This window comes from Ambystoma mexicanum, chromosome 9 (genome assembly GCF_040938575.1).
Source record: "Ambystoma mexicanum isolate Mex_15411 chromosome 9, UKY_AmexF1_1, whole genome shotgun sequence".
NCBI lineage: Eukaryota > Metazoa > Chordata > Amphibia > Caudata > Ambystomatidae > Ambystoma > Ambystoma mexicanum.
Window position 1 is genome coordinate 700,021,514 of NC_090931.1, and position 288,358 is coordinate 700,309,871.

The following is a 288,358-nucleotide window of genomic DNA, read 5'->3' on the forward strand; positions in this document are numbered from 1 at the left end:
ATGCTACCAATGTACAGACGAGTGGGGTTTCACTGACGGGCCCATAGATCAGTGCGCACTCTCTAGTCGTTGTAAAACAAGATAGCTGCACCATATATTTTTAATATATACACCTGACTGCGAGTGATTTGTAAGTGTCCTTTACTCTGTGTGCTCATTGAGGTCTTTCAGTCATCCTGACCCCTCCTGATACCTAGCCTTGACCGCAGCCAATGCTACCTTGATTGGTCTGGCTTGGTGAGAAGGTTACCCTGCTCCAAGAAACTAGACTGGCCTTCTGAACCTCTGGCCGCCAGGTCAGAGTTCAGAAATCCATCTCAACTTGGGATGGGAGGGTGGTGGTGTCTGATATGTATTTGCTTTGTGTTGTTCTAATTGTTTGTGGACGTCAGATCTTTGCTCATGGTTATGTTTTAGGTGAGGTCTAAGTCAATTTGTAGATTATAGGACTACTGTTCACTGTTTTTGTTGAAATGTGTTTTAAACTCTGGTTTTGTTTATAACCAAATGACCTAAACTGTAAATATTGTTGCATTTGATGTTTTTTTGTTGTTTTATTTTGTTAAAAAACAATAAAGAGTTTTAAAAAAAAGAAATCCATCTTAACAGCTGGGAAGAAGGCGGAACACAGAAAATGGGGAAGAACATGCGGAAAAGTAGGCGTTACGAGTGACGGGCCGCAGGCAGTCCCTCGCGCGCCCACAATATGTCAAACGATACAAATTCTTGGAACCATCCACGTAGCCTCTTGGCAGAGAAATGTCCACACAAATCCCTCGATTTCTATGCCACCTGAAGGTAGGCGCAAAGACACTTGCACAATGGAAGGTGGGTTTGCATGTCGGATTTAGGGGTGTGTGTATGCAGCTGAGGTTCCGATTTAACTTAGGGTGCGCATACGCAGTGTAGTGAGCTGCGGGAACGGTTTCCGGGGGTTCGCATGCAGATTTTCCAAGTTTTACCCGAGTAACGAACTATCATACGCATGTTGTCGGGGTGCCGTCAACAGTTACGGGAGACCCTCAAAGGGTCCATGAGATGCAGGCCTGCTTGCGGGGGAGCCCACGCACTGTTTGTAGGGTGCGTGTATTCACACCCGGGTGAGCCCATAGGACTTAATTCATGGAACGTTTACAGCGGTGTAAAGTGACTTTGCACTGCCAACAAACACGTAGAACCGGGTCTAATTCACAGAGAGTTGCAAAGTGTATTTTTGCGGAGCAAAGTCACTTTGCACTGCAAAAGTACTCTTTGCACCACACTAAATGGGCATAATTTTTTTTTAAAGCACCATGCAGAGTGGACTGTGCCTTTTTTGTAAATTAGGACCATTAAGCTCATAGGAGCTCATCTACCATCGTGAAGGAGCTGTTTCCCAACTTTTGGATAGGGTGATTATTTGGCAGTCATTATTAATTAGGCGATCCTGGGAGGAGGCACAAATGTCTGTGAGTAATGTCAGAAATAGGGAAACCACCTGACTTTTTGGAAACATTTAAAAACCGTAAGAATACTGTGCACATACCCTAACTCATTATGGCTTCATGATTTGTTTTACTGGGGGGTGCAAATGACACTAACTTTCGCAAGTAAGAAGGTTTCTAGGTATTTAATCAACTGGGAGGAAAATGTAGTAGAAAATAACTGAAAAAAATGCAGAGTAAACTGAAATTAATGGAGGAATAAGGTCACAGTGGGCCTTATTACGAGAACGGCAGAAGCCACCGTTCCGGGCTCCATTACCGGGTTCCTACAATGGGGACTTACCGGGTTACTCCGAGATAGGAGGACCTGGTAAGTCCTCCATGCAGGGGCCCTTCCCCATTCCCATTTGAGCCCCCAAAGGGCTCGATGGGAATGGGGAGGGAGGTAATAACGGGCAGATTACATCTGGCCCATTATTGCCTTCCGCTTCCCCTCGCGGGACCCAGAAAGCACGCCTGGTGTTACCAGGCGTGCGAACCGGGTCCCGTGATGGGAAGCTTGTAATCGGCGCTCCCGGAATGAAGGGAGCCAGTGCTGTACCGCCCCCCTTCAATCCGGGGGCGCCAGGGTCTTAATGAGGCCCAGTATCTTTTAAATAACGTTTTCATCTTGCCTTCAGCATTTGTGATCTCTTTTGTGTGCATACCATGTGATCTTGGGCAAGAAAGGTTATCCCAATGTGTTGCGCTTGTTCTGATTTAAATTGGGAGTGCCACACCAGGGCAACTTGGGATAGTGATGAACAAAGCAACTTAAACAATTGGGGCTTGAATATGTTTCAATGATGTAACATTTGGAGCTGAAATGCAAAACGAATCGAAACAGTTTCCGCCTCTATTGGATAGACTCAAAAAGATAAACTCAGCCCAGCTTGAAATTCTGGCACATTTTTCTGTTTTCATTTAATCTCTTTTGCTTTTATCGTGCTTTTCATTTGCTGCCTGATTCATGGAATTATTTGCGCTGAAAACGCAGATTTGCGCGCCTTCTGCCCAAAAATCCCCATACTTTAAACAGGGATTTTCGGGCAGAAAGGCCACAAATCTGCATTTTCAGCGCAAATAATTCCATGAATGAGGCAGTTGGTTTCTTTTGATTTTATGTTGTATTAATCTGGTATTAGGCATTTGTTCCTGGCTGAAATGTTTTGAATTGGATTCAAACCAATAGTTGCTTAAGGAACAAACTGGTTTGAATCAATTCAAACCACAAACGAGGCGCACCGTGTATTCTAAAGCATGGCCTCAAACCCACTCCCACGTCAGCCCTACATTGGCTTGAGTGAATCACTCTATCATTTTAATAATTCAAAGCCATCAATGCTTTTAGGCTACACTCGCCCATTCTTTGGGCACAGTGCAACATGCTATCTCCACAAATAATAGAGAAAAACTGTGAGATCTGCCTAACAACAGAAGGGATCATTACATATTATCCCCACCAAAAATATCGCCATATATAGGGACGTCGGGAACGGTCATAGGTGATATTTTTTGGGTGGGATCATTTTGGGGGGTTTTGGTAGCAGGGGTTGTGGGGGAGTCCCGTGCTTGTTTAAAAATAATGCGAGGGTTGCGAGGGTGTCGCCCGCAGGTTGCCTTAATGTCGCCAGAAAAATATGGCGATATTTTTGTATGCCGATATTTTTGCAGGGATATTAACACATAGAACCCAACAGAATAGCTTGTCCTGGGCAAAAGCGCCATGTATCATGGTGTTTTTGTTTGGCAAAACTTGTGCTAGTGATGAACAACGGTCAATATTAGGGTGGCCATATTTTCGAAATAAAAAACCGGGACAGGTCACAAACATAAAAGTTGGACTAGCGCTGACCCTGTATGCCTCTCTCTCCCCGCCACACTCTGCAGGATCACACATTAAAATAAATGCAATGTCCAGCCGTTGTCCTACACATAAACTGCAGATTCGGCTGCGACACAAAGCATGTTAAAAACAAAAGTGTTATTTGTTTGTTATTATAGACTGTGCAATGTGTGTTTCTTATCCAGTCTCCCTGGCGCATGTGCTGTGAACAGAAAGGTTGGGGGTTCAAGCCTACCCTGGGGCGGCAGAGATAACGTGTAATATTGAAGGAAGAAAAGCAACATGTGTTTGCAATGAAACCAGATGACATGGAAAATCTACAGGAAGAGGATCTGAGAGGGTGGAGGGAGGAAGCGGGGGTGGGGCTCCCAAATGTCTGCTGCAACGTATTTTTAGAATGTATGTTTCACCCGCACTGAAGAGAAGTTTGGCGGAAATGAGACAGCGCCTCTTTGTGCGTCTGCTCTGGGACTCAGGGGGGTCACGTTGCCTCCATTTGTCTTGTGACACAAGCAGACCTCTTCACCCTGCGGTGACTGCTCAGAGATGCAGTAATGGATAGCCGGGGTCAGGCCTTGCTCCTCAGCGCCCATCACATCATTATCCAGTGTGCTGGTCATCGCTCGGTGATGTCATGAGCACGGAAGAAAAACACGAAGCTGATCTCAGTAATTCAGTTACAGCGACCGGGCTTTCGATCATCCAGAAAGAGCATTAACCGTCGGTGATCTGGATAAAAAAATAGTGCTAAGGCCGGTTTTTAAATGTCTTACTCCCTTTATCAATTCCAAGCAGCACATTCCTTGCAGTGACATGGAAGCGCTTTGGCACGATCATAAATGCCTTAGTATGTCGCCCTGAGGCAGAGTCGGCTAAATCGGCCCTGGGGAGTGGGGTCCGGTTTCTGGTCATGCCTTTTGGAAAAAGAAAATTGAAAAAAGAAAAAAAAAATCAATTTTTTTTCTTTTTTCAAAAAGCCTTCTTACGTCGATAAATGAGTTCCAACACAGGTTGGGTGATATCGTATTTATATGTGTTCTATAAAAAAAGAGCTTAAGCGTAAGTGCTATTATCATTTGGCCTTGGACGTCTGCTTGGATTCACAGTAATTTAGTGTACTTAGGAACATTACTATTTGATGACACTTCCTGTTTTGTCAAGGGGTGAAAGGTTGGGTTTCATCGCTTCCCGGGATGTCACTTTGGGGTGGGGTCAAATTACATCACTTCCAGTGATATCATCAGAGGTCAAGGGTCATGAGGCAAGGGGAAGGCCACTTTTTTGAGGCGTGGGGTGGGCCACTTTTTTTGGGTGGCCGGGCCTATTTCTTGTCCCAGTCCAGCACTGACCTGAGGCCACTTTACAGCGCTCCGTTGTGGTGCAAAGCAGATATGGGAGGGAGGCAATTGGAACACTGGTGGGTGGCCCAGTACTTGGCTCTGCAGTATAGTCTCCATCAAAAGGACTTGAGCGCTGGTGGTCATATGGAGGGCAGAAAGGGTGGAATGCCTCCTTGAAAAAGATTGTCTTCAGGAATATTTCATAGGAATTTAGGAAGGGCAACTTTCTCAGCAGGATCAAGAGCCAGGAATCCAGATGTTGGAGACTTCTTGGTCTGTACCTCTTACCGTGTAATCTTGCCTGGACAGTTATATTTGCACTGCTTGATCTGAAGTTCCGATGGGGGCCATCCTAGGACAACAGTTTACTCAACTATACCGTACCTGACCCCCGCATAGCTCTATTGATGGTATCAAGCAGCCTAGACCTGATTCTTAGTTTCACTCAGAGTCAATGGAGACCTTTTAAGAGGACGCACAGCGTGCCTCTGGCCAATCACGGGTCCAGTAACACTTAAACCTCTTTCTCCTACAACCGCTACTGAAGTGTATTGCCTTGACAGTGACTTTCAAGAGTTTGTCCTACTTTTATGCTGGTTGCCTTGTCCCAGTGTTTTACTTTTTAAATCTGGTCACCCTACAGTACCTCAGGCTTGCTGTGGTGGCCTGTTACTCCCCCTGCCACCTCTAAAAGAAAGGGTTATTGCTATAGAGCGGTCATGGTTTGGTCTGACTTCTTAAGAGCCGGGCAGGTTTTGCACAATGGGTTTGAATCATATGGAGTTTCTGGAGCACCTTCTGTGGTTCTCCTGCATAGACGCATAGACTGCATTGCCATAAAACCAAGTCGGGATAATACAAATGCCATGCAGAGTTTCACACACTCTTTTATGTGTATGTGTATGAGAGGGAGGACCTTTCTTAGGATCACACCTTGGGGCACCACAACTGACTTTTTTTGCCCACTTCAGACTGCACAAGAGTGAAGGCTGGAGGGGTGATAAGGGCAAGGGAGGCTGAGATGGAAACCATAATCAGATACTGAAATCGCAATCAGAATTTCAGCAGACAAATCTTTGCAGGACAGTCTGTTTTCACTAAGGTCTGTATTCATTATTATTATTATTATTATGGTATTTATTGAGCGCGGACCGAGCTTCGAAAAGCAACACAGCGCTTTACAGAGGTGTACAACAATACAGATGCATAACAGAGCGCTTTTAAGAGGTAACAACAGAACAGATAAACATTGGGGGGTCGGATACAGAGGGGCACAAAGGAGGAGTACAGCTTCTCCGGTGGCAGGGATGAGAGGGGTGGACGGCGTCTGGTGTGTCAGGTGGCGCGTGAGGTGACGTGATGTTATTAAGATGTACAATTGTAACAAACCCGATTATCGGCTGTTTTTCCACAGCACCTCAGATAAGATTTTGAACCAGGAGTATTTTACTCCCTGTTTTTTTAAGGTTGGGAGTAAAATGACTTTATAGAGAGTAATAATGAAAGTCCAATTCCCAATGGGAGTATGTTATAAGCGAGTAAACAATATGTAACTGGAAAACTGAACTATTTTTGCAATAATTATTCCTTTGCACCTACTTATTCATACACATTAAAAAAGATACAAGTTTACTTCTTCTGATCAGGCAGTAATAATAGTACTTTCTTCCGATGGAAGTATGTGCAATCCTGCTCCTAACATTTTCACAAAGCTGAGTGGGCGAAAACAGGAGAACAATGTCCTATGTGTTTGTTTACCATTTTTTGTTGGGAGCATTTTTACTCCCTGTTTTTATTTTATGGGAGTATTTTACTATTTTCAGGGAGTAAAAATGGCCGATACGCTGCTTATCTATAGGGCTGATTTCCCTTTTATTTGAAAAAAGTTCAAATAACACAGTGGGTTCATGCACCTGCTGTACAGATCTGTGAGCAACCTTCACGACACGGGTTTGAATTCTGCCAGGTGGCTTCAGCCCTACCTTATGCAATAGGAAAGTAATTCCCAGGGCATCAAAGTAAAAAAAAAAGCAGTGGTAGCAAAAATAAAACCGAACTATTATTGTCACACAGCTGGACGTTCTTAGCTGTGCAAAGGACAAGTTAGCCCTTTGGTAGAATGTACATTTTTTTCGTTTTGGTTTTGGTTATTAGGTGCTACTTTGATGCCACCTTTAAGCTAAAACTTGTGACATGGGAATGCAGAGAGGAGTACGATGGGCAGTGAGAAAAAACACAACATGTGGATGTTGGCTGGATTTCTACCCGCTCATTGACCGTCCACGGCCATGCTAATCCCTTTTGCCATTCCTAGGCACTACCTGCCCAAAACATACTCTCCTGGGATCCCTTTGAGCTAATGCTGTCATGCAGTAACATCAAACTATGGACTATTATGGGGATTGGATTGTTATTTCTAAGCAGTCTTCTGAAAAGTAACGGCTTGAGTGCAGCTGTAAATCAGTTTCTGGTGTAATAAAAATGTTGTAGCAAAATGTGCATGCAGCCACTTCATTTATAAAAAATGTTTGTGACCTGAATGCACTGGATTCCTGTTCAAAACAAGCATTCGCAAAGCCAACCGTTTTGGCTCTTAAAAGGGCTTCAGATGGGCATTTGACAGCCTCTGCTTGCGAGCTGTTGCCATCTTATGGCCAGGTAGTACCATTATGGCAGACCGTGGCAAATGTCTATGCAATGCTTACAGGAAAGCTGAAACTGTTGGCTTTGCCAATGCTCGTTTACATAGGTGTCATGTACAGCGCCCTCATGTCATCTTGCTGATAGGCAACAGCGCTCAGCTACGGCCAGGCCCTTTAATGTAATGTCTTCCATTGTCTTGGTTGTCTGCCATTTTAGTGGTGGCGAGAACCAGTAATCTGAAGAAAGAGGGTTATTCAAGTCCATTTCTACTATGGAGCAGGAACCTGTCCTCAAAACAAAAGAGTTAGCAATGATACTCAACACAAACTAATGTAGATTTCCATTTCATAATTTGAGGCAACCTTTTTTAAATGTTAGTCTCATATAAAACATTTTTATAAAAAACGTTTGGAAAAAAAGTTCAGCTTGCTTAAAATTCTGAACACATAATTCCCTGGACAGTTATAATTCAGTCACACAGCAAATTGGTGTGACATGTCCACACTGTAGAGTACTTCACACGAACGACATTGGACATGTTTGTATTTATTGTACGAAGATTAGAGAGTACAGACCTCAAGTGGCAAAAAAATTCACAAAAATGGTAGGATGTGAACTAGATGGAGCCCAAGTAACATTTGTTCGGTCAAATAATCTGGACATGTCTGGCGTATGGTTTGAAATTGGACAGATTCAAAGATGCCTGGTAGTATAGTCTGGCTGACCGAACTCACGGATGTCTAGCAGTCTAAAGAAATATTTACTGGAGAGTGATACACTAGACATTTTAGCTGGATATAGCAATCCCTAAGCATGGAGTTGCAGATGAGGGGCAGGTGCAAGTGGATCTAGGTCACCTGGCCTAAGCCTCACCCACCTTCTTAGCCCATCCTCTTCCTTCCTGCTCTTAACTCTTAACACTTAACTTAGATCAAGGGCGTCTCTCGCCCGGGCGTCCGAAGCGAAGGGCAGTCGAAGAAAAGTGCAATTTCTGTTTGGACCTGTTCGAACAAGGAGGATGCAGGGCCCAAAACCCCTGCTCAGGTAGCACGTAAGCATGCACCAACATGTGTTTATTCCCTCTCTCCCCACAGGCCATCCCCACCCCTCTTAACCCCCGTGATGTTCCCTTGTGTCCCCCCCTTCTCGCACACAGGTGTTGCCTGTTTTGCTTGATTCTTCTGCCCTGCTCCTCCTCCGTCCTCCAGCCTACTTCTGCAGGAGTCTGTCCTGGTACATTCTGGTTTCACCATCACCTTCTTGTGGCCAATGCTGGTTTTTACTTTTATGGACTTCATTGATTCACGGTACGTCACCCTTTCTCATGGTGGCCCTGAATCATGCTGTTCCCATCTTCATCTTGGATCCTGGCTTGCAACATTATGCGTTACTACTGACTTCTGGAATTGTATTCGCTCTCCACTCTTGCTTCTCCACTCTTTTTGACTGCTTACTCTCTGTTCTCTCCTCTTCTCCCTTTCCCCCTTTTCCTACCTCCTCCCCTCCTCCTCTTACTTTCTTCTATGCATTTATTCTATCAGAATTGTCCCTGGACCTAGTATGATAGCAATTGCGTCTGTCTTCTCCCACCACTCTTTACTTGTCCCCCCCCCCCACAGCACTATCTGAAATGTCGTCAGGCCTAGTATGATAGTCGCTTGTTTTGTTCTTCCCCTCCCTTTCTGCACCCCTCTCCCTCACCTTTTGTTTTTCTCCGGCTCTACCAGAAATGTCGACAGGCCTAGTACGCTAGTCGCCTGTCTGTTTCCATTTCCTTCCCACTCTCCCCCTCCTTCCTTATCTATGTCTTACCTCTTGCACTATCGGAAATGTCGTCAGGCCTTTCACATCCTTACTGTTCATGGCCTGTAAGAATGTCATTGTATTCTTCCTTGTTCCCTTCCTTGCCTTGAAGCGCTTTGAAACACATTGTGTATAGGCGCTATATAAATAAACTATCATATCACATCATTAGGGATCTGCAGCCTTTCGTTCGCCATATGCTTTGGACTACTGGTTCCATCAACCCCAGCCATCATAGCCAACGTGAGGGATCATGAGAGTCGAAGTGCAAAACATCTTGATGGCCGCAAGTTAAGGGCCCAGCCTAAGGTAATTTTGGGAAAATATCTAATAATAACTTGTCTATTTGACAGGACTCGAGGACACTGTTTTGCATGTATTGTACTAATGTAAAGTAGGAACAAGAAGTTGTCAGTAGACTTCCCTTCTTTTCCGTTCTTCTGCTTTCTTTTCTGTACCCATTGCAGAGAAATACTAACCATGATCGTATGATGGTAATTTGAAGCCTGACAATAAAAATCATATCGAAAATAATAAAACATGTGTGTTTCTGGCTAGATTTGGTAACAATAATTTCACTGCACTCAGATTGCATCCCTTCGGTTCCTGGTATTTAAGGCTATTGAGGCGCCAAAAGAATGTTAAGGCAGCATACACCCCAACATTAGAATGTTGAAAATGGTGAAAATAAGGCTAGGAAGAGAGTACGGCCTCGGCTCCCCCACTGAGATGCATTTTCAAGAAGGACAAGGAATACACATAAGAATGACACAACAACAGCATAACATAACAACAACCCTAGGTCTGAACATACATCCTACGCTCCCCCTAATGAGGAGGCAGTTGGGAATTGTGGTGTATGCAGTGGGCATTTGTTGTGCTCATATCAGTGTCAATGTGTTTATGTCTCATGGATGTATGTGTGCACGAATGGGATTTATAAAACGCCCTTTTAGCTGGGAAGCAGCAGAGCACTCTACACAGGCGATGCACCCAGCAGGTGACAAAGAGGATGCAAGGCTTAGCAGATGAGCTGGGTTGGAAGGGGAGGCATGTGGGGGCAGGGTGGTTGCAAAGAGAGAGAGATCTAGGGGTGATTGGAAGGATCACTGACGGTTGAGATGTTCTCATAATAACAGGACCTGGAGGTCCTTCCGAAAGTGTCGGCTCCACGGGCCCAGTCTTATCTGCATTGGAACCTTTTTCAAGAGTCAGAAGGGATAGCAGGACAAGGCCTTCCCCCTCCTGTTCTTAGTTTCCAGTCTGTCACTTGTGTGGCTTTTTGGTGGTACACTGGCTACCGGAGAGGGCGCGTTTCTCAGCAAGGAAGAGCGGTGCTTTGGTTGGGACTGCTTTGTGGGTGATGCAAGCTGCCTTAGCATGATTCATGCTCGAAGGGGTAGCCAGTGCAGCTTCTTGCGAACATATTTAATATGTGAATGGTTCTCTCACACCAAACCCAACAAGCATTGGCAAAGACAATAGGTTCTGCCTGTCTTACATCAAGTGCAACTTCAAATGCACAGGCAAACATAATGCAGTGACTAAAGGACAGCAACACAGTTCACACCATTGCAAGTGATTGACATCATATAAGTACTTCACACAACACAGACACAGAATTCCAGCAAAAAGGTTGAGCAGAACAAATGATGTTCTTTCAAGAGTGGGGCATATGGGACTCTTTTGACTGAAATGGCAGCACAGACCACACATTGCACACACAGAATATTCACCTTTCAGCAAATCACAATGCCAGAAACAATAAATAGAAGTAAATAATGACACATCACAAATGTGGAGGTGCATTCATACACATGTGCCATTTGCTACTAGTTGTTGGTTGCACTAGGTGTCTTTATTGCGACAACAATGAGCCAAAACCTAGGTAGGGTTTCAGACATGGCTCTGCTATGATCTAAGCATCTTGGTTTGTAGATCTCTGTAACTGAATCCCAAGCCTGGCCCTTCATCTCTAGCATTTAGGGGACCTGTTTAATGGCCTACACCATCTCCCTGATGTGTGTCCACTATTTGCTATATCAGTATCACCTCATTGCCGGGGTGTCTGCCCTACTGTTTCCGGCCGGGAAGAACAGGGCAGCCTCTAATCCAACAAATGTAATGTACAAGCAAGCTGCATAAGGGACACCACCAGTGGGTTCATGTAATCCAAGTTTAACAGTTAACAGAAACCCGCCTTCGGAGTTGGCAGTGTTGATAGAATACAACCACTATCTGTTATTTTCTGGAGCCCATGGCCATAAGCACAGGGGCCATCATGGCAGAGTTTGGACTGGTCTCCTAGCCATCAACCTCCACATTACACTCCAATGTATCTATGTACTAACCTGCAAATGCTTCTCCAAACTGTACCTCCCCGTTAACTAAGTTCCATGTAAGTAACAGCGACTCAGTGCCCCTGGGCTGTCTGTGCGCTATATAAATGTAATAAATAAATAAATAAATAACCACAAACCTGTTTCCGCTAAAACAGCATTACCTCAGCAGGAGGAGATTGTGCTTGTTATCCATGAGTGGGAAAATGGGGTTCAGCCCCCAGCAAATTAGAAACCTTCAGGAGAGCCTCCATGCAGCTCTACCAATCTGTGGGGCCTCTAGTTGTGCAGAACTACTCCAGTTTGTGCAAAGATGAACGCATGAAGGCGAATACTTGCTCTCTCTCACGTGTGCAGAGGTGGCGCGCAGGGTTATGAGGGAAGGGAAAGACTTAAAGTGCTCAACTCAAATGTCGGCTTGAACCTCTGAAGGCACATTTTGAATCGGCACAAGCCATTCGAGACCCCACAGAGGTGGCTAGCAAGTCAATTCATGCAGAGTTTGTAAATGTCTGATGCTGCTTAAAACCGGTTCAAGCCAATATGGCTCAAATGGTGTCCGACAACGTTTCGACTCCTTGTGGATTTTAAGAAAGGCCGGGGCAGAGTCTCAAAACATTTTTGGGCGCAAGTTATGCAATGAACTAGCACATCTCCCTTGTGCACTCAGGGGGCGTCTGAATGTGCATTTGCAGATGCTCTTCAACCACGTTTGCGCATTTGTGTCACCAAGGGGATATTTCTGTGCATTTCAAAGTACATGGGGAATCTACAAATGCAATGCACTTTGAAAATGCACAGAAAATCCTAACATGCCCCGGCGCCTAGTTGAAAATAAACGGCTGCAATTACAATTGCATTTCTTTTCGTCATACAGGGATAGAAACACTTTTTACTTGTAACATTTTACAATGACTGGTCTTCAAATGTGCTCCCCCAATCCACGTGGGGGCTTGGAGCCTGTCGTCATTAATGTCAGGAGCCTGTTCCCAACACTAGTGCATGTAAGGGGGCTGGCAAGCGCATCGTGTGCGCTGCCACACAGCCCCCCTGAAATGTACAGGTTACCTTTGAGCCTGATGTGATCTGCGCATTTCTAAAACATATACACAAAGGGCACCCTCTTTGCTTTTTTATTTGCGCTCATGTTCCTGTCCTTGTGGTAGGTATTGTACCAAAACAACGAAGGAGATTACAACAAATACAATTTCTACGAATGCTTAACCACGAATTTCACCTCAAATATATGTGGAGGGTGGGTAAGGGTAATAATTAAGGGTGGATGGTGGGTGTGGGGGATTCCCCAACATATATTTGCGATGAAATGTAATTTAAGAAAAAAAAATCTATACAATTTCATTCGTTGTAATTTTTGGTACAACATTAATTCATTGGCAGGTTTTGTTTAGCAGAGATTTTGCTGCTGATTTTCAGCCGAAAAAACTCATTGGAAAATATGGGGAGGGGGGATATAAGAGGTAGAGCATGGTGTGGGGGTGGGTATTTTAACAACTAGGACACGGGATTGAGGAGTTTCCCCCCAAATGTACAAAAAAAATCAGATGAGTTTTTTTCAGCCAACAATCGGCAGCAAAAACCTACGAAAAAAACCCTGGCGATGGAATAGCATAGGACCTCATTTTGTCGATGTAAGCCCGTAGATCCTGTTGTATCCTGTCCTTAGCCACCAGAAACACTGAATTCTAGGATACAGATACAGTATCCGAGAATGCAGTATTGCCAAATTGCTGTATTAAAGCCACGTCGAAGCCTCATATACCCGCATCTATAGGAATGACACACATTCCGGTTCAAAAGTTTCAAACCATTTGGAGCCTCAGTTCTAAAATGTTTGAATCTTTCCAGCCCGGTAGAACCGCCATTGTTTAGAAAGGCTTGAATATTGTTTGAGCCGATTCATCCCGTCCCTAGTACATATCAGAATGAGCAACGATATGATAGGTTAATTATAACACGCTTAATACCCAGAGGTTTCAAAGCGCAGAGCCAGGGATTGAACCTGCGTTGCTCCATGTCGTCTTGCTACCAAGGCGAGCACGTTGCCCCTGAGCTATCCTCCCATGCCCAGAGAATATCTAAACAAGCAAGGAGGCATCCTATCTACCACTCTGCATGAGGATGGTGCAGTTGGGCACTGGGCAATAGTTCATTGGATCCTCTTGTCAGCAGCAGTGATGTGTCCAGGGAGTGGCACGTGCTATCCCTCGAATCTGATTGGCCACCACAGGTGCTACTCCATTATCCCAAACTATGATCATTGCGTGTGTATGTATGCACTCGTACGTCATGCCAACCCAGTCAAAAGAGTCTGGACACACCACTGGTCAGCAGTCTACCTTTCCTTGGTGTAGGGAACTAGGAACATCTGTTGAGCATCCAGACCAAGCACCTCCACAAATAGAAAATAACAAATCAAGTCGTAAGGGCTCTGTTCTACACCTGGGGAGTTCTGGTTATGTTTTCAACCAAGGATATCAGACCTGTGAATTGGTTAAAAAGGGGCAATGCTCTAGCCAGTCCAGTTACCCTCTTACCTTCCCTCCATTGCCCCTCTTTCACAAAGGGGTGAAGAAGTCTTGTAGATTTCAGTGCTTGACTCCCATCCTTGTGACCCCATCCAGCTGCACTACAGTAGGACTCAAGCTCAGACCATATTAACCTCTTGTGTGGACATCATTCTATTCCTTCTCATAAGCCAAACCTCCTGACTTAGGTGAAAAGCCCAGTTCTTCACCCGGCCACTGGTCGCAGCACTGGTATCCATGGTTTTGACAGCTTGGCACCATGGCAACTTCTGCGAGGGGGAGGGGGTGGCTGGGGCAGGGCGGCAAAATGGCAAAAGCCGCGAAAAGTATTGCGCGGCAAGAGCCGCAAAATCCAGCGAAAGGCAAAGCGCGGCAAAGGCAAGGAAAAGCCCGCAAAGGGCAACAAAGGAAAGGGGAGGGGTTTCCCCTTCATAAAGAGCGGGGTTCCCGCTCTGGGCACACAAACAACTGCAGCCGAGGGACACCCGTGCGCTTTTCACGGGACTGCAGTGGAGGGTTCTTCGTTTTCCCACCCACCAACCCTACGAACAGAGCAAGAAAGAAAGCCTGGTCGTCGGCGTAGCAGGACGGCAAGGAGGTGTGGCGGTGTTTGGCCGGACAAACACAGGAGACAGACTCCGGAAGAGCCAGGAGAATGCGGGAAGGGTCTTCGCTCTTCTCAAGACCCAACGCCCCTTGGGAGCCTAAGCGGCAGGGGCGGCGGGGAAGGACAATTACGGCTCAGCTTCCCCCAAGGAAACGGCACTCTCCCCGCTCAGGAGCACCTGCAGGGGCAGGCAGGCTCGGATACTACCAAAGCAGGGAGAGTTGGGCCTACTATTGGACTCTTGGGAAAGAAAAGGGGGAAGCAGGTTCTTGGACACGGAGTAGTCGCCGCATCTGGCAGACAAAGTTTTTCCACAGATATGTACAGTTTGGTTTTTGTTATATTGTGGAATAAAACTGTGCGGCCTTCTTATGCCAACAAACAAACAAGTCTCATTCTGCACTTTCTGGGGGGAAAGGGCATTGTGAATGGTTATATGTGGGTCACAGGTGGACGGATGCCGGGGTTATGATCCCCCAGATCTCACACCATTGGCTTTGCTGGCTAGGGCGGATGAGAGTTGTAGTCCGAAACATCTGGAGAGCCAAACGTTGTAAGCTCCTGCACTAAGCCAAGCTCAGCACACGGCTGATTGTCCAACGCAACACAATTGTTCAATACAGCGAAGCACGCAATAGCGAGTTTGTTTTACAGCTCCTTGGTTACTCTGGTTTAAAAGGTCTCTCTGCAGGGCAGACTCGCATGATGTCATGCCAGCCGCTCCTCACCAGACAAAACAGAAAATACAATGAGCTCCAGGTTTAAACAAGATCTAAAGGCTCACATGCTTCTAAGGGAATAAGAACCATCCGCCCAACAGAGGGATTTCTCATCAGCCGCTATAAAGGCCACTTTTGACATTCACAGTTCTTACTTGTAGACGTTAATAGACGCACATACATCTGTTTGGGCCGTTCCGAGCTGCTGATAAACTGGTGTCATAGCCAGAGTTTTGAGGGATAATATAGCACAGAAAACACGTTTTATAAGGCTCGTGTGTTTTATTGTTTTTAAAAACGTACTATTTTTATAGAAGATAATGGGTTGAGGAATATATTTTTCCCAAGACAACTCTACCTCTTTAAGCAATGTAAACATTATGGGCCAAATTCTCATTCGTCTTTTTTTTTGCTGGCGCATCTCCTCCCTTGCCAACAAACTGTCAGCCCAATTCTGACACGTGGTTGCTGGGAGCCTGTCATACATTCCGGACACTAATGTAGGCCAGGGGCCTGGGCAGTGCATCTTGGCACCACTGTCCAGCCCCTCCGGGAATGCTTAGATCACCTTTGTGATTTAGGGGCCCGATTCATGGAACTTTTAGCACGGTGCAAAGTGACTTTGCACTGGTGCAAAGTGAATTTGCAATGCTAACCAATACCCTCATTCACAGAGCGGTGCAAAGTGAATTTTTGCAGTGCAAAGCGACTTTGCACTGGTGCAAAAGTGGTGCAAAAGCACTTTGCACATCAAAAATACACTTTGCATCGCTCTGTGAATCGGGGTGTTTGTTGGCAGTACATAGTCACTTTGCACCAGTGCTAAAGGGTCCATGAATCAGTCCCTCTGGGACCTTTGCATTTCAGAAATGAGTGCATATGAAACGAGCGCCTGCTCTGCGCGCCTTTCCGTCGGGCTATTTATTTTTTGAGAATTTGTCCCTGTGTGTATACACACACACACACACACACACAGGATAGACAACAATACAGACAAAAGGAAATGGATAAACACAGGAGGGAGATAGAGGGAGTCGGTGTGACAGATAATACATGCCCACTCACTCTAAAAATATCACATTCAGTGCTAAAACCACTTACCACTCACATAAGCAAAACTGCATCATGTGTTCCTAAGCCTGTTTTAGTTCTTCTTGCTCCTATCCATTCCTCTCTCCATAGATACCAGAAAGCTAACATTAGCTAACTATGTGACTTGGCAGGTGTGACATGTAGTTTATTTATTTTAGCACATTCCTTCCCTTACACTTGAGTTTTGAATCACTGCCCTTGGTCCTCCTGAGGATGCTGGGTGTGTTCGCCAAGACAGGCGTTGGTCCTTGACTTTAAGAGAGCTGCTATTGGAAGCTAGCCTTGTCTGGGTATTGCTTTGAAGCCACTTCCCTTTTAAACACGCATTACCAAAGCCAACCGTTTGGGCTTTTGTGTAGTGTTGGGGTCGGCATTTGCCAGGCACTGCCATACGTTGCCATAAAATGCCAATATCTGGAAAATGGCGTGAGTATCTGGGCATATGATATTTGCCTGATGAAAAAGTTATTTGCTACTTCGAAACTTAATGCATTTATTCCATTTGGCATAATATTTTCAATTAGTCTAAAAAAGGTATCAAAATGTAAGATTTTTTGTATTTTTTGTAAACTGTACTAAGTGTCACGCCACTTACCTGGAGACTGGGGTTTTCCACACCTTCTCGCCTTGCACCATCTTGGCGGATCTACCCGCGCTTTTGCACTTGGGGTTCCGCATTTCAAAGGGCTTCCAGGGTCCGTGTTGACATGCCTTTGTGCATGCGCGGGCGACCGCATTCTAGCTTCCGCGCATGCGCAGTAGGCTGGGCCCTCACTGGCTTAAAGGCTTGCTCTCCAAGCCTCGTTTTGGGCTCACCAGCACCTGGCAATGAGGCGGTTTGCGTCTCAAGCCTCCCAGGTGCCGGTGGTCCTATATAGGGGGCAGAGATCAGGAGCTAATCGCGTCTCAACACGGTTTTGCTTCGATTGTGTTTTTTCGCTCCGCTTGGAATTGCCCGAGCTTCCTCTGGTTCCCGGTCCTGTTATCTCTTCTGCCAGCCGTGTTCTCCCTGCTCCCTGGGCCAGTTTCCCTTCCCAGTCTGCCAGTGGTCATCCTGTTCCCTGGCTCAGCTTCTTCTTTGCTTGCCTATATTCACCCTGCTTCCTGGGCCAGTCTCCCTTCCCAGTCTGCCTGTGGTTACCCTGTTCCCTGGGCCTGCCTCCCATTCCAGCCAGTCTGAGGTTGTCCTGTTCCCTGAGTCTACCTCTCCATTTCTGCCTGCCAGAGTTTACCCTGTTCCCTGGGTCTGCTTCCCTTCTATGCCAGCCTGAATTACTTACCTCCTGTTCCTTCCTGGAACTTCACTGGACTTCTTCTTTGTGTGCCTCTGCCTGCTCCGACTTTTCTTCAACCAGCTGCTTCTTGTCAACATCAGATCTTCAGTTTGCCAGTACTTCAATTCCCATCACTCCTTGGACTTTTTCCATCCTACACTTCCACCTTGCCGGATCTTCTTCTGGTTCGTCCACGTCTATCGGAGGACTGCAATACACAACGCTTCCCCTGCCAGTGCTTGCACTGTCTTGATGTCACGGAAATCAGGGGAAAGCGTATCGTGACATTGGGAGTTGGTTCAGCTTCCACCCAGTACCTATCTTGGGTTGGGGTAGAGTCAGTTCCCCTCATCATACATACGACTGGATAAAGCAGACAGCCTGGATGCCACTTCAAGATCTTCAGCCAAACCAACAGGTACGCAGCATTCCCGTGATACTCACCTTAACAGATTGAGACGCCTGCCTTCTGATTTCGAGATGGAGGATCACCAGGATTTACGAAACGAGTTACAAGCTCTCAGAGCAGAAATGACTGCGTTGCATCAGGAAAACCAAGTGTTACGCCTAATGGTAACGCAAGGGGCAATGGGAGCTTCTCAAGCTGAAAGTACACTGACCCATACAACACCAATCAAGTTTGATGGGGATCCTCGGCGCGTGGCTGAGTTTTGCAATCATTGTCGGATACATTTCCTCTTTAGATCAACCCATTTCAACAACGACAAGGCCAAGATCGGGTACATTCTGGGCAATTTAACTGGTAATGCCCTTGCTTTGGCAACACCTTTGGTGGCCACAAATAGTCCTATTTTGAATGATTTTGTAAAATGATGGACATTAAACAGGGAAACGCTGACATAATGTCATACATAAGTCATTTCCACCAATTGGCAACCGATTCACAATGGCCTGAAATCACCCAGAAAACACTGTTTCGTCGGGGCCTGAGAGAGGAGTATAAAGATGAGTTGCTGAGCCAGAGAGCCTCCAACGTCTCATTGAACAGGTGCTTCGGATTGATCAAAGATTAGCAGAACGGAGAGCTGAGAGACGTCGATTCGAGGGATCAAGTTCCAGAACACCCAGTGTACCTGCTGGTACTTTTGGATCAATGGATCCTGGAACCAAACCTATGCAGTTAGGTGCAATAAGGGGCCCTCTGTCCGAAGAAGAAAACAGATGAAGAAGAAGACTACACTTATGCCTTTACTGTGGGGCTGCTGGACATTTCTTGGGTACGTGTCCTTTACGTCCTCAAAAGAAGGCGGGAAACTAGAGGACCTGTTGTGTAATGGAGGGGCAACGACAGGTCCTACTCTTCTTTCAGACCTTTCCCACTCTTGTTTTGTACTCTATCCCATGCAACCAGCCGTCTTAATGACCTTCAAGATCCACTTACAATGGCTTGACAGATCGCTGGAAGTCTAGGGTTGTTGGATTGTGCTGCTTCAGGAAATTATATTGATGAGAATTTGCTATCACTAATAAGATACCGCTTTTTTCCAGATCCACAGATTTACCGGTAGAGGTCATTGATGGAACACTTTTGTCCTCGGGGCCCGTCCATTTTCACAATGTGGGACTGTCACTCCAGGTTGCTGAACACAAGGAACACATTGCTTTAGATGTGATCAAGTCTCCCTCATATAAGGTGATTTTGGGATTACCTTCACTTCAACGTCACAATCCGGCGATCAATTGGGAGACGCATACCTTGTCGTTTTCCTCTGCCTATTGTTCTCAGCACTGCAGTCTTCCAGCACTGGCTCAAGTTACGTCTATCCCTTTGAATTCCAGTGGCAAGATGTCTGGTCTTTACTCCGTATCACAAATCCCGCAAGCGTATGCAGACTTTGGACATGTATTTTCTGAGCCTGGGGATATTCCTTTGCCACCTCATCGTTCTTTTGACTGTGGCATTGATCTGATTCCTGGAACCGAGATTCCTCATGGGAAATTGCATGCTTTAAACCAAGTTGAGAGGCAAGTTCTACAAGACTATTTAACTGATTGCTTGAAAAAAGGATACATCGTGCCTTCCAAGTCACCTGCAGGATTTCCTTTGTTTTTTGTTAAGAAGAAGGAAGTCTCTGTGTAGACTATCGGCAGTTGAATGGCATTACTGTGAAGGACCGGTACCCGTTGCCTTTGATCCGTAGCATTTTGGAGACAATACATTCAGCCCGGATTTTCTCGAAACTTGATCTTCGAGGAGCCTATCACCTGGTTCATATAAAGTATGGGGACAAATGGAAGACGGCATTCAAAACACCTTTTGGGCATTATGAGTATAGGGTTATGCCCTTTGGCCTGTGTAATGCCCCAGCCATCTTCCAGCGTCTCATGCATAACATCTTCAGCGATCTTATAGGCATTTCGGTTTGTGTCTATTTGGATGATATTTTGATCTTCTCTTGTTCGTTGGAGGAACACATAAGACATGTCCGTGAGGTTCTTCATCGCCTGTCACAGAATCAGTTGTTTGCCAAAGCTGAGAAGTGTTCATTTCACCAAACCAGTATGGAATTCCTGGGCTATGTGATCAACAGCACGGGTATACAGATGGATCCCAGAAAGATTCAAGCAATTCAAGAATGGAAACCACCTCATGATATAAAGTCTCTACAGCCGTTTTTGGGATTCGCCAATTTTTATAGGCGTTTTATTCCACACTTTTCTCATGTTACTGCACCACTCACAAGACTAACTAGTAACAAGATTGCTTATCAGTGGGATTCACAAGCTACTCAGGCTTTCAACTCCCTAAAAACAGCTTTCAGCACAGCTCCCATTTTGCGTCATCCACAAGATGAGTTGCCCTATATCGTTTGAGGCTGATGCTTCAGATTTTGCTGGTGGGGCCGTTCTTCTGCAAAAAGACCCTGAGACCTCCATCGAATATCCAGTGGCCTACTTCTCACGCAAATTAACATGCAGCGAAAGAAATGATGCAGTTTGTGAGAGGGAACTGTTGGCCATAAAAAAGCATTTGAAGAATGGAGACATCATTTACTTGGGGGTCATTTTTCGGTGGAAATACGTACAGACCATCCCAATCTACAGTATCTACGCTCCCTGCAATGTTGCACGCCTCGTCAGGCCCGGTGGGCCTTCTTTTTCTCTCCTTACGTGTTTCACATAACGTACATTCCAAGTGCTTCAAATCTGAAAGCTGATGCCTTGTCTCGTTTTGAATGAGACCCGAATGGATCCAGGACGGGCCGCCCTACTTAAGCGAACATATATTACAGAACGGGATGGTCTGCTTTTCTTTCAGAAGAGATTGTACATTCCCAAAGGTACCATTTGAGATTGCATATTACAAGGTGTCCATGATTCACCTGTCGGTGGACATCGAGGTATCAGAGCTACACAAGAACTGGGATCTTGGCAGTTTTGGTGGCCCAATCGGGCTAAGGAAATTGAGTCCTATGTGGAGAGTTGCCCCATCTATGCCCAGTCAAAGGCTCCCAGGAGGCGGCCTTTGGGATTGCTACAGCCTACGGAGTTACCACACTATCTGTGGCACACCATCGCCACAGACATTATTGTCGAATTACCTCCTCCTGAAGGACATACATGTATAATGGTAGTGGTGGATTGTTTCACTAAATATGCCCATTTCATTCCAATTGCCAAGATACCCACTGCTTCTAAGATGGCTTTCGCCTTTCTGCACGAGGTGTATCGACTGCATGGATTACCAGAGAAGATCATTTCAGATCGAGGTTCTCAGTTCCTCTCTTCCTTTTGGAGTAAAGTGTGTGGTCATCTCGGCATTCATAGGGCATTGAGTTCTGGTTACCATCCGCAATCCAACGGCCAAACCGAGAGAACCAATCAGACTTTGGAAGACTATCTTCAATGCTATGCAAAGGCAACCCAATCCGATTGGAAGACTCATCTGGATCTTGCCGAGGCCTCCTATGACAACACTGTTCATGCCTCCACGGGGGTTAGTCCGTTCTACTGTTCCACAGGACAACATCCCAAGATGATGCCTTTTCGTCCCATGTTGCCCAGTGTGGTTCCTTCTGCTGATCATTTAGTTACTACCATACAGAGGCAGCATGAGATGGCACGGGGGTCCTGGCAGAGGCACAGGAGCGTATGAAGAAACAGGCGGACAGGAGGCGGCTCTCGGAACCTGATCTCCGGGTGAGTGACCGGGTTTGGTTATTATCCAAGAACCTGCCAGTCCGCAATCTACCTGTTAAATTGGCTCCCCTCTATTTTGGTCCATTTACGGTTGTTAAACGTTTGTCATCTTTGGCCTTTCGCCTTCAGTTACCCCCTTCTTGCAAGATACACCCAGTTTTTCATGTCTCCCTTTTGAAGCCTGTAGTGAAAAGGGAGAACCTGCACTTCCCTAGGACCAGCCCTTAGTGCAATAAAATCACTCCTAATCACCTTCCCACACAAAAAAGTAGCTATGCGAAGCACAGTGAACTCAATCCGGAAGAAAGCCAATAACACAGAAAATGTAATGCTTGCATTTATTACTACAATGTCTAATGAGAACTAAGCAGCATTTTACAATAATATGGGAATGAAAGTGCAAGCTGGATAATACCAATTGTCAGTCACAGATGAATATGCAATTATTGATCTTATGCTCCTGGATATCGTGGTTGGAGATACGATCGAATCACACCCAGGACCCTCGCCACTCGAAGTGCCCAGCACCCCTCGAGAAGGGAGGGGAGGACTGGCCAAGCCCCCCACAGGCCTGCACCAGAGCGGGGATGTGATGCTAGGAGTCTCGGCCCTCTAGTGCACGGCTGGTCATGCAGGCGCTGTTCCTCTCCATACGCGCATTTCACAAACAGCCCAGGATGAGTCCCTCCCTCACTGGCCCAGGTATAGTTCTCTTATTAGGAGCTGCACGTCAATCATTATGACGTACCAGCTCTTCGAGAATCTTCTAGGCTCACCCTTCCAGGCAGCAAACATGTTTTCACCTGGAAAGTTACAAGACTGGAAACAGCCAGTATTGGCTCCCAGGCTTCATGTACATTGTTTTGGGAAGTCCTGACATTCCTGTGTTATCAGTGCACCTGACTCGCAGAGCGAAGACGAGCAAGGCTGTGCCTGGCTCTTAAAGGCTGCTCAGAGCTTCTTGCAAAGCTAGATGTTTGTCTTCAAGAAGGGCCTTCGCAGTTAACCCCTCACAAGCATGCTGGCTCACTCAGTTCGAGAGGCCTGGCTGGTTCAGCATTTTTCCTCCACACTTCGAATAAGCTCTAAATACACACAAGATAGCTCAGTAGGTTAGTGCAAGTGCAGGTTACTGCAAGCGCCTAGAGGCTTTTCATGACATTCCACCCATTTTGAAGTGAGGCTTGAAAATGCTGACTCAGTGCCATGATTTAGAAGCATGTACAGTGTGCTGTAGGCCGATCAACCGTTTTTCCAGCGCAGTCATTCTGTTATAGAGAAATGTGATCCTGCGCAAGAGCCCAAAAAAACTGTAGCAATCAGTATTAGGGAGATCAGCAGCCACAGCAAGGGATGCGAAATTATATTAAGCAGCGTCATAGAGGAGGGAGACCATCCAGTGAATAAATCCCACCAGTGGTGAGTAGTAACCGATTGCAGATGGTCAGCAGTTTTAATTAATTGATTTCTGTCTATCATCAACTTGCACTCTGCAGAGATACCTGAGGTAGCTAGTGTTTGGAAATCTTTCCAGGCAGTTTGAGCAAATTGTCTAATAGCTTGAAGCCGGGCAGTAATCACCCCATAGGGTAGAGTCCAGTTAAGTAAACGCGTGAGCTCGGCATGCAGAGTAGTGTGAGACCACTGGGTTAATGAATATAAGGTGTGAGTAACAATGTCTAAGATACTGACAACCTGATCTACGCAAAATACTTGAGGATTCCCTAATAACCTATAACTGTTAATAAGCAAGGAATGATTAGTAACTACGCAGGCTTTATGCTGATCTATCTGGAAGATGTCAGTCCCATTAATGTGGTATTGCATCCAGGTGCATTCCCCTGCTATGGGATGCATGCATGGGTCCAGAATCCTTCCAGTTTGGGGACACACCCACCCCTTATCCCAGGGCATGCAGGTGTGACTGTGGATGGTGTTGTTTTGGCTATCTAACCATTCCCCTCATATCTGCGGAACCCACCAGGAACCGTTTATTTTTATAGGCAAAACTATAAAAGGACACCATATTTCTAAAGCATAAGCGGTTCTACTAACGTGCATTAAAGCATGGCATGTGTTGTTCATGCAATCAAAAGCAAGCGGCGTAATCCATATGTTCGCTGGTAACTGTAGCTCTCTGTGCCAGTGGGTTGAGGATAGTCGCCCCCACTCGGAGCGAAAAGCCAACACCTGCTGATTTAACAAAGTTTGCCATAAAATGCATCGTGTGTCTTTAGCAGTCTTGTTGACCTGCCCTATGGCAGAAAAAATTTCTTCATAGCTAAAATTCTGCCATCTCCAGTGGTTGCCAATACTTGTAGCAGTGTTGTGCAGGGTAGGGCTTATCAATGAGCCCCACTGGGCCAGAAGTTTTATAGCAGCGTTAGCATCAGAACCCATAGTGGCTAACTTATTGCGCACAGTTTATATGTCAAAAGCGTTTAAAGCCCCCGTTCCCACCCCTGCTGCTCCCGCAATCAATGAATCTAGCCCCCTAGCTACGCGCAATTTGGTGATGGGCCGTAGAACTTGACTCCATTTGTAGCAGCTTGGTAGTAATAAGGAAACATTTCCTCGTGATAAATCTATGTCTAACTGTACCTCTGTAATGATAGACGCGTGCATTACGTGTTTGCAATTCAAATGTTGTCTTACTACTGGAAAATCTAGCATGTTCACAGTTTCTACTTTGTGTGATTTGAAGAACACCATTCTCCATGTGGGATGACTGCCATATACAATATTACTTTTAGATACAAAGACCATACTACCATCCGGCAGTGGCTGTTTCAACGCACGATTGTAGGAAATGCATTTAGTCAAGTTATAGTCCAAAAAATCTTGGCGAGTACACTTGCTGCAGTTCTTGGGGCAGAAGAAACATGAAACATCAAACAAATTATTGGATCCATTCACTGAAACGTTTGGGCCTAAGATTTCATAAGCGCCAGTCATATGAGTCAGTGACAAAAGATGCCCGACAATGTGCAAAGCTAGAACTCTTGCAGTTCCATGTGGATACTCATTTGTAGCGCTTTTCTCACAGGTTACAGTGCGGTAGTAGTTGTCACGCAGTACTGGAGCATCAGGTGTAGTGCATGCAATTTTCAGAGTCCATGTAGCATCTTGCATCAACCCATTCTTTATAGAGAAAGCATTTGCTTGGCAAGTCAGGAGCACCCACAGCAAGGCAAGTCCTATCCCCATCATACTGCTCTATGTTCGTGGTGTGAGCCTAGTAGCGGGAATATAAACAGGCATGTCAGAATTCTGCAAAAGTACAACATAAGTACTTCCAACACCTTGATTTAACACTTCCCCAGCCTCAGGTTTTTTGTTTGGATGGTGAACCCACACCTATTTCCAGGTGCTACCGAAGCCTCCTTCCCCCCTCAGTGTAGTGTCTGGGGCTTGCTTACTTTCAACCACTAGGGGAACAACTGCTTGCTCACAAATCAATTGTGCAATTCGGTCATATTTGGTTAATGGTACTGCAGATGCACCAGCGTTATGTAAGAGTACTGAAACAGTCCTTCTATAATCAGGATCAATCACACCTCCCAAAATGTCAATGCCTTTTTTCGCCAGGCTGGATCGTGCAGCAATGCGTCCATAGTTGCCAGCCGGCAATTTGATGCCAATACCCAGCGATATGGATTTGGTTTGTCCCGTTGATATAACATCATCTTCATAGGTAGATAAATCAAGTCCAATGCTACCCGCCGTGGCTTGCACAGGCAGCTTTGCCTCTTTGTCTGTCTTCCACACAATAAGAGTCTTTGTGGATTCCAATTTCTCACTTGTCAGTCTCACAAAGGGTGTCTGCTGGTTTCCCAATGGACGATTGTTCAGTTCAAACAGTGCTTGTGCCAGGTGTTTGGATCACCCCTTGAGAGTGTGAGTCTTAGTCAGTTTCTTTATTTGTTGCTTGAGCAACCCATTGCTGCGCTCCACCAGAGCAGAGGATTCTGGGTATCGACTGATGTGCAGTATCCATTTGATGCCTTGTTCTAGCGCCCAGTTCTGCACATTGCGTCCAGCAAAATGGCTGCCTTGATCTGATTGGATTTCATCTGGAATGCCATAATGCCTGATGAGGTATTCCATTCCTTGCAAGGTAGCCCGTTGATCAGCATGGGCAACTGGATAGACTAACAGCAGTCCAGAATATGTGTCTACCAGGGTCAACACATAATGCTTTTCATTCTCGGGCGGTAAAGGGCCAATGTAGTCAACTTGCCATACGCTAGCAGCACTTTCACCTCTTCTCAAAGGGCCTTGAGGCTTCCTCTCCAGCGGGTAGTGCTTCACTTCGCAGCACAAAGAACATTGGGAGGCAGCTTGCTTGGCATGATTCATGGTAATGGGCAATTGTCTCCTCTTAGCCCATTCATAGGTTCCTGGTTGCCCTAGGTGCCCTGAGGTTTGATGTGCCCAGTCTGCCATTCCTTGCAATACCTCAGCTTCTTCAGGTGTTGTCACTGGGCGAATTTTTTCGCCATTTGATCCACTTCGTTGTTGAACAGGGCAGCCAGTGAGGTGTCAAGGGGCATGTTTGCATCGACATAACCAATGCAGATTTTGCACGTCTCACCTTTGCACCACATCTCTTCCCAGATGTCCGGCCCTCCCCAGATCGGATTGTTCTTGATCTGCCAGCCATCTCTTCTCCATGCCGGTGCCCAATGTGTCAGGTCTTGATATGTGGCCCAACTGTCCGTGTATATGTATGCAGTCTCTGTCTCTTTCACCTGTTCATTCACGGAGGCCACCGCCTGCAGTTCAGCATATTGACTGGATCCTCCCACACCTTCTCTCATCAGCAGTGTTTCTCGGGAGGCTGGAATGCAACAGCTTGCCAGTGTCTTTGCCCTTTATCATACTTTGCTGTGCTGTCCGTGAACCATGCAAACTTTTGTTCTTCCTCTGTCAATGTATCATAGGCGGGTGCGACTTTGAAGGGAGATTCTGGCAACGCCACAGAGGTGCTTGGTTCAGGCATCGCTTCTAGATCTACTGCCTCCAGCATTTGTTCTTGCAGTCTGGAAACCCCTATGCGGCCAGCTTTCGCACGTTGCTGTAAATACCATTTTCATTTAACATGAGTAGCGTCTTGCGCTCTGCCACTTTTTCCGCTTGCAGCAGAGTCGCGCACCCAGCCCATGATCGGAATTTCTGTGCAAATTGTCACTGGTTGCTCGCCTGTGATTCTTTCAGTCTCAACTAGAGCCCAGTACACTGTGGCAACTTGTTTCTCAAACGGAGTGTATCTTGTCATAGGATCTGTGAGCTTTCTTGACCAGAAACCTTGCGGCACTCTTTCCTGTCCTTGCTTTTGCCACAAGCTCCACACAGCAACATCATTGTAGACAAGAATTTCCAGTTCAAAAGGATCCGTTTTTGTCATGGAGCCCAGTGTGATGTAATTCTGCAAAGCATCCTTAGCCTGCTGAAAGACAGACTGTTGCTCTAGGCCCCATGTAAAATCATGTTTCTTTCTGGTGACTTTGTAGATGGGTTTCAGTATCAGGCTTAGATGAGGTATGTGATTTCTCCAAAAACCCATTAACCCAATGAACCTTTGTGCCTCTTTTTTATCTGCTGGTGGAGCCATCTGCTGAACCATGTCAATTATAGGGTTGGGAATTTTCTTAACTGACCCAGACCAGATTGCACCTAAAAATGTCACCTCTTGAGCAGGCCCCCGTATCTTTTTGGGATTTATGGCCCACCCCCGGTTTGGCATGTGTGTAATCAACTTTTCAGCAGCTTTTTCTGCATGTTCTTTCTCAGCACTGGTCAGCATGATATCATCAATGTAATGAGCAACACACACATCATTCAACTGTACCATCTTTAAGTCTCTAGCAATCAATCCATGACACAGAGTGGGACTATGCAAATACCCCTGGGGCAATTTAGTAAAGGTAAATTGTCTGTCTCCCCAAGTGATAGCAAATTGGTCTTGTAATTCAGTGTCAATATCAATGGAGAAAAATGCATTGGCCAAGTCAAGGACCGCATGCCATTCACCCACTTCTGTTGTAAGGTTTTCAATCAGAGTAATGATGTCTTGCACTGCCACAGCTAAGGGTGGCACCTTCTTGTTCAAAGCGCGATAATCAATTGTCAAACGTCACGCCCCATCTGGGCGGCTGTGACAATGAGGCAAAACAGGCGGGTTGAAGGAAACAAAAAATGCTGGTCTTTATTCAGACTTAACAAAATGCTGATTGGCAATATCACACAAAGTTCTTTTTAAAGAAGTCTTCCAGGTGTTCTTCTTGTTGAGCAATGGTTTTTCCTCTGTTCTCTTGTAGGGCACGGTGTATGGACCTCTGGCAGGCTTCTTCCTCCTAGTCCTCATAGGCCCAGGTGTTTCCTGTAGCTCCGGAATCCACGTCTGATCGGCTCTGCAAGGAGAACAACAATGAACCCCCTTCTTCAAACCTGCTTGCTCTTTATATAGGCAGGTAACAATTGGCCAATCAAGTTCTACTTCCTGTTTTAGAGCATAAGAACCTATATAGGCCCCACCCCCTTTTCCTTGTGAACCCATCGCCATGTTCGCTCCTGCATCTGTTCCCCGGAATGCCTTTCTGTCGCCCAGGTAAGTGTCTGCTGTTGAATCACTTGGTATTTTGTGGGGAACAATGGTCGGGTTATGAATTCCCTGCCAGAGACCTCTCCCTACGTGCTCGTAACTATGTTGCAGCGAGTCACCTTCCTCCTGCCTGATGTTTCCACATAACACGTGGTTGGCGTCCTGCCCGCAGTTGCAGCAACACACACGGATGGCGTCTCCACGTAATAACTGGAGTTCTTCCTTCCAACATCCGTCCCTCATATGGGAAGTCGGGTCCTCTTCGCGGCTACGGTTTCCTTCTCCTCTCCCCTTGGCCGTCAACGCCGCTTTTGTGAGGTGAGTCTCTCCCTGTCGGCCTTGGCTCTCTGCCTCTCCGTCCTCGAACTCGGGGATTTCGTCTTCGCGGGGACGTTTCAGCCACCGCGTCTCTGCGGGCTGACATAGCATCAGCTGCTCTGGTTTCTTTATATTGTCCCGTAATGTCCCACTCATGGGTATTATGGGCCCCCAGTCCTTTAAGAATTCAGGAAGTTCCTCGGTTCTGGGTATGTTGGGATTTGGTTTCTGGGATGCATGGCCCCACTACTCGCCATTCCTGAAGGTCGCGGTTGGTTCTTTCCCCAGCCCGCAAGTCTCCCTTCTATATTCCCGGGGTTTGCAATCCCCCTTGTCTGGGTCATTACAGCGGCGAACAGGCCAGATCGGCGAGTTGAATGGACTGACTGCCGGCCTCATTATGCCAGCTTTCACCAATGACTCAATAGTTTCACCAATCTCTTTGTGCCCTCCTGGCAACCTGAACTGTTTCACGCACACTGGCTCATCAGGAGGAGGTAAATGCAAGGGGGACCATTTTGCGTTACCAACCACTACGGGGGTTAACAACTCTCAAATGGATTTTCCGATTGCCAAAAACAAATTCACCTAAATCTGTATTCACACTTTTGCCCAACAACACATCCATGCCAAGTATCTACTCTGTTATGTCTGCAATCAAGACATTTGCTGTGAAAGGCAATCCCTCGCCAATTGACATTTTTACTTTAAAGGATTTTGCAACAGTTTCTGCTCCCCCATAACAATTGACCAAAACTCTGGGACCAGATAATTTACTGGGATTGCCATTCAAAATGGTTACCTCAGCTCCCGTGTCTAACATGACGTGTTTTACTTTCTCATCCAGATACAATGTAAATGGCACAAAAGGGCATCTGTCTCTGGGACTGGTTCTCTTTATTAACCGTACCTCAAAGACAGAGCCAGCCCTTCAATCAAAAATGGGGTCTGGGACCTCCCACTTGTCCTTTGCCAAGTCAGGGTAGCCTGTTGCACGCACTTTGTGCTTCAACACCTCTTCTTCAGAAGGTGCAGAAGGCCTAGTTTTTCCTGATCCCTGTTTTTTTTGTTTTTTCCATTTCTCAAGCAGCACAGGTGTGGGTTTAACGTCTATCTCTTCCTGTGGAATTCCCGCTTTTAGCAGGTCCACCCACATTTGTCTGCACGTGACTTCAATTGTGTCAGTTTTCTCTTTAGACTTTGCATTTTTGCCACGCTTTTTCTCTGAATCATTATTTGCCGCCACTAGGCACGCCGTCTTGCGCACATCTAACCCTTCTAATTGCCCTAGCAGAAGTGCCACTTCACCAATGGCTTTGCCTTGCGCTGGACCCAGCAATGAAAGCAATGCTCCCTTCATATGACCCGGATCATTTCTCAACAAGCGCGCGCGCATTCCAGCTGTAAACAACTCCATGTCAGGCCCTGCAAAATTTGCACTGTACAGTGCACATTGTAAACCCATCTCTCTAAGCTGATCTGTCGCTTCCGTTAGTGACCCCCAAAGGCCCCAATTCTCTTCCATGTCCATCGGACTCGCATACAGATTCAATAGTGCAGTCTGAAGCCAATTAAACAAGGAATGCGAGCCTTGCTGCCCTAGCGCACCCCACACTATTTGCCCCAGCATTACATTAGTAGTGAGTGAACAAATTGGGGTTAAGAAGATCCCATCGGCACCTGTATCCCACAAACGTAGATACCACTTCAGAAGTGCTTCACCTGCCCTCTGTTTAAATAACATGGCAATGTCTAAAAGCTCTGTCTATGTATAATCGCGGACAATCCTAGTATTCTGAGTGTTTCCACCGCCAGCTTGGCCTTTTGACTTGTTAGTGATTAATGGCTGCGCTGGATAAACACATTTCTTTGGAGCACATTCCAGCTCCTCTTCATCAGAGCAGTCTACCTCCGCAAGTCTGACTTCAACGGATTCATTCCAATCAAATGTTTGTTCGGTTTCGCTATCACTAACTTCACCCGACCATAAATGATCTTTCCTAATTAATGCGCAAATCCTTATCTTTGACGGGTTGCCCCGCTGCTGTCTGCGCTTGTGCATGGCTACACGCACAGCTAAAGAGGTACACATGTCCTCCGTCTGATCGGCCCGCTTAACGTGTTACACCTTTTCGGCATTGGCAAGTCTGACATCGTTGGTCACTGTGTGGAAGTCTGCTCCTGGGTCCTCCCAATAGGATTGTAGGGAACCATTGCAACGGTCTAGTGGTTTCACTTTGCCGGCAGAAACATGTGATTGACCACATGACATCTCTCAAGGGAAGCAGAACACGCGTCGAGGCGTTGCTTCTGTTGTATGTGATGCTCCGTAAGTTCGGAAGGGTTTATTTAGGACATTCTACTTCTTTGATATGCTTGTTCACTCTTTTGTCTAAACCTCTTTTCTTCTCTCTTAGTACCGAACCCCGTCCTTTGTTTCCCGCCTTGGTGCCCTCAGGTTCTCCCATTTATTCTCCCTTTACTACGGGTCGGAAGTTGTTCCACACACCCGACCCGATTCAAGACCAGAGTATGCTGTGCGGAAGTGAGTTCCAAGCCTTTAATTCAATTCCCGTTCATTCTTTATTGCGCAATTACTCACCCTTCTTTCCTTGTAAAGTGCATTCGTCCGTCTGGGGAGTCCGACGCTCTCAGCCACCCGGATGGTTCAAGGCAAAGGGTACCGTTCTCAGAACCGCTGTTACTAGTGAGCATTCTCTTTCCTTTCAAACCTCTTATCCTTTTCCCACTTACCTCTTATTCTCTCGCCCTGCAGAATTCCTTCCTCCCGCTTCGGCTTGAGAAGAATCCATCTTCCAAGAGGAATTGTCCAGGGTCTCCCGCGTCACCCATCCAAGAAGACCGTTCCCCGGCATACAGGGTTTTTTACCCCAGAGGGTTTCCCTGGGGTTCGTGCTACCCTTCACTGGTCCATATTTCCCGGTGATAGGGGCGAGCAGGGACTTCAGGATGATCTTTCCTTTCTGCAGCTGCTGTTTCCGTCACGTCAAGGCTCGATCAGGTTAGTGACAATCTCTACAACAGTCAACAGTAACATTAAGCGACGCCCCTAAAAGACTGACAGGATCGAGCTGTGGCAGGATGGAACAGCAAATGCAGCAGCTGATGGCTGCTATGCAGGCTATGTCCCTAGAGATGCAGGCAATCAAACAGGACAACCCTCAATTAAAGCAACAAGTTACCAGAGCATTCTCTGAGACTCCTCCCATTACTCTAAGCACAGGCAGATTTGATGGGGATCCACACAAGCTCAAGGAGTTTTTGGACAGTTGCACTGTGCAGTTCACGTTTAAGTCCCGTTTTTTCCCAACAGATAAGGATAAGGTGGGATTCTTAATATCACACTTGGCAGGCCCTGCATTAGCATGGGCTACCCCTTTAGTTACCTCAGGAAATGTAGTGTTAGACTCATACCCAGCGTTTGTCAATAGTTTAAGGTCTATGTTTAGTCGAAAAGAAATTACTGTCTCTACCCAAGAGAAGCTATTGGACTTACGCCAGGGGAGTAAGGATTTCTTATCTTACATTACCCAATTCAAACAATTGTCTGCAGACATAGGGTGGCCGGATGACGGTCTATTGACCTTGTTCCGTTGGGGACTTTCAGAGGACCTGAAGGATGAGCTCTCCAAGGTCCCTCGACCGGCCAACCTGGCGGAAATGATAACTCTTACAATGCAAATCGACTACCGGCTTCAGGAAAGGGCCCATGAGAAAAGGAGACCGAAGGGGAACCGCTCTCATTTTGATCCTCCCCAACATGTGCCTAAGTCTTCTATTGTTGAGGAACCTATGCAAATAGGATCAGTTAAGGGTCCCTTAACGTCCGCCGAAAGAGAAAGGAGAAAAACCTTGGGTCTCTGCATGTATTGCGGATCATCCTCTCACATACTACGGGACTGTCCAGTAGTACCCCCGCGCAGAACACGAGCTCCGATGCCGGGAAACGCCAAGTCCCTACCGTAGAGGGAACCACGGTAGGGAAAGCGAAACTAGGTTCCCCACCTAATTTAGGATTATCTCTTGACCAACCCATTCTTAATTCATCTATGGTAGTACTTTCGCTGTCCTTTTGCCTACCAGATAGAATTCTCCAAAGCATTCCTGCTTTACTCGATTGCAGGGCAGCAGGGAATTTCCTAGACGATCAGTGGGCTGCCGCCCACGGTATCGCAAGAATTCCTAAGTCCTGCTCCACACCCATTCAAGGAGTAGATGGCAGTCTGTTATCCTCTGGGCCGATTCGAGAGCAAACCAAACCGATCACCTGCCTGCTCGCTTCACATAAGGAGAGCCTAGTGTTCGACCTGATAAGGGCTGCTCACTTTCCTGTGATATTAGGTCTCCCTTGGCTTTGCACTCACAACCCATTCATAAACTGGACAGCAGGGACTCTCTTTTTAGGTTCAGAGTACTGTTTGACCCATTGTGTAGCACAAGAAGCAGTCGGGATTCAGATTCCGTCTGGAGAAGTTAACCTTCCTGGGTCGTCATCTATCAGTCAGTTAAAGACTGTGCCCCTCTGTCACCAGCAGTACTATAAGGTGTTCTCTAAACCTCTTTTTCCCACCTTACCACCACATCGTCGAGATGATTGTCACCTCACATTGCTTCCCGACCAGCCCATTCAATTTGGACGCATGTATGTGCTATCGATCAAGGAAAAAGAGGCTCTCAAGGAGTATCTTCATTGCAACCTGCAGAACGGCTTGATAACCGAATCTATATCCCCTGCCGGAGCGTCTCTCTTTTTTATTCCCAAAAAAGACACAGAGGAATTGCGTCCTTGTATTTATTATCGGGGACTCAATAAAATTACGGTCCCAGACAAGTACCCGATGCCCCTGATTAAGGATATCCTGGAAGCGGTTCAAGGAGCAGCTATTTACACTAAACTGGACCTTCGAGGGGCGTACCATCTGATCCGAATCGCCCCCGGTGATGAGTGGAAGACAGCCTTCCGTACCCCTTTCGGCCACTTCCAGTACCAGGTGATGCCATTCGGACTGGTGAATGCACCAGCGGTGTTTCAAAGGTTCATGGACCATCTGTTTGCAGACATCCTCCTTCATTTTGTTATTATATACCCAGATGATATTCTGGTATACACGGCTAATCAAAATGACCATATCCGCCATGTAAATATCGTACTGGAACGTCTCCAGAAGAATCAATTGTACTGCAAAGTAGAAAAGTGTGAGTTCCACCAAACACAAATCACTTACCTGGGGTTCATTTTATCAGCACAGGGCATATCCATGGACCAGAGAAAAGTATCTGCCATTCTTGATTGGCCATCCCCCACGTCAGTGAAGGAGATTCAACGGTTTTTGGGATTTGCGAACTTCTATCGGAAGTTCATCCCCTGTTTTCTGAAATTATCCTTCCTATCACTTCTCTACTGAAGAAAGGAGTCCATTTCGCATGGAACGACAATGCCCAACATGCCTTCGACACTTTGAAGAATCTGTTTACTTCGGCATCCATTCTGGTCACTCCGGATCAAAACCGTCCTTTCATTGTAGAGACTGACGCTTCCCACCACGCTTTAGGAGCAGTTCTACTTCAACAGTCTAGACTAGGGGATGAAAGACCGGTAGCTTATCTCTCTAAAACCTTCTCTCCTTCCGAAAAACACTATTCAGTGCTTGAAAAGGAACTGCTAGCAATAAAGAAAGCCTTTGAAGAATGGAGACATCTCTTACTGGGCTCCCGCTACCCGATCAAAGTGCGAACAGACCACCAAAACCTGAAGGTTCTCCAAGAAGCACAAACCACCAATAGCCGACAGGCACGATGGGCACACTTTTTTCTTCCATATCGAATAGAATTCACCTTCCTACCGGGGAAACAAAACCTACGCGCAGATGCGCTATCTCGCAAGGACCCTCAATCCACCCGCTTTTGTCCAGAAAAAATGTTCTCTCAAGCACGTTTTGTTTCGGTCATCTCCGATTTTCTTCAAGTCTTAAAATCGGAGACTTCAAAGCAACAACAATGGTGCGAAGATCTAGCGGCATCTTATCACCTTACAAGAGATCAAGGGTTATATTATTATCAAGATAAAGTACCTGTACCAACTCAATCTTTGCAAATTGAGGTCCTTCAGATGTGCCATGACTCCCGAGCAGCCGGACATCGGGGCGTTCAAACAACTCTAGATTTGATCAGACGTCATTTCTGGTGGCCTACTCTTCAATCAGACGTTTCTGATTATGTAAAAGCATGCAATATTTGCATTCAATCAAAGACACCACGTTCTCTTCCCTTTGGATTACTGACCCGAATGCCCATACCTGAACGCCATTGGCAAATCATATCTACCGATTTTATTGTGGAACTCCCTCTTTCTTCAAATAACACCACTATCATGGTAACCATTGATTACTTCACCAAACTGGCCCACTTCACTCCATTACCCAAGATTCCGGGAACTGCTCAGATGTCAACGATATTCCTTACCGAGATTTTTGCGAGGCATGGTCTACCAGACAAGATAATATCCGACAGAGGTCCACAATATACCTCTAAGTTCTGGAAGGGAGTGTGCCAAGTATTAGGCATCAAAAGAGCCCTAAGCTCAGGGTATCATCCCGAGACCAACGGGCAGACGGAAAGTCTCAACCAGACCTTAGAAAGCTACCTGAGATGCTTTGTTACAGCCGCCCAAGACAACTGGACGGATCTCTTGCCTTTCGCAGAATTTGCGTATAACAATGCCAAACACTCTGCACTGAAGACAAGCCCCTTCTTCTGCTCGTATGGTTATCATCCTTCTTTTGTACCAAATGGTCTTTCTACTTCTTCCAAGATACCCGGAGTGGACTGTCTACTTGCGGACATTCTAGAGGGTCACAGAACTGCATGTCTTGCACTACAATCAGCCCAAGATAGGGCCAAAAGGAATGCTGATAAACATCGCCAAAATACCCCGGACCTCAACCAAGGAGACAAAGTTTGGCTGGCCTCTCGTTTCCTTCCTAAGCACCTGGTTCCCTCAAAACTCTCTCTGAGATATTTTGGTCCTTTTACTGTTTTAGAACGAGTAGGATCAGCAGCAGTCCGTTTATCATTACCTCCTTCCTGGTCTCGTATCCATCCAGTGTTCCATGTGTCCCAAATTAGACCTATCGTTCAAGATCGATTCCCTCGATCAGTCAGGCCACGGCCACCTCCAGTTATGACTACTTCAGGAGCCGAATACGAGGTTGCGGGTATATGTGATTCGAGATATCATCGAGGACGTCTCCAGTTCCTCGTTGATTGGAAAGGTTACTCACCTGCAGATCGAACTTGGGAACCGGCTTCGGGGGTTCATGCCCCCCGGTTGGTTCGACGATTTTTCTGCCTGCACCCGGGTAAACCGGGTTCGCCACCTATCAGGAGGGGGCATACTGTTACACCTTTTCGGCATTGGCAAGTCCGACATCGTTGGTCACTGTGTGGAAGTCTGCTCCTGGGTCCTCCCAATAGGGTTGTAGGGAACCATTGCAACGGTCTAGTGGTTTCACGTTGCCGGCAGAAACACGTCATTGACCACATGACATCTCTTAAGGGAAGCAGGACACCGCGTCGAGGCGTCGCTTCTGTTGTATGTGATGCTACGTAAGTTGGGAAGGGATTATTTGAGACATTCTACTTCTTTGATATGCTTGTTCACTCTTTTGCCTAAACCTCTTTTCTTCCCTCGTAGTACCGAACCCCGTCCTTTGTTTCCCGCCTTGGTGCCCTCAGGTTCTCCCATTGATTCTCCCGTTACTACGGGTCGGAAGTTGTTCCACACACCCGACCCGATTCAAGACCAGAGTCCGCTGTGCGGAAGTGAGTTCCAAGCCTTTAATTCAATTCCCGTTCATTCTTTCTTGTGCAATTACTCACCCTTCTTTCCTTGTTAAGTGCATTCGTCCTCCTGGGGAGTCCGACACTCTCAGCCGCCCGGATGGTTCAAGGCGAAGGGTACCGTTCCTGGAACCGCTGTTACTAGTGAGCATTCTCTTTCCCTTCAAGCTTTACTTTCAAACCTCTTATCCTTTTCCCACTTACCTCTTATTCTCTCGCCCTGCAGAATTCCTTCCTCCCGCTTCGGCTTGAGAAGAATCCATCTTCCAAGAGGGATCGTCCAGGGTCTCCCGCGTCACCCATCCAAGAAGACCGTTCCCCGGCATACAGGGTTTTTTACCCCAGAGGGTTTCCCTGGGGTTCGTGCTACCCTTCACTGGTCCATATTTCCCGGTGATAGGTGCGAGCAGGGACTTCAGGATGATCTTTCCTTTCTGCAGCTGCTGTTTCCGTCACGTCAAGGCTCGATCAGGTTAGTGACAATCTCTACAACAGTCAACAGTAACATAACGGACGATTCAAGGGTTTCTCTCATAATGATTTATTGCTCCTGGAGCAGGGAAATCTCATCGTTCAATTTGCGAATCTGCGCATCTTTAAGCAATTCATTCTCATGCAACTTCCTGAGTGCCTGCAGGAATAACCAGTCTATGTTTCCTGCTGCTTTTAGCTCCCGTCTGCATTTCCCAAGCAGCAAACTCTCCAAGCACTCACTAATTACCGCCGGGGGAAAATTAATTCTCAAGCATGTCCCATGCTCTCGTGCCGATTACCGATGCAAAATGTCTGCCACACCTGACCAGGCATTTGTTACCAGCCATCCTGGAATGTGACAGAGTGCACTATCCCCCACATTGCATTCATCTTTTGCTTGTTTCTTCCAGAAGGGCATTGTGCTCGCAAACCCTGCTCACAGCGCCAAATGTAGTGAAAAGGGAGAACCCGCACTTCCCTGGGACCAGCCCTTAGTGCAATAAAATCACTCCTAATCACCTTCCCACACAAATAAGTAGCTATGCGAAGCACAGTGAACTCAATCCGGAAGAAAGCCTATTACACAGAAAATGTAATGCTTGCATTTATTACTACAGTGTCTAATGAGCACTAAGCAGCATTTTACAATAATATGAGAATGAAAGTGCAAGCTTGATAATACCAATTGTCAGTCACAGATGAATATGCAATTATTGATCTTACGCTCCTAGATATCATGGATGGAGATACAATCGAATCACACCCAGGACCCTTGCTACTCGAAGTGCCCGGCACCCCTCGAGAAGGGAGGGGAGGACTGGCCAAGCCCCCCACAGGCCTGCAACAGAGCGGGGATGTGATGCTAGGAGTCTCGGCCCTCTAGTGCACGACTGGTCGTCCAGGCGCTGTTCCTCTCCGTACGCGCGTTTCACAAACAGCCCAGGATGAGTCCCTCCCTCACTGGCCCAGGTATAGTTCTCTTATTAGGGGCTGCACGTCAATCACTATGACGTACCAGCTCTGCGAGAATCTTCTAGGCTCACCCTTCCAGGCAGGAAACATGTTTTTGCCTGGAAAGTTACAAGACTGGAAACAGCCAGTCTTGGCTCCCAGGCTTCGTGTACATTGTTTTGGGAAGGCCTGACATTCCTGTGTTATCAGTGCACCTGACTCGCAGAGCGAAGACAAGCAAGGATGTGCCTGGCTCCTAAAGGCTGCGCAGAGCTTCTTGCAAAGCTAGATGTTTGTCTTCAAGAAGGGCCTTCGCAGTTAACCCCTCGCAAGCATGCTGGCTCACTCAGTTCGAGAGGCCTGGCTGGTTCAGCATTTTTCCTCCACACTTCGAATAAGCTCTAAATACACGCAAGATAGCTCAGAAGGTTAGTGCAAGTGCAGGTTACTGCAAGCGCCTAGAGGCTTTTCATGACAAAGCCAAATGTGGATGACAGATTTGGACGTGCCTGTCCTCGTCCGGCTTCAGTTATGGTGCGGGGTGTTCCTGAATTTGAAGTCCGGGAGATATGTGATTCACGCATACGTCAGAGGGTGCTTCACTTCTAGGTGGACTGGAAGGGGTATCCAGCTGGCGATCGCACTTGGGAACCTTGCCAGAATGTGCACGCTCCCCGTCTTGTTTGTGAATTCTATCATCGGTTTCCCTGGAAGCCTGGGGCCCCGGGTCATTTTGGGGGGGTCATAGTGTCATGCCACTCACCTGGAGACCGGAGTTTTCCGCACCTTCTCGCCTTGCACCCTCTTGGCGGATCTACCTGCGCTTTCGCGCTTGGGGTTCCGCATTTCGGAGGGCTTCCAGAGTCCGTGTTGACATGCCTTTGCGAATGCGCGGGCGACCGCATTCTCGCTTACGCGCATGCGCAGCAGGCTGGGCCCTCACTGCCTTAAAGGCTTGCTCTCCAAGCCTCGTTTTGGGCTCACCAGCACCTGGAAACAAGGCAGCTTGCGTCTCAAGCCTCCCAGGTGCTGGCGGCCCTATAAAGGGGGCAGAGATCGGGAGCTAATCGTGTCTCAATGCGGTTTTGCTTCGATTGTGATTTTCGCTCCGCTTGGAATTGCCCGAGCTTCCTCTGGTTCCCGGTCCTGTTATCTCTTCTGCCAGCCCGTGTTCTCCCTGCTCCCTGGGCCAGTTTCCCTTCCCAGTCTGCCAGTGGTCATCCTGTTCCCGGGTCAGCTTCTTCTTTGCTTGCCTATATTCACCCTGCTTCCTGGGCCAGTCTCCCTTCCCAGTCTGCCTGTGGTTACCCTGTTCCCTGGGCCTGCCTCCCATTCCAGCCAGTCTGAGGTTGTCCTGTTCCCTGAGTCTACCTATCCATTTCTGCCTGCCAGAGTTTACCCTGTTCCCTGGGATGGCTTCCCTTCTCTGCCAGCCTGATTTACTTACCTCCTGTTCCTTCCTGGAACTTCACTGGACTTCTTGTTTGTGTGCCGCTGCCTGGTCCGACTTTTCTTCAACTAGCTTCTTCTTGTCAACATCAGATCTTCAGTTTGCCAGTACTTCAATTTCCATCACTCCTTGGACTTCCATCCTACACTTCCACCTCGCCGGATCATCATCTGGTTCGTCCACGTCTATCGGAGGACTGCAATACACAACGCTTCCCCTGCCAGTGCTTGCACTGTCCTGATGTCATGGAAATCATGGGAAAGCGTATCGTGACGTTGGGAGTTGGATCATGTTCTGCCCAGTACCTATCTTGGGTTGAGGTAGAGTCAGTTCCCCTCGTCATACATACGACTGGATAAAGCAGACAGCCTGGCTGCCACTTCAAGATCTTCAGCCAAACCAACAGGTACGCAACATTCCCGTGATACTCACCTTAACACTAAGAAGGCAAAAAACCTGTTTTGCATGATACCTAAACACAAGACAGAACTGTTGGCTTTTTCAATGCTTATCTTTAACAGGACTTCAGTGCAAGGAACAAATGTGAGGACACACATACTGTGGCTGAAAACACTGTTGGTAAGATATTTTTTATTACACCAGGAGCTCATTTCTATTTGCAATTAGCCATTTACTCCCACAAGGCTGATTAGAAATGATACCAACAGGCCCTATAAAGTACAATAAAAAAATTGTCATAGGTGCCCCTCTGCGAGAACAATCCCAGCTAAATGACCTATCCCTTGGGGAGGTACCCACTTAAGAGTCTGCAGCCACACTTTAGCTCACTGTACCTTTCAAAGAAGGGAAATACCCATTTGCATATCATTCATTGTCCCGTCCACATGGACAGTCCAGCACCGAAATGCCATGGCAATTCTCCTCTGAACAAGAGTACCAACAGCAACCCCATACACATGTTTCAGCCTTGTTGGCCTCATCAGTGAGGTGGAGTGAGGAAATAAGGGCTCCAGGCAGCAGTGATGAAGAAATCTGAATTTATTCAATCTGTGCGACAGCGGCCTTATAGAGAGCCAAACGCCAACACGGCTCTCTCCCTGCAGTCTGAATCATAACATTCCAGTAACATTCTTAGAACCTCATGAGCTCATAGTGCAGCTCATACTTAACTAGGATTTGACAATACAACTCATATATATATGCATGAAAACGTTTTCACTTACATCATAACACATCTCATCCCTTACATGCATGTGGCTGTTTACTCCACATAATAATCTTTAAACCAGCTGGGTTTGTTCTTGACTCTATTTGAATGTGTCTCTGCTTTAGACCCTACACTGTTGTTATTATTATAACTCTTCTCTATGACATTAGAGTCTCTGACACTGTTATTAATAAGTACACCATTGTCATGTTCATCATGTACATTGTCCTTCATGCATTCTGGACATTTCACAATTATGGACATTGACCAGCACTCCCCCCTTCTACAATTACTACATTGTTTCTTACAGCAGATATCTTTTTGGGACCAATGTATTTGCTTTCTACACATTTAGGAGTGAATCTAGGGTTCTTTATAAGAATGCAATCTCCCACTTTCCAGCTGCTACCTTTGACACAATTGTCCTCATCAAATCTTTCTTTATACACATCCTGTGCTTCTTTGATGAGAGTCATAATTCTCTCACGATCAATGTTGGAACTCTTGGCTAAGTCCATCCACCCTGGACATAGTTTTGTTCCAGGCTGTCTCCCTTTCAACGACATGAACGGAGATACATTTGTGACTGAGTGTGGTGTGGTACAGTAGTTCCATATCATTTCTCTTACCACACAAAACCATTTTAGATTTGAGGCCATGGCTAATTGCAAACCACCCTTTATGAACCTATTGGCTCTCTCAACAAGGCCGTTGGCTCTCGGATGATATAAAGCAGTTCTAGTATGTTTGATGCAAAACCTCTTCAAGAAAGTTAACATCCTTTCAGAACAGAATTGTACTCTGTTATCAGTGACTAATTCTGTCGGGAAACCCTCCCTGTAAAACACTTCCTCAAAGAATAACACCATCGCAGCAGTGACTCTGCTCTCGTTTGAAGCCCCGCTGCAGCGCTGCCTGCGTCTCCTGTGCTCCTGTGCGACGGCGGGCTCTGCAGGAAGGTCTTGAGGAGCGTAAAAGCAGGTCAGCAGGCGTGTCCCCTGGGGGTGTGATTTTGCCTTTCATCATTACTGTTCTTAAGCCGTCGCGGAGCCGCGTGCACCTGTGAGGCGTTACTTTGTATTTACTTTCAAGACTCCCCGGCCCGAGCACGAGCTACAGAGCGAGGAGGTGGGCGTGCCCTCCCCTTCAGTGACATTGCGTTGCCAGGCAACCTGTTTATGCGAGTATGACAGGTTTCTAGAGCCGGCCATTGTGACGTGTACCCAGTCTGTGAATGGACAGTCAACACGTTTCACTGCAAGCAGAAAAAAAAAGAAAAAAAAAAAAAGAAGAAGATTGTGACATCATACTCATGCAAGAGTAGTGCCTTTGTCTGAGTGGCACAGCACTGACTCCATTCAGTCTGTACACTCTACAGGGCATAAAGGAACACTAATACGTTTTTTTTTGGCTTCATCTTGTCAGTTCACTGTTGCCACCCTTTGCCACTTATACTATGGCAGCGTCTATACCACCACCATTACCATTCTTAAATGAACCTGGGCGCCCCCAAGTTAGATGGGAAAGATGGCAGGACATGTTCGAAAATTACCTGGTGGCGATGGGAGGAGAGAGATTCAGCTCAACTCGCAAAAAGGCATTATTGCTCCACAATCTTGGCACAGAAGGGCGTGCAGTGTTCCATGGATTAAGCGTTCCACAAACTGGTGAGACAGAGGACATAGATGAATACGCCCTTGCACTTAAACAACTCAAGGATCATTTTGAGCCAAGGAAAAATGTTACATTTGAGAGGCACAAGTTCTTTCAACGTGTGCAGCAGTCCTCAGAATCTGTAGAATCGTACATAGCCTCTTTAAGAACATTAAGCCATTCTTGTGAATTAGAACACCTATTTGACTCGTTAATCAGAGATCAGTTAGTGAGGTGCACGAATAACATTAGGATACAAGAAAAATTGTTGGCGAAGGACATGAAGTTGGATGAAGCAGTGGACCTAGCCAGGAGCGTAGAACAAACCTCACAATATGTCAAAGAACTGAAGTCTGACAGACAGATTACCCAAGATGTATGTGCAGTTGATCACAGGAAGAGGCTTAATGTCAATGTAAGCCAGAAAGGAACATGGGGTGCGAAATGTACCATATGTGGCAGCATCAAGCATGGTCCGAATTACCCTTCATGTCCAGCAAGGAATGCTGAATGTTTCAAGTGTAGGACCAGAGGACATTTCGCTAACGTATGTAAGAGCTCATCAATAAATCTAATAGAAACCAGAAACAACCAAGAGGAAGGTGCTCACTCGAACTACAACATACAGGAGGTATATTCCTCACAAGACACCCGGAGACATGTCTTCGAGATTTTGACCATTGGAGGAGGAGACAGCAAAGGTCCAGTAGATGTCTTTGTCATTGATGGCCAAGAAGTGCTCATGAAAGTCGACACATGTTCCCCATGGACCATTATTTCTATAGAGACATATAAAGATGTGTTAAAGAGGGATGAATCAATGCTGGATCCACCAAGAATTCAGCCCTGTGGTTATGGGGAATCCCCCATTGAGATGCTGGGCCAGTTTTCTGCAAGTGTAAAATACAGAGGTGGAGAATGCATAGGTGACATTTTAGTTGCAAGGAAGGGAGCTTCCCTTTTAGGTTGGGAAGAACAAAGGAAGTTGAGAGTCAGGGTGCAAGCCAGTGCCACTGAGCCTGTCACCATTGCCGAGATTGATGATATGTGGTCAAGAGAATTCCCAGAAGTCTTCACCGAAGATCTGGGCAGACTCAAAAACTTTGAACACCACATTAAACTGAAGAAAGAATCTAAACCTATTGTTCATAAAGTGAGAAATGTGCCGTTAAATATGAGAGCGCAACTGCGCAGTGAGCTCGATAACTTGGTGGATAAGGGTGTCATTGAACCTGTTGAGGCCACAGAGTGGTTGTCCCCCATTGTTTTAGTAGCCAAAAGCAATGGCAAATTAAGACTGTGTGTAGATTTACGTAAAAATGTAAAGAAACATGATTAATTAAATATGAAATAGGTAATAACACTGGCAGACTATTTTACTTGCAGCCATCTGTTCACAAAGGTCCTGCCTTGGTGTGCCATCATAACATGGAGCTGTGCCTCTCTAAGCACAGTGAGAAAGGGGTCCTCGTCTAGATGACTCTAGGAAACCTAGGGTGACTAAACCTGAGTCCCTTAAACAATCAAAAAATAGCCTTAGGCGCCCCTCTGCGAGAACAAACACGGCTGAATGGCCTATTCTTTGGGAAGGTACCCATTTGAGAGTCCTCAGCCACACTTTAGCTCACTGTGGGCGGGACAAAGACTGATATGCAAATGGTTATTTCTCCTCTGTGAAAGGTACAGTGAGCTCAAACGTGGCTGCAGACTCTCAAGTGGGTACCTTCCCAAAGAGCAGGTCAATTGGCCGTGTTCGTTCTTGCAGAGGGGCGCCCAGACCTCTTTTTTGTCAATACAGTCCAACGCTTGATGTTATTACATGATAGAGCTAGCTCAAAGAGATTCCCGAAGGATGTGTTTTGGGTTGGAAAGGCCGTGAAGTAGGCAGAAATGGCCATAGGGGTTAACATGATTATGGGAAGTTAATGGGGGGTAAAATCCAATCAGCACTCATGCTTTTGCGTCCCTCTACACATCTCAGCTCCCTGCTATCTATTCTCCAATGTAAAACTTTGGTTTATGAGTGGCACTAAAGCACCACCTAACAGCCAAAACGCATTAATGAAACTGTCCCCAGGAAATAATGTTGCGAGTAATCTACATTATAGGGAATCCCACTCTTCCTCGTCACGGTCTTACTTAAGAGCAGAAGGTCCATGGGCGGGAGAATGCAGGGAACCATTCAAGCTTTTTAAATGTAATTAACATTATATCCCCCAACCCCTTGCCTCAAGACATGTGTACTTGACCTCTCACCTGAAAAATTCTGTTTGCGATAACCAAGCTGAGACAAGTGAGTTGCCCAGACTCACGTTAACGTCTGAAGAAAGACATTGGGCCTCATTACGACCCAGGCGGTAAGGGGTTTACGGCAGCGTAAACAGCGCCGACCCTTACCGCCTGATTCCGAGGTCCCTTAGCGCCATGGAGGATTTAACACCTGCTTTTAGCAGGTGTTAAAATCCATGGCGCTAAGGGACCTTGTTGTTAATTACGCCACCGTAATTTACGGTGGCGTAATTAACGCCTTCCCCACTCCCATTATGCCCTATGGGGCAAAAATGGGAATGGGGAAGGGTAAATGGGGATTGGGGACTTACCGCCCCGCCAACCTCGGAATGGGGCGGTAAGTCCGCCAACCACCATGGCGTAAACGTAGTTTACGCCATGGTGGTAAAGGTACGACCCAGGCGGTAACTTACCGCCTGGGTCGTAATGAGGCCCATTGAATTCAGGAGAACCAGCTTCAAGGCAGGCACCAGTGTTTTTGTTTAGCTGTCTTAATTTTTTCTTCAATATCCTGATGGTAAGTATGACTCCAGGATAATATGTCGATGGGGACACTGGAGACATAAGCCCAGACAAGTTGCTAGAACTGAACAGCGTGCTCAGCAATGAGCACCAAGCATAGACAGCTTGCACCCAACAGAAATGCATGAGACACATGCAACCTGACCAAAATCAGGGCAATACAGACCTTCCTTCCTGCCCTCCGATACCCAGAAAAGAGTGGAGATGGAGGCTTCCACAAAAAGTGTTCTATCACTCCTCCAGTAACAGTCCAAATCACTCCTCCAGTAACAGTCCAGATTCCTGCAGTGAGATGGAGAGCACGCTGGAACCGGCTCCGCTACCACTAGCTGCCCAGACTCATAAGCTGCAAAGCCACTCAAGCTCCAGCTACCACCTGCTGCAGGTGATCATGCTGAAAGACGCACTAAGCTGCTAAAGAAGCCAGCCACCAGATAAAATGCACACCACCAATACTATTAACGTAGACGTGCATCCTTGTGAAACATATCCCTGACACACTGGCACCCCTCAACTCCAAACCATAGCAGGGGAGCCTCACAGAGCCCAATATTTCGAAGGCAACTGCACATACTTCAGAGAGATGAGGGTAGATTGCAAGAACCATCAGACTCATGTGTCTGTTCCCACTGGCCTCAGCTGTGCATCTCGCAAAACCTCAAGCAAGGCCAGTCCTTACTTTGCTTTATCTTGTGGCTTATTTTTTCATTATTTTTCAAAAAAGTCTTGAACCCGTTTGGGCCCTTTAAGATGAGGTAACACTCTTGGATGGGGATGGAGAATTTACTCAAACTTCAATAATAAAACCGACTCAGGAAGTTTTGGCAAAGGTTTTGGCAGGGAGTACAATGGACATCAGGAGATGTCAAACAGTAGCACGCTCAATAACATTTCATGAAAAACAATCTCTTATACTAAGAATTCATCATAGGTGACGTCATACTTTGTGGCAAACTAAGAAACTTATGTGGGACTGTTATATATATATGGTGTGGGGGGTTGTGATTGGGTCTCTACTGACAGGTGGACAACTCAGCCCACCCCTAGTGCAAGTCATTGTGAGTGTCATAAAATACACAACAATTCATTGGATCTCTAAGCTATAGGGCTCTTTGATACGTGGCCCTCTATAATTGGTTGGCACGCTTGTACCCTTCTGGAATATTCCACTCGCTAGCAGGCCGCAAGCTGGTACCGCAGGTGCTGGAGGGTTGGCCTGGTCTTGCCTCCCCACCCAATTAGCCCAACATCCATCATCCCTCCTACTGTCTGCAATTTAATTAGGCCTTTGAACTCGGCCTTGCTTTGGATCTCTATGCCTGAGAATAAAAGGGAGTGCGAGCATGTTATCTTCTGGCCTCGGCTTAGCCCGCCCAAAGTCTATTTTCATCTGACCATGCTACTGGACACCATGTTTTGAGCCCCTTTGTTGTATTTAATACCATTTAATGAATAAACTTGGTGCACCTACCGTTTTTACATTGCACCTTAACAAGGGCTCACCCCTTCTTCGTTGTATCTTTCCATGATAGATAACCAAGTTCTTGGCTGCCTCAACCCTTGACACCGGGCCAGACAAGCCTTCCTGAATCTTCGTTCGCCGTCAGCTGTTTGTATTGCTACTGCGCCACACTTTTCAGCCCTTCTATTCAAGGGGTCCAAGTTTGCTAAAATGCGTCATGGAACATACAGATTCTATACACACACACACACACACACACATATATGTATATATATATTTATATATATATTTTGGCGGCACCGCCTGCAGACTATTCACTACGTATAACCAGCCAACATAAATTCTTAATCTACTTGCATTACTGCATCTGTACAATTATAAAATGGTTTTCATTTTCTTCCATGCTCGTTACACGAGCAATCTTCATTCCACACGTAAAGGATCACTCAATTTTTTGTTTCGTCATCAGATTCCATACGGTCTTTTCACCTTGTTTGTTTATTTGTTTGTTTGTTTATTTGTTTATTTATTTGTATAGCGCTCCTGACCCAGAGGTATATGGGCGCTTAAGCATCAGGTTACAGGCATAGGTAAGAACATTTGTACATTTGTGCAGTGTAAGTATAGTTACAAAAGCAGTTATGAAAGCAGTTATAGTGGAATTAGTAACATCGTAGCGGATACATACATACATACAGTGTTAGTTATTTGTTGAGTAACCAGGTGATGATCTTAGTTCTGAAAGGTTGAAATGTAGGGGTAGATTTGATGTCCAATGGAATAGTGTTCCATAATTGTGAGGCAAGAACTGGGAAGCTGGAACCACCGGCTCTTTTTAGGGAGTATTTGGGCACTGTCAGTTGTAGTGTATTAGAGGATCTGGTGGCTCTAATATTCTGTCTTAAGGTGAATTTATCGGTTAAATAAGGTGGGGCCAGGTGGTTAAGAGCTTTGTAGGTGAGGCAGATAGTTTTTAGGTCTATTTTTTGTTGGATGGAGAGCCATTTGCATGAGATTCTTGTGGCTGAGATATGTTCTCTTCTGGGAATATTAAGGGCGGCACGGAGTGCATTGTTTTGTAGAACTTGCAGCTTATTGACAACCGTTTTATTGGCACCTACCTACATGCTGTTGCAATAATCCAGTTTGGATTGTATAAGTGCTCTGGCTAGAGTAAGGCAATTGTTGGGGGATATCAAAGGTCTGCAGGCTCTGATTAGTTTCCCAGTGTAAGCAGTGGCTGAGGCAGTCATATTAATTTGTTTGGCGAAGTTGGTGTTAGTGTCGAGATAGAAACCCAGAATTTTTACACTTTTGGCAGTGGGAATGGTGTTGCCGTCAATGATGAAGCAAGAGTAGCTAGGGCTGAGATTCCGGATAGTGTTAGGTGAGCCGACAAGGAGCAGTTCAGTCTTGTCATCGTTCAGGCAGAGGCCATGTGTGGCCATCCATGCCTGAATGATGGAAAAGACTTCACCGATCCTGTTGACGTCCGCGTTGTAGTTGCCTGATAAAGTGAGGAGTATCTGGGTGTCATCTGCGTAGTTAGTGTAGGTGACACCCAGATGGTCCAGTTTATCGAATAGGGGCTTTGTGAATATATTATACAAAGTGGGTGAAACACAAGATCCTTGTGGGACACCGCAGGTAATGGGAATAGGGTCGGCTGCTGCTATGGGTGAGAAGACTCGCATGGTCCTCTTGTCCAGGAAGGATTGGATCCATGTGACCGCCGAGTGGGAGAAGTGTGCTGCCGATGATAAGTGGTTGCACAAGATTTTGTGGTAAACCAGGTCAAAGGCAGCAGGGAGGTCGAGGAGAAGCAGGATGGCAGCCCTCCCTTTATCTTTGATTTCGTCTATCTGGCTCTTGAGATCAACAAGGGCCGTTTCCGTCCCATGTTGGGGACGAAAGCCAGATTGGCGAATACCTAGTAATAGGTTAGTTTCAAGGTAATCCTGAATTTGTAAATAGGCCACTCTGTCAAGAATCTTTAGTAAAAATGGGACAGTGGTAATGGGTCTATAATTTGTGGGTATGTCTGGGTCGAAGGTCTGTTTTTTTAGCAAGGGTAGGACCCAGGATTGTTTCAGATTACTTGGGACCATGTTGTTAGAAAAAGACAAGTTTATTAATTTGGTGATGAAGGGGGAGAGATCCCTGGCAGCATCCTTGATAATCTGTGCGGGGCAACTGTCCCCCTTGCAGTTCGAGGGTTTCAAGGATGCTATAATTTTTTGTACTTCAGGTATGGTAACCTTTTTGAAGGTGAAGCCTGAGCTAGTGGCGGTGAGTGGGGGATGGGTGTGTCTGGAGGGGGGGTCATGAGTGAGCTGTTGCCGTTTGTTTCCAATTTTAGTTTGGAGCCCTGAAATTTTGTTGGCAAGGGCATTCTGGATCCCTGTGCACCAAGGTTTATCCTTTGTGCAGGTATCTTCGGAAGGAGTGGGGTTTTCTAATTCCTTTAAGATGTTAAAGAACTCTTTTGTGCTGGAGCCTGCCTGTGAGATCCTGGAGTTAAGAGATTCTTTCTTAGCACGTGTGATCTCATTTTTGTAGAGGGTGGAGATATTGGTAAGGTTGGTTCTATTGTCTACTGAAGGCACCGATTTCCATAGTGATTCAAGTTTGCTTTTTTGTAGTAGGAGAAGTTTGAGCTCTGGGGTGTACCACGTATTCAGGTGCGCTTTAGGTTTCCCTTTGCACATTTTTAATGGGGCAATGGTGTCGATAGCTTTAGCCATGGAGTCATTATAGGCGTTGACCAGCGAGTTTAAGTCAGTTGTAATTGGTAGGGCGTTCAGAATGGGGGTCACCAGAGGCATTAAGGCTTCAGCTGTGATGTTGCTCTTTTTCCTAGTTAGGCAGGCCGGAGCAATAATAGGCCTTTTGTGCTCTAGGTTGTTGATATTAATGTCAAGGGGGAGGAAGTGGTGATCCGTCCAGATGAGCTGTACGGGGTCCTTTAGGGTGATGTTGCAGTTGAGGGCAGTTACCCAGTCAAGGATTCTGCCTTTCGAGTTGGTGGGTTTGGAGCAGAGTTGAAGGAGGCCATGCTCCTCTAATGCCGTGGCTAGGGCAATGGCAGGGGTGTCAAGAGGGTCATTAAACCCGAGATTGAAGTCTCCCAGTATAATCATTTGTGCTGAAGGTTTGGAGCTTTCGGCTACTAGGGAGGTATCTTCCTCAAATGAGCCAGGTGGACCCGGGGGTCTGTAGATTAGGTGCATAGTGATAGTACTCTTCGGGGAAGTTTGTAGTTTAACTGTAAGGTGTTCACATGATTTGAGTAGAGGAGAGGAGCCTAGTCTGATATCAAGTGAGGACTTAAAGATGAGGGCTACACCACCTCCTCGAGCGTTGGGTCTGTCTACTCTGAGGATAGTGTAGTTGTCAGGGATGGCTAGGGTAAGGGATGGTCCCGCATCCTCATGTAACCAAGTTTCTGTCATAGCAAGGAAGTCTAGGTTGTTAGTCAGAATGATGTCGGCGACTTCTATGGAGTGGGCGACTAGTGATCTAACATTTAGAAGAGCTCCTTTTAGTGTATGGAGGGTAGAGTTGATGGGGGTTATAAACTTGTTAGTTTTGTTGGGTAGTTTAGCTGGGCGTTTGCTAGTTTTGTAGTGGATTCTGGCACCAAGTCTATTGTTGCGATCGGTAGGGATAAGGGTGGTTGCTTGAGAGACAGTAAGGTCGGTCATCGTGGAGGGGCTGTGATGATGGGTGGGGCAGGGTGCTCTAATGTCGGTAGGGTTCTGCTTGGAACTATCTGTGCTCTTATTGTCTAGGACATCATAATGCTGTGCATGGTCATGGGTAGGATAAGCAAATTGTGAGACCGGGAGGAAGGCTGGAGTAGTGGGCAGGAATGGTGTGGAGCAGACGATAGGGTAATGTCTTGGGCAGGCGGGTCTAGCTAGTCCATTTGTATGGGTTATGTAGCTGTTACCGTTGCAAAGTATATTACTTTGCATGACACAGAAGGGGAACATGATCACGGTAAGGCAAAGTAGCATAAAGTGTGTGCTAGGGGCGATGCGCCGTGCAGAGGATTGGCGGATGAAGGACATCGGTGCGACCATAAGGCACAACACAATAGAGTGGTCTATATGCGACCATAGGGCACAACACAATATAGTGGTCTATATGCGACCATAGGGCACAACACAGTAGTGTGGTCTAAATGCGACCATAGGGCACAACACAGTAGTGTGGTCTAAATGCGACCATAGGGCATAACACAATAGCGTGGTCACTATGCGACCATAGGGCACAACACAATAGAGTGGTCTATATGCGACCATAGGGCACAACACAGTAGTGTGGTCTAAATGCGACCATAGGGCACAACACAGTAGTGTGGTCTAAATGCGACCATAGGGCACAACACAATAGAGTGGTCTATATGCGACCATAGGGCACAACACAGTAGTGTGGTCTAAATGCGACCATAAGGCATAACACAATAGCGTGGTCACTATGCGACCATGGGGCAAACACAGTAGCATGGTCTAAATGCCACAACAATCAATACAACAAGCAGGTATGGTATGTATGTGACCAGAACTAGAGACCATAGACCCATCTAAGTGGGAGTGGCTAAGAGTCCATGCATACAGTAATGTCCCGGTACTTGCATGTACTTACAATGCGTTCTCCATATGCGGGAGGGTTCTGGCAGTGGGTAAATTGCAAGTTGAGCAGAGGTGGTGGCCACTCCGCGCTCCCATGCGCGTAACAGGCGCAGAACAGGCCTTTGTATGGCCTTAGGATTGGCCGCCGATTCCGCCTGCCGGCGGTTCTTCCTGTTCAAATCGAGGTTCAGTCTCGATATCGTGCCGCGATGCGCCCGGCATGGGCGAGTCAGGCACCTTGTATGGACAGGGTCAGGCAGGCCCTGCTCTGATAGCACGCTCCGTGCCTGGGTCCTGATCTGGATCCTCTGCTGGGCTGGGGGGCTGGGGGGGCTCCTGCCCTCACCCCTCTAGGTGGATGATGGAAGTGGGGGACCTGGGGCGCAGAACAGGCCTTTGTATGGCCTTAGGATTGGCCGGCGATTCCGCCTGCCGGCGGTTCTTCCTTTTCAAATCGAGGTTCAGCCTCGATATCGTGCCGCGATGCGCCCGGCATGGGCGAGTCAGGCACCTTGTATGGACAGGGTCAGGCAGGCCCTGCTCTGATAGCACGCTCCGTGCCTGGGTCCTGATATGGATCCTCTGCTGGGCTGGGGGGCTGGGGGGGGCTCCTGCCCTCACCCCTCTAGGTGGATCATCTCTTCTAGGCGCGTCATTCTGCTTCATGTGACGTCACCAGACCCCTCTTCCATCCGCCTTCATGGGCTCTTCAGGAATCTTTTCAAGAGACTACCAGCTTTTTGTGGATACATAAACAATGGTCTTCTCAATGGATACTTTGCTTCAATGGCTGCTCATGTTATAGGCATCATTACAGGTGTCGCTTTTGTCGCTATTTCCGGTTTCCAATATATAGGCAAATTAGGGGCAGGATTTCCGGTAGAGGCTTTTGGCTTTTCCTCTACGGTCCACCTACAGATTGCTCAGAAAAACATGGCTTTGGAAAATCTAAAATTTAACCAAGTGACAGATTATATAAACTTTCAAAACCTAATTTATGATACCTGACCGAAAGTGCCACCAAAGATCCAGAAAAGTCTCCTTTGTGCATTATGGTTTGTCCCCACTTGGGATTCAAAGTAAGAGCATGCGACTAGAATGGTAGTTCCCCAACACCTGTGCTACATGCAAGCTACCTGCTCTGCTTGGTGTTCCTGTAAATATCTACTGGTTAATTACTAAAGAACCAGAGACCAGGTCTGCATGGCCACCGTCCCACTTCACCCTCTGGTCTTCTTAAAGCAGAACTAAACACAGCTGCCCTTACTCACAGAAGGATTCTAGAATGGCTTAAGTTCCAGCCCTGAAACCAACCATCATGGATCCAGCAAGGTACTAAATGTAAAACAAAATACCTGCAAAGCATATACACACGTGTCTGTCGCAAGTCACATGCAACATCAAACTAGCCTTGCATTAGCATTGAACTTCCCGGACAAATTACATATCCTTACCCAGGGAATGTGGCAGCAGGTGTACTTGGTCTCAGTACCCACTGCAGTATATAAAACAGGCACAATTATTTACCTAACTGTATAATATGTCCGTGATTAGTCCCACAGTGATCAATATCGGCCTGACACTGCGGCTTAGCAATAAGAAATCTGTCCCTGTCCCTGTCTACTGAATAAGGTCAGTAGATTGGGCCGACCGGTTACCAGCGGCATTCTTTAATTATCTTAAATGGTTTGACCGATTCAACATCCTGTGTTGTTTTAATGTTTCTTTTTACATTGTCCAAAATACGAGGAGTTAGAAGATTAAAGATCAAGTTCAGAAACCACTATTTGTCCTGTTGAAGTCCTTCCCAAACCATCGGGGAAACCCACCAGGGATGTGGTATACCTTGAAACTTGAAAAAATAGGCCAAAACGCAGTGCGTCGACATAACATCTCTATAAACATCCAGCGCAAATGAAAATCTGGGGAAGTAACGTAACGGACATTCAGGACTTCACAGAGACGATGAAAAGCAGTGAAGGGAAAGGGGTACAGGATAGAATAAAGGCGAGGTCCTCCATGCAGGAACATCAAAATCATTTGAAAAATACTATTACACCACTTTTGTGAAAAAATATCGTTTGAATAAGAAATCACATGCCTGTTTTATCCAAGTTTCTCAAACTCGCTCTGTTAAAAGACATTCAGTGATCAACGTGAACTTCTCTAAATGTACCTTGTTGTTGTAGAATCAATGATTCCATGGCATAATAAAGACGCCACTGTATGTATACTAACACATGTAGAATGATGATTCTGACTGTTGTCTGTAATTGTGAAAACCATGTCATGTTGTATGTTTTTTAAACAACAGACTTTGCACTGAGGAAACCCACTGTGCAATAAATAAACGTATAGTTTCTTTCGTGTCAACATTAAGGCATATGAGTCTGGTCGATACCAGTTGTTAAGTATGTTAACTTTTATATAACTGGTTTTGGTCCTAAAAAAATGGTCGAATACAGGAGAAGGAGGTAGTCTGTGATTCATATATATTTCATATATTGGTGCAGCCAGCGTGCACATGTTTGATCATTTGGCAGTACTGACATAATAGGCAAGGCCAATATAAGTGTGTTCTTACATGGCAATACTTGTGTGTACAGATAGTATAGACATGTTTCCTTAAAGTGCCATTGCTGGCATTTTGATCAAAGCCAAATTAAATGTTCAGTTACATATGAATACTGTCATATATTGGCACTGCTAGCATGGAAATGTTTTCTTACATTGCATTACTAACATTATGGGAAAAGCAGACATGGGGGTGTTTGTACATGGAAATACTGTGATATATTGGCTCGGTGATCATGGATATGTCTTCTTACAGTGGCAATATTGTCGTTATGAACCAGAGCCAGCATGGAAATGTCTTATTTCACTGTCATAATACTGTAGTATACTGTGGGAGAAGGCATAATGAAAAGCATTGGGAAATGCTTCTGTTTACTGTGGTCGACCTGGCAGCTATTGGATTTTTTCATGTGTAACCAAACAAAACCTATTAAAAAATGTGTGATTTTGTATCTAATTTGTCACAAAATGTGTGCTGTAAACTGCACTATTTTAACCCAACATTTTACAAAATGACTCTGGGCAGAGCCCACACAAACTCCTCTTGACTGGTTTGAGCTTACTTACAAGATGCCGACAAACTTGCATATTTGTGGAAAATAATTCCACCCGCCCAAAAAAAGAAATTCACCAGCTGCAACTGCTATCCCATTTAAGAAAAGTTGTATTTCATTTCTTTATAATATAAACTTTCACAAATAAGTGGCTGCCCTGTAAGAAGGCCATGATATGTACATTTATGCATGTATTTGTATACAGTTCTAAGATAGTACCGTTTTCATTGATGATTGCTGATCAATAAAGCAACTACTATGGGGGCGTGGTCAGGAACCGACAGGTGCGGATGTGAACGGCGAGAGCTCTGCGATCACACCACCCCTATATCGTGATTTTATCCGGCAAATGCGCAGACTGCCGACGAAATCCAGTGTTGGAGAGGCGGGGTAACCTTCTGAGCAGCTTTTATAGAGCAGAGTGGGTCGTATACTCCTAGGAGATGGAATTGTCTCCAAAGCAAAAGTGACAGCACCATCTTTGTTTTGGTTGTGGGCTGCCCAGAGCACTCCATGGTCCTCGAGTGCTCTGGGAAGAGGTGATCCACAGTGAAACAGTGATTTATCAGATTCTAAGTGATCCGGTCGCGGCTGATGCCGGAATGTTCGCATGAGAAAGGTGCAACCTTTTTTTTCGATCCGATCGTACAAAAGCATTTATCATCCTCATGTGGGCGTGTGGATCTCCTTTCTCTGACATCAGCAATGGGGAGGAGCCTCGTGGCTCAGGCACTCCTGTCCCTTTCTGCCTGCGGCACTGAACGTGTGACAAGAGAAAATCATTGACAACTCTGAGTGCCCGAGTCATGGAATCTTTAGCAGAGTGCAAAGTCTTTTTGCACTGGTGCAAAGTGCCTTTGCACTGCCAAGAGACACCCTGATTCACACTGCAAAAATGCACTTTGCACAGCTTTGTGAATCAGGGTGTTTGCTGGCAGTGCAAAGTCAGCCAATATGATCAATGCTCAGTCTGTATCCTTCTCAAAGGCGAGAAAGCTGGTAAGCTTTTGGCATGGCTAATTATATGGGAGATTCCGACAAGGCAATCAATAAAGTATTCCACGACTTCTACAATACGCTTTCCTCGAGTGTGAATACTTGCTCGAATGAAGAGGCATCTGGTTTATTGGAACAAGCTGGGTTGCCTTGTTTGTCGGCAGACTTGAGCGCTATACTAGGTGCGGCAATAGAAGAGGGTGACATTTTGCATGCCATTCATTCATTAAGGAAGGGTATTACGCCAGGTAACGATGGCCTCCCTGTGGAGTTTTATGCAACCTCGGCTGAACTTTTGGCCCCCAAACTGAAATGAATATACGAATATGCCCTACGTACTAAAATCCTTCCTGATTCCAAGCCCTCAGATCTGAACAGCCATACCCTAGATTCCTTTTAAAACATGTTAAACTGGCTACGATCAAACGATATTTAACTACCCTACTAACCTGCCGCTCCTTCGGTGCCCCCGACCTTGTATGCTATTCTATACCTAATGCACTTGCCTGTCCGATGATGTATGTTATGTATGCACTGTATTCCCTAATGCTTGTACTGCATCTTTTACATGTTGTAACTAAGCTTCAAGTATCCTTGTACCTGCTGCGCCCAGCTACCTAAGGGTTTGGTGCGCATTACCAAATAAACAAACAAAGAAAACAAAAAAACATAGGAGAGGCAATAATCACAGTGCTACTCAAACCCCAGAACAATGGGAGATACTGTGATTCCTACCATCCTATTTCACTACTGAACATAGATGTGAAGATACTGGTGAAGATTATAGCATCAAGACTTTTGGGGATTGTCCCAGTACTTGTACACCAAGATCAATATGGTTTTGTGGAGGGTGGAGGGGAAGCACATCCATTTACCTTAGGAGGCTACATCACATCATGGAGACGGTTAATCATTCAGGTTAGGCATTGGCAATAATCTCACATAATACGGTTAAAGCCTTTGACTCAGTGGAGTAGGACTGGCTATGTAAGGTGTTGGAAGGCTATGGTCTGGGGCCAAATACACTGAAACGGATATGTTTGTTGAATAATAAACCAGTGGCTAGAGTGAAGATGGGAAAATGGATTTCATCTAGGTGGACCTTGGGGAGGGACACCAGACAAGGATGCCCAGTGTCCCAAATTCTCTTTGCCATGGCATTGAAGCCCCTGGCGGGTTACTTCAGGAAATATGTCAGAAACACATATGCATATTGATGGTCAGACACACACTATATCCTTATATATTGATGATGCTCTTTTATACGTGTGTAACCCTCGACATAATATTCCAATATTTGAAGAAGTACTGGACAACTGTAAAATGATGTCTGTGTTCCAGATAAATGGGCATGAATCTGTTATTTTTCCTCTAGCGGGAATGAGACATGTACCCAAGGATCAGCTTCCAGGCTGGGGTGTGAATTGGGAACAGGAATCCTTTAAATACCTGGGTATTAAAATGTTCCATGAAATGGAGGAGAGGTTTTTTCTATAGCACAGGCAGAGCACTGACAAGAATTAGGGATGCCGGAGATTGTTACCTATTTCCCTATTTCACTGATGGGGAGAATAGCGCTATGCAAAATGGTCACTCTCCCGAGATTGTCAAATTATTTATCCAACATCCCTTACATGATTGAACAAGTCTTTATCAAAATGTTGGATCCCAGAATTGTGGAGTTTTTATGAGGTACCAATAGACGCACAATAGCATGGGCGACTACGGAGATGAAATCAGGAAGGAAGATTGTGCCTCCCCGATTATGAACTCCACTTTTTGGCGGCTCGGGCCCTTAACTTGTGCGCCGGGCCGTTACCGACAGGGTCGGCCCGCCGCCTCGGTTAATATTGCCTCATTAAATCTTTACTGTCATGGTACCGATGTTGCTGGAATGCCTCTTTCCAAGAAGGCAGTCCTCTTTCCCATTTCAGGGGTTCTTAATGTCCTTCAGAGCTGATCACCTGCCTCTCTTTGAAGTCTGGTGAGTACGGCCTTTTCTCACCCACAGATGAAACCTATCCGCTTGCAGTTCCCAAAGGCTATCCCAGCATGACATCACTTGCAGAATATGCCATTTCAGCTAAAAAGCAACACATACACAGCGCCACCTGGCAGCCATCACTAGAAGTTCACCTCCAGATCAGAGCCACCCAGCAATACCCCATTGAGTCACTCAGAATGTTTGTGTACAGCGAGAGCGCGCCCACTTGCAGGAAGCCCTTTCTGCCTGCGGCTTTGGCACCAGAATCCCATGGCTTGGCTCATCTAGCTCGCATGACCAGCTTCTCATTTTACATCAAACTTCTTTGGTGGCCTACTTTTTTTTTTTTTAACTCTGAAGGGCTTTTGCAAATGCCTGCTGAAGCCCCTTCTAAATCCACGTGACTATTTCCCTGTAGGCCTGAGTTATTTCTAAGATAGTGTCTCGAAGCAGACACCTGCAAATGTCACGTAGAAAAGATCTCAACATCGTTTGTACAACTGAAAATATTCCTCCTGTGACACAGAAAAGTACCTGGGGTATGAACAGTCATTTCAAACCCCTGCGGCAATTGGTCAGCCATGAATTATTCTTTTTTTAATTGCATTATACAGTACCAACGAGGGTACCCTGAAAAGTAAAGACCCTCTATGGATCCTTCAGACAATGGTTACCTTTACTTACCGAAACTCTGCAGGGATCTCAATACACCAAAATGCAAGGTGTAGTGGAAGTGGCATGATCACCTCACAGGAAGTGATGTCATATGGCTTTTGGTTCTTAATGTCACAAGACATGTTACCGCTTTCCCACATGGTATCACAGTAAGTGATGTTGGAGATATAAAAAAGTAAAGAAACATGATTAATTAAATATGAAATAGTTAATAACACTGACAGACTATTTTACTTAGCAGCCATATGTTCACAAAGGTCCTGCCTTGGTGTGCCATAAGTGGGTTCATGATAGGGGTACAGTATAACCAGAACAAATGTAGACCAGAGACTATGCCGGTAAAGCTGCATATGTTAGACTGCTGCCATCTTATAGCATCTATGCCATTATATGGCACATTCAATATGCTAAATATAGCCCCACACTCCCGGAAGCTGCCGTATGTCACGTGTATCCTTCTATATGCAGATATTGGTTCTCATTTTATGACTATTACAGCGTCACATGCCAGCTACAAGGGCCCATAACAAAGGACCCGAACAGATACCTAGTTTTCCTAGAAGGAATATCGTGAGTTGTATCCTCCTCTAGCTGGATTCACCATAGACGGGGTGTCAGCAAAATACGGCTCTCCAGATGTTTTGGCCTACAACTTCCATCAGAACTAGCCAGCACAGTCAATGGTGAGGGGAGCATAGGAGTCATAAACCAACACATCACGAGAGCTGCAGCTTGCAGGCATTGTCCTTAGAGTGACAGGCAGCAAACTATCAAAAGATTATAGTCAACGCTAGCCCGTAAAGAGAAGACGCGCAAGCACTCCTTCTCCTGCCACGCCCGACCATCTAGTCAGTTTCTAAACACTAACAATGTGACTCTTTCAACGCTACCTGCCAGACGAATAGGAGCCCCTCCCTCCACTAATAGTGCTGTGCTATTGTTTAAAAAGCCAAGCCCGGTGGTGGCACACCCTGTTGTAAAGTGCTCCGCTGCTCTCGTAAATGTATGCATGGGAAATATTGAATTCCTTTTCCTGCAGCTGCAGAGAGATCACTGGGTTGGAGGTCAGGGGTGTGGATACCCTCCTTAGAGATATGAATTATGGCTTTGGTATTTTGAGGGGGGGGCTTCCCACAGAGCCCCTACATCCAGGAAGTCATGTGCACCCTCAGATGAATGATCTGTGTGTGGTCTTAGTTGGTTACGTGTCTTTATAACGAATCATTGTATAATGAATGCACATATAATGAACATTTTATAACAACAAAACATAACACATAATTCTTCTTTTTTATTTTTGGGGGGGTCCCCCCAAACCCCTATTTCCCACCCCTAAAAGCCCACCCCAACCGTTTCCCCACAAGATTTAACCCTTTACCCCACCCCATATACATTTTCGTTATGTTTTTCATTATATAATTTTTATTATATATTCATTGTATATAAAATGTTCGTTATAAAGACTGTATACAGTCTTAGTTGTATGGCCATATTGCTCATCCTCAGAATGTCGCCCCTATGGATGGATGGGGCTGTGAGGAGGAATCATGTCCCCGTTGGGCTTCATGACATCCTGCGCCTATCTTAATTTAAAAGCTATTGAATTAATGTTGCATGGTACTTGGCATTGAGGGGCCACACCATTTTCTAACTGATTTATTTGTTGATCCATTGGGGCATCTCCCTGTGGCAAGCAAGGTGGGGGCACATGTTGTGACTGTTTATGAGGGTATGTGCACAAGTTTGAAGCTCAGCCCTTCAACCACCTCACTCCTACTCTATACCAATCCATTATATTTTGCTTAGAAACTGGTTCCCTTCTCCAATGGCAGGCTAGATTACTAGTATTACTATTAGTAGTAATAATGTGTACTCTTGCATAGGGCTTCATGCCAGATTCTTCCAGCATCAAAGCACTATAACAATTGGTCTTGCTTTAAACCTATTTCAATGGTGTTTGACTTAATGACCTCTGAAGGATGAAAGGCTAAGTCCGCCCAACCGCAGGACTGAAGCTTGCAAAGTGCAGGCTGCTCGGATTTCAGGGACCAGCACTTTACGCATGCGCTATCCACCGAGGAATAAACACTTTTCTCTCAGACAAAGAGACACCTTATAAACTTCTGCCAGAACCAAGGCCGAATCTTTGAGGCTGAGTACATGCTATCCTTGAGCCAGATATTTAAGACAGTATTATTGTCAGGTTCACGCCTTCTGAAGGCTAGTTTAGGACAGGACACTGAGATAGACTACAATATTATGGGAATAAGTCAGGCTACTTTGCATTGCTTCACTATTGGGTGCCCTGTCATGGGCGTTACAGCCAGGTTTAGGACTGCCTTTATCTGTAGCTGTACCCATTAATGTATATCGTTTTCTGCTTGAAGTTCTACCTGCTTTATTTACTGGTGTAATTGCTCATCTCTCACTTCTGCGGCTGACATCTATAAGTCATGCCCATTGCCCTTGGTGCCAGGGGACAGCATTTAGTGTGAGATACAACACTTTTAGGTGTCGCATTCTGGGGTTCAGTGGTGACAAACTACTCAGGTAGTATGGTGTCCTTCTGCCCGGGAACTGCAAAGAGGACTTAGCCGGCATGAAGGATCCAGTGTTCAACTATGGACTATGAACCTTGCTGGGGAGCCAGCATGAGAGCTGACACATCCATTGCTGACCCTGAGGTTTCTTGTGGATGGGGGAGAGTTTATGGATTCAAGGATGGTCTTCCTGGTGGAGAAGGTACTGGTCTAACACGTTCCCTTGGGGCTGCCGGACCACCTTCTACATCAAACCCTGATTGCTTGTCTTGTGGATTTGACTCCATGCTGCTTGTCAGGCTGCCTATATCAGAACATGTAGAACATACGTCATGCAATATTGTGGTATTTTATCAAGGCCGTAATTTAGCTATTTCCTACTTTCACTTGTCTACAGCACATAGGTTACTCCTGCTCTACCACCTCCCCGCCTTCTATGATCAGATCTGTGAAATGTCTGTTTATTATTGCCCCCCCTACTCTTTTCTCCCTCCCCCCTTCCCCTTCTTGGGGCACCACAAAGTAACTTGTTTTGCAGCCAGCGCTACACAACTCAAAAATACAGAAATCAAAAACACGCCCATGATACTGATAGCGTTTCTATCGGTATACATTCCAGGCCGCGCTTGTTGTGATTTCAAAAGCTCCCCAACATCCTCTCAGCCAGTGCCTTAAGTGGCACTACAAATCGAGCCGGGGCCCATCGAGGGGGCGTGGCCTAACGGGGTCTTGATGGGCGGTTAGGCCACGCCCCCTTGACGAGCCCCGGCTCAATGGGCTACTGGCACCCCTGCCAGGCAGCCTTTTGTAGAGATTAGCACCCTCTCCCCTACGGGGGAGAGGGTGCTGATCTCTGCATTTATTTTGTATAGGCTTGCCTGGCAGGGGACAGCGCCTCGCCTATTCAGCCTTAATGGTGGTGCTGCCCCTCGCCAGCTGGGGAGGGGCAGCGTCACCATTAAGGCTGAAAGGGTGAGGTCACTGGAAGCAGAGGCCTTTTTCCTAAAGACTGAAACTCCCGCGAATCCGCGGGAGCTTCAGTATTTAGAAAGCAAGGCCTCTGCTTCCAGCGGCCTCACGTTTCTCCATAATGGTGGCGCCGGCCCACGTGCATCCCTTGATTAAAGGGAAGCCTCGCAGGTGCGGCGCCACCATTATAGCTGAAAGACATTTTTTTCTGAAGCCTGAAGCTCTCGCACACGAGCGAGAGCTTCAGGCTGTAGAAAAAAATGCCTTTTCGTGTAGTGGCCGGGGCTGCCGGGGGAGATTAGTGGGCCCCGGCAGGGCCCCGCCTCAAAACGAAATTTCGGAGCCTGCCGGGGCCCAGCCCCGGCAGGCCCCGGCCCACTTAAAGCCCTGCTCTCAGCACTTAAAAATAACCTCGGTGTCTCTGCACCTCCATGGCACTGAGCCCTCCCATCCACATGCCGTCTCTCTGGTTCCTCAGAGGAGCCACTTTGATGAGCGCACCTGCTCCTCCTGCAGCGGTCAGGGTGTGCAGACAGGAGCTCAGTCCCTTTGTGCTCCAGGGGCCTGCAAAAGTGATGGATTTGGGCACATATTTTGGAAGTTCAGGGGAGGCAAGACTTTCTATAGTGGTGGTGGTGTGTCATAACGTGGGTACCTTCTGAAAGGCCCAAAAGGCTTTTCAAACAAGGTTTGCCCATAGTTATTTATTCTACAGTTTGTAACACAGGCCGATCTTGAGCCTCGGTGGGTAAGCCAACAGCTAGTTCTCTCTGGTACACAGTCAAGAGGTGCTTGTCTACCTTAATATTCTGCAGAACGAGCCATATTAAGAACCAGGGGTGTTGCTTGCTCTGGAAAAGATCTGGGGCTACGCTAATGCCGGGACTGGCGGGACTCAGGACTAGATAGCCTTTTGGTTGTAGTCTGTAAGCTTCTATCCAGGGCTAACCAAAAGACTTGGGGCTGTAGCCCCCAACCCCCCCCCATAGCAACGCCTCGGTTAAGAACCATCTACACCAATTCCCTACTAGACAGCTGGTCTCATTAAAAGGCAGCAGGAACACAAAAGCTAGACTTGTACCTGGGTTTTGCCAACTCTGCTACATGAACTCCATCTGAGCTACATAGCACAGGCTTACTTATGCGGTTCCATGTGTTAATATCCCTGCAAAAATATTGCCATACAAAAATATCACCATATATTTGTGACAATATTAGGCCATGGAACCTGCGGGGGACACCCCTGCAAACACATAACTTTTTTAATGAAGCAGGGGACACCCCTGCAATCCCCGCTCCCAATTGCCCCATAAATTAGCCCACTAATAATATTGCCTATGGCTTTACCGCACGACCATATATATGGCAATATTATTGGTGGGAATAATATTACCTGATACCACTCATGCATGATAGCAGAATATGCTTCTAGTTCCTCTACATAATGCAATAAGACCAACACGAGAATCACGCTGTGTACTCGTAGTGGGAAACAAATAGACACCATCTGGCCAAGCCACACAGCACAAAGTAAACTCCCTGCAACTCACACAATACAACAGGCCATCCCGCAAGCCTTCACCTTGAAAGTGGACAATGAATGGGGGCACCATCCCATTTGCGCTCTAATTCCCAGACAACCTGTCCTACCGAAAGAACTGCACATGCGGCCATCCATGTAATGTCAAGCCAGGCCAACCACCTCAGCACTGGTGTAAACAAACCAAACAAACCGAATAAAGTATCAGGCAGGGGATGCACTTAAGTTGTGAGGGACAGTGATCAAGGCCTTTTTATACTGCAACTGGCCTGCTATTTTTTGTTTGTTTTTGTATTCACATTTTTATTAAAACATTTGTAATATAACTTTCCATACAAACAAACAGGCCAGACAATCGTGATATGTTTTAATTCAGTTCCAGGATTGTGACCCAGATCTCCACAAACAAATCACCTTTCTTTTGCCTATGCAGAAGGACACGCTCAAGCAGCGACATTCTCTGTAGGTCTTCCACCCAAGTTGACTGTGAGGGAAATGTGGCACTTTTCAATTCCCGCAACACAATCGTCTTCGCCGATTGAGAGGCCCTGAAGAACCAACATCTTTGTGAGCAAGGCAAGTCCTCCAAGAGCTCATCCTCCCCAAGACAACAGTCAAAACATCAAAATCTAGCTCAGTCCTCAACACTCTGTTCCTTGTCTCTCCATGTTGTTCCAGGAGGATAGCTCAGCGGCAACACGCTCGCCTTGGAAGCAAGAGCAACACAGAGCAACACAGGTCCGATCCCTGGGTCTGTGCTTAGAACCCTCTGGGTATTAAGCGCGTTATAAATAACCTATCATATCATAACCAACCTCACACCAGAATTATCTCACTTTACTGCATTCCCACATCATGTGCTCGAAAGTGCCCGACTGTGACCACAACCCCAGCATGCATCCGAGCCACTCAGTCCCCTCGCGCACGGCTTGGTCGGTGTCCAATAAACATTGTTAAGAATCTTAATATGCTGCACTCCTTCGCCCAGACTCAATGAGGTCAGGCCACATTCCTGCACAAGTTACTTCATCTTCCCTCCGTCATACTCTGTCAGTCGTGTCTGACCATGCCCTGGGTAATTGTCCACATGGCTTCCTGCTGTTCATCCGAAGCTTGTACATGTTTGAAGCAAAATGACCCTTCCTCTGCTATCTTAAGAAGTCCTAGTCATGAGTGGCAGGAATTAGCTTGAAGGAAGAGTCGGTTTAACTTTAAACAGAAATATTTTCTTTGGGATGGCATAACATGTAATTCTTACTCAAAACATGCCACTCTGATCTCTGCATTTTGTCACTCATTTTGGCCCTGCAGGACATACTCAAGACAATGGGCCTCATCATGAGTTGGGTGGTATCCTGGCTGTATTACCGCCCAACTGTAATAATGTCAGCACCCACCGGTCCTATGGTATTATCACCGGATCACTGGTTGGGCGTTAGCGGTAAATGCCTAATCCGATGCGGCATTTTTTGCACAAATACTGTACTCTAGTACAGCCAGAGATTATACAGGGCGCCAGCTTTTTTCTGTAGGTGAAACAGCCCATTTAGCGCCCAATGCATGATAGGGGCAGCCCTTTAATGCGGCGGTAATACTGTTACCTCCGCATTTAAGGGCTACAGCCCAACTCGTGATGAGGCCCAATGTCAGATTGATAACTTTTAAAGTCCCAAAATAATATCTGTCAAATCACCAAAGGCAGCATTTAGCCTATGCAAAAAGGATGAGCTGTAATAGGTCCGGTAATGGATTCTGCGACACAATCTGCTCCGTAGCCGATGTGCTCTGCACCGCGCCAGTACTCGGCGTAACATGTCCCTTTCTGTCCTTGGTGACTCAAACCCGAGATCAATGTCAGTGGAGAACTTCTGCCAAAGAAAGGATGTGGACACTTCTGTCTGAAAAAAGATGGACGGCACCCATCAGCCGGATCTCACAAGCAGAGGTCCTTTTGCAGTATGGTGTTTACAAACCTGTTGAGGTGAGGAGTGATGGAAAGGGGCGAAGACGCCGACAAAAGAATGGGACAAAAGGTGACATAGCAGTCCGGAACAACCTCCTTTTATGCAACTCTGATGAAAACCTAATCAAAGCATTGCATGTCCCTCGTCACTGAATTGCACTGCGTGAAGCACTTTTACATGCTGATGTAGGCTCTACGGATCTGTGTGCTTTTTGTAATTGTAATTGGTTATTTATAACGTGCAGAGGTTCCTAAGCGCGGACCCGGGGATCGAACTTGTGTTGAACCACGTTGTCTTGCTTCCAAGGCGAGCGCTTTGCCCCTGAGCTTTGGTAGGACTACATGTGACAGTGGAGAGCAACATTGCTGCTTCTGAGGCAATAATATTGACTGGACTGGAAAACAAGGTCAACCATGTTGGAAAATGAAAAAACTAAGTTCAAAAGACTGCAAATACAGCTATTATGGATACGTTCCCTCATTACGAGGTTGGTGGTAGTCATGGCGCTATTTGCGGCATAACTACCACCAATAACGGTACCGTGTCCGGTTTGGTGAGATGGGGACTTACCGGTCCAGTCCGACCTTGGCGGGACCGGTAAGTCCCCATTCACCAAACCATTACCCATTCCCATTTGAGCCCCCATAGGGCTCAATGGGAATGGGGAAGGTGCTAATAACGGTACCGCAAATTGCAGTACCGTTATTGGCTGTGATTTCCCTTAACGGGTACCGTCACCCATGCCCCTAATGTTTAGTTCTTTTTCCTCCAAGTATTCATGAAGTCTCTCAGTTGCCAGCGGCTTTCCTCTAGTTGTCTTTCACTCAGTGGTCGAATTGTACAAAAAAAAGTAGTGGAACGATGTTCCGCTGCTCCCCCCATCTTTTATGCCAAGCACCTTTTTCTGCTCCATTCAATCCCCCAGACAGTCATTCCCACCCCCTCGCCCCCCTCAGTTCAAACTACTTACCTGGGTCCTTCCAATACTTCCCTCCAGCCCAAAAAGCTGTGATTTACAAAAGTACTCTCAAGACTAAAGAAAACGCAGTGAAAGAATATATATTTAAATGGCCACCATTAGTGTGTCATTGCCCCCTCAGAGTGCAGTTTTATGTAGCCTCGCCTTCCCTTGACCCACCATTTGCACCTCTTAAGGGGCATTTACATGGCAATAGCCACTGATAGGCCGGTCCCTCCCATTAACTGCAGGTCAGACCAGGCGTTAAAGGTGGGACCCGCTAAGGGAACTGGCAGTAGGGCGGTAGGGGATTACCGGCACCAGTCTTCTTACTGGTGCCCGGTATTCCTTACCACCTTACTCGTAATGAGGCCCATTGAGTTAAACAATATTGGGTACTGTTGTGGTAAGAAGAGAAGCGGATCCAATATGCATGGGTTTATGATCCATTCCCTCGTCCTTTATGATTATAGCCTCTGTTTAAAAGCACATATTTGAATGTCAAGCAAAACCTCTGCTCAAAAATCTTGTTTATTTATTTGTATTGATGTCTGTGTAGTGCAGAATGGGTAAGAGGAATGCAAAGTTGCAGTGTTTTGCAATTGTAAGCATATTTCTGTGCCGGGTCTCCGCTAGAGCCTTGAAATGCAGTAGATGTGCTTATTGGATGCAGAGCAAAGGGCCTGTGCGCAAAAAGGTACGCTTCCCCTGTTCCACCTGAGCCTCTCAACTGCTGTCCCGGTGCTCAATGTATACTTTGGGATATGTACACAACAGGGTGCCCCAGAGCTCAAAGAGAATACACTTCTCAGTCCCGTGGATTACAAAAATCCACCGAAAGTTTGCCCTCCCCCAACTTCTTTGTGGACCAAATCCCCCATAGCGCTGAGAACACAAGCCTTGACGGACCCTGAGCCAAGAAGATGTGGTGCTGTAAGCTTGCACACAAAGTACAGCAAGGAAGAAGCTAAAAGAACCAGTTTGGGTCTTCAGACCCAGCGCCTACTTCTTTCTGTTATGTTATGATATGTTATGTTATAGATATTTGTGTAAGCGCACACGTTCGCCCGGGGGCATCTTGGCGCTGAGGATGGAAATACACGCAACCAAGAAGTAGTTTAGAAAAGCAGAGGTTTTAAATTCCGGCAGAAAACAAGGTGATCAGTAGTATCACGCAAGGGGAGGGGTAAGGTATTCCAGGCTTGAGCGGCGGCCACCGAAAATGCGCGACCTCCCTTGCGAGCCAACTTAAAGAGAGGTACGGCCACCCACCGGGTAGTTTGGGAGTGTAAAGTGCGCACAGGAAGATAAGGGGTGAACTTAACTTGCAGATATTCCGCTCCCACGCCACAGAAGGCCCGATGGACAATACACATAGATTTAACCAAAATCCGCTGGGCGACAGGGAGCCAGTGTAGTTGTGCGTAGATAGATGCGAGTGGATGGAAGGAAAAAGGAGTTGGCCTCTTTGGCGCGACCTCCCTTGCGAGCCAACTTAAAGTGAGGTACGGCCACCCACCGGGTAGTTTGGGAGTGTAAAGTGCACACAGGAAGATAAGGGGTGAACTTAACTTGCAGATATTCCGCTCCCACGCCACAGAAGGCCCGATGGACAATACACATAGATTTAACCAAAATCCGCTGGGCGACAGGGAGCCAGTGTAGTTGTGCGTAGAAAGATGCGAGTGGATGGAAGGAAAAAGGAGTTGGCCTCTTTGGCGCGACCTCCCTTGCGAGCCAACTTAAAGTGAGGTACGGCCACCCACCGGGTAGTTTGGGAGTGTAAAGTGCGCACAGGAAGATAAGGGGTGAACTTAACTTGCAGATATTCCGCTCCCACGCCACAGAAGGCCCGATGGACAATACACATAGATTTAACCAAAATCCGCTGGGCGACAGGGAGCCAGTGTAGTTGTGCGTAGATAGATGCGAGTGGATGGAAGGAAAAAGGAGTTGGCCTCTTGAAGCAACCTGAAGTGGCCTTGGATGAAGAGCAGGTCCTTCAAGATGACACATCAGCAGGTGTGAGGTGAGCCGTACCTGATCCTTCACACAACACCGATAAAACACATCCTGACCAGCCATCCTGCAGACAAAGCAGTTACCACTGCTGCCGCACGATGCCCATCATCAAATGCAGTGACAATGGAGGTTGGTGAAAAGGAGGCCACAGATGTGCCAGAGAATTTGAGAAAGTTTAGGTTCAGGGTATGAGGTGGGAGATGCTCAGAGCAAGAACAGGAAAACGCCACAATGTAGCTAGCGAAGGATGTAAAGTAGTGCAGTCCTTCCCCGCAGCTCTCAAAATAATGTGGCTAAGGGTGTAACTTTAGGTAATAGGTGGAGCGGAGGAACCTGAAGGTCTCAAAGTAGTGCAGAGGGGCGGAGGTGGAAATAGAAGAGATGCCGGGAGTCACACTCTTGCATGGGGAGAAATGGAATCCATTGGAAGACCCCCAGAAGAAGTTTCACGTGGAGATAAAAGCTGGAAGGTTGGGGCATCATAAGCAGTGAACATCAGAGATTTGGCGATGTCAATTCTGGAGGAGGAAGGGGGCCTTAAATATATCACTCCAGTGAGACCTGAGATGAAGAAGCAGGGCGAGCTAGTCATAGCAACCACTTGACTTGCGAGAGAAAAGGAGTGGAAGTCAAGAGGGGAAGGCGAGTTGGTAAGTGAAACAGCCAATGCCGCAAACACAAGCCTTGGTCAATGCATTCAAGGTGTGTGTTCTACCCATCTGAGGCCGGAAACCATGGCCAAGAGGAAAGAACTGCAGGGGGTACGAAAGTCACCAAGGAACAATAGGATGCAGACCACACCACTGCAGCCAGTTTCTTTGCAAATGTCACATGTTGCGGCAACTTACATTGATACAAATATGCCCGCTGCAAAACCTTTCTGGGGAATATCCAAACCGTACACTCCTCCCTCCAAAGTCAATTTCTATTGACCATATATTTCATTCGTAATAATGTAACTTGTGCCGTGAGAATTAAAATAACTTTCTAAAAAAAGACCTTAAACCTCTGCAGGATTTCACTGCATGGTAAGCATTATTGAAAGGAAATATGTATGCAAAGAGGTCAAGGCCGCCCCCTCCTGCCCCTCCCAGATGTTAAAGGTTATCTGCAGAGGACAGACTAAGTCCCCACATTCCACTGAGTCAGATATTGGGATGCACAATGAAAAATGCATCACCCTATTTGAAGGGAGGGCTCTGGATTGTAGGAAAAGTTGCTACTTGTCTCTATTTCTCTTTAGAAGCATCCCCTCTTGTTCAGAGGCCCTGGAGCTGCCTTCTTATACATTTCCAGAATGGGTAGAAGTGCAAGGGCAGACAGGAGCTTCTGCCTCCCTTTTCTTTCTCCTGCCCTCCTCTGTTTTAATAGAAGACTTGCTGAGAGGAGGCCTGCCTGGTGCAGCCTCGCTACAGTCTCCTAATTAGGGCAGTGGGGATACAACCTTGCTTCCAAGAACAGGTAAACATCCCAAAGTGTTTCTTCCTTCCGGACCCAAGCACTCTCTCCATGTTTCGACAAAAGGGACCGGAAGGAGGACTCACAACCGGCCACCTCTCACGCGTGTAAATTTGTTATATGCCGCCATGCAGCACGGTAGGGTGAGGCAAGACGGAAGAACATGTGGAGGAAGTAGCGCAACCTCGAGGCCTATTAGTGCGATCTACTGCAAAGAGTGGCACAGAGAGGGAATGGCGGCACGAACTGCACATGCTTGTCACTTTCAAATATCCAAAGGGTGCCCATAAAGGATACATTGGTGGAAAGCGACCTTCTGGGACAGTGAAAGCAGAGGTCAAAGTGAGAGGAACTAAAGGGTACGACGTTCTCTTACTTCTCGGGGAAGTCTGTCATAGTTCCCTTACTTTATGTGACCTGGAGTACCGTTTCAGGATGGAAGGAAAGGCCACTCTAATAAATAAATAAATAAATAATTAAATAAACAAACAAATAAATAAATAAATAAATGTAAACGACATTGTGCTATTTCACAAGTGCTGCCTAAGTGTAGGCACAAGGGGCTTGTTTAGGCGATTGCCATCTACATGCCCCTTAAGAGGTGCGAATGGTGGGTCAAGGGAAGGCGAGGCTACATAAAACTGCACCCCCTGAGGGGGCAATGACACACTAATGGTGGCCAATTAAATATATATTCTTTCACTGCGTTTTCTTTAGTCTTGAGAGTACTTTTGTAAATCACAGCTTTTTGGGCTGGAGGGAAGGACTGGAAGGACCCAGGTAAGTGGTTTGAACTGAGGGGGGCGAGGGGGTGGGAATGACTGTCTGGGGGATTGAATGGAGCAGAAAAAGGGGCTTTGCATAAAAGAGGGGGGAGCAGCGGAACATCGTTCCGCTACTTTTTTTTGTACAATTCGACCACTGAGTGAAAGACAACTAGAGGAAAGCCGCTGGCAACTGAGAGACTTCATGAATACTTGGAGGAAAAAGAACTAAGCCTTAGGGGCATGGGTGAATCACAAGGCAAATGAAAACGAGAGTCCATAGAAGGGACACTTTCGGCAGCACCTCGTGGTTGCTTCAGGGAGCTAGAAAAAGATATGAGGGAGACAAGAAACATTTTATCTGAATTGAATAACATCCACCGACGACGATCATATCGAGTGACTGCTGATCGCCGGCAGTAGTCGATAGTCAGTGGGATATGATGGCCACTGATATAGAGTGACTCCTGTTTCACATTGCTTTCAGAGCTAACTAGCGAATTAAGCCGAGTGTTTGACTTTGAAGAAGTGCAGAGAGAGACAAATTGAGCTTGCAAATGTCCTGGACTCTTTCTAATAATGTGGGCGTATTGCGTCAACCTCAACATCAAGGACTGAGAAGAGATATCCACAGCCGGCTTTATAACTCTCTGTGCTTTCCACCAGCGCTCCACAGGATGTGCGCAGTAAGGTCAGGTATGAGTCAGGGACGCTCGGGATGGTGGAGCTCGGAGGGGCCGGCCCGCGGTTCCCACAAACGCCTACGCAGATGGGTGCGCCTTCTTGTGTTCGCAGACGGTGACTCCTGCCTTCAGGCATGAGTCTCTTGGGAAGGGATAAGGCAGGCAGGAGGTGTTGTGGCGGAGGTGTGAGTTTTGCATGTCTGCACAGTGGTGGGGATCATCTTATCTGTCAGCTGGGCTGAACCCAACCCTGTGTGGTGCCTAGCAACCAGCCAAAACAATGATGCAATGTTGTCCTTTGGGTAGGCTTCCTGTCGTGTTTATCTAAGTCAAATAGTGAAGCCCTCTCCTTCCAGCAGGCGCCATGTTAACCACACCAGGAACTAAGCAAACAATCTTAAGCCAGATGCGATGCACACAGGCATACTTGATATACTATTATTATTATGGTATGTATTTAGCGTTGCACTTCGAGAAGCAATGGAGCGCTTTACAGAGGTATACAACAATAAAGATGCATAATGGAGCGCTTTACAGAGGTAACAACCGAACAGATATACAGCGGGGCGTAGGATACAGAGGGGCGCAGATATACTATGACAGAAGCAGCGTACTTGTAACGCACACTCGCGGACAAAGGACCCAAAGCTGGCTCAGACTATGCCATGAAGCGTACATGACCCCTTAAACAGATGGTAGAGGCTGGGCTTATTTTTATTTTCTTTCATTTTTATTGGGATTGTGTACCATGTTGCATTGCGAGCAAGCTGCTTCAAAGTGTAATATATACATATGTATTGTGTGATTCATGTGCCATTTATAATGTCTTCCTTCCAACGGGCCCCTCCCTATATATTGTTGCACTTTTCTTCTATAACATGCCAGAACCTCATTACTGTATATTTACATCTCTTTTTATTGTATTCTCAGATCTCAACCACACAACGGAGCTTCGGATGAAACACCTGTATGAGCCGGTGCACAGCGTTCCTGGAGGCCAGTGTGCGTGTAAATTTGCAGTGGGGCAGATCTTCCAAGCATCACGCTAATCTCCATTCGATTCGCAGCACAGAAGATGAAAGTGTCTTGCCATGGACAATGTGCCCCAAAGAAGTAGGCATCAGATTTTGGATCTGTGTCTTTTCATCGCAGCCCGCTTTTTGGGTGGGCTTTTTAACTGTGCACATTCAACTTTTTTGATTTTTCGATATTTTCAGATATCCTTTTAGTTTTGCCTAAAAGCTGACAAAGCCAACTTTGCCAACGTATTCCTTTGTAAATATACTTTCACATTGGTGTAAATATGCATTGTAAAAGTATCTTTGTCCTCCCTGGTGTGTATGAATCCGAGCCCAGTGTATGCACCCTATCCTGCTGGTTTTCCTTTTGACACGTATAAGCACCACCCTGTGGTTATGTTGCGTAAACTTGTGTAGCGCATGAACACCAAACGCAACTTGGCGCTAAAGATACCAACAGAACGAAAGGAACCTTGAAACAGAAATGACTAGAACATGTTGGTTTCTAGCAGACGTCTAAACTGAAGATGATTATCCAAAGTCTTAAAGGTAGGTGGTAGAGAGCCTAGCTGCGGAAACGGTGAAGGAGCGGCCACCAAACCTGGCTAGGCGAAACCGAGGGACCATGATAAGCCGGGAGTTCTGGGAGCGCAGGGAACAAGTGGAGAAGTAAGGTGGAAACTTGTCCTGTAAGTATTCTGCGCCCACTCCATAGAACGCTTGGTGAACTATGCAGAGCGACTTAAATGAGATGCGCTTAGATACAGTCAGCCAGCCCAGTGAGCAGAGTACAGGGGAAATACAAGACCCATACGGGGGGTGTCAGTAGCCACTCGAGTTGCCATATCTCCAGGAGCTGAAGACGTTTAGTGAGATAGAGTGGTTGTGCTAGGAAAAGGGAGTTACAGTCATCGATGCGACTCAAGACAAGAGCCGCAATGATCAGTGCCCGAAGATGGGAAGGAAGAAAGGGCAGAATCTTCTGCTGAATTCTTAACTGAAAGTGGGCAGTCTGGCAGACAGCACTGACCTATGCCTCATTAGATAAAGAGGCAGAGAACCTGAACTCAACATTTTTCACCACGTAGACAGGGGTGGGTCAAGCGCCTTAGGCCAGAATGAAGAGGTCCAGAAGTGAAACAGAGACGAAGGAGTGGGAGAAGAAACAAACAGAAGGACTTCCGTCTCCTCACCATTCAATTTCAGCTAGTTGCTGCCCATCCACCCCACGACCACTGACAAAAAAACCCTAAACTGATACACTGGGCCTCATTATGAGTGCGGCGGTAAGGGGTTAACGGCACCGGTAAGGATGCCGGTGCCGTTAACCCCCTACTGCCGCATTCCGAGGTCCCTTAGTGGGTCCCACTAAGGCCGGCTGTTTTTACCAGCCGCCCTTAGCGGGAGCTGCTAAGGGACCAGGGAGCTAATAACGGGCCCACTACTCCTGGGCCCGTTATCAGCTCCTTCCCCATTCCCATTGAGCCCTATGGGGGCTCGAATGGGAATGGGGAATGGTTTTCAGAATGGGGATTTACCGGGTCCTCCAAGGTCGGAATGACCCTGTAAGTCCCCATTCCGACTACACGGACCCGACACGGGTTTGGAGGCAGCCATGGCGCTAATAGCACCATGGCTAGCTCCAAACTCGTAAGGAGGCCCACTGTGTTCGAGTGAGAGACACCAAGTCGGACAATGATTAGAGTATGATCATCACAGAAGAAGCAGCGTAAGCTGGTAAAAACAATTCTACAAAAGAAGTCAGAGGAGAGCCCACTTTTATCATATCCTTTCCTGTTGTTGTGGTCGTTCTCCTCCTCACAGGCCTTTGTCACAAGTTGCTCTCTTTCATCAAAATCCTTCTCCTCCTTCCTTTGTTCCAGTCCTCCTTCTTTGACACAGTCCTTCTTCATCACAGGCCTTTGTCACTGTCCTTCTCCTTCAGCACTCCTTCATCACAGTCCTCCTTCGTCATAGTCTATCACCTTACTCAGTCCTACCGCTTTGTCATAGTATTTCAAAAGTCTCTTTCTCCTTCATCACAGCTCTTCTCCATAACAGTCATTCTCCTTTGTTACATCCCATCATCACAGTCCTTCTCCTTCATCACAGTTCTTCATCACAGTTATTCCTTCTCCTTCACCACAGACCCCCTTGTCATAGTCCTCCTTAATCACACTGCATCTGCATCACTACTGTCCTTTCGCTTCTTCACTGTCCTTCGTTATAGTCATTTTACTTCATCTGCAGTCCTTCTCCTTCATCACTGTCTTTCTTTGCCACAGTTATTCTCCTTCATTAATCCTGTAGAAAACTGCCCTTCTCTTTTGTCACAACCCTTGTCCTTCAATCCTTCATGGCATCCCTTCTCTTTCATCAGTCTTTTATGATTTTCTCTACTTCTTCACAGTTCTTCTCCTTTGTCACAGCCCTTCATCATCATAGTCTTTCTTTCTCCTTCATCACAGTCCTTCGACACGCTCCTTCTTATTCATTGCAGTCCTTTATCAGTCATTCTCCTTTGTCACATTCCTTCATCGCAGTCCTTCCTTATCCTTCATCACAGTCCTCTTTCATTACAGTCCTCCTCTGTCAGAGTCCTTCAACATCACCACAGTTCATCATCACTTTCCTTCTTCATCATAGTCCTTCTCCTTCATCATAGCCTGTCTTTGTCCTCAGTCCTTTCCCTACATAAAAGTCCTTTGCATTAGTCTCCTCCAACTTTGACAGTCTTTATCACAGTCCTTTTACTTCATCAGAGTGCCTCTTCATCACAGTCCTTTGTCACAGTCCTTCTTCTTTGTCACAGCTTTTCTCTCACATAACAGCCCTTCTACTTAATCTCAGTCCTCCTTCCTCACAATCTTTCTCCTTCATCAAAATAATTTTCTTTCATAAATGTCCTTCATCACAGTCTTTCTCCTTGTTCAGAATCCTTCATCACAGTTCTTATTCTTCATAACAGTTGTCTGCCAAAGTCGTTCACCTTCATCACAGTCTTTCATCACAGTACTTCTGATTCATCACAGTCCTTCATCATTACCTTTCCGCTTCCTCAAAGTTCTCCTTCACCACATTCCTTCTCTTTTATCAAAGCTTTTCATCAGATACCGTCCCCTTCATCAAGCTCCTTCCTTCAACATAGTCCTCCCCTTCACCATAGTCCTTTTCCTTTGTCATAGACCTTCTTATTTCCATTAGTCCTTTTCCTTCATCATAGTCCAAGTGTTTCAAGCACAGTCTTTAGGTGGGTCACAGCCAAAATCTCTCTGTCTGTCCCTGTATATCTTAATCTATTATTTCTTCCTTCCCCATGTCATGTGCCCCTACTTGTCTTTGTTTGTCTCTCTTTGGCTCTCTCACTCATGCTGTCTCTCTCTCTCCCTTTCACTCTATCTCTCTCTCTCTCCCACTCTCTGTCTATCGTATGTCTCTCTTCGTCTCACTCACGCTCTCGCATTCTATCTTGCTTTCAATCTCTTTTGAATCATCATAATCATTATCATCATTATCATTATCACTCTGTTATTTAGCAAAAGGAATGACAATATAACAACATACAATCCAATATTGTCAGAAATGTTCATCAAACATATAATGTGTAGACCCCAATCCAGAAAACAAGAAACAACCGAACTAAGACACGAACAATGCAAAAAACAAATTTCATAAAACAACCCCCATGCACCTTTCTCAAACTTCTCTTTTGGGGTGTCCTTGCAAGGCATTTGAATCTAGAAAGCAACAGCCCTTATTATTTTGCACCAGCATGCATGGAGATAGCGAGGCACTGCTTCCAACACCCTCTCTTCATTACTGGATTGGCAGTATTCCAGGGCTTCCTCATACATTTTAACATTGTTTGACCTAAAGAGGGACAAGAGCCCCTTCCATCTTCATCTGTGATAGCGCAGGGATATGAGTAAAAAGTGCACCCCAGATTCAACGTCTTATTATCACACTCGTAGAGTCCGGTCCTAGGCCCGTGACTCACTTAGCAGTTATTTAGCCGATAGGAATTCTTCCCAAATAAAAACGGCATAAATAGCTCCTCTGCCTCCTTTTGTATATATGAGGCCACATAAGCCTCGATCCACCATATATCCTTATGTTTCAAATACCAGGACAGCAGGGGGCATTCGTCTAGGTACCCAAGTCTCCTCCCTTCTCAAAACCCCAAATCTCTCCCTTGGTTTCTTGAGGCAATCCCTAGTAATCATAGTTGGAGGCTCCCACAGGGTTCCAAAGCCCAATGGATACAAAGGTTTCTTCACCCAGGCCGATCACAGGAACTTCATACAAGCCTCCAAGCCCACATTTTCTTTTAGTGTGGCTTGCTATACTCTGGCCTCCTGATTACCCCACGGTATAACCCAACATGCTGCTGGTAAGGCGGTGCAATCCAATCAGCAGCAGGGCACGTCCGGCCTCTAGACATAGGGGACCAGTCAGATGTTCATTTCAACAATTAAAAGTGGCTTCTAAGAAAGGACTTTTTAGGTACAGTCAACGCAGCACATATTGGACAGACATCGGCTTCAGCCCCACATATAGCAGCAGGGACAGGCATCCATTCACAGATTTAAAGGACCTGTGCAAAGGAATTCCCCCCAAACATCCTACTAAACGTCAGATGCCCACTGACATGTCCGCCCAATATATTCCCACATCTTTGCAACTGCGTACCTCACCCTCTTTTATTATCAAAGTAGATACCCGGATAGTCAAATTGAGATACTGCATCCAAACATCTACCATTTCCCCCAAACCCCTCCTGGGGCATTTAGCTAGGGCCATCACCACTGTCTCTGTTTTGCTCCAATTTATAACAGCTTCTTGCAAATGAAATTAATTTGTAAAGGCACCCTGTATCTTGTGTTACTGTTTCTATGCGGGTGAGTAGCACTGTGTTGTGCACACACAGAATTAGTGGAGTATCCTGGCCTCCTTTCCTGGGCACATCCATTGTGAGCCATCCTAAAACTCCTCTGAAACATTCATACAGGGTACAGGCTACAAGGGTAAAGTACTATCGCACACCCCTGTCTGACACCCATCCCTACAGAATATTGTCCCATCAGTTGTCCAATCGTCTGGCTCTGACTCTTGCTGGCATGAAACCTCAAGTATCTCCACTTAGCCTTCCCTCTGCCCTTCTCTCTACAGCAGTGGTATTCAAGGGTTTTCATACCGAGCCCCACCCCTTGAGTAAAAATATTGTTTCTGCCCCCTGCGACCTAGTGGTTGGCCCCCCTGCAGGTGCCCAAAGGATGTCCAGGGGAGACCCAGGCTCTTTAAAATATAAGCAGATTTACTTATGCTTGTATTTTGCATTTAAAACAGTCATCTTAATCCCTTTTAAAAGAGTTTGCCCCACCCGGCCATCCTTCGGGCCCACCTGTAGGGGGACAGCCCCCCAGTTTGAAGACCACTGCTTTACAGTGACTCCTACAACACACTCACAGGGTCGAAAGCCACTTTTAGATTTATAAATTTCTTTCTCTCTTTCCCTTTATCTCACTTGCGAGTGTGGTGCCAGTCTGGATGCAAGTGAAACCTATGAAAGAATTATAGTCTGAATTGAGCATTTGTAAGAGGTCTGGCTGTTGAAAGCATAATATAAGAGGAAATATTTGAGGATGTCAGTCTCTTATGATTTATCAACTCCGTCCTAAGCCACAAATGGATGTGTGGGGTATTTCAACATTTTGCAACTTAGGGCTATACGTCCCGGGAGGATAGCTCAGCGGCAGCGTGCGCGTCTTGGAAGCAAGACGACACGAAGCAACAACAGGTTCGATCCCCGGGTTCGCGCTTAGAAACCTCTGGGTGTTTAAGCGCGTTATAAATACGTAACTAAGACAAAAAAAAATAAAAAATTACGCAACTAAGAAAAACAAACAATTCCTGTAACAGCGCCTCGATGCCTGCGGGCTGAGTGAGCGCTTTATAAATAAATAAATAAATATACTTGATTGGAGGATTTAAGGTATGCATGGTTCTTAAACTCTTGTTATGTGCAAGATCTGAAAGCAAGGACTAAGGCCGTAGGGTATTAGTGCTTGGGTTTTCCTTTCATCAGTTATAGCTAGAATGTTTACACAAATGTTGATGCCCTCTTTGCATGGGCATCAGTAGGTAAACTGGTGCTGGGTCATGGTACAGCACAAAAGTTTAATCTTCCTGCTAACAATAGTTATCAACCATTAGTGCCAAGCGGGGGGTGTGAGTGGCGCAGCCTCTCAGCCAATGAGGAGACTTGGAATGAGGATATTACCAGACGGTAATCCCCCCGCTCAGAACCTCCTCATGGCTGGAGACCGCCGGGTAATCAGGTAAGTCCTCACCTTTCCCTCCCTCCCCGCCACAGATTTTCCTTCCCTTCACCCTCCCCCCTTCCTCCACTGCTGTCTCCACCGCGTCAGCTCCCGATCTGCAATGGCAGCCGTTTTTGTTTATTTTTTTCAATGGGCGCCATGGAAAGAGAGAAGTGACTACATGGAATGTGAAAACAGACTTCGTTTTCCCTTCCCCACAGGCCATTTTTTTACATTTTATTTTTACAAAACGCCAGAGCGTTTTGGAACAGAAAAGAATGTTTTTAGTACTCAGTCTTACGTGCTGGGGTACTAATATCAATAAGCCCTTCGCAGGAGGGGCATTACCACTTCAAGTAATGCCCCGAAACCTTTGTTAAGGCCCGCGCGAGCTTAACTGTGGGCCCTGGGCATTACCTGAAATGCTAGTGCCCCCCCACCCACCTGCTCAGGGCTTATTGCTTATGTCTTCCTACACATGGTCGCATATTTATAATGAAAGCTGAAATCTATATTTGCTGTTTTGGAGTGACTGTAGTAAATAGATAGCTTGGGTTACATTCTTTTATTACACATTGTTTACAGCCTGGGAAATGGAACTTAAAGGTGTGCTATAACTTTGATGATGCCATGCTAGATGGTAACAGCGATGAAAATCTATTTATGAGCCTTCAGAGCAAGCTGTGTAATCTGCTGCCTTCATGCCTCGGGTGCTGATTTAAAATGTTATAAGTATTTAATCTTTCAGCAGAGGCTAACAACTCATGTACTAATACTGACATGATGACTGACAGTTCAGCTTGCATGCACTTTGATATGGGCCGAATAATTTCAGTGCAACCCAAACCCACGTCTGTAGATATAAGAACAATTCTTGTTTTTAAGGTAGTGTGTGTACATCCATCACTGTTTTGTGCCTCTTACATCCTTTTATTATCTGGTTGTATTTTTGTTTTGTTTTTGGGTGCTTTGAAATAAACATCCTTGGATATATGCAGTGAATAAATCCATAGAAAAGAGTGGTGCTCCCAATTAAGGACATGTCAACCAGATTGCAATGTCGTTGCCTCGCTCCATATTGTGACTGATAATGTGGTTTCCAATGTCACCCAAATTCAACGCTGAGGCTAATCTCAGACCAGATTCCAAATTACGAATCGAGCAGGTGTTTCTTGAATGAGTTATGCAAATATATAACAGTCTAAATCGAACGCAATCTAGTCTTCAAATGCCTTGGTCGCTTCTTTTTGGCCAGTGAAACAATGGGGTTTTGCCATTATAAAACGCTTCTTTGAATTAGGCCCAATATGTTCAATATTAAGTTCTCTATGAGGGCTATTCCAAATGTTTGATTGATGACGTACTAACGTTCCAGAGTAACGCATTTTTGTACTTGTTGATTCCTTACAACCTTTTGCCATTTTTATTCTTTTCGTCAAGGGCTATTTTATATGAAGAGTTTTACAGTGAAGCTCCACACTTACAGGGACCTTGGCCACACTCCTTTTCTCCACACTTAAACATTGCGGTGTCTATGGAACTACATAGATGTTGTTGTCCGAATGTTTGAGGGGAAATTCGATTTAGGTTGCAGATAAGGTGTGCCACATCATTGTGCACTGCTGCATGCTGCACAGTTTCGCTGCTGCATCGTGACGCATGCGTGTGTCAATCAATCTGGACTTCTCACAAGAAGATGGCTGGGACGCAGTGGGTGAGCTGAAATTGCGACAGCAAGGCATTGTGAGCAGATGATACCCCAAAAACCAAGCTGCTTGTCTTATTCTGGGACTAGAAAGGTGTGACCACATATCAGTTGCTCTGTAGTTACCGCATTGGTTAATACTCTCACAAGCTTTATGCTTCATACACTAAGGCCTGGACGGCTGCCCAACTATCCAAGCACACTATTAAACCCTTCAAACGGACATCTCTCCTCCCTCTGAGATGCAGGTGTTTTGAGGGAAGGACTGTACACCTTAAGGGGTCTTTGATGTCTTACCGTTACAGAATAAAAACATTTGTGCAATGCCAAACTCATACAAACATACAAAATATAGGGCACAATTGGTACGTCATCCGGATGAGGTTTTTTGTGGGCCAACATAGAGGCTCTGCCCATCGCCACAGTCCAACCATTCAACTATGCAAGAAAGCCTCAAAACTTTAGGCTTTCACTGCCACAGTGCTTAGGGCCCTGTCACGACTTAACTCCTCCTGCGTTGACCTTGGCCCTGTTTTTCTTTTATCGCAATATTTACCCTAAAGCACTGCAGAGATGTAAAAAGGTGGCATAGTTGCAATGCAATGAACATAAAGGAAATAAAACATTTTTTAAAAAAGGGTGTGCGATACAAAAATGCCACTGATGCTTTTTTGAGCAACAGTTGAATTTTCTTGTAGGTGCAACAATAATGGTCCGATTCATGCACATATTTACATGGAAAATTGGGGATTTGCCAGCCAATCTGCACGCAAATCCTCATTCTGCGACTCATGGAACCGAATGCGCGGGACCTTTCTGGGACTTGCAAGGATTCCACACAAGCCCGACAGGTCTCTGCGAGTGGACGAGTGCCTTCTGCGAGACACCATGCAGAGCGTGGTCGTAGCTTGCCCAGATGGCGGGAAAGGGGGCAGAACACCGAAAATGGGGAAGAACATGCAAAAAAGTGGCCGTTACGAGGGATGGCCCACATGCAGTCCATCGTATGCCCACTATTGCGCAGACAATACGTATTCAGGTATCTGAACGCGCAACCTCCCGGCAGGGAAATGGCCACGCAGAGCCCTCATACTATCCGTGACCCAAAGGCAGTCATAAGGACACTTGTACATAGGAATCACCATACAGAAGTAAGAATGAGTGTTGAATTTAGGGGTGCGTGCATGCAGCCGGGGTTCCGATCTAACTTAGGGGTGCTCATATGCAGTGTAGCGGGGGCAGGCACGGTTTACTGGGGTATATTTTCCGAGATTTACCCAAGTTACGATAAATTGTAAGCATGTTGTCGGGGTGCTGGTAACAGTTACGGGGGACCCCATACAGGGTCCTAGAAATGCAGGCCTACTTGTGGGGGACCCACACACTGTTTTGAGAGTGCATGTATTCGCGCCCAGGGAACACTCAAAGGTGGCTATTTTTGGCTGTTTTTGATTTGTGTAGGGGCGTGTCGGGGGCGTGTCGGAGTGTTGGGCGTTCCAGTCGCAACTTGCATATACGGTTACTTTGCGCAAACATTTCCATGAATACGTGGTGCGTGCAGACAACCTTTGTGCACAGGCTTGCGCAGGGACATTCTCGACACGTGGGCGGTGCAGGATTTCTGCACACTTTTCCATGAATTGGGCTCTTAATCTACAAAGTGCAAAGTTGAATTTAAACCATTAGAAAACCTTCCTTGTGAAAAAGAAGATGCGCTGTTTACGTAATTCCAGGGTTAGCAATAGAAGGCTCAATTATCATTTTATTGGTTGTCCTTCTTTGGGTAATTGCAACAATGTCCCGAAAGGATGTTTTTGATTCATGAGGAAAAACTGCTGCTGTAAGTCTCACACCGTAATGTTCTCAAATAACAAGAATGTACACACAGGTGGGAGGCATGTGCTATAATGAAGCAGTGCAAGACCTGTGTAGGCACATTGATATTAAGGAAATGTCCTCATTTGAAAATCATGCAAAACTAAAGCATGATGGAAGTTTTGATTCATTCGTGATTACTGGCATTGCTTAAGGTAATCCTCCAAGCCATTGTTTTTCAGCCATTACAGAAGGGGCGACCATATGCAGACCTCGTCCCACCCCAAAAGGGTCAGTCCAGCCCAAATGTCTAGGTCATGTCCCTTCTTCAAGAGTCCACGAAGAACTCAACCATGTTTTGGTCTCCTCGGGCATCATCAGTGAGGCATAGCTTGGGACTCCGGGCCCTGTAACCTCAGAACTAATGTCACATAGACATATAGAAAATCTTGGCACCTTGAAGCATCGTCCTCAATTTTTATTTCAAAAGATGTTCTGAGCAGCGTAAACAACAGTAGACTTAAACGAATGCAAACGAAGAGTTGCAAAACCCGTTTTGAAATACTACAGCGAAAACTGCAGAAGAATTAGTTCCCCAAATCACTTTCTTATTAATGGATTTGCATTTGGCTGGTTGTCAGTGAGTCAATACATTTTATTTGGGAAGTTAATCCTGGGAAATCTTAAAACAACATCACACAGCGTTAACTTGATTCATGGATATAAAAGAATATCAAACAGTGATATAAGATTGATATCTAAGATAGATTTGCCATATGCAGGAAACAAGTAAATATCCAAATAACCAGTGTAAAGGAGACCAAGGTAAAATAGCGATACACGTGTGGATGAATTGAGATTAATGCTCCCAGTATTATGGTATTTATTTTTGGACCATTTCTGACTGCTTTTATCCATATTTATTTGTTGCTAATTTTATCTTGGTTTATTGACATTAAATCTTTGCTATATAAAAAAAATATTTGTAACTAATATTTTTCCACATATATGTTCATGAAAACTATCACATCTGTACATGTATGCCTGTAATGGGAAGCTCCTAGAGCTGTGTTCTTACACAAAAGTAAAGGTCTGCATATCTGCATCAATTTACACAATTCAAAAAGGAATTAAATTACTTTTTCAACCTTTTTGTTATATTACTTTCCACAGCCATTGACCTGGACTGCATGATTGACTCCCTAAATACCCAACTAAGAGACCTGAATGTCCTGTTTCCTCGTTTTGCAAAAAATATTTTTTTAAGGTCTGTTCATTGTTTTTACTACAACGTACATGAACAGAAAAAGCAGGAAAACACATTTAAACAATGACAGTAGCAGATACAATGTTTTACAAGAGAGTAGGGTAGCCCCTGGGGTGTTAAGTGTGGATTTAGGGCAAAACTATGAAACAACAGAAAAGAGCGATCCACACTATAGATTACCTGTCAGATTACAAAACATGATCACATACTGATCATGATACACATCATGAATAGAGACATCTCTGGGATTAGACAATTTTAGTAAACTGTGTGAACAAAAACTTTAAGTCTACCACAGACAATTCTGTGCATTCATGAATTTTTTGTTACAATTCTCTACATTCATTTTTGTTTGTATGTCTTTGTAATGTCGCTGATATTTTATTGTTAAACATGATATTCTCTCTGACTCTGCTTACTAAGCTTAGAGAAATGTATGTCTTTTTGTGTTTGAACAATTTATTTTCAAGCCTTGTCTAAGTTATTTTATTTGTTTTTGATTTTTCATAACTTGTTCATTAATAAATGATTAACTTTTTCTTCCAGCTGCATTTCTTGGTATTTTCCTACTATAAGTGTGACTCTATATATGAGCACAGAAACATGTTTTGGTAAAAATAAGAAAAACTAGGACAGTAATCTTTAGGTCTAACTATAGTGTGGATCGTTCTTTTCTGTTGTTTAGTAGCAGATACAAAAACATAAAATTGCCAGAATCATTTGGCATCGCATCTTTGAATTACAAAGTATAATACCTCAGCAGTTAGACGCTGAGAGTACTATTGAGTCCAGGTACATCCAAGACCTCCCCTCTGACCCAACCCCACACATTACACAACCCACCGATAGTCTGACCCAGATGACCACAGTGCATCAAGAAGAGAAAATCGTACAGGACGAAGCAAACCAAACCGCATCATAGATAACACTTTAACCATTATTAGATTGATGCCTTCCCTACGATGAATATGCCATGGCTGACCATATAGGAGGTCCAATTACATTTACTAATGTAGATTCCCCATGTGCAACGACCCCTTGATCCCCATCACACTCGTTCTGCTCCGCAACCCAGGTTGCAATGAAACGACATATCCCTTTTCAGGGAGAAACCTGAGATCGGATGCGATGTGCAGTAGGTCCCACGCCTCTAGGAACCTGCATCCCCCTCACCTCCTCTCCTTCTTTCACCAAAATCCAACTGTGTTTTGGTCCATTTCTTGAGGTCCCTGAGCCAGTTGCAAAATAGCAGTCCCCCAAGCGCCTTCCAGGGCATTGCAATGGCACACTTAGCAATGATCAACCCAAGGGACAGTACTCGAATGAGCATGTTATGTCTCTTCCCCTTTCAAAGGGGAGCAAACCCAATATACACTGTCGGACAGTAGCCTGTATCAGCAATATAGTTAGCTCCACCAATTTACCTCTCACATGCTCCCAGAATACATAAACCCCAGCACAGCCCCATCACAGGTGCAGCTATGTTCCCACCTCCCTCCTACATCTCCAGGAATTGGGGCCTGATCCTTGTGTCATTTTGGCAACTGCCACGGGTGTGATGTATGCACACATCACACATGTATACTGGATCCACTGGAACTGTGGATTCTTAGATAAATGCTTAATGTGTGCAAGAATCTTAACCCATTCGCTGTCAGTGAGTGGTTCACCCAGGTCCTCCCACCATCTATTCTGCAGCCCTGCCGCACCATCCAATCTGACTGAAATGGCAGCAGCGTAGATCTCTGTTTGATACCTGCCACCTGTTAGGGATTTTGTCAGAGGGCTGTACTTAGTTTGGTGGTATTTTACTATTGTGGTAAAATGGTAGCAGAGCGTGGTTATGTTAATGCCCTTTATGGTGTGACAAGATTCCCCTCCGTTACCTGTATTCTATTTAGGGCCAATTCTAAACACAGATCACTGTGTCTAAAACACTTGACATTCTTTTTGACAGTGCTACCTGTCACCACAGCCACTTATCTACGAGGCTGGACTATTGTCTTTGACAGATTTGTTCATAAACATTTTCCACTGTGAATGATTCATCAATCACCCATGAAACATACACTCTTAAACTTGCTTGCTAAGAGTGCCAAACTTTACCTCCTGTTTTACCACCTGTGGTAATATGTGTTACCTCTTTTGACACACTGGATCTCTTCTCTGTAATTTCACAACCTCTTTGTCATTGAATACACTTAGACACAGAAAACACAACCCCACTGATTCAGTTTTAAAAATGCCTTTATTTTTTAGCACTATTATTTGAAACAGGTTATGCAGTATGAACATTAATACAACATAGCACCTTTACATTAGATTGCATGACCAGTCTGTATTCATGACTAAACATCCAAATTCCTTATTTTACCACAGACCTTTGGTACCAACACAATTGGCAACAGACAGTCTGAGAGAAGAAACAAAAACAAACACACGACAGCAGGCCAGCTTTCTTTTTCTCCCTTTACACTTCTGCATTTATCCCTTTCAAATGCTAAAAAGACAGTGTTCATAAAATGACCATTTGATCCTGACTGACTGTAAAGATAAACCCAATTATCCATAGGTGCGCCTCACTTTACAAATACTCACTTCCAGTGTGTGTGGTATTTCTGCGCTGTTATCATGGGAAACCCTTCTGAACTGGATTATCAGCATATGGGAGTATCGCAGATTCTGCAAAACTCAGTCACCCATGAAGGACACAGTTCGTCTCTCAAGGCCCCAGCTTCCTGGAAAAACTTGCACTGCACGACCCCGCTCTGCTATTCTCTCATCTGAACTCCACACCCCTCTGTCTCCTGAATTTATATGCTAACCTTGTCAATCTCACTAAAACCTGCCTTTTTCCTGATGTATACACATCACTCAAGCTGTTTGCCATTTCTTCCCTCAGAGAACAACCTCCCAAAGATGTGTCTATCAATTGCTTCCTGCAGCACACAATAGCGCCGTCTACAAATTGCATATTTTTCTTTGCAGCTTTTGTAATGAAATCACAGCTAATGCACTCTGCCTGCACGTTTTACTTCTACTGTAAAAACAGAACATTACTTTTGACATTTCATCTGAAGCTGGTTTGCACTGCTTTGTTAAGGGTAAATTATCAATTAATAGGAAAGGGTTTCATTGGTTAGTTTGGATTAATGTATATACACAGTGCAAACTGGACAGATGACCTATTCACCCTGAAGTGGATCATTTTAAAACGTGCTTATTACAAAAATATGCACTTCCATTTGATGACTGCATTCCAGCCATTTGATGTTTGTACTCTATTTACTGCCTTCACCGAATATAATGTCATGGCCCACTTACTGCCCCTCATATACAGTATCCCTACATCTCCAGTATCTCTCCTCTCCAAGCACATCAGCATGATATTGATCACATGCATCTCTGGAAGCTCCAGGAACCCTGCCATAAACCTCTGACCTCAGCCATCAACCAGGCAAACTCTCTGGTATGCGCTTCTCGGAAAGCTAAGTACCTGGGGGCCCTATCACCAGTATACAAGTCCTCAATCCTACCTCCATATCCTATCCGGGCAACACACCTAACCTTGCTCTTACCCAATACATACCCTAACCGCCCTCAAGAAAGACTCATCTCTGATTAAAAAAAAGAAGGTCATTTCGGTCCCTCCCTTCTGGTTGCCTTTTTCCATATTCATATCAGCATGGTTACCGGAGAAGAAAGAGCCTGAGTTACCCATCCCATGCACCGATTTGATCAAATAGCTGGAGTGGCCTACAAAGGCAATCATGTAAGTGACACGTCCGCATGTGGGTTCATAAAGCAGTCCACTGTGTGCTGAATAGTAGCTGCCCGATAATATAATTGAAAGTCAGGCACACCTACCCTGCCCTACAATCCTATCATTTTTGCATACGCCACTCACCCTAGAACAGACAAAGGAAATTTCACCCAAAATCAGTTGATTTACTGAAAGCTATCATCCCATCTTCAACTTGCTGCAGTCTGTCCCCCACCCTCTCAAGCAAGGTGTAAATGACTGATTTCAACCAATTCACCTCCAGTCCAAACAATTCACCATACTCACTAACCAATCACAACACAGCCTCCAAATTACTGACTGGGTCTCGAATGTATAAAAATATTTCATCAATGTACAGGGAAATGCAATATGGCACTCCCCCCATCGCTAAACCAACATACCACTCTTGCCAATGACCCAATCACCAAGGCAAAAATCATAAGTGACAGAGGATAGCCCTGTTGCGTGCCCCTGTGAGCTGGCCATGTTGAAGAAACAAGCCCATTCACCCTCACCCTAGAAGTAGACCCTTCGTATAACTGCTAAACCTATCCCATAAATTGGGAACCTGATCCCATCCGTTCCATTACCAGCCACTGGAACATCCAATAAATGGAGTCAAACACCTTATAGGAGTCCAGACTAACTATTGCCATATCATCCGAGGAGATTCTGAACTTGTCGATGAAAAAGGAAAAGTCTCCTAAGATTGTGAGCAGTGCTCTTGCCTGGTATGAATCCAGTCTCGTCCGGTTTTACAAGTTCCTGGACGACCCGTCAAAGACGCTGAGCTAGTATAGTACATAAAATCTTAATATTCACATTGATCCTAGTCAACTGCCTACAGGATCTGTAATCAGCTCTGTCCCTGCCTGCCTTAGCGAGGACTATCACCAAGGCCTCCAGCATAGAGCCCGTAAAACTACCCAAGCACACGCTCCCAGATAAATGTCCAGAAGCTTTGGAACAAGAAGATCCTTATACACCCTGTAAACATCCCCCGTGAGGCCATTAATTCCCAAAGTCTTACCCAACTTTAGGCTATCATTTGCATCCACCACATCCTGCAGGCCTATATGAGCACCAAGATCACCCCCCTGTTTAAGCGTCAGTCTATTTAATCCTGCCACATCCAACCATCCAAAAGCACAATCCAAATCAAACCCATCTCTTCTAGGGTACAACCTCTCAAAAGTCCCAGAACTCCTTGCAGATATCCTCCTAATCAACCACCATGGTGCCATTCACATCCCTTATCCCATCACAGAGCTGCTTGCCCCCCTCCCTCTTCACCAACCAGGCAAGGAGCTGGCCCACCCTATCACCTCCAGACTGTTGCTGCACCACATATCCCGCATATTCACAAGCATTTAAGTGTCAAGATTCCTGCCCCTCATGTCCCCAGCCCTCGAAGATGATAGGCTGAAGCCAGGCCACGATCACCTACATGGCCCTCAAGGGCCTCTCCATCCCTCCAAAGACCCACTTGGAGTCAGACTTGGAGCTTGTGGCACCAGACTCACTCACTCCCATAGGATAACATTGGGGATTGGACTTGTAGTGCATTGATGGAGACAAGATGGATGCCCCCACATATTTTGGTTCCCAGAACTGCATGTGCAGTCTAGTCTTTTGGGTGTGGTTCAGCCCAGAGACACCTGAGATACCAAGAGACTATTTAAGTCACGCCCAGGCTGAGAAACATGCTTTGTGTTTTCTACACCTGCAGCGTGACACTCACCGTGTTCGGATCGGTCTCCAGTAGGCCTGCATCTTTCTTCTGCGCTCAGCTCCTGCAAGAACAAGAACACCGTTAGGAACAGCCTTACCTTGCGGTGCTTCTGCCCATCTTTCATCGCTCCTTCTGTTCTGCGGGCATCTTCGGCGGTGTCATTCCCATCCCGGCACGGCGCTCCCTAAGGAAAAGGGAAAAGAACAGAAAAAAGGCATTAGTAACCATTCAGCAAATCTTCGCTTTTTGTACGAGCGTCAAACGCTTACCTGAATCCCAGCCTCTCTGGGGGAACTCTATCTAGAGGCGCCGCATACCGCACTTACTCACTGCATTTCTTCTTCATAACTGGCATCCACGCTGAAAACGTCACGGCACCTAAAAGACACAGAAAAAGAACTCACTTCAATACAAATACAAAAGGGTCGCATCGCGCATCGCGCTCTCACTCACCTTCAGCGCTACTCATCTCCGCAGCACGTTGCCATCCCCGGTCGCCGGCCATCATCTAAGGAAGGAAAGGAACGAAGTTAGAGAACTGTTCAAAAGACTCATTATACTTACCTGTCGGACTCTTGCCAGTGAAGTAACTAGGCAGCAACGAGCCTGCATCAATCAACGCGCCCCTCCGCTGAAAGCAGGACAGAGAGCACACTTTCCAAGAAAACAAGGTGAGCAGTGGATAAAAGGGAGGGGTTGGACCCCGGGGAAGAAGGGGTTCAAGCACACAGAGACAATAAGGAGTTAAACTCTGCCAATCCTGTGTTTCAGGCCCAGCCTCCTTTCGAGTAGACTCCAGGGAAGGGTTTGAGGTCGTAAGAGGTCAGAACAGGCTGAGTGACGTCCCCGTGGATACCAGGTGAGCGTTACACAAGTTATCCTCTGCCTCAGCAAAATCTCTCCCCACCTGACCCATTGGAAGCCTGCACACCCTCCCCCATATCTTATTATCTCTCCAACCCAACCATGTCCCCTTCTAGCTTCTGGACAGTATCGGTGAGCGCTCTCTGTTCCTCCACCCAGGAAGTAAGATAGTGGCCTCTGATAAACACCTTCAACGCCTCCCATTCAGTTTACCAATGGGCAGTGGACCCCCAGTTAAGCTCAGGGAACGGAGTAATCTCATTTTTAAGAGACGATCTAAATGGCCTTATTCTGCAGCATAGCATTATTGAACCTCCACATCAGAATAGAGGCCACCCGGAGTTGCTTCGATTTTTCCAAATAAAGTTGTGGATAACCAGATAGTGTCCGGTCTAGAATTTCTGCACCCACAACCAACCTAGCCTCTCCTTCCCCAAAGAATGCATAATCAATACACAAAGAGGAGACATGGATTGTAGAATAATATGAGTAACAGTGCTCCAACCTATGTTTTAATCGCCATATATCAATAAGTAGCAGTTCGGATATAAGTCTGGATAACTTCTTAGACGCCCGGTTCGGCGGCCTAGTACTTTTTGTTCAGCGTGTCCAATTCCTTACTTAAGACACATTTAAGTGTCCAAACCAACACACCCCACCCACCTGATGCCGTGTAATCCATGCACTAATACTTTCAAAGGTGTTCACTTGGTCCACGTTAAGAGCATACGTGCCCAACAACAGCACCGATCAGCCCATGAATCTGCCCAATATCCCCACCTCTCTTCCGTCTAAGTCAATCAGTTTGTCATGTATCGATAAAGACACTGAATCCCTAACCCATATAAGAGCTCCCTGTGCATAGGAGGCAAATGATAAATCCACCATACGCCCCATTCACCTTGCAGAAAGTTTAGCCAGCTCTGCACTCATCAGGTGAGTCACCTCCAATGTAACCAAATCAGCCTTGTGCCTAATCAAATATGAATATATTGTACTTTGCAACACAGCATTATTAATCCCTCGCACATTTCAGCCAATAATTATCAGTGTGGCCCTGTGGCCATAACCAGTGCATCTGCTGCCCCTCAAGAAAGAATTCCAATATAAATTACTACTCGCCCTTCAGCATCTCAGCAATAGATCCAGGAACAGAAAACAAAAATCACAACAAGGACAGTACAGGCCTAACTACTAACCCTTGTCCCGCCCCCCCCCCCATTTCCGCACCCTCAATACACAGATCCAAAACCCCTCTCCATGCATCCCAGGCAACATGCCAAGCACACCCCATCCAATCAGCAGTCCTCACCCCAACACCAATCGCCTACCCAAGGGGTAAACAACCTAGACTGGGGGGGCAGGAACGCTGGAATGGGCTAACCCGGAGTAAAGAACAGGAAGCAAGACGGCCGGGTCCAGCCCTCCACATTCAGAAACCATCAACAACATCCAACAATGCCTAAAGAAAGAAAGAATAACCATCGCTGTCATAATGTCAATTCGTGCATAGATGGAATGGTCCAATAGAACATGCCCAGCATATCCGCCCACATCGCCACACCCTGCAGAGCCCCAAAAAATATTACCCTCACACCAGAAGAATCAACAAACTGCAACCATGCGGCCATTCAGCCCATCATTCCACAGCCCAAAGACCCTTCTCACCCCTGCTGAGATCAAATGTAACATCAACATTCACCACTCACTGCCCTCCCAGAGGGCGCCCTCGAGGGCAAAGAAGCAGCACCACCAGGTGAACATTCAGGCACAGTGCCAGGGGTGACACCCATCTTTCTCTGTCGAATGTCAGTCTCTACCTGGTTCTCCAACCAGTCCCATGCATCCTGTAGGAGGTCGGAAAATAGGGATCTATCCTGTGTCAGCATCTCCAGCCGTGTCGGATAGAACATCATGTACTCAAAATCACATTCTCTAAGTTTCATCTTCACCACCTCAAAGACTTCCGCTTCCTCTGTACCTGCTGCGTGAAGCCCAGAAACATCAGAATCCTTGATCCACTTAGATGATAAGGGGAGCGCTGCCTGGAATCGTGCAGCACAGCGTCTCTGTCTCAGAAGTTCAAAAACTTTGCAATCAGTGCACATGAGGGAGTCCCAACTGGTGGCCTCCTTCTAGGCATAGTGTGAGCCCTTTCCATGTTGAACCATTTCAGCAGTCCCCATATACCCAATGTATCAGTCAAATGATTTTTAAGATACAATTCTGTGTTGTGTCCTTACTCACCTTGGCCCAAAACAAGTATCCTTACATTGCAGCATCATGGGCGGCCTTCTGTGTCTTCCAGGATGATTTCCATCCATCTCATGGTGTCTGTGAGAGCATCAGCCCTAGCCTTCAACACTGACACAAGGTCCTCAGTGTCGCTCACCCTCTGTTCGACCTCAGTAACTCTCTCGGTCACCTACTTAAGATCCGCCTGCACCAGAGAGACTTTAATGCTCACAGTCTGCACTTTATTTTCCAGTGAGGTCCTTGAGTCCTGGATGGCCGCCACAAGGCCATTCAAGGTAATTGTGCCCATCGCAGGCTCCTCATTTGGCTGCTGCATCTTCTTCGTGGGCCTGGAGGGGCTCCCCTTCCCACCCATAATCTGGTTCAATTTCTGCTGTCCCTTCACCATCCTGACCACCCCAGAAAGTTAGTGGTTCAACAGCACTCCAAATGCAGGCCCAGCAGGATGGAGCCAGCAAAAACTCTATAGGCTTAGCAGGGTAACGTGCGAAACACAGCAGCTGCAACTTTTTGGTGCGCCCCAAACTTCTGGCACCAACAACAGTCTTTGGTGGGGCTGTCTAGTGAAATCCAGAAAGTGGCTGGCCCATTTTGGAGGTGCCTCTCAGGGTGAAGCCATAGACTTGCGTCCGTGCCAGCCAAGCGGCCCAATCTTCGCCACCCACAGATGCCACGGCAGATCCCACGGCACCTTACCTCCACAGGATCACCTCCAAATCATGCCAGGGAAAAGTTTGTTGCCAAACGGTCATTGGCGTAGTGTGATGAAGGATATATTTCAGACTGTACTCAGTTTCGCGGACTGAGCCCAGCAAGCGCACATCCTCATTGTCTGGCGCCAAGCCACACCCATCTTTTACAAACACATACTTAAAGGAAACAGAGTAATATCCGTCTATATTTATATGTAAAAATCACTAAAAGTGGAAAACAGGGAGCCTTAAATAAGAGCCACAATGTTATCAAGAAACTCACAACTACAATCAGTGATGAAGTGTTTTTTTTCGAATATAAAGCGCTCCTTGTAGAAAATGAGTTCATGCCCGAGTTGCTGAGCAACATTGCTTACAGTTGGCGCCTCTCAACATTTTTATCAATGTTTTATTCTGAAAAAGTCTATTTTGGGGACAAAAATAAAAAAATACATTACTGTTTCCGATTCATTAGAACAGAATGGACAAAGACAAATGCTAAGGAGCTGGCCCGCAAAAAAAAAAAACAGTTACTTTTTTTTAACTTTAGATTAACTCACTGCAAGGGAAGAAGGAACCAGTACAGAGAAGGCTGAAGGACAGGAAATCCCCTCTAGTGCCTTCTTTAATGGTTTTGCCATAATCAGATGGTGTTTGTTTAAGAAGACATGACATGTTTCATTTTGAAATGTAATGATCTTAAACAATTCTCTCAATAAAAAAGACAACTTTGGGCATTCACTTTAGCCAGCTCTGCTTGAGCATAGGCGGCCCATGGATCACATACGCCTTATCACCATGCCGGAGCTCCTTCAGAACCAGCTGGGTTAGTACTGCCTTAAACTACCTAATCAATCGCAGCTGCACCTTCCTGTAAAACCCCCACATCTCTGTTCCTTGTGGTGCTTTGTTTTAGCCTCATACACCCTTTGTATCAATTTCATAGGTGAATCCTGATACTTACTGGCAAGTCAAAAACTCCCTTTCATAGCCTGTAAGTCAAAAACTCCCTTTGATAGCCTCTGTCAGTAGAGCTGCTTGTTTTTTCAAACTAAGATTTTCCTGATAGTTACTTGGGTGGAGGGAAGGTTGGTGGGGGTGGCATATGTGGTCATAATGAAGAGTGCGAACATGGTGCTGTGTGTATATGGAAATCATCACCTACACACCGAACAACCAGAATATATTGAATGTGGCTGGTCAGAAGTTGGTGAAGTCAAGATGAATTGGGTTCATTTCAGTTGTCCTATGGAAGGACAGTGTACTCGTTTCTCCACTCATTAACAATCATCTTTTTGATCAACAATTTTCTAATCATAAACAATTACATCAATATATCGTATAAACAATACCAAAAATCCAATACATCAATAGTCAATGAAATAGAAGAATAGGCAAACTGTGAGAAGAAAATAGTTGTTTTTAAAAAAAGAAATCCACCCACGACCCTCCCCCCCATACATACACCAAGAACCAACTTATCTTGCAGGTTCCACCAGCGTTCCTCCAGCGTGCAAACTACTCCAAATAAGAATCAATAAATAAACCCAAATGTCATTGAACCTTTTTCCTTTCCTCTGCTGTCTCAAGGCAATCCTCTCAATATTGCAGATAGTGTACCTTTCCTGCAGCCACACATCCTTTGTGGGGAAAACTGAAGATTTCCAATTCCGTAAAATAATCCTCTTGGCAACCATCAAAGCCCTTAATATCCAAGTCACCGGATAGAATGATAGCTCCTCCAGAACTGTGTGCTCACCCGAAATCAAAGTTCCAAAGACATATTCTCTGTCCACACCAAGGACAGTGTTCATCACCTGTGTCACATCGCGCCAGAACGATCTGACTCTATAGCAATTCCATAGCATATGCTCCAGAGTCACGACTAACCGGCCACATACCAAGCAGGCGTCCAACAGGCTCAAATCTTGCTTGCACACCCGTTCAGGGTTCCAAAAACCTGTTCAACAACTTTACCTGACAAGCCCTCTCTCCAATGTTAATTGACATCTCGGGAATAGTCCTACATATTGCCTCCCATCTTGTCTTTATCATCTCATCTGGAAGGTGCGCCGACCAGTATTCCAGGAGTTTGACACTCCCGACTTAACCCCCACTCAGGAGTTTGTACACTGCCGAGGCCATGTGATCCTGACCACGCATTTGGACCATGGAATCCATCAAGTCAGGCTTCAAGTGGACCGTCACCGGCACAGCTGATTTGAGGGACCTTAACTCCCTATACGTGCAACCCAAAAGGCCGTACTTGACCACCAATTGACGGAAGGAGCGCCAAGACTCGCCTTCATACAGGTCTCTAATTTTCTTAACTCCGCCCAAATACCAATTTGGCCAAAACAGTATTTTACTGTTGAGGCTAATCAAAGGGTGCATCCAAATGGATGCAGACCCCATCTGAAAAGGATCGACATTTGCCGATTTTGCTTTATCTTTCCATCATGACCATAGTCAATCAGTTAGAACAAACTTGTCACCCCTCCTCTCACTTGCAGTGCACAATAGAGCAGAGGGTTCCAGTGGACCAGCAGACATAAATGCCACGTGGCACTTGGTGAAATCAAGAATACTCAGACCCCTGTTTTCACACAGAAGCTGAAGTTTCCAAACTTTAAGTCTCAGTGGTTTGTGCTTCCACAGAAATGATTGAATCATACTGTCCAGCTTTCTCATCATAGAATTATGTGGTGGAAGGGAGATTATGCTCATGATGTTGGTGATCTGTGGCACAGCCGTCATTTTCAATGCACTCATTTTACCACCCAATGTCAGGTTGAGAGAATCCCAATGCAGCAGATACGCCAACAATTTCTCCATCACCAACCTCAAATTAACATCCATCATGAGTCCCAACTCACTAGTCAGCTGGATTACCAGATACCTCATTTTTTGGGACCCCACTTGAAGCTAAGGCCAGTCTGGTCTGTTCCAATACAAAATTGCAAACAATGCAGAGCCTCTGATTTGAGCCAGTTGATTTTATAGTTTGAAACTCTGTCAAACCTCTCAATGTGGTCCATCAAAGCTGGGACAGATGCTGGCTATAACACCGGAAGGAGATCATCTGCATATGGCCACAGTTTCTGCATCAATCCATAGAAGCTGACCTCAGCTACCATCTCCTCAGATCTAATGGCGTAAGCCAGAGGCTCCAATGACAGGACAAAAAGCAACAGAGAGAGAGGACAGCCCTCACGAGTCCCTTAGTGCAAGGTAAACTTTGAGGAAAGAGTACCATTGGTCAACACTTCAGCTGTTGGGCCCTCGTATAACATCCTCACCCAACCCATGTATTCGGGACCAAAATTCATAACTTTCTATGAAACAAAAAACCTCAACAAACTCGGTCAAAGGCTTCCTTGACATCCTAAAACAGTGCCACAGCCCTACCTTCAACTTTATTTTAATTGATTTTTTATAACTCACTTAATACCTGAGCTCGGTTTACAAAGCGCAGATCTGGGATTTAGACCTTTGTTTCTCTGCGTGGTCTTACTTCCAGGATCAGCACATTGCCCCTTTGCTATTCTCCGTTCAACTTTCTAGACTCAGACAGTGTCAGTAATGATGTTATCATATTCTTTGCAGAGATTCTTCCCTTGACAAAGCCAGCCTGATTAGGATGTACCAGCTTCGGCAAGACAACCGCCAGTCTCGTCGACAGGACTTTATAGATCATTTCTTTAAAATTATCTTTAGAGATCATTTTACAGTCTGAATGTATTAGGCTAATTGATCTATAGCTTCCAGGTATGGAGGTTTACCTGGCTTAAGCAGGACCGAGATTGTGGCATGTCTAAATGAAGGAGGGAGCCTACCCTTATTTTTGCACAAAGTATAAGTAGACTTCAACAAAGCAAAGACCCCTTCAGGCATTGCCCAATACAATGCTGCTGGCTTCCCATCTGATTATGAGCACATCCCCCAATTCAGAGCATATACAGCCCTTTTGATCTCCTCCAGAGTCAATTCCCCTCCAATATGTTCCCATCATTCCCCTACAGACCTTCCAAGGACTGATTCCTCATGCATTCATCATTCAACTCAGAATCAGCCAATGGAGTCTCCTGGTAAAGTTTCTCATAAAAGTCTCTAAACTCACGGTTGATCTCCACTGGGTCATAGGTAATCCACCCCCAACACAAATTGCCTTGCTTCCTGAAACCAACCCTCAGACAGTGTGCTAGTAACTGGCTACATGTCCCACCTCCTTGGTAGGAAAAGCACTATTCTCGAATAGACATCAGGTGCACCAGAATGAAAAGTATATTCTCCTACTGAAGGATGTTTTAGTCTCCATGTATCCAGAGATAGAAGTCATTCATGAGCAGGACCAGCGCCTCTCTATCTTTCTTTCTCCCGTCATGGTACCTCTGGCTACTTCTATCTAGGAACAGATCCAGGATGAAGGTGAAATCCCTTCCAACCAAGATATTTTGTTCCCTTGTATTTTGTAGATGGCGCTTTACATCTCCAAAAAAGGCTCCATCCTTTCCAACTGGGGAATAAATACTGCACACCAATAAAACCAAATCTGGAATCCTTATGGTCACCAAAACCAGCCGTCCTTCCCTGTCACTATGGGAGGCCAAGACCACCAGTGGAAAATGTTTCTAAATCAAAATCATTACACCCCTGGAGTTCGAAGAGTGCGTCAAATGGAACACCTGTCCTACCCACCCCCTGCACATGTTTTCTGCTTCAACCTCAACAAGGTGTGTCTCTTGTAGGAGAGCAATGTCTGCATTCAAGTGTCGCAAATGTGACAACACCTGTGTTTTCTTAATCAGGCCATTGATATCATTCATATTCCTAGACACAACGTTCAAGGTATCCCTGACCACAGAGGAAGGAACTGCCATAACCACTATTCCCTTCCCTTTTGAAGGCATCCTTACACACCTGGGGGAACATGGGAACGGGGACCCCCGAACCAATACGACCAAACTAAAAAAAAACAGCAACCTAAACACAAAACTCTGCCGCAGAGTTATAATTGAACACTCCAGCAACTGCCCTACTGTAGATATAGGTCCACTCCAAGAGCCGACCTCCCCAAATCCACACCAACTTCCCCCATCATTATTCCTAAATTCCAGCCACACCTAAATCTAACCTCCATACCTCAACCCCAACTAGCCCACTCCCCTGCCTATCCTAGCTCAATCCCATTGCGCAGGTCTCAAAACATAGATCCAAAATCAGGACAAGCAGGCCCTAGATTGCAATAGGCAAACTGGTGTGTCTCCAGCCTGCCCAACACCCCCAGCACATAAGCAACTGCAAACAACCATGAGTGGAATGAATACATACCCTAAAGCATAGTCTTTAGCACCTAATGGCCTAAGAGGTTGTCCCAATATTAGCCTGGTATATATTGTGATCTGCTTTCCCACAACTACAATCAAATGACCGTTGAAATCAGGCAGTGATTCGCCCAATGAAAGTACACGCCATATGTCGCCTTCATGCTACCCCTACAAGCTTGTGTTTACATCAAGTGCTCGCCACTCACCATGCTGTCCCACTCGTGCACCGCACTACAATCTGAGATCCTCGTAAATCCTACACACATCCAGTGGAGGTTAAATTATTATGTGGCCGTTCCCTTAAACATTTATTGCCATATAGGGCATCACAGTTGATCTATATATAACAGTTCTAACCCCTGATGCCCGTGAAGAAGGGGTTTCACACCATTCGTTTGTAAACAACGACCTGCAACCTCCAATTCCATCAATAAGCTTAATATGATTCAAGCAACTAGAAAAGCATGCCACGAGTGACTAGTACTTCCCGCACTGCCTGGCATCCTTCCACTTGCAGCCCCATAAATATATAATGAATAATTGAAGAACAGATCTACAAAGGCCAGAATACTCTCGGTAAATAGGAAAGTCTGTGACTATTTAACTAGTGAAAGATGGATGGGCACCAAGGACCACATTGTCCCGGTGAAATACCATGTAATGTCCGGAACCCTAGAGAGCCTACAGTACCTAACACCATGGGCTGATGCAACAGCTACTCGAAAGTCCACACAACGAATGCCAACAGAAGCCATGGCATCAAAGGGCATATAAGCTGTGGCAGCAGAACCTTCTGATGAACAGCTATGTCATGAAGGTATTGGAGAGGCAGCTGTGCTACATGGCACTAAGAGGCATGCTTGGTACTGTGAAACAAGCCCTAGCTTTATCTAAGAAGTGGTAAAAACCACAAGGGATTGTGATCGGAAAGCGGCAGGGTTCCAAAGGCCCTGGCAAGATGGGCAATGGAAGAAAGGTAGCACATGACTGGCTTGTGCAAGGATGTGGAGGTAAGCGATGGTGCACGTGAACGAGGATAGGTGAGGACCTGCAGGCAGGAGACAGTGTTTTGTTGAAAATATGGGGCTGTATGAGGTGATAAGAACCACTGACCTACGGTCATTTGCACGGTGGATATTTGTAGATATTTGCACGGTGGATATTTGTAGATTTTTGCACGGTGGATATTTGTAGATATTTGCAAATTTACTTCATCTAGGAGCCCCAGAAAACATTTCTGTCTGAGCGTGCTCAATTGCGCAAGTCACCAAATGCCTTCATTAAAATATTCCAATCGGTTTGCATGTGAGTGCATTGAACAATGGCTATGTTGTCAGGTCATTATTTCATGAATACAAGAGCCATTTTACACATTTTGTCACACATGTACCACCACATATTCGTTGAAGTAATAGCTGATCGCGCTAAACATCTTCATTACAACACCGGCGCTAAACCATGGCGCTATTAGCACCATGGTTGGTGCCGGTGTTGTAACGGGTCCGCCATGGTTCAATGGGGAATTACAACCCCATTCCAAGGTTGGCGGGGCGGTAATTCCCCATTGAACCATGGCCCTTCCTCATTCCCATTTTCGCCCCATAGGGCTCAATGGGACTGGGGAAGTCACTAAGTACGGTACCGCAAATTACGGTACCGTACTTAGCACCAAGGTCCCTTTGCGGGTCCCTACTTTAAGGGCTGCTGTAGACAGCCGTTAAGGTCGGGTCCCGCAAATTTTTCCGCAACTTGCTCCATCTCAACCTGTCTCCTCATCCATTTGTCCTGCACGCCATAACTCTAAACAAAGGAAGGCACCCTATGGCGTGAGGGACGTGTAATCCTATCTGTTGGTCCTTTTGTAGAGTGAGGGATGTGTAATCTTATCTGTCGGTCCTTTTGTAGACACTAACCCGTAAACCAAGAATGGAAGCAACCAGAGAAGGGGAAGGTCTATTTAAAAAAACCTTAGACCGGTTAACCCATCCACTTGGCATACGTCATGTTTGCCCTCATCATGAATAAGAAAAAAAAGTTCATTTATCTAAATATATTCAAAGACAAATTAGAGCAATCCTATAACACCAACCCCTAGTCAATATACCATCAAAACCCAGTGCCCAGGGAATTCCAGACATGCAATCACACCATTGGACATGCATCCACATCCTGCATTTCAAACCCTGTGCCTTCAAGTCAGGAACCTCTGATGGTGTTGAAGTGGGTCAAGCCAAGTGATGAGTGGGCACCACAGTAAAAAGTACATTGAAGCATCCAACTATACAATATACACAAGAACCAAGGCAGAGCACTTCCAGGCAGAAATCCAATGTCCCTCAGCCTAAGCTTCAACAAATTGTCACTTCCCGGGCCAGGGATTAATACCACAGTATTTTACAGGAAACAGTTATTCCTATACCAGGCACCCACTACCCCCAAATAATAATGGCCAATGGTGTTGGCATGGGTGCATAGCTGGTGGGCAAAAGGAGAAGGCAAACCGATCAATTCAGTTCAAGGAGGTCCCCAGATATATAATTCACCTTGCAGCCTCCTCAGGGTCCTCCATTGATTTGGCACCACAAGCAGAAATAGCTTTAAGATGGCTGCCTTAACCAGGACAGTTTTCACATTTGCATCCCTTGCCAACCTCTTTGCCTCAGCAAAGGCCTTCCTCCTTTCCACCAAATAAATCCTTTAGGAAGCCCAGAAAAATAGCAATGGGCTCTCTGTTGTAATGAACCCGGCCCTTCCCCCTTGCTGCTTTCAGTAATCTCTCCTTCGCACTTATTTTTTCTAATTCCATTAATATTTGTCTTGGATTTGTAGTATTGGGTTTACCAACCCTAAAGCATAATCCAAGTCCCCTGGGTTCAAAGCATCTTGACTATAAATCCCAGTCAGCACTTGTAATATAACATCTTCCAGACGTTTTGTCACCAGAAACAATCTGAGGAAGACCTAATGATCTGGGGTTCTGCATCCTGGCTTTCCTATCCAGCTCCAGTTCCCTTCTTTAGTTTTTATATAGCCTGTAACTGCCAACGATTTCTGTTGTTAACCCTGCAGACTCCTTTTCAGCCTGGCAGACTCTTCCTTCCAGATTGGAAACTTTCAGGTTATATGGTCTGCCAAAAAGCACTTCACCTCACCTACATCCTGGGCCACCTTAAGCAGCGAAGAATACATGTCCTTAGAACTAGGTGCCTCCTCCATGCTAGCCTTTGATTTCTTGGGTACAGGGTTCTCTGGGGTATCAATCTTCTTTTTGGTGTTCATGGAAGTCCAATATCCTTTAAAATATCAGAGGCCTGGGAGAGACCGGAGCTCCAAGTTCAAGCTGCTGCCTGTTCAGCCAACATTCTGGAAGCCCACTGATTGACTATCATGAATGACACAAGCTGATACTTCTGTTTCTGTGTTTGCATTAACTGCTGTACTGGGTTCCATGTCTCTACTCATTGTAAATTTACTGCGTGGGTATTTCCATCAAAGTGACTACACTAGAGCCTTTTCCCTCGCCGCCTGGTCCCACCCCAACCCGCTTCTTCAAAAGGGGGAGGTCCCTCTTCAACACCATCCCAACCTTAACCCACGCACTTACTTCAGTGTCCTCTGTGGCTCCACTTCCTCCTCCTCTGCTCTGTTTCCATGACATTGCCCCACCTAACTAAACACACCTAGTACCAAGATCTGACCAGCAGACCCACCCCTTACACACACACCAACCTCGCACCTTTGCCCTCTGTGCGATTATAAAATGCCATTGCACCAGGGCATGGAATAATTAAGGTTAAGTCGAATTTTCTAAAGAGTTTCAGAAATGTACTTTTCTTAATAATTGTTTAACCCGTCAATGAAATATGATGGCTGCATATTTAAAGAAAATTTTGTTTTCATCGGGTCTGAAATGCATTTCACATGGAAATGGAAACAAAAACATTTTTTGAAAGAAATGTCTTAAAACTGGCTTCTTCGATTTTCAAGCTTTTTGACGTATATCTCCATCGTATCAGGATTTGGTATACTGAAAAAAAAATGAAAATTGAGCTGACCAATTTTGAGATATTCAACTTTTAAGTATCCTTATATCACACATGTTCAGAATTAATGTGCATCATCCAGACAAACTGTGCACATATGTGTAGAGGTACATTTTATACATGTACACTTTCATATATAGGAAACATTTTGTCATATGTTTATTACACATATCGGAGATGTACATTTCACACACATATCAAATATAAAACTACTATACACTGCCAACATACATAAAAACTGACATCAAAGTTAAACCTCACTTTAATGTGAGTTTTCAGGCTATAGGCTTGTAAACCATGCGCAAAACAAATATTCATATTCTATACTAATTGTAAACGTGATTGCAGAAGATGAATATTTGGTTCATGTACACGAATATACGTATGAAAACGCACATGCAAGTCAGGACTGACTTTGATATCAGTTTTCATATTTATATGAGGCATACAGGAGATGTTAATTGTGTACATGTACGAAATGTAAAACTCTGTTATATACACACACCCCCCCCCCTACTGTTCCAGCGCCAGCGAGTATGAGAGTATGATATACATTATATGTCATTAGTCAAGGAACCGTATGACATGACATGATAGGTTATTTATAACACGCTTAATACGCAGAGGTTTCTAAGCGCGGACACGGGATCAAACCTGTGTGCCTCTGTGTCGTCTTGCTTCCAAGGAGAGCATGTTGCCGCTAAGCTATCCTCCCGAGCACATGAATGTACTTCATGGCATAATGCTATTAAGCATGTTAACGAGATTATAGGGTTACGATGTCTTGGCGCTACAGCTCTGACTGCGCCTTCCCTTTCTTCGAGATTGCAATCGCCCATGACCGAAAGGAAATGTTTTGTGTCAGTGTAATCTGGCGAGCGGATTCACTTCCTGTGCCCTGCCTGCTCCTATGCCTCTAGAATGTTTACGGCAGGCAATCGTACCAATAATTGGAGTCGTCTCAATAGTATCCACATGGATATTCTTCTGATAATGAGGCCCCAGGGGTACAACAACGGCGCCTTTCAGACTGGCATTACTGTCACCTGTTCCATTATTATTTTTAGAACAACCTTTCTGAACGTTCTCTCCTGTTTTTATAGGCTTTGAAAAGGCCATGCAAAGGAGGTGATCCTCCGGATGAACCAGGAATTATTACAGAGCGAGAACATGCAGGCATGGATATGCGCAACTGCCAAAGAACACTCTGGAACCACTCAAGCAGAATAGGGCGGGAGGAGGGGGCCGCGCGGCCTCAAAGTGTTGCGAAATGTACAGTCGCGTGTCAACTAAAAATTACATCAAAACTGAAAAAAACGACAACATATGTGTAAAAATTGGCAGGCCCTGCGGCGGGCAACAGTGTATCCATAATTTAACAAATACAAACCCAGTGAAGTAGTGCACGGGCTTGAAATTACTAAACTGGCCATTCATCATTTTCCACCTCAAACAAACACCACATGCTAACAACGCTATGAAATGGAAACACGGAAAGACAGGGTCGGACTGGGGCATACCATTTTCTCGGGCACCAACGAAAAAGGGACCCGCCGTTGTAAATACCAATTCATTCCTTTTGTGACAGGCTGTTTGTGTAGTACACAAAGAGGGTGAACTGGGGGAGGGGATTATTAAAATGTGATACAAATTGTGCATTTTAAAGAATATGTATTCAATAACACTGGTCAAAACTACTAGCCGCATGGTGAAGTAATTTATCAGGCTGCCCCCAAAAAGTAGCTCACTTTCACAAAAAAAAGGCGGCCCACACTAGCTTTTTGTGTTTATGGTTTGAGCATTTCCCTATTGCCCTATAGGCCAGTCTGAGCCTGCGTAAATATGCACACACAAACATGATGATATGATAGATTATTTATAACGCGCTTAATACCCAGAGGTTTCTAAGCGCGGACCCGGGGATCTGTGTCGTCTTGCTTCAAAGGCGAGCACGTTGCTGCTGAGCTATCCTTCCGCACACACATACACCCTACCATAGGTCATTGGAATTGTTCCCGCCACTTGCTGTATATTCATATCGCGTTCCATTGCCACCTTCAATGACTTTCTCCAATGTGTGCCATGCATCCAAAATATAGTGCTCAATGTTATTGGATGCAAAGGAGATTTCATGATTTCCTGCAGTCTGATGATCTTCTCTTATATTGCAAAAATATTACAACTGATATTGGAAATTAACAGTGGCCCCTGAGATGTGATCCTCAACCTTCTGACCTGTAACTTAAGTTGTAATTATTATAATTGTTTTATTATAACACTCTTAATACCCAAATGGTTTCTAAGCGCAGACCCAGGATTCAAATCTGTGATGCTCTGCGTCGTCTTGCTTCCAAGACAAGCGTGTTGCCCTTGAGCTATACTACCGGTGTTAGGAGGTCCCTACTAAGGAGAAATTTCCTAAAATCTTCTACCCAAAATCAGTTTTCCTTAACAGGTGATTGGCTCGGATCCAAACTTGGACCATCCAAATAAATTCTGTTAAACCCACATGTCCTAATATTATGCCAGCTGATTCTGTTAAAGTTGTGTATTTCCCTCGCTCTCGTGTTTGACATCTAGTTGCGCTACACAGGCCTTCGTACTCCAGTCTTCTGTATTTGACAGTTCTCTCCTTCTCCCCCCTGTTACCTCAAACAATCTAGGAGGGAAACCTGCAGAGCTCTGACCCTTGTATCGTCCAGTTGTCCCTTCTAGTCCCCACTGTGACAGCCGGGGGTGTACTGGTAACCAAAAGAAGCGCTGCAAATAATGTTCTAAAAGGCCCCATATTACACATTTTCAGCAGTCCCAATCCTTCTCCTATGAGAAAACTGTGAAATATAATAGTTAAGCACACGAAAGAGGCCCAGGGTGCAGAGGCCTAAGCAGAAATCGAGTTCCCTATGGGCTTGTCCACACCTGGTAACAGCAGACCAGGTTGGGAAAAGGACACAGGGACCTCACCTGGGCATAAACACAGGCAGCCTGTGCCCAGCCTCAGAACTCTCGAAGCCCCAAGCTCAGAGAGTTTCAGGTGTGTCTCTTAGTACACCCGGGATGATCAGCTTCTCAAGTACAGATGTCAATGTCACTCATGCTCAATAAACACTTTCCTTTAGCATGTTGTTGGTATGAAGTAGCCCAGCAGCTTAGGGAACCACATCTGTGAGGTGTACATGTCAGTCCCCTGAACTCTCCTTCACACCAACTTCCTGCAGCGCTGGACTCAGCAGGGGAATGTATCTATTCGGTTGAGAAAGTAGGCACAATGAGGGTGTACCTCAATCCGGGATCTGTGCTTTACTCAGTATCCTCCATGGCTAGCAACTCACTGCCAGGCCCTGATTGCTTTTACTGCCACCCCTGGATTCTTCATCCGTCCCAGGCCTTCATTATAAGGAGCTCCTCCTGAGGGCCACCCATCCAGACAAAAACAGTTTGCATTCTGCATGTAATATGCAGCCAACAAATTAAAACATACTACAGAGCTGAAGATAACGCCATCTTTGCACTAGAACAAGGGTCTGCAGCCTGCGGCTCTTCAAATGTTTTGGACCAGGGGTGTTGTTAGGTCTGGAAATGATCATGGGATATGCTAATGTCGGGACTGGCGGGACTCGGGGCTAGCTAGCATTTTGGTTGTAGCACCTGAGCTTCTATCTGGGGCGACAACCAAAAGATCCGGGGCTATAGGCCCCTACTCCTAGCAACGCCTCTGTTTTGGACTACAACTCCCATGATCGTTCAGCATTGATAATGCTGTCTAGGGCTAATGGAAGCTGTAGTGCAAAACATCTGGAGATTCAAAGGGGGTGGTCCCCAGCACTAGAGTGTATCCCGTATGAACAGTGGGCATTTAAACCACTCTCGCTTTAAAAGATCACTTTTGGTAGCACTGTGTTGTATAGAAGAACGGGTTCTGTAAGTAAATTCTGTGGTTCCATAAAAACTCCCTGCAGTCCACTTCTGCTAAGACCCATTACCCTGGGACCGGTTTTGGCAATGCAGGGAATTTTATTCATTTCCCCTGCTCCCCAGCCCTCTTCTGCTGCAGTGGGCAACCAACTACCCTCTGCTCATCGGCCCGCCATCCTCACCAGACCCACATTCTACCTTCATTTGAGCAGAGGATACCCCAACAGCCTCTGATCGCTGTGTAGGCCCCACTCTCTCTGGTGTGAGAGAACGTCCTCCTCCGTTTTCCCCGTGCCCACCCCCTTACGAAATCCACCTCCCCCACCTCATTCCAATCCTTTCATATTACTGATGCCCCCGGGACCTTCATCCTCTTCCTGCCTCTTCCCATCAACACCGGAAAAGGGCATCCGTCAATACTGGAACAGGACGCGGTTCAATCCAAACGGCCTGTCAGGAAGCAGGCAGCGTGAAAAGGAGAACTCCCAATTCCGTAGCTTTATACATGCTGTTCTCTTAATCCATGCAAATGACAACAAGGGAAATGGGAATGCCAATCAGGGAAATGGGAATGCCAACAAGGGAAATGGGAATGGCCACATTTTGATTGGGGGAAGGTGTTGGATTTTGTTTTATGAAGCTGCTAGCTTAATTAAGAAAGGCACATTGCCAGGCAAGACATAGATCTGGGGAAGTGAGGAGAGACAGTCAGGAGCTTATCATATCTTGTTTGGTTTGCGCCACCCGCCCTCCGCTTTTTGTTTGTTTACAGGAGGTTGATGTCCTTCCTCTGCTGGAGGAAATCTGATGCCAACCACAGTAGCAGGAAATAGCTGTTTTTGGTACTTCGAAGTAGTCCACTATAGCAAATTGGAAATTCACCATAGTAGCAGGAATTAGCTGCCTCCGTTGGTATTCCGAATTAGTCAAACCCCACGCGACATTACGAGTGTGTGGCATGGTTCAACACAGTTTGAGAATACTCTATGCTCTGATTATAATGATTCAGGTCATGTGGCGTAGAGATCAATTTCAGCATTCTCATTGACAACCTTGCCACATATTGTTTTTAAGTGCATGCCCCTGATGAATTTCCCCTGACTGTGTATGTTTGGAATGCGTGAGGAATTAAACATGTTGGGTTGAATGGGAGTGAAGGAGTGTGAGATTTAGTGGTCAATGCAGTTTTGTCATTTTTTATGTTAGACAACCTATTTTTAGGTTGAGTTTTAGACAGTTGACTTCGACACATATTTTTGCGTTACTGTTTTCTCTCAACCTTATATACTTTTTGTATGGTTTATTTGCACTCCTGATTCCGGTGTACTTAAGCTGTTATAATTGTGTTTTGGTTTTTCCCTTGTGTGCAATTTATTCTGTACTGTGCCATAGATTTGTATGAATTGAGATGAATTATGCCATTTAGGCATTTTTACTGTGATTTGTTTGATTTTTTTTATTATTGTTGAATGTCTAAATAAAATTGATATGCAAATAATGTTTTAAATCTCCATCTCTTGGTATCCATTCTTCACTGTGTAGCTCTTGAGGTGGCTATGAATTTTTTACCTCAATTGAGGTTGGACATCACACCCTTTAACGACACACTGTTGACCAATTCTTTAGTCTCTGATATTGTAAGGAGGAACCAATGATGAAACCATGGGAGACCGACAACGCACAGAGGACGGACGAACATGAGGGGCTGCACAGCTAGGGAGCCTGGCACGATGGCAACAATGAATTAGGAAATGCCGCACATGTTAGGCATAGCGGCGTTTGCAGGACCAGTTACTCACCATGCCATGGACCCAAGCCAGAAAGGGGGGGGCAACCTTCATGGATTCTGCAGGCCAGACTGGGAGGAGGGGGGCGGGAGCGCTGCCAAGAGACACCCCAAAGCAGTCGCAAGGCACGTCGCAGCTGGGGAGGGAAACCAGACACCAGGGTCCGCCCGTATGCAGCCTGGTCCCAGCCCCTTGCGAACCGCGGTGATGAGAACACCACAAGTCTTTCCCCGGAGCTCCGGTGGCAGGCGGAAACGACGGTTGGGAGGATGAGCTTTAAGGGAGGTGGGACAAAGCATCCCCAACCAATGAATGAACAGCTACGCACGGACCCTGGTGATTGGTGGGCGTTTGCACCTTGGGGAAAAGTACAAAGACCTGCCTAATCTAGCAAACGCTGTCTGTTCTATTCACAGGACGCTGAGGAGGGGAGCGAAGTTAGAACGAAGTGGTGGGCCTATCCGGACACCTCGAGGTAGATGACAACACATTGTTTCACCAGAGTATTGTGGAAGGAAAACCCTGCGGTGAAGAAACCGCTTGGACATTTTATTTTATTGACACTTGAACAGCCACTATTACCCCAGAAATAAATATTATTTCAGCATCCATCTGTCTCCTGCCTTATAATTCCACAGATATTTAGGTGTACCTAAAAGTAGGGGGTCAGTTTGGTCAAACAGTTGAATTCCCCCTCCTCTCTTTGGTATTTGTTGTTCCACCCGCCCTTCGCGCCACCAATTGTTGATCCAGAGAGACATCAATCAAGCAACAAACCAAAGCCCAAACAAGGCCTTCCACTTGAATGATGCAAGAACTTTTTGGCTAAAAATCAAAAGGCAAGGTAAAAGGAAATAAAATGCTGCAAAAACATCAAAATACAAACGTACACATTTTATTATTTAACATTCATTTAAAAATCTTTGGCTCAAACAACCATGTCGCGCTCTACCGTACATATACCTGCCCTACATAACCATGCAACACAAGTCCCACGTTAATCTGACGTAAATCACAACTGCATGAATGGTACGCGGTGCAAAGCGTCATGTTGGCGGATGCAAGGGACTGTGCAAACACACGTCTCTGAATAAAAAATATATACAAAGAGTATGGCGGATAAACAAGCATACCTAATACCAACAATAAACAACTACCCAAATATTGCAGGTTCTAGGACAGAGGCATATTGGTGGTGAATGAACCTGCACGTGTGTTAACTATTGCACAACAGCAGTACTTGATTTAGTTCAGTTGTAAGCATATTTCTCCGTATTGTGTTTGGACACTTCTTTACCTCAGTGGAAATGTTTAATATGCTTTGATTTCAATTTCCAAGTATAAAAAAGAGCCAAAGATGTGTTAATGACTGTAAAATAATAAAGGGTGTACGTTTGTATTTTGATGTTTTTGCAACCTTTTTTCCCTTTCACGTTGCCTTTTGTGTTTGAACATGTGGATGTATTGCCCAACGAGTAGGCTTTGCTATCGACCCTCTTAAATTCGGCTTTGCCCTCTGTATTTTTTTGGATAAAAATCAAAAGCAGATTAATATCAACAATAGCGGTAAAATGCTAGTATGCAGCTACGTTTGTAGTTAAATCACTCGCTGGAACAAAAGTGCTTGAACATTAACTTTTCCTGTGCATGGGTACACGATGCTTCTGGCTTAGAGGCCTCCATCCCTCATCCTACAGTGCAGCAAATGGGGTAGTCGATGATATCGTATGGTGAGCTCATCTCCAGTACCGGATTCAGTGTTAGCCAGCGTGACATGTGCTTTGCTCTCCTCCTGCTGGCATGAGCAGAGATGAATTGTGGAGTTCCCCAGGGTTCGACCATGTCTTCCCATCTTTATAAGTACGTTTGTGACACCATTGGCACTGATTCTGAAACACTATGATTTTGGATTTCAAATGTTTGCAGATGACACCCAGCTTTACCTGAAACGAAAGAGATTGGCTTCTCCATATACACAGTTTGATAGCTGCCAGTCTCCTTTGCCTTAACATCGCTGATACTGAGATTCTATTGCTTGGGTCTGTGGACCAGTCTCTTCACCTTAACCATACCTTTCAGGGCTGGGCTACCCACCAAACTAAATTGTCCTAAGCCTGTAACATTGACATCCTCTTTCCTAACCATTTACAATTTACTCCTCTTTACAATGCTGTCATAAAATAAATTGTGCTTCTTCCATCCAACGATAATTACTAAAAGGAATCCATTACTACTGCTTACCCTAAGAATTACCTTGTTACTTGAAATAGTTATGTCCTGACCTGATAATTGAAATTTAAACTGTGCAGGACTACCTGAAAAAACACACTCATCGTACAGGGCGGCAAGAATTATGTTGTCTGATTCATTTTGGTATGAAAAGATCTGATTACATGATGGGGGCCTTGAAGCTCTTACATTGGCTACCAATTAAACCACGTACAGACTTCAAGATCTTATGTCTGACCCACAACAATCCAAGGTCAGGCATCACTCTAGCTGCCCAAAATATTTCACCGCTGTGTACCAGCTGATCAGATGTCTAAGTTATGTGTCTTAAAATCTGACAGCTTTCTTCATGCCAAAATACATCCATTATGGATGTAGCTCTTTCGATCATCAAATCTCTAATGTATTCGCGATTCATCGGTGCATGCAGCAAGATTGCGTCAAGTTCAGTGTGTGCTGAAGACCTGTTCCCAAATGCATGCACTGTTGTGCTATTTCAGGGCTTCTGATATCATCATTCGTCCTCTACGTTCTATCTCCTCTTTGCCACAGAGGTTTGAAGTGACTCCATGGTGTTGTTTAGCACTGCACAAAAACCACTAATAATATAAAATCAACTAGAACAACCATAATCATCCTCTAAACCGGACGCAAGAAAATTCGGGTTTGTGGTGTATCAGTCATTTAATTGCCTTTTCCAGTGTCTCTCTGCCGTGGGAAAGTGGATGAGCCACAACTGGCTGAAACTTAATGGTGACAAGACGGAGGTGCTGGTGGTGGGTTCCCCTCCGGATCCTTCACTTTGGGTGTCCTCCTTTTGGTCGTCCTCTCTTGGCTCCCTTCCTGTTCCTGTCACCACCGTAAAGAATCTGGGGGTGGTGATCTTTTCATTCCTTTCAATGGAGTACCAGGTTTCGGCGGTGTGTTAGGCAGGTCACTTTCATTTGAGGGTCTTGTGGAAGATTCTCCCTTTGATTCCCTCTAATCTTAGACCTCGAGTCGTAGCCGCTCTGGACCTGAGTCGGTTGGACTATTGTAATGCCCTCTATCTTGCTCAGCCAAAAGGTCTTGTACAGCGGCTTCAGCGCATGGAAATTCTTGCCGCTCGGCTAACCACCGGTTCCTCATATGGAGGCCATATCACTCCAGTCTTGCGCACACTACACTGGGTACCCATTGCTCAGTGTGTGAAGTTTAAATCTTTGTGCTTGGTTCACCGGGCCCTGTCGGGCGTGGGAGAGGAGTATCTCCAGGACAAATTCAGTCACTATGTCCCTAATCGCTGTCTACACTCTGGGACGGCTGGCTTTCTCTGTGTACCGTCCCCCTGCCGCTCTCGAGTGGGTGGGAGGTCTTTCTCTGTGGCAGCGGCTCCGTTGTGGAACAACCTGCCACTTTCACTTAGAACTATTTCAAATCATGTACAATTCAAGAGATCCCTGAAAACTCTTATTTTCTAGAGTATAGTGTATAGCTACGTGTGTTCCCAGCACCAGGATACCTCCGGATAAAAATGTGCTATATAAACTCTAAATAACCTAACACAACGTTAGAGTAAATGGACTAATGAATTAAATGTTCTCTGACTCGACAGGGAAGTAAGTCTGTGAAAAGGAAAGACTTAAAAGGAGACCCTAGAAATTCACAAAGCACAACCATATTTCCCCTACATCCTTGACATTAAAAAAGGGTGCTTCATATACGACAGTAATTAGAAGGAGGTTTAAAGTCTGCAAAAGTCACAAGAGAGGGTCCTAAAATTTTAGACCAGTTACTGACAAGGGCAATCAAAGCGAGCGAAAAAGGCCCATATATACTAAATGGATGCGTGAAGTCACTTAACAGGGTTTTGGACGTGGCACAGAATTGTAATGAGCTAACCCTACACAAGAAGCTCAGTAAGGGCGTGGGAGTTGTGGCCTAGGTAATGGTTGGGATGATGTTAAAATAAATGATTTGTGTTGCGAAAGTTATACCTAACGTTCACGGGTTCATGCGTAGTGAGGCCAACAGTAGTGGCAGAAGGACGCCACTTACACTACAATTCATAGGGATTCGGAGTTCGAATGAAACTCGCCTCCGCATAGAGCTCAGGGAGCTTTCTATGCCTGTACATGCAAGGGGACATTCTCAAAAAGGTGTGGGTTGTAATCTAAAAAAGAAAGAGAGAAAAAGTGGTTAGGTAAGGGATTTTAAAGATGCTGTGTTCCACCTGACCAGAAGCTGGAATTAAAATGAGCCACTCTGGACGACCATCGCAGACTATCTAAGGTGGGGGCAGTGAAAGTGAGTAACGCAATCACGTGTGTAGAATCGGGGATTTATAAGGGATGTGGCCGAAGAAGTTACTGGGCACCTCGCCCAAGGAGGTGGAACTTGGCCATTTCCTTACTGAATAAAAAGTGCCATTCAACAGGCAGATTTTGGAACATTGAAAGGAGAGCTCAACGGAAAGAGAAGAGTAGAAGCACAATGGAGGATAAACTGGGGTACTGGGAGACCACAAACCCAAATGGCGAGCCAGTGTCTAAATGGAGTTAAGGGGAGAAATAGAAGAGTCAAAGTGGAATAAGACTCAGGTCACGCATGGTCACCTTGGACCGGCAATGGGTGAGGAGATGATAATATCAGAAACCGGTGAAAGCAAAGCTCTACTCACAAGAGGAAAGCTACATTGGCAAAGGAGTCGTTGCCCCTAAGAAACCCACTTCTTGACCATCAATAATGAGTTTCTGTAACGCACACTGACCTTTGGAGTTGATTATCTGTTAAAGTCAGCATATCAATGTATAATACAAAATAGGTTGTTGGGTGGGCACCACTCTGTCGCTTATCTATGAATGTTGTATTGGTACATTAATAATTCATGTAATTAGGAATCAAATTCATCGGTGCATACAGGAGTAAATCCTTTAGGCACAAGGATATAGGGTACATGAAAAAGGTTATGGGTTGCCCCTTAACTAACCATACGCTCTTGCCTGGCCCTATAAATAAGTTGCACAATATACATAAACACTTTGTAATAGTGTGAATTCTTCTGCTTCTGAGCAATCCAGGGTCATAAATTGTGAGTCCTTTCAAAGTGATCCGGTGTTTTTTTTTATTTCTTCATAATAGGCAGTGTGGACCCAAAAGATATCGTAAAAAGCCAATGCATTTCGGACCCAAGTCCCTCTTCAGGTCTAGACACTGTAAGGCATATTCAAAAAGCACCCATAGCATAACAACCACGAAAACATAATACAGAATGAATCAGTGAACAAATACATATATGCATATCCAAGAATCATGAACAAAACAAAGAAAAAAACAAATACATAGGGCCTCATTACATGGAAGGCGGTAAGGGTTAACGGTCACCGGTAATGGTACCGGTGACCGTTAACCCTTACCGCCTTACTACGAGGTCCCTTTGCGGGTAGGTACTTTAACGCCTGCTATTTAGCAGGCGTTAAAAACCAAACCCGCAAAGGGACCAGGGTGCTAAGTACGGTACCGCAATTTGCGGCACCGTAATTAGCGCCTTCCCCATTCCCATAGAGCCCCATGGGGCAAAAATGGGAATGGGGAAGGGGGAATTACTGCCCCGCCAACTTTGGAATAGGGCGGTAATTCCCCTTTCCACCAAGGCGGTACCGGTATTTTACCGGCATGGACCAAGGTGCCTCCGCCTACCATGTAATGAGGCCCACAGAGTCAAAAAGACCAAAATGACTTATTTCATTTAAGAATTACAACATTCCTTTCTCATCACGTGGATAAATAAGCAGCCCTTTTACCTGCCTGCCTTAAAAGTAATGCACACCTGTAAAGATAGACATGACCAAAACGGTATCTGCATAATTCGATTGCCGTACATGCTTACATGGTGACAGAATCATACTTTGATGTATCATACAAGGCAGAGCTGCCTCGTTTTACCTGAGTCAGCCAAATCGTGTTTGCTGGATAGATAGTTCTACCTCTGAGTTCTCCATCGTTCTAATGTGACGTACACACATACATGCCGTCAGAATCCCAGAATGTATTAAGAAATCCTGTGGGAGATCCTTACGCCATAAAAGGCTTACCTTGAGTCTCAAGATGTGCTCAGCGCGAGTAGAACCCTCAGAGTCATTCCCTTACTGAATAAAAAGTGGCATTAAACACGCAGCATTCGGAAGATTGAAAGGAGACCTCAGCAGAAAGAGAAGAGTAGAAGCAAAAACGGCGAGCCAGTGTCTAAATGGAGTTAAGGGCAGAAATAGAAGAGTCAAAGTGGAATAAGACTCAGGTCACACGAGAGAGCCCGGGACCAAGATGATCGCATCTTCGTGAGTTCCTGAGAAGCCTCGTAAAGGAGGAGGATAAATCATGATCCATCTGGGCCAAAAACAGCTACAAATCAAGGCGAAGTGCGGCGGACCACACGTGAAGGCAGTGGGTCCAGTTTGGGGGAACCAGACCAGCTAGATGCACCGTGACAGTGAAGTGCACCACTGCTGAAGGAGGGCCGGGAGCGTGGCTCAGGGTGACCAGTGCCCGAGTGCCTGTGCGCTGGACGGCGGGAGGAACCGCCGGGATCCTTGGCATGACTGTCGTAGCCCACTGTGTGCGGTGCAGGAACACCGGTGGCCCGGTCGAGTGACAAGACCCTAGCTGCAGAGAGGTGAGGCGAGGTCTGCATGACGGGGCCTCGTAGAGCCTCAGAACTGGCCTGAGGCGGGAGCCGGGAACAGGGAAAAATATCTGTGGGAGAAGAGGACTCGGGTGAGCTGGACTCCTCCTCTCGTGGAACGGCAGGCCTCCACTTAGTGGCACCCCCTGTTGGAAAAGCTACATCGAGCCCAAACCAAGAGTGGGAGAGCTCAGGCGATTTCAAAGGTTGAAGACAGCACCGCCGGGAGACGGGAGGAGCAGTCGGCGTGGGAATCACAGCGGACCAGCCAGCTACGAACACTGAAACTGGGAACCCGCGAGTGCCAACAGTATGTGGCGAGCATGACCGCAGCCCGGGAGAGCCCTGAGACAGCGCAGGGAGGCCGGTAAATATTCAACGGGGTCACCCCCGCCACAGGAGGGGGAACAGGGAGGATGGCAAGAGAGGGCGGAAGCGCCCCGCCTGGAACTTGGGAACCTGCGCCCCTACTAGATGTGTGAATAGGCACCCGTGGAGAACACTGGAGACAGGGAGCACATTGAGGTCAGTATAAGTGATTGCAAATTGTGAAATACTGGACCCGTAACATTGGGGCTCAGCAGGACACACATAGGCTGAGTAGTGTGGCCCCCCCCCTTCGCTCTTGTTCCTTGTACCCCGACTATGGAATAATATGACAAGCAGACTTGGGTGTGGAAAACCTATAGGCCGTAGACTTATTTTCTACCGTAAATAACACCAAAACATAACATAACAGAATACATCACACCAGATGCTTTTGGGCACATCGTGTCCAGGGTTGGAGGAGATGCCCAGCCTTCTCCTCTGCAAGTCTTTGTTACCCTTGGGCATCCGACCCTGGACACGTGCCGCCGCCTACGACTTTCTTCTACCGTGTACCGAAGAAAGTACTTGGCGTTCCGGTTCCTCCTTCTTTCTCCTTTCCTTCCTTTTTGCAGGGTGGGTTGGGTGGCAAAATGTTTCCTTCTCCCCCTTTGTGGCTGTTGCCTCTGCCACTCAGGTCCCCCCAAAAGCGCCCCTATCTGCCCTGAGAATGTTGCTATAACAAAAACGCCCCTTCCCTTAGTCGACAGGTGCACCCCAGATTCTCTGTGCTATAAATTCTGACATGAAACTTTCCGTTTTTCTCCCCATTGCGTGCCATGCTACGCAGTATACCGGCTGCTGCTGCCTCTAGGGTAGTGGTCCTTCTCTCCGATGCAGTTCAGGTATATTGCTCTCACCTCTACCCGACTGGTATACTAACCTCGCTTTTTGCCTGGCCCTCCCCATCTATCGTGTTACGGGCCATTAGTTCCCCTGCCCTGAAAGCCCCATTGCATGCCTTGGCCCAGCTTTTCTTTCTCCCTTTGGCCAATGCCTCTTCCCAACATTCACCCCTTTTGGCCGAAAATACACCCACCTCCTGCGCTCCTGTTTCCACCACTGCATTTATTACCTGCTTCTCGTACTGCTTACCTGTTTTGTACGTTAGGGCGTTCCTTGCTCACTTGTTTATGACCCGCCCTGTATCCTTTTTCCCTTTTGAGTTAACCTTTGTAGTCAACCGCACTTTCCTTTCCAGGTTTTTAATGGACTTTTCTTTTGTCTTTTGGCCAATGCCTCTTCCAAACCTTCTCACCCTTTCTCTGCCGCAATTTCTTTTTTTTTTACATTGCACTCCCCTGCGGTCTTCCTTTTCCTTTTTGCGTTAACCTTGTAGTTAACCGTTCTTATCATTCCAGAGCTTTTCGTGGACATTTCCACTTTTCCTTTTCCCTTTGGCCAATGCCCTTACCAAGCACTCACACCTTTTCTCCGCCGAAAAATTATTATTTATTTATTTATGTATTTTAATTATTTTTTTTTTAAATACTTTTTGAGTTAACCTTATAGTCAACCGTTCTTCCCTTTCCAGAGTTTTTAATGGGACCCATGCCTTCTTTGGAGTGGGCGTTTTCTCCTTTCTGGCGCCCTGCCATGGATCCCTGCACCTCTCCCCACTGAAAATGCGCCAAGGTGACAGCTACACTTTTAATACAACTGGGCATGATGCACCCCCTTTACTCGACCCGTGCACCACTGCCATGTTATCCGACTGCAACGCTATTTCTTTTTTATTCAGCTCCTCTCCCGCTGCACATAATGCTACCCAGCTAGGAAACAATTCCCACCTGCGTGTTATTCCTAGCTCATGCAGCCTCCTGCCCTGCTTTTGGTCATTTCTCCGTGCACCACTCTCACCCTAGTTTTGCACCGACGCCAAGTTCCCTTGCCGCACCCGTGAGCAACACTCTTTTCCCCTTGGTTCCTCCTCGTATCCTACCTATGTGGAGCCCCATCCTGGCCCCCTTGTCCTTGGCTCAATGCTTCTTTAGAAAACCACTTTCCCTTGTTCTATGACCCTTCCCGCCATATTTAGTTTTACAGCTAATGCTTGCAGTTCTGTCACGGTGGCCTTGTTCCTCCCTTTTAGCTGACTGCCCCTTGCCAGACTGAACCTCCCCTCTATCCATATGCCATGAGCTGGCACGCCCCATATGTAGACATTTGCCCCTGAAATATTCCTCCTCCCCTTGCATACCTAGCCATTTCTGTGATTACTTTTTCCTGATCAACTCTTCTTTTAATACGTTTAAATATGTCAGGTTAAAAAAGTCCCAACCCATATCCGGAAAGCAATCCATTTCTCATCTAAACTCGTGGTCCTCTTCATTCCATGCATCCCCCCGCATGCCTTGTATACTTTTAACGCCCTCTGCTGATATGCTACCAATGCTATCCCGTCCTCTGGGAATTTATGTAATATAATGGTGGGCATTTGTCTGGAAGGCAGTCATCCAGCTGTCGAAGCTCTTTACTACTGTTGCCCTCCTCAGTACGCCTTTCTCGTCCTCTTTTATATCTTCTATTGACCCATTCATCACTCTTCTTAGCAGAGAATAAATGTCAACCAACTCTTTTCTCCATATTCTTTCCCCCTTTACCTTGTCGTTTATATACCATCCCCTTGCCTTCGTGGACCTGCCCTGTGGGTCCTTTCTCATTGTTGGTCTGCCGTATTTAGTCATGAGAGGTCCCCTTTCTTTGTCTGCTTTAACTGCAGCTGCTACCACTTTTGGTGCCACCCCCTGCGGTGGGTTCCCTGCCACTGGTACTGCTGTTGCTCCAATAGGTCCTATTGGCTGTGGATTGGTACCTTGCGGTACCCCTCCTGAGTTTGGCACTATTGGTGCCCCCTGAAGTGTTGGGGCCAGAGTCCCTCTGGGTTCCGACCCTGCCTCCCCCTCCTTGTTTACAACACCTTTCCATTTATCCCATGCCTTCCAATGATCCCCTTCCTCATTATCGCTTCTCTCTGTTTCAAATGATGAAACCCCTTGCCCACTCTTTGTTCTCTAAGGTGGATTTCAGATTATTTGGGGTGTTCTGAGACCCTTGTTATTCTATTTGTAATCACTTCTGTACTCGTTTTGCCAGTATTGCTTTCTATGATATCCTCCCGCACTTTGCTCCCTGGTGTCCCATTTCTCCTTTAAAACCTTAAATATGTACAGGTTGAAGTTTTCCTCATCCCAACCAAAATCTGGGAAGCAAACCATTTCTTTCTTAAATTCGTGGTCATACTCTTTCCATACTTCCCCCCCCTAAATGCTTTGTACCTTCAATACTCTCTGCTGGTATGCCACCAACGGTACCCCGTCCTCTGGGTATTTTTGCAGTATAATAGTGGACATTATTTGAAAAGCCGCCATCCATTTATCAAAAACTCTTTGGTACCTTAATAAGCCTTTTTCATCCTCCTTTATGTCCGCTATTGATGCATTCTGTCCTCTCTTTTGGCATTCTAGCAGGGCAAGTCTGATGCTCTACCGACTGAGCTATCCGGGCTCTTCAAAAAATATCTATGAACTCTTTTCTCCCTATTTTCTCCTTTACCTTCTCCTTAATGTGCCATGCCTGTGCCTTCCTGGATCGGCCTTGGGTGTCCTTACCAACCGTGGGCCTACCATACTGGGTCACCCTCCTTTCCTGCTGTGCCAGTGAGTGGCCCTGCTGGGACTATGACTGCCCCTTGTATTGGTACATGGGTGAATCCTGCGGGGGTCACCGGTAAACTGAGGTTCATCCCCTGGGGAATAGACCCTGGCGAAATACCTTGTGCCACCCCCTGTGGTATGGGGACCCCGTTGTCTGCCGGTCCTGGCCCTCGTGCCCCTTGACCGTCACCTGCACTTTCTACCCTTGCCCTTTTCTGTTTATCTTTACGCATTACCTCCTTCCATTTCCCCCATGCCTGCAAATGGTCCCTCTCTTCATCTTCACTACTTTCTGTTTCAGATGTTACCACCCTTTGCTTCTTCTCCTTCCCTCCATGGGCTCTGGGCGACTTACCCTGAGCCGTGATGCATGTTTTCAACATTTTCACAATTTTGTCCCCAATATTATTATCAATCTTTACAGTACCTTTTTTGTTTCCTTTCTTTTGCTTTTTCCTAAGCACCTCCGGCTTCTCCTGCGATCCCCTTGTAGCCTCTCACGCCCTTTTCCGGCCTTGTGGTATCGCAGCCTCCTCGTCGCTGCTGCTGGAATCCTCGAGCAGCAAAGGCGACATTGCCCTTGCCCTTTCCTCTGTCTTCATCACATCCAGCACCTATTGTGCTCCATACTCTTTTTCTGCTTCCTTGGCCCATGCGCTGAACTCTTGCGCTCTTCTCGCCCTTTCTTCTGCCATTTCGTGAAAGTTTCGTTAATTGTTGGTTTTTCTTGCCTCTCCTTTGAAACATTGTGTGGGCAAGTGATTGGTAAAATTAGTTCCTCTGATTCTGCCCCTCTTTTTCACTTTTGGTTCCGGTATTCCAGAACCCAAGGTGCGGTCCCACTGATTTGCTTCGTGCTGCTTCGTTTTGGTCCACAATGCGTTAATTGTGTGCTGTCCCTTTAAAGATTTTCAGCGCGTCCCCGCTCCTTCCGATCACGCGTGTCCGTCGGGAGCCACGCCCCTTCCTTAGGCACTCCTTCTCCCGTGTGGTTTGCTTTCGCGGGCTTTACCTTGCTCGCGTACTTGTTTCCCCTTCTCTTGCTCGCCGCCCTTAGTTACGGCATCTCTCCCTGTTGCAGAAGGAGTCCTGGCAGCATGTTCGCCCGCTGCTTCTGCGCTCCTTGCTGCTCTTCGGCTGGCGTTGCCTGGCTCCTTCCGGCGCTTGCAGACCTCCGGCTCCTGACACGGCCACGGCTCCTGGCAGTCTTCTCCTGCAAACACGAGCGATCGTTGTCTGAACGCGGCCCCGGCGAAGACGGTGAGCTTCCTCTCCGTGTGTCGGCTCCTTGCTGCTCCTCGGCTGGCGTACCGTGGCTCCTTCCGGCGCTCGCAGACCTCCGGCTCCTAACACGGCCGCGGCTCCTGGCAGTCTTCTCCTGCAAATACGAGCAATCGCTGTCTGTACGCCGCCCCTGCAAAGAAGGTGAGCTTCCTTTCCGTGTGTCGGCTTCCCACGCCGCTCCGTCCGCAGTGGGGGAAGATAAGCAAGACACAAAAAGCCTGCAGAGGCAAAATGTTTCCTTCTCCGCCTTTTCCAGGCCCTAGGAGCTTACCCGAATGAGGTGAGCTCCTTCCTGGTTTGTCCTTCTCTTGGTTTCTGTGGGGTTACTTATACTCTCCTGTTCCTTTGTTGTCCCTTTGGGGGCCGGGCTTCCCCTGGCCCCCTGTTGCTTTTCCTTCGCACCTTTCCCTGTTGTGTTGCTTGTTTCCTGGCAGCACCATGGGTGGGGGCGCCGGCTGGCTGCACCTCCCCTTGCTTTTTGCGCCGTTTCGTCCCCCACCCTGCGCCTAACCCCCCAGGCCCTCCATTGTGCCGTACTTTGTACGGTACGGGGCCTGGGGCATAGGTGGGACCCACCATGCAAAAACCAAGGAGTAGTGCCAAAAACACAGAAACGAATTTTGAGCACAGCGTGGGATTTACCCTACCATCCTGCCAACAGAGGCATGGAGGGACAGCGGAACGCTGGGGGCCCCCAGACACAATGGGTCAATACGGAGGATACTGTGCAATGCCTGTGAATTGCAGACAAGCCAGGACAGGGGCGAATGCAGTGAGCCATGCGGCACACACGACAGTGTGGAATCCCTGCACAATACGTGGCGGAGGCAAGGGAAAACAGAGGCGCAACAGCAGGGCATGTGAAACTCTAAGAAGGGTGCTGGGAACCACTCAAACCACCCCACGACAGGGTAGGAGAGAGGGGGATACCACGTGTACCGGAAACCCACCACACACATCCAGCCAATACTCGCACCACAAGTGAAAAAAAATGTATATATATATATGTAACGATTGGTGCATAGGAGAGACAGGTGGTGGCGGCCCTGGTTGCACGGGGAGCGCAATACCCCCTTGCTGTGCCCTACGGCTCGGTGAGGTAGCAGAGCCACAGTAGTGTACTGGGCCCTACCGGCCTTGCAGAAAACTGGAGAGAGAGTCCGGACACCGGGAAAAGCCCTGAGTGCAGGTCCCTGACATGGGTGACGGCCCCCCAGCAATCACTCTAGGATCCCCTACAATGGCGGCTACTCCCTCCCCTGCAGGAGCAAAGGCTAAATTCCGTGTCCGAATTTAGCCTGGTTCTAGCTGAAATGTGCTCTGGTTTCGCCGCCATGAACTAAAAACTAGACGGCCTAACTTACAAGGTGGATAGGATGCAGGAGCGTATCGATAAAGAGAGTAGCAGGACCTCCGAAGTGGAAGCCCTGGTCGGCATACTAGAAGACACCAGCAATGACACTGTGTAGGCAGTGCAGGAGCTACGCAGGGAGGTGAGGGCCATAAGAGACAAAAATGAGTGCCTCGAAGCGAGGTCGAGAAGCAATAATATAAGGGTAGTGGGGATTCCGGAGACTGTACCCCAGCAGAACATAGAAGTGTTAATGGAAACTTTTATAAAAGAGGTACTGCAGGATCCAGCGCTGTCATCTCAATTCTTGGTTGAGAGGGCGCACAGGATATCTCAGATCATCCCAAGACCGGGTCAGAACCTGTGACCGGTAATTGCAAAGGTGTTAAACTACTGTGACTGAGATGCTATTCTCAGGAGGGCAAGGGAACTTGGCGATCTGTCATTTGAAAACAGCAAGGTATCCTTCTACCTGGACTTCACCTCCTGCCGTCCAGAGGGCACGCATGTCATTTGCAGCTGCAATATTCTATGCAATACCCCTCCAAACTCAAGGTACAGTATTATGGGAGGGCGCACTTTTTCACCGAGCCAGCAGCGGTGTACAGATTCATTAAAACTATCGAAATGACAGCCCGAGCATCGTGTCACATGAATCTTATATTTAGAACATGGGCTGCCCAGGGCCATGGAGTTCTGAACCAGAGCCTTGATGGGTCATGCTAAACCAGAGCTAGAAATGTACCTAGTCAGACCAGTGGCATCCACAAGTAGTTATTTCGAGTTTGTCTTCCTCCGAGGATAAGGAGTTGGTAGCCACTTGATGGTGGTATCTGGCGCACCGGGCAGGTGCCCATGCTATGCTACATGTTGTGGGGTTATGTGGGGGGGGCTTATCCACTGCAAGTTGGGGGTGGGCAGTGTGGGAGGGGGCAGAGTACGGAAAAATTGGGTTAGGGTCGGGGGGGAGACAGGTTGCCCGGTTGGCAGAGTTGGAATTCCTCAAAAAGGTTCACATCTTCTCAGAATGGCCACTAGACAACCCTTGATATGGCTAGTAGGGTGTGGAAGGCAAGCTCTCCTATTTGATCCACACCCGAGTGATGGCATATGGGGTAATCAGCTGGAACGTTAGGGGGCTGAATGACCGGCGTAAAACATGGAAAGTGATACAATACTGCGAGAGACACGGCGCAAAGATTTTCCTGCTACAGGAGACACATTTTAAGGGGCAGGGGAATAAAGGGGTCACTAGGAGCTGGGGTAATTGCAAATTCTTCACCACGTATTCGGCATACTCTGCTGGTGTAATGATGTTAGAACATAGGACACTGGGGTTCTGGGTTAGTGACACCGCAAAAGACCCGGGGGGAGGTACGTAATTGTCTCTGGATGTATGGGGCACACAAAACTAACCCTAGTCAACGCTTATGGTCCAAATGTGGACAACCCAGAGTTTTTAACACCTTACTTGGGAAATGCATTTGTATCTGGATACTAACATAGTGTGGGCAGGAGGTCTTAACATACTACTTGACTCCAGTGTAGATCGATCAGGGGGGAGGTAGGACGCATACGAGAGCAGTTAAAGTGGTGTTGACTGCCATGGAGGCACTGGGATTGGGAGATGTATGGAGATGGTTACACCCGAGGGTGGGGGATTCTCACACCACTCTACAGCACACAACAACTCAACCAGGCTATATTCTATACTGGGATGCCCCTATCTGGTACACTGCACAGAGGGATGTGAGCTGCTGCCGTGAGAGCTTTCGGATCACTCCCCGGTGTTGTGGTCCTTGCGCTTGGAAACAACACCACCTCGCCATCAATGGCGGTTCAAGGCGGCGGCATTGCAAGACATAGTGTTCAAAAGCAACATACATAGCTTTACATAGCTTGATTAAACAATACTTTTTGGAAAACGCGGACTCAGTGTAGGGGAATGGAACTCTGTGGGAGGCTATCAAGGTGGTACTAAGGGGGGGATGCATGTCTACCGAAATGGGTGTGCTGAAACTGATTTTCAGGCAGCTGACAGAAGCGGAGCAAGTGGTGAAGATCAGAGAGGAGGCGGTGGATAGGTTGAATTCTCCAACATCACTTGCTAGATTGAAGGAGGGCCTGGACCATTTCCAGCCACTAGCAGACAGGGAGATAAAGTACCTTTCCCAACCCGCAATGGCCCGTAGGTATGGGGAAGAGTGGAGGCCGGGTAGCCACCTGTCAGTACTGATCAGGCACGAACGGAGTCATAGGGAAATAACTGCAGTGAGGACCAAGGAAGGGACAGTAGTGGTGAAGCCGGGCGAGATCGCGGAGGTATTCCGTGAATACTACAAATATCTATACACCAAGAGAGGCACCCTACCGGCAGATGAGCTCAGGGAATACATTGAGGCTGCAGCACTTCCTAGACTAGATGCTGAAGCAGCAGAGGCCATGACAAAACCTCTTATGATAGAGGACATACTGGGGGCAGTGAGGGCCCTACCCTCCTCGAAGGCTCCTTGCACAGATGATATAACAGCCGAGTTTTATAAGGAGTGGGGCCCAGAAGTGGCACAACACTTGCTGGAAGTTTGCGAGGAGGGACTTGAGCTGGGAGTACTCCCCCCATCGATGCTGAAGGCAGTAATAACATTAATACTCAAGCCAGGGAAAGAACCATTAGAATGCTCTGCATATCGTCCGATCTCCTTATCAAATCAGGACCGCCTACTTACTTATGTCACACAGAAGGTGCATAGGGATCAGTGAGGGTTTATTCTCGGTAGGTCGACATCACTGAACCTCAGACGCCTCTTCGCAATTCTGGCACAGATAAACCGTGCTACACAGGTGGTTGCAGCACTTTTGGGTAAGAAAAAGGCGTTTGACTCAGTTAAGTGGCTCTGTAGATTTCACAGACACCGGGGTTTGTCCATGGGTGCAGGGCTGGACTGCCCCACCAGGACACCGGGACATCCCCGGTAGGCCTCAGGCCTGCAGGGCCTCTTTTTAAGCGGAAGGATACAATTTAATCGTAGATTTTGCCTCGGCTCCACCTGGGTGGTTTGCCTGGAATTGGCTGCCACCACAGTGCGACCGAGGCAGGCCCTACAATTTTTTTTCTTCCAGAAGCTGGGCTGGGCTGGGCCTGCCACACGCCTGTGCATGATGGCCTCCTGGGCTGGGCACCAGAGGAACCGTACGTGCCCCTGGCCCCCTGCTGCAGCTCAGGCTGCGTCACTGAAATGTGGAACAGACAGACTGAACAAGGTAGGGCCCAGTCACGTTCTCACTCTGCCACCTCTCTTTCTCTCTACACCCCTAGCCCCTACCTCTCCCGCTCTCTTTCTCACTCTGTCTCTCTCCATCTCTCGCTCTATGGTTCCATCTCTCTTTGACTCGCATTGTCTTGCGCTCTCCCTTGTCTTGTGCGCTTCTCCTTAGATGTCGCCTCCATGTTCCCCTGCGCCGGAGCTCTGCTGCCAAACTCTCCTGCCAAATGTTTTGTTTAAAACACAAAGATTGTATTGGCCCCCCACCCTGTGTGTCCAGAGCTCAAATTTCACATGAGGTCTGTCTGAGCCCTGCGCTCCCCCACCAGCGCCCCTTCTGCTCTCCCTTAGTCTGTCCACCCCTCCTCTGCCCTTCACACCGGACCACACATTCTCCTGCGCCCGGGGTCGCTCCCGCTCGCTCAATCCCATTCATTCAAGTCCTGTGTGGCTGGAGCAGTCAGCAGGCAAACAATGAGCAAGACGCTGGAAGCAAGCACCATATTCCTGGGCATTTCAATGAGCATGCGCCCAGCTGTAATAACGGGTGCACGTTTTACAGAGAACACATGGGCTCATTTTACAAAACATGCATAAGGTGCTGTTGCGACCCCTGCATGCAATTTCCAAACAGAGTCCAAATATAAAGTGTAAAAACAGGCAAACTCCCACCTTTACTCTTACGACAGGTTTTATAAAAGATGTATAGGCGGCCTGCACATTCCGCCTTGCAGATGGGGTGCAATGGACTCCTACCCGGTTCCATACGAATGCATTATATTAGGCTAGCATGCAGTACGAGAAGGACACATATGCGAGATCCTCTTTCTCGCTCCACTTGCAGAGCCTTTGTAAAACTTCCAGCAGCGGCATAGCAGGGCGTAAATGGCGTTCCGACTCGTTCTACTGCTCCGCCTCCGACCGTTTGTGCAATGGGACCATTTACGAACACAACCTGCTGCACACAGAGGTGTCCATTTAAGAATGGGGTACAGAAAGGCCGGTGTGCTGGGCTTCGCTAATGGGACACCACGTGACCACATGCGCTGCACTTCATTTTTGCATGCTATTACGGTTCTTCTGATCAAGTGCCAACAGTTATCACCCGAGCACACAGGTTGCAAGTTCACCAACATCGCTAGAGGACTAGATCTCCTCCCAGCACATAAATAAAGCTGAAGCTCTTATCTGAAGACTTTGTAAGTTCCTCACACTGACGCACAAACTCTCACACGCTCCAGGTTCACGCTTCTACCATTAGGGAAGAAGTTAGCACCACTGCAAACTAATCTACAGACATCCTATCACACGTTTTAAAGGACTTCCCCTTGAAAGTCTGCAGTTTCTTTGTGCACTTATAGTCGAATCGACCAATTGCATATACATATGTATTTATATGTAGGGGTAGGAGAGTAGGAGATGGGTGTTGGAGGCCTGGGGGAGGAAGAGGGGATTTAGAGGGCAGGTAGATAAGACAACAAAAATAACGGGTCTAATTCAGGTCGACCAAAAGTGCACAAACAAAATGCAGACTTTAAAATGAAAGTCTTTCAAAGTATGTAGAACCCTTTTTCATGATGATGTAATGCCATCTTGTATGGTGCCCTGCGTTTGGCCCTGTAAGGGAGGAGAGTTGTTAGTGCGATAGAAGCAGTGGTGGCTGGTGAATTGTTTCATTGGAGGGGTGTTCATATTTTCCACAAATATGCCAGAGCGACCAAGCGTAGCAAGGGTGCCCGAAACAACCAAGGGGGACTCGGGGTTGGGGGTGGCTCTCCCTTCGAGAACACATCTCACAGGCCAGAAAAGATGCACACTGGCTGCCTATTAAAGAACGCATCCTTTTCAAAACACTGGCCATAACACACAGGTGCCTCTCCTCCGATGCCCCACCTTACCTCTCAGAAAGAATCACCAGCAACCTTTTCAACAGACCCACTAGATCTCACCTGGGCAACCAGATCTACGTACCAACTTTTAAGAGAACCAAAGCCGGAGGTTCCAGTATCCAACGCCCGGTCCCCAAAAATTGGAACACATTGCCTACAGCTCTAAGAAATGAGACCTCATACCTTGCCTTCCGCAAAATGCTAAAAACCTCACTATTCTGCAAAAACATTACTTGTCTTTGATAAGTACACGCCGCTATATGTACCATATGTTCTTTGTCTAATTCTTGTAACCTGAAGTATTATGCACCATATGTTAATTGTCTAACTGCTGTCCTGTCAAGCCGAACCCTCTGTAACAGCGCCACGATGCCCACGGGCCGCTGCTGTGCTTTATAAATGCAAATAAATAAATAAATAATATTTCATATTTTTATAAGAGTGATTCGGGCCAGAAGCCCTGATGGGAACATATGAATGCATAACTGGTAAAAGTGTTAGAAGTATGCCTTAAAAACAAGCATTGTTAAAGCCAACTGTTTTGGCTTTTGTGTAGGCATGGGATAGGCATTTGCCAGGTAGTGCCATAATGGTACTAGCAGGGCCTGTGCAGGCTGTAACACTGCATGAATGCAGAGCAACAACAGCAAATGGTTATACATTGTTACAGAGAAGGGAGAGCACGCACACTTCAGCAAGTTGCCATGCGCTGCCATGGCGCCAGAGCCAGTGGCGCCCGCCACACACTCACGGCTACCACTCGTTATTTATTCATTTTGCGGATATAACGGAGCATATGAATGGTAATGTATCAATCTTGTGGTAGTGCTTATTTACTCTGTTGTGCACATGGTGCCTTAATTTGCGTGGCCTTGAGTTGTCACAAAGGATGGGTGGACTCATTGATTATCGTATGGTGTTTCTCATCTGTTTTCTTTATGACTCATTGCTAATACGTGCACTTTAATTTTGGCATCATGGTTATTGGGGTTTAAAGGGCCGGCTATTGGGGCGATAATCGGCAACCTTTGGACACATTCTACAGGAGCAATGAATTGGCCCACACGTTTCAATTGCCAGCGGGAGGCGGGGAACAAAAGGCAATCGGAAACCAATGGGATTGAAAGCAAAGCGATTATCAGAGAAGGCGTAAGTACTTTCAACTGCAGTCAAGTGGAAGGACCCCATGTTAGTTATTGGCCTGGTGACACTGCGCAATATTCTTGCATGGATGATTTACTTGGAACAGGGAAGAGTCTTCACAGGGAGTGTTGTGTCCTGTGCAGGGAATTACAATTTGCGAGTGTGCAGCATGCAATGCAACGATTTGTCTGCTGTGTACAATGCAGGCATGAGTCAGTGGGCTGTGGAGATTGATGGAGTGAGTTGTGTAATTACCCACTAGAGTGGACCTAGCATCTGTGCCCATCTTTTGTATCTTGAGTTGTCTGACTTAGTAAATAGTTATATTTGTGCTAGGCCTAACGTTATCAAAGTATTCTTGTAGCTTCTTGACATCACTGTCCTGTCTCACGGCTGTTGTAGTTGGTGAAATCCCTGCTAAATATAGGTAAAGGCAGAACAGAGTGGACTTGAGGCTAGGACCAAATTGACCCAGCTAAACATTAATTTTTTGTAATGAAAAATGTAGCTATTGTTTGAATGTGGGGTTAGTGGTCAGCAAGCTGTCCCACTCCGTGCCATCCACCTGCTGGGAGGTGAGAGTGACCTCGTACTGGTCCTTTTGACTCATCCACCTTTCTTTGTGCATCTGACCTTTCTACAATCACTCGTTCCACCGGAGGTCGAAGCAGCCTTGCACTTTCCCGCTAGTGACAAAATGACTACTGTCCGCAGAAGTACAAGGATGAGTAGTGTCTAGCCTGCCTACTCAGCCCTCAAACTTCTACAAAACAACAGTGATTCCAATCAAAAAGGTGAAACGGGCACAGGTAAAAAACAAAACACCCCCTTCGCTGCATGTATGGTGCTGAATGAGACCCCAAACTCTCCAAACACATTGGCATTGGCGAAGTGGAGCCACCGAAAAGCAAACCACTATGGTTGAAGGCACAGGTGCCGAGCCACTTTGTCGGAACATTGTGGGTGCTTCATTGGCATGACTCACTGATCTCATACCAAGTCAACCTTTTATGTGCCACCTATAAGCTGAAACTATTGCATTAGAGTACAGCTAGGAAGAAAGTGCATACATCTTGTTTGGTTATTTACCCACCCATTCACTGCCCATGGCTGTGCTAATCCCTATGGCCATTTCTACCCGCTTTCTGCCCCTCTTCACCCAAAACACGTCCTCCTATGCTGTATTTGAGCTAGCTTTATCACGCCTTACCATCAAACTGTGTGCCTAAAGTGCCTACCAGTGTTTTCTCAAAGCAGTCTTCTGAGAGTTAATGTTTTTATTGGAACTGTAAAAGTGCTACTTGTGAAATAAAAATGTCGACCAGGTCTGCCTTCAGCCATTCGATTTATAAGTACTATGCCTGTCCTTCACTGAAGTCCTGTTAAAAACAAGCATTGGCAAAGCCAACAGTTTGAGCATGTGTATCAATATTAGGCATTCACCCGGCTGTGCTATTATATGCCCACGTACTCTCACCACTTTGCAGCTGCTACCATTAATAGACAGTAAGTACCACTACGAACGTGCCTGGCAAATGCCTTTCTGATGCCCACACAAAAGCCAAAACTGATGGCATTGCCAATGCTCGTTTAAGAATATCTTTTATCTGTGTGCACTTACCAGCACGGGAATGGGATGACATGGATTAGGGATGCATGTTGTCTGGGCACCTTTAGTACCAGAATTAGTTTTTCACATCTGCAAAATGTGTAATGTCCCAGGCCCCTCTATCATTAAAGATCTACATTGAGAGATCATAAACTTATTTAAAACTAACTTTTTAATCCATATATCTTTAAAACATGCTTTAAATGCACTCATTTTGACTAATTTTATTCAACATTTTCTCGGAGGATACTGCCAATACCCTCATAGAAGGGTTGGGCTCACACGCTGTGCTCGCTAGTTCAGCGGAATATGGGGCCACTTTGAAAACATTTTCCAGGGCCACTTTTCGTTCCCAGTCCAGCCCTGCATGGGTGGGCCGAGTGAATTAATCTCTCTGTATGCAGATTATGCAATCATCTATGTTAAGGATCCGGTGGTTAACCTGGCGCAAATCACACGGGAGGTAGCAGCATTTGGGGAAGACGCAGGCCTTAGAATAAACCAGACTAAATCTACCCTTTTCCCTTTTAATGATAGGACTGCCAGTCTGCCGGACACCGAAGGGTTCAGCTGGGAACAGACAGCTGTCACTTACTTGGGAGCAAAGGTCAGCAGGGACGCTCAATCCTTGGTAAATAATAATCATAAGAGCTATCTGCAGAATCTACGAGCCGACGATGAGAGATGGTGTAGGATCCCGCTTACGCTAATGAGTAGAGTGGCTGTAGCAAAAATGGTGGTGGTCCCCAAATTATTGTATATGTTTCAAAACATACTAGTGTGGCCGGAATTGGTTATTTTCGAGAAGTGCGCTCCCAAATGATCATACTGGCGTGGCACCCAAAGGCCCCCCGTAAAAGCTGGGAGGCTATGGTGTTACCATGGGAGAAGGGGGGAACTGGCGCACCAGACTTGGAGGCATACTTCCTAGCAGCCCAATTGTCCTTTGCAAAGTTCTGGATGCCGGGAGCGCAACCAACACCTCACGTGCAGATCGAGAGGGGCTCTGCGCCACCCTGCTCACTACAGGGAGTGCTGATCTCTGGCAAGGTAGAGACCCGGTGTAAATTTGACCCAGTGGCATGCACGGTACACGCTTGGACGAGGGCTATGAAGAGGCTGGGGGTGCAGCACCCGTTTGACCCAGGAATATCATTATGGCAGATCCAGGTCCTGGCACTGACATGTGATGTCTCCTTAGTGCGGGATTGGGAGGGGGCAGGGATAACACGGCTGGAGGACATGTACCCTAACGGCACGTTTGTATCACAGGAAGAGTTTGTGGACAAGATGGGAAGCGGGCCCAAAGCAGGTTGCAATACTTTAAGATGAGGGTGGCCTTCAGGGAGTGGTCCCCAGTGTTCCCCAACATCCCACAAACGACACCTCTATTGCAATTCACCAAAAATTCACCAGGATGTAAAGGGGTGTTATCAGCATTATATAAGATCATCCAGGTAGACTAACGACGCACCTCCCTCAGCTGCAAAGGCAAATGGGAATTAGACTCGGGGGAGACCTTTAATGACAAACAATGGGAAATGAAATGTGGCACTACTCACACGGGAGCCTTCAGCTCCAGATTGCAATTAATCAAGCTCAAAACCCTACTTAGAGCTAATATTTCGCCGGCAAGAGTACACAAATACGTCAATACTAAACAAGCCTCATGCCCAAGGTGCAGTGCGGACCCGGCAGACACGGTACACATGCTGTGGTCATGCATTAAGCTGCGTCCCTACTGGGAGGCTGTGATGAAGGTTATGACAGAGGTGGTGGGACAGGTCATTCCATGTGTGGTATGTTTGGGTGGTCACCTGGGGTGCCCAAGCAACATGGCAAACTGCTGGCGACTTGCATGATAGCAGCCAGAAGATGCATTCTTATGAACTGGACTAACGCCACCCCACCAGGGGTAAATAAATAGATCAACGATCTGATCTGTCTGAGTGATACAGACCGAGACTATGCTGCCCTATGCATGCAACAAAATAGTCCTAAATGCATATGGGGTCCGTTAATAGCATACCTGATGGCAAGGGAAGCACCGTCTGAATAAGGGGGCAGAAAAGAGGTAAATAATGGGGTGCAATGCTCAGGTTGAGGGCACGATGTGGAAAGAGGAGGAGGAAACCCAAAGTGACAGTAAAGGAGCACCTACCGATGTAACGAATGTATGCAGTGATGTTTTCAATATACTATACTGTGCCATGTATCGATATTGTGGTGTGAGGTTGTAAGGATGTGAACCAAATAATAAAAACATGTTTAAAAAAAAAAAGACTCAGGTCACCATTGGTGGCCTCCGCCGGGCAATGAGTGAGGAGATGATAATTTCAGAAACCGGTGAAAGCAAATCTCTGCTCGCAAGAGGAAGGCTATATTTGCAAATGAGGCATTCAGGCTAAGAGACCCACTTCTTGACCATCAATAATGAGTTTCTGCAACACACACTGACCATTGGAGTTCATTATCTATTAATGTCAGCATAGCAATGGACACCTCGAATCACATTACAGTTAGTAAGACGGGAATCAGAGAAAAGGTTTCCAGAAAAACTGTTGTACAGGCAGTATGGACTTTGATAACGTTGCTGATGGTACTCTTGCATGCAGAAATCAGGCTAAAAAAGAACCTTCTGTTAGTTGTTTTAATGCCCTTTGAGCCTATCATCTATGATTGGCAGTTGCTGGCAATAGAAGTCGTGCTCCCAAGCGCCTCAACAGCAACTTCAGGAGTTCTTTTGGCGTGACAGCCGGAGAGATGTACTTGAAGCCTACTTTCCTGCTTCCATTGCAATCTAGTAGACACAGAGCCTTGTGATACCTATGCAGTTTTCCTCCTGACTGGAGACACCTTTAGTCCTTGAAGTGCAGGTCTTGTAAAGAGGCCAGCTGGAATTCAACATTATCCCGTTGGCATTATGCCCAACTCACTATAGGAGTAAGCCAACACCGGATGCTTCCGGGCCTGCTTCATTGAAACTAGTATCACACTCAGGATCCCAATAATATCCATGGTCTCTGGAAATCCGTCCAGCATGCCACGCAGCTTTTCCTTGAGGAAACATGTTAGTGCTGGCACCTGAACTGTACAGCTTAGAGTAAAGCCATCATCATCGCAACTCACCAGTGACGCGATCTCCTGAAAACGATGCAGTAGTTTACTTGTCTGACATTAGATGCAAGTTTAGTGAAATCCCTCTCTAAGAATTAGGACAGACTCACAAGTTACTTTCTGATGGCCTTGTGCTCCCCATGAAGAGAAGCCAATGTGTATGACATACTTCATCCATCCTGTGACTACATCCATCACTAGGTTCTTGCACACCTCAATCTGGCAACAACCATGCCGCAGGATCACATCTGGAATACAATGCAGAATTGTGACTAATCAGGAAGTGGTCCATTTTCTTATAGTATGCTGTGGTAACCAATCAGCCAAGTTTCTTTTTGGGCCATACCCCTTAAGATATTTTCTAAGCACTTCCAACGCACATACAATTGGAAAAAACAGAGATGTGTTACTAAGCTCTGTCCAAATCTTTTAGACTATTTTCAACCCCACAAATGTGGTCACAAAGCCCAGGTCTTATCCACATGACCCCCATCTCCTCTCAGGCAAGGTTGAACCTCAGGGAAAGCCGAATCTGCTTATCCTCGCGACGCCAACGGCAACAATCTTATTTTGCGCAACCTGTTGACCTCAATGTAAAAACCGTCTGCCTCGCTCAACACACACCTGCATTCCGCAGAGCGCGTTATGACACCCCGCATGATCTCCAGCTTCTCTAATGCGGGGGGAAATGTAATTCGCTTGCCTCTCAAAAATCCAATCAGTCCCCTTCCAGTGTGCCCTTGTTCAGAGAGTGAAGTGATGTACTGGCCGTCTACACATCTGCTATATATCTACCGACTATCTCCGTATCAGCAATTCAATTAGGATGCATAGGGGGGTATCTCTCCCCGGCCCTCCACGTCCGCGCGGTTTCGCTCGCCCTCTGTCAGCTGAAATCCTGCTGAACCTGCAGTTCGCACCACATCCATTTTTCCAACTCTTCAACATTTGAACACAATCGCAGTAGGAATGCATCAGAATAATGGAACGTGCATCCAATCTTTACAGTTCCAAGGTGTGCAAAGCAAAGACACATTGCGCGCCTCAGGAATCCGTCTCGCAGTCAGACGCAGTGCTTCTATTATTGAAAGCCGTGAGAGCACGCGCAGCGTATGGCATGCATAAGCGGCAATGTCACCCGGGCGCGTGGGGCTCTGACGGCGCCGCCATCTTGGTGAACGTCAACTGCTTGAGTCGGGATGTGGCTGGGCGGCCTCTATTAACTCTATTTTCTCGAAAATACTGTTTAAGACCCAATTCTGAATGCCACGTTTGATTCTTTTCTCCTGAGAAATGCCTTTATCTGCTGTTTTTTGCCACACTTAGATACATAGAAAACTCTTAATATTATTGGTCGATCCAGTGCAAGCATCGTCTCTTCTGAAGCCAAAAGACCAATCTACAACACGAAGCTTACAAAAGTATCACAACAACCCTGAATAATATATAAAAGGCAATACGTGTAAAACATGTACACTGAACTATTTAGATAAAAGGAAACAACAGGACACAGGCACAACACGTAATAACAAAACTAAGCACTCTTTCACCCAAACAACTAGAAATAGAAGGCAAACCAAATTAGAAAAAAAAGCCATGCATTTTGTGCCAAGGAAGTATTCGAATGGCGATGTTTTAAGCGTGCTTCGAATTGAAGTGGTATAAGAGGAATGCATACGTTTTAGAGCATTTGACAGACGTCAGTCAAAAGAAGGAAACGCTTGGAAACAGGGGCCAGACTGCACACAGGCAATTTGGCACTGCCGTTTTAAACGTGGAAAATATAGTGTTTGCACTGGTCAGTGGGTGTCTAGGTCATTTTTGTACTGATCGGGGGATGCAAATGTCCTTGCAAAACCTCGCGGTCAGTGCACATTTCATTAAAAAGGTCCAAACTTAGCATCGATCCTTGTGCTATACGTAGGCTGGCACCAGGTCTACACTTGCCCAGTTAAAATGATTTCCAAGAACTTCAAATGAGTGCTATGAAAAATGTGCTGACAACAGGAAGATTTGATGGTGGGTCCATCGTGACTGCTAATATATAAAACACAATGCCCGATGGTCAGGCTCAAACTCAGGGCCAACGCTGAACGTGCATGGCCTGTGCACCGGCTCAGAGTCCTTTGTTTTAGAGTGCCTCACATTCCTCGTCTCAATCCTTTATGCTACTGCATACACCCCTCAACAGTAAATGGGGAATCCATCACTGGAGTCACCATTGCTGGAGACAAGTCCTTCTTATGAGTGTTACTTTTGCGTGGTTATCTCACTGGTGGGTGTATCAGCACCTCAAAGCCGCGAGACAGCCTTCTTCCAAGACAACAGACTAAATTGTAACAAAAACAAAACTGTCAAGCTTATTTTTATTATTTCTGCGTGTATGGCACCAAAATAAACTTTCTTTTTAGTGTAAAATTACTTTGCAGGATGCATAAGAAGGACCATCATGCCATTATTAAACAAGGACAGACAGCAGGGGAACGTATTAGTTTCTTTTTAAGGCCCAGATCCCTGTGCATGATGGTACTTGTAGGCCTCTATTCACAGTCGGAAGAAAAAAAGCTGCAAACGTTGCAGAGGAATGAAAATGACGTGAAGTTAATTGGATGCATTGCAGTCATCGCTTGAATGCCCTGTTTTTGCAGGTTTGTAGGAAGAGGGTAAATTAACGAATTAGGTTGTGAGAAAGGTGGCCAGTGCTTTGTTGGATCTTCTTGTTCAGGGGTTACTTTGCATGCCGATTGTTATTATGCCATCAATAAGAATTTCCCAATTAGGCAATAATGGTTAATCCCCCTCACTAACGTGACAGGAGGTTTATATTCTATTGAAGACAGGAGGCGAGTTTTATGCATGACAATCTTTACTTCTGATCCACAGCAGCAAAGAAAAAACGTTTACAAACAAAACAGTTTAAATAACAGAACTAAATAACAGTTCACAGTCAATGTAAGGGGAGCTTCCCAATCCAGCATGGAGGACAGGTCATGTCCTGAAGATGACCAATGAGCAGGGACCCTCCTCTATAAATGTCCTTTACTCTAATCTCAACTCCTCTTTCTGCAGCAGTCTTGCCCCAGACGCCCACTGCAACAATCCAACTGCGTAGCGTGGAGAAAAAGATCCAGTTAAACTGGAGGGATCTCAACTTCTCTGCAACCTGGAACTACGATGAAACTCTTCTGGATATGACCTCTCATCCGAAAGCTGAAACAATATGAAACAGAGCAGGCTGGGTGGGTGGAATAAGAAACAGAAAAAAGGGTGGGTGGGTGGAATAATACTTGTCTCCTGTCTTTAATAGAATCTAAACCCCCAGTCATGTTAGTGAGGGGATTACCCATTCTATGGCATGACAGGAGGCTTCACATTATGCAAGTTTAAAGCCCTTGCATCACATTAACCCCAACATGAACAATACATCTGTGATAAAATAAAATGTTTTGAATGATAATTCACTTGACCAATCAGCTGCTTTGATAATCTCCCCCCTCACCCATAAGGCCACCCCCAGGAGAATCTCCTAACGCCTTAGCACCTCAACTGAAAGCACCAAAGGAGGAATTAACTCCTTGTTTCCGCATAACTTACTTAATCTTTCTTGGCAAAGAAAGGGGGGGAGTAGACCCCACAAGGAGTTCTCATAGGAATAGCAGCTGAGAGGCACTAGGAGGCTAAGAGCCTCTCTTCTTCAACTCAAAACATTTTAAACACTAAATAGAAAGGACCAAAAAACAGACAAATCCTGACGATATAAACATCCCATAGAAGAAAAAAAATACCCATCCTAGGTGGGACCCTAATGGAAATGAACTTGAAGGCCCTGTGCACCTAGGAGTGCCCATCCACTGCCTCACCATTAACGACAACATGTCCCGCTGAGACAGAGGCATTTAAAAGCATTCACTGACATGTAAATGTTACCCTTTTTAAAACAACTCTGCCAGAAGGTAACCATCTCTACTGAAAGGGAGACACAGAACTGAACATTGAGGCACACACCGACTAACCCAGCGGTTCCAAGCTGAAAGGCACCCTGACTTACTAGAGGCTGCCCTAAAGTCCTTAACGACACAGCTAGTGTCCTTCGAAAAACCCTGTTGGTATTACTCCGATTCGCCTCTCTGACCCCTTAGTATGGGAGGGGGTGGAGGAATGGGGAGGGACGGACTGAGTTGTCCTGTAACATAATTGGATATACTAATGCACCTATAGGGAGCTTGATCTGGAAAGACGAAAACACTTAATTGGAAGGTCTCTTTCATAGGCCCACTAAGGCTGAGACTAGTGAGGTTTGACCAAGCAGTGTCCAATGAGGACTGACTGCGGTACTAATGGCTGGATCCTAACTCTCACTTTTATTAGAAGGAAAATGATATTCTATTATTTGCACTTTATATAACCGCAAAACCACCAGGTAAGGGTTAATGTTCCTTAAACACGGCTCATATTCTCGCCGTAACAGAGGAAACATAGGAAAAATATACTGCGGAAGCGCACACCCAAGCTGCGCAACATAGCAGGGTGTGGCACTCAGCAGCACACGAGGGGTAACCTCCAACTATAATTCAGGCAAAGCCTGAAGCCGAGCAGGTCGTCGTATGCCTACAGCAAGGCGAACCAGCTGTACCAATATTCTCCAGAAAATATGCCATTATGTTATAAATACATTTATTATCTTCTTATAACTTGCTTATTACCCATATGATTTGGGTTTCTAAGCATGGGTACGCTATTCGAACCCCTGTTGTTCTATGTGGTCTTGCTTCCAAGACTGAATGTTGCCCTTAGAGCCCCCCCATCCATTTGCAACACCTGAAGCAACAGCATCTGAAAGGCTTGCACGTGGGGCAGGGGTGGATGGTACACCTGAATCATAAAACATATCAATAAAATAAAATAAAATCAAATAAATTAAAATGAATTAATATATATATATACCCCCCAACGCGCGTCGGGCCTGGAGCAAAGCTTCCTACAGGCCTGCGCGCGTTGGTCATGGAGCGGGCTGACTCGCCGGCGCTGATACCAGCTACGGTAATGGCACATTTAAAATATCAAAAGGCCCACACGCGACGGGCCTGAAGCCAAAGGCTTCTGAAAAGCCAGCGCGCATTGGCCATGGAGCGGGCGGGTCTGCCGGCTCCGATACCTGCCACAGAGAAGGCGCATTCAATACAACAACAGGCCCACACACGTCGGGCCTGAAGCGAAAGCTTAGGACAGACTCGCGTGTGTTGGGCATGGAGTGGGTGGGCTGCCCGGAGCCTCAACTCATCCAGTATTGGTAAGCGCACAAAACCCCATGCGCATCAGGCCTGAAGCCAAAAGCTTCCGGCAGGCCTGCGCACGTTAGGTAAATAGAACAGAGGCAACAACTCCGTCGGAATCAGAGCTGATCAATAAAGGAAACAAAACGTCTCACAATGAAGCGGCGGTCACACGCGACCATAAGACTCAATAATTGTAACGCTCACCTGATTCCCACGGAGGCGCTGGTCTTGGCAGGGTGGTAACTGTATCTTGAAAAGTGAAGTGCAGGACTCGATTGGCTTCCGGGGCTGGGCCTCTTTGCACTGTGTGTCTAACTCGAAGAGTAAGATGTCTGCAGGTGAAAGAATATGGGGTTAATGACCTGGGATTGTCGGGTGTCTCTCTCCCCCTCTCACTTTTCCGTGGAGCCCCAAGGTCAACGTGCTCACCTTAGATAGGTGAATGCTGGACTCTCCATCTGCGTCTGGTGCAGGGTGCCGTTACCAGTTCCTTCACTGGGTTGAAACGTAGGCCTCTTGACTTCAGAGGATTGCTAACCGTCGTTAACTGCACGAACGGTGAGTTTCCGGGCACCTTTAATGTCCTTACAGTCATTAGGTGCGTGGGCACGTTAGTATGGAATAGGGCTCTGTATAATGTTATTTTCAAATGGTGCCTTTTGTCTTGCAGGGCTCTTGAGGCGGAAGATGGTGGTTTGAAGAGAGCCGGAGTTCGAGCCAGCGCATAGGAATGAAGCGCTTGGGAGTGCGTAAGTAAGTGCCTGTTGCCTGCTTTCGAAATGCACTCCAACTGTCTCTTTTCTTTTGCAGGTATGAGTTCGGATGCTGAAGAGACTCTGGAAAACGCCGGGGTATTTGCAGGCGCCTAATTGTGGAGGGCGCGATGGCGTGTGAGTAAATAGCCTGCCTAATGTCTCTCCTTTTCTCTTTCAGGTGCAGGAATGCAGCGTTGATGAAAACCGGAATTCGAGGGGTGCCGGTAAGTAAATTCCCCACAGGAATAATTATGCTTTTGTCTTCACAGGCTTTTATAATGGCGGAGGAGCAGCGCGAAGAGTTGGTAACTGCCGATGGATCAGGTGAGGAAAGCGCTGCGAGTGAAGGTTGCTGTGCTAACCTGTTGTTTCTTTGTCTTTGCAGGTGCTTCTGAAGGCTGGATACAAGAAAGGTAAGCTTTTGTTCTCACAGGTTCAGGATCGGAAGAATGAAGACTGGAACCGACACGGTGAGCGTCCTGCTGCAGATGCAGAATAACGCGAAGCACGTTGCATCAATCGGGTGTGGTTTAAATAGCCTTGGAGTGATGAGGCGTCTTCCTCCACTGCCTCGCCCAGGAAAGAAAAGAGTTCCTGTTCTAGAAGAGTTCCAGTGTTGTATCCAGGGATTGGAGCCTGCCCCACCCAGGTAAGAAACTAGTCCTGGCTCGTAGAGGATTCCCATATGGCTGGTAAGTAAGCAGCATGGTCTGCTGCAGGTAAGTCCACCCAAGCATCTTTATACATGTTATGAGCCCGGCGCTTCCAGTGCCGGGACCAGTGATTTTGATGAGCCTGGTGCCACCGGCGCCAGGACAAGGTCCAAAAGGTCCCAATGGGGACCGGCTGGTGCCTAGGATGAAGGTTAGAGGCCTGCTTCCAAGGACGTTGGGCTGGTCCTAGCAGTGATCATGACAATAATAACAATAAGAAAAAAACTTTAAAATATGAAAGCAGTAAAAGTGTTACTACCAAGTAAAACACTTCTACACAATATAATATAATGTACAATATAATATACAAAGTATTATGCCAACAACTGACTAGCATGCAGAGCAAAACTATAAGGAATGACTTAGCTCTGGTGTCAGCAGCAAAGAAAGAGGAATTGGGATTAGAATAAAGGACATTTATAGAGGAGACTCCCTGCTCATTGGTCATCTGCAGGGCATGACCTGTCCTCCACATTGGATTGTGGAGCTCCCCTTACATTGACTATGAACTGTATTTAGTTCTGTTATTTAAAATGTTTTGTTTGTAAAAGTTTTTTCTTTGCTGCTGTGGTTCAGAGGTAAAGATTGACATTTATAATATGAAGCCTCCTGTCATGCCATAGAATCACTGCCATGGGGTCCATTCTGACTGTTAATGGCCCTCCAGCACAAATTAAGAGCACAGGCATGCCCAAGGCCCCTAACAAGGGTCACACAGTGCCGTAAACTGGAACGGCCTGCTCTTAAAAGGATTATTACCTTTGACACCCAAAAGTTGTTGTTGAGAGGTGCTCAGCGCCAATGCCAAAAAGAAAAAAAGAAAAATGTAATCTTAGAATTTTTTGTGTTTTCACCTTCCTTGCCACACCCGGGCCACACCCTTCCTTCTTCAGTCATCAATACCCTGCCGTAGTGACGATGAAAACAGGACTAGTGTGTCCAGGTTCCAGCCAGGAAGAGCACACAAAAGAAACAGTGGGTCAGAGTGTGCCTTGCAGCACCGAGCGACCGAATGCTGCCATAAGCGAGCTCGGAACGTGGGTTTATACTAGTTATTCTGAACTGATTAGTTGACTCCCCCCGCTATAAAAAACAATTATTATCATTATAGTAAATAAGGCTCCTATTATAGCTTTACACCTGCACAGGGACATGGATGGACAATTTCTCTATAAAGAATCGTGAACATGGTCGTAAAAATTAGAGGAACGGTAAAAACAGGAAAAAAGAAAAGTAGACCACTGCTCCCGACCGTTCCTGCTCACTTCAATCACTGGCTACTTATGTTAACTAAGTGGGTTCATCCAATGTGTCCAGCTTCATGGAACTACGTAGATCCCGGAGGTCTTTGATGAATGTGCATGCTCTAACTCCAGCAGGGACAACTCAGGGTTTCTTCCTTTCAAAGGGTAATAAAATGAGCCCCAGTGCATTGGTTTACCGAAATACAGCCATGTCAGTTTGGACTCCCAAACACAGGAGACAGTGCCACAAAATGATTGGTGTGGGCACACTGCAGATCAAAGAACACTGCTGAAAAATAATGCTAAATTGGCTTGAATTGAGAAGGACAGACAGATTTCTACAGATTCTCCTTGCTCAAGATTAAATATCTGCCACGTGTTGGCATCCCTCCACCGCCCAGCTCTGATTGCTTCCAGACACAGACTTTAAACATTCTATGTGGGACTTAAAGTGGCAACAAAGACTAAGGTCCAGTTTCTCAAAACGTTTTTGGTGCATCAGTTGCACCACAAAATGTGGCAGCTCAATTCACAGAGGGCACCTGAATGAGCGCATCTCAGATGCACTCACTCAGATGCCCATTGATCCCCTTTGCACATTTGAGCAACTAAGGGGGAGTTTCTGGGCATTTACAAGTGCATCCCGAATTCACAAACCGATGCGCTTTAAAAAGTCCAGAAACAAGTGTCTTCCCCTTGTGCCTGTTCAGAACAGGCGCAGGAGGAGGCGCAAACCATGACAGGGTAATCTCTGACCCAGTCAAGATTTGTTTTTGAAGTGTGACCGTCGTGGCTGCCAAGGACGAGTATGCTCGTTCTTTTTGCATAAACTGGCATAGTAGCTTGGCACTTAAGGGGTTAAACCATGGCTGTTACACTAGTATTTTCATCCCGCAAACAGGGCTTCAATTTGTTTTTTTCTTCTCATTCATTCCATCGAGACAAGTCCTTAAACATTACTTCTCAGTGAAACGATCTCCCAGCAACTACGTGCTTGCTGGAAGCCTGCTATAAGTTAGTGTCGGAAATGTATGCAAAGGGGCTGGACAGCGCATCTTTCCTCTATGGTCCAGCCCCTCCTGAAATGCTCAGGTCACCTTTGTGAATACAGTGACATCATTCAGACAAGTGTTAAAAATGATGACAAGGCGCGCACTCTGGTTCGCAGTCAAGTTTTCCTGCTGTAGCAACAAATTGTCTTCTCCTCCAAATGTTTTCTTGACTCCATCAATCATCAGGGAGGCTGTGCTTCTTTTAATCTTCAGGCGTGTCTAGTTACATTTCCTTTTCAGGTGTTTCGGGTTAATTCACATTGATGTCTCTAAGGATTATGGTACTTGTATTCTCGCACTTCTTTCCATTGCAGGTGACTGGGAAACAACTCCCTCCAAAGCAGAATTCTTACCCTTGAGAGGGGGAGGGGGAAAACCATGTCATTCAGACAAGCACATTCTCGGTGCTGCTTTCATTTGTGCTATTTTTTAAGGATCTGACCTTAAGGGTCTCGCATGTCATGCCTGTTTTCCAACACACTAACAACCACCACCTTAGTCACTGCTCAATCCAACCTACGGGGTCACAGACTTGCCAGCTTGCCATGATATTGCTATGTTCTGAGGATCCCCCAAGTATATAGATACAGTGGTTTGGCTTCATTACTTTATGCATTCTACTATGGAGAGCAATGCATCAACACATGTTTTAAGCCATGTCCTTTGCCAGACATACCTAAAATATTTTTGGAGATATTCACTATCGTTTGCGTTGTCTTCACTTTTTAGAACACATGATTTCTTTTTACTTAACATGTTTGAACAGATTTATAATTTATTGTAAGGTTGGTTATCATGTGATATGTGCACTATGCAAGGGAGCTCAAAAAAAGCAACTATTACTTTTGCACTTGAAAGCAAGAGAGTAAGTGGGGGTACCTGCCCCTCAGTAAAAGGCCTGCGCTGGAGTATGTGGAAAATGAAGCCCTTGCCCAAAAACGAAGGAGCAAATTTAGCCATCTAAGCCTGGGATGCCTGAAAATGTTACTTGCCACACATGAGTGGAAGACCTCATGGTACTTTTGAAAAAAGTCTGAGACCATGTTGGCAGAAAAGGCGACATCCAGCGTGTAAATAAAATGACCAGATTGTGGGCAAATTTGCACTTCAGAACAGAGTTTTGTACTTTTACCAAAATCATTGCCTTCCAAAGCTGTTGTCCTTTTCAATTAAAGACATGCTCCTCCAAATGTCTGCAAAACTTTCAATATAAGGATTTGGTTCCTGTCATGTTGGGAGCCTGAACTGGGTTAAAAAGCTGCAGTCAAAAAAAGGCCCCTTTCCACTGCTGGGACTACAAAAGACATTTCGATTTTGCCTTAAGTAACACTTTGTAAAACCAGATGTGCATCAAAGTCTTGAAATGTGTAATTATGTTGCCCACATGTAACATTTATATGCAGGGTACAGTGTTGCAGTGATATTTTAATTATTAATGGAGTGTATTTCCAGAGTTTATGTCAAATCAAAATGCAAGCTAAAGAGGCCCTTTTAAGCTCTGCCACCGCTGTAACGCCCTATTCGGGTTTACCCCGCTGACAGCGGTGTAATGCTACCGGCGCTTCTGATCACAGAACCTGAAGAATTAAAGAAAATAAATATTAATGAATTGAATAGTTCATAGAATATTCACAGACCGCAGACAAGACTTACCAGACCGAAGATTTCCTTCGTCGCAGCTTTCCAGTAGAAGAATATTTTTCATCACAGTGTCTCTTCAGCCCGCAGTCTTTGTTCGCAGCCACAGGACCTTCTGAAGGTTTTTACGTTAGCATTCCGAAGACCTGCAGAAACAAAGGTGCTTAGTTAAATAACAAACATAACAGAATTTTAGAGTCAAGATCATTTCTACGGGTATACTTACTTGAAGCACCACAGAGTTTTTCCTCACAGTTGTTAACCGCGCTTCGCAGACAAGGTTGCAATCTTTCAGATAAGACAAACTTACGCTATTCAACGTTTTCTCTACTGATTACATGCGCAACATTTCTATCATCAAAGTTCCTTTCCTGCATACTGAAAGCTCTTCATTTTCAGTGCGCTTCAGCGGTAGCAAGTGCGCCAACTTCCCACAAGAAATAAAGGGTCCATATTCTTCTCCTTTAAACTTCAAACTTGTCATCCTCCAAGACCCTACAAGAGAAAGAAGAATAAAGTAGTTAGTATGAGAGATCTCTCCAACTTAGAAAACTTTGAATTCTAAGAAAGACAGCAGTTATCCTCATTTTATTTCAGTTTAAAGGTGAATTCCCTTTTAAAGACACTTAACTCGAGAGTCTTCCACAGTTCTTCAGCATTCATGTTTTCAGTAAGACAATCTCAACGCACCCCTGTGAGACAGCAGGATGGAGAGCTCCATAAATACAAAACACCGGTGAGGAGAGTTTGTGGTCTCATATAAAGAAGGGAGTTTATTTCTGGGTGAAGATAGACATAGTGCCGCATTACGAGGTAGGAGATACGGCGTTACCAGCACCGGTAAGGGTGCTGCTGCTAGTAACCCCTTACCTCCTTATTCCGAGGTCCCTTAGCGGGTCCCGCTATGGGCACCTGGTTTTACCAGGCGCCCTTAGCGGGAGCCACTAAGGGACCAGGGAGCTAATAATGGGCCCGCTATTAGCTCCATCCCCATTCCCATTGAGCCCTATGGGGGCTCGAATGGGAATGGGGAATGGTTCTCGGAATGGGGACTTACCGGTTCCTCCAAGGTTGGAATGACCTGGTAAGTCCCTATTTCAAGAACCCAGACCCGGAATGCAGTAAGGGGGTATCCATGGTGCTAATAGCACCATGGCTACCTCCTACCTCGTAATGAGGCCCATAGACTCTTAGCAGTTCTTACCATACTTAACATTTACAGTACCTCCATTTTGTTATCTATCTGTCCTGACAGGAAAATAATCCAAAAGCTTCGGTGTAGCAAATCAACAGGCTCAAAGATCATTACGTTCCTGAGGAGTCCCAGGAAAGTGTTACAGAACGCGAAGCCATACTTAAAAAATACTCCACCTGAGAGTAATGGAAACCAGTGATATAGACAATTTGTCCCAGATTTTGAGGGAATTATGGGCAGAATTCCACGCAGCAAGGTCAGAAACCAATAACCTGAGGAGGGAGTTAGTGGTTAACAGGGAACGCACTGGTGAATTGGGTAGCCAATTGTTACAATCTTAATCAGGACAAGCCCCACTTCCGAGTGGCCTTCCACCATTTCAAGGTTCCAATCCCAGTCCTCCTCTGTAGGTAATTTTACTGGGAAACATTCCTTTAGCCCCCCCAGAATGATTTATGGGGCAACCGAAGCGTTTTGCAGTCTTTATGAATCAATGTAACTTGCATTTCCTGTGTCGACCCAGGCTCTTTTCCTCAGATCAGTCTAAGGTGGCATTTGTTTTATCCTATCTGGGTGGGCATGCTGCAGATTGGTCCATTCCCTTAATCAACCGAGATGACCGTTATTAAGGAACCTTCCCTGACTTCCAGCAGGAATTGGAAAAACTCTTTGCCCGTCACACACCGGGACAGCCCTTGTATAATGAGTTGCTTTCCTTATGCCAAGGTGGTGAAGAATTGTTGGTATATGTAGGTGCTTTTAACCGCTTAGTAGCAGAAACTAATTGGCGAGAAGAAAAAAGAACAACACTCTCTTATCGAGGTGTACGAGGAGAACTCAAGGACATATTGGCTCAGGTTATGAATCCTCCAACGGGTTATGCAGCATTCATAGACCTCACTATACAACTGGATCATCAGTTACAAGAGAAGAAAAAATAACAACACTCTTTTATCGAGGTTTACGAGGAGAACTCAAGGACATATTGGCTCAGGTTATGAATCCTCCAACGGGTTATGCAGCATTCATAGACCTCACTATACAACTGGATCGTCGGTTACAAGATCAACAAACAGACCGTTCCAGATCATAAAATAGATCATTCTATGTCCATTCAAAAGACAGTGGTATTCGCCAAGTAGCTGAGAGCCATCCAAAACCAATGCAATTGTGGGTTGTTCGGCCCCCATTTCAAAAGATGAAAGAGAAAAAAGAAGGCAACAAAATGTTTGTCTCTACTTTGGTTCAGCTGGTCATCATCTTCGTAACTGTCGGGTGAAACCTCCCTGGAAACCATTGGGAGCATTGGACAAAGCTGTGAAGGGTGTAAAGAAAGAAGAACAGATGGAAAACTCCAACTCCCGACAAGTTTACAGGTCAACTTGTTGAGCCAGAAAATGGAATTTCAGATCTCTCATTTGGTTGTTCCCGTTATCCTAAGTAGTAACCTTCAACCTTCCAAGATACATGCTCGAGAAGCTTATGTGGACAGTGGTGCGATTGGAAACTACATGGATTACGAACTCGCAAGCAGGATAGGCGTTGCTATGAACCCAAAGTTTGTGGTGGAGAATGTCACAGCAGTTGATGGTACTCAGCTAATATCCAGACCAGTAACGAAGTGTACTGAAGTCTGTACTTTGCTATGCCAAGATGGACATCGAGAAAAGATCTTGTTTGACCTAATAAGTGCTCCGCAGTTAAAAATAATCTTAGGTATCCCATGTTTAGAGAAACATACCCTACAGTATATTGGCGTGCCAGAACCTTAGTATTCACAGAAGAATGCAAAAACACATGTTGCTGCCATGATGAAGATTCAGGAAACGAGGTCCAAGTGATTTCTAGAGAAAATCTCGCCTTAGGGTTCATAGGAATTTTACCAGCAGAGTATCAAGATTTTCAAGAAGTACTTGAAAAGGAACAGGCCAACCTGCTGCCTCCCCATCGGCCCTATGACTGTCAAATTGATCTAATCCCAGGAACCCAAACCCCATGTAGCAGGATCTATTCCTTAACAGAGCAGGAGAATATACATTTGAAGACATATTTGGATAAGTACCTTGCAAATGGTTTTATTCGGCCATCCAAGTCCCTGGTGGGCTCTCTTCTGTTCTTCGTGCCAAAGAAGGAAGGGGACCTTCGTACTTGCATAGATTATCGTGCGTTAAATCAGATCACAGTAAAGAACAGATACGCCCTTCCACTCATCCCAGTGTTAATGGACCAAGTCAAAGATGCAAAGGTTTTTACAAAACTAGACCTTCGGGGAGCTAATCATTTAGTGAGAATAAAAGAAGGGGATGAATGGAAAACCGCCTTTTCGTACAAAATATGGACTATACGAGTATCAAGTTATGCCCTTTGGCTTATGCAATGCTCCAGCAGCTTTTCAGAACTTCATGAATGATGTTCTACGTGACTTGTTAGATGTGTGTGCCATAGTGTACATTGATGACTTCTTAATTTATTCAGCCTCTGCCCAGGAGCATATAGCTCATGTTAGAGCAGTACTTACGAAGCTATGACAACACCAGTTGTACGTCAAATTTAAAAAATGCTCCTTTCATGTGACCTCAGTGTAATTTTTGGGATTCATTTTGTCACCTTTGGGAATTCAGATGGACAACAGAAAAGTAGAAGCAGTTTTAACCTGGCCTTCCCCTACGTTGGTGAAAGGAGTTAAAAGTTTCCTGGGATTCGCCAATTTTTATCGATGCTTTGTTTCAGGCTTTTCCCAGTTAATCCACCCAATAACTTAATTACTATGAAAGCACAAGAGATTTGCCTGGGCCGAGGAAGCAGAAGAGGCCTTCCAGACTTTAAAGGCAAAATTTACAACCACTCCAGTTTTAAGACACCCACAGCCAGATTTACCGTTTGCGGTAGAGACCGACGAGTCCAGTGCTGCTATGGGAGCAGTGTTGTCCCAAAAGGATTTAGAAACCGGACAATTGCATACAGCGGCTTTCTGGTCCAAAAAATTCTCAGCTGCAGAGTTAAATTACACTATCACAGATAAAGAATTATTAGCAATAAAGAATGCCTTTAAATAATGGAGACACCATTTTTTAGGGGCCCGCCACACCATCACAGTTCTTACCGACCACAGAAACCTGCAATATTTACACAATACAAAGGCTCAGTCCTCACAACAACTCTGTTGGGCATTGTTTTTTGCAGAATATGATTTTGTTATAACCTACCGCCCTGGAGTACGTAATGGCAAGGCAGATGCCTTGTCACGGATCGACGAGAATGAGGATGCTCAAATGATTCCAGATCCAGTGAGCATTATTCCAGAAGAGAAGATGCTGGGAGTCACTGGATTTTCTGAAGAATATCTGAAGTCAAAGATTCAATTTAGCATGACCACTTCTGAGTTAGAGGCCTGGAAATCAAAAGGATCTACGTGTTCTATTCAAGAGGGTTTACCATATTTACTAGATCACCTTTATCTACCCATTCGGAAATTACAAACACAGGTCATAGCAGATTATCATGGAGCAATGCTAGAAAGTCATCCTGGAATTGCTAAGATAATTGCCAAGATCAAAAGACAGTTTTGGTGGCCAACCTGGCACAAAGATATCATGGATTTCATCTAAACTTGTGGTATTTGTACCCAAAACAAAGGTTTGAAGCAGAGACCAGCAGGACTACTTCAATCCTTACCTATTCTACCAGCACCATGGCATATCATATCCATGGATTTCATCAGAGAGTTACCCTCTTGTTTGGGTTATTATACGATTTTAGTGATGGTGGATTTATTCTCCAAAATGGCTCATTTTATTGCCTCAAAAGGACTTCCATCGCATCAGTTTTGGCAAAAGTATTTATGGAAAATATTGTACGTCTTCACGGATTTCCGTCAGCAGTAATCTCTGATAGAGGGAGTCAATTTGTATCCCAATTCTGGAAAAGATGTTGTGAGATGGCTAAAATAGAGGTGCGCTTGTCTACTGGTCATCATCCACAAACTGATGGTCAAACTGAGAGAATGAATCAAACCTTAGAACAATACCTTTGGTGTCTTCTCCACCAAACAGAATATTCTTGGGTGGATGTGCTCTTGGTTGCAGAGTACACTTACAACAATTCCGAGCACACTTCTACAGGGCATACTCCTTTCTACATTCTTAATGGTTGCCATCCACGAACCTCTACCTTTGATTCACCAGACCCTTTAGAGATGCCAGCAGTGCAGAATCTTCATGAGAACATTTCTCAAGTACAGAAGGAAGTCTTAAGGCATTTACCTGCTGCAAAAGAGAGTCAAAAGAAATTAGCTGACAAACTCAGAAAAACCCTCCAGATTATCAAGTGGGAGATAAAGTATGGTTAGCTTCCAAAAACATTGCACTTAAGAGGACAAGTACATTTCAGCTCAGATTTCTGGCCCATTTCAGTGGAAGCTGTCATCAAACCTGTAGCATTAGGATTAACTCTACCATCTCATATGCAAAGTGTTCCTGTATTTAACGTTTCCCTATTGAAACCAATGAATCCAGGTACCAGGCTACATAAATCTCCCAAACCCATGATTGCAGATGGAGAACCCGAATTCCTAGTGAAAGAAATTTTAGATTCCAAGATTGTCAGAAGGAAACTTTTTTATTTAGTGGATTGGAAAAGTTTTGGTCCTCAGGACAGAACTTGGGAACCTGGTTCTAATGTACATGCTCCCCAATTATTTCAAAGGTTTCATCAGAATCACCCAACTAAGCCAGGGCTGGAGCATCTATCCTTGGGAGAGGCCTTGGGCGGGGAAACTCTCATGATCACAGCCAGGGTTCATAGTCTTGATTCAGACATTCAGGCCAGGCGGGACTCATTTCATAGATCAGTGGGTCAAAGGTGGGTGTTAGCTTGGCACACATGGCACTTACACCATTCACAGCATTGAAATACCATAGACTTCCATGGGGTTACAATAGCTTTTCAGTACCCATAAGATGGCCGCCTAGATGGTCATGGACAAGCAGCAGCATTGGACTAGTCATCTGTCATAGAGAGCTACTTAAGCTCCGACCCTGCTGGAACATGCGCTTCACGTTTGCCCCGCTGACAGCGTTGTAACGGTACCGTCGCTTCTGCTCACAGAACCTGAAAAATTAAAGAAAAGAAATATGAATTCATTGAATAGTTCATAGAATATTCACAGACCGCAGACAAGACTTACCAGACCAAAGATTTCCTTTGCTGCAGTTTTCCAGTAGAAGAATATTTTTCGTCACAGTGTCTCTTCTGCACGCAGTCTTAGTTCGCAGCCGCAGCACCTTCTGAAGGTTTTTTCCTCAGCATTCCGAAGACCTGCAGAAACAAAGGTACTTATTTAAATAACGAACATTACAGAGTTTTAGAGTCAAGTTAATTTCTACGCGTATACTTACCTTAAGCACCACAGAGTTTTTCCTTACCGTTGTTAACCGCGCTTCGCAGTAGAAGGTTGCAATCTTTCAGATAAGACGAAATTACGCTATTCAATGTTTTCTCTTCTCATTATGCGCGTAACTTTCCACCATTAAAGTTCCTTTCCTGCATACTGAAAGCTCTTCATTTTCAGCGCACTTCAGCAGCAGCAAGTGCTCCAACCAGGTGAAAGCACCTCAACACTGGAACTCCCTACCACCATCGCTCAGAACTTCCCAACCTTACTCACTTTTTAGACGCAACTACATCCATTGGTTAAAGAACACAAACCACTAACACCTCTAACACCACACGGCTGCTCTCCGCGTTGCATGCTTTAAGAGAATCTGTAAATTTGTAATACTAAACTTGTATATATTTGTAATTCTTTAAATACATCTACTGCATTCTCTCCTGCCAAACTGTACACATGTTCCTTCATCGTCACACTGTAATTATGTAATGTAAAGTATAATTATGTAATGTAAAGTATAAGCATCCTGTAACCAAGCTTTGAATCACCTTGCTGCTCATGCGCCCTCATACCCTCGGGTCTGGTGCGCAATACAAATGAATAAACTAAACTAAACTAAACCAAACTCCCCACAAGAAATAAAGGATCCATATCCTTCTCCTTTAAACTTTTCATCATTCAAGACCCTGCAAGAGAAAGCAGAATAAATTAGTTAGTATGATAGATCTCTCCAACTTAGAAAACATTTAAGTCTAAGAAAGACAGCAGTTATCCTCATTTGATTTCAGTCAAGATACTCATTCCCTTGTAAAGACACTTACCTCCAGAGTCTTGCAGAGATCTTCAACATTCCAGTTTTCAGTAACACAATCTCAACGCGCCCTTGTGAGACAGCAGAATGGAGAGCTCCATAAATACAAAACACAGGTGAGGAGAGTTTGTGGTCTCAGATAAAGAAGGGAGTTTTCTGGGTGAAGATATACATAGGGCCTCATTACAATACCAGCGGTAGCCTTGTCTGTATAACAGGCACGACTGCCGTCGCTATCATTTTTTTTCCGGCACCCAGGAATGAGCAATTACCAGGTCATTACGGCCCCGCCGGACCGAGTAATTGCCCATTCCTGGACGCTAGAAAAAATGCTCCCCATTCCCATTAGAGTCCCATAGGCATGGACTGTTCGCGGGTGCCAGTCCGCCCACCAGGTCAGACCTGGTGGGCAAAAAGGCACCCACGAGCAGCACTCATAGATTGCTGGTACGATAACAACGGTAGCAGCAAGCGTACCGGTACCGTTGATACTGTACCAGCAAACTTGGAATGAGGCCCATAGACTCTTAGCAGTTCTCACCATACTTAACATTTACAGTACCTCAATTTTGTTATTTGAAAAGAATCCAAAAGCTTCAGTGTAGCAGATCAACAGGCTCAAAGATCATTACACTCCGGAAGAGTCCAAGTAAGCCTTACATGTTCCATCTGATAAGTCCTCTGTTTGCCTGCAAGATTAAGTCATTTTTCTGTCGAAGAATTCATTGTATGTCCCTGTATTTTCGCCACTTCCTATTTAAGAATTTCCAGTGTCTGTGTAGATCCCTAGTATTTTGCTTATTAAATCAATTAATTCCCTCATTACTTCACGGAGTAGGGAAAGGTGGCATTCAAAACTACCTTCGCCTTTCCTGTGTCTTGTGAGTCATTATAAACATAAATTGTTCCCCAAAAAGTCATTTTAATAAGAGCTGAAAAACCTATTTTTCCATATCATCCTTTAAAAAGCATTTTGCCTAGAGTATTCTCCTTTCCCTATCATATTCTGAGCACGGACTTAGAATTGCCTTTCCTTTATTGTTCAGAGCTTGCCAGCCCTTCACAGCCCCAGAAGAAACAAGGGTTATTTGCCTTTTCGTTTTCTAAAAAATTCTTTTAACCTTTGAAAACGAGTTGTTCCTAGTTTATATATCTTCCCCTACTATACCCCGATAAGGATTTTGAATTGCATTCCCTTTTATTTTTGTATTTTTCTTTCTTATGTGTTGCCTGTGTGCGAAAATCTAATTTCATATGTGTGCTAGCTAGTCTGTTTGGAAGTCTTATTTGTCTCCTAGTGTAAGCAGTACCTTTGTGTGCTGTCCGATAGCAGTAGTATTAAATCATTGAAAACCCATTTTTGAAATTGCTTGCCATTGCTTTTCATAACACAAAATCGCTGTGGTATTACAGTATCTCTTAATCTTGTTACTTTCTAGAAGTCTGTGCATTTGTGTTGCCACAACATTGTGGCTGCTGTCATCTCTTTCTTCTGATTTGATATTAAAATAACAAATGAATACATTATTCATTGACAACACACCGGCCTGGTTCCTGGTCTATTGTGAAAAGCAGTGCTGGTGGAGGTTGTTTGCAAGGCGGGTTGGAAGCCTCCTCCAAATAAATTGTTTAATAATAAAAAGCATTTTATTTTGGGCCACCTTCATTTGCAAGGGAAGACATCCCTGACTTGCTGGTGCTGCATAATATCCTGTGACAAACAAGATATGATCAAGTGACTAAATTGCATGATTGGCCTCAAATTCCTGCTTCACTGATTAACTAAAGTGTGTGATCCTGGGCAAACAATGGTGGTATAACCCAGCATAAAAACTTTGTATCATAATAGGGGAAACAATATGGACAATTTCGGTTCTTATTCAGGGAGTTGCGAACATGGACAATTCACATTTCTGACATACAACCCCTCCCAATTAAAAGGGTTCCCAAGTGTACAAGCTGTGTAGATCATCATTTCTCTCTGACCTATGAGTCTCCATTTTGGAGCACATAGATTTCTGTTGCACACCCACCCCCTTCATTTCGTTGCGTTGACTGCCTGGGGGGACCCTCAGTGCTGTTCTCTGGGCGCACTGGTGTTCACATTGTTGGCTTGAAGCCTGAAGGCTAGCCTCCCAGCCCCTCAGTCTTATGAGGTGGACATATTGCAGCAGGCAGTGCTGTTCAAGCAATACAGCATGTCATAGGCTTAAGTCAACAAAGCATAGTAACATAACAGAACAGAAGGGAGCCAGGTAGTCACAGCGCACAGAAAGAAAACCATCTGGCCTGTTGGGATGCAAGTCCAATGCCGCAAACGTGAGAGCAAGTACAAACTAAGGAAGTTCCTATAGCACGGAAAGATAGCCATTTTAATGACAGCATTCTTGGCATCATGTGCAGCAGTCGTGCTCTGTGTAAACTGCATTTAGTCCAGATACACTGTAGAACACAGCCTAGGGTGTAGGCTCGGGTGGTATAAGGGGCATTTGCTTGTGAACATTAGGTGATTTGGATGGGGAGACACGCGCTGTTAGACAAAGGTTGTGGCAGGCACCCTTTTGTATTGGAGAAAGCTTTATTAGTTGCTAAGGACAAGTAAGTGCAAGTATTAAGGAAGCTGCATGAAGGGGTTAGTGGCAGGCCATTAGTTATATTAGCTAGAGTTTTGCAGTTTTTTTGAATTAGGACATATTAGAAATCATGGATTTTTATTGAGCCAGATGGCCAGACCCCATTTATTTGGCTTTGGTTTTCTTTAGTAAGTTACATTTCCTTCCTGCTCCACCCCCCCCTCCAGTCAGTGCACAGACATTGCCAATGTCCGTGGAGGTGCTGTGAACTGCCACACAGCAGGATATATCTCAGTGGAAACAGGGCAGTGTTGAGCTGTGGCCAGAGAGACTTGATCAGGTTGTGATTATACTGCCCCCAGTGAAGAATTGTCACTCCATTGGAACTGCAGTTAGCAGGGTAAATGAAGCCCATAAATTAGGGACATTCATTTCCAGAGTGGTGTCCTAGTGGAATTTTTATAAGGCCACACAATCTTATAGGAAGAAGGTTGTGTCCCAGAGATGCAACATGTTTCCAAATGAGAACCGCAGTAGCAGCTGCCAATTGGCCAGCCACAAGGATGAGGGCCATATGGGGGTGCCATACTTTCTTGTCGCATAGGAATGGGACGAGGTATCTGTTTCGGTTGTCACACTGTCTACACCTCACATTGGATTGGTCAATTCTGGGGGGGCAAAGCACACAATGAGATACTCAAGGGTGGGTGGACCAATGGGGAAAGGGTCTGAATGCAACAAATGTCCCAGAAGCCACCAGTCAATGGCGATGGAGAATTATAACTGACTAAGATATTAGGTCACCGTTAGAGGGGTTGAACTTGTTGGGTCGCATGGGTAGAATTGGGCCAACAGGGCCAACTAATGTATGGTTTTCTTTAGGGGACTAAGGATAGTAGCCAATGGGGTCGTAGGGATTTACATTTGTCTTGTAACTGTTTCAATTTTGTGCCTGTGGGTTTCTCCTTTTATAAAGCACCGTTTAATGTAGGCATGTTGAATGAAGCTTGCTTGTTTAGCGGCCAAAGTTGCATGAAGTAAAACTTGTTTTTCTTGCTATTTGTGCATTCTTTATTGCTCCTTGGATTGTTTCTGCTCGTTTGGGTATTGATCCTACCCTACAGGCACCCTAGCACCCTACCTTCCCTGTTTGTCCTGCATCCACCTCTGCCTTTCAACCAGACTAATGGACCCATCCTCCTTATGTAGCTCAGGCTATGGGCCTCATTACACAATATGTGGTAAGGGTTTACTGGTACCGGTAAGGGCACCGGTACCGGTAAACCCTAACCACCTTACTACGAGGTCCCTTTCCCGGATCCGACCTCAACGGAACGGGCCCTCAAAGGGACCTTGGTGCTAATTACGGTACCGCAATTTGCGGTACCATAATTACCTCCTTCCCCATTCCCATTGAGCCCTATGGGGGCAAAAATGGGAATGGGGAAGTGCTTTGGTGAATGGGGAATTACCGGCCCCGCTCACCTTGGAGTAGGTCGGTAATTCCGCCATCCACCAAGGCGGACACGGTAAAATACCGGCGGCAACCATGGCGCTAATAGCGCCATGGTTACCGCATACATGAGGCCCTATATTGTCTCTCAATATATATCTATGCATTAAAACTAATACTAAAGATGTTTTTCACTACATTGAACAATGCAACACTATATTTGTATCCAATATAAAACATTTTACTGAATTAATTCATTAATACAGAAATGTGGACATCTATTAAATTTATCTTCAACATGTCTGACAAATGTGCATTTAATTTGCATGTGACCGCATGCAATGCAGTGTGCATGTGTTTTAAATATTGCAGAGCCCGCAACTGTAGACAGTTGCCCTTGAAGTTGATGACTCATTTAAGATAACCTGTCCCCCCCTTAGTGCTGCGACCCACAGAATATTGATGAGTGTCACAATTAATGTGGTCCAACTGTCACATACTCAGTGCTTGAACACGCTCCATTGTATGGCTTGTATAATGTTTTAAACTAGTTATCTCTGCTAGTAATTGAACAGTCTCCTAAATTCTGAATTCTTTTTGCATGCATTATAATGCTCTTTTATTTTCATGTTTGTTCAGAGTACAGTCTACGAAGATCCTTTCACGCCACAGTGTTTCGAGGCCATGACATTGGCAGTATGTCATATACAATAGGAAGTGACCCCACATAACATATGCGTTATATTCCCTTCTCTTGTTCATTGAGTAAGAGAGGAAGTTGAACAGTTTTGTCATAATAATGGTACCACTATTGGTTATTTTCCCATATAACACTTGTGTCGGTCTCTGTGATATTATCTCAGTGTTGACTTAACATCATAACAGCTGATTTCATAGGAAATTATAATCAGCAGAGTACCCAATATTATGAGGCTGAACGAAAGACCATAAAATGGGGGAAATAGGACTTTTTTCTGTGGCTCTCCCTGCTCTTAAACGGGTGGAGTTAGTCTGAACTGTGCAAACAACCTCAAGTGGTGAGGCATCGTAAAAACAACTATGATTTGGCTCTCTAAGGGCGCAAATAGCTGGTCTGCATTCTAGCCAGTCAATGTAAACACATTCATGGGACTTGTGCCAGCCCAGTGAAGACTTTTTAAAATGAGTGAGTGGGAACGTGAGTGGGCAAGTTAGTGAGTGAGTGTGTGCGCTGTCGAGGTTAGCAGCTTTTAATGCTGCATGTGAGTCTGTGGTTAGGGATACTATTTTTAGAGTTATGCGAGTGCCTGGTGCGCCTTATGTGTAAGTGAGCCTGCTCTTCCTGTCTGGTTGCGTGCCCCGCATCGCGGCTAAGTAGGCAGCCAGACGCTAGGGACAGTAGTATGGAAGGTGTGGCTACCTTTCGGTTCATAAAAGCAGCTGGTGCCTCATCACCCAAAAAGCCAATGGAGCATTGGTCCTACCACTTTCACATATGACAGCCCTACTTCTCACCTGCCATTTGAAATCAACATCGTTGAGTTGGAGGTGACCGACCAAGTCTAGGAACCTCTTCAGTGCTCCAGTAATTTTACCACCTTTAGATAAAAGGCGTCATTGCGTCTGCATTACCCGTAGTAACTTGGGGAGGGAACAAAAGGTGCCAAACTCTGGATGCCCCACTACTGAGAATGAACACGGCCATATAACCTGTTCTTTGGGATGGGTCCACTCAGGAGGCTGTACGCCCACGTTTTAGCTCATCGTACCTTTTACGGAGAAGCAATATCCATTTCCATATGTATCAAAGTGGTCGAAGACAATAAGGAGGATCATGATGACGGGGTGAAGGTAGTGGTGGCCAGAGGTTGTAGTGTAGAGGGCTTGGGAGAGTGCTCTTTCTGTAGGATGCATGTGCTCGAAGCCTAACTACAAGGGTTGCACATGTTGCAGGTGATGGAGACTGATTATTACTGAGGGGGTAGGGAGGTGAAGGGATAATTGGATGGATTTTTTTAGACTCAGGATGAAATCAACACTTTCAAACGTGAGTAAAAAATACCACAGAAGTCTTTTGCTGAAGAGGCAACTCAAATACTTAAAATACCCAGGTGTGCTTTCGTGTGCAAATTACGCACGCAATGCATTTGACCACAGCAATCTAAAGATTCACAAATCGAGAGCATTTTGGACAATACGCCCTACTTCCATCTCTTAGCTCTGGCCTTGCGCATGTCCAAGAGCAAACAAGGAAAGTATGTTTATCTGCGCACAAAAACATTTTTCAATGCAAGTAGTGGCACAGATTTAGTGAAACATGTCACATGCATCTATATCACTTTGCTAACCATGGCCTAGGTTCAATTCGATCACTTTCACACCCGAACTTCACGTGCCTGCTTTTCTTTAGTGAATCATACAAACTTTACGCATGCGAACATTAAACCCTTTTTCCAGGCAACCATCTAAATTAAACCTGCAAAAAGCTAAGCGAATTTCCTGCTTAGATTTCAATGCGTGGGTGAGCGCCAATTATCTCCAACTTAATGAGTCAGACAATCAAGAGATCATTTTCTGGCCTCTAACTAGGATAATCCTTTAGCATCTTGGAGGATGTCCTGCGGGAGAGAGTGCCCGACTCCATCTCTTCCTGCATGGGAACTAAAGGCATGATTCACAAAGTGTTCTTTAGTTTGGGCTATTAGATGGCTCTTGTGCAACCTATTATTGCATTAGAGTGCACATAGGGAGAAATGGAATATAAGGAGGGACACAGCTTGTAGGTGTTGTTTGATTATTTGGCCACCCATTGACTACCCATGGCCATGCTAATCCCTAGGGAAATTCCCACCCAGTTCCTGCCCTTCCACGCCCAAAACACCTTCTCATGGGAACTCTTTGAGCTTGCGTTAAACAATCCTTACCATCAAACTTTGCACTTGACGTCATGGACGTCATTTGACCAAAATGCCAGAGGTAGCGCAAGTGGCACAGCCCTTGACCTCTGATGACATCACGGGAAGTGTTGTCATTTGACCACACTGGAAGTGAAATCACGGGAAGCGATGGAACACGACCCTTCAGCCCTTGACAAAACAGGAAGAGGCATTGCAGTGCATTGTTCACATTGTTCATAGGTACACTACGAAAAAATATGGCTACGATATCACTGTAATGTGGAATACATTTCATACAAGAATGGATCACCATATGTATCCTTAATATCAGTTTGTATAGGCCCATTTTACTAAATTACTCTGAATGCAAGCAGAGGTCCAAGGCCAAATGATAATGATCTGTTATTATATAGCACTTACGCTTAAGCACTTTATAGAAAACAAATATACATACAATGTCGCCCAACCTGTGGTGGTATTCATGTATCAACCTCAGAAGGATGACATACTGAGTTGGCCTTGCTGTGATTTGAACCTGCAGATCAACACACATCGCAGCAGCAAGTGTGCTATCCACTGAGCTATCTTATTGGCTATAGCTATATTACCAGCTATAGTAAAGTGAGAAATTAGATATTTGAATGTTCTCGAAGTCAGAAAGCAAATTACACTCTGTAGTGGATACCATTAAACTGGTAACTGAGCTTGAACAGCAGGCCAGTTCAACTGCAGGTCTGGTGCAAAGTTGGCCACATGCAAGCAGCGTGGATCTACTTTTCAGGCTTCAGAGGTTGGCAAAATACATACAATTGGGAGGGTTCATAACTGTGTATTAAAGAATTTAGAGTAGCGCTGGGGAAGCAGAGCACCATGGAACATCCCATACTCTGGGTACTGGGTACATCATACATGCAAACATCCTGGACAGCATGCCATGGAGATAGGAAAGATAGGGCCTCATTACGAGTGTGCCCGTCTGGTAACAACTGTGCCGCTAAGCCTGCTTTGCTGTGGTCCCGCCTGCCAGGCCTAATTTGGTGGGTGGAAGGCACCTGCCTGCATACTTTCCCGGAAACACTGGTGCTGGTGCTTCTGTTATCCCCAATCCCATTGAGTCCTATGGGACTCAAATGGGAAAGGGGATTAACATTTTTTCAGCGCCTGACTTCCAGGAACACCAGGGTCATAATCCACCGGTGTTTCTGTGGAGCCAGGCGATGGAAAAATGCATGAGTCTGGCGGCAGCCTGCCGGTTTTACCGGCACGGCTACCGCCGTACTCGTAATGAAGCCCATAGACACATTACAACAAAGCATTAATTGCGGCTCAATGAAATCAAGGGCCACTTTATGTGCTATGGTCAACCAATTCGACACTGTACACAAGCTTTTCGGCGCAAGGATTGTGTCAAGTGACTGAGGAAACCAAGATGGAATATCTTGTATCATCCTAACAGAGACAACGGCAGAAAAAACATGTTATAACTGCAACTTGCGAACAAGCAAAATGCATAGTCTGAAATGGATGCTTATTCTACTTTAAATGCTTTTTGGAAGTTTTTGTCTGCATTGTGAATTTGATGTGTTTAAGAACACACTAATTCAGTGACTCACCCCCTGAAGTGTGCGGGAAATAAACATTTGAGTCTAGCAATTATTGTATAGAATTCCCGAAAGACAAATTATTTGTTATTCCCATTCTTTTTTATTTAGGGTCCCTGCTCAAAGTATTACACTTGTGGAACCTCCTGTTTTTTTTAAGAGGCCTGAACTAGAAAGCCATCCACTCCAGAAACAAAGAGCCACATGGCACTGGCCACAGTCCAGGAGCTTCAATAATAAAAAAAAAATACATGTAATTTATTTTTAATGGTAGCAAGGGAGACCTCAGGGTACCAAATGATGTTCCTGCTTGAAGTGCCGGCCATTGTTTTTTCAAAGCAGTCATCTGAGAATGAATGACTTCTTTGGAGCTGTAAACACAGTTACTGATGTAATCAAAATGTCTTAAGTAGGTCTGACTTCTGCCACTCGATTTATAAGCACTCTGTGTGTCCTTCACTAAAGTTCTATTATAAACAAGCAATGACCAGTCAACGGTTTTGGGTTGTGTATACGTATTAGGAATTTACCAGGCACTGCCATTGGATGCCCAGGGACTCGCACCATTTTGCACCTGCTACCGCCTTCCCGCCTCACCTTGTTCTCTCACCCAATGCTCTCAGTGTTGGGGTCCTCTTTGAAAGTGACCTATGACTGCATCAATCCACCACTTCCACTGACTCTGCTGCTCATGTTAACCTCCTCAACATTCATAAAATGTGTCCTTTTCTTACTAACCCCTCTACAATAACTCTGATGTCCTCACTTGTGCTCAGCAAACGGGAGTACTGCTCAAGCCTACTCCATGGCCTTCCTCACTACTCCTTCCTCCCTCTAGACAAAGGGCCTCATTACGACCCTGGCGCTAATGGGTTAACGACGCTGTAAAAGGCTGCGGCGCCGTTAACCCATTAGCACCTGATTACGAGGTCCCTTTGCAGGACCCGACCTTAACGGCTGGTCTAGACCAGCCGTTAAAGTAGGGACCCGCAAAGGGACCTTGGTGCTAAGTACGGTACCGCAATTTGCGGTACCGTACTTAGCGCCTTCATCATTCCCATAGAGCCCTATGGGGCGAAAATGGGAATGGGGAAGGGCCATGGTTCAATGGGGAATTACCGCCCCGCCAACCTTGGAATGGGGTGGTAATTCCCCATTGAACCATGGCGGACCCGTTACAACACCGGCACCAACCATGGTGCTAATAGCGCCATGGTTTAGCGCCGGTGTTGTAAAGAGGGCCAAAGTCTCTGAATTTGCTACCCACCCTCTCTACAACCTACCCAGGTCCTCCTACACTTCCTTCCAACAACATGCAGGTTGGCTCTCCATGCACAACCACTCTCATTTCATGTGCCTTCTCCTAGTCTACAAAGCTATTGATGCTCTTGCTCCCTTGGTACATGGCCGATTTTATCTCTGACTAATCACCGTCTTGTTCTATGTGATCCTCCTCTGCACTCAACCTCACCGTCCCATATCTGCCCTGCGCCTCCTCTCGCTTTGACGTTTTCTCCACTGAAACCCACTGCCCATAGCAACCAAATCCAGCCCAACTGTGCATCCCTTCAAAGCTCGGCTTAAAATTCACTTACTTGCAAAAGAGTGGGATCCCCTGCCCTCTCCCCCACCCCCGAACCTGACCCCACCACTGCCTCCAGTGGTGCTTACTAACGTCATTTTGTATATTTAATTAGTACTTCTATTTAGTTTGTAGTACTTGCCGTCTTGGGTTAATGTTACTTTTGTAAGTCACCTGTTTGCTTGTGTGCATTTTGTTTTTGTTTTTTGTTTTTTTTGCCCCTGGTACATGTCCTAATTTTTTACACCATCATTAACTGGCTTGTTCTCATCTTTATGCTGTTGTATAGGCACCCTTGAGAGGGATGGGGGGAGAAAACTCTAAATGTGCTATTATACGTAATTTCTGTTCAATATTGGTATCCACGCTCTTCAAATAAATACAAATAGAAAAAATGAAACTAATATTTTGCTACTGTTATTTATTGTTTGTCCCACCACATCACAAAGTATTTCAGTTGAAATATGATTGGAAAGAAAGCTTCCCAAAGAAATGCACAGACATTTTTTAACACTTTCTTCAAATGTTGAAAAACAATACTTTACACACAGCACATGTAAATAAAGATTAAGTTTTCATGTATTTTACATTCATTCTGTAAATCATGAGCAGCAAGTTGCATGGGCAGGGCTGCGTGGCAATGACTTCCCGTTGCGGCAACGCTGCCCCGAATGTGATCTTTATTTATTAGAGTGCCTGGAGGCCATGAAAATGGCAGCATATGTGGTGTGTAAATCAACGTAACATAGCATAGCATTTATTTACTTGTTTTGAGCCTGTGGTAAAGCGTGACCCTGGTTTATCGGCAAATGGAGGGTTGTACAAAATAAAAATAAATTAAAATATGATAAAAGAGCAATAAAACAACAATTAAAAGAAAAATAACAAATTAAAAACAAAAATAAAACTGATCAAAGTGTGCAATTCGGAATAGGGTTTATAATATATTTTGGTTACAGCAATTCTGTATTGCAGAAATGATGCACAAAGCGGGGAGCAGCAGAGAAAACAGGGGTGCAATGAGTCATTGCGCCAGTGATCAAGTGGGCCCAGAGTCACGAGCTTGCCTTTGCCATGTTTATATATACATACTTTTCTGTAGAAGTGATTGTTCGAAAGCTTGCAAAATAGCGCGCAGTGCGTGCGCCGGATAGCTTTACCCTGTCACGTGGTTCTCAAAGCCACCTTCAAGCTCCATGTAGACACTCCTAACGCCCATATACAGTGGCAATGGAAGCCATGTCTAGCAGATACATCCACCAATGAACAAGGTGCCGCATGCTAGCACTACCACCAAAAAGCATCACTTCAAGCACTGGACAAGCAACACCATTATCTATTACCGTCATTCCTAAAAATAGCTTTTCTGCCCAACTTGGGACCAGATTATCTAACATTGGAACCAGTGCTAAATTGAGCAAATGCTTTGATAATACAAAATGGAGCAAACTGGTTTTGTCACGATCCATGTTATCTAAAAACTTTTGCGCTAGGGCACACATTAATCAGACGGTTACATTGTACCATGTTTCCTGATTAACATAAGCAAACGTGTTTATCATGTTACTATGGAAACAGTAAATAAAACAGCCAGCTTCAATTTTGCCCAGGGGAAAAGAGTTGTAGGTAATACTGATTGGGGCTAAGCCTGTCTACCGCATTCCATATTATCTAAGCAGCAAAATTGGGGCTACATTCGTTTGCTCCCTTGTTCTGCACACGTGCAAACTTTTGATCATCTGGCCCTTGATGTTTGACATGGGCAAGGTCACTACTGTCCCGACTCCTAGGAAAATAAGTTCCAGCGCTTCCTCCCCATACAAACAAAAGTGGCATTCACCATCACCAAAATGCCGCTCTCATTTTGTATCTAAATACCATGCTTCAGCAAACAATGGTGAGATGACATCCTGCGCTACTATTTGTTCCAACCCAGCAGCTTTGCCTGATCAAATTCGAGAAAGATCACCTAACATTTGCACAGGTGCCAAAAAGTGCAAAAATGCTTTCACAATGTAAAATGGAGCAAACAGATTCGTCAAAATCCATATTATCTCAAAACAATGTTTGCACTAGGGCACAAAACATTCAGGCTGTTTTGTGCACTATGTTTGCTGCATAATGTACTACACAAGGTGTACATGTCTTTTCATGTAACACAGCACACATAGTAAATATAACGGCCTGCTCCAATTTTACCCCCGTGAAAACATGTTCAGATCATACCGATCGGGGCGAAGCCTGTTTGCTACATTCTTTATTATCGCAGCAGCACAATTGCTGATGGATTCATTTGCTCCAGTTTGTTTTGCACAAGTGCAAATGTTTGATAATCTGGCCCTAGGTCTGCACTTAAGTTCAAAAGCAGGCACTGACCCCCACGCTGAAAGGACTTTTAATTGCACGTCTAAAGCGCTCAGAGAGGAATCTCGCACAGCTCGCCTTCAACAGGAGCAATGTGCCTACATCATAAACTGAGCTATGAATGAGTCCGTGCAAAAACATCATAATTCATATCTTTTCACGACAACATGTTTGAGTATTACCTGGAAGCACTTTTTGGGTAACATTTTCAGGTAATAGTGCATTTGAAATCACATTGGTCAGGTAACACTTTCTTCAAAACTATCTGCAGTAAGCCATTCAAGGGGCCCACAATGGCCCTAGACAATTGTCCCACAAAGGCCTGTGTGGCCCTTTGGGCATTACCCTCTTGCCCCAGTGGTCAGTCTGAGCAGCTGCTCCATCAGCTTGGAAAGACAAGGAGAGCCGTGTAGTGGGTGAGGGAGATCACAGTAGAGAAGGGTGGTAGTGAAAAGTGGGCAATTCGTTACTTTCTCCAAGAAACCAGTGTTTGTCCCTTGAACTGGTTTACCCCCACTAATAACCAGTTTGCATTGAGAGCAAGTGATATTTGAACTGGTGATGATGGAGAAGCACAGCAATGAAGCCACCTATGTCTAACTGTACTGTGCTGCTCACTGTAACCCAGAGCAAAGATCACTATAACCCAGAGCAAAGCTCACTGTAACCCAGAGCAAAGCTCACTATAACCCAGAGCAAAGCTCACTGTAACCCAGAGCAAAGCTCACTGTAACCCAGAGCAAAGCTCACTATAACCCAGAGCAATTAAATGTTTCCTGTAACAAAGACACTCTGCTGCAACAGCGCCTCGATGCCCAAGGGCTGCTAGTGCGCTTTACAAATACAAAGAATTAAATAAAAAATAAAATAATGTAGAGTTTCGGGTTACAAAAGTATGACAAGAAATGGATCACCTGTTTTTCAGACGATTACCTTAGTACGTGTGCATTTGGCACATTACATTAAGTCTCATTTTATATTTCAAAAGTATTTAAATATGCAGTGGCAGAGCTGGGGAAGCATGTGGGCAGTTGCCCCGACAGGTCGCTTCCTCATGTACTCTGTGTCCCCACCTGGTTCCCACATGTTGCCACCATCGCACAGTTTTCTGTACAAAAATGGCATGCACAAGATTTTGTGTGGGGTAAGCTTGCACCTCAGGTTAACAGGCAGCCACGTTCCGATCCTCCAGCGTTTGCTCCCTTGTGTTCAGAGTTGTGCCAGGGCCCTGCTTACCGGCGGATCTGTTCCCACAATACTGCTTCCTCACCCGATGTCGTGGCGACCCCAAAGGTAAGTTTTCATTTTAGAACTGATTGTATTGTATCTATGTCTTGTGAAGAGCAGATAAAGAAAAGTGAAAACCCTGTTTGGACCTGTTCAGACAGTGAGGACCCAGGGCCCAAACCCCTGCTCAGACAACAGGCAAGCAGGTGCGGACATGTATTTTCTCCCTCCATCCCCACAGGCCACCCCCACCATCACCAGGTCAAAGAAAATGCCCTCCTCTAAGGCATGGACTCCACAATGCAGTAACCTCAACCACAACCTCAACCACATCAGCCTAAAGCCCATAAGCGCCCCCTCACCACCCACAACAAGTAAGCTCCTGATTTAGTTACAGTTATAAGTGGCTAGTGTCAAGTAGCTTCCGAGTTGGCAAGGAGCAATGCAACAGTAACAGTATTCCCAAATAAAACGTTCCCAACGTTTTTTGGGGCAGATTTTTTACCACTTTTCTTAACCACAAAACTACAGACAGTACGTTTCAGTTTCGTATATATATATATATATATATATATATATATATATATATATATATATATATATATATATATATATATATATATATGGGAGTCTGAGGGATAATTGAGGGCAGGGGTCTCACCCCACTGTTTTGTGGTTACAGAAAGTAAAATCGTGCAGGTAAATTAGTCAAAGTTGCATTCAGCTAAAAAATAAATGTGGGGACAGGGCCTCATACATACCAAATAACGTGTGTGACGGAATACAGTGATTTGGGTGGATTGTCACAGCAAGCCCACTGCATCGGCAGAGATCCTGTTAAGAAGAGAAGTGACTGGGGAAGCCTTTGTGTTAATAAATCCAAGCAATTACATAACAGCCCACCTGTCTCACGTGTCTGACAAGTAGGCTCCGTACAGACACGTGAAAATACTGCAGCCACCGCAGAAGGACAAACAGCTAGAGAAGCCGCGCAGGACTGTGCACATCAAGGGATGCGAAGTTGACAGATATTCCTGACACTAGTGTGGCAGAATTCCTCATGGATGGAAGCCAATCAGCGCCTTTTGCGCTGAACATCCCAACCAATCAACTTCCTTCTAGAACTGAGTGTTCAAAGGTGTGATAGGTTGGTGACCTGTTCAGCGTCGCATTGGCCACACTCGCTCTTTCAATAAAAGCATTATTTAATTAGAATGGTACCACTAGAATTAATTACTAGGCAATTACAGAGCTTTCACTGCTTTATCAGTCAGTAATCTTCAAGCAATTACTAGATAATTACATATGAATTAAGCAGTACTTGTGTACACTTAAAATCTACCCGTATCATTATGCCTAGGACAATAACCCTTGTAATGTATGAGTGATACATTGATTGAACAACATCATATAAATCCTGAGAACGGATTGATTTATGCAAACCCAAAATAACTGTAGGCGTGTGCTTGCTGGGTGGTCAAATACAATCTAAAAAGCATAATTAAGACACAATTTATAATGCAAACAACAGGGCAAAACGGACAATGCTGTACATTCTGTGATTTGCAGTTCGTGCGTGAAGAGACAGCACGTTCCTACTGAGGCTTGGGGGGCAAGTGGCATATCAATCTGTGCGAGTGATCCTGTCGGTTCTAAGCAAAAGTATTGGCATTTCATACTGCTACGTTACCACTCTCTGGATATGATGTATGATATGATATGACATTTATAACGTGCCTGTACAAAAGTGTTTCTCGGTGCCGCAAGACAAGGGAGGGAAGACAAGACAAACGATTCTACTAGGTCTTGTGTCACTCGGATTGTGCAAGTACGACAGAGAGAAGTGAGAGGGGGAAGGGAGAGGGTAGGGGTAGTGCAGCCAGGGCCGCATGGCTCTGGGTATGGGCGTAAGTTCAGGGGGGGACAGGGGTGTTTGTCCCCTGAAACTTTCATGGCACACCATGTTGTTCCCATTCATTTGTGTGGGGCACCTTTTCTTCAGATGTCATGTCCCCCCCAACATTTTCAGCAAAGTTACTCCACTGCCTCTGGTTAAGTGCAAGGAGGCTGGAGGGTCGTAGGGCTTACATTTACAGCCCCTAAATGCGCGGTAGGCCTGGAGGTTGTGCAAGCATGACTGGTCATGGAAGAGCCTGGTACCCAGTGAGACTCTGAGGGTACCAAGCAAAAGGCCGGGGCAGCATCCAGGTAAGTTAGCAAGGAAGCGAGAGAGAGAAGGTAGAGGAGAAAAGGAGGGTCTTGAACTGCTTCCGAAACTTCAGGTGGTCCGGCTCAAGTCTGAGTAGAGGTGGGAGGCTGTTCCAGAGGGAGGCACCGGCAGAGGAGAGAGATCACCCCCGACTCTCTGCCTTGAGAAGCATCTGTCCCTCAGAGAGTTGGAGGTAGCTGAGGGAAGGGCTCTAGGAGGAAGGTATGTCGGAAGAGAGAGTTGGATGTAGTGTGGTCCCCGGCCCCAGAAAGCCTTGCGGGCGATGCAGAGGGTCTTGAACTTGCAGCCATGGGGAGCCAATGAAGAGACTTCAGGGCAGGAGAGATACAGTCCCTGGGCTTCAGGCCATGCATAGGTGTCGCAGTTCTGTTCTTGATTAGTTGCAGGGGGAAAAGAGTAGAGGTAGGGAGATTGAGAAAGAGGCTGGTGCAGTAGTTCAGCCTGGATCGAACCGGGGCTCTGGAGACAGTGGGCCTCATTACAAGGTAGGAGGTAGCCATGGTGCTGCTAGCACCATGGCTACCCCCTTACCGCATTCCGGGTCCGGGTTCCCGAAATAGGGACTTACCGGGACATTCCAACCTTGGAGGACCCGCTAAATCCCCATTCCGGGAACCACTCCCCATTCCCATTCGAGCCCCCATAGGGCTCAATGGGAATGGGGATGGAGCTAATAACGGTACCGCAATTTGCAGTACCGTTATTAGCTCTGAAGTCCCTTAACGGGTCCCATCCTTAACACCTGGTCAGACCAGGCGTTAAGGAAGGGACCCACTAAGGGATCTCGGAATAGAGTGGTAAGGGATTACCGTCACCGGTGTCCTTACCGGTGCCGGTAATTCCTTACCACCTACCTCGTAATGAGGCCCAGTGAGCTTCTGGGGGAAAATGAGAAAAGGTAGAGTACCGCTAAGGAGGTGCAGTTGGAAGTGGGCCTTTTTGGCAAGGTCTGTGATGTGAGGAGAAAAGGAGAGAGTGGAGTCGAAGATGATACCAAGATGATTGCCTCACAGGAAGGCAAGGGTAGAGAGCCCAAGGAGGGTGGCCAGAGTGAGAGAGGGAAAGTGGGAACAGGGGTCCCAATGAGAAGGATCTCCATTTTACTGGAATTACGGCAAAGATTGTTGGAGGCGCACCAATCCTGAATCGCAGATAGACAGTCAGGAATGAGCGAGAGAGGGGAGGAGGCTGAAGGAAGCATGAAGGAAAGTGGAGTAAAGGGGCCAAAGGGGACAGGTAGACATTGAAGAGCCAGGGTTAGAGGATAGAGCCCTGTGGGCACCACATGCGGAGAGAGAGGTGGCGGAGAAAAAGGACCCAAACTTGACCTGGGAGGGTCAGTCCTGGGGGAAGGAGGTCAGCCACGCCAGGGCCTGACCCATGATGCCCAGGTTCATATAGAGTCGGTTGACCAGGGTGGCTTGATTGACTGTGTCGAATGCAGAGGAAAGGTAAATGAGGATCAGGACAGAGGGAGAGCTGGAGTCAAGATTAGAGAGCAGATCTTCATGGGTGTTCAGGAGAGCAGTTTCTGTGCCTCTGGCTGCTCTGAAGCCAGACTGATGTTCATGGAGGCAGCCAACAGATTCAGTGTGGCAAGTAAGCGTGGGGATGGCCAGCTTTACCAGGCGTTTGCCCAGGAAAGGAGTGATAGATGTTGGCTGATAGTTTGCCGGACAGGTAGAATTGGCAGAAGGCTTTTTTAGGAGGAGGTGCACCAGGGAGTTCTTGATGAGAGATGGGAAAGATCCAGTGGCGAAAGAGTGATTGCAGAAATCGGCCAAGGCTGGAGGGAGGTTGGCAATGTGGTCCTTGATGCTTCTGGAAGAGCAGGGGGCACTTGTTTGGACAACACTTTCATAGATTGTACTCGTCTAGAAACATCATCAGGTGTTGTCAGAGAGAAGACGGAAAAAGGAAGGCAGAGTGAGAACTGGCTGTAGGGGGCCTGAGAGAGGTAGAGGGAGAGGAAAGCAAGGAAAGGATGTCCTGAGTTTTAGTGGTAAAATTAGTAGCCAGAGCCATACAGAGAGCCTGGGAGAGAACAGGAGAGGTGGAGACTGCAGTAGGATTGGTCAGCTCCTTGCAGATTTTAAAGAGTTGGGCCATGTTTTTAGAGGCCGCAGAGATGCAGGCTTGGATATGGACCCTATTCTTGGAGAGAACAGAAATTCTGTATTGCCTTTGGTGCAGGCAGCAGGCCAATTTGTCAGAGAATGCACCCAAAGCCCTCCACTTCCTCTCAGCCACCCTGAACTTGCATTTCAGGGTGGCAAGGTCTGAGTCATACCAAGAGTTGCACTTGGAGGTAGGCTTTAGATGGATTCTCATGACAGGGGCAAGGATGTCCCGAGTTTTGGCAATAGAAAGATGCAAGTAAAAGAGGACTGTGTCAGCAGGTGAGTCAGCGGTAGGAGTAGGAGGAGCAGAGAAAGTAAAGGCAAAGGCATCCACTGACACTCGCTTCTTGGGCCAAATAACCAAGAAGTACGGTGGCAGTGCTGGGGTAGGCTTTGCTTGAGGGATATACATTTCAGGTGAGAGGAAAGCAGAAAATGGCCAGTCCAAGAGAGCGGAGTGGTGAGAGGGTTAGAGAACGAGATGTCTGAGTAAATGAGAATATCCAAGGTGTGTCCGGCACAGTGTCAGACCAGAGGGTAGAATGGAAATGGAGAGAGAGTTGTAGAGTTTGGGGAAGTGCCCAGAGGAGGGATTAGAAGCCAAATGGATGTTGAGGTCTCTGAGGAGAAGTTGAGAGGTTGAGGCTATGAGAGAAGAAGAGAAGTCAGCCCATTCTGAGAGGATGAGGGCACCCTGGCCAGGTGGCCTGTAGATGGTGGCCACAGTCTGAGAGAGGCCAGGAGAGATAGAGATCCTGCTGACCAGGCATTCAAAGGAGGAGTTGGCCTGCCTAGGAATGACATAAGCAGGACCCACTCCGGAAAGATCTGGACTCGGAGAGGATATTGTAGCCCTCAGGGAGGAGAGTGTCAAAACTTGTGAAAGAACTGGCCGTGAACCATGTCTTGGTTAGAGCGAGGACATACAGGTCAAGGTCTTCGAGGAGGTGGCAGATGTTAGAGGAGTGCTTGACAGCAGAGAAACAGTTGATGGTAGTGACGTGGAGCATTTTGCCACATTTGAGAGACTTCTAGCGTGGGGTACAGGAGTGAGGTACACCCAGAGGAGGTGGTCGATGGGCCTGAGAGTGGGCATAGGCAGTAGACGGAGGTGGCATAGGGGCATGTCTGGAGGAAGCACTTATGTAGATATCAACGATAGGGAGGCCTGGGTTGGAGACCAAGATATCCCTCTAGAACATTTTTCCTTCCAGACTTAGTGAAAGGCATAGGATAGCAGATAGAGTAGCAGTTTGAAAAGATAGGAGAAATTGAGAGCACCATAGAGGGGAGAGGAAAAAGCACAGCCCAAAGCCACACACTGCAGGAAGCACCGGAGGTGGAGGTTTCACACAGAAGGAGGCACACAGGAAGTGCAAGCAGGTAACACACATAAGGGGAGCACAGGAAACAGCGTGGACGGAGGACAGAGGGGAGGGACAAGAAGTAGGCTTTCACAGTTGTCCAGTCTGCTAAGCAGAAGTGTAGCTATACGTTTGGGGGGGGCAACGGAGATCAAAAGCCAACGGAGGGGAGCCAATGGCCACAGAAGAAACTAATAGGCCCAACAGTAACCAACGGTAGACAACAGTAGGGTTTGCAGAGACAGAGTAATTTAAAAGGTGTTTAAGTTGAACGACTTTCCTAGAAAAAGGCAAAAAAGGCCTTTGGCCTCATTACGAGTGCGGTGGTAAGGGGTTAACGGCACCGGTAAGGATGCCGGTGCCATTAGGCCCTTACCCCTGCATTCCGAGGTCCCTTAGCGGGTCCCACTAAGGCTGGCTGGTTAAACCAGCTGTCCTTAGCGGGAGCCGGTAAGGGACCAGGGAGCTAATAACGGGCCCGTTAAAAATGTTATTAGCTCCCTCCCTATTTCCATTCAGCCATATGGGGGCTCGAATTGGAATGGGGAAGGGTATTTTGAATGGGGATTTACCGGATCCTCCAAGGTTGGAATGACCCGGTAAGTCCCCATTTAAAGAACCCAGACCCGGACATGACTTTGGAGGCAGTCATGGTGAAATAGGAATCAGGTTTTTCCCACCCCCTCAAAAAAGTCAAACATTCAGGCCAACATTTCCTTCCTTTGAAGAACCCAGTTAGATGAAGTGCTCAAACAGATTTATTATTATTTATTATGAACAGATGTTAAAACACAAGCCAACACTAGTTTAACACATACACGATTTCTCAAGGCTGAATCAACATTTAAAGTATTTCCCAAAACTATTTTGCAAAATGTCATCAAGCACTCGGTTTTACTGGCTTTATTACTGGAGCTAGAAGCCAATGACCTAAGATAAGAATTACTTTCAATGTTGAATCAGAGCAGGTATGGGAATTTATTTCGGAGTGAGGGCCACCCGATATTCTAGTGCATGCAACTGAAAAACCCTTAATTGAGTTAGATCTCAACTACAGGATTCCACTGAGACTGCTTTCATCCACATCATCAGTTCTCGTACCACTGCCCGCCACTGTTACGGCTCAACCATTTTCATCCTTCTAGAGCCTTCCACAGCATTTCACACTCATGTTCATCCCTCTATCCTTCAAACTCGTTCACTGAATAGAGCAGGCGGCAGAGAGTGGATGGTGGAGAGAAGTGTTGCAAGGATTTTGGAGGCGGCAGGTAAGATGTTGTCTGTGAGAGAATGGCACCAACTAAAGTAATGTGGGGAGCGAGACAAAGTGTGACAGAGACAGGGTGAGAAAGAGAGAGATAGCAAGCGGCATGTGAGACTAGAAGGAGGGAAGGAGAAGAAGGTAGAGGTGTGCAGGATTGAGAAAGTGAGAGGGTGAGAAAGAGAGTGAGACCGGGGGGTGCAGGAGGAGAAGAGATAGGAGTATCAGTAATAGAGGGAGATGGAGTATCAGTGGAAACAAGAGAGAGAGAGAGAGAGAGAGAGAAGGTGGGAGAGGGAAAGAGAGGAGGAGAAGAAGGCTAGTAAAATCAAAGGGGGGAGGAGATTAACCAGAGTGAGAGAGATAGTAAAAGGAGAGGAGAGGCAGGCATGAGAGAGACCGGGAAAGAGAGAGAGAACAGAGACAGAACAGGAGTGAGAGAAGGACACAGAGAGAGGAGAGCGGAGGATTTTATGCTTTGGAATAGCAAAAGCAACAAGAACAACCGAGAATAAGGGTCCTTTTTGAAAATTCCGAGAGAGAAAGAGAGAGAGAGAAAGAGAGAGAGAGAGAGAGCGAGAGAGAGAGAGAGAGAGGGAGAGAGACGTTCAAGGCCTTTAGGCCCTCCCTTACAGCAGTAGGGATTGCCGTGAAAGTTGTGACGGGGTAATTGAGACACCTGTGCTGGGTGTAAGGAGTGAACTAAAGGGTGGAGAACAGGCCAGGATACCCCTTAGACAACATTCACGCCAACTCCCAAGAAGCCTCACTTTATTCATTATAAATCCTGCCCTATTTTGTCTGTGGATTATTGAGGCCATATGCGACACCTATCTGCCCCTGGACCTCTTATGTACCTGCTCCTGCTTTTGTTGCTTTTCCCCATTTGCAACACTCCATTTAAATGCTTTCCCCGAGCAATCAAAGCTGCTCCTCTGTGAAACTTTTCAAAATGGGGGTAGAACTCCAGCTGCTAGTGATAGAAGGAGCCCCTAAACCCTTCCACGCTCCTATCCAAACTAACCTGCATGAGCCCCGTATCCTACATTCTGCCCTTTGGCCACTCTATGCAATATGTAAAGATTTAAATACAGGCCTCAGGCTGTCAAAGGTAAAAGCATGTATTGTTTCGTTCTTCATTCCTTGGTATGTGTTCTCACTCTTACCCTTTTACCACCCAGATACCCGTCCCTCAGTAAAACAATGCTTTTATGGAGAGTCACCTTAACCTAGGGCTGCGTCTGTCCTCTGTTATTACCTACTTTGTAAGTCAATTCTGTTCAAAATCAAACCCATTTTTTTCAATAAATACAAATATGAAAATCCTGTCATAAGAGGCATTCTAGCGATTTGCACAGTTAAGTAGGCCTCAGTCAAAGTGCGGCGATCTGGAAGCTTACTGACACCCTTGTTTCTGGACCGTCACACTACGAGTCTGCCAGCAGGGGCTGTTGCGCCTGGCAGGGTCAGACCTGCCGGGCGCAACAGCCTCTGCAGGCAGACTTTTCATGGACACACCGGCACCATTGGTAATGGTGCCAGTGCTTCCGTCTCTCTACTACCACCCTAACCGCAATCTGGGATGACCTTAAAAACACGGCAGACTCTGTGGGGTGCGCCATATTAATCCTTCTTGACCTATCCGCCGCCTTCGACACAATCAAGCACTCAATCCTCCTTGACCGCCTCCACTCCCAAGGAATCTGTGGAACCGCTCTCAAATGGATAGCATCCTTCCTCAATAATAAGAATCAAATAACCCTACTCTCCACCTATTCCTCCCAAGCCCGACCAGTCAACACAGGAGTTCCACAAGGAGCATGACTATCAGCCCTCCTGTTCAATCTCTACATGGCCACTCTCCTACTGATAATTCACTCACACAACATCCTGTGCTACAACTACGCTGATGACACTCAACAAATTCTAAAACTCCTGAACTCAAAACCCAACTGCCGACCTGACCTCGCTTCCTGCCTCCTCGACATAGATCTCTGGATGACCACAAACCACCTCTTGCTAAACCCCTCCAAAACCGAAATCATGGTATGTGGTAACACCAAACTTCTTCCACACCCACTATCCTGGCCATCTGCCATGGGCAACTCACCGACACTCTCTAATTCAGTAAAAAACCTTGGAAGCACCCTAGACACTGACCTAACACTCTCACGCCAAGTCAACAACGTCTCAAAGTCCTGTCACTACCACCTTAAAATGCTCAGGCGCATTTTTCCATACCTCTCCTTTCCCAACAGACTCTCCGCGGTGCAATCAATTGTTATATCAAGACTGGACTATGCTAACCCCTCTACCTCGGAGTCCACGCATACCAACTGACTAAACTGCAAAGAGCACAAAACGCCACACTCAAACTGCTACTAGCGCTTGGCCATAGAGACCACATCTCTCCAGCCCTCAAAACTCTACACTGGCTTCCGGTTGCCCGAAGGGTGACCTTCAAAACCTTATGCATTTCTCACCGAGCACTGCATAAAACCGGACCTCAATATCTTCAAGACAAACTTCACCCTGCACGTACTCTACGATCAAGCTTAGCCAGCCTCCTAGTCATAACAAAAACAAACTCAGTCAGTTTAGGCGGATCATCATTCTCAGCTTTGGCCCCCACGCTGTGGAACACACTCCCACCCCACATCTGACTCACTGAAGACCTCATGTCTTTCCGCAAATTACTGAAAACTTGGCTCTTCCCCTAAAACCGACCCCAAACTCAAACTAACTCAAACTGGATAACAGCATCTCAATGACTTTTGCCCAAATGTTAGATCATAAATAGCAATGCAGCATCATGATCCGAGCGACAAATCGAAAACTAATAACCTCTAAGGTTAGTTAAAAAGGACAAACAAAATAGAATGAGTAAAAAGGATCAAACCTGCAAAGTGGATAAAAAGAATAAGTTGTACGAGAGCAGTAAAGTGGCTGAAATTAATGAAATGGATGAAATAAATGTAATGGACAAGTGGATCAATGTGGATGAGAGGAATAAACTGGATAACAGCAATTCAACTAACCCAAACTACTAGATCATAAATAACAATAAAACAAATAACAATACAACATCATGATCCAAGCGAGAAATCGAAAACTAATAACCTCTAAAGTAAACTAAAAAGGACAAACAGAATAAAATGAGTAAAGTGGATCAAAGCAGTGAAGTGGATAAAAAGAATAAATTGTATGAAAGCAGTAAAGCGGTTGAAATTAATGAAATGGATGAAGTACGTGGAGTCGATGAGTGCGTGGAGCGGATGAGTGCGTGGAGCGGATGAATGCGTGGCGCGATGAGTGCGTGGAGCGCATGAGTACATGGAGTGGATGAATGCGTGGAGCAGATGAGTGCATAGTGGTGTTGAGCAGATTTAGGGTGTTGTGATGTTGAGCAGATTTAGGGTGTTGTGGTGTTGAACAGATTAGGGTGTTGTGGTGTTGAGCAGATGTAGGGTATGGTGCGGGTACGGAGCGGGTGTAGAACGGGAGCGGGTGAAGTGGTTGGAAGGGACAGGTGAAGTGGTTGGAAGGAACGGGTGAAGTGGTTGGAAGGGACGGGTCAAGTGGTTGGAAGGGACTGGTGAAGTAGTTGTAAGGAACGGGTGAAGTATGTGGATGGAATGGGTAAAGTATGTGGATGGAATGGATGAACTGGTGTGGAATGGGTGAAGTATGCGGATGGAACGGATGAACTAGTGTGGAGTGGGTGAAGTATGTGGGTGCAGCGGGTAAAGTGGGTGGAACAGGTGAAGTAGGTAAAACGAAAGAAGTGTATGGACGAAATGGGTGAAGTGGTAGAACGGATGCAGTAGGTGGATGGACGGGTGATGTGGTTGGAACCGGTGAAGTGGTTGGAACTGGTGAAGTGGGTGGAACGGGTGAAGTGGATGGAACGTGTGAAACGGGTAGAACCGGTGAAGTGGATGGAACGTGTGAAGATGACGTATGTGGATAGAATGGATGAAACAGGGTGTATGGAATGGGTCAACTATGTGATAGATGATGCATGGAGAAAGGATAATGTGGGTAGAACGAAAGAAAGGAGCAGACCGGATGATGAAGGGATGACATGCATAGATCGGACGAAGTGCACTGATCAGAAGGAATACATAGAACCGTTAATGTGCATAGAACTGAGCAAGTTCATGCAACGGATGGAATGCACAGAACAGATAGAGGGCACGGAATGGACATTGTACAAAAATGATTAGAGTACATGGAATGATATGAAGTGCATAAAATGGTGGTAGTGCATAAAATGGTTGGAATGCATAAAATTGTTGGAGTGCATAAAATGGTTGGGGCCTCATTTCGACCCTGGTGCTAATGGGTTAGCGGTGCCGTAAAAGGCTGCGGCGCTGTTAACCCATTAGCGCCTTACTACGAGGTCCCTTTGCGGGACCTGACCTGAACGGCTGGTCTAGACCAGCCGTTAAAGTAGGGACCCACAAAGGGACCTTGGTGCTAAGTACGGTACCGCAATTTAGGGGAATTACCACCCCGCCAACCTTGGAATGGGGTGGTAATTCCCCATTGAACATTGGCGGTAGGGTATGTAGCGCCATGGTTTAGCGCCAGTATCGTAATAATGCATAAAACAGTTGGATGCATAAAACGGAGTGAATAGAACGGCTTGGAGTGCATGGAATGGCTTGGAGTGCATGGAACTGATCGGAGTGCATGAAACAGATGAGAGTGCATGAAACGGATCGGAGTGCATGGAACTGATTGGAGTGCATGGAACGGATCAGAGTGCATGGAACAGATCGACTTGCATGAAACGTTTGAAAGAGCATGGAACGGTTTGGAGTGCTTGAAACAGTCGTAATGCATGGAACAGTCGGAGTACTTGGAACAGATGGAGTACATGGAACTATTGGAATGGGCTCGATCTCAAGCACTTATGGTAAACCACCATATCACATCTCCACGCTTACTCTCTTCTTTACACCACCACTCAACTAGAACACAGCAATATTATGACACCATTCGGTGTAGCTGTTCTCATACCATCATTTGCCTCATACTCCCCATTACCCTAACTAAACACTGCTGGTTACGCACCCTCCAGCCTAGGCGTTCTCCTCAGGCCTAACGCAGCCAGAATCGGTCTGGATAACAACCTGCCAGAACGAACACATACTCTTGATCTCTCAACCACCACACCTACCACTAAGAAGCAGCTATCACACGAATGCCACACCAGCTGCACGCATATCCGGTGCGCACATGCACCATATGACTCTCTCTATCTTCTCTACTGACTTGAACTTGATTCCTGATGGCGTTCAAACTACCAACGCCTTGAGACCATACCAATGGTACATAAGGCGCTATATAAATGCAAAGTATCATAACATAACATGGAGTCCTACGGGAAAGGGGAGTTACGAAAACCGTCGTCTGAATTCCTGTGCCACCGGGACTTGTAATGTCCCGGTGGCACTGGGAAGTAAGGAGGCAGATTCAGTGTTTCCGGGTTGGTGGCAACCCACAGGTAGAACCGGCTGCTTACTGCCGATCTCGAAATGAAGCCCAGTGAAAATGGACTGTTTGTGTTGAACAGACCACTATCTCTTAGTGTTACTCTCATGGCGGAACAGCACTGGAAGATTCTTGCAGGGTTTCGAGCAGCGTCGGAGGCCAGAGTGGGGCAGGTTTCCTGCTGTGATGCTGGTGATACGAAGGAAGTGGTCGCCCTGCAGCTAGATGGGGGAGATTGGTGTGCATTGAGTGTGGTGCTGCATCCTGGGGGTATTGGCTCTGCAGAACCTTTATCAACAAGCCATAGAGCCTACCCTTGGGATGTGACTATAGAGGATGTGTTAGGACTCAACAAGGCCACCACCTTCCTTTCCTCTGTTAGTCTGTCCTTACCTAGGAGTGTCTTGAAGTCCTTAGAAGCAATAGCACTAATTCCTAAGTTGATTTATGTCTGCCCATGCTAAGTACATGCTACAAATAGTGCTGTGTTTATTGGTGTGCTTCTCTGTGACTTTAATAAGTATTGGGCAGATAGTGCAGTGCTTTCAGTATGGCTGTGCGTCTTGAACACTAGCATATGAAATAAACAGGCACTTTTTATGGTGAGTATCCAGACATACCTGTACTCATGGTGGTTCCATGGCATTCCATCGACAGTAATTACTTTGTGGTCATTTACTATGAAGTAATTACTTCAAAATGTTCATCTAATTTTTATTTTTTAATTTGGGGGTTCCTCCCAATCACCGATTTCCTACTACCCATTTTCAAAACCCTCCCCACCCTGTGTTTGCCCCTTAACCCTTAATTACCTATATTTCTCGATGACATTTCGAAGTAATTACTTTGTAGTAAAGTATCACAAAGTAATAACTGTCGATATAGGAACGGGATATCGAACATGGTACATACATACTCATAATGATATGTGCCAGTATACAGTTAGGTGCAATAGTCTCTTTATTTGGACCCCAGCTCTGCAGTCGGAATTACGGCAGTTCACTTGTCCAAAGATCACTCCTGAACGGGGTGCATCACATAATTTTAACTATCTTCGTTCTCAGTACATTTGTACATTTTGTAAAATCTCTGGGTTTTACTATAAGTAACAATTGGTAATCCAAACGTGGTCCCCTTGCTCACTGTGCCTGAAAGAGGCTCAGCTTCACGTCACTGATGAGGCCCAACAAGGCTGAAACACGTGTCTGGGTTATTGATGGTAGTCTTGTTCGGAGGAGAATTGCCCAGCATTTCGATGCTGAAATGCTCTGATGATGGGACCAGACTAGTGTGCACGTGGATAGTTCTCCTCTGTGAAGGGCACAGTGGGTGCTGAAAACGTGGATGTAGACCCTCCTGAATGCATAAGCATTTTTTAAAACTATTTCTCAAACATTGCAAGTCATGTTATATCGTCTATATTATTCAGCTCAGATTACATTTCTTCAGGGACGTCATTTCACCAAAATGCCAGGGGTAGCGCAAGTGACATCAGACAACCCTTGACCCCCTGATGACATCACAGGAAGTGATGTCATTTGACCCCCCCTGAAGTGATATCGCGGGTGGCAATGGAACACCACCTTTCGCCCGTTGACAAAACAGGAAGTGGCATCACATAGCATTGTACATTACGAGAAATATGGTTATGATATCACTATAATATGATGTACATTTCATACAATAATTGAACTCATATATATCGTTAAGATCAGTGTGTATAGGCTCATATTATCAAATTACTGTGTATGCAAGCAGACGTCCATGACCAAATGATAATGATGTGTTATTATATAGCACTTCCGCTTAAGCGCTTTATATAGAAAAAATATACACCCAATATCACCCAACCTGTGTTGGTACTCATTTATCGACCTCAGAAGGATATAAGGCTGAGTTGAGGCATTTAAGAACTGACTAAATCAGTGATTCACCCCCTGAAGGCTGCCTGAAATAAACCTTTAATTAGTCTAGCAATTATTGTATAGAATTCCAGAAAAGACACATTATTTGGTATTCCTATTCTTTCTTATTTATGGTCAGTGCTGAAAGTGTTAGACTTGTGGCACTCCTGTTCTTATTTTTCTTCTTTTTTAATGGGCCTGAACAAGAAAGCCAGCCTCTCCAGAAGTAAAGAGCCACATGGTGCTGGCCACAGCCCAGAAGCTTGCATTACAAAAAAAAAAAAATGTTTATTTTTTCTTTTTTTTTTAGAGGTCGCAAGGGAGACCTCAGAGGTTGCAGTTGCGACCTCTGGCAACCTCTAAATGACATCCCTGCATTTCTTGCTGGCAATATTGCTTTGCCATTTCAGGGGCGCCAGAGGTGAGTCGTATTTATTAGAGAAAGATAGACTATTAATTTCTCTTACATGGACTTTGGGTGTCACAGTCAGCATTAGGATGAGACCTTCAAGTTCAGCAAGACTTCAGCGGTGTGGACAAAAGGAAGCAATAGCAGCAAGAGAAAGAGAGAGCCACACGGTGGGGCAGGCAGGGAACACTTGGGAGGTGAGCCGAAGGATGTGAGGGTGGTCAGAAATGGGATAGAGTGTAAACATTCATGAAAAATTGGAGGGATGAGGAACAGATAGTCCCCTCTTGCAGTATTGACGAGTGGAGGATTATGAAAAAGGGCTATTACTTCATTTCCTTGGTACCTAACCATAGCCAGCATAAACATTTATTTCAGTAATATTTGGGTTCTCTTATTGATCTCAGGGATGTTCCGGTGATTTATTTATGGTGGGGCAGGATTTAAGGGAATCTTTATTCATTCAGGAAAATATGTGATTAACATTAGCATTATGGAGCGGTATAACCAATCAGGGATATTTGAATAATGTGAAATACTGAAATAGGAAGAGATGAGCTGCAAGGACGGGTGACAAGAGGAGCGGAGCGGAGGAGTGGAAAGGACAGGGAAGGTGAGGAAAGGGGAAGGGAGAGGAGGGGAATGGATTGGAGGAGAGGAAAGGAGAAGGATAGTAAATGGGAAACTGTAAGGTGTAAGAGAATTATGGCTGCAGTGTTTAAATCAGGAAAATCAAATTACTTTGAAATACAATTGAATTAATTCCCTTTCAAAATAAGTGCAGCCACAGTTTGCAACTTTACTAGGTCAATCGTTTGTTGCCTTGTTTATACTAATTACATTTGCTTAGGGAATATACAAAAGACTTACTTGCTACAGTCATTGACGTACCGTGTAGCACCAAAGCTTCACAAAGTAAAATATAAGCAACTGGTCTTCTCTTACCTAGACTCACGTTGCACTGCTCACCAAGTTCAGAGGAAAAGAGGCTTGAGGGCTGCTTAAGTAGGGAAAAAGGGCAGCGAAACAGGAAGGCACCAAATGTTTAGCATTGATTGACATGTGGGCAGGGCTTAGGCAAACTGACCTAGATCCACTTACACCTGCTTTCCAACTGCAAAGGAAAAGAGGCTTGATGGCTGCTTAAGTAGGGAAAAAGGGCAGTGAAACAGGAAGGCACCAGCAGTTTAGCAGTAACTGACAGGTGGGCAGGGCTTAGACTACGTGACTTAGATCCACTTGCTCCTGCTCACCAAGTGCAGAGGAAAAGAGACTGGAGAGCTTCTTAAGTAGGGAAAAAGGGTGGCAAAACAGGAAGGCGACAACAGTTTAGTAGTGACTGACAGGTGGGCGGGGATTAGGCCACGTTGTAAAAGCAAAAGGAAATATCGAGGCTGAGTACCCCAAAAGGAAATACACCAAACACGGGCTTATAAAGATTCACAGATCTTTATTCTAAAACTGTACAGTTACAAAGAAACAAAGTATCAGATAGCTATCTGGCCCTCAGTACATCACAGCAAATACCAGCCCTTTCGGTGTGAGAAGTGAGTGGTACTGGACGTCTAAACATTTGTACATTTTATACATTTCCAATTACAATGTCCAGCCCCTCTACAGGTTAATAATCCATGGTCTAGAGTTCGTGTTCACTTCTGGTTTGTCCGGAAATATGCTCATGGATCATCCTCAGTTTACATATAAACAAGTTACAATGGCAACAGTGTATTCTCGGATTTAACAATAAGCCTTAACACATGTCCTATACAATGCCGTTCAGCTAGTGTCCACGTTCAGTATTTGTATAACATTGTAGTTGATGTATTTTCACGGATCGGACTTGTTGGCGCAGACAATCCTCTGTCTACAAGGCAGGCATGGGACAAGGTCTCTTTACTCAACCCAAACATTCGGCCAATGGACATTTTATATATTAACTCCCATACAAGGTTCAGGACGGCTCAGTTACAAGTGGGAAACACTGTCCACCATTTTAGAACACAGAATCACTTTAGAAAAGAAATCAAAATGGCGGATAGACCTAAAATGGCGGCAAAGTCGATCTAGAATCGGAACTTTGCAATGCGGTTTTCTTTGCAGAGCGACTGGACTTAGGCCAATATATACAATAAAGGTGGCATAATAAGATATCCCGTTTAACAAACCCTCCTTTAGGCCTGAGCGAAGTGCTAAACTACTTCTAGTCACTTTACGAATAACTCCACGTCTCAATGTCCATACATTCTGAATCACTATCAGAGATATCAATTGCCACAAGGTCAGATACTGAGATTTCCTTCAGCACGAATTCATTAGATATTTTCTCTGGGGTGTAGACCTTGTGCCCTAATGTACCCATCTCTTGTGCACAACATCCTCCTAACATCGAACGCATACCAGGAAGACATTGTATACAACAAGAGATAAAACGACAGAATACCTAAAATAATCAGCAAGACCGAAAGTAGCTTGCATCCCCAAGATCGCAAGAAGTCCCAGAACCAAACACTAAGATCCCAGTTTCCCTCGGGAACATGCACTTCTGAACTGAGAAAGTGCTGATTTTGTATCGCCCTAAAGATAGTTGGGAGGAATCTGGCACGAAAACACAGCAAGCGGACCCCACTAATTTACATAGCCCACCACTCTCAGCCAGGATGACGTCTAATGCCATCCCGTTCTGAAATGCCACTAACCTAATTGCTTTTTGTTTTAAAGTCATGTTCTAGAGTATGTCAGTGGTCCGGTTGATGGTCCTCTCCAGTACTCTCACTAGTCTTCTGATATCCTCAGAATTCAGTATTTGCCCCCAAAATGGCACGAAGGATTTAGCTACATCGCCCAGAACTTGTGCTGAAGTATCGCCATTCTCATCCCGCCTTGGACGAACCTTTTAAATGTCTACAGTGCTAGCAATGAATACCCCGGGTAACAGAATCCCTAAATAATAGGTTCCCTGCCAATCCCTAGGTAACCATGGAAATGCTGCATTACTGCAAAACAAAGTAGACATGTTCGCCTACATACAAAGGTCTGTCCTCACTAGTCAAATTCACAACATTGGCGCAACCCTTGAAATCACCCATTGACTGAGTACCATTCCTCTGTATGCAGAAAGAAATCCGGGCTGTGGTTAACAGTATAAGAAGGTGGCATGGCATCCCTATTGCCTATAGGAGCCATCTTAAAAGAAATCAAAGATTGAAAAGGACGGGACAGTCTATCAGAAGCCTAATAGAAGCAACATTAGGCTTGCTCCTATTCGCAAAGAGTGAGCATCCCAGCGGCGTTAGAACACGTTTCTCAAAATCGTTCAAGTTCGTTCCATCGAAGTTCCCCGACATGCTATCGTTCCATCGGCCGAAGAACAGTGCCCTTAGAGAAGCATAGCATGCAGTCGTCAAAGGTAAAGGATGAATATACCAACCCAGCCCATTATCGCTGTGTTGCGGTAAATGCCAGCAGACCCAACAATTGGATTTATTAAAAATGGCATGTGTAGCATTCATAATGAGTAATAGAGTATTGTTATGGTAACTCTGTCTGTGCTGAGAGTCTCTAGGTGATAAAGTGTGCAGATGCACGAAAGGTGTAGAAACAGTGGGTACATTTTCAGTGGGCAACACATTTTCAAGCGGATGTACTTCTTCCTGATACCAGAATCCTAAGATAATGATTATCGTGAAACCAGTTAACATAATTACAAGACAACAATACCTTTTCAGGGCCCATGCATTCGATTGTTCATTTTTACGATCGGTCACAAAGTCTCTTAGCTGTTCCGTACAAGTGGGAGCGGTTGCAGGCATTGTCTCTTCAAACGAATACACCAAAGTTAATGTGCTGGCAATCTCCAGATCGAGCGTCTTCTTAGTCCTTTTCCCAAACCCTAGCCAACAGAATCCCCTTATATACAAAGGATCGGGCCAAAGAGATAAGCCCTTCGATGATTCTCCTTGATGGCACAGCTGTACCGTGTAGTAAGTCTACTTCCTTGGATGCAGATCGTACCTTGTGATCCCTGGTACTAAGTGATCTGTAAACAACGTGTCGTTACTTCCTGATGGAAGCGGTAAATTCAAAGCAGGATTTAACACAAGATTCAAAATGGAATTTGAAAAAGGAAATGTTGGAGAGTGGGGAGATGAAGCAGCTGTTTCCCCAGGCCCCATAGGCTCAGGGAGAGTCTCTAACGCACTCTCAATGCTGTTTGATGCTTCGTGATCGTCGATTACAGTATTGTTGAGGGGTTCTGTGTCTTCTGTATCATGTGGCAAAGGGAAAGGAATCCTCTTGATGTGAGATGCGTGGATCCAGCGCTTCCTGCCCTCCACTCGCACCGATGTCTGTGTGACCAGGTGAACTTGGTGCGGGCCCCGCCAACGAGGTTCGAGACATGAAGATCGTTCAAACGACTTGATGAGGACCCAGTTTCCCAGCCGTATGTTGTGGCCTGGGCCCTCGTACCTGACAGGTAAAGCTTCTCGCACCTGATGGTAAATCAAATACAGATTTTTAGTTAACTGTCCACAATAGTCAGAAAAGTACATGTTCAACGTCGCGTAGCGGATGGGCCTTTGGCAAATTCCAAATGTTAGCTGGCCTACCCATGACCACTTCAAATGGAGAGAGCCCAGTCTTAATTTGAGGGGTCGTTCTCATGGACAATAACACGATCGGTATGGCGTCCGGCCATTTCAGTTTGGTGCCGGCACACGTCTTAGCGAGCTTGTTCTTGATGATGCCGTTGTGTCTTTCTACTAAACCAGCACTCTGAGCGTGTCTGGTCGAATGGAGCCGTTTATCGATCTGTAATCCCACGCATATCTGCAGAATTACAGCAGCGATAAAATGTGGACCATTATCCGACCAGATGACTCTTGGCAAACCAAACCTAGGAAAATATTCCTTAAGCATGGTCTTCGCCTTTGTCATAGCTGTGGCATCTTTGACAGGGAAGGCTTCAACCCATTTACTAAAGGCGCAGATAACCACTAGTAAGTACTTGTAGTTATTACAATGCTTCATTTCAATAAAGTCAAAATGTACAACCTCAAAGGGGACATAAGGTGGACCAAAACTACCCCTAGGGGTCGATGTGCCTTTTCCCACATTATGCTGCAAACAAATCATACACCCTTGGACAAATCGCTCGGCTACCTTAGAGATGTTATCATTTACCCACACATTTTCCAACATTCTGGTAACTTTTCGTGCACAGATATGGGTGCGACCATGAGCCATAGGGACCATCATTGTAATGTATGCATTAGGCAGTAACCATTTCCCCTCTACTTTGTCCAACCAACACCCATCATCATCCAATTTTCCAAAGCCCTCAGCCCATTTCTTAGATTCCTCTAACGTGGCATCAGCTTGAATGTTTTTCACAGATTCAATACCCTCATCCAAAGTACAGGCATTCGGTGGCTTCCCTTGAAGTATACATTTCTGAAGAGAGATCAGTGGCAGTCTGTTTGGCTATCTGATCAGCAAAAGCATTCCCTTTTCCTACATTATCTATGATCTTCTGATGTGCTGCGCATTTCATAATTGCTAGCTGAGTTGGGAGTGCGAGCGCTGAGAGAAACCGTACTATCAAGGAGCCATACTGGATTTTAGTGCCATGTGAGGTCAAGAAGCCTCGTTCTGCTCAAAGTCTGCCGAAGTTGTGAACCACCCCAAAAGCATACTGACTGTTAGTATATATATTTACGGTAAGCCTTTCGGAAAGTTCACAAGCTCGGGTCAATGCTATAATCTCTGCAGCCTGCGTGGAGTTATGCGTGATTCTTTTGGTCTCCACGACCGTGCTCAATGTGGTGATTGCATAAGCAGCTGTGGATGTACCATCCGGGAGTTTGAAACAGGAGCCATCACAAAACAGCTCCCCTTGTGGATTGTTCAAAGGAGTATCTTTTAGATCGATTCTGCCTTTCGTCTCTTGCTCTGTAGTGTAAAGACAGTCATGTGACTCTTTGTCACTGCAAGCAGTACCTTGCGGGAAAGGTAAAAGTTCAGCCGGATTAAGGACACAACACCTCTTTTTTTGAATATGTGGTGCAAACAAGATCAATTTATATCTCGTTAATCGCGCGCAGGTGAGGTGTTGCGTTTGTGTTCTGTTTAATAGAACATCTACAGAGTGAGTTACCATGAGGGTTAAAGCATGGCCTAGGACCATTCCCTCGCTCTGTTTTACGGACGCAGCAGCAGCAGCGACAGCTCTCAAACATCTCGGCAAAGCGCATGCAACAGGATCAAGGGCGGAAGAAAAGTAGCCGCACAGACTATTCTTCCCTCCATGTTCCTGCGTTAATACAGCCAAAGCACATCCATCACGTTCATGCACATACAACACGAAGGCCTTTTCATAGTTTGGTGTGCCCAAAACTGGTGCCGAGCACAATGCAGTCTTGAGCAGACCAAATTCTTGCTGGTGTTCCAAGTTCCACGGTAATGGCGAATAAATGCCCTTCTTCGTCAAAAAGCCAACATTGGTTTAATCACTAAGGAAAAGTTTGGGATCCACTGCCTACAGTAAGACGCAATTCCTATCAAGGCTCAGACTTCCTTCTGTGTATTTGGGACAGACATGCTAGAAATTATTTTTATCCGCTCAGGCGTCAACCGTCTTCCCTCCTTTGACAGGAGATAGCCTAAATAGGCGACCTCCTGTCGACAATACTGAAACTTTTTAAGCAAAGCTTTGTGTCCATGTTGTGCTAAGTGGATAAGCAGCAACACGGTACCCTCCTTACAGGCACTCTCTGAGTCAGCAGCTAAGAGTAGATCGTTGACATGCTGAAGCAGTGTACAAGTGGTGGGCAACTCGAGTGTGTCGTGCTGCTCTTTCAAAGCCCTACTGTAAATGCTAGGACTCTCCATGTAACCTTGCGGCGCATGAGTGAAGGTAAACGAGCGTCCCCCTAAAGTGAACGTGAGCAAGTATCTAATGTCTTTGGGCCTCATTACGAGGCAGGAGGTAGCCATGGTGCTATCAGCACCATGGCTAACCCCCTTACCGCATACCGGGTCCAGGTTCTCAGAATGGGTACTTACTGGGTCATTCCAACCTTGGAGTACCCGGTAAGTCCCCATTCTGAGAACCATTCCCCATTCCCATTTGGGCCCCCATAGGGCTCAATGGGAATGGGGAAGTAGCTAATAACGGTACCACAATTTGCGGTACCGTTATTAGCTCTGAAGTCCCTTAGCGGGTACTGTCCTTAACACCTGGTCAGACCAGGCGTTGGAAGGGACCCGCTAAGGTTCCTCGGAATATGGAGGTAAGGGATTACCGGCACCGGCACCCTTACCGGTGCCGGTAATCCCTTACCTCCTACCTCGTAATAAGGCCCTTTGTGTATAGGAATACTAAAGAAGGTGTTCTTTAGATTCACAACACTAAAGTGAGTAGCTGAAGCCAGAATCATAGTTAATAATGTCGTCACATCAGGCACAATGGAAAATTGTGGAGAAACAATCTTATTAATGGCACGTAAATCAATAATGAAACGGAAAGAAATTGCATTATCGCCTTTTTTGTACACAGGTAAAATCGGACTATTGCACAAACTATCTGCAATTTCCTCAATCATCCCACGGTGCACAAAATCGGAGACTATGCATTTCAACGCTTGCTCACCATTGACCGAGATCTTATACTGGGGAATACGTGGCAACTTTACTCCATGTTTCAAAATAATCTCAACAGGCTCAATTTGCAAAACACCAACATCATTATCATCAATTGCCCACAAACACTCCGGAACATCACTAAATTCCGGCGGCAAGGGTCTGGTCAAGAACTGAGAGACAGAAAGTTGCTGTGGTGAAATCGCCAAACGCACTCCATCTAAAGAACAATGAATTACTGCATTTAATTCCTTCAACAGATTCAACCGCAACAAATTCTCTCTGCAATTCGTAGTCAAGCGGAATGGACAGTGGTCCGTAAATGGACCCAAAGTAATCGGTACCAGCGAAGAAACCGGACAGACTACTGGTTTGCCAGAAAACCCTACAGAAACATTGGTTTGCCCTGACAGTGGAATGTTTGGAACCCGTGAATGGTCAATGGCACACTTCTGTGCCCCTGTATCTATCAGAAATAGATGTTTCCTATTTCCCACTATTATCTCAATGTAGGGACCTTTCTGATTAACGGGAATAGGCGTTGGTTCCAAACCTGCTTCGGGCAATCCTAGCGAAACAGAATGTCATCAAAAGGAAGTTCTTCAGAGAGGTAAGCAGCAGAAGGATGATCAAAAATGTTTCTATTATCCACACTTGGTGCCTGATTATCCTGTGAAAAAGGTTGCTGTCAATCCTGCGAAAACGGACTTCTACCAGGGCCCCCTACCACAGGGCGGCCTCTGGATCGTCTACCCATGTTGCCAAATGTGTTATTCAACCTCTGCTGGAGGATCGGGCATTGTGCACGCCAATGACCCTCTTGTCTGCAATAAGAACACTGGTTTATGTTTACAGGACCCAATGACGCATTTCCCTGTGGAATATACTGACCCCTGAATTGCGAATTACCCTCTAACAATTTGCTGCAATAGAACATTTGTTTTTAAGTCGCCTTTTCTCTTTTCAACTCTTTCTTTTTCGTTATTGACATGATTCTCATAGTACTGAGCCATATGCAATACTTCTGACTGAGACTTTGCTTGCCAAGCTCTCTCTGAGGACATAATTTGCGACTGGATGTCAGGCAGCAATCCACGCACAAATTTGTCCACAAATAATCATTTCCCAGACTCTGTGCTCAAATCTTGTCCACTGAAATCCGAGAATACTTGTTCGAACCGATTAAAGAACTCGGTAGAACCCTCAGACCTCCCTTGGACACAGGCAATAAGCTTGTCCCAAATAATCCTTCTTTCAGGAATTACAGCTTTCAATTTTGTAGCTATTCTATCAGGCAAAGTTAGTATTACCTGAGGCGGTTTCTCGCCAGCTGGCCTTTCTCTATCGAGTCTAACCATATTATCCCATGTATCTCCTAACCCTGGTACATCGTCTACAGTCCTAATCTGTTTCCATAAATCAATAGGCAGGACTACGGGAAATAACAAATCAATATCGCTTAAGGTAAATACTGATGATTGCAAGACAGACTCAATCTCTTTGTAGAACCCTGTCGGATTCTTCCTAATATCGGGAATAGATTGTTTAATGGTGTTCACTTCCTGTCTCGAGAACAGGACCTGAACGAACTGCGACACATAATGTGCAGGAATATCCTGAGCAGGTGTACCTGCTACAGCATTAATGGGAATCTCAACATTTGGGACAAATGTCGGAGGAACCTCTCTCATAAGCAACTGAGAAGTAGGCAACTCCGAACGCTTACTGAGCAACAGAGCTACATCGAGCGCTAAAGCAGCTGAAGAAGTGTCAAACGAAAAAGCTCTCTTATAAATGTTCAATAATTCTGCGGGACAACAAATCTTTCTTTTTATACATTCATCCTGCAGGTACTCTACCATTACCTGTATCACTTTCTTCTGCATTTCTGGCGTATACTGACTATACGTGTCATATACTTCAACAAGAGTTATTGACATTTCTGAAATCCACCTAATCGCATATTTTGTACGACATTGTGTTTCCTCATTTATTTATTTACGACAGGGAAAGAACCGTTTCTGTACTAACATAGCGTCCAAACTATAACCATATATACCTTCATTCCGTAACCTTTCCAACTCCCTTCTATTCTCACAAACTCTCTCGACGTGCTCATGTACTTTCTCCGCAGTATCGCTTGAATATGCTAAAATATTCAGATCCCTTAACTCTTGTGGGAGATCTATATCATTTAACCTGTTCCACATTATTCGTAAATGTACTTCAATAAAAACGTTTTTCTCAGGAAAATTGTCCAAGTTAGAGAGTGTGGCAAAAACATCATCTTGTTCACCCCTCTCCATGCAATGTCTAGCCCATGGAGTCAATTCATGCTTTCTCTCTGGAGACACAGTATTACGAGTTAAGATTCTTGACCCCGCTCCCTGATCAACTACAAGCGGCACAGAACCACTTGGAAGAGGGAGAGTAGGCAAATCTTGTACGTTCAGTAACAGAGGTGCTATCACTGGTGCAGCAGGCAAACCCACCGGACCTTTAATAGCAGGCAAAGGTTGAGTAGCAGGTGGAGGAGCAGCGACAATAGGAGGACCAACAGTCGGAGGAATAGGAACATTAAGAGGAGCAATAGGAGGAGCAGGAGGAGCTACGGGAGGAGGAATAACAGCAGGGAGAGGAACATACGGAGGTGGGCAGTGGCACCAGGCCTTCGCTCATTCAGAAGTTTGTCAATCAGCTCAATCGGCTCATCAGATACATGAAAGACTTTAGAAGGATACATTTTCTGGATACCAAGTGAAAAAGCCCTATCCATATTCCTAACTGACTCAGATTGTTTATTTTGATCACATAACAACGCTTTTTCGGCGTTCGTCATATGACGGAGTGCATGTTTTTCTCTACTCTTAAGTTGCTGCGTAGCTTCTTTCTTCCAATTTTGTAATACATCAAATGCTGCAGGTCTAGCCTTTTTCTTTAATAATATGGATTCTAAGTATTCAATAGGAGGAATTTCAAAACTACCATTGATTGGCCACTGAAGTTTGGAAGCATGTCTAGTTTGTCCGTGCCAAATATCATTAAACACTGTACTACGAATGCCGTGGTTACAGTACTAGTACATGCCAGCGACCCCTCCATTGGTGTCGGTCGGCCAAATTCTAAAGATTGTCTGTCACTGCGGAATAACGCCCTGAAGCAGGCAGACATTTCCCAGGCATATCAGAATACTGGTGTTACCTGGCCAATAATTGCACTTGCAAGTGTATTACTCCAAAACTAATGATCAGGATACTTAAGAATTGGGTCACGACTCACTTGATCAAATCCTAAGAAGGTCCGATCGGATTTCAAAGAACTAACAAAGGTCCCACGATGATTTTGTCAAATCTGCCCGCCTAGATATATTGACCCTCGTCAAGATGCCGTCTCGGACCGCGGGCTCACCGTCCAGGGATCGGGTCGTGCAGTATACTGCTGAGTTATCGCGCATCATCCAAGAAAGGGGCCCCCTTTTTCACTGTCTGATCCCGGTCCGATAGCCGCATCAACCTTCAACGAGATGGCATCAATCTTGAGGGTCCCTATTCGGGCGCCATCTGTAAAAGCATCGGGGCTGAGTACCCCAAAAGGAAATACACCAAACACGGGCTAATAAAGATTCACAGATCTTTATTCTAAAACTGTACAGTTACAAAGAAACAAAGTATCAGATAGCTATCTGGCCCTCAGTACATCACAGCGAATACCAGCCCTTTCGGTGTGAGAAGTGAGTGGTACTGGACGTCTAAACAATTGTACATTTTATACATTTCCAATTACAATGTCCAGCCCCTCTACAGGTTAATAATCCATGGTCTAGAGTTCGTGCCAAGTTCACTTCTGGTTTGTCCGAAAATATGCTCAATGCTCATCCTCAGTTTACATATAAACAAGTTACAATTGCAACAGTGTATTCTCGGATTTAACAATAAGCCTTAACACATGTCCTATACAATGCAGTTCAGCTAGTGTCCACGTTCAGTATTTGTATAACATTGTAGTTGATGTATGTCCGCGGATCGGACTTGTTGGCACAGACAATCCTCTGTCTACAAGTCAGGCATGGGACAAGATATCTTTACTCAACCCAAACATTCGGCCAACGGACAGTTTCTACATTAACTCACATACAAGGTTCAGGACGGCTCAGTTACAACTGAGAAACACTGTCCACCATTTTAGACCACAGAATCACTTTAGAATAGAAATCAAAATGGCGGATAGACCTAAAATGGCAGAGAAGTCGATCTAGAACCTTGCAACGTGGTTTTCTTCGCAGAGCGACTGGATTTAGGCCAATATATACAATAAAGGAGGCATAATATGATATCCCGTTTAACAACGTGACTTAGATTCACTTGCACCTGCTCACCAACTGCAAAGGAAAAGAGTCTGGAGAGCTTCTTAAGTAGGGAAAAAGGGTGGCAAAACAGGAAGGCACCAACAGTTCAGCAGTGACTGACAGATTGGCTGGGCTTAGGCCACCTGACCTAGATCCAGTTGCACCTGCTCAGCAACTACAAAGGAAAAGAGGATGAAGGGCTGCTTAAATAGAGCAAAAGGGCAGGAAAAACAGGCAGGCATCAACAGTTTAGCAGTGACTGACAGGTGGGCAGGGATTAGGCTATGTGACCTAGATTCACATGCACCTGCTCACCAACTGCGATTGTACTTCTTTTGTCAATCAGAAAAATGTATTTCAGAATTGAGATTACATGAGATATGACTTTGAGGAGGAAATGAGAAGTATTAAGTCTCCTGAATACTGTTTGTGCTCCTTCTGCTGCACCACAGAAATTAGTTGGAAGCGACAGGTTAAAGAGGTCTCTTTATACCATGCATGGTTTCCTTAAAATGAGAGATTGTACAAGACATAGCCAAGTGTGTTTTCAAGTCTGGAATCAATCCTTCCATTGCTCCTGCCTTTAGTTCATTTAACTTAAGTCCGGCTACATTTCTTAAACTAGTTACACAATCAAATTACTTTTGGAGAACACCCCTTCATTAGGGGTACTTGGCCGAAGAACCTTTTTGTGCAAATGTCTTTTATTGGGATTGCCTCTCAATGCATCATAGAATTACCTCAATAAGGTAATGTTTGTTTACATGAAAAAGAAGGAAAAAAACTTTGGTAAATTCATTGTGTTAACAATTTGAATCACCTTACCCAGCAATTACCTCATCAATAAATATCCTCTAAGTACTTCATGTGGGTTAACCATCATCAACCCCTGTTCCATGTTGGTCGCTATCATGACTAGAATACTAGTGTGATGTGAATGGCCCAATAACCTGAGCAAACAGCTTGTAACAACACGAAGAAACAGCATGACCGCAGATCAAAGTAAGTATTAAATATATTATTGTTATATCTTCATATCACTATTTCCAGTATTATCATTTAGTTCAGAATGTACATTAATCACAGATGACAAGGCGTCATTTAGAGTGGGTGAGCAGCATGACCTTTTTCTAAATTGACAAACACAATCAAGTCGTGCGTGTGAACTTCATGGAGGATCAGGGTCCCGCTGGTCAAGAGGGGCGGGGTCGGGAGTCCATTAAGTCCAATTAGTGACCCACACTTTAGCTTAGATACACTCCCTTCTTGCATCAACACTATAGCAATAAACACAAATTCTCAGGGCTTTGTGAGGGCCTTAACGTTGGGCCCCTGAACCGTTACCATCAAGTGAAGCCCCAGAACCGGGGCTTATTGCTATTAAAAGTTCTAAGCTAATCCGCAGAGTGCAAACAGCAACATATTTCTGTAAATCAAAGGGTCGGGATGAGCCCATGACCCGTTGATTTACACTAAGGCATCCTCACCTAACATGGCCACCATCGAAATGGAGGGTGGGGCTTCATGCAGAGCCCCTCTTTCATTTCCATAGCGGCCATGGGTGGAGGGTGAGGTGCAGCGTGGCACTACATCAGGTGAGTGGGGGCTGGTGGGGCACGGGGTCAGGTATGGGTTGGGGTCTAGCCAATGAGGAGAGCAGGAAGGGAACATATCCAGTGGGTGTCCCAAATGCTCGGGTTGCTCCGAACCTGGTCTTGCCTAGTAAGATTCAGTTCAGGTTTGGAGAAATCTAATCTGTGGACACTTCCAATGTGAGTGCTAATTCATGTTTTATGGGTGCCTAGTTCAACATAACCCACACACTGGCTAACAATGTTGCAGAAGTCGACACCATCCATACGTTTAGCTAATACGAATCATAAACAAATTAATATTAATCACCTCTTGTCTCATTTTGCTCGAGGTGTAAACCCCAATCGGCTATTTTATGGGGTCTTCATATTCAATGTGCCTGTATCGTTTTTGCTAGTTTATCCATCAATTCAGTCCAGAAAGTTGAACTAATCACACAGTTCAGCTATGGTGTGCTGTGTTCTTAGTCAAAGAACTTCATAGGGTCAAACATAGCTACCTTAATTATCCAAGGGATGGGTATGAAACATCATATACGGTCTTCCCATGCCACACCTGCATACATCACGTGTTTGCATAATATTACACTTTCTCAACATTCGCCATGTCATGCACAACATTCTAACCTCAGGAAGTAAACATTGCATGCTTTCGTTTCAGCGGCAGGAAGCTGACATGATATTCCATATCCAATTTCAGGTCATGCTCTACACCCTGCACCTCCTGCCACACAAACACCAACCACGAATGGGGAAAAGGATCAATATACTCGAGCAGAAGAGCAAACACAAGGTGACACAAAAGATTGAATCAGATTAAATGAATTGCTTTATGTCTCATCCCACAATCAATTCACAAGCACACAGCACGTCTGCCCACAGATAAGACATAAAAGAATGCCAAACACTGGCCAGGAGTGCATCCACCCCCACAGACCTAGTGATAGCCAATGACTGTTATCTAATAAGGCAAGTCAGCCCACCATCCGCAAATGGTACCTGGGAGTGCCATGTTGGGCCAAAAAACATAGAGCCTGTCTCAATTGTTAAGGAAGAGAGGCAACAAAATAGCAGATCTCGTGAGGTGGCAATACAACCTTGGACTGGTCGATATGAGCAACTGAAAAAAGGGATGGCATCATACATGCACAATTATAATCTAAAAAAGTCGGCTAAATGAATGCAGCTTTATTTCTAATCACTGACTGCAGCAGCTAATACCCCTGACTAGCCCTTCACTCCGACCGACCCACTTACTGCTGGACAATGCTGTAATTTTCCTGTAGCTTCCGGTGTTGACAGGGACTCCATTTTATAAGGCTATGGAAACTCGAAAGGATTACGCAACGTTAAAATGGTCGCCTTTTTTTTATTAGATATTCAGCAGCTTCAGTTTTCCCAGGAAATGCCCCCACATTTTACAGTCGTCATGGTGTGTACAGTTGAGGACATAATAATTAACCCGTGCGCACCTGGGAAAGAGTGTAGGAAGGGAGTGTAAGTACCAGAAAACTTAACATCATAAAAGACAGCAACATGAGTCAGTGAGATAAATGACTCTCCCGTAAATGCAGTCATGGCAATCGTTGAGATTAAGGAGGTGTGGCAGCAGAGTTATAAATGGCCCTGCCTTGCTCAAACAGCAGTGTGATGCAGACAGCAGTTCTCCTTTAGCACAACCCAATGATGACAAATAGAACTTTTGAACTAGCAAATGTGTGATTGCAGCGGGTCTGTGCAGACGTGAACGGCACAGTGGCATGCAATGTACACTTGTTTAACCTTTTATCATGCATCAAATGTTTGATGTCATATAAGCAAAAAACAAAACAAAACGGGCCTGTAGGGTAGGGCACGTTTACCTGTCTGACGCCATAAATATTTCGTGGAAACACTTTGGAGAGAGGAACTTCAATTCTGTTTAATTTGCCTGTCGACTAGGTAGATGCCCCTGCCCAGGCTCTAACTTTCCCTGTGTGTGGGTGTACTGTCCTAGGTAGATGTCCCTGCACAGACTCTAACTTTCCCTGTGTGTGGGTGTACTGTCCTAGGTAGATGTCCCTGCACAGACTCTAACCTTCCCTGTGTGTGGGTGTACTGTCCTAGGTAGATGTCCCTGCACAGACTCTAACTTTCCCTGTCCTAAGTAGATGTCCCTGCACAGACTCTAACTTTCCCTGTGTGTGGGTGTACTGTCCTAGGTAGATGTCCCTGCACAGACTCTAACTTTCCCTGTCCTAGGTAGATGCCCCTGCACAGGCTCTAACTTTCCCTGTCCTAGGTAGATGTCCCTGCACAGACTCTAACTTTCCCTGTCGTAGGTAGATGTCCCTGCACAGACTCTAACTTTCCCTGTGTGTGGGTGTACTGTCATAGGTAGATGTCCCTGCACAGACTCTAACTTTCCCTGTCCTAGGTAGATGTCCCTGCACAGACTCTAACTTTCCCTGTGTGTGGGTGTACTGTCCTAGGTAGATGTCCCTGCACAGACTCTAACTTTCCCTGTGTGTGGGTGTACTGTCCTAGGTAGATGTCCCTGCACAGACTCTAACTTTCCCTGTGTGTGGGTGTACTGTCCTAGGTAGATGTCCCTGCACAGACTCTAACTTTCCCTGTCCTAGGTAGATGCCCCTGCCCAGGCTCTAACTTTCCCTGTGTGTGGGTGTACTGTCCTAGGTAGATGTCCCTGCACAGACTCTAACTTTCCCTGTGTGTGGGTGTACTGTCCTAGGTAGATGTCCCTGCACAGACTCTAACTTTCCCTGTCCTAGGTAGATGCCCCTGCACAGGCTCTAACTTTCCCTGTCCTAGGTAGATGTCCCTGCACAGACTCTAACTTTCCCTGTGTGTGGGTGTACTGTCCTAGGTAGATGTCCCTGCACAGACTCTAACTTTCCCTGTCCTAGGTAGATGTCCCTGCACAGACTCTAACTTTCCCTGTGTGTGGGTGTACTGTCCTAGGTAGATGTCCCTGCACAGACTCTAACTTTCCCTGTCCTAGGTAGATGCCCCTGCACAGGCTCTAACTTTCCCTGTCCTAGGTAGATGTCCCTGCACAGACTCTAACTTTCCCTGTCGTAGGTAGATGTCCCTGCACAGACTCTAACTTTCCCTGTGTGTGGGTGTACTGTCATAGGTAGATGTCCCTGCACAGACTCTAACTTTCCCTGTCCTAGGTAGATGTCCCTGCACAGACTCTAACTTTCCCTGTGTGTGGGTGTACTGTCCTAGGTAGATGTCCCTGCACAGACTCTAACTTTCCCTGTCCTAGGTAGATGTCCCTGCACAGGCTCTAACTTTCCCTGTCCTAGGTAGATGTCCCTGCACAGACTCTAACTTTCCCTGTGTGTGGGTGTACTGTCCTATGTAGATGTCCCTGCACAGACTCTAACTTTCCCTGTCCTAGGTAGATGTCCCTGCACAGACTCTAACTTTCCCTGTGTGTGGGTGTACTGTCCTAGGTAGATGTCCCTGCACAGACTCTAACTTTCCCTGTCCTAGGTAGATGCCCCTGCACAGGCTCTAACTTTCCCTGTCCTAGGTAGATGTCCCTGCACAGACTCTAACTTTCCCTGTCCTAGGTAGATGTCCCTGCACAGACTAACTTTCCCTGTGTGTGGGTGTACTGTCCTAGGTAGATGTCCCTGCACAGACTCTAAATTTCCCTGTCCTAGGTAGATGTCCCTGCACAGACTCTAACTTTCCCTGTGTGGGGGTGTGCTGTCCTAGGTATATGTCCCTGCACAGACTCTAACTTTCCCTGTTCTAGGTAGATGTCCCTGCACAGACTCTAACTTTCCCTGTGTGTGGGTGTACTGTCCTAGGTAGATGTCCCTGCACAGACTCTAACTTTCCCAGTGTGTGGGTGTACTGTCCTAGGTATATGTCCCTGCACAGACTCTTACTTTCCCTGTTCTAGGTAGATGTCCCTGCACAGACTCTAACTTTCCCTGTGTGTGGGTGTACTGTCCTAGGTAGATGTCCCTGCACGGACTCTAACTTTCCCAGTGTGTGGGTATGCTGTCCTAGGTAGATGTCTCTGCACAGGCTCTAACTTTGCCAGTGTGCGGGTGTGCTATCCTAGGTAGATGTCCCTGCACAGACTCTAACTAAGTAGATGTCCCTGCACAGACTCTAACTTTCCCTGTGTGTGGGTGTGCTGTCCTAGGTAGATGTCTCTGCACAGGCTCTAACTTTGCCAGTGTGCGGGTGTGCTGTCCTCGGTAGATGTCCCTGCACAGACTCTAACTTTCCCTGTCCTAGGCAGATGTCCCTGCACAGACTAACTTTCCCTGTCCTAGGTAGATGTCCCTGCACAGACTTTAACTTTCCCTGTGTGTGGGTGTGCTGTCCTAGGTAGATGCCCCTGCACATGCTCTAACTTTCCCTGTGTGTGGGTGTGCTGTCCTAGGTAGCTGTCCCTGCACAGACTCTAACTTTCCCTGTCGTAGGTAGATGTCCCTGCACAGACTCTAACTTTCCCTGTGTGTGGGTGTACTGTCCTAGGTAGATGTCCCTGCACAGACTCTAACTTTCCCTGTTCTAGGTAGATGTCCCTGCACAGACTAACTTTCCCTGTGTGTGGGTGTACTGTCCTAGGTAGATGTCCCTGCACAGACTCTAAATTTCCCTGTCCTAGGTAGATGTCCCTGCACAGACTCTAACTTTCCCTGTGTGGGGGTGTGCTGTCCTAGGTATATGTCCCTGCACAGACTCTAACTTTCCCTGTCCTAGGTAGATGTCCCTGCACAGACTCTAACTTTCACTGTGTGTGGGTGTACTGTCCTAGGTAGATGTCCCTGCACAGACTCTAACTTTCCCAGTGTGTGGGTGTGCTGTCCTAGGTAGATGTCTCTGCACAGGCTCTAATTTTGCCAGTGTGCGGGTGTGCTGTCCTAGGTAGATGTCCCTGCACAGACTCTAACTAAGTAGATGTCCCTGCACAGACTCTAACTTTCCCTGTGTGTGTGTGTGTGCTGTCCTAGGTAGATGTGACTGCACAGGCTCTAACTCTCCCTGTCTGTGGGTGTGCTGTCCTAGGTAGATGTCCCTGCACAGACTTTAACTTTCCCAGTGTGTGGGTGTGCTGTCCTAGGTAGATGTCCCTGCACAGGCTCTAACGTTCCCTGTATATGGGTGTGCTGTCCTAGGTAGATGTCCCTGCACAGGCTCTAATTGTCCCTGTGTGTGGGTTTGCTGTCCTAGGTAGATGTCCCTGCAAAGGCTCTAACTTTCCCTGTGTGTGGGTGTGCTGTCCTAGGTAGATGTCCCTACACAGACTCTAACTTTCCCTGTGTGCGGATGTGCTGCCCTGGGTAGATGTCCCTACACAGACTCTAACTTTCCCAGTGTGTGAGTGTGACGTCCCTAGTCGGCGGTGGTGGGCCGCCTATAAGGCCAGTTTGTTTTAAATTCACAAAAAACAAAGTCTGCATGCCTTTTATTGTACTAATGAAAAATAATATTCTAAGGTGGTCGAAAACTTGGATTTTTGTCGTTTTAAAAACAAATCTAAAGCATAGGTTACTAGAGCTCAGACATTATTCAACACATGGCAGCCTGGGGAGGAGACGGGGGAGAGAGAAAAATGTGAGAAGGGAAATGGGGACCATGATGTAATGCTTACCACTGGCAGAGTACCAGCCAATGGCACATGCTGTATGCAGTTTTATGTTTCAGTGTATTTTTATCAAATACGTTATATGGGAAACGTTACATTTGGAAGGATGTGAATTAAATACATTCTTTAAGTACTTAGCACAGGGGCAACCTGCTGATCTTAGAAGCAAGACCACGCAGAGCAACAGAGTTTCGAATCCCGGATCCTCACTTAGAAACTGAAGTCAGGTATTAAGCGCGTTTAAAAAAAAAACATTACATGCATTCCTAAACTTATCTGGGCAATATTGGTAGCTAGGGGTGTGATAGAGGCCGGTTGACGTCACCGCGAGTAAACCTTTCACAATTCTGAACCATTCGTAAAGCTCATTTTGTACCACATGTTAATGCGGCAATGCAAGTCAGTAGAGCTTCATTATTTTTGGCGCATGTGCTGGGAATTTAACACCGCACTGGGACCAAAACAAGGCTACAGGGGAGAATGGAAGGGAAGGGATGTGGCGAAGAAGAATGTCTGGTTGGCATGGCAACTGGTTCAAAGCGATTTTCAAACACTGTCAAAGAGAGCGAAACAAAGCCACAATGTCCTCGATGTGAGCCCGCTCTTAGACCTGAGAGGATCGCATGTACCTTTTGACATTACTTTAGAAGGCAATCCTTTCCATGGAGGTGCTGTGTCCGAAGACCGATGGTCAGTGACCCAACAGGCTGGAACATTGGGTGGCCTTATTTGACCAAAAGTCAAAAGGACGAAACAAGGCTTCTGAAAAATCGATTTCTGTTTCTGGGAAAACAAAGTTAATCCAGCCAACAACAACACAGCAAAGCAATCTGAGTTTACAATGGACAGGAATGTTTAGAAATATCTATCTTTGATTAAGCTGTGTGTAACCTAGCACTGTCCTTTAAGACAAAGCCAATTTTTTGGAGGAAAAGGATTTCACTTGGGATAATTTGCATTCTCACAATGCCTTGACGTGTGACTCTGAACTGGAGGTGAACTTCCAGTGATGGTTACTGGGTGGCGCTGTGGCATGTATGACACTGCTCCTCCACTAAAGCCACCACGAAAATGATACAAAACTCGTGACCTTTGCTGCATACACCAGTGCAGCTGAAATAACTGTCCACTGAGCACTCTATGGGACCTGCTTGGGGCCTCTTGCAGACCCCATCACAACAGTGCGGGCATGGCAGGTGCCTTTTGATACCTCCTGAACGGGGAACATGGGAAGTGGCCCAGCATTTTATAGTTTTTGTCCCAGCCGAGGGGAATATGGGGCAAATAGGGAGGAAGTGCATTAGAGAGAAAGCAGGTCGTTTTAGATAGTGGGAAGTTATAGGAACGACAGCAGGAAGGAGCAGGCAGTGACCAAGCCATGAGACAAGCTTACGGTAACAGAAGAGAGGAGGCAGCGGCTCGGCCACAAAGCCACAAAGAGATATACAAACAATGAAAATAGCCTGCAACAGGAAGAGCAAGGCAATGGCAGGGGCAGACTTTGGTGGATAGCGAGGACAAAGGGTACGCAGTAACAGGGACCACATGCTTTTATGTAGTGACTTAGATGACAGCCATCCCTCCAGCATATGGCCCACATGCTATTCAGAGAGGACTGCCGCATGGGGGCTGCCATATCCTGATGCAGATCCATGGACCCATCACCAGGGAGATTTTGTCTTTTTTGGACTGTTCCAGAGAGAAAAATCAGGATATGCTACCCACAAACCTTTCTCTAAAGCAGGGGTCTGCAGCCTTTGGATCTCCAGATGTTTCAGACTACAAGTCCCATTATCCTTGGCTAGGGCAGCCAATTGTGATGGATCATGAGAGGCGTAGTCCAGAATGTCGAGGCTGCAGACCCCTGAACTAAAGGATATGAGGAGACAGAGAAGGTAGCATGAACACCTTAGTTGTTCCTTTAAATGAAACCCACTCTGTTTTATCTTGCCGGGATTCTGATTTGGATGGAGCTGCAGTGCAGACAGAACAGGATCTTTGTCAAAGGTACATTTTATTACACTGCTCTATTGCTAGCAGCTTGGTTTTTAATTAGAGCATCTCACCTACAGGAAGTCCCAGATGTGTACCCATTGGCAAGGCAATGAGGCTAGAAGAAAGTGTCCTCTGTCAGACGCCACTGGGCCTCCAATTAGCGCATGAGAACAAGGGACTTGATTTAAGATACCAGCATTAATGATACATGTTGCGATGTTACCTTGAGTTGGTAGTTGTCAAGCAACAGTTTGGTACAGTTATACTGTATAGAGACACAAAATACTCAGGAAGTGTCTCAAGGCATAATTAACCTCAACCTTTCCACTTTGGGAGATTTTACGATTTATTTATTGGGTATTTATAATACCCCTACACAGCAAAATGAGTTTCAAGGCAGGGATGAAGAATAACAGAAATTGACCTACTAGGCCTTTTATCATTTGGATCATGCAAGTGCAGTAACAAGAAGTGCGAGGAGTGGGGGAGTGCAGGTCAGAGCACTATGAGTTAATGCTAATATGGGAAGGGAAGAGTGGAGAGCACGCAAGTGCCGTGGGTGAAGATGGGGGGCAAGAGGCACCTGGGCTAGGCGAGTGCTAAGGGGAGGCCAGGTGGACAAGTTCCAGGGGAAAGCAGGGAGTGCAGGGAATGTGGGTCCACATGCTAAGTGCGAGGACGGGCTGGATCGGACTCAGTGGAGGTGTAGGTCCCACTGGGTTAGTACAGGGGGAGGAAGCCGGCAAGTGCAGGTTTGGGGCGGGGATCAGGGAGGAAATAAGTGCTGGAGCTCACTGTGTGAGGAGGGCCTGGTGCCCTGTATGACTCAGAGGGAACCAGCCAGGCATCCAGTCAAAATGCAGCAGAGGAGGGCATTAGTATGGGAAGGGAGAGGGAAGGAAGAAGAGAAATGGAAGGTCTTGAGAAGCTTCCAGAACTTAAGGAGATCTGGCTTAAGCCTGAGAGGGGCAGAGGGACCATTTCTAGGGGGATGGTCCTGGGGAAGAGAGATATCTACCACCCACTCTCTGCTTAGAAAAGCGTCTGATCTGCAGAGAGTTTGAACTAGAAGATTGAAGGGCTCTAGCAGGGAGGTATTTAGGGAAAGAGGTTGGAGGTTGAGGGGTCCTATGCTCCAGAGATCCTTGTGGATGATGCAGAGGGTCTTGAACTTGATCCTCGCAGCAACTGGGAGCCAGTGGAGACATTTTAGGGCTGGAGAGATGCGCTCCCTGGTTTGAGGCCAAGGATGAATCTTGCAATCATATTCTGGATTATATGAAGGGGGCAAAGGGAGGATTTAGGCAGATTGAGGAAGAGGCTGTTACAGTAGTCAAGGCTAGAGAGGGCCAGAGATCTGGAGACAATGAGTTTCTGGGGGAAGGTGAAGAAAGGGAAAATGCCTCTGAGGAGGTGCAGCTGAAAGTAGGCCTTCTTGGCAAGGTCCGCAATGTGAGTAGAGAAGGACAGAGGAGTCAAAGATGACACCAAGGTTTTTAGCCTCACAATAAGGGGGTTAGGGGGCACAAGGAGGGCAGCCAGAGAGTAGAAGGTAAGGAGGGAACAGTGGTCTCATTGAGAAGGATCTCAGTCTTACTGGCATTAAAGCAGAGATCGTTGGCAGCACCCCATGCCAGTTCCATGGCGGGTTCCTTGCAGATTTTGAACAGTTCAGCCATGTTGTTTGTGGCCCCAGAGATGCAGGCTTGGATACAGGCCTTCTTCTTCGAGCGAATGGAGAGTCTTTGGAGCAGGCGGCAGGCCAGTCTGTCAGAGGATGTGCTGGAGGCCTGCCACTTCTACTCAGCAACTCTGCACTTGCATTTCTGAGAAGCTAGGTTGGAATTATACCAGGAGTTGCGCTTGGAGGCAGGTTTTATGCAGATCCTCATGAGAGGGGCTTTGATGTCCAGAGTGTTGGAGTTGGAGAGGTGAAAGTTAGCAAGGGCTGTATCAGTGTGTGAGTCAGTGGCAAGAGTGGAAGGGGGAATGAAATTGGTGAAAAATGCAGCAACTGACACTCACTTCACCAGACTAATGACGGAGAAGGAGACTGGCTGTGTGGGCAGGGGCTTAGCCAGGGGACCCAAGAGATCCAGGTGAGAGGACAGGAGGGCATGGTCAGACCAGGAGAGGGGCGTAGTGAGAGGGTTGGAGATGGGGATGTCTGCTGAGATGAGACCATCAAGGTGTGTCCGGCTGAGTGTGTCGGACCGAAGGGAAGAATGGTGAGGGAAAGAGAGTCACAGAGGATGCGGAAGAGTCTGGAGGCACCATCAGGGGAGTCAAGGTGAATATTGAAGTCTCTGAGGAAGAGAAGCTTGGAGGTGGAAGACAGGAGAGAAAAAGAAGAGGGAGACTATACAAGGGGTCCTGTCAATGGTGGCAAGAGTCAGCAAGTGGATTTGAGAGACACCAAGCCTGCAGGCGAGGCAATCAAAGGAAGAGTAGGTATGAGTGGGTATGATAGTAGCAGGGACCCATTCGGGGAAGATCAGGGCCACTCCGCCCCGACCCGGTAAGGACTGGGCCTGGGCATAGAGAAGATTCTGTAGCCACCTGGGAGGAGTGTGTCCAAAATAGTGACAGAGGTGGGAGTGAACTATGTCTTGGTGAGAGCAAGGACGTCAAGGTCGAAGTCTTCAAGGAGGTGGCAGATATCAGAGGAGTGTTTAACGGCAGAGCGAGAGTTGAGGGTAGCTAAGTGGAGCTGGTTGCCACCTTTAAAAGACTTCCAGGAGGGGCTACAGGAATGTGGCATGCCTGTCGGAGGTGGCGAAGGGGCCAGAGGTGTGGCAGAAGGGGGAGTGACAGGAGAAGGGGGGAGTTGATGAGCGACGGAAGACGCCTATCAAGAAGGAGGAGGTTGGGCTTAGAGCCTTGGGCCATGACAGTGCCATTCTGGTAGGGATTAATGCTGTCCTTCCAGACTTCGAAAAAGAGATAGTATAGGTGATAGAATAGCAGTTATAGTAGATGGGGAAGATGAAGGTCGCCATGGAGGGGGAAAGAAGAGGGTTGGAAAGGGGGAGTGAGGGACAGAGGGACTGCACAATGCACAACAAAACTCTCCAGGTGGCCTAACAGCAGGACAGGCGCAGACCGATGATTGCAAATAGGCAAATGATCACAAATAGCAGGAGTGTAAAATGCTGTAAATCCTCAGGTCCTGAAGTACATTCCAAGTGTTGCAAATGTGACCTACACGTTCTATCTCCACGTAGCATTCTTCATGCTTAGCATTGCATAAAATAGCCTTTAACTTTAAAGGAGAAAATGTGTCTGGCCAAGGCCTGATAAACATTGAGGGCAATCAGATGTTTCCCAGGGCCTTTCCTGCTTTCAAGGTATCTGAAATTCTACCCCAATGTTGCCAGTGAGCATCCAAGACCTTAATGGAAACATTTAGCAGGATGCATCTCCTTATCTGATTCAGGCGTTATTAAAAGAAACAGGATGCTCTCCAAAGGAATTGCACGGAGCTGTATTTTCTTGTGGTGAACGAAGTTTGGCCAGGATAGGTTCAATCATCTTCAAGGTCCATTCCCTTCCATGTAGGCAACTACAGTGACACTGGTGTCCGCATTTGGACCAAAGGTGTTAAAGCCGTGTCTAGTTTAAATCATTTCCCCATGCCAGCGTGTATGAAATTCATCATCCCTCCAATGACACAGTCGAAGAGACCTCAGGAACTGCACACAGGAGGCTGGACAAGATTGGAGAGGGCTCAGCAGGAAAAAAATAGGAGCGGGTCATTATCTATATTGATGATTCATCGCACATCAGGACAGCCAATGCCTGTGGCAGAATGCTTAGATAGAAGATCTAACTTTTCTCCATAGGGCCCGGTCTGAAACTGAGGCAATAGAAAGACCCTGGAAGCATGAGACAGAATGGAACAGTGTACAACTACGCAAGGAGGCAGCAGCAGACGCGAAAGTCAAACCTCTGGCCTACTGAACACTTATCGAGTTGTAGCATCCCATTACAGCAAGGCCAAACACCTTAACCTGCTGACATTCAAGGGGATGTTGGATTCTAGTTCGAGAGCCTATGTATAATATTCGTTCTACATTATAGTTGGTACTTCATAGAGAGAAACATTGTAATCAATTAGAGTCATCATGTATGTTAGTGGTGTTTAAATGGTTGCCAGCATGTGTTTCATATCAAAAGGCACTTCCTCAGGACAAAAAATGGGTGGAGGGTACTGTTGGTTTCAGAACCAGTAGTTAAAGCAGGTCCTGGTGTCTACAATCCTAGAGCTCAGTTGTTGTTCCAGTTCCCTGCGTCAAAGGGGAAGGGGTGTTAAATCATAGTGGGCTTAGCAAATCAACCCTTAAACCCTTATGCCCAAACAGTTTTAATAGCTACTGATTCGAATGAATGTTGCATTCTCTCAGACGTACACACTGTCCTCAATAGATAACTGGGCACATTTGCTTCTGGATTTGCTTTCATAAAGGTATGGACTGGGTGCTCAGTATTGCGCATCCTTGAGGGGGTGCATTGCTGATACAGCGGTTACTCATCTGTTACAATGCTAAGATTCTGTTTGATGTAGATTGTACTACTGGATATGAAGTGCATTGATTGTTTCCTTTAAATGGAGTTTGACTTCTTGATTTAAAAGTCGTCGGACTTCCATGATTATAGATGTTGCAACGTAAACGTCAGTATGGCCTTTATTTAATACATTGTTTTTATTGCAAGTTTTATATGCAAAAAAGCGAGGGGGAAACCCTCCTTATGGGTGGCCTATGCCACAAAACAGAAACAACATGAAACCCAAACCATTGCCCTAATGAGATGGGGCCGCGAGGATAGCTCAGGGGCAACGTGATTGTCTTGGAAGCATAGCGACACAAGTTCGAATCCTGGTCTTGCGCTTAGAAACTGGTCTCTGGTATTAAGCGCATTATAACAGAACAATTAAAAAAAAAGAAAAGATACCCTGCAAGTCCTCTTCTCAGTGGGGGGTCTGTGTTGAACGCTCTCTGTTCACCCAGTCCTACCCACCGCCCTTTCCCACATCCAAGGCCCCCTACCAGGAGCGGACCATAACAGCAAATACACAAATATCCGTGCAAGGCACAACCTGTTCTATTAACAGAACCACTATCCTGCACCAAATTGGAACTCAATTAAAACGTCTAAGGGACCCACTACTATAGCAAGAATGGAAAATCATGCACTGCACATCTAGAAGATAACAGAACAGAGGGAAGGACCCTTGGCACCAGCATGCTTCACCCCTTGTCCAGATGTTCATTTCACAGGTATGGTTGCCAACAGTTACTCAGCACTATCGTCATTCCATGAAACCCTCAGTTTAGCTGGTCTATTCCTGCCTTATCCCCTCGTGCCAAAAAAGATTTCTTGATGATGTTTAACCTCTTACTTTTCTTTTCAGTCCCTGACACCAGGTCAGGAAAGACACAGACCTTATGCTCTTTGAATGTTAAAAACTCCTTGGCTACCACAGCCTTAAGAACCCTCTCCCTGTCCCGAGCTTCAACAAATCTGACAATGAGTGTCGGACCCGCAGATGTTTTTGGAGACACACTGGAGGAGGGAGACTTAATACAATAGAATTTGTCCACATACATGGGGTCCTCCTCCACCTCCAAATCCAACACCTCTGGAAGCCAGCGGGCAATAAAACGAATTGGCTCATCCCCTTCCACTCCAGTTAGGGGACCGATAATCTGCAATTGCGCTGCTCGTGCCACATTTTCTAAGTATTCCAGTCTAGACTCCATTGCCAGGTTCCCTTTAATCACTCTCCATATCACACCCAGCACACTGAACCAAGGGTAACATTTGGCACACCTTTGGTCCATTTAGTTCATTCTCTGCTCTAACGTGGTGGTTCCCATTTCCAACTGGGACAGTTTCTCACTCATTTTATCAAATTTGTTTTCCAACCACATCGACTTCTCTATCCTACCCAATGCATCCATCACAGGACTGTGAGCCGTCACTTTCTCCTGGCTATGTTGTCTACCAGGCAGTGAGAAATAATCTGCCTCCACAGCCTCTACTTTCTTACTACACTTCCCCAAAACCATTTCACCCGCCTCTCTTCAGTGCCAACTAGGCTGATGTGTTGTAAAAGAAAAGGTGCACAGTAGCTGTTCAACGTCAGACCATTGTCCGAATTATAGCAATTTCCCTTGTCTGGTACCGCCTAGCACACTAGTAAAGAAGTCTCACCGGGGGAAGGGCCTCACTTAGTGTAACTACAGGTTCCCCACCATAACCGTACCTATTAGCCCCACCAGGTGTGGTACCCTCCTCGCCGCTTCCCCAAGGCCCAGCGTCGGCCCCACTCAGACTGTGCAGGGCACCCCACACCAATAAAGATCTGCAACATAGGCACTTCCTCTTAAACTGGTGTATACTGTTCTCTATCACTTGCCAGGATCCAGTGCAGCCCTTCACACTACAGAACACCACAATAGTATTACGAGTCTACATCGGCATAGGAAATGACCATCCGTTCCAGTTCTGCACCTGATGCCATCTCCATTTCTTCCGTGCACCCTTGCATGCTGAAGTCCCAGCACTTGCAATCAACCAAATCCAGCAATCCGATAAAGGTCAATCTCCAACTGGCTGTCTGCTCTGTTCTCCCACCTGCCTTCGAATCAGCCCCTGTTTACTCGCAGATCCAGGCAGCACACTGCCACATAGGAACGCCTATAGCCAGGAGACTGCAATGCCGTCGTGGGTGTGCCAGTGTGCCCTGGCTCCAGCTCCGCAAACGAGTCCCGGCATCAGCCTCCCAGTGCCTATACCTCCAATGATCTCAGTGCTGCCGCCGAGCCAAGGCACCTCTGGCACGCACCATCAACGCAACCACGCGGCGCCGCGGACCTCCTCCACTGGTCCGATTTTGCGGCCTCCACCATCTCAATCGGGCCAAGATTCACGCTGCCCTTTCCTGGGGGTCCACGATAGCCCCATGTATACCAGGCTGGTCTTTTAGCCTACACAAGTGGTTGTGTCATATCACTGCCTTCTCGTCCAGGTCAGGAGCTACACGGGGGGCAGCCATCTTCGTTGAGCTCTCGCGAGCTCCTCTCTCTCCCACTATGGCCTTTTTTTGTGTAATTAAGTGAATCATTTACTTTTTTTAACACTGCCTATACATTGGATTAGAATGTTTCCCACCAGGATGCTCACTTGCAAGCCTCTTCTCTGAATAGAGTTGTGGATTAGGATGATAGGTTAACAGGAGGAAGTCTTGCCAGGCAGCAATGAGTGAAAGGTTGATGGACCACTGGGCAGATTGTGGTGGCCTGCCCTCGTCTCGCCATCAGTAACCAGCAGGTAAATATTTTATACATGTAAAATATTCAAATGTAAAAATACTTTCATAGAATTTAGCTGACCATAACAAGATATTTTAATGATCCAGCCATCTTTTTATACATCATTTGATGTTATATTTACAGAGCCATGCTTTATAGAAGCAATTTGAGTTTTTTCTCCCTGGCTCTTGAATCTACATCGGCAGATCTAGCAGAGGTCTTAAGGGCTTCCAGGCAACAACTTTGAATTGCTTGGTTGAGGATATGTTTTGCAGAATTTGGGATTCGCTACAGCTCACTCGCATGATGACATGATCACTCATGACAAGGCGGTAGGTCAACAATGATGGCATCAGTTTCAATATGACAGAATTAACAAATACATAATCAATTCGGCTAAAAGAAGTGCCATTAGATCATTAGACCAGGTAAAATTAGACAAGGTAGAATCAGGTTCCGATGTCAGCACACGCAAGGGGTTGAGATCCTATTCTACCCGTAGTTCGCGCCACTCTCTGCCTAGCCATTTGTAATGACAAATGATCTGTTTTAGCAGATAGGTAGTCAACCTTAAGGTCTCAGGCAAAGATAATTCCCCCAACCCCAGACAGTGCCAACCAAGCCTGGAAAGTATCCAATACTACTTCCATAAGTCGCTCTATACTCTTTCACCCAGGGGGGTCATAAATAGTTGCAACCAATGTACGTCTAAATTTTCCTTGGAGGCCAATAACAGTTGCTGCTAAAAAGGTGGGATCCTCCACCGATTTGTCAAAAGGGGTCAGGGCATACTCGGATCTAGCTCCAATACACAAACCCCCCTTTGGACGACCAAAAACAGGAGAAGTGGATAGGTGAAAGAGCGCAGAGTAACCATCAAGGGCGAAAGTAGAGGTCAGCCAAGTTTCCTCTAAGCAAAGCCAATGAAAAATCAACAATTCCTTTAGGCCCACAGGATTTGCCAAGAATGAACGATGGCCACGGGTGTTCCATGATAAAAACGAATAGTGGCTAGCTAAATGCACAGCAGTTCTATCATTGCTTTCCACTTCCCTGGTCCACATACCAGGCATTCTTTTACGATTGCGAATTAAAGTTTGAGCATGGGCCCCATCCGTCTCATCGCACATCCCCCGCATTCCCTCACACAATTGGGTCCCCATAAATAAAGACTGTAGCCCATCCTTTCAGGGATGGATGACAAATCCCTCAAACCCCTGGTCATACAGGGGTTTCACGTTTTTACAGAAGGGCTCAGACACTATGGCTGATCTTAATGAAACCACAACCCAATTCGTATTGCTATAGTACAGAGGCAGTTTGACACACTGTATATCGGAAGAACTAAGGCCACTTCAGACTGGTACAGAGTGGAGCAATTGAAACAGCCGAGACTGATTCAAAAACAGACTGTCTGCAGAGGGCTCACGCTTCACAATTTGTATATATTTAGTACACTTCTGGCTCCAACATGGCCCCCGCCATTGCCTTAGCTGAGACAGCAAGGCTACAAGGATCACCCTTTGACACCCACCCCCCCAGACGTAGGAGGGGGGGGCAGTTGGTGATTGAGGGACCTCCTCATATCTCCTATGGCATGTTCATGAGATGTGCTGGGCAAAGAGTTATTATTAAGACCCACTGCATGGTTCGCTCCCATTGTCCAGGTACTATTCAGTTTTTTCTGGTCCGTATTATCAGGTTTAATACATTTATCCAGCAGACACTATAATATCACTTGTCTCGTTGCACCATCCAGAAGGGTGTTAGTCTCAAGATAATTGCTTGCCTCCAGTTGTTCGTCTAGGTATCTTGTTGTCGCGTCTTGGTTGCATATGACACGGGTAGGTCTCTTAGGAATCTTGTTGTCGCGTCTTGGTTGCATATGACAAGGGTAGGTCTCTTATGTATCTTGTTGTCGCATCTTGGGCAGGTACATACATTCATAGGGTTGGTTGCATATTGGACAGGTGCATACAAACAACTTAGGTGAAAATCACAATAGCATTACGTACAGTTACAAAAGATTGAGAGAGGAGGGGTGTGTCCACGAAAGGTGTAGAGTGGGAGCAAAAGTGGTGGTTGTAGGGGTAGGGCTCAAGCTGTTAGTATTTATTGAATAGGAATGTTTTTAGTGCCTTTTTGAATTTCGGATGGTGGTTTTGTTGCTAAGGTGGGCGGGGAGTGAATTCCAGATACGGGGTGCTGCTATAGGGAAGCTGGTGTTAGCAGCTCTGGATGTTGTGAAGCGTGGGATGTGGAGGTGATTGTTGGCGCTGGATCGGAGAGTTCTGGACATGGTTTTGTGGGAGATGGCTGAGGTAAATGGGGGCGTTGTCTGTGATGCATTTATGGGTGATGGTAAGGGTCTTGTGGAGAATTCTAGCTTGCAATGGGAGCCAGTGGGCATCTCTTCTATGTTGGGAAATGTGTTCTCTTTTATTAAAGCCTCAAGCTGCTCTGAGAGCTTTGTTTTGAAGGAGTTGCAGTTTATTTAGATTCTTTTTTGAGGTGCCTAATAGAAGGACATTACAGTAGTATAATTTTGTTAGGATGAGGGCTCTAGCGAGTGTGATGCAGTTTTCAGCAGAGAGGAGAGGTCTGCTTAGAGTGATGAGTTGAGCAGTATATGCCATGGAGGATGCAAGTGCGCTAATATGATTGTTCATGGTAAGGCTTGAATCAATGTGAACTCCTAGGGTTTGACTTTACGGGAGATGGGGATGGGTGTGCCATCTATCATTATGGAAGAGTAGTCAGGGTGGAGTTTGCTGAGTCTGGCTGGGGAGCCGACTATGAGGATCTCTGTTTTTTCACAGTTGAGACAGAGACTGTTGTTAGCCATCCAGTTTTGGATGAGAGAGTACATTTTATTAATGGAAGCTGTGTCATGTTCGAGATAGCCTGTGATGGGTATGAGTATCAATGTGTCATCGGCGAAGTTAGTATAGATGACTCCCATGGCGTCTAGTGCCGTGAAGAGTAGTTTTGTGTAGGCGTTGTAGAGGGTGGGGGAGAGGCAGGATCCTTGTTGTACTCCTAGAGGTACTGGGTTGGGGTCGGCAGCTTCGCCGCCTATGGTGACTCTTGAAGTGCAGTCGTAAAGGAGAGATTTTATCCATGTGGTGGCTTTCATAGAGAAGTGAAAATTGGTCGTTAGTGTTTGGCATAGTTTGTTGTGGTCGACTAAATCGAAGGCCGCTGAGAGGTTTATTAGTAGTAAGATGCATAGTTTTCCTGAGTCTCTGATGTAGTCCATTGGTTTTTTTTAAGTCCAGGAGGGCAGTCTCAGTTCTGTGTCTAGGGCGGAATCCAGATTGTCTGCCTTCTAACAGGTGGTTTTGTTATAGGTGGTTTTGTACTTGGGTATATGCTATTTTGTCAATGATTTTCAAGAGAAAAGGCACTGTGGTAATGGGTCTGTAGTTCGTGGGGATTTCTGGCTCTAAGGTAGGTTTTTTTATGAAGGGGTGTAACCCAAGCTACTTCGATGGAGGCTGGTATTTCACTACAGTTGAGCGACAAGTTCACAAATTCGGTGATGATAGGTGCTAGCGTGTTGGCGCAGTCTTTCACTATTTTTCCTGGAAAACCATCGCCTTTGCAGTTAGCTGCTATAGTTTTGAGGACTTGATCGTTGGTGACTTGGGTGAATGGAATTCGGGTACATCGGATCAAGCATTTGTGCCCAAGGGATGAGGAGAAATGGCTGTGAGTTCTAAAAGCTTTTTTTGTGATGCTATTTTGTATTGGAATGTATTTACTTTAGCGGACAATGCATCCTGGATGGTGGTACACCAGGCTTTGCTTGTGTTGGTGGGGCCAGGGGGAAGTATGGGGGATTCTAATTCTCTAATGATCGAAAATAGTTCTTTAGTGTTCGATGCTGCATTAGAGATGCGTTTGTATAAATGATTCAGCTTTGTGAGAAATTATGCTACTTTTATATTCTTTGGATCATTTTTGGAGTTTGGTTTGTAGTTCAATGGAGTGGTTTTTCTTAATAAGTGTTATAGTGCTTTTTTTATTCTTCTAAGTTCTATGAGTTCATCATTGAACCAAGGCAAACTATGTTTAGGTTAGGGTTGCCTAGTTTGCAGTGGGGCTACTACTTCAAGGCGTTTTTTAGACATTGGTGGTAATGGTCTGATATGCTAGCTGGGTTGGTGCTTTGAGGTGGTTTGGCATTTAACAGATTATCTAATAAGGGGTTGAGATTCTCAGGGGTGAGTATGCACGTGTTCCTGACCTGTATGGGTGCTGGGTTGCATGTTTTGCTTGTTGGGTCATTGACCAAGTTCATTTTGAATTTGATAAGGTAGTGGTCTGTCCATTGCATAATGAGCGGGTCTACTATGGTTACTGCAGTGTTTAGTGTGAGTATCCAATCGAGGATTCTACCTTTGGAATGGGTGGGGGCATTAACAATTTGAGTGAATTCGCATCTCTTGGAAGGAGCTGTGGCAGGCTGTTGCTTTACTATCCAGAGGGTCTTTGTAGCCTAAATTGAAGTCTCCTAAAATGATGTACTTGGTTTTGGGTTTGAGGAGTGGTGTGACTAAGAGGGGTAGGTCTATGTCTGGGGTACTTGATGCGTTCAGCGCTCTGTAGATTATTAAAAAGTTGATAGTGGTTTTGGGGTTCATGGCTAATTTAAGTGAGAGGAGTTTGTAGCCTGTAAGTGGTTCCATTTTGCATTGCCTGAACTGTTATGTGGCTTTGTGGATGATTGCCACTCCACCACCTATGCCTGCTAGGCAATCTGCTCTTAGGAGAGTATATTCAGAGGGGACGGCTAAGGTGATTAGAGGGCCTGAGGCTGAGTGAAGCCATGTTTCAGTAAGTACTATGAAGTCTAGTTTGAGTTCTAGAATGCTGTCGTGTATGTCGATGGCATGGGCTCCGAAGGATCCGACATTGAGTAGGTCTCCTAGTATTGGCTGACTGGTTGTAGGAGAGCTCAGGGTAGTGGTTAACTTAATCTGCGTGTGGGTCATTATGGTGTTGGCTGCATTTTGAGGTGGCTTATTTGTGGTGGTGGTCCATTGGGAGTTAATGTCGGGATTCTCCTGTATCCAGTGAGGTTTAGGCATGGTACTGTTGGTAGGACAAGGAGAGGCATGTAGGAAGTTGATGAGCGTACGTTGGTGGTGTGTGCGTGCTTAAAGTCTGTCATTTCTCTTGGGTATGGTGATAGGACTAGTTTGGGCAGGGTTGTGTGTGCGTGCTGAGAGTCTGTCAGTTCTCTTTGGTGGGGTGAAGGGTCTAGTTTGGGAAGGGTTGTGTGGGCGTGTTGAGAATCTGTCATTTCTCTTGAGTGCGGTGGTGAGTCTAATTTGGGCAGGGATGTGTGTGCATGCTTAGAGTGTGTCATTTCTCTTGGATGTGGTGATGGGTCTCGTTTGGGTGATGTGTGTGGTTCTGATGGATGTGGTTCTAGAGGATGGGCGTATGGGGCGTATTCTACATGGTAGAGGCTGGGTTTGGGTGTGGGGGTATAACAGGGAAGGGAAGGCTGGGATGTTAGGGAGGAATGGCGTGGGGCATGGCAAGGGGTGGTGCCTGCGACAGTGTAGCCGGGACAGCCCTGAAAGATGGAAAATAAAGGCGCCTTTGGAGCAAGCACTGCTGTCGCCTGGCATGGTCATAAGGTGATTAGCAGTGATGTTGCCAGGACTGATGTTGGCAATGGCGTTGCGTGTTTGGTGAGGTAGGATACAGAGTGGTAGGATCAGGCTAATGCAAGTGAGGGTTAAGTATATTATGGCGAGGGCTCCAGAGTAAGGGTGTCTATGGCTGTTGGTAGGTGGATCTATGATCTGAGGGGGGCGTACACCACTGCGGGGCGAGGCGTATGTTAGCTTTGGGGCGGGTGTTAGGCGAGGTGCAGGGCATAGCTTGAAGGCATGGCGTGAGCATTCGATCTGTTTAGGGTGCGCTTAACAATGTAGACAATAGATGACAGTTGTGTGGTTGGTGATTGGGTATACAAGCAGCAATACTAGGGGATAGATGGTTTCACTTAGAGTAATAGTCGATAATCACAACTGCGGGTACATATGGCATAAGTGTAACAGTTAAAGGTCACAGTTGCAGAGTCACGGGGCAGTGCTAGATGCACGAGGCAGTACTAGTGGAGTACTAGTGGGGTGCTAGTAGGGAACTGTTTAGTAGTTTGGCATTAAATTACCAGTCAAGGTAGCAGTTGCGGAAAAGCAAGCAAGCTAACAACTGGGATAGCAGGTACGGTGTGCATCAATTTCAAAGCAGTGTACTTAAGCAGTTTTAGCAGAGACAGTTATTAGTGGGATATTCAATGAGCGGTACTGCAAATACGTAGCGGGCATACCAGAAGCTAGAAGCAGTTGAGCAGGGCAGGACGATACAGCGGGCGTGCAAGATGCAGGCGGGTGGTGTTACTAAAGCAATGTTTATGTGCAGGGTACATTTAAACGCTCCCGTATCATATGAGCTCGAAAGGAGGCAGATAGATAAGCAGTAGTAGTATAACAATAACTTAGGGTGTGTGTAAAACCCGGAACGCGCCGGAACGGGCCGGAATGGAGGCACAAGAACAGAAAAATAGTACTGGCTGCAAAAGGTGTTGATGTTCTTACGTTTGTATGCGGGCACAGCAAGGGCAGTAGCTCAAGATATGAGGCTGTGTAACAGCGAGAGGGGAATGGAGTTAGAGATGGACAGATGACTAGAGTGTTTTGGCCAGTTCACTAGGCATCGGACAGGCTCTGGACAGACGCCTTTGTTTGCGCGTCTTTGTTTTCGAGTGCTGGCTCACACCTACCGGCATCTGGTTGGCTGGAAATGCAGAGGGGTAACCAATCAGGCGTCCGGGGCGGGAGTCAGGCGAAGTTTGGTGCGCTGATGTAGATCAGGTTGGCTGAGGTGGCCATTTTGGCCTGGAGTATACCTCGTGGAGCACAATGCTCAGTATGTGCACAAGTGTCCACAATTAACGTTAGGCAGCGCAGTTGTATACTGCAGATCACTCAGGGACTTCTCCAGTGATTATCAGAGGCACGTAGTGAAAAAAGTGCAGTCTGCCGCATTGACACGACGACCAGCTGATAATGCCTCAGAGTGCATCCGGGGCCCACAGCTTACCTCGGCAGCTGCTTGTTGCGCCGGGGCGATCTTTGGATGGGGGTCAGTACTGCTCCTGCAGTACAGAGGGCTCCAGCTCCTCTTGGGAATCGGCTGGTATTACTTCTTTCTTCCCCAGCTAATTTCTGTCGTATTTCTCTTCTACCTTTTATCTCAAAAATTCTTGAACGTGCTGCCTATACTCAGGTAACTCGTAATTTGAGTCTTCATTCATTTCTTCCACCTTTGCAGTCTGGCTTCTGCCCATCTCATTCCACGGAAACTGCCCTTCTTCACGTTTCTATTTCTCTTCTCTCTGCCGCCACTAGAAACTTTCTTCTATTCAAATTCGTCCTGCTCTATCTGCAGTGTTTGACACTGTGGATCACTCTCTTCTTATTTCCTCTATTTCCACTTTAGGTATTTCTGGGTCGGAATGGTTTCGTTCGTACCTCTCACAAGGAACCTGCTCTGTCACCAGGGCGGAACACTCTTCTAGTTCACTCCCTCTTCTTTACGGTGTCCCTCAAAGCTTGGTACTTCGTACTTGGTCCTCTTCTTTTTTCTCTCTATAGCGCTCCTCTTTCCACCCTCATTTCCTCTTTCCATCTTTCTTTTGATCTTTATGCTGACGACACACAGATCTTTATATCTTTCTCTTCTTTTGATTCGGTGTTGCACTCTACTGTTTCAAACTGCCTTTTAGCTGTTCAGAAGTGGATGTCCTCTCTCTTTCTGCAGCTTAATCCATCAAAAACAGAGGTTCTGTTTTTCCCTTACTCTACAATCTCTCCTTCTTTACCTCCCCCCTCTCTCTCTCTCTCTTTATCCCCATCTTTTCTCCCCTTTTCAACTCCAGTGCGCAATCTTGGCATTATCTTTGACCCTTCTCTTTCCTTCTCTCTTCATATTTCTTCTGTTGCTCGCTCTTGTCACTATGCCTTGTTTAACATTTGCCGCGCTCGCCCCTATCTATCTTTTCATGTACTACATCTTCCCTGCTTTCAATCTCACTACTCCCTTTTGAATTTCGTCTCCTGTATCACTTTCTTTTGATTGTTTTCAAATGCACTCATGGTCTGGCTCTGCCTTATCTTTCTTCCTAACTTTCTTTTTATGTTTCCTCATGTTCTTTACGATCTCAGAATCTATTTCTTTGAACTGTTCCTAAGCCTCCCGGTGCATTGGCTCGTATCCGTTCTTTTTCTTTTTTGGCCCCTAAACATTCGAATGCCCTTCTTCTCCCACTTTGCACTTATTCATATCATTCTATTCTTCAAACTAATCTAAAACTCTATCTTCTTTCTTCTCTTAGCTCCCAGAAGTACAATTCTTTCTGTTTTGTCTTCTCTGCTGATGTAATTTGGATCCATTTGTATAATTTCAAACTGTTTTTTTAATTCCTTTTATTGTTAAGCGCCTTTGGTGAAAGGCGCTCAAATATACAAAATCCTCTCCCTCCCACAGGTGATTGGATTGATGGTGAGTGCATGCCCGCAAAGAGGCTATTTAACAACATATATTTATTCATACCTGGAGTCTTGGTCTGCTATTATTGATGTCCAGGCATCTTTTTTATGATTATCCAGGCATAGAAATAATGACATCAGACTGTACACCTGGACTACTGTGTCAGAGGTCATAAAGAACAGAACCAACTCCTTGTGGGCAGTTGTAGACTAAGGGCCAATCAGGACAAAATGGGAATTGACGCCTGTGTCCTTAAAATTATACACAGTGGGCCTGATTCATGGAAATCTCAGCACAGTGCAAAGTGACTTTGCACAACAAACACCCTGATTCACAGAGCAGTGCAGAGTGTATTTTTGCAGTGCAAATTGACTCTGCAGCACGTTTGCACCAGTGCAAAGTCACTTCACACTGCAAAAACACACTTTGCACCGCTCTGTGAATCTGGATGTTTGTTGGCAGTGCAAAGTCACTTTGCACCGCACGAAAAGTTACATTAATCATGCCCAATATTTCTTTGATTATGTTGCCATGTTTCTGACTATGTAGAGTCTTTTGTAGGGCACAACTTAAGTATATACAAAGATCTATGACACAGCTGTGTTTTGGTACATTTGATGTTAGAGCTCCTTCGTTGCTTCAATAACACATATTCCTTCTTCTTATAATAAGCGAATCTGAATTAGGGAGACTATAGTCCTGCAGGATCTACCCTGTGTAAGGTTGCAAGGGGAAATGCCTACTTTAAATCATCTTTATTGGAAACACAACTTTATAGAGTGTAACCATAGACAAACATGAACGTGTTTATGTTCTGAAGGAATTACCGCTAAAACAAAAGTCTTTGGACCCCCTCCATTCGGAACATGGTTACCAAATGCCAGAATGTGAGCTTCTAGTTCTCTTCCACTATGACTTGGAAATCGCACCTACAAGAAACCTTTACTAAGGCCAAACAAGTACAAATTGGTTTTACATAGGTCTAAATCTAACCAGAATTTTGAAGCCATTGGACTGAGTTGTTGTGTAAAGAATATTACTCAAACATTTACTGATCTCACGATGTGGCATCACTTTGAAGATACTTGGCCCTTTGTCTTGTTTGATTTCTCTTGATGCCAGGTCTTGCGCAAAGTTCCAGGCTTATCCTCTGCTACTTCCGCTGCTGCGACTAGAGCTGTGATAGGGATTGCATTAATGAAATTGCTTCACCTTGAGGGTTCGATGATTAAAGGTCGGGTAGCTGAGTGGCATGGCAAAGGATTATCTCTTAAACATCTTTCATCAGTATCACTGAAGTTATGACTTGGTATGATATTGGTAGTGCCAAGGTGTAGAATTACCTTGAGAGTTGGCATAGCATAGGTAATACATCTTCAAAACATCTGGCCAAAACATTGACAATGTGATAAGCTTGGTATGAGATATTGCAAAGATTAAGATAAACTCTAGTTTGTGCTATGACGCTGCACTGGGAGCAGATCTTTTTGTGAACAATAGGTTTATGATTTCGTTACTCCCATTTCCTGTCATATTTTAGAATTTTCAGTTGGCTCTGATCCAAATCTTGGTGTTTCCCACTGCATTACCGGGTACAGCTAGAGAGAGGGACCATTTTGCAGCAGTTCAGAAAAAAACTAGATTACGCATTGGGCTTCAACGTGAAAGGGGTTGGCCATATTTGATCACAGCAGGTGGAGCTGCCTGACCCATAAGTACAGCTCGACACAGTTCCAGAAGGTCATATTTAAGTAGACAATTTACAGGCTCATCCGCTCTTTGCCAAAAGAAAATCAGCACCACTTTCTTAGCATGATGTTGTTTTTGTTAAATGTGCCCAAAGCATTGGCCAAAATGTTTTTCAATTGGTGCCACTCCAAATATGTCCAGGGAACAAACACTCCAAAATAATCAGTCTTGTCCTTTAGAGTTCTACCAGGGGTTCATTTGATTAGCACATTTATCAGTGAATTTATTTACTATAATTAACATCGCTTTCCCACTCATAAATATAAATAGAAATACACTGGTGCAAAATTTGGGCACTTGAAGCTAATACAAAGTTTATATGATTCCTCTAGTGCAACTGATAAATGGAAGTAACACATAAGTTCATTTCTATCTTCATCACTAACAAACTAACAGAGTTGCTATATTGTGCCAAAGAAACTGAGAATTCACAACCAATTAATCTTCAGGGAGATTAACAACCAAAATCTTATTGCAAGGCTTGCAAGTTTTGGACAGGGTAACATCCCACCCGGCTATGCAGGCCAACCTAAGTGCCCCCTTCAGCTCACCTCCCCTTTAATTGCCCCCAAAGGCTTGTCCTCCTGCAATTTCGGTGTAATTTCCACTTTGTTTTCCCGGCCTCCCCCAGTACTATAAACTCTTTCATATTGAAGCGTTGTCCCTTTTCAGTTCTTACTATCACATGTTCATTTATTTCCGGTTCAATTTGTCACAAGCCACAACATTCAGTTCCATCATTCTCAGGCGAGGGGAGTTGGTCCAACGCCTTCTTGCGTATTTCCGCTGGTGGTGAAAGCTCTATTGTCATGTCTGGTTCTAACCCGTACGATCCAAAGATGGTGGCTGGGTGACCTTGCCTCACTGCCCCTGAACGCTCCAAACGTGCTGACCATCTCCCCCTGTCCCCGCACTATTTGTGCATGTCCCTAGAGCAGCATTGGCACTGGCAGTAGGATTCAAGGAATGTCCTGTTATTACATTCCCACTGCAATTCAAAAGGTAAACTAATGTTACTAGTGCTCAACCTGAAAACAGACATCCCCTTCGTATTCATGAGTGAGATCAGTGCCATGAAACATTCTGCAGCCTCTCCCATTTCATTAATTCTACCTACTCCTGTGTGTATGTATACAACGGGCAATGACATCACCCTTCATTAGGTATCATAGCATGGGTCTCCCAGACGTTCACAGTAGTTTTTTTTGAGGGTTGGGGGGTTTGCATACATGTATGCTTTGCCCTGTTCATATTTAAAAAAATCAAACTGTTTTTTTCTTTTGTTTTTAGCATACATACATGTTTCATTTTCCCACATTTCAAAAACCATTTTGGAAATTTGGGGAAAAATAAAATCCAAACAATTTCTTCTCTTGCTCTCATGGGGAAATGACTCAGTGAAACTAAGGTTTGAAGATGCAGAGCCTGGGAAAATATGATTTTGCGTCCCAACATTAGAAAGACATTTAATTTGGAATCTAGTCTCAGTAGAGGCATATATGCGTTGATGACTTTGATGAATTTGGTGCCTGTGTGATCCATACTTGATGATCATTCAAACCTTGTTGCTTGTTTTATTCATTAGTCTTTTATTTGGGGGTCCAATAATTAGGATCTGAGACGAACCTTCACTTTGTCGTATGCAGTTATTAGCATTAAACTCTGACCTATCTTCTGTCTTGGAAGCATAACTTAGTCTTTTGAGCTTCCTGTTCAAACCAAATGTCTTCATTACAATTCCTGCTAATTCAGACGGCCTTTGCAGCAATATTAGTCTGTGTGTGTTAGGTATGGACATTCTTGGCGAGTAGCTATTTCTGATAGATATTTGTGCAAATGTGGCTATTCTTGGTGTAAATGTATATAGCCAGGGATTGAGGCTTTGTTTATTCTCATTTTACTATGTATAATTCCTTTATTGTTTAAAATATATTTTCGTAAAGGTTTGTAACAAACCGTAAACAAATAAAAAGAAAATAGCATGGGGGGCTATATTTGTGTGAGGTTGATTTTGTCATTGAACCACCTCACGAATAGTAGAAATCTGTATTAGCTGTCCAAATCTTAAAGACAGTTTTAATTTAAGTTCCCCAATACACGATGTCTGATATAGATATAAACATAGGTTTACGTCCTTGTGAAGAATAACATTGTTCACCAAGTTCCCCAAGAAAATGTTGTTTGAAACATGAGCTTATGACTCGTTTTATGGATGACCTTTGAGAATGTGTCTCATCACCTTAATGTATATGTTGTGTATGGCTCCAATAGGAAGTCATTAGCAGCTACTTCCCTTATGGCTTGGGGTAGCCTCCTACTGTGATGTTATAGCAGAGGCTTATGAAATGTATAATCAACTGCTGTGACATCACAGTAAGGGGATAAAGCAGGCCATGCATTGTATTCTCCTTTTTGGGGTATCTCTGCGGTGATGAGTGAGGAAACCTGATCTTTTGTGTATAGTTCTTCCTGCCTGTGTTTTTCTACTGTTAATTATTTTTCTTGTTATTTCTGCTTTTTGTATGAATATTAAGGCTTCAGCCAAATGAAGAAATGTCAAAAGTGAGTAAACAACAAAGAAATGGAGCTGGGACAGTTCACAGTAATTTGTTATTGTGAATGCAGGCTTTCTTTTCTTCTTCTGATGTTGTCTTACATGCAGTGGAAGATTAGCCATTTGTTTTTGCCATTGAAGTGGTTTGGAATCAATGCCTAAGGTAGCTCTTCACACAGAAAAGCTCTTACCATCTTCTGAACCCTCTGTACACAGCTACAACAGTTCAACATATGCACAACAATAAATAGTGCTGTTTAGCCTGTTTCCAAGCACTCCCAATTTTAACAGATAATGGAATTGAGGCAGAGCCTGACATAGTAGGCTGCTCGAATCTTCTCAGGTGATAAAAGAGAGGAAGTAAGTGTCACATGGATCTTCTGGTTTCTCCATAAATGGGGAGACCAGAAAACACTAAGCAATATCAGCTGTGACCTACTATCAACATGGCTGCTCCCGGATTCAAATATTATTTTATATCCAGGCACTGTAAAGGCTTTGCAGGGCATAGCACGGTCGGCATCCGTTTACTAAAATGATTGCCCGAAACTGATCAAAGCAGAATTCCTTGAAAACTGAAAATAAAAACGTATTTTTGTAAGGAAAAAAGTAGAAACAAATCAGAGGCATAGCAGTGACAGGTATAGATAGGGAAAGTGCACATTTGAAGCATGCATGTTTTTGCAAGTGACACCCATAAGTGTAAAGAAAAGGAACAATACAGTAGAAAAAGGAAATAGGGCAATACATTCACAGGAGAAAAAAAGACATACATCCTTATTCCACCCTTCCTGGGAGTCAAATTTCAATTCTGATCATTTTGGCGGGGAGTGAAATCAAGGTGGTGAAACTAAATCACACAGATTAAAAAGGGAGTCTCTTCAAAATAGATGTTAACTTTTTCACAGATACATAGTTAACACAAAGATCACTCCGGAGGCCAGGTAAGTCCTACCTATACATGCAGCTAGGTTCTATCTAAACATCATAAGAGAGCTCAGAGGGGATTAGGAGCAAGTAAAGGAATGATGGTGCTCGTAGAAAGGGTCATGAAGGCACAGAAATACCTTCCAGCATGGGGACGAAGGGGCCAAAGCATTCTAAAATTTCTGGGACCAAGAAAGGTCAGTATCCAGACCCAGAGCAAAGAATGAGCTGAAGACTAATTCGCCTCTGTAGTGATTTAGCACTTATGGAAATGGGCAAGAAAGATGAGCCAGGAAGTCCCAATCTAGAACCAATTTCTGTGTGTCTTTGTTTAGATGTAAAACACCTTCATCTTTAAAGAGTGTCTGCCACAGGAATTCTGGTAGAAATGAGTCAAATATAGATGAAGCAGTTTGTACTAAAATGAAACTATCAGTGAGGTACGTTTGCATTATATTGAGACCACCCTTAACCTGGGGAGTTCCTTTCCAACCCCAAATCAAGGTGCCCTGCCATACTCGTTTATGTTTTTTTAGTGCTGGCCTTACCTAAGACTCATATAGAGTCACACAAATCTCCCCCCCTGTGCCCACAGTGAACAAAGAACCAGGCCCGGTGTAGAAAATATATTTGTATTTATTTAAATTATAGAAAATAGCAATCACACTAAACTAGCAGTTTGTTTTTCAGACCCCCCTACTTTGGTTTGTGTTGGAAAAGCTGGACAGCAACAATGGGGATGATTTAAGCATGTTGGATTTCAGACCCTCCTCCACTTAACGACCTGTGTTGGGAAAGCTGCACAGAAACAATTGGGATGATTGGAGGATTTTGTAGTTCAGAACCCCCTTCACTTTTTTCGGAAAGCTGGCAGTTTAGTTTTTTTTTATTTTAGTGACAAAGACACCCCTCTTCCTAAAGAAGTTGGGGTCAACAGGACAAATAGGATTACCCAATTAAATTACAGTCTATAGTTTTCAGCGCACATTGGGAATGAGCTTTGTTAATTTTGAATATTAACAAAACTCACCCTATGGTGTTCTGCCAATGGGAATTAATTGAATTTATATTTTTAGCTAATTAGGCTAAGAATCTGCACAGATTTTCCCCACCTACTTTTGTTTTCCCAGGGCTCAGGTCTAGGATAGGGCAGAGGTCTGGACACTCCACTCTCAAGGACAGCCACCAGCACTCCACCATAGCACTCAGTCAGCTTTTAGGCCTTTGCAGAAATAGACAGCTCCACCAAGATGCAATCTCAGCAATCTACCGTGGTGATTCCTTGCGGCTGTCAGGTGGTAAATTTCCGCAGCTCTCCCTCTTTTTCATGGTGCATGCACTTCATTTAGCATCAATGACACCATCAAACACCCTGCAACAGTTCTCACAAATGGGATTGGAGAGTTACTCTTCTCTCTCCTCCCAAATCTAGCCCATCTCTACGGATTGGCTTAGGAGTCTGGAGCAGAGAGAAGGCAATTCCCATCATGTCAAAGATTTGGCAAAAACGAGTTATGTGGCAAAACTTCATAAAGTTATTAGCAACTGACATATTATATATATTTTCCGATTCAGCTAATCAGGGGGAATTTAATGAGACTACAGCCGGGTCCACACCATATTGGACAGCCGTTTGGCAATTTTCTGCTATTTTTACTAAAAGCATAATCATTAGGAGCATGCAATTTATTATCCATATTCCTAATTTCACACTCCACCCGTTCGCCGAATCTCAATTTTGGAACATTTTCAGTTCAGTCAGAAACCCATTTTAGACAGTGCCCTTACTCGCAGGGGGATACATTTTATATCACCAACATTGCCTGGAAATTACCTAAAAAATGACATGTCAATCAGGAAAGTTTGACTTATGGTTGATGAGAAAAATGCTTAAATGATAATAGTCCTTTTGCATTAATAGCAAATCTTTGGGATATACAAATTGGAGCGCCCCTGTCCTCAGCACCATTTGCCTCAATGGGACAGCGTTTTTATTAGTCTCTTTGAAGTTGGTTGTTTGAATTCAGAGTTCAGTCTTGATTGCAGCCCCTGTTTTCACACCTCCCTACATTCTGGACATGCACCAGCCAAGGGAAATTGTCCTGCAGACACAGCGGGCCTCATTACGACTTTGGAGGTAGCCATGCCCTTAAAAACTGGCCCATTGTTAGCTCCCTGGTCCCCTCGCGGGACCCGCTCTGGACGTCTGGTAAAAGCAGACATCCAGAGCGGGTCCCGCGAGGGAACATCGTAATAGGGTGATATGGGATTAACGGCGCCGGCACCATTACCAGCGTCGTTAATCCCATTCCGCCCCTCTTGTAATGAGGGCCAGCAAGTCTAAAGAAAGTTTGTTTTCGAACACCCCTCATGCCTGACCCATTTTATTGCAATTGTAAACAGTTGGGATGCCCAAACCAGGCTTTCAGTGGGGGTGTTCTTTGTGAATTTTTCCCAGATCCCCATCATTTGTCCTGGGCTGAAAGGGACTCACACATTGTATTTTCTAACATTAGCCTTGATTCCTTCACATACAGTGTATTTTCAGGGTCCACTTTGCTCTTTCACTGAAATGACAGTGCTGTTTCTTTCAGTCATTACTGAAATACACTTTTAATTATCCGCTGTTCGTTTTTCTGTTGAAAAGTGGGTCTGAATTGTCACAGTGTACATGTTTTTGATGGGTGAAATTTTTATTGAAAAATTATTCATTTATTTCTCAGCCCGCAATGTGATGTGCTTTTCCAATCTGCACTTGATTTACACTTTTGTTTTTGCTTTATCTGGATTTCCCTTGCAGAAAGACATCCACGTAGGGCCTCATTACAAGTGTGCCGGGCCGGAACAACATTGCCAGTAAGCCACACTACTGGTTTGCCTGCCGGAGCTGCAGTGCCTTACAGGGCAGACCCTGCCGGACACAGCGACCATGGTAAGCAAGCGTTAACGGAAGCACCAGCACTGTTATTAATGGTTCCAGTGCTTCCGTGTTCCCCATTCCCATTGAGTTCTATGGGACTCAATGGGAATGGGGAATTACAATTTGGTAATCCCCCGGTGTTACCGGCAAGACAGGCACCTGTAAATTTTACAAGTCCGCCGGTGACCCGCTGGTAGCACCGGCAAAGTTACAGCCGGACTTGTAATGAGGCCCATAGTTTGCCTAAATAAGCCATTTGTGCGCAGGTTTCTGAATGCTGGCAGGTCATTTATTTTTCAGTGGGCCTTCCATTTGCTTTGTTTTGGGGCCTTTGATTACACCCTACATGGCCCCCAACCCCTGTTCTTCCATGACTCTTTGGTAGTGTAGAACAGGGCAGAGAGGGGCTTCATCTGAAATCCCCTTTTCTTTTTTTAATTCTTATATTTCTCTTTCTTTTGGAGCCTGTCCGGCTCAATCTCCTTCAGTAGGGAGTGAGCACTTCAGTCCCCCGCTCCGTCTCTGGGTTGGGGGTATAGCATGCACTCCCTTTCTTTATTCATTAGGGAGTGGTCACTCCAGCCTCCACTTCCATCTTTTGGTTGGGGGTGTGGCATGTTCACCCCCTTTCTTCCTTCTTTTCCAGTGTCCCGAGGGTCCTCTCAGGACTACCCTCTTGACTCCACACTGGAATTGAATGGAGTTAATTTCTAACAAATAGAAAGAAAAAGAGGTTCAGTACTTTTTACACACATATTTCCCTGGACAATTTGCACAGCATACAAGTATATTACACAACATTTTCACCATTTCACAAAACCTTATTCATTTATTTTCTTTATCTTTACAATGAGCACTAAGTAAATTAGTCCCTGTATATATATAGTCTCCATCTGATTTTTCATTCTTCGTTGTCATTCTTCAGATTGTTCCTCTGCTCGACTTTCATTTGGCTTCTCAATCAGTTGTAAAGTGTGTCTGGGATAGCAGCTCTTCAACTGATTTTTGTGGACCCATTTTTCTTCTGTCTGTTCTCCTTTTGGGATGCAGATCTTGTAGGCAACAGGTGATACGTTATCTACAACTTCAAAGGCACCATGCCAAGATGGAATACATTTCCGCTTCTTGGCCTGATTCCTTTGAAAATTGCACAGGTAAACCTTGTCCCCTACTTCCTTCTGCCAACTTTTCTAAATTGTGCTCAGCATAAGCAAAATGGTGCTGGAGGTGCTTCCTTACATTTTCAATGTACTCCTGAGTATTGGATGCATTTATCAGTGCCTGCTCCTGAGTTCTATAGAGCACATGCTGAGGTAACACCATTTTTCATCTGGTCATGAGCTAAAATGGAGACATCTTTGTTGCAGAAGATGGTGCAGACATAATAACCACTAGGACAAGCAACTGGGTCCAGAGTATGCCATGAACTTCTTTAAGATACTCACAATTGTTTTGTTGTATCTCTCTGCCCCCATCCCCTGCTTGAGGCCAGGTGGTAGGCAATGTGGAGTTTTCTTTTTGCCCCTAGATTTTCCCACATCTTCACCAGCGCCTCACTGGCAAAATGACTTCCTCGATCCGACTCAATCATTTGCAGGATGCCGAAACAAGAGAAGATGTGATTGATCATTAGTGCAGCAGATGTCTATGTCTCTGCCTTACAATTCGGGGCTGGGAGACATTCTACCCACTATGTGAACAAGCATGTCACAGTCAACATGTACTTGTTTCCTCTAGAGGAGCGAATCACTGGCCCAATGAAATCGACTTGCAATTCCAACCAAGGCAGTGTCATTCCCCTTTTTTGTAGGGGAGCTCTTTGTGTGAGTGAACTGGGTTGAAAATAAGCACACCCAAGACACCGCTTTAGGTAACTGTCGAAGTCCTAGACCATGTGTGGCCAGTAAGCAATGTCATGCAAGATTTCTAATGTTGTGTGAAACCCCTTATGACCGGCAGTGGCTGTGTCATGGGCGTGGTTCAAAATCAGGCTTTGGAATGAGGTAGGTACAACCCATTAGTCACAGCCAGATAGGGCTCCCCTTACCAGCAATCTGTCTTGGATCTGGAACATCTTGGAAAACTTCATCAACACCCAGACATCCTCTTATATATACTACACTTCGACTCTGTTAGAGGAAACCTCATGGGGTCTTCAATATGTTAATAGAATGTTCCAATGATCAGGTCCTCTTTCTGTGCAGTGATCAAATCTGTATCTGGGGTATCTTTACTCTACTGGGCAATCAAGAGCCCGCTGTTAGCACACATTTGTGACCTGGTGACAGCAGCAATTTGGATTTCACCCAGCAGGGATTCTGTTTCTATGAAATCCCTCTGCAGAGCTCTGGTTTTGGCCAGCTGGTCAGCCAGGTCATTCCCATTCTTATCTGGCCCCTCTATTTTGGAATGTCCTCTTATCTTCTTCCAATACATGGTCATCTCATTGGAGGTCACCAGATCGTCAATTGACTGGATCAGGTTGGCATGCTTTAAGGGTTTATTGTTGACACAAAGCATACAGCGAATCTTCCAGTTAATCAGGTGCTCCATGAACCCATTCCTGACACAATCATAGTCAGTGATTATGACCAGTTCATTGAGTTGGTGGTGCACTGCAGTGATGAACAGCCATCAACTCTTGCAACCTGACGGCTTCTGGGTCCTATTTTATAACCAGCAGAGGGTTCTGGGGTATCATTCACCCAGGCATTCCCAATGCCAGCCACCAGTTCTTTTTTCCTGTTGTTCTACACATGGTACGAACAGCCTTCCACATAAACTGTGGGTATTCCCTGACATGTGTTTTCTTCATAGACTTTGTGTGGGGAAGTTAAGTACACCTCCATGTTGTTGCTAGTCATGAAACCTTCATCCTCAAGACAATTTTCTTGAGCACAATCATGCAAGACCACTAACCCTTTCGCTAGGAGCCTCTTCTTGTTTTACCCATATTTGACCTCCGCAGGAAAGCCTTGCATGGACTGAATACAAGGAAGTAATTCTGGAATTACTAACATTCTCTGCCTGGATTCTCTCACTTTGGAGGTATTGCAAGGGTTGGTGAGGCGCCTCGACAATGATGTGCTCCCCCTGGATCAATGGGCGGTCATTTTTTAATGCCCACACCATTGCCAGAACTGCCTTCTCGCAGTCTTCAAATATTTCCTCTACGGAGGACAAAGTCTTGCTCACGTAAGAGATGATTTTGTTGACCTTGTTGTGCTTTTGATACAAAAACGCTGTTCGGTAACTCTCTGAGAACCCTGTCTCCAAGAAGAACTCCATGTTCTTTATGTGTTCAGCCAAACAAGGGAAAGGCTTCTCTTCAGTTGTTTAACTGCCTCTGCTTGTTCCGGACCCCACTGCCACTTGACTACGGCCTTTATTAAATAGACCAAGGATCGAGTGACATCTTTGTTGTCTTCAAAAAACTTTCGAACTATTATTAGTGAGTCCAATAAGGCTCCTTAATTCTGGCAGAGTACTAGGGACTTTTAATTTCAATAAGGCTTCCACCTTCTTGGCCTCATGATTGAGACCCTCTGGGGTGAAAGGACAGTTTTGCTCTGGTTTTCTGCAACTGTGTTAGAACATAGTGGATTTCTCTTATATGTTCCTCCACAATAGAGCTCTTGATAAGAAAATCATCTACATAGGTCAGGTTTCCCCTTTTTCCCAAGTCGGGCATGGCCTTATGTAGAAAGATGTTAAACTCATTGCCGGAGATGATGTATCCAAAGGGGGTTTGGGTTCACATGTACTGCTGCCCCCTGAAATGTAAAGGCAAGCTTGTACTGGTCTTCCCTACTCACAGGTACTGTCCAGTAACTGTTGGTCAGGTCAATGTTGGTGTACACCTTTGACCCTTGAATCTGTGGCAGCCCTGGATCCATGTAGGGGAGTGGCCATCTTGACATGTGGACCCGTTTGTTCAGCTCCCTCAGGCCTGCACATAGTCTCCATCGGCCGTTTGGTTTCAGTATCCCCAATACTGGGTTGTTGAAGTTACTGTGGATCGGACAAATTATCCCAGGGAATTCCAAGTTCCTAATAATCTCTGTGAATGATTCCATTGACATGAGTGGTCACCGGTATCAATTAAATGTGGGAATGGTCTGATCTTTTGGTAGTTTCCTGTATAATTCTTCGTTCATTAAGCCCCTTCCATTATTCAGGCATACTCTGCTGAGCACCGGCTCCTCGCCCTCATTTAACTGAATGTTGAAAAAGAACTGTTTTCCCTTTTTGGGAATGTCCATCAGACTTTGAGCGTGTTCTTCCTTATCTAATTTCAAGGCACCCATGGTTTCATCTGATTTTGTGGATTGCCACTTAAAACCGGGAAGAAGGATGATTTTCAAGAATGGAGAAGGGTTCCCATCACCAGTTTGTTCTCCTACAGAGATGACAGTGATGTCTGGGACCTGGGTGTTCTGGAAATGGAATTCTACATTCTCAGAATGTTGATCAATTAAATGACAGGTATCATTCCTGTTTACATAATTGGTACTCATTTTTAATTTTATAGGCTGGTTAGTCTGGGTCCAGAGGACCTTGTTTACAGTCAATCAGAGGTGATAACCTTATCAGGAGATGGTTCCCCAGTAAAGGTGTGCCCTCTGGAGTCACGAATATCATCGATTGCGTCACTCAATGTTGTCCAATTTTCATTTCCAGATCCACAGTCCCTTCAACAGAAACGTCATTCCCATCGATATTATTGAGTTGTTTGGGAAGTGGTGTGAGGGGAATTTGATGGCCCTCCCCCTGTCCTGAGTTTAGTTGGTCAAAGGAATTTTTGGACAGGAAGGTGGCTTGGGATCCAGTGTCCACCAGAGCTGATCATTCACACTGATCCTGCACCCTGACCGATGCATAGAATCTGCCTTCTTTCTTCTCCAGGGTGCAAAGAAATTGTGAGCCCTGTGCTCATTTTCTTAATATTGAACTCCAACACTTTTCTGATCTTGGGAAATTTTCTGTTTCAGAGATCGGGAATCTATCAATAACATGTTGCAACTAACAATGGGTGGATCTGGGGAATCCTCTTTCTCCCCCGATTCTTTGCTGTGCCCTTTACCTGGAGGTAGTTCTCAGAACGTTTTTGCGGAAAGGACACCCCCTCAGTTTCAATTTTGGTCTGGCACACATTTTAGGGGTTGAATTTCTTGCTCTGGATCGGTCTCCATACTTACCATGTCCCATTCAGGGACTTTTGAGACACATTATTCTTTGGGGAGCCCCCCCCCCATTCCCGAAAGAGAAGGTCTGTGTACATGAGTCCTCCAGGGACTCTTCTCTTTCAAAGGGAATCATCTTATGATGCTCCACACAGTGGGTTCTTCTTTTGCCTCTCCTGCTTACCCTTTGCTCTTTGGGTTCTAAAATTTCGGGGGTAGAAGAGACACTTTCAGGCTGAGAGGTTTTTAGTGGTTCTGTCTGGGTGTGAACAGAAGCTCCCTTTTGGGCTCGGCATTTCCCCTTCACCCGGGCCCCGTCCTTAATAACCAGTGGTTTGTTGGATGTTTCCTCCTGTCATTACCCCCTAGGATATCAGACCTGGGTGTTGGGGTGTTATGGGCAGCAGGTTTTAGTTGAGGGTTTGATTGAGCCCTCAGCATGCGTTCTAGATCACTGATCAGTTGCTGGACCTGTCGATCCAGTTGGGAAAGTTTTTCTGAGGTGTAAGCAGGTCTCTGGTCATACCTCTGCTGCTCCGGGAAAGGGTACCTGTGCCTGTCATGCCTGCGCCATGGGCGCATACATTGGCAATCAATATGGACAAATTGTTATTCATTTATCTACAGAAAACTCTTGGATCAACCGCTATTCACTATTTGGACTTTATTTCCCATTTGCAAGACTTTGGTGCTTTTTTATTTTTCCCAGAAAACTACACTTTCCATAATGCACTTGGCTATAACCATCTATTCCTGGCTATTCCTATTTTTCTTCATCAGAACTACAATCCCCAGAAGCCCTAGGGATTTGCTCTGCTTCCACCAGCTCAGGAACAGAGAGGGAGGTGGCCGATTGTCTGCAGGTGTGCTGAGCCAGGTGCAACCAATTAGCCTGCCTCTGTGCTGGGCAGTATAAAATCTACTGCCTGCGAGAGCTCAGTCTCTTGCATTGAGAGTCCTTCCGGCACCTTATTTGCTTTGAGCTACTTTGTATGCTGTTTCCTGATTTCACCTGCTCTTTGTTCCAGTGCCCTGGTGGGCTCCTGCCTTGCAGTCTGCTACACCCTGCTGCCTACAGCCCTAGCCTTTTGGGCTCCCTGCCTCAGCCCTGCTCCTCTGGGCGTCCTTCCTTGCAGCCTGCTACACCCTGCTGCCTACAGCCCTAGCCTTTTGGGCTCCCTGCCTCAGCCCTGCTCTTCCAGGCTCCTGCCTTGCAGCTGATCACGCTCTGCTGCCTTCCAGCCTCCGCCCTTGCCCTGCCGGGCTCTCCACATTGCAGCCGATCACACTCTGCTGCCCTCCAGCCTCCGCCCTTGCCCTGCCGGGCTCTCCACATTGCAGCCGATCACGCTCTGCTGCCTTCCAGCCTCCGCCCTTGCCCTGCCGGGCTCTCCACATTGCAGCCGATCACGCTCTGCTGCCTTCCAGCCTCCACCCTTGCCCTGCCGGGCTCTCTACATTGCAGCTGATCACGCTCTGCTGCTTTCCAGCCTCAGCCCTTGTCCTCTGGGCTCCCTGCTCTGCAGCCTGCCTCACTCCGGCTGCCTTCAGCCCTTGTCCTCTGGGCTCCCTGCTCTGCAGCCTGCCTCACTCCAGCTGCCTTCAGCCCTTGTCCTCTGGGCTCCCTGCTCTGCAGCCTGCCTCACTCTGGCTGCCTACAGCCCTTGTCCTCTGGGCTTCCTACTTTGCAGCTTATCACGCTCTGCTGCCTACTACCTACCTTTTTTCCGCTGGGTTCTCGGCCTAGCAGCCCTCTACAGTCCTCTGCAACCTTCTACGGTCAGCGGCCCTGCCCCTCAGGGCCCACTCCTTGCTGCCCGGCCCTTCTGGGTTCCTTGCCGTGCAGCCTGCTTTACTCTGCTGCCCTAAGCCCTTTTCCTCTGGGCTCTCTACCTTACAGCCCTGCTCCTGTGGGCTTGCTCATTGCTTTCCTGCTCCTCTGAGCTCTCAACTTTGTTCCTTACTGTCCTCTGCTATCCTATCCTGTTACACGACTTTCACTTAATTTCCTTCTGCTAGTTTGCTATCAACCTCCTTTTCCTGGATTTGTCTGTAAGTATCTTCTCTTGTACTGTTTGTAGACCCTTTTGTACAGAGCTTGTCTGTTGGTTCCCATCAGTCAACCTCTGTCCCTTCCCTTGTCTCGTTTCTACATTACAGACACCCATAGCTGCTGTTCCAAGCCATGAGCAAACAGCGTGGGCCTCTGTTATAGCAAACTGTGCAGAAGGCTAGAGTATTTCATAAGGTTCGTGGAATACTCTTTTCCTATATCTGCATACACCCCAAGAGGGAATTCATTCTGTACCTTTTTCCTTGCTACTCTTGCCTACTCTTCGTTCTCTTTCCTTTCTGCTGTGTGTGTACTTATCTGTCCACTTTATTTTGGCACAACCACCCAAACCCTTTCTGGGTGTCCTGTGCCACTCGTAATAGAGTGTCATCCTTGACAGTGCCTTCTCCCGGAGTAGCTCTGGTATTGGAAGTGTTCACCACAATTTTCCATCCTGGGTCTCTCTTCTCCCTTCGCCTGGGTTCAGGGATCTATTGTGCCAGAAGCGGGGAGAGAGAGGAGGATTATTCTAGAAGTTCTAGTTTGGGGGGTACCTGGGGAAAAAGTACAGGTTGGGAGGCGGAGTAATACTTCTTTCCTGAGGGAGGTTTAAAGGGAAGTTAGAGGCAGTACCCCCTCTGTGCCAGGGCAGGGTATATATACCCCAGGATTGGCCTATTACCCTTGTATCATGGACTTAAATAGGTGGCAGGGTCAGATGGGTCACCATTCTGGTACCCCGTCTGACTACCATTCGATGGGGCTGGGTCAGAGTGTGTCCTCTGATTTTCATTCTGCTTGTTGGTAGAAAGAATATTTTAGGCACCCCCATGTCTCCAGGTCCAATGGAGGGGTAGTTTTCACCTCTGCCACCTTTGTAGTGGCAGGTTTAGTAGAGGGTTTTGGGATTGTTTTTACATTCAGTGGGCTTCTGGACCTCGTAGGTCTTAGTCACCTGTTCAATCACCCAATCCAGGGTTCTGTGCTCATGTAAATCCTGCACCAGCTTAGTGGATGATGTATTTGGGGAGTGCATGGAAGTTGGTGGTCACAAACACCCTACTATTGGTGTTCACGCTTCGGGAAGTCTGCACAAAGGCTTTTTCTTAATCCTGCACACACTCCCTAGGTTCCTGGTCTTCCCTCAGCATGCGTCCCAGATTATTAGTCAGTTGCTGTACATGTTGCTCCAGTTGTAAGGAGTTCTCTGGTCATACGTCTGCTGCTTCAGGAAAGGGTAACTGTCCTCTCCCGGAGTAGCTCGGGTATTGGACTTTTCCCCACAGTTTTCCATCCTGGGTCTCCCTTCTCCCGGCTACAGGGATCTATTGTCCTGGAAGCAGGGAGAGAGAGGAGGATTATTCTGGAAATTCTGATTCGGGGTACCTGGGGAAAAAGTTTAGGTTGGGAGGTGGATTAATACTTCTTTCCTGAGGGAAGTTTGGAGGGAAGTGTCCCAGGCAGTACTTACCTGATTGGGTCCCGTCTCTGTGCTCGGGGAGTGTATACATACCCCAGGATTGGCCTATTACCCTTGTTTCTCAGGCTTACATAAGTGGCAACGCCAGATGGGTCACCATTCTGGTACTGCACCTGACTACCATTTGATTTGGCTGGGTCAGAAGGTCTCCTCTGCCTTTCATTTTGCTTGTTGGCAGAAGGAGTATTTTTAGGCCCCCCCATTTCCAGATCCAATCTAAGGGTAGTTTTCACCTCCATCACTTTTGCAGCACCAGGTGTAGTAGAGGGTTTAGGGATTTTGGGGTTGTTTTTACCCTCAGTGGGCTTCTGGATCTCGTAGGTCCTGGTGACCTGCTCAATCACTCAAACCAGGGTTCCTTGCTCATGAAAATCCTGCACCAGCTGAGTCGATGATGTATTTCGGGAGTGCATGGAAGTTGGTGGTCACAAACTCCCTACTATTGGTGTTCACGTGTTGGGAAGTCTGCGCAAATGCTTTTTTAAAATCCTGCACCAACTCCATAGGCGCCTGGTCTTCCTCACATAGCAAGTTACATGCTGCATAACAGCCTCATGTGGGTTCCGGTGTGTGGAAACATGTTTCAATATGGCTGCCTAGTAGGTGGATCATTGGTAGTGATCCTGATCCTCCAGCCCTGCAAAGAAGCTGGAGTATTCAGGTGAGAATGTCCACTTGACAAACTTCAAACAATTCACATTTCTTTGTTTTCCAAATTAAGTCATCATTTGCTCATAAATCTCTAAATGCTCACATACTGAATATTTGGCATTCTTGTGGTATCGGGTCAGGAAGCTCTTTATGGCCTTGATTTGTCTTATTGGGCCTTTCATAAAACCCTTGCTCTGTTTCCCTGTCTTTTTCTTCTTCTGCACCGTAGTCCATTCACCTTCTGACTCAGAACTGGTACTTGTACTCCCTTCCCTGTCTTCTAGGCACTGCCTATCTCTATGAGACTGGAAATATCTCCCAGAACCACGCAATCGTTGAATTTTTCCTCCAGAGATGACAAAGTCTTGCTCGTGTACAAGATTACTTTGTTGACCTTGCCATGCTTTTGGTATAATACTACTGTTAAGCAAGTATTTGAGAACCCCGTCTCTAAGAAGAATTCCTTGTTCTTTATGGATAAGCCAAACAAGGCTCTTGGGAAAGGCTTCTCTTTAGTTGTTTTACTGCCTCAGATTGTTCTGGACACCACTCCCACTTGACCTCGGCCTTTAATAAATGGACCATGGGTCGAGTGACCTCTGCATAGTCTTCTATGAACTTTCTACTATAATTTGTGAGTCCAAGAAGGCTTTGTAGTTCTCGCAGAGTAGTAGGGTCAGTAGTAGGGTCTTTTAATTTCAATAAGGCTTCCACCTTTTTCACCTTGGGACTGAGACCCTCAGGCATGATTTTATGCCCTAAGAAGTTCACGCAGGTCTTACACTACTGTGCCTTCGGAAAGGACATTTGTGCTCTGGCTTTCAGCAACTGGTTCAGAACATAGCGTATTTCAGCTATGCATTCCTCCTCAGTGGAGCTCTTGATTAAGACATCATCTACATAGGCTAGATTTTCCCTTCTGGCCAAGTCAGACATGGCCTTTTGTAGGAAGATGTTAAATTAATTGCCAGAGTTTCTGTATCCAAAGGGGGTTCGGATCCACGTGTATTGCTGCCAGCCCTTCCTCCCCCGAAGGTAAAGGCCAGCTTGTACTGGTCTTCCCTACTCACGGGTACTGTCCAGTAACCGTTGGTCAAGTCAATGGCGATATACACCTTTGACCCTTGGATTTGGGTCAGTCCCGGGTCGATGAAGGGAAGGGCACATCTTGACATGTGGACCCATTTATTTAACTCCCTAAGGTCTGCACAAAGTCTCCATTGGCCATTGGGTTTGAGTATCCCGAGTACCAAGTTATTAAAGGTATTGTGGACTGAACAAATTATCCCATGAGATTCTAAGTTTTTAATAATCTCCATGAGTGACTTCATGGACGGAAGAGGCAACTGGTATTGCTTCATGAATATGGGGAGCCATCTCAGGATCCTTAGGTAAGGAGGTTGAAAGTATCTCTGTGCGACCACAGTCGTACGAATCCACAGCAAAGATCTCCTGAAAATCCCAAAACACTTGTTTCAGCTTCTTCTTTTGCTCCTCGGTCTCACAGGCATCAGCGAGATTGATTTGTTCTTCAACCATCTGCTTAATGACTGGAAATACCTTGGGTTTTGCAATTTCAGCGGTATCCTCCAGTTGGGTGGCGAGATCTCTTGTTATGGTGTTGGTCTGGACAGGAGGTTTCAAGGACGGGAGGGAGTCACTGTTGATTTTAAATACCACGTCATCCTTCCTGATGTCACAGGTTACCTCTTCCCCACCATAAGGGCAGGAGGAGTACACCAAGAAATTCAGCACTTTCCCAGGTGAAAATCTTTTCTGGAGGGATATCGTCGTGAATATTGTAACAGTATTTGGAATTGGTCCCATGATCTCTTTACCTAAGTCAATAGAATAATGTTGGGCATCAACTGCCATTCCAATAAAGGTGTCTGCCCCCAAAATGATACTTATAGGGTGGCTGTTATCCACCAATATTTGAATGGTATCATGCTCTAGGTCAACTAGCGGTGTTGGATGTAAATACAAACTTTGCTGTAGGAGGTGATAATTCAAATTAATATAAGAATCCTTGTTTTTGCGGTTACGTCCTTGCTTAATTTTTAAGGGAATTGTGAATTGTTGTACCTGTCCTGGGATGGTGATCTCTTCTCCTGTTTGAACTTCAACCGCATATGGCAGCAATTGAGCTGATCGAAATGCTTTCTCAGTGTTGTCAAAGCCCATGGGGTTACCCCCCAGTCGGTACCAGGCTTTGCAATTAATTAGGTCTAAATTAATTGCGAATCGATTGAGAATGTCACTGCGAAGGGGACATCTCTCATAACCCAACAATTATGTTCTATGCTTTTGTCACCAATGGACATTTTTAGCATGCACCTGCTAGGCAGGAGATGTTTGGAATTTGGAGTTTCCAGGCCCACTTCCCACTCAATCAAATAAAATGTGGGAATGGTCTGATCTTTTCGGTAGTTTCCTGAATATGCTTTGCTGAAGAAATTTCTTCTGTTATTCAGGCATACTCTGGTGAGAACAGGCTCCACACCCACATTTTGCTGAATGGGGGTAAACAGCTGTTCACCCCTTTTCTGGATGTCAGTCAAACTTTGAGCTGGTTTTTCTTCACCTTTTGTCATAGGATTTGCGTTTTCTTCAGATTGTGGATTGGTATAACATTTTAGGGTATTCACTTCCAGTGTGAAATGCCAGTTAAAACTGGGAGGAAGGTTAATTTTCAAAAATGGAGAAGGGTTCCCTACAGAGATGACAGTGATGTCTGGCACTTGATTATTCCTAAAGTGAAATTCTATTTGGTCAGAGCGTTGTTTTAATAATGTGGCATGTGCCATTTAAACTCACGTAATTGGTACTTTGTTTATATTTGATTGGGCAGTTAGTCTGAATCCAGAGAACCTTGTTCATGCAGTCAATCAGGGGTGATAACCTTCGGTGGAGGTCATTCCCCAGTCGACAAGGAGTGCCCTCTGGAGTGACGACTATCACCAGGTGTTTCACCCTATGTCACCAATTTTGATCTCCAGATCCGCAGTCCCTTCGACGGAAATATAATTTCCATCTAAGTTTTGGAGTTGTCCAGGAAGAGGTGTGAGCAGAATTTGGTGAGTCGCCCACCTTGCTGAATTCATTTGGTCAAAGGCCTGCCTTTTTGGACAGAAGGGTGGCTTGGGATCCAGTATCCAACAGCGCTGAGAATGCACATTGACCCTGTACCTTGACGGAGGCGTAACCTCTCCCATCTCTCTCGTCAAGGGGGAAAAGAAAATGTGAATTTTGTGCCATCTTGACAGTAAAAAATGTTATTTTGAACTCTGACGCCGTTTGATCTTGGGCAGTTTTCTGTGTTAAAGTCTGGGAATCTGTAAAGAAATGTTTTCATCCAGCAACAAACGGGCTGGGGAAGTCCCCTTTTTCCCCTGATTCTTTGCTGTCACCTTTTTCCTGGAGCCAGTTGCCCAAACCTGTTTGGGCGGAGGATCCCTCATTGCTTTCAGATTCATCTGGGTGACATTGTTGGGGTATAAGAATTAGTTGCTCTGGGTCATTCTCCATACTTATCCAGTCTACGTTAGGGTCTTTTGGGACCCATTTTTCCATTGGAGGGATACCTCCTTCACTGAAAGAGAACATTTTATTCCCTCAATCATCCGGGGATTCTTCCACTTCAAACAGGGTATCACAGACCTCCTCCACAGAGTGGGTTTTCTTCTGCCCTGGATTTCCTCTGTTCCCTAGGTTCCAGCTTTTTGGGGGTAGGAGATTTGTGTTCAGGTTCAGAGGTTTCCTGGGGATTTGCTCGGTTGGGAAAGGAAGCTTCCTCTAGGGCTTTGCATCGTCCCCCCCCCCCACTGTCGCCCTCCTCTGGAACCTGTCGTTGTGAACATTTTCTTTCCGTCATTGCTCTGGGGCACAAGACCCAGGTGTAGAGCTGTTCTGGGCAGCAATTTCCATTTGAGGGCTCTGCTGAGCCTTCAACATGCAATCCAGGTCCAGTGCCAACTTTTGGACCTGGCGCTCCAGTTGAGACATCCTTTCTGGTTGGTATGGTGGTCTGGAGTCATACCTTTGCTGCTCTTGGAAAGGTTAGCTGTCCCATCTCCCAGAGTAGCTCAGGTATTGGGGATTTCCCTGATAACCCTCCATCCTTGATCTCCCTTCTCCCTGATTTGGTAATCTATTGTCCTGAAAGCGAGAAGAGAGAGGAGGATTGTTCTGGAAATTGGGGGTTGGAGGGTATCTGGGAAAGAAGCTTAAGTTGGAGGGTAGAGTATTTCTTCCCTCTGGGGGAAGTTCTGAGGGAAGTTTTGAGGGAGGTTTCCTGTGGCAGTACTTACCTGATTGGACCCCCCCTTGTGCCGGGGGAGTCCATACATACCCCAAGATGGGTCTATTACCCTTGTATCTTGGGCTGATATAGGTGGCAGAGTCAGGTGGAAAGTTAGTTGAATACCCTGCCTGGCTACCGCGATTGTGTTTGATCAGAGGGTCTCCTCTGCCTCTCATTCTGCTTATTAGTGGGAAGAGTATTTTTAGGCCCCCTATTCTCAAATACAAAATGGGGGTATTTTTCATCTCTGCCAACTTTACAGCAGCGGGTGTGTTAGACGGTTTGGGATTTTTGGGGTTATTTTTGTTTTCAGATGGCTTTTGTACTTCATAAATCCAGGTGGCCTGTTCTATCACCCAATCCAGGGTCCTACTCTCATGAAGTCCCTTACCACATATAAAGAACAAGAAGATAACAAAACAGTGATGAACCAATGGGGTTTGAAACCCATCACGGGACACCACAAATGTGGCCATTGTGTGGCGTGCCAATTTACTTCTACAAAAAAATCATTTGAATATGGCAACAAGAAGGAGTGGTTTTTTAAAAATCACACCAATTGCTTGAGCAAAAACGTCATATACATTATCCAATGTCCATGTGATCTTGTATATGTAGGAAAAACTATGAGAGAGGTACGCCAGAGAATATCGGAACATCGTTCGTGCATAAGGAACAATGTGCAAGACAAACCTTTAGTTGAACATTTCTCTAAATTGGGGCACACTGACAAGGATATTAGGTGGTTTGTACTTCAAACCATCAAGACCCCCATGAGAGGAGGCGACATGTCCACTATGTTACACAGACTAGAACAAAGATGGGTTCACTCTTTGGACTCAGTTAAAAATGGTTTGAATATTTCCATAGAGTGGAACAAACTGGTAACTGGATAAGAGACATGGTCTCTGCTCTCATTGGTTGAGCACGGTTCTATATCAGTTATATGGTGAACCTCTGATATATATGCCATCTGATAAATATATATGAAGGGCATGGCATGTCAGCACATTCATTTGGACTCTGGTTTACCCATATTTGATTTTTACAATATTGGTTGTGGCGAAGGCGCCTCCTGCCACCGTGAGGGGGAAGGGCGTTTGTGTCCATTAGAAGTCATGAAAGATCACACCATAATCCAGGATGAACTGAAGGTGAGTGGCCATGACCCAGAATAGCAAGCTATATCCAAGGATCACCTCGGATGTTGGAATGAGCCGCATATACCAACAGTAACAATCATGCAGCATAAGCACCCATTGGTCTATGCACGAAATAAAGTGAGGCAATGCATCTTTTTAACATCCCTCATGCTGCACTGGTATTTTTACACAATCTAAAATGTATTTTTACACAATCCAAAATGTGTGTACATGTAAAAAACTTTTGTCCATGAAGAGACTACAATGCCCATAAGTCACTGGGAGCCGGGGCTTAACAGTTCTGTTCACCAACAGAAACAATCATGGTATAGCAGCGTTTATTGTTTCATGCACGTGTTAGGGTGAGGTAATTCATCCTTCATGCTGCATTGTTCCTCCAGGTTTATCAAACAAACACTATTTGGTTCATGAAAAAGGAAAAAGAAAAAAGAAAAAAATGTGTTGCTTACGGAGGGACTACTTTGCCCAGAAGCCTCTGGGAATTGGGGCTCAAGAGTCCTTTCACCATGTTGATGGCATATTTAAGGAAGCCACGCCCAGGAAACAGCACGAAATTTGGAGTGTGTGCAGGACAAGAGAGAAGGAACCCATGGTAAGTAAAATGTGTGTGTGGGTTTGAGTGTTTAAATCCACAAAGTTTGTTTGCAGTTTTGAAGAGAGAGAGGGTGCGAGGGTAAACTCAACCCTTTCAATTCCATTTTTTGCTGACAATCAGCATGCATAGCACATGTAAACAGATGCTGGATGTGTCTGTTTTTTCCCCTTTTCACTCGTATAGAGGCGTTTGAACAGCCATGGAGCCCAGTTAAGGCAGCAGTTGTGTGTTTTTCCATAAGCATTAGAAGCTGTTTGGCAGTCACTGTGCACGCTGACCCATTATTATTTTTAGGGTCAGAAAAGCCTAATATGAGAGTGGGGTTGTTATAGAACTCCAGCATGATTGAACAAAGGTTCATAAAGGGAATTTTAATCTGTTTCCTCCACAAAACTCTATGTGGGGAGGGGCAGGGGAGTGAGACAACAGCATTAAAAAAACCTTGATAATGCTTTGAGCTAGTTACATATATGAGCATGACGTTTTGTTCCATGTATCCCTTCAGGAACATTGAACTAGAATCACCGCGCAGTGAGAAAAAACTGGGGTACCAGATTAGAACATTTCTGGACTCGGCCACATGAGGTGAGGCGAATTGATAGGAGGTTTTGATTACCTTCAGTGTGGTCAAGATGAAAATATTTGAGTATTGAGTCTCTGTGTTGCATTTCAGGCGAGAACAGGGATTTTTCCTCTTTGGATTTATTGACTAAAGACGCAAGACACCCCCATACCTGAATCTTTGATCAGGTAAGACAGTGTGTCCAGACCATTTATACAATGGTGTATTGTTTATAGGGCAGGCTTACTAAGATGCTTTGTCCTCCTCTTACGTTGCAGTATAGGCGCAGAGTTATCTAGCACCACTGCAGGATTTAGTCCATCGTTGACACACGTCTCCATTATTTCCCGTGGAGGTGAGTGCCAATCTGTATACACATAAACTGAGATATACACACAAGATATATGTGTCTAAACAAATAAGAGATCAGAATTCTGATGTTATGTATATTGTTTGTTTGTAGATTGAGGTTTGATGACATCCTCCACCTTTTGACATTTCGGAGTGGTTGCAACAGAACCATCCGTCTCCTGAAGAAGGTCGCTTATATTTACCAGCTTAAATTAGGGGCCTATTGTGACGACCGAAACATATGTTGAGTTACAGCAAATAAGCAGGATGCTATTTGTTTTTGTATTAACACTTACTGTAATCACCAAGAGGTGTTGAAATTTATGTTAATATATTGGTTCTAGCTGGTCTGAGTACCACAAGTGTGGAATATTGACATGTATAGTGAGAGTGTGAATGAATGATGGAATGAATGGTGGTGTTTAAATGGGGATGTTGAGAACAATAAATATTTGTGTAAATTGTTTATAAATAAATATATATATTTTTTGACAAGACCTGGTATTGTTTAAATGTGTACAGATGTTCTGATCTCATTTCGCCCAGGTTCATTTTTGTTGTTCCCTTACCAGTTGGGTCATTGAGGGTCATTCTGAGTCGGGCGGTAGGGGATACCGGGCACCGGTAAGGAGACCGGTGCCGGTAATCCCCTACCGCCCGATTCCGAGGTCACCTAACGGGAGCCGTAAGGTACGTTTGGTCGGACCAAACGTACCTTACAGGTCCCGTTAGGGGACCAGGCCGCTAATTACAGGCCTGCCATTAGCAGGCCCGTAAATAGCGACCTCCCCATTCCCATTGAGCCCTATGGGGGCTCAAATGGGAATGGGGAATGGCATGCTAAATGGGGACTTACCGGTCCCGCCAGGGTCGGACTACACTGGTAAGTCCCCATTGAACTACACCGGTGCCGGACCCGTTATTGGTGGCAGTCATGGCGCAAATAGCGCCATGACTACCACCAGTCTCGGAATGAGGCCCATTATGTATTTTGGGAGTGCATGGAAATAAGTAGTAATGAACCTCGTAGGGCTCTTTCTCCTGCGCAGGGCGTACCTCTGATCTGTACCCCTCCCCAGAAAGTCTTTAAGGTTAGCAACTTTCTTCATATTGCCACTCTCAACTCTCGCTCTGGGGTCAAACACTCCTCTGACATCTGCCACTGTCATGATCACTGCTTCCAAGGAGCCAGGACCAGCCCAACGTCCTTGGAAGCAGGCCCCTAACCCTAATCCTAGGCACCAGCCGGTCCCCACGGGGACCTTTTGGACCATGTCCTGGCGCCGGTGGCACCAGGCTCATCAGAATCATCGGTCCCGGCACTGGAAGCGCCGGGCTCATAATATGTGTGCAGATGCTTGGGTGGACTTACCTGCAGCAGACCATGCTGCTTACTTACCAGCCTCTTAGAAGTCCTCTGTGAACAGGGACTACTTTCTTACCTGGGTGGGGCAAGCTCCACTCCCTGGATTCAGCACTGGAAAGCTTCTGGAACTGGAACTCTTTTCTTACCTAGGCGGGGCCGTGGAGGAAGACGCCTCATCACTCCAAGGCTATTTAAACCACACCCGATAGACGAAACGTGCTTCGCGTTATTCTGCGAACAGAAGACCTCGCTAGGCAATTGCTACAAACGCAGGCAGGACAGACACCCCTGCCCGCTCCAGGAGGAAGCTATCCTTCTGCATCATCTGTAAATCCAGTGCAAATCAATCTACTTGGTAATGTGCCCTTGGCTCCGCCCGAACGTTTTTCTGGTGACCCAAAGAAATTTGCAGTGTTCCTCAACCAGTGCTGCTTACATTTCTTATGTCGACCAGCTGCATTCCCAACAGACCAGACCAAAGTGGCTTTCGTGCTTTCTTATCTCAGTGGCAGCGCCGCAGATTGGTCGATCCCTTTAGTCACCCAGGATGATCCGGTTTTACATGATTTCCAGGCCTTCCAGTGCAGCACGGAGAAACTGTTTGCAAGACATGCACAAGGGCAGGCCTTGGACAATGAACTTCTTTCATTACGACAGGGTAATCAAGACCTCTTGACCTATATAGCCTCATTCAACAGACTCATAGTGGAAACTCAATGGCCCGAGGATAAGAGAATAACACTTTTCTACAGAGGCCTGCGTGGAGAGCTCAAGGATGTGTTAGCTCAAGTTGTGAACCCTCCACAAGAATGTTCGGACTATATTGACTTAGTCGTCCAATTGGACCACAGATTACAGAACAGGAAGGCTGATCGTTCTAAATGTGATACCCGAGTGTTTTCTAAACCACAGACTTCTACTAAGGGAGCTGACACTGTGGAACCCATGCAAATAGGGGCGATGAAAGGTCCTTTAACCCAAAAGGAGCGGGAAAGAAGAAGACAGCTGCAATTATGCCTCTATTGCGGGAACTTTGTGGGCACTTTCTTCGAGACTGTCCAGTGAAACCAGCTAAGAAGGCTGTAGGAGCCGCAGATTCCAGTACCTCAAGTTCCGAGCAGGGAAACGACCTAGCCCGGCAAGTGTAGAGGTCCTCTTGCCGAGCGTTAAGATCTGTCCCGTGACCTCGCATTTCGTGGTGCCCATGGTCCTCATTGATCCTGCACGTCCGGATCGTTTGCATGCAATTGAAGCTTACATCGACAGCGGAGCAATCGGCAATTATGTGGACCGTGAAATGGCATCAAGGATGAATCTACCCCTTGTCCCTAAGGCAGTAAAAGACATCATTACTACAGTGGATGGCACGGAGATAGCCTCCAAACCAGTAACGCACGCCACCCAAGAAGTGACGCTAGTGAGCCAAGATGGACACCGTGAGAAAATCGTGTTCGATGTGATCAAGGCCCCTCAGTTCCAGATCATTCTGGGAATCCCTTGGTTAGAGAAGCACAATCCTCAGATCAACTGGCGAGCAAAGACGGTTCAGTTTCCAGAATGTTTTACCACTTGTTATCCTCGGCCTGAAGTTTCAGTGGCGGCGATCTCTTCAGAGGTTCCCACATTGCCTCCCGACTACCAAGAATTCCAAGATGTCTTTCGGAAGGATCAAGCTAACACCCTGCCTCCTCATAGGTCTTACGACTGTCAAATAGACCTGATACCCGGAACAACTCCTCCTTGCAGTAGGATTTATGCCCTCACCGAGCCAGAGAATCTTCACCTCAGGCAATATCTGGACCAATACCTAGCTAACGGGTTTATCCGTCCTTCTAAATCTCCAGCTTCCTCGGCTTTGTTCTTCGTTCCGAAAAAGGAAGGAGACCTTAGAACTTGTATAGATTACCGCACCCTGAATCAAATCACCGTTAAAAACAGATACCCGTTACCTTTGATCCCTGAACTCCTGGACCAAGTCAAAGAAGCATGCATATATACAAAGTTGGATCTCAGAGGAGCCTACCACTTGGTACGAATAAAAGAAGGCGAGGAGTGGAAGACGGCCTTTCGCACCAAGTATGGGCTATTCGAATATCAAGTGATGCCTTTGGACTTTGTAACGCTCCTGCCGCTTTCCAGTATTTTATGAACGATGTCCTTAGAGAACTCATAGATGTGTGTGTTGTTGTCTACATTGATGACATCCTTGTCTATTCATCATCGGAAGAGGAACATCAGAAACACGTTAAAAAGGTTCTCGAGAGACTGCGTCAACATAACCTTTTTGCCAAGCTTGAAAAATGCGTTTTCAACGTAACTGAAGTTGAGTTCTTGGGATTCATATTGTCACCTAATGGGGTTCATATGGATTCAAAGAAGGTCGATGCAATCATCAAGTGGCCATCACCAACCTCGGTAAAAGGAGTTCAAAGCATGTTAGGCTTCGCTAACTTTTACCGCAGATTCATTCCTGAATTCTCTCAGATAGTCCAGCCCATCACCGCTCTGTTAAAGAAGAACAAACGTTTTGAATGGTCTACAGAAGCAGAACAGGCTTTTCAGGACTTAAAAGCTAAATTCATTTCTGCTCCTGTTCTAAAACATCCTCGCCCAGAACTCCCCTACATCGTGGAAACGGATGCTTCAAGTCTTGTTATGGGGGCAGTGTTATCACAAAGAGATCCGGTCACACACCAATTACATCCAGTAGCCTTTTGGTCCCGCAAATTCTCGGCTTCCGAGATCAACTATTCAATTACAGACAAGGAACTTTTAGCTATCAGATCGGCCTTTAAAGCCTGGCGGCATTATCTTTTGGGAGCCAGACACACAGTCACCGTAATGACTGATCACCGCAATCTACAATATCTGAAGACGGCCAAAGCTCAGTCTTCCAGACAGCTTCGTTGGGCTCTGTTTCTGGCTGAGTTTGACTTTATAATTACTTATCGACCCGGCAGTAAAAACGGAAAAGCAGATGCCCTCTCTCGGATGGGAGTTGATGAACATTTGACCAATCCAGAACCAATACCCATAATCCCAGAACAAAGTCTTTTGGGGTTGGTCAAAGCTCAATCCTTTGAAGACATCAAGACTACAGTCAAGTCACTCCTAACTCCGGCCGATTTGCAGGACTGGCAATTAAAGGGAAAAGAATTCTTAGTGGATCAAGACCTACCATATTTCCAAGGGCGATCGTACTTGCCCTGTGAGAAAATACAAAAACAAGTAATTTCCTGTTATCACGACTCTCTAATGGAGGGTCATCCTGGCATTACCAAAACCATGGAAAAGATCAAGAGACATTTCTGGTAGCCATCATGGAAGAAGGATATTAGAGACTTTGTAATCTCCTGCGGTGTTTGTGCCCAGAATAAAAGTCAGAAGGAGAAACCAGCTGGCCTGTTACACCCTCTGGATATTCCTCCCTGTCCATGGCATACCCTGTCCATGGATTTCATCACGGACTTACCTCCATGCTCAGGGTATAATACCATTTTAGTAATCGTGGATCTATTCTCCAAGATGGCTCACTTCATTCCCCTGAAGGGCCTACCTTCGGCTTCGGTATTGGCTCGAGAATTCTTAGAAAACATCGTTCGGTTACACGGTTTTCCCTCGGTTTTAATCTCCGATAGGGGAAGTCAATTCATCTCCCACTTTTGGCGAAGTTGCTGTCGTCTAGCCCAAATTGATGTAAGACTTTCAACCAGTCACCATCCCCAAACTGACGGACAAACCGAGAGGACAAATCAGACTCTAGAGCAATATCTGCGTTGCATGCTCCAACAAACTGAAAACCCTTGGAAGGATATTCTTTGGATCGCTGAATACGCTTACAACAATTCGACTCATTCTGGAACCGGGAAGACTCCCTTCTTCCTATTATACGGACATCATCCTAGAACCTCTAATCTGGATCCTCCCCAAGAATTCGAAACACCTGCTGTGGATCATTTGCACTCTGAGATTACCCGTGCTTTCAAAGAAGCCACTGCCCATCTGCAAAGAGCTAAAGCTCAAGTCAAAAAGGGAGCAGATCGACACCGTAAAGAGGCCCCTCACTACGCAGTAGGAGATCAGGTCTGGTTATCCACTAAGCACCTGCCTCTAAAAGGACCCCGCACCTTCAACCCGAGATATCTTGGACCTTACCCCATCTCTACCATAGTTAATCCGGTGGCGGTCAAATTGGAATTACCTGCGCATATGAAAATACATCCAGTATTCCATGTCTCCTTATTAAAAACCAGTACAACCAGAAACCTGATTGGCTGAACTCCCAGAACCTGTTTTGGTAGACGGAGAACTCGAATTCGAAGTAAAGAACATTCTAGACTCCAAGATCTCCAAATCTAAGTTATATTATCTGGTTGATTGGAAAGGATACGGCCCCCAGGAAAGGTCTTGGGAACCCTCTGAATATGTCCACGCACCTCGTCTGGTCAAGAGATTCCATCTGAATCACCCCGACAAGCCAAAACCCCCGGAGAAGACACGCTTAGGAGGGGCCTTGAGGGGGGGTACTGTCATGATCACTGCTTCCAAGGAGTCAGGACCAGCCCAACGTCCTTGGAAGCAGGCCCCTAACCCTAATCCTAGGCACAAGCCGGTCCCCACAGGGACCTTTTGGACCATGTCCTGGCGCCGGTGGCACCAGGCTCATCAGAATCATCGGTCCCGGCACTGGAAGCGCCGGGCTCATAATATGTGTGCAGATGCTTGGGTGGACTTACCTGCAGCAGACCATGCTGCTTACTTACCAGCCTCTTAGAAGTCCTCTGTGAACAGGGACTACTTTCTTACCTGGGTGGGGTAAGCTCCACTCCCTGGATTCAGCACTGGAAAGCTTCTGGAACTGGAACTCTTTTCTTACCTAGGCGGGGCCGTGGAGGAAGACGCCTCATCACTCCAAGGCTATTTAAACCACACCCGATAGACGAAACGTGCTTCGCGTTATTCTGCATCTGCAGCAGAACGCTCACCGAGTCTGTTCCAGCCTTTCTTCTTACGATCCCGAATCTGCAAGAGTCATACTCACCATTCCTGCATCCTGAATCTGCAAGAAGCATACTCACCATTCCTGCATCAAGTCGACAGCAGCACCTGCAGAGACAAGAAACAGCAGGTTAGCAAGGCAGCCTTATTTCGCAGTGCTACTCACCTGATCCATCGGCTGCGGTCATTTTCGGCACGCTGCACCTCCACCTGCGAAGACAAAAGCATTGTCACTACTTACCGGCACTCCGTGAATTCTGGATTTCTTCACACTGCATCGCCGCCTGCGGAGATAAAAGCATTGTATCTACTTACGGACATTCCGCGGACTCCGGCGCTGCAAACCAACTTCTGAAAGACAAAAGAAGAGACATTAAACAGGTATTTACTTACGCCCATCGCGCTCTTCGCAATAGAACGCCTGCTCTTCAGCACGAACTACGCTGCAAGGAAAAGACAGTTAGAGCGCTTGCATTTACTCACGCATTTCCAGGCGCTTCACTCCATCTTCCTCAAGAGTCCTGCAAGACAAAAGGGAGAAAAGCATTATACGAAGTCCTGTTCAATGTTAACGTGCCTTGCACCTAAAGACTATAAAGACTAAAAAGGTGTCTGGAAACTCACCGCTCGTGCAGTTAACGACGGTAACGGTCTTCTGAGTCCAAGAGGCCTATGTTTCACCAGTGAAGGAACTGGCAACAGCGCCCTGCACCAGACGCAGATGGAGAGCCCCGCATTCACCTATCTAAGGTGAGCACGTTGACCTGGGGGCTCTACGGAGAGGGAGAGAGAGGAAGAGGGACATTGAACAACCCAGACCATTAACCCCCATATTCTTTCACCTGCAGAAACCTCACCCTACGAGTTTGACACACAGTGCGAAGAGGTTCGACCCCAGAAGCCCATCGGGTTCTGCACATCACCTTTCGAGTCACAGACACCTTCCTGCCAAGATCAGCGCCTCCGGGGGAATCAGGTGAGCGTTACAGCCACCTCCTTGAAGAACTAAACCTTGATGTCCTTGGTTTTACTGAGACATGGTTCACGGCCAGCTCTGTCACGAGCTTTGACACTCTCCTCCCTGATGGCTACAAGATCCTCTCCGCACCCAGACCCTCCCGGTCCGGTGCGATAGAAATAAAATATCAATATTTGAGCGCACCCGTCTAGAGGTCTGGGCAAATGCCTGATTCAGTTCTTGCACAAACTCTCTAGGTGTCTGGTCTTCTCCACAATGCAGGTTGTAGGCCACCATATGGGCCTCCTGAGGGTTCCTGTGAACAGAGAAATGCTTTAAGATGACCGCCTTAAAGGTGGACCATCTTTGATGATTTTGATCCTCCAGTCCTACAAAGAAGCTTGAATATTCTGGGGAGAATGTCCATTTGACAAACTCCATGAAATTTTGATCATGTTCGATGCCAAATGACGTCATCATCTGATCATACAGTTCTAGATGCTGCCAGACAGAGAATTTGACATTCCTATGATATGGTGTCATAAAGCTCTTGATGGCTTTTATTTGCCCAATTGGGTCCTTTACAAGACCTCTCTTCTGTTTGGCAGCTTTCTTTTCCCGCTGCACCTGAGTCCACTCACCCTCTGAGCCAGAGCTGCTATTGGTGGTCCACTCCCTGTCCTCCTGGCACTCCCTACCTCTATGAGACTGGGAATCTCTCCCAGAATGACAGGGTCTGGTCTCTTCCCCCCTCTGGTACTATGGGATCCCTGGGTCACTTCCATTGGGCTTCCGTTTTCGCACAGGGGAGTACTCATCTTTCTCATCCCTTCTTCTGGGCATGGTGGGGAATGCCCCCCATGCCCCTAAGTGTGTGAAGGTTTTCAAAATACTCTTCTGAGGCCTGGACTCTGGTTCTTCTCTGTCTGCAAAGCAGACCAAGTGGTCACTTTGTAACTTTTGTTTCTTCCAGTCTAACTCCCTGATCTTCTCATCATAGGAGCCCTACTGTTCAGATCTGCATGCTAGGGTATTTCTAAATCTGGGTAGAGATGAATACCCGTCAATGTCTGATAAGGACTTGCCTTCCGGCTCAGTTGGATTAGGCCTGGTTGAGTCCAGCTGCCTCATGTTTCCCTGTTCTTGCAAACTGGCAGGCATGAAGTTAGCCGCACCCTGTGCATATAATGTGGTGAGTTGGCTTGAGGTCCCTGGTAAGGAGGTCATCACTCTGTGATCGGAAGGTGCCTGTCCATACTCTAACTGGCCGGGGTGCCTCAAAGCCTGTTTGTATCTGACAATTTGCTTCTTCAATTTCTCAGATTTGTTTTTCTCAGCCCCTATCTCTTGGTGATATATAGAGGCCTGAGTTTTCAGCTCTACTAGCAGGGCTTGAGTATTTTCTATTACTTTGTTTTGTGCCACTACCTGGTCACTGTGTTGTCTGGGAATATTCAGACCTCTTCTTTTGCAGGAGACTAATCTCCTCCCCTTGTGCATTTTTTAGCCTGTGTTGCCTGCTCTAGGTCAAACTCTGCTTGCCTCACATGTTCCCTTAATTTTTCATTTTCTATCCTCATGTCAGTTAGCTCCTTAGAACATAACTTGCTTTTCTTCATGTCTGTCCCTAACTGACACACCTCCTGCACAGGGCACTTCTCTCCTGACACAGTTTCCTATTCTCTTCGCTGAGGCATTCTCTCTGTCATTTCAGAGCATTCAGCTGTTGGTGCTCCTTATCAAATTCTGCCTGGGAATTGACATCCCTAATGATCAACTGACTATTCTCATCTTTCAGTTGCTCAATCTGCACTTGAATGCAAAACTGTCCTCTAAACAGGCTCTAGTGTGCACAAACAGCTCACTTAATTTTTGTTGTCTCTCTGTCAGATTTTCCACTTTCTTGATACTCCTTTCTCAGTGCATAAAAGTGAGCTTCACGCTCTGAATGCGCTTGCTGCTGTGTCACTAACTCCTCTCTTAACTGCTGAATAATGTTTTTGAATTTCAACTCTGAATCTTGGCTCTGTTGCTCTTTTTCCTCTAATTATTTCAATTCTCTCTGTGCTTGATCCAAAAGCTCAGCTTGGTTCTGCACAGAGGCTACACTAACCTGGTATCTTTCTTCCATGATCATCTTATGGAAGTACATATATGCTGTGAGCTGAGCCATTTTAATTTGCTTTTCTCTGGTGGTCTGTGTCATATAAAAGTCTGTCAGGGCCCGATGTAACAGGCCATTATCCTGCCACGTATCCACATTTACAGAGGTAACCTCCTGCATTGTATTGTATTTGAATTGTATTTATTTATTTATATAGCGCTTCTCCGAGCCCTGAGGCAACTGGGCACATTTCTTAGGGTATATAGAACAGTAGAGTAATTTACAGTTACATATTTACAGTTACATATTTACAGTTACAGGCATAGTCATTCACACACATTACAAGCATGGGGCATAATCAAATTAACATAGAGCATCGAAAGTCTACAGTATGGATACACAGGTTGCAGGTATAGGGGTACTGAGATTAACATAGAACACAGAGTGTATGTCGTATGGGCAGTTGGGGGAGAGCATGTACGTAGAAGATATAGGGCCTGACTACGAGGTCGGTGGTAAGGGGTTAACGTCGCCGGTAAGGATGCCGGTGGCGTTAACCCCTTACCGCTGCATTACGAGGTCCCTTAGCGGGTCCCGCTAAAGGACCGGGCAGCAAATAATGGGCTCGTTATTAACGGGCCCGTTATTAGCTCCCTCCCCATTCCCATTGAGCCCTATGGGGGCTTGAATGGGAATGGGGATGGGTATTTTGAATGAGGTATTACCGGGTGCTCCGAGGTTGGAATGGCCCGGTAATTCCTCATTCAAGGAACCTGGACCCGGACCCGAGTTTGGAGGCAGCCATGCCGCAAATAGCGGCATGGCTACCTCCAAACTCATAATGAGGCCCATAGTGTGAAGAGTCTAGCTACGGAGTGGGTTAATTTTCGTTCAGAGTAAGCCAGGATTTGGCCTCGTAGCGGAATTTGTGGATGGAGGGTTCTAACCTGATGTTGGGTGGTAGTGCATTCCAAGTTTTGGCTGCGAGGACTGGGAAGCTTTTGCCCCCTGCTTTTTGCAGTTTGAACCTTGGTATGATTAGGCATTTAGAATGGGAAGATCTGGTGTGTCTGACAGAGGTGTGGAGTTTGAATTTGCCACAGAGGTATTTAGGTGCTTGATTATGTATACATTTGTGTATGAGGGAGAGGGTCTTGAATTTAATTATTTGGTTGATTGAAAGCCAGTGAACACTGCGTCTCAATTCAACGATGTGCAATTTTCTGGGGAATTTGGTTGCTGCTCTTAGTGCATTATTTTGATAGATTTGTAGTTTGTTAAGATTATGTTGGCTAGTGCCTAGGTAGAGTGTATTGCAGTAGTCTGGCTTTGTTAATACAAGCACCCTGGCCAGGGTGATGCAGTTTTCAGTCATCAGGAAAGGTCTGCAGGCGTTGATGAGCTTACAGGTGTAAGCAGTGGTGGATGATGTAGCATTCATTTGTTTTCCTAGTGTGAGGGTGGGGTTGATGTACATGTCTAGTGTTTTGACGTCTTTAGAGACTATGATGTTGTTGCCATCAATGTTGAAGGTGTTGAATTTGTTGTCAAGTTTGTTGAGTCTGGCTTGGGTTTCCACTAGAAGCTCAATCTTGTCGTCGTTTAGGCAGAGACCGTGTTGCGTCATCCAAGCTTGGATGATAAGGTAAATGTCATTGTGTCGCTGTGAGTCTGTGTTGTGGTTACCTGTGATTTGTCGGAGAATTTGTGTGTCATCAGCGTAGTTGGTGTAGGAGATGCCCAGTCGGTCAAGTTTGTCAAAAAGCGGTTTTGTGAATATGTTGTAGAGTGTGAGGGAGACGCAGGAGCCTTGTGGGACAGTCGATGGCCGTGCAGAGGCAGAGGGTGCAAACACTCTGGTTATTCTGTTGTTCAGAAATGATTGAATCCAGGTAATAGCATCATTGGAAAAGTGGGCTGCTGTGGAAAGATGATTACAGAGGGTTTTGTAGTCGGCCAGGTCAAATGCTACTGATAAATCAAGTAAGTGAAGGATGGCAAGGTTGCCTGAGTCTTTGATATTCTCAATTTGGGTTACTAGATCTATCAGGGCTGTTTCGGTGCCTTGCCTAGATCGGAATCCGGATTGGCATAGCCCTAGCAGGTTATTGCTTGCCAGGTGGTGCTGGATCTGTAGATAGGCTGCTCTGTCAATGATTTTTAGGAAGAAAGGTACGGTGGTGATGGATCTATAGTTGGAAGGATTATTGGGATCGAGGAATGGTTTCTTGCGGAGTGGCATGACCCAAGCGTTTTTGAGGTTCATAGTGATGAAATTGGACTTGAAGGAGGCGTTGATTAGTGAGATGATAAATGGGGCGATCTCCTTCGCTGTTTCTTTTATGATGGATGCAGGGCAGATGTAGGTTTTAGGCTTAGTATTATTTCTTCTACTTCCTTGATGTTAAGTGGGGCGAATTTGAATGATTCGAGTTGGGGTTTAGGTGGTGTAACTGTTGTAGTTGTAGGAGGGTTGTTGGTTAAATTTTCTTTTTTAGTTTCAATTTTCCTTTGTAGGAGCTCAATTTTATCTGATAATGCCTTTTGGATGTTTTGACACCAGGTGGCGTCCTTAGAGCAGGTGGTTGGAGGATGTGTTGGTGATTCTAGTTCTCTGAGTATGTTAAACAGTTCTTTGGTATTTGATTTGACATTTTGAATACGGTCTTTACAGGAGTCAGATTTGGTTAGAAGATAGCAGATTTGTATGCGGCAGAGGCTGATAGGAAGTTTACTTTATTCAGAGCTGAAAGGACATTTTTCCAACATGTTTCTGCAACTCTTTTGTTTTTTCGCAATGTTCTTAGTTGTGGGGTGAGCCAGGTATTTAGGTGGGCAAGAGGAAGAGGTTTGACTTTGCAAAGCTTTTGTGGTGCTATTTTATTGATGGTGTTTAGCAGGGTAGTATTTTATAGGTTGGCCAGATGAGTTAAGTCCTCGTTAGGCTCAAGGACAATGTCCGCCTGTAGGAGCGGCTGCTGTAGTGGAAGTAGGTTGCTGGCCGTTATGTTTTGTGTATTTCTTGCTAATCTTGGAGGGGAGAATGTTTTCTCTTGGTTAGGGGTGTTTGTAGGAATGGAGAAGAGGATGGCATGGGGGTCGGTCCAGGCGAGAGGGTGGGTGGAAGTGATAGAGGTGTTACAGCTGCAATCAGCGATCCAATCTAATTGTCACCCTTTGAGTGTGTGGATTTTGCAAGTCGCTGGGTGAGGCCTAGATGGATTAAGCTCTTGCTGATCTCTGTTGCGTTCTTATCGTTAGTGTCATATAGGCCAAGGTTAAAGTCTCTGAGTTGGAGTGTTTGTGAACTTAGTTTAGCCTTGTTGGTCAGTAGGAGTGATAAATCTTCTTCGAAGGAGGATAGTGGGCCTGGGGGCTGTAGATCAGGTGGGTTGTGATGGCTTACGAGGGTGATAATGGCAATTTGAAAGTAAGGTGTTCAGTGGATAGGAGTGTTTGGCTTGGAACCTGTCTGATGCCTAGGGTGGTTTTGGCTATGATAGCGACGCCTCCGCCTTTGGTGTAAGTTCTGTCTTGCCTGATAATAGTTATTGGTCTGGGATGGCTAGTGATATGAGGTGACTTGAGGCGGGGTGGAGCCATGTCGCCGTGATAGCTAGGAGGTCAAGCTCGTTGGATATTATGAGGTCATTAATATCGAGCGCTTTGGCTGTAAGTGACCTGGCGTTAATGAGACATCCTTGCAGAGTGGAAGTAGGAGTTGTCTGAGACGATTGGTGGTTGATGTTATTGGCTCGAGTGCTAGGACTGGGATGTAGGTTGCTTGCGGTGTTCACCTTATTCTCGTCTGCTTTGTGGGGAGTTGTTTGTGTGGGATTTGGAGTGGACTTGAGATGTCTTTTGATAAATCTATAACCTAGTCTGGCATTTCTGGTGGTAGTAGGGCATGGTATATTGGGTGTGGGTTTCCGCGCGAATATGTTCATCCATTGTTCAGGGGTGAAGGTTTGTCCTTGGTAGAGGGTGTTAGTTGTGTGTTTAGTGATGGTGGGTTTGATGTTGGTTGAGTGCGGTAGTGTAGTGGCCATGGTTAAGGTACGGGACCAATCTGTTTTCCTAGATGGGCAACTATCTTGGCAAATTCCCTTAGAGCGCTACTGGGTACGTGGTCGTCCATAGCGTTTAGGGAGTACTTGTAAACACATAGGTGTGGTAGTAGATGATAAGTCAATAGGAAGGGTAGCAGCCTGACAGAGTTGGTAGGCAGTACGAACATAGGTAGGTGTTTAGGTGCGTCAGGGCAGCAGGTGAGCAAGAATTTGGGTACAGGTAATACAGTTGCTAGGTTGGGCTAATTCAATTTAGCAGTGGGGCAGAACAAATACAAGTAATGCAGTTGCTGGGTTAGGCTAATTCAATTTAGCTGGGTCAGGCTAGTTCAATAAAGCAGTGGGGCAGCGCAAGTCCAGGAAATACAGTTGCTAGGATAGGCTAATTTGATTTGCAGTGGGGCAGCACAGGTACTGGTAATACAGTTGCTGGGTCAGGCTAAATTCAATATTGCATGGGCAGCATAAGTACAGGTAATACAGTTGCTAGGTCAGGCTAATTCGATTTACAGTGGGGCAGCACCATAAAGGACTAGACTGAGTTGACGCTATCACATAGTAATAGAGAAGTTAGGATGGTCTAGGTCACGTTTGGTGGGGCGCATTACAAACAGGGCGTAGGCTAGCTTTGTACTACTATTGGGGGTGTTCCCCAAATTGCCTGGAAATTGCATACCAAATGGTATAAAAATTAAATCAATCCACAGTATGGTTGCTGTGAAAAATGCCTAAATGATAATAGTATTTTAAATTAATTGTGAGTGTTCATGTTCAGCAAATGGGAGGTCTGCTTCATCCAGCACAGCCATCTGTCTCCCTGGGCCAGCCTGTGACGAGAGGTTTTTTATGAGTTTCTTTGAAGTTGGTAGTGTGCTCTTTAAAGTGGGTGCCCCCAGTCTTCACACATTTTAGTCATGCTCCAGCCAAGAATGACTTTCCCTTGAAGTCACTGCTTTACCTGCCTTCAGGGCCAGGAAGTCTGGGGAACAGAGGACTTTTGACACCTTCAGCACAAAATTCTATTGCGGGGGTCATTAGATGGGAGATGTGACATCCAGGTTGGAAGTGGGAGCTTTCCTTGTGACGGTTTGCCCTCAGCTAGAAACAGGTTTTCTCTGAAGACTAAATGCCTGATTCACAGAATGTTTTCCTATGGGATATTGCCACTATAAAACACTTCTGTGAATCAGGCCCTAAGTGTCTCTTCAAATGTCACTGGAGTTTTGTGGGGAAACATAATATACATTGCTTTTGTCAACCCACACATCATGTTTCGTTTTCCTGACAAATTTTCTGTGAGCAGTGATATTTTTTTCGATTTTGGCTTTTTAAAGCCGTTTTTATTTGCACACACATGCGCAGGCTGTTTTTGCTTTCAATGTTTAAAAATTCTGTTTTCCATGTCACAGGGATATTTGATTCCTCCTTCTTTTGTAAATTAAACTGCTGCTTGTCCATTGCTAATGACAAGTGGCTTTCCACATTGCTCTTAAACTTTACGTGAAAAACAAAAGCAAAAGCCAGGCCATTTTTGTTGCAGTGTTTAAATGCCTAGTATTCTAAAGGGTACCTGGTTAATGCCTTGCTCTGCCCAGGTTGGTACAATAGTATCAAAAAACGAATGAGCAAGGTCAGGTCAATCTCTGCTGAAGAGTAACCACTGCTACACCCTGGTGACCATTCTCTCATATGCTTCGAATTCACAAGGGATAGTGTGTGGAGGAGGCATAAATGTTGATTTCATTTTGAGGCCTGTGGTGTTGTCTGTACCTCTTTCGGGTCGTTCCATGATAGTGTTTGAGTGTTCTGGTAGGTAAACCTCGAAGAAGTATTTCAAGCGAATGTTCCGGGAAAAGCGTTTCAGTTCGACTTCAGTGTTGAAAGCATGAGCTTTTGCTGCCGGTACGAAGGACAACCCTTTTTCCAACAGGTTTTGTTTGGCGGCGGAAATTATATGGTCGGATAGGTTGAAGATTGGTATCCTCTCTGTTGTGGTTGGTTTTGGTACCACTGCCTGGTCCTCATTTGCTGTCCCTGGACTGGTGGTCTTCTTCTGGGTTGCCCTCGTTGCATGCCCCTGGGAAAAAAAAGTTTGTTGTTGTGGCTGTTGTTGGTTGCCTGAACCTCCTGATGCACTACCACTGCTGCTTAATCTGAGCCACTAAGCTCCTCGGATTCAGTAAGCACCGGCATCCGCCCTACATAGTATTCATAACTTTTCTCTGCTAGATCTTTGCTGACCACGTACATCCTGACACGTTCTTTGTCTGTTTCACTCCTACAGACCACATAGGACCCTCCACTCATAAAGACACTACTGTCCTGATGAAGGCCTACACCATTAGAGCTCACCTAGCTCCACGCAAAATGGCTGAAACACTGTCGTGTTGACATGTGTTATATGTTGTTGTTCAACTCTTGATTGTGCCCACACTCTATGGGCCCGCCACCTGTTTATGATTCCACTGAATTCTCTAAGCTTCCTTCCCAAGGAACCTATAAAGAATGAACAAACTGTACAAGTAGATGTCTCAAATATTGACTACTTGATCATTCATACTTAGGTACTACACTTTGTATGTCCTCAAATGTGAATGTCCTATGTTTTTTTTTTAAATACCAGTGTATTACTACACCACTGCACTTCAAAATAAAACCCTTTTGTGCAGAAGAACAGTTTCATGAGAATTCTGTGACCACCCACACAAGGGGTCACCCACTCAGGGTGTAGCAGTGGTTACTCTTCAGCAGAGATTGACCTGACCTTGCTCATTCGTTTTTTGATACTAGTGTTTAAATGCCTGCCATTCATGTGAAAGAGACTTCTGTTTGGGGCATTTAAATGCACCCCACACACCTGCCCAAGATAAAGGCCTAAGCCAAGCAAAGACTTTTACAGTCAGTGGTACCATTACCTAGTGTATGAACTGCCCCACGAGTCATTATTGTCATTCACCTACTGGTAAAACGTCTGCAGTGCTAATGTTTTGGAAGAGAAGAATTTGGTAAATAGGTTCACATAATGAGTACAAACCTGTTTATCCAAACAAAAGAAAAGATGGCTACCATGAAAACACCAACTAAGCTCTACAAAGATCCCTTTCTGAGCCAGGGAAAAGGGGCAAAATGCCCAGACGGGAGCCAGAGGTTGAAGAAGAGAGCAGCAGGTCAGTTTTCTTCAGTTTACTTATTTTGAGGGGAAACTGTAAGCGGGAGAAAAAGGAAAGTGGTTGGGAGCCAAACCGTGTCATCCGCTCCATAGACGGACTTGTAGAGTTTGAAATAACCTGGCCCCAAGCATTACCTGATCAAGGAAAGAACATATGTCAATCAGACTTGATCGAACCCCAAACACTGCAGTCCAACCCGCACTGCCAGCTTCTTCTTTTCTGCACGGGATCATAAACAAATCCAGATATGGTTGGGAATCCCCAATGGGTTATCATTTGGGATAGCTCAGACACTGTGCTACTTAGGGTGACTGCAAAGCACCCAAAAGCAATGCATTCAAATCTATGAATTAATAGCAACCATTGCAATACGCTCTTTGCATTTTCCCATTGCATTACTTTGAAACCATTTGTGTTATTACAGGAGGTGAAAAGGCATATGCAAATCACGCTGGTCCTATCCCAGAAGCGGCCGTTCTGGGATATTTTCCATGTTATGGCACATATCTCTGCTTTTCTGTGTTGTCACACGTGCATGTTTCCCTAAACGTCCACAATGAATGGCTTTCAAAGCTTGCCAAGTGCCCGTGTATTGATATTCATGGGAAAGTGCGGACACGAAAGGCTCTTGGCTGCCTCGGCTGGGATTTAGTGCTATGGAATAAAACACCAGAAGATAAAACAACATAAAAAGAAATAACACGCCGTATTTGCGTTTCGTGGCGCGTTGGCAGATATGTTCATTTTTAAAATGTGTGGCAGGAAGGCACATGGGACGTTTATTTCACTCTGACTCTCAGGTGTTCTGTGCCTTCAGGCGACATGTGCTACTTCCTTCAGCATCTAGGCGTTGTACTGGGTGACTGGACCAATACCACATCAGGTCAGGGACCACATGTCCCCCCAACCCCCCCGGATCCCGCCTTCCATGGGCTTTCTTCCTTACAAAACGTCCCCAAGGACCGCCTTTCGAAAAGGAGCTACAAAGATGCAAAGAAACTTCTCTGACCGATTCGTTAAATAAGAGCGTGCTTATATTTTTACTTATGAAAACCTTGCCTCGGGCTGCTGTTATCTTTGATTAGTGAGTGGGCCCTCAGGCAACAGCATAAACCCTCCTGCCATGATCGTTTCAGACACACCCTCCGCTGTCTATCTCTGTAACTTAGTACCTCTGTTTTCTATGTTTACATAATCTTGCTTGCATACACCTTCCTGTAACAGCGCCTCGATGTCTATGGGCTGCAGCGCGCTCTACAAATGTAAAAAATAAATATTCAGTCAATGCCGAATCATAGCAAGATGTTGGGCCCTACTAATAGCGACTTAGTGCTTTTGAAAAAAGAAATGCCCATTTATCTCATGGCAGAGAGTACTTTTGTGTGCAACGTGCCTTTGCTGCACAAAAATACACTTTGCACCTCTCTGTGAATTAGGCCTGGTTCTACGAGTTAGTTGGCAGTACAAAGTCACTTTGCACCGTGCTGAACGTTCCATGAATTAGGCCCGCAGACTGCCGGGTTAAACTGGATGTCTCTGGTATTTTGTTCCAGTGGTGCAAAGCTGCAAAGGGCACAATTGAAAATGGTGAACATCTTCCACTTGTCAAGTTTTGTAATCATATTTTTAAATGTGTAATCTACGTGAGCACATACAGATTAAAAAGCGCCCACACGTCAAGTCGATGGATTTAACTTGCCCAATTTGCTATTAGCCTGGCCTGTGTTACACGATTCGAGCAAAATAACAAAGAAATGCAATTTCACATAGCAGTCTTAATGTGCACCACCCCATTAAATGCAATGTACGCCCTGAGGCCCACGGGCATGTTGGCGCGTTACAACAATTTAAATAAATAAAATAAATGTATGCCCGGCCCCAGCCTTGCAATTAAGGGGCAGTATCCAGGAAACTAGGTACCCGGGACTAGATCACTCAAATTACAACGGCAGCAGGGGATTTTGCACTGGTGCAAATAAATGTTGCAGCAATACATGCACCTATCGACTAACCTATGTAAAATGTCCGACCCAATATGCTGCTGCGTCATCCTTATGCATGAGACTGACCCTTTCCCTGATCGTTACTGCAAAGTGATGAGGTCATTAAGTTTGGAGTCTAAGCTCTAAAAGTTGTAATAAATAGATAATACATGGCAGCCTGCCATATCTATTTAAATGCCTAAAAGTAATGTTCATATTACAGGCTATTTGTAAGATCACAGCTGACCTGCAATAAGAAAATGTCATCACAGCCGCTCTAAAATCAGTTATTATGCTTCAGTTGTGACATCACATTGCCTGCTGGTTGAGCCAGCAGAGAGATTTTCACCTGTCACTGCAGCACTTCATTAAAGCTGTGCAATGTTTTTCAAATTCTTGCTTGCAGAGTAGTTTTCAGTGACACATGGCAGAAGGTAATTGACAAGGAATTGTTCATGGTGAATGTTTAATGTGTGCACTGCTTGAGTTTAACTCGTGTGAGCAAGAATCTGCATGTCATTACTTATTTTGCAGCACATTAACGTTTTTTTCAATACATTTTATAAAACTGCAACTATTATTCTGCATCACAGTAAGTGCTGCATGTTTTCTCTTTTATAAAAACCAAACAGATTCTCTATTGATTATATATTTGATTATATGATCAGCAAATGGAAGCTCTGACATTATATTGATCAAGAGACGAGGTAATAAAGGGAATGCCAGTGTGTGGCCATGTATTATAAGGAATAAAATACCCTGTACCATACATAAAAAGGAAATTGCAAGTCACCTTAGAGTTCTGTGACCTTACAAAGGAACTTTGCCTCGGGCCTCATTCCTCTATTTGGTCACAAAACTCCTTGGTGACTGCCTTTTAATGTACCGTACAGGATAAATTATACTATATATAAACGATTTGTCCTACCCTGATATTTTGTCATCATTATCTCCAAAAAACCCTTTAAGATCCCCTGACAATTGCATTTTTTTTTTACTGCTGTCCATTGTTGGCATCCTTGAGCAAGCCTCTTGTAGCGACTGCCTCACTTGCATTATTTTGTTGTATGATTACTTTGGAACTCACATTTTGTGAGGGTGAAAGCTACAGGGTTTTTTCCGTTCAATGAAATGTCATCTTCAATAATTAACCCCCTTTCACCCTTTTTGTATTGCACCTCACAACCTGTCTCTGGAGTCAGCCATCTTTACTCTGTCTTTTAAACATGACACTCTGACCTGATAATGAAAACGTATCTGTCCGCTCATCTGGCCCTTATAACGACTGTCCATTTTCTTTCTTTTCTTTTTATTATTGGAAAGAATTGTGCATCTCTAGCTTTTTTTATCATTGCTTCAGCTGAGATTTCCTACAAGCCACTCCCCTGAAACAGCACTTCTCCCTGCCTGCGATTTACTAAGATCATAATATTTACCTCCCTGCCCCCACCATTCCGGTCCTTCCCGCTTTACCAGATGCTTTCTAAACCACTGGCCACACCATTCTATGTGTTTCTCTTTGTTTTCTATGCAATGGGTTGACTCCTTACTGGCAGATGCCGTACCTTCGGCTTGTACCATTTTGGCTTCATGGAAAATCTCTTCAATTCCCCCACCGGAAGCACACGGTTCTTTCCTTGGTACTCTGCTACCGGATCTTCCTCATGGCCTTGCACACGGTTCTTTCCTTGGTACTCTGCTACCGGATCTTCCTCATGGCCTTGCACACGGTTCTTTCCTTGGTACTCTGCTACCGGATCTTCCTCATGACCTTGCACACGGTTCTTTCCTTGGTACTCTGCTACCGGATCTTCCTCATGGCCTTGCACACGGTTCTTTCCTTGGTACTCTGCTACCGGATCTTCCTCATGACCTTGCACACGGTTCTTTCCTTGGTACTCTGCTACCGGATCTTCCTCATGGCCTTGCACATGGTTCTTTCCTTGGTACTCTGCTACCGGATCTTCCTCATGGTCTTGCACACGGTTCTTTCCTTGGTACTCTGCTACCGGATCTTCCTGATGACCTTGCACACGGTTCATTTCCTTGGTACTCTGCTACCGGATCTTCCTCATGGCCTTGCACACGGTTCTTTCCTTGGTACTCTGCTACCGGATCTTCCTGATGACCTTGCACACGGTTCATTTCCTTGGTACTCTGCTACCGGATCTTCCTCATGGCCTTGCACACGGTTCTTTCCTTGGTACTCTGCTACCGGATCTTCCTCATGGCCTTGCACACGGTTCTTTCCTTGGTACTCTGCTACCGGATCTTCCTCATGGCCTTGCACACGGTTCTTTCCTTGGTACTCTGCTACCGGATCTTCCTCATGGCCTTGCACACGGTTCTTTCCTTGGTACTCTGCTACCGGATCTTCCTCATGGCCTTGCACACGGTTCTTTCCTTGGTACTCTGCTACCGGATCTTCCTCATGACCTTGCACACGGTTCTTTCCTTGGTACTCTGCTACCGGATCTTCCTCATGGCCTTGCACACGGTTCTTTCCTTGGTACTCTGCTACCGGATCTTCCTCATGGCCTTGCACACGGTTCTTTCCTTGGTACTCTGCTACCGGATCTTCCTCATGGCCTTGCACACGGTTCTTTCCTTGGTACTCTGCTACCGGATCTTCCTCATGGTCTTGCACACGGTTCTTTCCTTGGTACTCTGCTACCGGATCTTCCTCATGACCTTTCACACGGTTCATTTCCTTGGTACTCTGCTACCGGATCTTCCTCATGGCCTTGCACACGGTTCTTTCCTTGGTACTCTGCTACCGGATCTTCCTCATGGCCTTGCACACGGTTCTTTCCTTGGTACTCTGCTACCGGATCTTCCTCATGGCCTTGCACACGGTTCTTTCCTTGGTACTCTGCTACCGGATCTTCCTCATGGCCTTGCACACGGTTCTTTCCTTGGTACTCTGCTACCGGATCTTCCTCATGGCCTTGCACACGGTTCTTTCCTTGGTACTCTGCTACCGGATCTTCCTCATGGCCTTGCACACGGTTCTTTCCTTGGTACTCTGCTACCGGATCTTCCTCATGGCCTTGCACACGGTTCTTTCCTTGGTACTCTGCTACCGGATCTTCCTCATGGCCTTGCACACGGTTCTTTCCTTGGTACTCTGCTACCGGATCTTCCTCATGGCCTTGCACACGGTTCTTTCCTTGGTACTCTGCTACCGGATCTTCCTCATGGCCTTGCACACGGTTCTTTCCTTGGTACTCTGCTACCGGATCTTCCTCATGGCCTTGCACACGGTTCTTTCCTTGGTACTCTGCTACCGGATCTTCCTCATGGCCTTGCACACGGTTCTTTCCTTGGTACTCTGCTACCGGATCTTCCTCATGGCCTTGCACACGGTTCTTTCCTTGGTACTCTGCTACCGGATCTTCCTCATGGCCTTGCACACGGTTCTTTCCTTGGTACTCTGCTACCGGATCTTCCTCATGACCTTGCACACGGTTCTTTCCTTGGTACTCTGCTACCGGATCTTCCTCATGGCCTTGCACACGGTTCTTTCCTTGGTACTCTGCTACCGGATCTTCCTCATGACCTTGCACACGGTTCTTTCCTTGGTACTCTGCTACCGGATCTTCCTCATGGCCTTGCACACGGTTCTTTCGTTGGTACTCTGCTACCGGATCTTCCTCATGGTCTTGCACACGGTTCTTTCCTTGGTACTCTGCTACCGGATCTTCCTCATGACCTTGCACACGGTTCATTTCCTTGGTACTCTGCTACCGGATCTTCCTCATGGCCTTGCACACGGTTCTTTCCTTGGTACTCTGCTACCGGATCTTCCTCATGGCCTTGCACACGGTTCTTTCCTTGGTACTCTGCTACCGGATCTTCCTCATGGCCTTGCACACGGTTCTTTCCTTGGTACTCTGCTACCGGATCTTCCTCATGGCCTTGCACACGGTTCTTTCCTTGGTACTCTGCTACCGGATCTTCCTCATGGCCTTGCACACGGTTCTTTCCTTGGTACTCTGCTACCGGATCTTCCTCATGGCTTTGCACACGGTTCTTTCCTTGGTACTCTGCTACCGGATCTTCCTCATGGCCTTGCACACGGTTCTTTCCTTGGTACTCTGCTACCGGATCTTCCTGATGACCTTGCACACGGTTCTTTCCTTGGTACTCTGCTACCGGATCTTCCTCATGGCCTTTCACATCGTTCTTTCCTTGGTACTCTGCTACCGGATCTTCCACATGGCCTTGCACACGGTTCTTTCCTTAGTACTCTGCTACCGGATCTTCCTCATGGCCTTGCACATGTTTCTTTCCTTGGCCTTGGCACTCTGCTTTGTTTCTCTTGACACTTTGCAGATTTGGGGCCTGCTTTTCATGGAGCATTTTCGATCTGTTTCTGAAGGCGGGTTTTTTTAAGCCACTTTTACCAGAGTGATCAATTTTGATCACTGGTAAAATGTTTCCTTAAACGTGGCACAACACAAAGAACAATGATCTGCGTTGCACTGTCAAATGTGCATAGCAACGGCCAGTGGTGCATCTTGCCAACTGCGTTCCTGTTACTTTTGCTCAGCACCTCCATTTTGATCAGGTGGTGGGCAAATAAAGTGCTAAAAAGGCACCATTTTGCGGGACTTATAAGGTTGTGTATTTGAAAAACAAATGAGAATAGACTATGGTGGTACTTTACCCCACCTTGTGATGCACAGGTGGGTCAATGTTTGCATTTACTGGGAGATATTGTGCAGAATGCTCCTGGTGTTACGTTTGGTGCTGCCATCAATCTCATTAGTGAAATGCATCCCGTTATTTGATGGCCCTTATTATACACCATGAATTTGCACTTCAGCCAGTCTGCCAGGGTTGCAGCAGACATTAAGGGGAACAATTCCATCTAGCATCTGTTTAGAGAACAGACAAATACTCCTGATTAGCCATCAATCCCTTTTGGAATCGCTTTGATCGAATTTAAGGGATTGTCAAGTGACTCCAATCAAGCAATCCCACTAAGTCAGTGCCTCATCTGGGACGCCCAAGGTAAGCCCTTATTTATATATTTTTATGACAAGTTATACCCTGGATGATAAACCCTTGTATAACACCCCTCTCTATGAATCCCCCTGACCTCACTGAGCCAAGAAGTAGGTTTGTTTTGCAATTTAAAAGATTTATTGGAAAGATTAAACGATATATATATTACACTTTTATAAATAAATTAATATTTGATCGCACACTTATGAATATGACCGTGATTAACAATGGATAATATGACAATTGTACGCTTATTTAATCACTGAGGAATTGGTATAGAAAGAGTAAAGTAGCAGAGAATACTTTTATGGTTTCAAGGAAAAACAATGATGGAAAAGAATGCAACAAAGGAATAACCTTGATTTGATTTCAACAAAAGACAATGTAATCACTTTTCCCATTTTGGCAATTCACTCCCCCCCTATATGCAATATAAAAAGATGGAACGGAGAGCACACAGTTCTCTGGATAACAATCAAATGTAGTTCAGTTCCCCCCTAGCAAGCTTAGATCACAGGGATGATTTTAAAACACAGGCAAAATACTATAAATGTGGTTTGCAAAGAAGTGAAAATATGCTAAAAATGATTTTAATTCCCTATAGGAGATTCAGGGTAGGTGAAAGCTACTTAAGATTAGTTCAAGTCACACTGGCAATGCTCGCTGAGGGATTAGCAGGTTGAAAACGAATTTTAGCAGTTCAAGCAAAAGCCGGCTATCTTTGACAGGAGCTAATTTTTCAATTTGCTGCAATTTTGCCGAATGCATCGAGCGCTATTACGGAATAACTATTCGCGATTACGAAATAACTATACGGAGGAACTACTCGTTCCTAGCACCTATGATTCAAAAGATACGGACGAATTTGTGAAGTTAGTTTTTCGAAATTAAAGTAAACTTCAGAATGACGAAATGACACTTTTACAGCTTTGAAATGACAGAATGAACACACGATTCCAATGATGCAGTTCTGGACAGGTTCAAATGTTTTGAATCAGATTATTTTAAACTAAGAGATTAGTTCTGGTACAGTTCTATCTGAGTACTCACACTATAAATTTGAAATAGGCCATCAAGGTCTAATCAGGTTTGGACTGGACTCCTGGCGGGTGGTTCTGAAGTCACAGCTCTCTAGGTCAGCTCTGCTCTGCACTTCACAGCGGTCTGGTCTCTGGTTCTGGCAAAGGTTCTTGGCACTGCAGAGTGGTCTGGTCTCTGGTTCTGGAGATGGTCCTTCTGGATATTGTCTGGTCCGGCAGAATGCGTCGCAAGAAAGTGGAAAGTGAATCTCGCCTGTCCAAGCAGTCTCTTTTTATGTGTTTTGAAAGTGGGTGTGTGCGTGGGCATAACTAAGCCTGCCCCTCACAACTTATCATTGGCCAAGCTCTCCTCTCTCCCTTGATTGGGGGAAGGAAATGTAGTGTCATCGTGATGAGGTAGTTTATGGGTCAGAGGATCCACCCCTGGTCAATTTGCACACAAATCTATTCTTGATCCAAATACATATTTATCTAAGTACAATTTTTCTAATATTATATGTCCAGTTAACATATTTTCTGTAGCACCAAACCATCTGATCCCTGTCTTTGTAAGATGTCGTGTCCACTTATGACAGAATTCTGCCCTTTTCATCAAGAACACAACCTCTAAACTTTTCCAGAATTTACACAAACATGCACAAGGAATATGGGCATCAGATGATAAAGTGTCAGATTTTTAACATACAGACATTCGGAGTAATACCTTATTTTCCACTACTACCCCCAAGAACATACCACAGAGTCCTAGCACCTCTTAAAATGTGCACAGAAAAATCACAAGAATAATGATATTAATTATATAATTTTGACAAGTCCGTACTATGAATTATCCATCTTTTTAAAATTTTGCTCTGGCCTAGACGGGTATGGTTTCCCAAAGCACATGGGGGAATTTCTGGTTTGTCCACTTCCTCCAACTCAAGTTGCTCACAGAGGCACTGCCCCTCCCAGTTTCTCTCAAGAGGAAGCCATTTACGACCCCCCCCCGTAATTTGACATTTGCCTGAGCCAAGGAAGGCTCATTGTTCTGTTTCCCTGCTCCCAGGTGCTCCTCCACTGATTCAATCAGGGAGGTGTCATCTCCTTTTGGTGGGAACAGCAGAAGGCAGCCAGGCCTGGGAATGCAGTGGCTGAGCAACTTTCCACTCCTGTCGGGGGTAGTTGCCGGGCAGAATTCAATCTCTTCAAGCCAGGCTTTAGCCAAATGTCACTTTTGTTCCCAGTTTTTCTTCATCCAAATCAAACTTACAATTTTTACACATGCAGCTAGAATGCTGATTCTAAGTTCAAAACTATGACATTTAAACAGTTGCAACATATGTGACACTCAAAGTAGCTCACTCATTTATTTTAAACATTTCGATTTTAGTGGCTTTAAGTCCAATTTCACTTCAGCTGCTGACATCCACAGCTCAGCCAGTTTTGTTATAAACATTGTTTTGGACTCTTCATCTTTCCAGATTTTGTATGCACACAAGACTACATTCTGCCAAATGTCTGCTGGTGTTCATTGAGATTTTTGAATATCTTGCAATGTTTAAAATAGGCATTTTTAGCTTGCATTTCAGAGAAACTAAGGGGATTTCAAAGCGCTTTTTGAGCTAACAGGCACTGCTGTTTTTCCTTTGGCACGCATTCCACTCATGGCACTCCTGGCCCATCACGCTCGCACTGGTGGGTGGTAGGTCAGGTTACCATTTTGGTGTGCGCAAAAACTGCGCGGTTTTCCTGGATCCTGGTGCAAATGTGGGCTTTTCCGCCATCTTGGATTTCCTAAACCCACAGCACCAAATGTTGCAGCATAATAGTCCAAACGTGGGTCAGGGCACCCAACAAGTCCCCCCGCACGACTGCGCTTTGATTTCGAGTCGAGGGGGAGTCGGGTGCAAAGGATATTTTGATCCACGCGTTGGGATGTCCGCATCATCTTCATCCGATTCCGTAGATGACAAAGTTCAGCATATTTTGCTCCATCAGGGTGAATCGATCGGTTCTCCTCGCCGGTCCTGATGGGAGTATTGGGCGGTACCCCAGGCACCTCGGATCTTTGCTCCCGGTCCCCAGGTCGTCTTCCTTGGTAAGTCTCCATGGTTTCATCTCTCCTAGGATGACAAAGCAAAGCGGCAATACCTATTCGTAGACATTTCTCCCCCACTATTGATATAGTGGGGTGGCATATTCATCTTATAAATCCAAAGACATGAACATATACATTTCTTTTTTTAAATCAGGAGACAAGAACATATACATTTTTTTTTAATCAGGAGACAATTTGCATTCAAGAATCATAATATTTTAGAGACTATATGTGGGATATTTTAGGGTTGGAACTGAATTACCCTGGAGGGGCCCCCTCTGGTATTGCAGAGGACTCCTCCAGTTGCTGCAGAGTGTGCCAGGGATGGCAACACTTTAACTGATTTATATGGACCCACTTGTCTTCCCCTTCTGCCGAACTACCTTTGGGGATGTGGATCTTGTAGGCAACTGGGGAGATCTTGTCTATAATTTCAAACGGTCCCTTCCATGTAGGCAAACATTTTCGCTGTTTGGCCTGGTTTCTTTGGAAATTGTATAGATAGACCAGGTCTCCCACATTATATACTTTCCTGGAAGTTTTCAAATCATAATGGGTCTTCATGCTATCAGCTGATCCTTCTAGATTCCGCTGAGCATAGGCAAAAGCATGTTGAAGGTGTTTCCTTAAATTCTCCACATACTCATGAGTTGTGGAGGCATTTATCAATGTCTGCTCTTGGGTCCTGTAGAGCAAATGTTGGGGAAGCACCATCTTGCGTCCAGTCATCAGCTCAAACGGTGACATTTTAGTTGCAGATGATGGGGTAGATCTGAAGGCCATTAGGACCAGAGGTAATCGGATATCCCAACTTGGCCCCGAATCTGCCACAAACTTTTTTAATATGCTCACAATGGTTCTGTTGTATCTCTCTACTGCACCAGAAGAGGCTGGCCGGTAAGCAATATGTAGCTTCCTTTTGACCCCCAGTATCTCCCACATCTTAGTCATTACTTCGCTGGTAAAATGGCTACCTCTGTCTGACTCAATCCTTTGGGGTAGACCAAAATGTGAAAAGATGTGGTTGATCATCAGGGCAGCTGCTGTTTCTGCTTTGCAGTTTGGGGCCGGGAGACATTCCACCCACTTGGTAAATAAGCATGTGACCGTCAACATGTACTTGTTTCCCCTAGAGGAGCGAATCACGGGGCCTATGAAGTCGATTTGCAAATTTGACCATGGCAGTGTCATCCCCCTCTTTTGGAGAGGCGCCCGGTGTGTGAGGGATGATGGCTGAAATTGTGCACACACCAGACACCCCTTCAAGTATCGGTCGAGGTCCTGCCCCATGTGTGGCCAGTATGCAACCTCTCTTAAGATCTCCAGTGTTGTATGAAACCCCCTATGACCGGCTGTGGCCGCATCATGGGCGTGACTTAACATCAGGCTTCGGACTGAGGTAGGGACCACCCACTGATCATGGCCAGCTTGGGATTTCCTTACCAACAAACCGTCTTGGATTCAGAACATTTTTGGACATTTCATCAACACTCTAAGGTCCTCTTTCCCAATGTAATCGGTATCCGTCAGGGGAAAGTTCTCAGGGTCCTCAATGTGTTGGTAAAACTTACCAATTATTGGATCCCCTTTTTGAGCCGTAATCAAATCAGCATCTGGGGTCTCCTTACTCCATTGTGCAGTTGAAAGATCATTGTGAGCATTTGTCTGGGACCTAGTGATAGCAGTGACCTGGAGTTCCCTCAACAGAGACTCTTATTTCTATTAGATCCCCTTGGATGGCCCCGGTTTTGGCCAGCTGATCAGCTAAGTCATTTTCAGTTTTGTCTGGTCCCTCTACTTTGGAATGACCCTTGATCTTCTTCCAGTAGATGGTCATCCCATTTGCGGTGACCAGATCATCAATATTTTGGATTAACTTCCCATGTTTCAGGGGTTTGTTATTAGCACATAACATGCCTCTGGTTTTCCAATTAACCAGGTGCTCCACGAACCCGTTCCGTACATAATCTGAATCTGTGATTATGACCAGTTTGTGGAGTTAATGTTGGACAGCAGTGAGGATGGCCTGATGCACAGCCATCAATTCTGCCACCTGACTACTTCGGGGACCAATTTTGTACCCAGCGGAGGGTTCTGGGGACTCATTCACCCATGCATTCCCTACGCCGGCCACCAGTTATTTCTCCCCATTGTTGTCAACATAGTAAGAGCATCCATCCACATAGACAGTGGTCATTCCCTCACACTTGTCTTCTTCAAAGACTTTGTGTGGGGAATTAAGGTATGCCTCCATGTTGTCCTTGATTTTTAGACTTTCGTCCTTGAGACAGTTTTCTCTAGCACAATCATGCAAGTCAGCCAGACCTTGCGTGAAGGGACTCTTCTTGTTTTGGCCATACCTGACCTCCACAGGAAAGCCTTGCATTGACAGAATCCAGGAAGTAATTAGGGAATTACTCACATTTCTGGCCCGGATTCTGTCACTTTGGAGCTATTGCAGAGGCTGGTGTGGAGTCTCCACTATGATGTGTTCCCCCTAGATGAACGGGCGGTAATTCTTCAATGCCCACACCGTTGCCAGGAGAGCCTTCTCACAATCGTTGAATCTTTCCTCCACAGAGGATAAAGTTTTGCTCGCATAGGAGATTACTTTATTGACCACGTCATGCTTTTGGCATAATACTGCCGTCAAGCACGTATTAGAGAACCCGGTCTCCAGGAAAAACTCCTTGTTTCTGACAGGGTAAGCTAGGCAGTGCGCTTATGAGAGGCTTCTTTTGTGTTGTCTTACTGCCTCGGATTGTTCTGGACCCCATTCCCACTTGACCCCCCCTTCAAAAGATGAATCAGGGGTCTAGTGATCTCTGCGTAGCCCTCAATGAACTTTCTGCTATAATTAGTCAGTCCAAGGAGGCTCCTTAGTTCCCACAGAGTTGTGGGGTCTTTCAGTTTCTGAAGTGCTTCCACTTTCTTTTCTTGGGGACAGAGACCCTGAGGAGTAATCTCATGCCCCAAGAAATTAACACAGGTTCTACAAGATTGTGCTTTCTGAAAGGAAAGTTTTGCTCCGGCGGTCTTCAACTGTGTCAGAACATAACAGATCTCCACTATATGTTCCTCCACAGATGAACTTTTGATGAGGACATAATCTACATCAGCCAAGTTACCACTTGTACCCAGGTCGGGAATGGCCTTGTGTAGGAAAATGTTGAACTCATTGCCGGAGTTGAGGTATCTGAAGGGAGTCCGGGTCCATGTGTACTGCTGGCCCCCAAAGGTAAAAGCCAGTTTGTATTGTTCCTCCATACTGACAGGCACGGTCCAGTATCCATTGGTCAGGTCTATTGCAGTTCATACCTGTGACCCCTGAATCTGGGCCAGCCCTTGGTCAATGTAGGGCAGAGGCCATCGGGAAGTATGGACCCGTTTGTTGAGCTCCCTAAGGTCGGCGCAGAGTCTCCACTGGCCGTTTGGCTTCAATATTCCCAGCACCGGATTATTGAAGGTGCTGTGGACTGGACGGATTATCCCCCGGGACTCAAGGTTCTTAATTATTTCGGTAAGGGACTCCATTGATGCGAGAGGCAAGCGATATTGCTTCACAAACACTGGAGTCATGCCAGGGTCCGTGGGAATTGTTGTTGTGTGGATGTCGGTGCGACCACAGTCATATGAGTCTACCCCATAGAGATCTTGGAAATCCAAGAAAACTTGTTTCAACTGTTGCTTCTATTCCAGTGTCACACGGGCATCAGCTAGGTTGACTCTCTCTTCCACCATCTGCCTGAAGCCTGGAAAGACTTCTGTTTTTTCTATCTCAGCGGCCTCCTCCAGCTGGGTGGAGAAGTCCCTGGTCAGAGTGCTGATTTGGACTGGAGGCTTCAGGTGGGAAAGGCAGCCCTCATGGACCTGGAAAATCACCTCATCCCTCCTGAAGTCACAAGTCACATCTTCCTTACCATAAGGGCAGGAAGTGTACACCACGAAGTTCCCCACATGCCGGGTAAAGATCCTGTCTGGTGTTGTATTGTCATCACTGTCACTGTCAAAACAGTCCTTGGGGATTGGTCCTAACAGTTCATTTCCTAAATCAATGGAGAAGTGTCGGTCATCAACCGCCATTCCAATAATGGTGCCTGTGGCTAGAGTAATACTCTTTAAGTCGCTGTTATCCACCTCTTTTGGAATGGTGTCATGTTCCATGTTGACTAATGGTGTTGGGTTTACCCCCAACCCTTGCTGTTGGCGAGAACCATTTAGATGAATATACGCATCAGGGTTTTTCAATTTTTGTCCTCTTTTAACTTTTACTTACAGGGAGAATTGTCGGGTCCTTTCTGGGATGGTGACTTCCTCTTTAACCTGAATTTCAACTGCATAAGGTAGCAATTGAGCTGACCTAAATGCTTTTTCTGGATCATCAAAGCCCATGGGATTATCCGCTAATCGGGACCAAGCTTTGAAGTTTATTAGGTCCAAACTAATGGCAAAGCGATTGAGAATGTCACTGCCTAAGTAAAAGGCGGCAGTGACATCTCGCACGACCCAACAATTATGGCCTAGGCTCTTGTTGCCAATGGAGATTTTGAGCATACACCTGCTTGGCAGGAGATGTTTATAATTGGGTGTTTCCAGATCCATTTCCCATTTGTCTATCAGTTTGAATGTGGGAATGGCTGGATCTTTTTGGAGTTGGCGGAACATGGCTTCGCTGATGAAGCTATTACCGTTGTTCACACACACTCGGGCGAAAATAGAGTCCTTCCCATCATTTAACTGAACGGGGATGAACAACTGCTCTCCAATTTGCTGAACATCAGCCAGGCTCTGAACTGATTTCACATCTTTCTGGACTATCGGAGTGGGAATGTCTGATTGTGGATTAGTAAAGAATTTCAGAGTGTTTCCTTCCAGTGTGGAATACCACCTTAAACTGGAAGGAAGGTTGATTTTCAGAAATAGAGAGGACCCCCCATCACCAGTCTGTTGTCCTACTGCTATTACTGTCACGCCTGGAATTCGATTATTCTGCAAGTGGAATTCTACTTGGTCAGATTTTTGTTCAACCATGTGGCAGCTGCTGTTTAAACTAACATGGTTGACACTCTGTTTTAATTTTATTGGTCGGCTAGTCTGGGTCCAGAGGACCTTGTTTACGCAATCTAATAGGAGTGACAACCTTCTCAGGAGGTCATTCCCTAGTAAACAAGGGGTGCCCTCTGGAGTCACTACTATGACCGGGTGTTTCACCTTGTGTCGCCCAATTTTGATGTCCAAATCTGCAGTCCCCTCGACAGGAATTTCCTTCCCGTCAAAGTTCTGGAGTTGTCCAGGAAGAGAGGTGAGAGGAATTTGGTAATTCTCCCCCCTTCCTGCATTTAGTTCATCAAAGGCCCTTTTGGACAGAAGAGTAGCTTGGGATCCAGTGTCCACCAGTGCCAAAATTGTACCCTGCCCCTGTACTTGTACCAGGGTATAGTATCTTCCCTCCTTCTCCTCAAGGGGGCACAGATAATGCACATTTTTGGACAACTGGTGGGCTAATTTTCCGGTTTTGGACATTGCGAGAGAAGAGATTTGGGCAGAATTCTGTGGAGAGTCATGGGAATCTGCAACAAAAAGTTGGCAACTTGAAAGAGGATATTCAAGTTCCCCTGGTTCCAGTCCTTGCCCCCCCCCTTTTTGGAGGCAGTCACCAGAATGGGTTTGAACCCGGGGATTTTGATGCTTTTGGTTCTAGGATAGAATGATGGGCGGCGTCAGCTCAATCCCCACGTCTACCCAGTCTATTGATGCGGTTTTGGGTTCCCCTGGTTCCGTTTCCGGGCCGCCCCCCCTTTTTGGAGGCAGTCACCAGGATGGGTTTGAACCAGGGGTTTTCGGTATTGTTGGTTCTGGGATAGAATGATGGGCGGCGACAGCTCAATCCCCACATCTACCCAGTCTGGGTTGGAATCCTTTGGGACCCATTTTTCCTTGGGAGGAGTTCCCCCATCTCTGAAGGAGAAGATCCTTTTCCCAGGATCCTCTGAGGCTCCCTCTCCCTCAAATTGGAAGACCTGTACCTCCTCCACAAAATGGGTCTGTTTGGGTCTTTTGTTTCTCCAACCTCCTCTCTGCTCCTTGAGTGGCAGACTTTCAGGGGTAGGAGATTTTGTTTCCGGTTCCTGGGTTTCCAGGGGCTGTTTACAAGTGGGGAAGGAAGCTTCCTCCAAGGCTTTACACCCCCCTGCCACTTGTGCCTCCTCTCTTGGAACCGGTGGGTTATCAGGGTGCTGCCCCCGTCATTGTTCTGGAGCACCAGGCCCAGAGTTTCGGGCATTCTGCAGTGGCATGCTCATCTGAGGGTTCTGTTGAGCCCTCAGTATGTGACCCAGATCCCGTGCCATATTTTGGACCTGGCGCTCTAACTGTGAAACCCGCTCATGCGGATACGGGGTTCTATTTTCTCCCCTGTGCTGATCCCGGGAAGGGTAGCTATCCCTTTTCTGGTAGTACCCTGGGTTGGGAAGATTTGGGTACCCCTCCACCCTTGGCCTCCCCTCTCCCGGATTCGGTTGTCTGGGCTCAGGGAATTGGGGAAAGAAGGATGGATGATTTTGGGGCTGGAAGTTGGGTGGATACCTGGGGAACAAGTTCTGCCCCGGATTTGGTGAATTTCTGCCCTCCTGGGGGAAGTGCGGAGGGAAGTTCCCTGGGTTGGGCGCTTGGTTGGATCCCCCCCTTGGGCCGGAGGAGTCCACACATAACCCAGGATTGGACTGTTTCCCTTATAGCGGGGACTTACATAGTCAGGGGAGCGAGGGACCCCATTTGTGGGACTACCTCCTCGACTCCCTGTCTGTGACTGGCCCGAGGGCCTTCTGGGCTTAGAATTATTTGGTGCCGGCAGGTTTTTAGGTCCCTCCATCTCCAAATCTGAAAGGGGTGCTGTTGGTTTTGGGGTTTTTGGGCTGATTCTTATTTTCCACCGGTTTCTGCACCTCATAGATGTGGGTGGCTTGCTCAATGACCCAGTCTAAAGATCTTTTCTCGTGAAAGTCTCTCACGAGCTGAGTCATTATGTATTTGGGTAAGGCATGGAAAAACGTATTAACAAATTCTTTACTGTCCGTGCGTACCCTTTTTGTAGTCTGCGCAAAAGCACGCTTTAACTCCTGCACAGATTCTTGTGCGGCCTGATCCTCCCCACATTGCAAATTGTAGGCTGCCTTGTGAGCCTCTTGGGGATTTCTGTGAACAGAAAAATGTTTCAAGATGGCTGCCCTGTAGGTGGACCATCTTGAATGATTTTGGTCCTCCAGCCCCGCAAAGAAACTGGAGTATTCTGGGGAGAATGTCCATTTTACATACTGAATGCAGCTACTGCTGCCTTTCAAATGGAAAGTCTCCATCATTTGCTTATAAAGCTCCAAGTGTTCCCAAACAGAATACTTGGCGTTCTTGTGATAAGGGGTGATGACACTCCTTATTGCCTTGATCTGCTTTAAGGGGTCCTTAAGCAAGGCCCTTTTTGCCTTATTGGCCTTTTTCGTTCGGGTAACCATGGTCCACTCATCCACTGACTCAGAGGCACTGCTCCCAGAGGTGCCCGTATGATCTTCCAGGTTTTCCCGGATTCTGCGAGCCTGGGAATGGCTGGCAGAATATGGGGACCTAGTCTCCTGTGTCCTGGGCTGCTCAGAGGAGTCTTCAGATCCCTCCTTGCTGCCAGGATTTGATGGGTACTCCCCCCACTGACCTAACTGGGCAGAGGTTTTCAGGATGCCCTTAGTGGGCCTACTCTCCTGGGGTTCCCCACTAAATTGCACTGTGCTTAGGTGCCCATACCCGGATGCCCGCCCATCCATTCCTGGGAGGTACTAGCCTATGAACCCCATACTTTTGGCTGGATAGTAATCTGCCCTCCCTGTGGCCCTGTGCTCATGTGCGCCAGGGGACATGGGGGTGGCAGAGTCCAAGGACTGGGAGAGGTGAAGGCCTCTGGTACTAGGGCTCCTGAGGTTATGCTCAGATGTTTCCTTTTCCCAGCGAACTTCATCTCTGTCAGCCCCTGCTCCCTGTTGCAATGCAAGAGCCTGCGCTTTCAGTTCCTCAGTTAAGGCCTTACTAGACTCTATCAGTCTCTCCTGCATGGCTACCTGTTGCTGGAGCCTATCATTGTGCTGACAGAGAGCCTCATTTTCTCTCTTCGCCTCCTGATTGGTCCTGGAATACTGGGCCAGTCTTTGCTGCAGGAGGGCTACCTCCTGAGTCCCATCCCTACTGGCCTGTTCCAGAGCATCTACCACCCTCCTGGTGTGCTTTAACAAGTTCTGATGCTCTTTTTGGAGGTCACCCAGCCCCAGGAGGGCCAGGTGATTTTCTTCAAATGTTTCTTTAATTGGCAGACTTCCTGGCCTAAGGTGTCCCTTTCCTAACTAAGAGCCGGCATTTGTGCCGCCAGGTCGTCCCTCTGCCTTTGAAAGGCACCAGCTTTCTGGCGTTCTTGATCAAACTGTCATGATCACTGCTTCCAAGGAGCCAGGATCAGCCCAACGTCCTTGGAAGCAGGCCCCTAACCCTGATCCTAGGCACCAGCCGGTCCCCACAGGGACCTTTTGGACCTTGTCCTGGCGCCGGTGGCACCAGGCTCATCAGAAGCCTCGGTCCCGGCACTGGATGCTTGGGTGGACTTACCTGCGGCAGACCATGCTGCTGACTTACCAGACTCTTAAAAGTCCTCGGTGAACTGGGACTACTTTTCTTACCTGGGTGGGGCAGCACCACTCCACTGGAACTCTTCTGGAAGCAGGAACTCTTTTCTTACCTAGGCGGGGCCGTGGAAGGAGATGCCTCATCACTCCAAGGCTATTTAAACCACACCCGATTGATGAAACGTGCTTCGCGTTATTCTGCATCAGCAGCAGAACGCTCACCAAGTCTGCTCCAGCTTTTCTTCTTTAGATCCTGAACCTGCAAGAATTATACTCACCATTCCGGTACCCGAGCAACATCAGCACCTGCAAACGATCAGAAACAACAGGTTAGCAGAACGAACTTTCACACACAGTGTTTGCTTACCTGATCCATCGGCAGCGGCCGTGTCTCTCGCTGCACCTTCGTCTGCAAAGACAAACAGCACTATTTTACTTACCGGCACGCCGTGCATTCCGGATTCTTCACGCTGCATCTGCACAAAGATAAACAGCATTATTCTACTTACCGGCACGCTGTGCATTCCGGATTCTTCACGCTGCATCTTCACCTGCATAGACAACAGCACTCACCGGCATGTGGCGGATTCCGGATTTCTTCCTTCTGCATCGTCGCCTGCAAAGACAAAGAAAGAGACAGTAAGAGCGCTTATTTATTTATTTATTTATTTATTCAAATTTGTTGAGCGCACATCAGCCCAGAGGCATCGTGGCGCTTGTTACAGACATCTTAGTTGCAGAGGAAACCGTAGTTACAAGCAGTACATAAATTACAGGGGAAATATATACAATAGCAAGGCAGTATAATTACATGGCTTCCTGAGAGTTTGCTAGTTATTTAGCAGGAACGAGGTTTTCAGTTTCCTGCGAAAGATGGGAAGTGAGTTTTCCGTTCGGATGTCTGAGGGGAGAGCGTTCCATGTCTGTGCTGCAATGTAGGGAAAACCTAGACCTCCAGCTTTGGCTTTTTTGATGCGTGGGGTGCAGAGTAGGTTAGCGTATTGCGTCCTAGTGGGACGTGTGGAGGAAGGTTTGAGGATGGCATCTGAAAGATAGGGCGGGCGCTTGCCATACTTACTCAATTCCAGGCGCTTCACTGCCACGCATAAAAGACTATAAAGACTAAAGGTGTCCAGAAACTTACTGGTCGTGCAGACAACGCCGGTACTCATCCTCTGAAGTCAAGAGGCTAACGTTTCACCAGTGAAGGAACTGGCAACGGCACCCTGCACTAGACGCAGATGGAGAGCCCAGCATTCACCTATCTAAGGTGAGCAAGTTGCCCTGGGAGGGGGGTTCAACAGACAAGCTGGGAGGAGAGAGATAGGGACATTCAACAACCCAGACCTTTAATCCCCATATTATTTCACCTGCAGAAACCTCACCCTTCGAGTTCGACACACAGTGCGGAGAGGTTCGACCCCAGAAGCCAACCGAATCCTGCACATCACGTTTCGTGCTACGGACACCTTCCTGCCAAGACCCGCGCCTCCGTGGGAATCAGGTGAGCGTTACAGAACGCGAAGCCCACCACTAAACTCCTACCCAGGCGCAATGGAAACTTCAGATACCGATCAACTAGCCCAGTTGCTTGGGGAATTAAGAGCAGAAGTACATGCAGCTCGCCAGGAAACGAGCTCTCTAAGAAGAGAACTGATCATTTCTAAGGAGCGAACAGAGGACCTTGCTAGGCAGTTGTTACAAACTCAGGCAGGACAGACACCTTTGCCCGTTCCAGGAGGGAGTTATCCTTCTGCATCAGCTTCAAATCCAGTGCAAATCAATCTGCCCGGTAATGTGCCCTTGGCTCCGCCCGAACGCTTTGCTGGTGATCCAAAGAAATTCGCAGTGTTCATCAACCAGTGCCGCCTGCATTTTTTATGTCGACCAGCTGCATTCCCAACGGACCAGGCCAAGGTAGCTTTCGTGCTTTCTTATCTCAGTGGCAGTGCTGCAGATTGGTCGATCCCTTTAGTCACCCAGGATGATCCAGTTTTACACGATTTTCAAGCCTTCCAGTCCAGCATGGAGAAACTGTTCGCAAGACATGCACAAGGGCAGGCCTTGGACAATGAACTTCTCTCATTACGACAGGGTAACCAAGACCTCTTGGCTTATATAGCCTCTTTCAATAGACTCATTGTGGAAACACAATGGCCCGAGGACAAGAGGATAACGCTTTTCTACAGAGGCCTGCGTGGAGAGTTCAAGGATGTGCTAGCGCAGGTTGTGAATCCTCCACAAGAATGTTCAGACTATATTGACTTAGTTGTCCAACTAGACATAGACTACAGAACAGGAAGGCAGATCGTTCCAGATTTGATACCCGAGTGTTTTCCAAACCACAGACCTCGAATAAGGGAGCTGACACTGTGGAACCCATGCAAATAGGGGGCATGAGAGAACCTTTAACCCAGAAAGAGCGGGAAAGAAGAAGGCAGCTGCAATTATGCCTCTATTGCGGTAATTCAGGACACTTTCTTCGGGACTGTCCCGTGAAACCAGCTAAGAAGACTGTAGGAGCCGCTGATACCTGTACCACAAGTTCTGAGCAGGGAAACGACCTCGCCCGACAAGAGTAGAGGTCCTCTTGCCGAGCGTTAAGATCTGTCCCGTGACCTCGCATTTCGTGATACCCATGGTCCTCATTAGTCCTGAACGTCCGGATCGTTTGCATGCAATTGAAGCTTACATTGACAGCGGAGCAATCGGTAACTATGTGGACCGTGAAATGGTATCAAGGATGAATCTACCCCTTGTCCCTAAGGCAGTAAAAGACGTCATCACTACTGTGGATGGCACGGAGATAGCCTCCGGACCAGTAACGCATGCCACCCAAGAAGTGACGCTGTTGAGTCATAATGGACACCGGGAGAGAATAGTGTTCGATGTAATCAAGGCCCCTCAGTTCCAGATCATTCTGGGAATCCTTGGTTAGAGAAGCACAACCCTCAGATTGATTGGCGAGCAAAGACGGTTCAGTTTCCAGAGTGTTCTACCACTTGTTATCCTCGACCTGATGTTTCACTGGCGACAATCTCTTCTGAGGAGATTCTCAAATTGCCTCCCGAATACCAGGAGTTCCAAGACGTCTTCCAGAAGGATCAAGCTAACACCCTACCTCCTCATAGGTCTTACGACTGTCAAATAGATCTGATACCTGGAACAACTCCTCCTTGCAGCAGGATCTATGCCCTCACCGAGCCAGAGAACCTTCACCTCAGACAGTACCTGGACCAATACCTAGCTAACGGGTTTATCCGTCCTTCAAAATCTCCAGCTTCATCGGCTTTGTTCTTCGTTCCGAAAAAGGAAGGAGACCTTAGGACTTGCATAGATTACCGCGCCCTGAATCAGATCACTGTTAAAAACAGATACCCGTTACCTTTGATCCCTGAACTCCTGGACCAAGTCAAAGATGCCTGTATATACACAAAGCTGGATCTCAGAGGAGCCTACCACTTGGTACGGATCAAAGAGGGCGATGAATGGAAAACGGCCTTCCGCACCAAGTACGGGCTATTCGAATATCAAGTGATGCCCTTTGGACTGTGTAATGCTCCTGCTGCTTTCGAATATTTTATGAACGATGTCCTCAGAGAACTCATTGACGTATATGTAGTTGTCTACATTGACGACATCCTCGTCTATTCATCATCTGAAAAAGAACATCAGAGACATGTTAAAAAGGTTCTCGAGAGATTGCGTCAACATAGTCTTTTTGCTAAGCTTGAGAAATGCGTCTTCAACGCAACGGAAGTCGAGTTCCTGGGATTCATACTGTCACCTAACGGAGTCCACATGGATTCAAAGAAAGTTGATGCAATTATCAAGTGGCCATCACCAACCTCTGTAAAAGGAGTTCAAAGCATGTTAGGATTCGCTAACTTTTACCGCAGATTCATTCCTGAATTTTCCCGGATAGTCCAGCCCATCACCTCTCTGTTGAAAAAGAACAAACGTTTTGAGTGGTCTTCTGAAGCGGAACAAGCTTTTCAAGATTTAAAAGCTAAATTCATTTCTGCACCTGTTTTAAAACACCCTCGCCCAGAACTACCTTACATCATGGAAACGGATGCTTCTAGTCTTGCTATGGGAGCAGTGTTATCACAAAGAGATTCAGTCACAAACCAACTACATCTGGTTGCTTTTTGGTCCCGCAAGTTTTCGCCTCCTGAGATCAACTATTCAATTACAGACAAGGAACTTTTGGCCATTAGATAGGCCTTTAAAGCCTGGCGGCATTATCTTCTAGGAGCCAGACACACAGTCACCGTAATGACTGACCACCGCAATTTGCAATACCTAAAGACAGCCAAAGCTCAGTCTTCCAGACAACTTCGTTGGGCTCTGTTTCTAGCAGAATTTGACTTTCTAATTACTTATCGACCAGGCAGTAAGAACGGAAAAGCGGATGCCCTCTCCCGGATGGGAGTAGATGAACATTTGATCAATCCAGATCCAATACCCATAATCCCAGAACAAAGGATTTTGGGTTTGGTCAGCACTCAATCTTTTGAAGACATCAAGACCACGGTGAAATCGCTCCTAACTCCGACCGATTTGCAGGACTGGCAATTAAAGGGAAAAGATTTCTCAGTAGATCAAGACCTACCATATTTCCGAGGACGATTGCACTTGCCCTGTGAGAAACTACAAAAACAAGTAATCTCCGGTTATCATGATTCTCTAATGGAGGGGCACCCTGGCATTACCAAAACCATGGAAAAGATCAAAAGACATTTCTGGTGGCCATCGTGGAAAAGGGATATTAGAGACTTTGTAATCTCCTGCGGTGTGTGTGCCCAGAATAAAAGTCAAAAGCAAAGACCAGCCGGCCTATTACAGCCACTTGACATTCCTCCCTGTCCATGGCATGCCCTGTCCATGGATTTTATCACGGACTTACCTCCATGCTTGGGATATACTACCATCTTAGTAGTCGTGGATCTATTCTCGAAAATGGCTCACTTCATACCCTTGAAGGGTCTGCCTTCAGCCTCAGTGTTGGCCCGGGAATTCTTGGCAAACATTGTTCGCTTACACGGTTTTCCTTCGGTTTTAGTCTCCGATAGGGGAAGTCAATTCATCTCCCACTTCTGGCGCAGTTGCTGTCGTCTAGCCCAAGTTGATGTAAGACTTTCGACCAGTCACCATCCCCAAACTGACGGACAAACCGAAAGGACAAACCAGACACTAGAACAATATCTACGCTGCATGCTCCAACAAACAGAAAACCCCTGGAAGGACATTCTTTGGATCGCTGAATACGCGTACAACAATTCGACTCATTCTGGAACCGGGAAGACTCCCTTTTTCTTGTTATATGGACACCATCCTAGAACCTCCAACCTGGATCCTCCCCAAGAAATTGAAGCACCTGCTGTGGATCACTTGCATTCGGAGATCACCTGTGCTTTTAAGGAAGCCACTGCCCATCTGCAAAGAGCTAAAGCTAAATTCAAAAAGGCAGCCGATCGGCACCGTAAAGAGGCCCCTCACTACGCTGTAGGAGATCAAGTCTGGTTATCCACTAAGCACCTGCCTTTAAAAGGACCCCGCACTTTCATCCCGAGATACCTTGGGCCCTACCTCATATCTGCCATAATTAATCCGGTGGCTGCCAAATTGGAATTACCTACGCATATGAAAATACATCCAGTATTCCATGTCTCCTTATTAAAACCAGTACAACCAGAAACCCGATTGACTGAACTCCCGGAACCTGTTTTAGTAGACGGAGAACTCGAATTTGAAGTGAAGAACATCCTAGACTCCAAAATTTCCAGGTCTAAATTATACTATCTGGTTGATTGGAAAGGATACGGTCCCCAGGAAAGGTCTTGGGAACCCTCAGAACACGTCCACGCACCTCGTCTGGTCAAGAGATTCCATCTGAATCACCCCGACAAGCCGAAGCCCCCGGAGAAGACACACTTAGGAGGGGCCTTGAGGGGGGATACTGTCATGATCACTGCTTCCAAGGAGCCAGGATCAGCCCAACGTCCTTGGAAGCAGGCCCCTAACCCTGATCCTAGGCACCAGCCGGTCCCCACAGGGACCTTTTGGACCTTGTCCTGGCGCCGGTGGCACCAGGCTCATCAGAAGCCTCGGTCCCAGCACTGGAAGCGCCGGGCTCATCATTGGTGTGAAGATGCTTGGGTGGACTTACCTGCGGCAGACCATGCTGCTGACTTACCAGACTCTTAAAAGTCCTCGGTGAACTGGGACTACTTTTCTTACCTGGGTGGGGCAGCACCACTCCACTGGAACTCTTCTGGAAGCAGGAACTCTTTTCTTACCTAAGCGGGGCCGTGGAAGGAGACGCCTCATCACTCCAAGGCTATTTAAACCACACCCGATTGATGAAACGTGCTTCGCGTTATTCTGCATCAGCAGCAGAACGCTCACCGAGTCTGCTCCAGCTTTTCTTCTTTAGATCCTGAACCTGCAAGAATTATACTCACCATTCCGGTACCCGAGCAACATCAGCACCTGCAAACGATCAGAAACAACAGGTTAGCAGAACGAACTTTCACACACAGTGTTTGCTTACCTGATCCATCGGCAGCGGCCGTGTCTCTCGCTGCACCTTCGTCTGCAAAGACAAACAGCACTATTTTACTTACCGGCACGCCGTGCATTCCGGATTCTTCACGCTGCATCTGCACAAAGATAAACAGCATTATTCTACTTACCGGCACGCTGTGCATTCCGGATTCTTCACGCTGCATCTTCACCTGCATAGACAACAGCACTCACCGGCACGTGGCGGATTCCGGATTTCTTCCTTCTGCATCGTCGCCTGCAAAGACAAAGAAAGAGACAGTAAGAGCGCTTGCCATACTTACTCAATTCCAGGCGCTTCACTGCCACGCATAAAAGAGTATAAAGACTAAAGGTGTCCAGAAACTTACCGGTCGTGCAGACAACGCCGGTACTCATCCTCTGAAGTCAAGAGGCTAACGTTTCACCAGTGAAGGAACTGGCAACGGCACCCTGCACTAGACGCAGATGGAGAGCCCAGCATTCACCTATCTAAGGTGAGCAAGTTGACCTGGGAGGGGGGTTCAACAGACAAGCTGGGAGGAGAGAGATAGGGACATTCAACAACCCAGACCTTTAATCCCCATATTATTTCACCTGCATAAACCTCACCCTTCGAGTTCGACACACAGTGCGGAGAGGTTCGACCCCAGAAGCCAACCGAATCCTGCACATCACATTTCGTGCTACGGACACCTTCCTGCCAAGACCCGCGCCTCCGTGGGAATCAGGTGAGCGTTACACAAACTCTGCCTGGGTCTCCAGGTCTTTCAAAATCAATTTATTGCTTTCCTCTTTCTCTCTGTCTAGTCGGATTTGCAGGGTGGCTACCTGCTCTGTGCATGCCTTGTTAAAGTCTAGTTGTTGCTCCAGCTTTTTCTGGCTCTGCAGTAGGGAGTCCAAACCTTCTTGGTACTCCTTCAGCAAGGCCAGAAATCTGGTATCCTGGTCAGCCTTTTTCTGTTGCAGGATATCCATATCCTCTTTTATTTTAATAATATACTGCCTATTATCATTTTCTGACTCCTGGCTCCTCTGCAGCCTCTGCTCAGAAGAGACCAGGTCAGATTGGGCCTTCTCTAATGCCATCAGTTGCCTATTTGCCAGATCTTGGCCTTCAGCACATTTGTTCTGTATGGCTCCCATATATAAATATAAATATGCCGCTACCCTGGCAATCTTGTTGTGCTCATCCTTGGCCTTAGGGGCCATATATAGTTCACTCAGGGCCACATGTAAGGGATCCTGATCTCTCCATATATCTGACCCTGTTTCAGTGATCTGGGGTGCGATTGCCTGCAACCAGACCGCCTAGTCCTGATGTGCCCACTCACCTCTCACAAATAGCTTATGTAAGAGGTGTTCTCTGGCTATTTTGATATCTACCAAGGTCGTCATTCTGGAATTTGATTTCCTTCCTGACTTACAGAAGTTTGTATTTTATTTTGCAAAACAGACCGGTTCCTTAGAGCGTTCCTTTGAGGGGTTTTTTACAGTGTAACACGGCGTGGTGATCCAACAGAATTTATATATCCTGTCAGTTAGCACACTGTATTAATCTGCACAAGTGATAGATCTAATCCAGAATCCCCGGCTCGAGCCCCCAAATCTCTTAAGTGTCTCAATCCAGCAATCCCACTAAGTCAGTGCCTCATCTGGGACGCCCAAGGGAAGCCCTTATTTATATATTTTTATGACAAGTTATACCCTGGATGATAAAACCTTGTATAACACCCCTCCTTATGAATCTCCCTGACCTCACTGAGCCAAGAAGTAGGTTTGTTTTGCAATTTAAAAGATTTATTGGAAAAATTAAACGATATATATATATTACACTGTTATAAATAAATTAATATTTGATCGCACACTTATGAATATGACCGTGATTAACAATGGATAATATGACAATTTTACGCTTATTTAATCACTGAGGAATTGGTATAGAAAGGGTAAAGTAGCAGAGAATACTTTTATGGTTTCAAGGAAAAACAATGATGGAAAAGAATGCAACACAGGAATAACCTTGATTTGATTTCCACAAGACAATGTAATCACTTTTCCCCTTTTGGCAATTCACTCCCCTCCTATATGCAATATAAAAAGATGGAAAGGAGAGCACACAGTTCTCTGGAATAAAATCAAATGTAGTTCAGTTCCCCCCCAGAAAGCTTAGATCACAGGGATGATTTTAAAACACAGGCAAAATACTTTAAATGTGGTCTGCAAACAAGCGAAAATATGCTAAAAATGATTTTAATTCCCTATAGGAGATTCACGGTAGGAGATAGCTACTTAAGATTAGTTCAAGTCACACTGGCAATGCTCACGGAGGGATTAGCAGGTTGAAAATGAATTTAAGCAGTTCAAGCAAAAGCCGGCTATCTTTGACAGGAGCTAATTTTTCAATTTGCTGCACTTTTTCCGAATGCGTCGGGCGCGATTACGGAATATCTATAAGGAATAGAAAGTCGGTTTTAGGCTTGTTGGAAAGAGTAGAATCTTGGCTTTCAAATGAAAGTTAAATCTCGTTCGTAGCACCTATGATTCAAACGATACAGACGAATTTGTGAAGGTAGTTTTTCGAAATTAAAGTAAACTTCAGAATGACAAAATGACACTTTTACAGCTTTGAAATGACAGAATGAACACACAATTCCTATGATGCAGTTCTGGACAGGTTCAAATGTTTTGAATCAGATTAATTTAAACTAAGAGATTAGTTCTGGCACAGTTCTAGCTGAGTACTCACACTATAAATTTGAAATAGACCGTCAAGGTCTGATCAGGTTTGGACTGGACTCCTGGTGGGTGGTTCTGAAGCCACAGCTCTCTGGGTCAGCTCTGCTCTGCACTTCACAGCTGTCTGGTCTCTGGTTCTGGCATTGGTTCTTGGCACTGCAGAGTGGTCTGGTCTCTGGTTCTGCAGATGGTCCTTCTGGATATTGTCTGGTCTGGCAGAATGCGTCGCAAGAAAGTGGAAAGTGAATCTCGCCTGTGCAAGCAGTCTCTTTTTATGTGTTTTGAAAGTCGGGGTGTGCGAGGGCATAACTAAGCCAGCCCCTTACAACTTATCATTGGCCAAGCTCTCCTCTCTCCCTTGGTTGGGGGAAGGAAATGGAGTGTCATCGTGATGAGGTAGTTTATGGGTCAGAGGATCCACCCCTGGTCAATTTGCACACAAATCTATTCTTGATCCAAATACATACTTATCTACGTACAATTTTTCTAATATTATATGTCCAGTTAACATATTTTCTGTAGCACCAAACCATCCGATCCCTGTCTTTGTAAGTTGTTGTGTCCACTTATGACAGAATTCTGCCCTTTTCATCAAGAGCACAACCTCTAAACTTTTCCAGAATGTACGCAAACATGCACAAGGAATATGGGCATCAGATGAAAAAGTGTCAGATTTCTAACATACAGACATTCAGAGTAATACCTTATTTTCCACTACTACCCCCAAGAACATACCACAGAGTCCTAACACCTCTTAAAATGTGCACAGAAAAATCACAAGAATAATGATATCAATTATATAATTTTGACAAGTCCGTACTATGAATTATCCATCTTTTTAAAATTATGCTCTGGCCCAGAGGGGTGTGGTTTCCCAAAGCACATGGTGGAATTTCTGGTTTGTCCTCTTCCTCCAACTCAAGTTGCTCACAGAGGCACTGCCCCTCCCAGTTTCTCTCAAGAGGAAGCCATTTACGACCCCCCCTAATTTGACATTTGCCTGAGCCAAGGAAGGCTCATTGTTCTGTTTCACTGCTCCCAGGTGCTCCTCCCCTGATTCAATCAGGGAGGTGTCATCTCCTTTTGGTGGGAACAGCAGAAGGCAACCAGGCCTGGGAATGCAGTGGCTGAGCAAGTTTCCACTCCTGTCGGGGGTAGTTGCCGGGCAGAATTCAATCTCTTCAAGCCAGGCTTCAGCCAAATGTCACTTTTATTCCCAGTTTTTCTTCATACAAATCAAACTTACAATTTTTACACATGCAGCTGGAATGCTGATTCTAAGTTCAAAACTATGACATTTAAACAGTTGCAACCTATGTGACACTCAAAGTAGGTCACTCATTTATTTTAAACATTCCGATTTTAGTGGCTTTAAATCCAATTTCACTTCAGCTGCTGTCATCCACAGCTCAGCCAGTTTTGTTATAAACATTGTTTTGGGCTCTTCATCTTTCTAGATTTTGTATGCACACAAGACTACATTCTGCCAAATGTCTGCTGGTGTTCATTGAGATTTTTGAATACCTTGCAATTTTTAAAATAGGCATTTTTAGCTTGTATTTCAGAGAAACTAAGGGGATTTCAAAGCGCTTTTTGAGCTAACAGGCACTGCTGTTTTTCCTTTGGCACGCATTCCACTCATGGCACTCCTGGCCCATCATGCTCGCACTGGTGGGTGGTAGGTCAGGCGACCATTTTGGTGTGCGCAAAAACTGCGCGGTTTTCCTGGATCCTGGCGCAAATGTGGGCTTTTCCGCCATCTTGGATTTCCTAATCCCACAGCACCAAATGTTGCAGCATAATAGTCCAAACGTGGGCCAGGACACCCAACAAGCCCCCCTGCCCAACTGCGCTTTGATTTCGAGTCGAGGGGCAGTCGGGTGCAAAGGATGTTTTGATCCACGCGTTGGGATGTCCGCATCATCTTCTTCCGATTTCCGCAGATGACAAAGTTCAGCATCTTTTCCTCCATCAGGGTGGATCGTTCTGTTCTCCTCGCCGGTCCAGATGGGAGTATTGGGCGGTACCCCGGGCCCCTCGGATCTTTGCTCCTGGTCCCCAGGTCGTCTTCCTTGGTCAGTCTTCATGGTTTCATCTCTCCTAGGATGACAAAGCAAAGCGGCAATACCTATTCGTAGACATTTCTCCCCCACTATTGATATAGTGGGGCGGCATATTCATCTTATAAATCCAAAGACATGAACATATACATTTTTTTTTTAAATCAGGATACAAGAACATATACATTTTTTTTTAAATCAGGAGACAAGAACATATACATTTTTTTTTCATCAGGAGACAATTTGCATTCAAGAATCATAATATTTTAGAGACTATATGTGGGATATTTTAGGGTTGGAACTGAATTACTCTGGAGCAGCCCCCTCTGGTATTGCAGAGGACTCCTCCAGTTGCTGCAGAGTGTGCCTGGGATGGCAACACTTTAACTGATTTATATGGACCCACTTGTCTTCCCCTTCTGCCGAACTACCTTTGGGGATGCGGATCTTGTAGGCAACTGGGGAGATCTTGTCTATAATTTCAAACAGTCCCTTCCATGTAGGCAAACATTTTCGCTGTTTGGCCTGGTTTCTTTGGAAATTGTATAGATAGACCCGGTCTCCCACATTATATACTTTCCTGGAAGTTTTCAAATCGTAATGGGTCTTCATGCTATCAGCTGATCTTTCTAGATTCCGCTGAGCATAGGCAAAAGCATGTTGAAGGTGTTTCCTTAAATTCTCCACATACTCATGAGTTGTGGAGGCATTTAACAATGTCTGCTCTTGGGTCCTGTAGAGCAAATGCTGGGGAAGCACCATCTTACGTCCAGTCATCAGCTCAAACGGTGACATTTTAGTTGCAGATGAAGGGTTAGATCTGATGGCCATAAGGACCAGAGGTAATTGGATATCCCAACTTGGCCCAGAATCTGCCACAAACTTTTTTAATATGCTCACAATGGTTCTGTTGTATCTCTCTACTGCACCAGAAGAGGCTGGCCGGTAAGCAATATGTAGCTTCCTTTTGACCCCCAGTATCTCCCACATCTTAGTCATTACTTCGCTGGTAAAATGGCTACCTCTGTCTGACTCAATCCTTTTGGGTAGACCAAAACGTGAAAAGATGTGGTTGATCATCAGAACAGCTGCTGTTTCTGCCTTGCAGTTTGGGGCCAGGAGACATTCCACCCACTTGGTAAACAAGCATATGACCGTCAACATGTACTTGTTTCACCTAGAGGAGCAAATCACGGGGCCTATGAAGTTGATTTGCAAATCTGACCATGGCAGTGTCATCCCCTTCTTTTGGAGAGGCACCCGGTGTGTGAGGGATGATGGCTGAAATTGTGCACACACCAGACACCCCTTCAAGTATTGGTCGAGGTCCTGCCCCATGTGTGGCCAGTATGGAACCTCTCTTAAGATCTCCAGTGTTGTATGAAACCCCCTATGACCGGCTGTGGCCGCATCATGGGTGTGACTTAACATCAGGCTTCGGAATGAGGTAGGGACCACCCACTGATCATGGCCTGCTTGGGA